The 288,358-nt window shown below is 43.6% G+C and overlaps 2 protein-coding genes across 3 annotated transcripts in view; both read left to right on the top strand.

The window, feature by feature from the left end:
- Nucleotides 1–42,880, top strand: part of LOC115159667 (collagen alpha-1(I) chain) — a 144,110-nt gene extending 101,230 nt beyond the window's left edge. For both annotated transcript variants that reach the window (XM_029709609.1, XM_029709611.1), the window contains exons 13-68: nucleotides 1,584–1,691; nucleotides 1,892–1,945; nucleotides 3,768–3,821; nucleotides 4,136–4,180; nucleotides 4,424–4,477; nucleotides 4,613–4,657; nucleotides 5,071–5,124; nucleotides 5,252–5,296; nucleotides 5,445–5,498; nucleotides 5,676–5,720; nucleotides 5,831–5,884; nucleotides 12,468–12,512; nucleotides 12,682–12,735; nucleotides 12,858–12,965; nucleotides 13,061–13,114; nucleotides 13,353–13,406; nucleotides 13,610–13,654; nucleotides 14,056–14,109; nucleotides 20,247–20,291; nucleotides 22,314–22,367; nucleotides 22,481–22,534; nucleotides 22,633–22,686; nucleotides 22,844–22,897; nucleotides 23,040–23,093; nucleotides 23,227–23,271; nucleotides 23,388–23,432; nucleotides 23,610–23,717; nucleotides 25,040–25,093; nucleotides 26,878–26,931; nucleotides 27,017–27,070; nucleotides 27,170–27,277; nucleotides 27,464–27,517; nucleotides 27,889–27,996; nucleotides 28,160–28,213; nucleotides 28,596–28,649; nucleotides 28,765–28,818; nucleotides 28,935–28,988; nucleotides 29,097–29,204; nucleotides 29,393–29,446; nucleotides 29,654–29,707; nucleotides 29,967–30,020; nucleotides 30,183–30,236; nucleotides 30,516–30,569; nucleotides 30,683–30,736; nucleotides 30,960–31,013; nucleotides 31,106–31,159; nucleotides 31,444–31,497; nucleotides 31,699–31,752; nucleotides 32,902–32,919; nucleotides 33,205–33,258; nucleotides 33,536–33,598; nucleotides 33,752–33,917; nucleotides 39,328–39,437; nucleotides 39,822–39,902; nucleotides 40,149–40,331; nucleotides 40,591–42,880. In XM_029709609.1, coding sequence (XP_029565469.1) covers nucleotides 1,584–1,691; nucleotides 1,892–1,945; nucleotides 3,768–3,821; nucleotides 4,136–4,180; nucleotides 4,424–4,477; nucleotides 4,613–4,657; nucleotides 5,071–5,124; nucleotides 5,252–5,296; nucleotides 5,445–5,498; nucleotides 5,676–5,720; nucleotides 5,831–5,884; nucleotides 12,468–12,512; nucleotides 12,682–12,735; nucleotides 12,858–12,965; nucleotides 13,061–13,114; nucleotides 13,353–13,406; nucleotides 13,610–13,654; nucleotides 14,056–14,109; nucleotides 20,247–20,291; nucleotides 22,314–22,367; nucleotides 22,481–22,534; nucleotides 22,633–22,686; nucleotides 22,844–22,897; nucleotides 23,040–23,093; nucleotides 23,227–23,271; nucleotides 23,388–23,432; nucleotides 23,610–23,717; nucleotides 25,040–25,093; nucleotides 26,878–26,931; nucleotides 27,017–27,070; nucleotides 27,170–27,277; nucleotides 27,464–27,517; nucleotides 27,889–27,996; nucleotides 28,160–28,213; nucleotides 28,596–28,649; nucleotides 28,765–28,818; nucleotides 28,935–28,988; nucleotides 29,097–29,204; nucleotides 29,393–29,446; nucleotides 29,654–29,707; nucleotides 29,967–30,020; nucleotides 30,183–30,236; nucleotides 30,516–30,569; nucleotides 30,683–30,736; nucleotides 30,960–31,013; nucleotides 31,106–31,159; nucleotides 31,444–31,497; nucleotides 31,699–31,752; nucleotides 32,902–32,919; nucleotides 33,205–33,258; nucleotides 33,536–33,598; nucleotides 33,752–33,917; nucleotides 39,328–39,437; nucleotides 39,822–39,902; nucleotides 40,149–40,331; nucleotides 40,591–40,743 — 3,663 coding nt within the window. In that variant the 3' untranslated portion in view covers nucleotides 40,744–42,880. The remainder of the gene's footprint in view (nucleotides 1–1,583; nucleotides 1,692–1,891; nucleotides 1,946–3,767; nucleotides 3,822–4,135; nucleotides 4,181–4,423; nucleotides 4,478–4,612; nucleotides 4,658–5,070; nucleotides 5,125–5,251; nucleotides 5,297–5,444; nucleotides 5,499–5,675; nucleotides 5,721–5,830; nucleotides 5,885–12,467; nucleotides 12,513–12,681; nucleotides 12,736–12,857; nucleotides 12,966–13,060; nucleotides 13,115–13,352; nucleotides 13,407–13,609; nucleotides 13,655–14,055; nucleotides 14,110–20,246; nucleotides 20,292–22,313; nucleotides 22,368–22,480; nucleotides 22,535–22,632; nucleotides 22,687–22,843; nucleotides 22,898–23,039; nucleotides 23,094–23,226; nucleotides 23,272–23,387; nucleotides 23,433–23,609; nucleotides 23,718–25,039; nucleotides 25,094–26,877; nucleotides 26,932–27,016; nucleotides 27,071–27,169; nucleotides 27,278–27,463; nucleotides 27,518–27,888; nucleotides 27,997–28,159; nucleotides 28,214–28,595; nucleotides 28,650–28,764; nucleotides 28,819–28,934; nucleotides 28,989–29,096; nucleotides 29,205–29,392; nucleotides 29,447–29,653; nucleotides 29,708–29,966; nucleotides 30,021–30,182; nucleotides 30,237–30,515; nucleotides 30,570–30,682; nucleotides 30,737–30,959; nucleotides 31,014–31,105; nucleotides 31,160–31,443; nucleotides 31,498–31,698; nucleotides 31,753–32,901; nucleotides 32,920–33,204; nucleotides 33,259–33,535; nucleotides 33,599–33,751; nucleotides 33,918–39,327; nucleotides 39,438–39,821; nucleotides 39,903–40,148; nucleotides 40,332–40,590) is intronic.
- A 62,031-nt stretch (nucleotides 42,881–104,911) lies between these two features.
- Nucleotides 104,912–274,020, top strand: LOC115160285 (whirlin-like). Its single transcript, XM_029710646.1, has 12 exons — nucleotides 104,912–106,250; nucleotides 176,416–176,634; nucleotides 177,118–177,243; nucleotides 213,353–213,561; nucleotides 214,572–214,602; nucleotides 233,264–233,476; nucleotides 234,063–234,284; nucleotides 258,918–258,992; nucleotides 259,831–260,374; nucleotides 260,572–260,729; nucleotides 261,283–261,405; nucleotides 273,215–274,020. Exons 1-12 carry the CDS (start codon nucleotides 105,519–105,521, stop codon nucleotides 273,395–273,397), a joined length of 2,835 nt encoding a protein of 944 aa, XP_029566506.1. The 5' UTR covers nucleotides 104,912–105,518; the 3' UTR covers nucleotides 273,398–274,020.
- Nucleotides 274,021–288,358: the final 14,338 nt, after the last annotated feature.

Below are 288,358 nucleotides of genomic sequence, written 5' to 3'. Positions count from 1 at the left end.
TGCCATTCTCTCAACCAGCTTCATGAGGTTTCATGCATTTCAGTTAACAGGTTAGCCTTGTTAATTTGGGGAATTTCTTTCCTTCTTAATGCATTTGAGCCAATCAGTTGTGTTGTGACAAGGAAGAGGTGGTATACAGAATATAGCTCTATTTGGTAAAAGACCATGTCCATATTATGGCAAGAACAGCTCAAATAAGCAAAGAGAAACGACAGTCCATAATTACTTTAAGACATGAAGGTCAGTCAATCCAGAAATGTCAAGTTTCTTACAAGTGCCATCACAAAAACCATCAAGCGCTATGATGAAACTGGCTCTCATGAGGTCCGCCACAGGAAAGGAAAACCCGAAGTTGTCCTCTGCTGCAGAGGATACGTTCATTAGAGTTACCAGCCTCAGATTGCAGCCCAAATAAATGCTTCACAGAGTTCAAGTAACAGACACATCTAAACATCAACGGTTCAGAGGAGAATGCGTGAATCAGGCCTTCATGGTCAAATTTCTGCAAAGAAACCACTACTAAAGGACACCAATAAGAAGAACAGACTTGCTTGGGCCAAGAATCACAAGCAATGGACATTAGAAATCTGTCCTTTGGTCTGATGAGTCCAAATTTGAGATTTTTGGTTCCAACCCCCGTGTATTTGTGAGACGCAGAGTAGGTGAACGGATGATCTCCGCATGTGTGGTTCCCACCATGAAGAATGGAGGAGGACATGTGATGGTGTGGGGCTGCTTTGCTTGTAACACTGTCAGTGATTTATTTAGAATTCAAGGCACACTTAACCAGCATGGTTACCACAGCGATACCCCATCCCATCTGGTTTGTGCTTAGTGGGACTATCATTTGTTTTTCAACAGGACAATGACCCAAAACACACCTCCAGGCTGTGTAAGGGCTATTTGACCAAGAAGGAGAGTGATGGAGTGCTGCATCAGATGACCTGGCCTCCACAATCACCTGACTGCAACCCAATTGAGATGGTTTTGGGATGAGTTGGACCGCAGAGTGGAGGAAAAGCAGCCAACAAGTGCTTAGCATATGTGGGAACTCCTTCACGACTGTTGGATAAGCATTCCTCATGAAGCTAGTTGAGAGAATGCCAAGAGGGTGCAAAGCTGTCATCAAGGCAAAGGGTGGCTATTTGAAGAATCTAAAATCTATTCTGATTTGTTTCACTTTTTTGCTTACTTCCTGATTCTATATGTGTTGTTTCATAGTTTTGATGTCTTCACTATTATTCTACAATGTAGAAAATAGTAAAAATAAAGAAAAACCCTTGAATGAGTCGGTGTGCCCAAACTTTTGACTGGTACTGTATATTGCACCACTTTTGACCAGAGCCCTATATATAGGAATAGGGTGCCATTTGGGATGTAGCCCAGGTGTGTTATGATGTGTCCTCACTGTGTCACAGGTTTACACAGCCTCGGATCGGGTGATGGTGTCCCTGTCACAGATCCATAGACTCTGATTGGGTGGCAGTGTCTCTGTCATGGATCCACAGCCTCTGATTGGGTGATGGTGTCTCTGTCACAGATCCACAGTCTCTGATTGGATGATGGTGTTTGTTGTATTGCAGGGTGAGCCGGGCCCAAAGGGCGTAGCGGGCAGGGCAGGGCTCCATGGGAAACATGGAGAGAATGGGCTGGACGGTCAGCCTGGGATGCCGGGTGACCATGGGCGACAGGTGAGGCACCACTTGGTGATTACATGATAACCTTCTTATTATGAACCCATCTGTTCTCAGAAACAATCATTCTAGCCATTCCCTATATTTAGTGTACTACTTTTGACCAGTAAGTATTTCCTAAGAAGTTCACTATATAGGGAATAGAGTGCTATTTCAGGTGTTCAGGTGTTTTATATTTGCTGTCTCATTTTGCTTAGGGACCCTTCGGGTATAGGGGAGAAGGTGGTTCCAAAGGAGAAAAAGGAGACGAGGTAAGGAGGTTGGATAGTGAAACAGTGCCCTTATGAATACTGAAATATTGGTCTAATGAGAGTACCAATGAAGAGCATAAGTCGTGTGTACTTTCTATGAAGTACATACAGTGCCTTGGGAAAGTATTTCAGCCTTTTTATTAAATGGATTAAGTACAAACAATTCCTCAGAAATCTACACACAATACCCCATAATGACAAACAAAATCAGGTTTTCAGAAATGTTTGCAAATTTATACAAAATAAAAAATACAGAAATACAGAAATACTTTACATAAGTATTCAGATCCAGGTTTCCATTGATCATCCTTGATATGTTTCTACAACTTGATTGGAATCCACCTGTGGTAAATTCAATTGATAGGGCATTTAAAAAATAATAAAAAATTCACCTTTATTTAACCAGGTAGGCTAGTTGAGAACAAGTTCTCATTTACAACTGCAACCTGGCCAAGATAAAGCAAAGCAGTGTGACACAAACAACAACACAGAGTTACACATGGAATAAACAAACATACAGTCAATAAAACAATAGAAAAAGTCTACATACAGTGTGTGCAAATGAGGTAGGATAAGGGAGGTAAGGCAATAAATAGGCCATTACAATATAGCAATTAAACACTGGAGTGATAGATGTGCAGAAGAGCGACATCATTGATGTATACAGAGAAAAGAGTCGGCCCGAGGATTGAACCCTGTGGCACCCCCATAGAGACTGCCAGAGGTCCGGACAACAGGCCCTCTGATTTGAAACACTGAACTCTGTCTGAGAGGTAGTTGGTGAACCAGGCAAGGCAGTCATTTAAGAAACCAAGGCTGTTGAGTCTGCCAATAAGAATGTGGTGATTGACAAGTTCAAAAGCCTTGGCCAGGTCTATGAATACAGCTGCACAGTATTGTCTCTTATCAGTGGTGGTTATGATATCGTTTAGGACCTTGAGCGTGGCTGAGGTGCACCCATGGCCAGCTCGGAAACCAGATTGCATAGCGGAGAAGCTACGGTGGGATTTGAAATGGTCTGTGATCTGTTTGTTAACTTGGCTTTCGAAGACCTTAGAAAGGCTGGGTAGGATAGATATAGGTCTGTAGCAGTTTGGGTCTAGAGTGTCTCCCCCGTTAAAGAGGGGGATGACTGTGGCAGCTTTCCAATCTTTGGGGATCTCAGATGATACGAAAGAGAGGTTGAACAGGCTAGTAATAGGGATTGCAACAATTTCGGCGGATCATTTTAGAAAAGAGGGTCCAGATTGTCTAGCCCAGCTGATTTGTAGGGGTCCAGATGTTGCAGCTCTTGGAAAGGCAAACAGCTGTCTATATAAGGTCCCATAGTTGACAGTGCATGTCAGAGCAAAGAACACAGTCAGAGCAAAGAACACAGTTGCCTCCAACATTCTTAAGTGGAAGAAGTTTGGAACCACCAAGACTCTTCCTAGAACTGGCCGACCGGCCAAACTGAGCATTCGGGGGAGAAGGGCCTTGGCCAGGGCGGTGAACAAGAACCCAATGGTCACTCTGACAGAGCTCTAGAGTTCCTCTGTGGAGATGGGAGAACCTTCCAGAAGGACAACCATCTCTGCAACACTCCACCAATCAGGCCTTTATGGTAGAGTGGCCAGCCAGAAGCCATTCCTCAGTAAAAGGCACATGATAGCCCGCTTGGAGTTTGCCAAAAGGCACCTAAAGACTCAGGAAAAAACATATTTAATTAATTTTACAATAAGGCTGTAATCTAACAAAATGTGGAAAAAGTCAAGGGGTCTGAATACTTTCCGAAGGCACTGTATATATAATGCTTTATAACGTATTTTATAATGCCTGATAGGGCCTTATTGGAGCCAAGGGTCCAAGAGGACATATTGGAGAACCGGGCGAGAAGGTAAGACTCAAGTATGATTGCTGCCTATTGTTCCGTTATTACTGAATTAGTCACACTGAATTAAAGTCATGCCCAGTCCCCAGTCTTCATTGGTCTAGATTATTATTTGGAATATGCTGCCCCTTAGTGGAAAGAGTAAGTACTATGAGAGCTGAATGCCCTGCTTGTACAGTTCACATCAGTTTGCATCAAATGTTTTTTGATTGTCTTTACTCATATTCCTGTAATGCTCATGTGTGCATTTTACTGAAGGCTTTTGTGTGGATAGCCCTCTCTATTGAGAGCTTAAAATTGGAACTTTGTGTGTCCTGTAGGGCTCTATTGGTTTACCAGGCTGTCCCGGTTATGTTGGTTCACCAGTAAGTGTTTCTCTCGCTGTATGTGTCCAAATAGCAACCGTATTCCCTTTATAGTGCACCATTTTTTTACCAGAACCTTATGGGCCCTGGTCAAAAGTAGTGCACTAAATAGGGAATAGGGTGCCTTTTGAGATGCGTCCACTGTCTCTTTTCTTTCAAGCTGCCTTTTTTGGTTTGCACCCTAATTTTCACCCTTTGACATACTTTGTAAAAGGTTTAACCCTATGTCTGTCTTTTCTTCAGGGGCCTCAGGGAGTCAGAGGGGCCACAGGCTCCGAGGGAAACCCTGGACCTGATGTGAGTGACCCACAGTAACAATACTACACCTTGTTTCAGATTTACAGATTCAAACATTTCTGAATACTTTAGGGTGTTATTCATCAGTAATTGAGTGTGTCACTGACTTGTGTCCATGTGTTTGTGGCTCTCCAGGGGGAGGCTGGGTTTGATGGGCCTCCAGGGCCTCCTGGGACAGTGGTGAGTAGACAGCAAACAAGTCTGTACCTTCCATACACTCTTAGAAAAAAGGGTTCCAAAAGGATTCTTTGGCTGTCCCCATAGGAGAAGCCTTTTTGCTTCTACGTAGAACCCTTTTGGGGTTCATGTAGAACCCTCTGTGGAAAGGGTTTTACATGGAACCCAAAAGGGTTCTGTCTGGACCCAAAAGGGTTCTACTTGGAACCAAAAAGGGTTCTTCAAAAGGTTCTCCTGTGGGGACAGCCGAAGAACCATTTAAGGTTCTAGATATCACCTTTTTTTCCTAAGAGTGTACTACATATATCTATTCCAACATACAGTACAGCACAATATCATAATGGACCCCAATTCCTAATGCTATGTCACTCATCCCATATCATATCACTCAGTGTGTATATTCTTGTTTTGCGTAGGGAGCCACTGGTTTCACAGGCCGTGTTGGCGCTCAGGGAGTTAACGGCTCACAGGTGAGGGGACATTTTGACCCCCAGGAGATGAGGGTCTTCCCATAATTTTTTTTATTGAACTACTTTATTGGGAGCTCTTTATGAATATGTCAGCCTTCACCAAAGGTAGCCTGCATTTACCTTCTAGGGAGAGTTGGGCCCTGTTGGAGTCATCGGCCCCAGAGGCCCCCAGGTAAGGGGAAACGTTTGCTTGTTGTGTTTTCTTGCCTAAAGTTGGGTCACATTTAACAGAACTCTATGCTCGTAAGACTATAAGGGAAATATTACACACATACTATACACATGTTTGAAAATGACCTGTTTTCTGTTTATTTCACCAGGGACCCCAGGGTTTAGATGGTGAGAGTGGGCCTCCAGGACTCAGGGGAATCCAGGTCAGTCTCACTCAGCTGCACAGTAATGTTCCCTAACTTGGGACCAGATCCCTAACTTGGGAGCAGATGATTGACTAATGTATTTGGAAACATATCTTTTTCAGAGGGATTTCTCACCATAATAATATATAATATCTGGGGTTAAAGGTCATCTGTACTGTTTTCATATTTTCACAGGGACAGCCTGGGATGAGTGGTGCCCTTGGTCCGAAAGGTGATCCTGTAAGTCTCTCCTCTCTTCTCTCGTAAAGTTAATTCTGCTTTAGTAAATAAACGACTATAAATGTCTCTCTCCAACCCCCTCTTTTCCTTCCTTTGTCTGTCTTCCTCAGGGGCCTATGGGGACAATGGGTATCCGGGGTGAGCCAGGGTTCGAGGGGCCCATGGTGAGTAGCATAGTACCCAGTGGACTGACCACCTAAACCCCACTCTTCCTTCCAGAGACACACACATAGCAACCTCACAGTACCCCCATCTGTCACTTAAAGCTAGAATCCTTAATTGAAACAATAACAAAGTGGTTACCCCGCCAGTGTTTTGGTAAAAAGCTGAGGGGAAGGCCTAGAGAAATGTAACCACTTTCAAATTCATAGACAGAGCTATCGATGCAAGTACTGACCATCCATTATATCAAAATTATAGTTACTAATTTTTTTTTAGGCTATACAGTGTTTGTTTACATTTACTGTACATTGTTTACAAACATAGTAAAACAAGTTTATATTTTGAACCAAGCTGATGATGTATTTATAAGTTGTATGTAGCAACTAAGGATTCCAGTTTTAAGTCAAAGCATTAGGCTACTGATGATACAACTCAGTGTGTATCCCATTTCCTACATATTGAAGCTTTTATGTGTTGTGGAGCGCTGATCCTAACTAATGGATGAAAGCTCTATCCTCAAGCTGTACGGTCACCTGAAAGCCTTATCCACTAGTTTAAGAGAGTAACCCAAATATTGTGACTAAAATATTTGTCAAAAACCTATTTTTTTACAAGACTATAACTGACTAAATAGACCCAGAAAAAAAAAAAATAATAATGATTTTTCATTTCAGTTCACTAAAATGACGTGATGGATACTACAGTGGGGGAAAAAAGTATTTGATCCCCTGCTGATTTTGTATGTTTGCCCAATGACAAAGAAATGATCAGTCTATAATTTTAATGGTAGGTTTATTTGAACAGTGAGAAACAGAATAACAACAAAAATATCGAGAAAAACGCATTTCAAAAATGTTATAAATTGATTTGCATTTTAATGAGGGAAATAAGTATTTGACCCCCTCTCAATCAGAAAGATTTCTGGCTCCCAGGTGTCTTTTATACAGGTAACGAGCTGAGATTAGGAGCACACTCTTAAACGAAGTGCTCCTAACCGCAGCTTGTTACCTGTAAAAAAGACACCTGTCCACAGAAGCAATCAATCAATCAGATTCCAAACTCTCCACCATGGCCAAGACCAAAGAGCTCTCCAAGGATGTCAGGGACAATATTGTAGACCTACACAAGGCTGGAATGGGCTACAAGACCATGGCCAAGCAGCTTGGTGAGAAGGTGACAACATTTGGTGCGATTATTCGCAAATGGAAGAAACACAAATGAACTGTCAATATCCCTCGGCCTGGGGCTCCATGCAAGATCTCACCTCGTGGAGTTGCAATGATCATGAGAACAGTGAGGAATCAGCCCAGAACTACAAGGGAGGATCTTGTCAATGATCTCAAGGCAGCTGGGACCATAGTCACCAAGAAAACAATTGGTAACACACTACACCGTGAAGGACTGAAATCCTGCAGCGCCCGTAAGGTCCCCCTGCTCAAGAATACATATACATGCCCGTCTGAAGTTTGCCAATGAACATCTGAATGATTCAGAGGACAACTGGTGAAAGCGTTGTGGTCAGATGAGACCAAAATGGAGCTCTTTGGCATCAACTCAACTCGCCATGTTTGGAGGAGGAGGAATGCTGCCTATGACCCCAAGAACACCATCTCCACTGTCAAACATGGAGCTGGAAACATTATGCTTTGGGGGTGTTTTTCTGCTAAGGGGACAGGACAACTTCACCGCATCATTTGACGGGGCTATGTATTGTCAAATCTTGGGTGAGAACCTCCTTCCCTCAGTCAGGGCATTGAAAATGGGTCGTGGATGGGTATTCCAGCATGACAATGACCCAAAATACACGGCCAAGGCAACAAAGGAGTGGCTCAAGAAGAAGCACATTAAGGTCCTGGAATGGCCTAGCCAGTCTCCAGACCTTAATCCCATAGAAAATCTGTGGAGGGAGCTGAAGGTTCGAGTTGCCAAACATCAGCCTCTAAACCTTAATGACTTGAAGAAGATCTGCAAAGAGGAGTGGGACAAAATCCCTCCTGAGATGTGTGCAAACTTGGTGGCCAACTACAAGAAACGTCTGACCTCTGTGATTGCCAACAAGGGTTTTGCCACCAAGTACTAAGTCATGTTTTGCAGAGGGGTCAAATACTTATTTCCCTCATTAAAATGCAAATCAATTTATAACATTTTTGACATGCGTTTTTCTGGATTTTTTTGTTGTTATTCTGTGTCTCACTGTTCATATAAACCTACTATTAAAATGATAGACTGATCATTTCTTTGTAAGTGGGCAAACGTACAAAATCAGCAGGTGACCAAATACTTTTTCCCCCCACTGTAAGTGGACTGGACAATACTTTTTGGAGAGATTGAGAGCTTTTCAGTGATAAGCTCAATTAATATTAGCAGCACAGATGCGCAGCTCAGTTATGTTCAGCAGTGGGAAGGACGCACCACATTAGCTAGCTATAGCTATACTGTAGATAACAACCTGGGGCACGTTCAGTAGGACACAACGTTTTGGAACATTCAGATAGAAATATGATATGTAGAACAAACATGCCTCTCTGTGATGTTGAATAAAGAATAACGTATACTTTCCGTACTGCTGACCACGTCCCAGGTTGTTAGCTATAGCTAGCTAATGAGGTAACATGACTGAACAAGGTGTAGTCGAAACAAATGGTTAACGGTCCAGTCCGCAAGTCGCCTAGTTTTTAGAACGGCCCACGATATGCTTTATGAATGTAAAAGGCAGCCCGCCAATGCACAATTCAAAGAAAAAAACATAGCGCCGGTATTATGGGTCATATCTTTTTCTCAGAGGAAAAGATGGAGACTTGGCTACGTTGGCTACAGAACCTGGAGTAAATGCAGTGGGGAAAGTGGGAGGGTTAAGCTAGACTCCAAATTCATGGACTTTCTATCTGCTACATTCGAGAACGTTTTGCAGCTGAACGTGGCCCTGGCAACATTACCAGTAGCCTATATGCTAACATTTGGTGGCACAGAAAGAAAGGAAAAGGAATAGTAAACCATTTGTTGACTAAATTCCTCTTGCCACTACACTATATCTGACTGGGTTAACAACTTTATTTTGGGTTAATGGGGACCCAATAACTCAGACTTGAGCACTTGGACCAGGACTCGAGCACTGGGACTCGGACTTCAGCCATAGGGACTTGTCACTGGACTCGTGACTCGACCATTGGTGACTCAGACTTGGAGCACAGGGGAGTTGGGACTCGATTCGGACTTGGAGCACAGGGGAGTTGGGACTCGATTCGGACTCAAGGTTTAAGTCACATCACTGGGAGAAACATTAACTCCCATTCAAAGTCATTAGCCCTCTTTATACTTTTGGACACCAATGTGGCTTTGGCGTCTGTGGAACATTGATAACAATCGTAATGCCACGACCGAGTGACGGAGGTGCAACCCATACTAATTTGTCAATACTTTTTGTTGAGCGTGAAAAACCCAGCAGCGTTGCAGTTCTTGACAGCAGCGTTCCAGTTCTCTACTACCATACCCCGTTCAAAGGCACTTCTTTCCCATTCACCCTCTGAATGACACACATATACATTCCATGTCTCAGTTGTCTCAAGGATTTAACATCGTTCTTTTCTCTTCCCCTTCATCTACACTGATTTATAGTGAATTTAACAAGTGACATCAATAAGGGACCATAGATTTCACCTTGATTCACCTGGTCAGTCTGTCATGGAAAGAGCAGGTGTTCTTAATGCTTTGTACACAGTGTATATGTTTGTGATACAGTATTTCTGCTGTTGGGAAGAGAATAGGATGTTATGCAGGAAACTATGTTGGTAGGACAAGGCTATGCATGTTTGTGCACAAGTCAGGGATTTGTGTTTACTATAGGTTAATGAGGCAATACAAATGTGATGTGATTAAAATGAAAGGGCATTAAGTTGACTAAAATGCCCCACTTTTTTCATCAAAATGACTAAGACTAGACTATATCTAAAAAAGATGCAAAATGAACACTGGTCTGAATGATGACCACACTGTATCTCCGTGTGATATTAAACGACCCGTTTGGAGAAGTTGTAAACTGCTAGATTGCCATACTGTAGAAACCCACCCCCAGGCGGTTTGCATGTGAGTTTAACTCTGGCTGTTATCCAGATGTCCTCTAAGGCCAGTGGTTCCCAAACGTTTTATTGTCCCGTACCCCTTTAAACATTCAACCTCCAGCTGCGTACCCCCTCTAGCACCAGGGGCAGCGTACTCTCAAATGTTGTTTTTTGCCATCATTGTAAGCCTGCCACACACACACACACACACACACACACACACACACACACACACACACACACACACACACACACACACACACACACACACACACAATACAATACATTTATTAAACATAAGAATGAGTGTAAGTTTTTGTTACAACCCGGCTCGTGGGAAGTGGCAAAGAGCTCTTATAGGACCAGGGCACAAATATTAATATAATAATAATCAATAATTTTGCTCTTTATTTAGCAATCTTACATATTACATATTAAACCTTATTTGTTCATCATCATATTGTGAATAACTCACCACAGGTTAATGAGAAGGGTGTGCTTGAAAGGATGCTCATAACTCTGCAATGTTGGGTTGTATTGGAAAGAGTCTCAGTCTTAAATCATTTTCCACACGCGTCTGTGCCTGTATTTAGTTTTCATGCTAGTGAGGGCCAAGAATCCACTCTTACATAGGTACGTGGTTGCAAAGGGCATCAGTGTCTTAACAGCGCGATTTGCCAAGGCAGGATACTCTGAGCGCAGCCCTATCCAGAAATCTGTCAGGGGCTTCTGATTAAATTACATTTTCACAGAACTGCTTATTGCAAGTTCGATCAGGCTCTCTTGTTCAGATATCGGTAAGTGGACTGGAGGCAGGGCATGAAAGGGATTACGAATCCAGTTGTTTGTGTCGTCCATTTCGGGAAAGTACCTGCGTAATTGCAGACCCAGTTCACTCAGGTGCTTTCGCTATATCACATTTGACATTGTCCGTAAGCTTGAGTTCATTTGCACACAAAAAATCATATAATGATGGAAAGACCTGTGTGTTGTCCTTGTTAATGCAGACAGAAAAGAGCTCCAACTTCTTAATCATAGCCTCAATTTTGTCCTGCACATTGAATATAGTTGCAAAGAGTCCCTGTAATCCTAGATTCAGATCATTCAGGCGAGAAAAAACATCCCCCAGATAGGCCAGTCGTGTGAGAAACTCGTCATCATGCAAGTGGTCAGACAAGTGAAAATGATGGTCAGTAAAGAAAACTTTAAGCTTGACTCTCAATTTAAAAAAACACTGTGTCAATACTTTGCCCCTTGATAACCAACGCACTTCTGTATGTTGTAAAAGCGTTACATGGTCGCTGCCCATATCATTGCATAATGCAGAAAATACACGAGAGTTCAGGGGCCTTGCTTTAACAAAGTTAACCATTTTCACTGTAGTGTCCAAAACGTCTTTCTAGCTATCAGGCATTCCCTTAGCAGCAAGAGCCTCTCTGTGGATGCTGCAGTGTACCCAAGTGGCGTCGGGAGCACGCGTGTTACCACTCCACTATGTCTCCCTGTCATGGCTTTTGCGCCATCAGTACAGATACCAACACATCTTGACCACTAAAGTCCATTTGATGTCACAAAGCTGTCCAGTACTTTAAAAACAGCCTCTCATATTGTTCTGGTTTCCAGTGGTTTGCAGAAGAGAATGTCTTCCTTAATTGACCTCCCATAAACGTAACAGATATATACCAGGAGCTGTACTAGGCCCGCCACGTCTGTTGACTCATCCATCTGTAACGCATATAATTCACTGGCTTGTATGCGAAGCAGTAATTGTTTCAAAACATCTCCTGCCATGTCACTGATGCGTCGTGAAACAGTGTTGTTTGATAAAGATATTGTCTGTATAGTTTCTTTGGCCTTTTCCCCCAGCATTCTCCCAGCCATATCCGTGGCAGCAGGAAGAATGAAGTCCTCCACAATGGCATGGGGTTTGCCTGTCCTAGCCACTCGGTAGCTCACCATATAAGACGCTTCTAGCCCTTCTTATTAATGGTATCTGTTGCTTTTATACATGTCTTACTACTCGAAAGTCTTTATTCTCGCTTATTTTTCAAATTGTCATGTTTCATTTGTAAATGTCTGCGTAAGAGGGAAGGTTTCCCGAGAGAGAGTAACGGTTAATGTGATTGGATGTTAATTATTTGACTAGGCTACCTGTATTTGACATTGTGTTGTTATTTCGCTGAACACTAGATGGTTTAATTTTACTTTTGGCAGTGAAACGAGGCTACTCAGGCGAGAAAAAAACCTCACCCAAATGTATAGCCCCGTTGGAAAATATAAATGTATTCTTTGAAAATGTGAAGAAAAAAGTTTTCAGTCTAGTCAGTTTACATTGTCAGTCAGTATGGCTGAAGTGTGGCTATAGATTAGACAATGAGATCATCATGAAAGGGAAGATTTTGTGAAATATTTCTGGAGTTTTGGAGCCATAATGTGATAGGCCTCCATGTCTATCTACTTGAAGCAAGAAAATCGAACTAAAAGGAAATAACATTTCAATCCCTTCTCTGTCGTTCTTTGATTGAAGGGGCCACTGGGAACACAAGGTCCAAAGGGTTTCCCTGGTATTACTGTAAGTATTAGTACTGCTTCTGCATTTTACTGAAATACATTTTGAATTAGATATAATACATTGTTGTATTGTCCTTAGATAGATTCAAAAAACTTTGAAGAATCAGGTTGCATGCTTTTCAACTACTTACTGTACCTGCAGTCCTCTGACTCCTCTCTGATCTCCACAGGGTAAGAGAGGACCAGACGGGGACAAAGGGGACCCTGGACCGAAGGGAGAGAGAGTAAGAACCCAGCCTCTGGAGACCTGTAGACATTCAACAAAACTAAAACTCTTGATCCATACTTTTTGACATCTGAATTATGAGTTACACATTTGTCTTCTCACTCGCGTTCTATCTCTCAGTGTGTTCAGGGTGCTTCGGGCATCCAAGGGCCTCAGGGAGAGAGTGGTCCTAGTGGCTTCCCTGGCTTTACAGGGCTCAAAGGTCAACCTGGCACTAAAGGCATTGGGGTAGGTCGTCTCTCTGCCTTATCACTGTATCTACAGTTATATAGACTGCTACTTTACCACTGGAAGACTGATGGATTTTGTGTCTCCTCTTTTAGGGGGAGAATGGAGAAACTGGCCCTCAGGGAAAACTGGGCAGAGATGGGCTGAAGGTCAGAGAAGACTTAAAAATGAATGCATTATAGTGAAAGTAACATTTAGTGTCATTCTTTCATCAGTCTGTCTGTTAAGATTGGTCAAAATGATGATAAAACTGGATTTCATGTCCTAAAACGCATGTCCAAATGGCACCTGATACCATACAGTATATAGTGCACTACTTTGAGTCCTGTAGGAGGTGCCATTTGGGAAACAGCTGTAGTCTCATAAAAAATCTCTGTTTCTTTGAAGGGGAATAGGGGACCAGATGGGCGCAACGGCCAGCCTGGACACAGAGGGACCAAGGTAGGACACTCTAACTATTGAATGTGTTTATGAGGGTTGGAAAATTCTGGTAACTTTCACAAAATGTCCATGTTATCCAGAATTTCTGGGATTTGGAATTCTACAGGGATTTTTTTCAACCTTAGTATTTAGTAAAGCGTGATTTTAGTCCTGTTCTTGATATTTGAATGGTATCCTGATTGGCACTGCCTTCTTCTACCCAGGGTCGTATCGGACAGAGAGGGCATGATGGCCAGCCTGGGTCACCGGTAAGCACATACCATGCACAGACAAACACTAGTGGAGCCATCTACTTGATCAATTTGCATAGCAAAACGCATCAATATTCTTGACAAATCAGATATACAGTATACACCTCAATGGGCAACATCTGTGATTGTCAGAACAGCAGATCTGTGGTGTGTGCAGATAAGTGGTAAAACACTTAATACTAACACTTCTGCTTGGTGATGAAGAGTATCCAAGGCTGTATGGGCTTATCTAATGGAGCTGACTAAAAGCTAGTGTGAATTACCATCCATCATCCCACTATTGACCCGACCCCCCCCCCCCCCCCCCCCGGCCACATCGGTGAATACTGCAGTCTGCTGAATATTACGTCATCACAGTACACTTATTATGAGTGTGTGTGTGTACTTGTCTCCAACAGGGTTTGCCAGGCCCACCTGGGACAGAGGGACCAGAAGGAAAGCCTGGTACACAGGTTCCCATTCTATATCATATTTCAATACCATGATCACACCCCTGAAGACACTGAGCTTGTATACAGTGCCTTGCAAAAATAATCACACACATTGGATTTATTCACATTTTGTGTTACAAAGTCTAATTAAAATGGATTTAAAATGGAATTAAAATGGATTTAATTGCACACAAAATACTCTGTAATGTTAAAGTGGAAGAATTACATTTTTTTTATATAATTGTATATATATTCAATAACTAAAATATAGTCAGCTCCCTGAGTCATTCAGCTCCCTGAGCCATAAAGCTCCCTGAGTCAACACATGTTAGAAACACCTTTGGCAGCAATTACAGCTGTGAGTCTTCTTGGGTAATTCTCTAAGTGCTTTTCACACTTGGATTGTGCAATATTAGACAGTAATTTTCAAGTTGATTTAAGTCCAAACTGTAACTTGGCCACTCAGGAACATTCACTATCTTCTTGGTAAGCAACTCCAGTGTAGATTTGGCCATGTGTTGTAGGTTATTGTCCTGCTGAAAGGTGAATTCCTCTCCGAGTGTCTGGTGGAAAGCAGACTGAAGCAGGTTTTCTTCTCGAATTTTGCCTATGCTTAGTTCCATTTCTTTTTATCCTGAGAAACCCCAGTATTTTCTGATGTCAAGCATACCCATACCATGATGCAGCCCACACCATCTTGAAAGTAAGGAGTGATGTGTTGTGTTGGATTTGCCCCAAAAATAAGACTTTGCATTTAGGCCAAAAAGTGTATTTCTTTGCCGTGTTTATTCTGTATATTTGTATTCTTCTTTTCACTCTGTCATTTAAGTAATTTGTGGAATCACTACAATGTTGTTGATCCATCCTCAGTTTTCTCCCATCACAGCCATTGAACAATATTGAAATGTACGTGGTGTGTGTACAGTGCGTGTGTTAGCATGTGTGTGCTGTGCCTGTGTGTGTGTCTCTTCACAGTCTGCATTGTTCCATAAGATGTAGTTTTATCAGATTTTATTTATCAGATTTATTTTTAAATGAGATTATACTGCTTGCATGAGTTACTTGATGTGGAATAGAGTTCCATGTAGTCAAGGCTCTATGTAGTACTGGGTGTTTCCCATAGTCTGTTCTGGACTTGGGGACTGTGAAGAGACCCCTGGTGACGTGTCTTGTGCGGTATGCATGGGTGTCTGAGCTGTGTGCTCGTCGTTTAAACAGACAACTCAGTGCTTTCAAGATGTCAATGCTTCTCACAAAGACAAGTAGTGACTTTGAGCCAGGAGAGATTGACATGCATGTCATTGATATTAGCTCTCCATGTACATTTAAGGGCCAGCTGTGCTGCTCTGTTCTGGGCCATATGTAATTAGCCTATGGCCCTCTTTGTGGCACTTGACCATATGGCTGGGAAGTAGTCCAGGTGCGACAAAACTAGAGCCTGTTGGACTTGTTTTGTAAATAGTGATGTCAAGAAACAGAGCATTGTTTTATTATGGACAGACCTCTCCCCATCTTAGCTACTCCTGCATATATTTATTTTGACCATGACAGTTTAGTCTCCTCAAGGTGCTCAATTTCCACATTATTCATTACAATATGTGGTTGAGGTTTAGGGTTTAGTGAATGATTTGTCCTAAATACAATGTTTTTATTTTTTGAAATATTTAGGACTAGCTTATTTCTTGCCACCCATTCTAAAACTGACTGCGGCTCTTTGTTAAGCGTTTGCAGAGATTTCACTTGCTGTGGTAGCTGACATGTATAGTGTTGAGTTATCAGCATACATAGACACACAGGCTTTACTGAGTGCCAGTGGCAGGTCATTAGTAAAGATAAGTAAGGGGCCTAGACAGCTACCCTGGGGAATGCCTGACTCTACCCAAATTATGTTGGCAAGGCTTCCATTAAAGAACACCCTCTGTGTTCTGTTAGACAGGTAACTCTTGATTCACGACATAGCAGGAGATGTAAAGCCATAACATATACAGTATCAGTCAAAGTTTGGACACACTTACTCATTCAAGGGTTTTTCTTTATTTTTACTATTTTCTGCATTGTATAATAATAGTGAAGACATCGAAACTATGAAATAACACATTTCCTTGATGACAGCTTTGCACACTTTTGGCATTTTCTCAACCAGCTTCACCTGGAATGCTTTTCCTTGAAGGAGTTCTCACATATGCTGGGCACTTGTTGGCTATTTTTCCTTCACTCTGCAGTCCAATTGGGTTGAGGTCGGGTGATTGTGGAGGCCAGGTCATCTGATGCAGCACTCCATCACTCTCCTTCTTGGTCAAATAGCCCTAATACAGCCTGGATGTGAGTTTTTGGTCATTGTCCTGTTGAACAACAAATGATAGTCCCAATAAGTGCAAACCAGATGGGATGGCGTATCGCTGTGGTAACCATGCTGGTTAAGTGTGCCTCGAATTCTAATTGAATCACAGACAGTGTTACCAGCAAAGCACCCCCACACCATCACACGTCCTCCTCCGTTCTTCACGGTGGGAACCACACATGCGGAGATCATCCGTTCACCTACACTGGGTCTCACAAAGGCACGGCGGTTGGAACCAAAAATCTCAAATTTGGACTCATCAGACCAAAGGACAGATTTCCACCAGTCTAATGTCCATTGCTCGTGCTTCTTGGCCCAAGCAAGTCTGTTCTTATTATTGGTGTCCTTTAGTAGTGTTTTATTTGGCAGCAATTTGACATGAGGGCTTGATTCACGCATTCTCCTCTGAACAGTTGATGTTGAGATGAGATGTGTCTGTTACTTGAACTCTGTGATACATTTATGGGCTGCAATCTGAAGTGCAGTTAACTCTAATGAACTTAACCTCTGCAGAAGAGGTAACTCTGGGTCTTCCTTTCCTGAGGCGGTTCTCATGAGAGCCAGTTTCATCATTGCACTTGATGGTTTTTGCGACTGCAATTGAAGAAACTTTCAAGGTTCTTGATATTTTCTGGATTGACCATCATGTCTTAAAGTAATGATGGACTGTCATTTCTCTTTGCTTATTTGAGCTGTTCTTGCCATAATATGGACTTGGTCTTTTACCAAATAGGGCTATCTAATGTATACCACCCCTACGGTACCTTGTCACAACCGAACTGATTGGGTCAAACACATTAAGAAGGAATGAAATTCCACAAATTAACTTTTAACAAGGCACATCTGTTAATTGAAATACATTCCAAGTGACAACCTCATGAAGCTGGTTGAGAGAATGCTAAGAGTGTGAAAGCTGTCATCAAGGCAAAGGGTGGCTACTTTGAAGAATCTCAAATATAAAATATATTTTGATTTGTTTAACACTTTTTTGGTTACTCATGATTCCATATGTGTTATTTCATAGTTTTGATGTCTTCACTATTGTTGTACAATGTAGAAAATAGTAAAAATAAAGAAAAATCCTGGAATGAGTAGGTGTGTCCAAACTTCTGACTGGTACTGTATATTTTTACAGCAGCAGGTTAACAAAACAGCTCCCACAATCTTCTTATTATAATTTTCTTTCAGCTAATCATCAGTCATTTGTGTAAGTACCGGACATGTTGAGTATCCACCCCTATGAGGAGTGGCTTCCATCTGCCCGCTCTACCATAAAGGCCTGATTGGTGGAATGCTACAGAGATGGTTGTCCTTCTGGAATGTTCTCCCATCTCCACAGAGGAACTCTGGAGCTCTGTCAGAGTGACCATCAGGTTATTGCTCACCTCCCTGACCAAGGTCCTTCTCCTCCAATTGCTCAGTTTGGCCGGGCGGCCAGCTCTAGGAAGTCTTGGTGGTTCCAAACTTCTTCAATTTAAGAATGGTGGAGGCCACTGTGTTCTTGGGGACCTTCAATGCTGCAGTAATGTGTTGGTACCCTTCCCCAGATCTGTGCCTCGACACAATCCTGTCTCGGAGCTCTGCGGACAATTCCTTCGACCTCATGGCTTGGTTTTTGCTATGACATACACTGTCAACTATGGGACCTTATATAAAAAGATGTGTGCCTTTCCAAATCGTGTCCAATCAATTGAATTTACCACTGGTGGACCCAATCAAGTTGTAGAAACATCTCAAGGATGATCAATGGAAACAGGATGCACCGGAACTCAATTTCGAGTCTCATAGCAAAGGGTCTGAATACTTTTTATTTTGTATAAATTTGCAAATAATGTCGAAAAACTGTTTTTGCAAAATGTGGAAAAAGTCAAGAGGTCTGAATACTTTCTGAATGCACTGTATTTGCCAATCCTTTTGCATCATCCCTCTCAACTATAAAATATTTAAATTCCTCATCGATCCACAGGGACTTCACAATTTTTACAGTCATTTTCTTAATGGGTGCATGCTTATTAGTTGCTGGAATTAGCAATTTCATAAAGTGAAGCATTTGGTTGATCCTCATTACACACCACAAACCAACAAATATTCTTTACTTCTTCAACATAGGAATCACTACAAAACCTTGTGTATGATATCTTATACATTATATTAGGCCTAGCCTTTGGAACCTTGTTTTTTTCTCTCGATATTGCTACTATATTATGATCACTACATTTGATGGATGTGGATACTGCTTCAGAACATATTTCTGCAGCCTCGGTAAAGATGTGATCAATACATGTAGCTTATTTAATTCCTGTGCAGTTTATAAATACCCTGGTAGGTTGACTGATAACCTGAACCAGGTTGCAGGCACAGATTACAGTTTGAAGCTTTTTCTTAAGTGGACAGCTTGATGAAAGCCAGTCAATATGTAGGTCACCCAGAAAAAAGTATACCTCTCTGTTGATATCACATACATTATCAAGCATTTCACAGATAGAGGACTGTTAGCACTCGGTGGTCTATAGTAACTTCCCACAAGAAGGAATGAAAACTACCTAGGGAGTTTCATTCCTGTCCTGCAGCTCAATTCAGAAGAACAACTGTATATTTGATGTGTCTGGGTGGTTTAATACATAACCCACAGCGTAATTATTAACTTGACCATGTTTAAAGAGATATTCAATATCTGATTTGTTATTGTTAACCATCTACCAACCACTTCCCTTCGTTATGAGGTTTTCTAAAAAGCTCCCTGGTCTTTGTAGCTGAATCTGTGCTTGAAATTCAATACTTGACTGAGGGACAGAGAAAGGGTTAGTCATTCAAAAATCATATCAACCACTATTATTTCACACAGAGTGAGTCCACAAAACTTATTATGTGATTTGTTAAGCCACATTGTTACTCCTGAAGTCATTCAGGCTATGTATACATAGATCTCAAGTGTATTTTGTCCGTTTTCTTCCCGTCTGTACTGCATACTGTACTGCATACTGTACTGCATACTGATGTAGGATCTTAATTGTATCACCCTGTTGCAGCAGAACTTTCCTGCAATGCAGGACATTTAAAACTTTTAGTGTTTTTGAGGTTTAAAAAGGCATCTGAAGTTTGTAATTTCAGACTTGATTTTCCCTTACAAAAAATGTTGCACCCCCTACTATTTTTTTCCATGAATTATAATCCACATAATAATCCACATTTCCTGTTGCTGCAGGATTCTTTTTCTGCTGTAGCAAACTGGCTGATTTTAAGACCCTACATCTGTATAATGACATATAATTGAGAAAATATTTGAAAGATTGATCGAGAAAATGATTGGTGTAATCAGAAAGGATTCTAGTAAAATGGCTCCTGAGTAGGGTTGAGAAATTCTGTTAACTTTCCCAAAGTTGTTAATTCTGTTAACTTTCCCATTTTCCAGAATTCCCAGTTGGGGAAAATTCCTGGAAGTGCAAATTTTGCAAACATACTCCTGAGAGTTTCTGTATGTACAGTAGCTGGACAACTGTAGTCATTCTGGTTCTGAACAGCAGATGGCAATCTTCACAACCCTGCTCAATGTGACAGATTCACAAATGATTGTCATTGTATGTGGGGAATTTTCAACTTTAATTAATCACCCATCAACTTCAACCTCATATCATTACATTCTAAAGTTAATATGCCAAGATTAATGAATTTGTGTCCTTGTTTAATTGTGTAGTTATGTAGTTACTGTAGTTGTTAATGGTTAGTCCTGTGTGTCTTCTTCACATTAGTGATTGTGTACACAATATGACCTCTGTTGGTGTGTATTGAGTTGACACCCGTTTCTCATGTGTTACAGGGTCTCTCTGGTTCAGTGGGAATAACTGGCGATAAAGGCCTAAAGGTACAGTACAAGCGGATACTGTAACAGTACGCATAGTCTTATCATGGAGACAGAAACACAATACATGTGGTTCACTTAAAGGTCACTATGAAACTACTGAACAAAAATATAAATGCAACTTGCAACAATTTCAACGATTTTACTGAGTTACAGTTCATATAAGGAAATCAGGAAATTGAATGAAATGAGGTTCTATGAAATTAATGAATAAGACCCTAATTAATGGATTTCACTTGACTGGGCAGGGCCTTGGAGGGCATAGGCCGATCCACTGGGGAGCCAGGCCCAGCCAATCAGAATAGTTTTTTCCCCCACAAAAGGGCTTTATTACAGAGAAATACTCCTCAGTTTCATCAAATGTCCGGGTGGCTGGTTTAAGACAATCCCGCAGATGAAGAAACCGGATGTGGAAGTCCTGGGCTGGAGTGGTTACACGTGGTCTGTGGTTGTGAGGCAGGTTGGATGTACTGACAAATTCTCTAAAATGACGTTGGAGGTGGCTTATGGTAGACAAATGAACATTCAATTTTGGCAACAGCTCTGGTGGACATTCCTGCAGTCAGCATGCCAATTGCACACTCCCTCAAAACTTGAGACATTGTGTTGTGTGACAAAACTGCACATTTTCGAGTGGCCATTTATTGCCCCCAGCACAAGGTGCACCTATGTAATGTTCATGCTGTTTAATAAGCTTCTTGATTTGCCACACCTGTCAGGTGGATGAATTATCTTGGCAAAGGAGAAATGCTCACCAACAGGGATGTAAACAAATTTCTGCTCACAATTTGAGAGAAATAAGCTTTTTGTGCGCATGGAACATTTCTGTGATTTCTTTATTTCAGCTCATGAAACATGGGACCAACACTTTACATATTGTGTTTATATTTTTGTTCAGTATAAGTAACTCTAAGAACTTCTTATAGTTACTCAGTCTCATAGTGACCTTTATGTTTAAATTCATTGGTTGGCGAATTATATCATTCTCCAAGCTCAGCTATTTTTGGCCGGGCAGTGCAAGGTAGCAAATATAAACACCATATCACATTTATAGGACACCCCTGGATTATATGATGGGTTTTATATGATTTCATGACCAGGCAATCACTACAAACGCAGACTAGGCCAAACATTTTAATAGGGCAGAAAAGTAGCTGCTACTCAGCTAGTTAACGATATCAGGTCTCTCCATACTTGTAAACGGGAGCAGTAAAAGGTTTAGGAGTATGAGGGGGTAGGTCAGGGATATTGCATCATCACTACACACACAGGCACACACACACACCTGTGCATTCGCACACACACTCTCATATAAACGTATGATTATGTGGGATGTGGATAATATAATATGAGGAGGCGTGAAAGTGGTTTGTACCCCAGTTAGTCACCTGGCCAGTGTATTGTATTACATCCTCTGCTATATAATATAGACTCATACCCAGGCAGAGAGAACAGTGAGGGGGGACAGGGAGACAGGAGTAGGAAGCAGAGGAAGAGGGATGACTAAGATAAATATTTGTGGCATCTGGGCAAAATGACCAATAATGATCCATTTGAAAAAGTTATGTGCCATCTACATATCCATTGATACCTGTAAATAACTGAAGGTTCTTCATTGATTTATTGTCCCTTACAGGAACATGGGTACAGTTTTACTCCATTGTTGATGTTTACATCATTAAATTGGGTGCAGTAACCTCTGTACATAACCAGAGACGCAATTACACAATAGCCCCGCATATGTAATCATAATTACAAAGTCATTCATCGGTAGATTAAACAATTGTAAGCAAAAAAATTATAAACTAAATTAAACACTGATTCGACTCACAGCGTTGTGCATACATATTAATTTGATTGTAAGTAATCAATTTGGATTTGTTTTATATTAGCATTTTAATGGTTCTCATTGACTGGACCCATGCGATAAGCCCCCTTCTCTTCTTTCTTCCTCTCTCTATCATTCTCTCATCCTCTACTTTTACTCTCTCCATCACTCTCGCACCTTCTTTGTCCTTCATCCAGGGATTCCAGGGCATTGCTGGAGAGCCAGGTCCAGATGGCCGTTCAGGCCCTCTGGTGAGTCTAACATGAGTAGACAGCACTATTACAACCAATACTGATTTAGTGTTGGGGACTTAGGCCATCATCACACACAGAGTGCAGTGTGACTGACTACTGTCCCACGACAGGGCCCACCTGGACGGACAGGACCAACAGGTTTCCCTGGGCCATTGGGAGAGAGGGTAAGTGACACATTTAACATGGATGTGATTGATGTGATTCTCAAATTGGACAGGTTTGAACCCGTGTGTGTGTGTGTGTTGCTGTCTCTCTGCATCAGGGCTTCACTGGGAAGGAAGGTGTGGAGGGACCCCAGGGGCCAGTAGGCATGTATGTAAGTGATGCTTCTGTAGGGCCTACTGGGCAAGGGGTTTGACCGACACACTGACAATGTCTCTGTTTGGTATTTTTGACTGATGACACTGCCATGTCATCCTGTGTGTGCAACTTAGCTTATTTATATTACCAGTCCTGTGTTTCTCGTCCCCCAGGGTTTCCTGGGTAGCATGGGAATGCGTGGCACAAATGGTCACACCGGACATAGGGTAAGGACACAGCATTTGAGTCATGTAATCAGTGGACATTATTCCAAATGGCCATCCCAGGCCTGTGGGCCTCAATTTATACCAAGAAGCATCACATTGTCTATTTCCTTTCAAATGTGTAATGGTTGGTGTGGTGTCCCAGGGGGAGACTGGTGTAAGAGGCCTGCCTGGTCTTACTGGGAAGCTTGGACCTCCAGTAAGTAACTGTGCTGCCATTAAAAAGTCCACATACAGTATGTGACAAATCCTTGTAGACAACTTCATTGAGTCTAGCGTTAGTTTAAATGATGGGTGTATTGAGCCTGTGCTGACTGGGCTGTATTTTATAGGGTGTATCAGGACCTCCCGGGGATAGAGGCCCTCCAGGACCTCAGGTGAGATCAACAGGAATCACATACCAGAACTACATTTCCTAAATATCTTGAAAAATCTATCTGCAATGTAGTCCATGCCTTTCCATATCAATGGTGTCTCTGGGTTTTCTCCTCAGGGTCGGCTAGGGGATCTGGGACCCACAGGGCTAGAGGGCCCACAGGTAAGTTACAGCAGAACAGGCCTTTTCACTACTCCCTCAGCAGATCTTACAGATCCGTGCTCTATACACTGCCAATATATAGTTAGTCTTGCTTGTTCCAGACCAATGGTGTAGACACAATACACAAATGGGAACAAGACTAATAGATGAAGCTACTCACCTGTCTGTGTGTTCCAGGGCCCCTCGGGTCTGCAGGGCTCAGATGGAGCCACAGGGAAGCCGGGACCAAGGGGAAGCAGGGGGCCTCCGGGGCCACAAGGCTTTAACGGACCAGCAGGAATCCTAGTGGGTACTACTTTGCAGACACTGCTCTCTTCTCCTCTAAACAACCTCTGTAACCTCTGAGGACCTCAGAGGACTGTAACCTCTGTACACACTAAAAAGTGTGTAATGATTCTATATAGTGCCAAATAAGGGTTCTTTGGCTTGTCAGCATAGCGGATCCCTTTTTGGTGCAATATAGAACCCTTTTTTGAAGGTTCTATATTGTTCTATATATATTTTTATAAGGTTCTATAAGTTTTGAATGGAAACTTTTAAGTCGCTATAAAGAACCATTTTCTAAGATTCTACAAATAACCATTAAAAAAAGGTTATTTAAAGCACCAAAAAAGGGTTGTAAGCATCTCAATGGTTCTACAAATAACTTTTTGAGTGTCCATAAAGGGTTTTGTATTCTGGTTAGCCATATTATATTGTTAAAATTCCATAGATGTCTGGAATGGCTGGGGGTCCCTGAGGAGAGAATTGAGAACCACTGATTTAGTCAACAGTTCTCAATTGACACAAGGCCTTACGTTAGTCTTTCACAAGACACTGCTACTGGCAGTACTCATATTTAACATGTAATGACATAACACAACAGATTAGATCAACTGGAATGACACACTCACTCACAGTTGCACAAAAAGAGCTGTGAGCAAATCGTGCCCCAAAATATTTGAATGCACCGCCATGCCTACATTTTAATTATCACTAAAAGATGAAAGAACCCTTTTCTGAATGGCAAATAACCATTGAACGGCTCAAAGCATTCTTTCAGTCATTATGGTGCCACTTAAAACCATCTCCCTTACCAAAGAACCCTTGAGGAACCCTCTTTTCTAAGTGTGTAGAACCTCTATAGAACCTCCTAAACTCCTAGACTATGGGACATTAAGTCTCTGATGCCTGTTGGATGCATTTTACGTCAGGGGTCAGTGGGTGAATTCAATCAATTTATTTGTAATTTATTACATGGCTTACGATTCGTAGCCCATTGGATGCTTATTTGGCATGGCTGGGGATGCCAAGCACAGCCCTTTAGCTTGGACATTTATATTCATCATTGTCACAGTTGTAAACATGCATACAGTACCAGTCAAAAGTTTGGACACACCTACTCATTCTAGGGTTTTTCTTTATTTGTACTATTTTCTACATTGTAGAATAATAGTGAAGACATCAAAACTACGAAATAATACATATGGAATCATGAGTAACCAAAAAATATATTTTATATTTGAGTGCAACTACATCTGCGACCCTGTGCATGTGGCAAAATAAAAATTGAATCAGAAAATGTAATCTGTGTTCCATTGTGATGCTTTGAAACCTTATGTTTATAGGGAATGACAGGTGCTGGTGGGCTAATTGGACCAGCGGGGGAAAGAGGAGAAATGGTGAGTACAGCAATTGTAATAGATGATAATGATATGTCTAGGGTTGCAAAATTCTGGTAACTTTCCCAAAATGTTCCAGGTTTTCAAGAAATCCTGGTTAATCCTGGTTCCTGCTTATTCCCTACTGATTTGGGAATGTTACCATAATTTTGCACCCCTAAATACATTTGAGGTCGGAAGTTTACAAATGTAATCCTAGTAAAGATTCCCTGTTTTAGGTCAGTTAGGATCACCACTTTATTTTAAGAATGTGAAATGTCAGAATAATAGTAGAGAGAATGATTTATTTCAGCTTTTATTTCTTTTATCACATTCCCAGTGGGTCAGAAGTTTACATACACTCAATTAGTATTTGGTAGCATTGCCTTTAAATTGTTTATCTTGGGTAAAAAGTTTTGGGTAGCCTCCCACAAGCTTCCCACAATAAATTGGGTGAATTTTGGCCCATTCCTCCGGACAGAGCTGGTGTAACTGAGTCGGGTTTGTAGGCCTCCTTGCTCGCACACACTTTTTCAGTTCTGCCCACAAATTTTCTATAGGATCAAGGTCAGGTCTTTGTGATGGCCACTCCAGTACCTTGACTTTGTTGTCCTTAAGTCTTTTTGCCACAGCTTTGGAAGTATGCTTGGGGTCATTGTTCATTTGGAAGACCCATTTGCGACCAAGCTTTAACTTCCTGACTGATGTCTTGAGATGTTGCTTCAATATATCCTCATCATTTTTCCTCCTCGTGATGCCATTTATTTTGTGAAGTGCACCAGTCCCTCCTGCATCAAAGCACCCCCACAACATGATGCTGCCACCTCCATGCTTCACTGTTGGAATGGTGTTCTTTGGCTTGCAAGCCTCCCCCTTTTTCCTCCAAACATAACGATGGTCATTATGGCCAAACGGTTCTATTTTTCTTTCATCAGACAAGAGGATATTTCTCCAAAAAGTACGATCTTTGTCCCCATGTGCAGTTGCAAACCGTAGTCTGGCTTTTTTATGGCGGTTTTGGAGCAGTGGCTTCTTCCTTGCTGAGTGGCCTTTCAGGTTATGTCGATATAGGAATCATTGTACTGTGGGTATAGATACTTTTGTACCTGTTTCCTCCAGCATCTTCACAAGGTCCTTTGCTGTTGTTCTGGGATTGATTTGCACTTTTCGCACCAAAGTACGTTCATCTCTAGGAGACAGAGTGCGTCTCCTTCCTGAGCGGTATGACGGCTGCGTGGGCCCATGGTGTTTATACTTGCATACTATTGTTTGTACAGATGAATGTGGTACCTTCAGTTGTTTGGAAATTGCTCCCAAGGATGTTCCAGACTTGTGGAGGTCTACAATTATTTTCTGAGGTCTTGGCTGATTTCTTTTGATTTTCCCATGATGTCAAGCAAAGAGGCACTGAGTTTGAAGGTAGAACTTGAAATACATCCATAGGTACACCTCCAATTGACTCAAATGATGTCAATTAGCCGATCAGAAGCTTCTAAAGCCATGACATAATTTTCTGGAATTTTCCAAGCTGTTTAAAGGCACAGTCGACTTAGTGTATGTAAACTTCTGACCCACTGGAGTTGTGATACAGTGAATTATAAGTGAAATAATCTGTCTGTAAACAATTGTTGGAAAAATTACCTACTTGCCAAAACTATAGTTTGTTAACAAGAAATTTGTGGAGTGGTTGAAAAACGAGTTTTAATGACTCCGACCTAAGTGTATGTAAACTTCCGACTTCAACTGTATGTATAATCTAGCAATTTGTGATGTGTGTTAAACCACACTTTTTTGGAACATCACAGGGTATGCTGGGACCTTCTGGTGATCTAGGTCCTCCTGGACTGGATGGCGAACAGGTTTGTAGGACACACTCCGAACAGGAACTCTGTGGTCTCAGCCAGGTGAGTTTTCTGACAGTTCTCTTCCATTTCCTGTTTCCAGGGCACTCCTGGCCAATCGGGGTTAGAGGGGCAAACAGGAATGAAAGGGGAAAAGGTTGGTGATAGTGACACTATGATGCCTAAACAAACACCTAGAGATATATTTCACCATCTTTCACTTCTCACTACTTCTTCTACTTCATGTGTATTCCAGGGAGACCTAGGGCCTTGTGGGAAAATTGGTCCTCCAGGACAGCCTGGAGCTCGAGGTCTACAAGGGCTCAAAGGGTTGCAAGGCTCTCCTGGACCAATGGGAAAAGAGGTGAACACCGTCACCTGCCTATGGCATTGGACATCTACTGTACATACTTGAACCATCACCTGTAGATTCTCACGTGTACCTAGTACACATCCATTTACCCAGGCATCGTACACACAACCAGACCATACACATACAGTATACTCAGCAGTGTACAGTAATTCAAGAGATGTCTCTTTTGGTTCTCAGGGTGATGTTGGACCTCTTGGCGATGCTGGTGGTCCAGGTTCCAAAGGGGAGAAGGTTAACAAACACTGACTTTTCAGCACCCAGTGATTTACATATTTAAGCCATCAATATAAATGTGCTGCATGTACAGTATATTGCATATCTATTAATTGATTAACATTTTTGCGTTTGACACAAATTATTGACAGGGCCATATAAGTGTTGGTTGTGGTGACAAACAGGTTGAAATCTGGTTGAAATAATGACATTACAAATGGGTTGAAATCTGGTTGAAGTAGTCATTACAAACAGGTTGAAATGTGGTTGAAATAGCATCATTACAAATAGGTTGAATTGTGGTTGAATAACCTCATTACAAACAGTTAAAAAAAATGTGTTGAAATTACGTCATGGTGATGTCTGACTGACATGGCTGTTATTTGCAGGGTGATGTGGGGCCTCTGGGGCCCACAGGGCGGGAGGGTCCATGGGGGACCTTGGGGGAAAATGGGGAGAAGGGACCAAAAGGAGAGAAGGGCCACATCGGACTTATGGTGAGTGCCCAGATGCCAATACATAATGAGCTGCACATTCTAGTTTATGTTTTGAAACCATGAAACAGAATAAACTGAAGTGATTTTCAATATGATTTTTGAGACGTGGCTTTGGGTGATCAATTTGATGACTAGTACATCACCTCTGTTCTGTATCCACCAGAGTCAGTCAGGATTCATGGGAGAAATAGGACCTGCAGGCTTATCAGGGCTACAGGTGAGTCAGGAAGTGACGTGTTTTTTTGACCAGCATCAGATACTATATATGTCACTCAAAGTTTAAAAAAAAATTGTTGACATTAACTGGCCTTGATCAATGTCCACTTTTGCACATATTTTTTCCCAATAGGTTAGACTTCTCTGCTCTCTTAGGCCCTTTCTCGATTCATTTTTCCTCGACTCCTCACACCCACTTTTCTTGCTTCTCTCTCAAAACCCATTGGAGAAGAAGGCCTGAAGTGAGGGACCTTGAATTTTCTCCTCCAGTATGGTTGAGAAGGAAGCAAGGAGATAGGATGCAAGGAATCGGGGAAAGAAGGTTTGAGATGAGTGTTATCAGGATGTACAGTGATCCGTTGGTCTCTTCTGTTTCTTCCCAGGGTATTATGGGCCCTAGGGGGCCTCCAGGGCCAGATGGAACTCAAGGAGAGAAGGTAATATCTTGATTCCCTGGCCTGCACACCAAATGGAGAAGTAATTCAGGATAGGAAAATTATAAACGCTTCCATCTATAATTCCAATTTGTTTTCGCTGTCTCTTTCGCCCCAGGGGGAGTCTGGGCCAAGCGGAGCCATAGGAACTCAAGGCAAAACAGGACCTCCGGTAAGAGTCGCTTCATAACCTAATTACTATAGTACTGATACTATGTGCATGGTGAATGGCATTATCCATTTGTCCTTTTGGTCTGATTTCATGTTGTCTTGTTGTTGTATTCTAAGGGGGTGGCTGGAGTTCAAGGAGTCAGAGGTGACACAGGGAAGCCAGGACCACAGGTCAGTGTCTCACTGTCTCTTAGACCACGGTCTAGTCAAGTCAGCCATGTTCCCAGTGATTCTCCTACGAAGATCATTGTCCATGTGCTGGTGTGGTATCTATTGCAGGGTCCAGTAGGGAAGGTTGGGCCTGAGGGAGACTTGGGCCATAAAGGTAAGCCAGGACTAGATGGAGAGAAAGGGGAGCCAGGGGGACCAGGCGAGCCAGGAGAACAGGTGAGCTCACTCAGTGTTGCAGTCAGTTTGGCCCCTAAAGCAAGTCCAATGTTCAGGGGAAATAGACAGTACCCCATTTAACCCCAATTTAATGTCTGGTTTTATTATGAATATCATTTTCAAAATATACTGTACCAAATCAGAAATAGTCTACAATGTATGTTTTGATTTTGTAATTGTCTCTCTAGGGGGTTGACGGTCTGCCAGGCATCAGAGGGCCCCCAGCGGTTCTTGGTTTGGAGGTAAAGAACAGCAACATCTTAGCCTGGTCCCAGATCTGCTTGTGTACTTGCCAACTCCATTGCTCATTATCAAGTCTAACATGTCCGGCACTTAGGCTAGCAAAATATTTCCTCATACACATATCTACTATTAACTCCATATTATATTTTACTTTTTGCTTCTGCTTCATTCTTCCTTGTTTGTTGTTGTCTCCTCTCCCACCACAGGGGCCACAGGGTGAGGTGGGAGCCCAGGGGCCAGAAGGTCCCCTAGGGGCATTGGTGAGTACACAAACACAGGGGTGGGCAAAGGGATGCCACAGATTATGTAAGTAGTTCATTATGCTCTTATAGCAACGGGTTTCAATCTAAGTTTATTATTTAGCCGATATTGATGACCTCAAGCAGTGTCAAATGGGCATATTGTGATGTTGAAAAACTAGCAGCACTACCAGAAGGTCACCGATATTTTCTACCCTATTATCTTTCTCTGACATCTGGGAAGTTTATTTAAGTCATTCTACTGTGTTGAATGTTTCAGGGTGTCAGGGGAAGCCCAGGACCTGAGGGAAAACAGGGACTGAAAGGAGAGAAGGTGAGATCAGGATTCTCTGTTTCTCTATTGTTCTCTTCTCTTCTTTGTGCTGTGAAACCCAGTCTAAGGTCCTATATTCTCCTCACCTCTCTGGGGACACTCATGCATACAGAGAGGCTAGATTAGGTCCCCCTGTTTGTTGATGCTGTGTTTTCTCCACAGGGAGATGACGGCAGCGATGGATCACCTGGAAAGACAGGTCACATCGGAAGGAGTGTAAGAGCTCCCTCCTTCAATCTATTCAATGTAACAGTGTAAATAAAAGGGGTGTATTCTAGAAAAATAACAAATATTATATTATGAATGAAAGATGAGGAATGCATCCCAAATGGCACTCTGTTCCATATATACATGACACCCTATTCCCTTTATAGTGCATTACTTTTGAGTGTACTATAAAGGGAATAGGGTGTCATTTAGGACACGACCGAGATGTTTCAGTGTGTTTTACCCTGTGTGTATTGCCTCGTTCACCAACATTGTAAACATCCACAGGGGAAAAGAGGCAAGGCTGGAATCAGGGGCACACGAGGAGAGAGAGGACCAAAGGTCAGAGGTTGGGTGATGTGAAGGGTCACACACACATACACAACAATCTCTTAACCATGCTATATACTATACTATTTCATGGCATGCACCAACGTTTCCTGTCATTCCTACAGGGAGACAGGGGAAATGTGGGATTGATTGGTGTTCCTGGATGGGTGGGGTCTATAGTAAGTCCAACAGATTTATACTCTCATCAATTACGACTGTCGTCATCTATTTCACCATTTCATAATTCAATCCCAGGCAGGATAGTCTCTCACGTACTTCTCCTTTGTCAGAAGTATTATTTGATTCGAGAAAAGGATGTTGAAAGCATTGCATTGCTACATGATAATGCTTTGGATCTGCTGATGATTGATACACAACTGATGGATGTCTTTTCTCTCTCAGGGAATCCCAGGCTTGCGAGGAGACAGGGGGGATCAGGGTGAAAAAGGGAGTGAGGTATGAATAGATCAGGCTGAATTATTGAATCTAGTGAATTTAGAGAGAAATGCACTGTGAAGACTTCACCCTCTGTGTTCCTCTCCCCACAGGGAGAAAAGGGGAACACAGGGCCGCTTGGTCCGCCAGGGCGTGATGGCCTAAAGGTACTTCTGGTTCTGACTTCTGTGTGAAAATCTTCTGGCATTCATAAAACGTCTCTAGATCAGCACTCTTACTCTGAGACACTACAAACGAGCCCTGGTGTCAGTTTTAACACCATAGAAAAACGACATACTGACAGATTTGGCAACAATCTAGAAATATGACATTGCCTAAAATACTCTGCTGTAAATAGTAGATGGGCTGTGACAGACGTATGTTTTACAAGGTAATCAGGGTCCTTTTGGGGTGCCAGGACAGACAGACTGACTAACTTTATGTTTTACAGGGTAGTCTGGGTCCTGTTGGGGTGCCAGGACAGGCGGGCCCAAAGGGAGATCAGGTAAAACAACACTATCTGAACACACTGTTCCTCTCAAAACATCTATAGCAAGAACTCTCTATGATAACACCATAACCACTAGTAACAATTGCCAAAAGCCATGATGAGGCTCATTCAATCTAAAATGATCTATCAGAGTTTTGGTTCCTTTTACTTTCTGAAAAGATTGATAACTTTTCATTATCTATTATTTCCCACCAGGGGAATATTGGACCATCTGGGCCAAGAGGAACACCTGGGATGCCAGGACTACCTGTAAGTCCCCTTTCTGGATAATCTCAGAAATATTTTCTCAAGCCCTTTTAAATCTTCCCACATTTTACATTTCAGTCATTTAGCAGACACACTTATCCAGAGCGACTTACAGGAGCAAATAGGGTTAAGTGCCTTGCTCAAGGGCATATCAACAGATTTTTCACCTAGTAGGCTTGGGGATTCAAACCGGTGACATTTCGATTACTGGCACAACACTCACTGCCGCCCAAATGGCCCTCTATTCCTTATGTACTGCAGTATGGAATAGGGTGCCATTTGGGGCACAGCCAAAGGGAAATCGTAGTTCTTGCGAGGACAAACGAGCACTAGACCACGAAGTTCATCTTTCAGCCATGTAGCTTAACAACCCCCCTGTCTATTAACCATGCATATCAATGAACTATGCATGCTTCATTGAGGCGTTATTATGATGATTAGGATAATGTCTCGAATTCCTTTTTAATTGCAGACTGTCTTAAGCAAGACTCTGTGATCTCAAGTCCATTTCCTTATTATCACCAGACTGTCCTGCTGTCACGGCTGTTCAAATGATCAGACCAAGGCGCAGCGTGTTCGTAGTTCCACATCTTTATTAACCGTGAAACTAAATGCAATACACCAAACACTTGAAATAACAAAACAACAAACCGTGACGCAGAGAGGAAAACACACTACTCAAAAATTAACAACCCACAAAACCAAAAGGAAAACCCCCCTACATAAATATGATCTCCTATTAGAGACAACGAGAACCGGCTGCCTCTAATTGGAGATCATCCCAATAACCCCGACATAGAAATAGAAATCTAGAAAACTCACATAGAAACAGAAAACAAGAAAACCACCCAAAACACCCCCTGTCACCCCCATCCACTCTACTATAGAAAATGACCTCTTACAAGGGTCAGGATGTGACACCTGCCATTATGCCATTCTCTCCGGGTTTTGCTGTAGATTATTACTCTGTTCAACTCGTGGCCATTGAAGACGCCATTGCCTTGCCTCTAAAAGCAGTGAAGCTGTAGCTAATATGATCGTAATGCAGTGAATAAGAGAGCATTGAAAGATTGAAACAGCTGTTAGTGCAGAGCAGTGTGCTTCAGAACTGATATTCAAACTCATCTCCTTTTATTCTCTCTTTATCTGTAGGGTTTGTTTGGAGAGAAGGTATGATATAACATCTTATTTTCTCGTCTTTTCAAATCATACACACATTATCTTCTTTCAAAACCAAACCTCATGTAGCGTTGTGTGTTAGCTTTGTCTCACAGTGTCTAGATTAAAAGCAAACATTCACAACCACATCATCTCATCACACTGGAAGATACAAAGGAAAGTAATAGGATAGTGCTTCAGTGTGCATTTCCTTATCAAATTACATTTGAATATGCCATTACAAGTATGGAATGGTATAAATCCACTCTCATCGCACTATGGCCTGTATTTCCATAGGGTTTGAAAGGCTTTGAGGGATTTCCTGGGCAACCTGGGACAAGGGGCCTGCCGGTAAGTGACACTGATTTCATACGCATCGGTCCATTGACCACAGAGACTCAATACCATTGCATCTATTACACAGCACTTAAGGTTGCAAAATTCCGGTTACTTTCCCAAAATTGCCAGGTTTTCCAGAAATCCTGCTTGGAAGATTCCCCGATTTCCTGCATATTACCACCTGATTGTAGCATTATTCCAACCAGGATATCTGGAAAACCTGGGAATTTTGGGAAAGTTACTGGAATTTTCCAACCCTAGTCCCACTCTTTTGTTGCGTTTGTTTCAGGGGGCACCTGGACTCCCAGGACTTCCAGGTCCCTCAGTAAACATGACCCTTACTCAACTCAAGGCAAGTCATTTATGATCAGCAAGTAGGTCTGTGCCCCAAATTGTATTCCCTACCTAGTGCACTACTTTTGGGATGCAGATGTAATAGGCCATTAGATTAACTGGTGGAAGGAATAACTCCATAATGATCATATCATTCTCATCACCATTGTAGGACCTTAAGTACCTCTCAGATAAGCCCAACTACTCCCTGATCCAGACCCTGCTGGACTCTCTGCACCAGGACCTGAGGCTGCTGGTAGACCCCCCTGATGGCAGCAAGGAGCACCCTGCCACCACCTGCATGGAGCTGTGGCTCTGCCACCCCGACTACGCCAGCGGTCAGAAACCCTCTGTCTATACCTGTACTATATATCTATAACCCAAAGCCGTTTGTGCTACTTTAAAGGCACATAAGAATGGCCACAGCATCCTAATCTCAGGACTCTCACTTTTTCAATGCAAATTAGAAGCTCCGTTCTCAAATAGCCCATATTGTGAAGTTGATAAAGACAATGTTATGGTTAGTTCTCAGAGAAAGATCTCTTAGCTCTTAAATCTCCATATATATAATGGCGCAGGAGGGAATGGCTGCAGTTTTACGGGCTCCTAACCAATTGTGCCATTTTGTGTGTTTTTTTTTCATTGTTTGTAACTAATTCTGTACATAATGTTGCTGCTACCATCTCTTATGACTGAAAACAGCTTCTGGATATCAGAACAGCGATTACTCACCTTGAACTGGACAAATACACTGCTCAAAAAAATTAAAGGGAACACTTAAACAACACAATGTAACTCCAAGTCAATCACACTTCTGTGAAATCAAACTGTCCACTTAGGAAGCAACACTGATTGACAATAAATTTCACATGCTGTTGTGCAAATGGAATAGACAACAGGTGGAAATTATAGGCAATTAGCAAGACACCCCCAATAAAGGAGTGGTTCTGCAGGTGGGGACCACAGACCACTTCTCAGTTCCTATGCTTCCTGGCTGATGTTTTGGTCACTTTTGAATGCTGGCGGTGCTTTCACTCTAGTGGTAGCATGAGACGGAGTCTACAACCCACACAAGTGGCTCAGGTAGTGCAGCTCATCCAGGATGGCACATCAATGCGAGCTGTGGAAAGAAGGTTTGCTGTGTCTGTCAGCGTAGTGTCCAGAGCATGGAGTCGCTACCAGGAGACAGGCCAGTACATCAGGAGACGTGGAGGAGGCCGTAGGAGGGCAACAACCCAGCAGCAGGACCGCTACCTCCGCCTTTGTGCAAGGAGGAGCAGGAGAAGCACTGCCCGAGCCCTGCAAAATTACCTCCAGCAGGCCACAAATATGCATGTGTCTGCTCAAACGGTCAGAAACAGACTCCATGAGGGTGGTATGAGGGCCCGACGTCCACAGGTGGGGGTTGAGCTTACAGCCCAACACTGTGCAGGACGTTTGGCATTTGCCACAGAACACCAAGATTGGCAAATTCGCCACTGGCGCCCTGTGCTCTTCACAGATGAAAGCAGGTTCACACTGAGCATGTGACAGATGTGACAGAGTCTGGAGACGCATGGAGAACGTTCTGCTACCTGCAACATCCTCCAGCATGACCGGTTTGGCGGTGGGTCAGTCATGGTGTGGGGTGGCATTTCTTTGGGGGGCCGCACAGCCCTCCATGTGCTCGCCAGAGGTAGCCTGACTGAAATTAGGTACCGGGATGAGATCCTCAGACCCCTTGTGAGACCATATGCTGGTGCGGTTGGCCCTGGGTTCCTCCTAATGCAAGACAATGCTAGACCTCATGTGGCTGGAGTGTGTCAGCAGTTCCTGCAAGAGGAAGGCATTGATGCTATGGACTGGCCCGCCCGTTCCCCAGACTTGAATCAAATTGAGCCCATCTGGGACATCATGTCTGGCTCCATCCACCAACGCCACGTTGCACCACAGACTGTCCAGGAGTTGGCGGATGCACACACACTACTGAGCCTCATTTTGACTTGTTTTAAGGACATTACATCAAAGTTGGATCAGCCTGTAGTGTGGTTTTCCACTTTAATTTTGAGTGTGACTCCAAATCCAGACCTCCATGGGTTGATAAATTGGATTTCCATTGATTATTTTTGTGTGATTTTGTTGTCAGCACATTCAACTATGTAAAGAAAAAAGTATTTAATAAGATTATTTCTTTCATTCAGATCTAGGATGTGTTGTTTAAGTGTTCCCTTTATTTTTTTGAGCATATATTTTCTTTAATGAGTCTAACGCAAAGAATGAACTGTTTCTCCCAGACCAGGCCCAAATCCTCGTTATTCGCATGAAGAAAAGACGGAGATACAGGGGGCGCAGATCCGGGTGACTTGTGAAAATTCATCAGCGAGTGTGTAACCTGCCTCTACCATCCGTTCTATTGGCCAACGTGCAATCACTGGAGAATAAACTGGATGAGCTCCGTTGGAGACTATCCTACCAACGGAACATTAAAAACTGTAATATATTGTGCTTCACCGAGTCGTGGCTGAACAACAACACAGATAATATACAGTTGGTTGGGTTTTCCGTGCATTGGCAGGACAGAACTGCTACATCCGGTGGTGGTGTGTGTCTATTTGTCATTAACAGCTGGTTTGCGATGTCTAATATTAAGGAAGTCTCGAGGTATTGCTCGCTGATGTATTGCTCGCTTCATGATAAGCTGTAGATAACACTATCTACCACAAGTGTTTTCGGTCTATTTACCACCACATCCAATGGCATTGAGGTGTATAACACCTCAGTCACTGGCTTCATCAATAAGTGCATCGAAGACGTCGTCCCCTCAGTGACCAAACGTACATATCCCAACCAGAAGCCATGGATTACAGGCAACATCTGCACCGAGCTAAAGGCTAGAGCTGCCGCTTTCAAGGAGCACGACACTAATCCGGACGCTTATAAGAAATCCCGTTATACCCTCAGACGAACCATCAAACAGGACTAAGATTGAATCATACTACACTGGCTCTGAAGCTCGTCGGATGTGGCAGGGCTTGCAAACTATTATGGACTACAAAGGGAAACCTAGCCATGAGCTAACCAGTAATGCGAGCCTACCAGACGGGCTAAATTCATTTTATGCTCGCTTCGAGGCAAGCAACACTGAAGCATGCATGAGAGCACCAGCTGTTCCAGATGACTGTGATCACGCTCTCCGTAGCCGATGTGAGCAAGACCTTTAAACAGGTCAACATTCACAATGCCCGCAAGGCCAGACGGATTACCAGGACGTGTACTCAGAGCATGCGCAGACCAACTGGCAAGTGTCTTCACTGACATTTTCAACCTCTCCCTGACTGAGTCTGTAATACCTACATGTTTCAAGCAGACCACCATAGTCTCTGTGCCCAAGAAAGTGAAGTTAACCTGCCTAAATGACTACCGCCCCGTAGCACTCACTTCGGTAGCCATGAAGTGCTTTGAAAGGCTGGTCATGGCTCACATCAACACCAATCATCCCGGAAATGCTAGACCCACTCCAATTGCATACCGCCCCAACAGATCCACAGATGCCGCAATCTCAATCGCACTCCACACTTCCCTTTCCCACCTGGACAAAAGGAACACGTATGTGAGAATGCTGTTCAATGACTACAGCTCTTCATTCAACACCATAGTGCCCACAAAGCTCATCACTAAGCTAAGGACCCTGGGACTAAACACCTCCCTCTGCAACTGGATCTTGCGTGCTTAGTTCCCTCCTGTACTCCCTGTTCACCCATGACTGCGTGGCCAAGCACGACTCCAGCACCATCATTAAGTTTGCTGACAACACAACAGTGGTAGGCCTGATCACCGACAACGATGAGAGAGTCTACAGGGAGGAGGTCAGAGACCTGGCAGTGTGGTGCCAGTACAACAACCTCTCCTTCAACGTGAGAAAATCAAAGGAGCTGATCGTGGAATACAGGAAAAGGAAGGTCGAGCATGCCCACATTCACATCGATGGGTTTGTAGTGGAGCAGGTCGAGAGTTTCAATTTCCTTGGTCCACATCCCCAACAAACTATCATGGTCCAAACACACAAAGACAGTCTTGAAGAGGGTACTACAACGCCTTTTCCCCCTCAGGAGACTGAAAAGATTTGGCATGGGTCCCCAGTTCCTCCAAGTTCTACAGCTGCACCATCAAGAGCATCCTGGCAGGTTGCATCACCTGGTATGGCAACTGCTCGGCATCCGATCATAAGGTGCTGCAGAGGGTAGTGCGTACGGCCCAGTACATTGCTGGGACCAAGCTTCCCGCCATCCAGGACCTATATAATAGGCGGTGTCAGAGAAAGGCCCAAAAAATTGTCAAAGACTCCAATCACCCAGGTCACAGACTGTTCTCTCTGCTACCGCACCGCAAGCTGTACCGGAGTACCAAGTCTAGGTCCAAAACGCTCCTTAACAGCTTCTACCCCCAAGCCATAAGACCGCTGAACAATTAATTAAATGGCCACCCGGACTATTTGCATTGACCCCCCCCTTTTGTTTTTACACTGCTGCTACTCACTGTTTATTATCTATGCATGGTAACTTTACCCCTACTTACATGTACAAATTACCTTGACTAACCTGTACCCCCTGTATATAGCCTCGTTATTGTTATTTTATTGTGTTACTTTTTAATTTTTAATTTAGTTTATTTAATAAATATTTTCTTAACTCTATTTTCTTAAAACTGCATTGTTGGTTAAGGGCTTGTAAGTAAGCATTTCACGGTAAGGTCTATCTATACCTGTTGTATTCGGTGCATGTGACAAATACAATTTGATTTGATTTAGACCCGCTGGGCCTTTCAACCTGTAAGTAATCACTAGAGAATGTGTCCCTAAAGAATGTGTCCCTAGAGAAGTACCCGCTAGCGAATGTGTCCCTAGAGAATTTGTCCCTAGAGAAGTACCCGCTAGAGAATGTCTACTTAGAGAAGTAGCTGCTAGAGAATGTGTCCCTAGAGATTGTGTCCCTAGAGAATGTATCCCTAGAGAAGTACCCGCTAGAGATTGTGTCCCTAGAGATTGTGTCCCTAGAGATTGTGTCCCTAGAGAATGTGTCCCTAGAGAAGTACCCGCTAGAGAATGTGTCCCTAGAGAATGTGTCCCTAGAGAATGTGTCCCTAGAGAATGTGTCCCTGGAGAATGTGTCCCTAGAGAAGTACCCACTAGAGAATGTGTCCCTAGAGAATGTGTCCCTAGAGAATGTGTCCCTAGAGAAGTACCCACTAGAGAATGTGTCCCTAGAGAATGTGTCCCTAGAGAATGTGTCCCTAGAGAAGTACCCGCTAGAGAATGTGTCCCTAGAGAATGTGTCCCTAGAGAAGTACCCACTAGAGAATGTGTCCCTAGAGAATGTGTCCCTAGAGAAGTACCCGCTAGAGAATGTGTCCCTAGAGAATGTGTCCCTAGAGAAGTACCCACTAGAGAATGTGTCCCTAGAGAATGTGTCCCTAGAGAAGTACCCACTAGAGAATGTGTCCCTAGAGAATGTGTCCATAGAGAAGTACCCACTAGAGAATGTGTCCCTAGAGAAGTACCCACTAGAGAATGTGTCCCTAGAGAAGTACCCACTAGAGAATGTGTCCATAGAGAAGTACCCACTAGAGAATGTGTCCATAGAGAAGTACCCACTAGAGAATGTGTCCCTATTCACTCATTTTCATATGTAAACTAGTGAATATACACTAGCGTTTCAGGTCAGGATGAGGGTACACTAACTCTGAGGTTATGGTTGCTGTCTGTCTGTACAGGGATGTATTACATTGACCCCAACCAGGGCAGCCCCAACGATGCTCTCCTAGTCTACTGCAACTTCTCTGGCACAGCCACACAGACCTGCCTTCACCCCCGAGACGCCCAGGTAGACAACAACATCATCAGTACCCTACCCCACACACCTCACCTCTCACCGTCACACCTCTCTATTTATCCCTCAGTGGGGATGCTCCTGCAATACCAAATGCAGCAGGTGGCTACAGAATAATGAGATACTGTCTGGACTAGCAGAGAACAAATCCATTTATGACAGGAATCCAATAGATTTTTTTGCCTTTGAGCTAAATGCTAATAGCAAGGACTGTGAACAGACACATTTTTAAGTGATTTGCCTCCAGATATCAGTGTCAAGTTTTTAGAATTCAAGACATCAAGCATTGTGTGTCTGACAAATGAAACCTAATGTCCACAATCATATTCATACTTAATACCCATACTCATACATAATCATAATTGTTTATACCTGTAGATGACCATGAAGGCCTGGCTAAAGGATTCAGAGACAAACAGCTCGTTCCAATGGCTCAGCAAGCAGGAACAAGGATTCCAGGTTTACTGTTTTCTCTTTCATGATATCATTCTCTATCACTCTCTCATTCTCCTCTTTGATGCACCCTCTTCCTCAGCCTGTCATGCTCTCTCTCCTCTGTCAAATATTCTCTGAACATCCCAATTCATTGTTACTTCAATTCAATAAAAAATGCATCAATTGGCTGTGTCTCTCAGACTGTCATAGCAGAGGTATAAAGCATAATTGTTCACAAACAACCCCTCGGTCTCCCCTGGCCACTGGCAGTTCTATTACCCAGGGGCAAATGTGGTTCAGATGCGTTTCCTGAGGTTGCAGAGTTGGAAAGCCGTGCAAAGGATCATCTACTCATGCCACCCGGGACACAGGCTGGGCCACACAGACAGAGAGGTCAAGTTCCTGGCAGACACAAGGAGGCAGAGTTTCTTGGGAGCACTTAAAGACTGCATGGTACATTGATTTTGATGCAATAGACAAACATTTATTTAAATATTTCACCCATTGTTAAAAGTAACTGTATCATCAAAGAGATACAATATCTGCATATCAAGCATGAAAGACATCTGTTTGCTGGATTGCTGATGCTTATCCCAGGCCAACTGTGTTACTGATTCAACTGTGTTACTGATTCAACTGTGTTACTGATTCAAATGTGTTACTGATTCAACTATTTCTGATTCACTGTGTTTCTGTGTTTATGCTGGGGCAGCCTGGAGAAGAGGTGGATTCTCTGGAGCCGCGGGAGTCTGTGTTTGAGTTTGAGGACCTCAACCTGCTTCCTGTGAGAGATGTGGCTGTCTTCGGGGGTGGAAACGTCACACATGAATTTGGCTTCACCATCGGGCCCATCTGTTTCAGCTAGAGAGGGAGAGAGGGGGCCCTTATGCTCCTTTTCCACTTGCTTGGACTCACAGAGCCAGGATAAGAGCCTGTGTTCAGGACCCCAATACAACTAGAGAACAAGAGGACAAAGGGAATCGCTCCACCATTTTGTGAGGGCATCACTCCTCTTTGGAGAACATCGATCAATTCTCTTGTCGACTGGCTCCACATAAATTACTCTTTGAGAGGGCATCAACTTCCACAGGCTCAAATTCTTTCGGACAATTGTATTTTTGTTTACAGAGACATTTGTTGTGTAATGAATAATTTATATAATGTTGTTTTGATTTCTATATGTAATGGTTATTTAGAATCTTTTTCAAAAACATTTTAGAACAGCAGTTTATGACGCTGTAAAGCCTTCCATTATAGCAAGCAACTTATTTTGTATACAGATATTTGATCACTCTTTTGTTGCTGATAATTTTCCTGCACAGCAGGACATGCAAACTTGTAGTGTATTCAATGTTAAAAAAGGCTTATAAAGTTTGTAATTTCCATTTGAAAATGTCAAACTTTATTTGCCATGACAAAAACAATGTATCAACCCCTAGAAAAAATGTCCACTAATTACAATCCTGTTCCCGTTGATGCAAGATTATTTTCCTGCTCTAGCAAACTGGCTCAAATTAGATCCTACATCTGTATGAACAGTCCAAGGCCAGAATGGTCTGTTTTTTATCTGATGCAGTGGATTCAAGCTGTCAACAATGTGTTCCATTTGGACACGACTAATGTTGTCTTATGGGTCATCACTGACCTTTCAAAAGGTGCTCACTGAGAAACCACTGCTTGTACTTGAGGGGGCCAAAAAACTTGCTGTTGAGTTACTGATCTTGTTTCTTTAGATGAGATAATAACCAATAGGTTCTAAAACCCTGATCTCTTGTAATTAACCTGTTCCCTCCCTTTTGGCAGTGATTGGGGCAAGAAACCTTATTTCATTCATGCTTGACATTTCTTCTGCTACTGGCCTATTTCTTATTTGTAAAAAATGATGTACCGCATACTGTCAGTGCTTGTTTCAGCTCATTCTTATGGTACAGTCTCAGGTACAGTCTTGATATTCAACACAGACACTGATGTGTATTATTAAAAACATAACTAATTTGATGTGTTTTAAATCTGTTTCAGGAGTTCTAATAAAGGGGCATTATGTTGGGCTGCTGGCTCTCCTGCTTTAGCACTGAGCAATCGCTGTCCGAGTCCTCTCTTTGTTCAATAAATTAAGTGCTGAGGCTCAAAGAAAAGCAGCATTCACTGTAGCTGCTCAGCAAAGCTAGGATTGCTCAAGAGGTGGTTTCATTGGCCTGTGTTCACAAAACATTTCAGAGTAGGAGTGCTGATCAAGGATCAGTTTTGCCTTTTAGATCATAATTATATGGATTTGGGGACCTGATCCTAGATAAGCCCTCCTACTCTGAGACTGTGAATATGGGCCATTGAGAGCAGTGCATTTAATTTTTTTCAGTCACAGAACAATTCAGTACTGTAGTGGTCTGTCTCTATGAGTAACGGCCAACCAACGAACAGGGAATTCAGGAAGGTCTCAGGGAGCGTTCAGTCTTAGCATGCAGTAGCTTGCATAAAGGAATATGTATTATGTTAAGTCTTATAAGTACTCAACCCGCAATCAGTAGCCACCTCCCATTACAAACTCCAGAAAGAACTTTCCAAGCATTGCTGATATAAATGTTTGGTAAAAGGGTAGACACAGTGTCCTTTGTAGTAGAAGGCTTATTCTGTTGTCACCGAACACACTTAGATCACTGATAGGTAGGAGGGATAGGTAGGTGTATTCGGTGCATGTGACAAATAACATTTGATTTGCTTTCTCAGGAACAATGTTCAGGGTTTTTTAGAAAGTCAATGTGTTATTCATTTATCCTATTTAAAAAAAATCCTAAACACATGCAATTAGTAGCCTAACATCAACATTCAACATGATTGCCTTAGCTGGCTGAGACTGATCATTGGTGCTTTTTTAATTCTTGTTTTGTACAAATTCTCATCATTTTATATTCTGTTATTATTGTCAGGACATGTTTATACCTGTGTATAATTCAGCATCTCATTCAAAGAAATGCATTAGCTAAATAAAAAAAAATCACATAACAGTATTCTGTACTTTCATATTGTATCAGCTATAGCCCAAAAGACCATGGGTTTATTTAAAAGAAACGGTTTCTTGATGTAAAAAGGTTAATGATGCTTAATCTCCATAGGTAGACCGGTTGCCTCCCACAATGTAAACAATGTTTCAGTTGCTCTAGGTCTGGGATTTCCAATACTAGTTTGTACTTTGTACCATCTCAGAAAGTATGGGCATAGACAGTACGTTATGTTAGTATGGGTTAACGCACGTAACCAATGATGACGCGGCCTCGAGTCATGTGACCCACACTGAACTGTCGCTGGTGAGTTGTGTTTATGAGGATGCAACTGCTGCTAAACTACCATTTTCAACAGTTGAGGTTTGTAAAATCTACTACACTGGGCACCCGAATGTAGCTAAACGTTGGTCTTTGCAAAACCATCCACTGTTTGGAAGAAACCGAAAAGGTTGAGCTGTGTGGCTCAGTTGGTAGAGCATGGTGTTTGCAACGCCAGGGTTGTGGGTTCAATTCCCATGGGGGACCAGTATGGAGAAAAAATATATGAAATGTATCAATTCACTACTGTAAGTTGCTCTGGATAAGAGTGTCTGCTAAAATGAAAAAAGAGAACATTATCTAACAAGCTAGCTTGCCATGTTACTTGGGGAAATGAAATGTATTCTCTCTTGAAATGTGAGAAATGTGAATCAATTCTCAACAGTAATGTTACAAGTCAACAATTGGATTGCTAGCAAGGAGCAAATATATTCTGTTGTAGGTTATAGCATTGCCAGCTAGTAATTAGTGACAAGGATGGAGACTAGCTACTAGCTACAACGGGAAACGGTAAGCTTATGGGGGACTTTGAGTGACGTACTTTCAGAAAGTATTCATACCCCTTTACTAATTCCACATTTTTGGTTCCAACCTGAATTCAAAAGGGATTCAATTGATTGTCTCTCACCCATCTACACACAATACCCCATAATGACAAAGTGAAAACATGTTTTTAGAAATGTTAGCAAATTTATTGAAAATGAAATACAGAAATATCTCATTTACATAAGCTCACACCCCTAAGTCAATACTTTGTCTTTGTAGAGGCACCTTTGTCAGTGATTACAGCTGTTAGTCTTTCTGGGTACTATACAGTAAGTCTCTAAGAGCTTTCCACACCTGTATTGTGCAACATTTGCCCATTTTTTATATTCAAAATTCTTCAACCTTTGTCAAATTGGTTGTTGATCATTGCTAGACAACCATTGTCAGGTCTTGCCATAGATTGTTAAGTAGATTTTAGGTATAAACTGTAACTCGGCCACTCAGGAACATTTACTGTCTTCATGGTAAGCAACTCCAGTGTAGATTTGGACTTGTGTTTTAGGTTATTTCCCTGCTTAAAAGTGAATACATCTACCAGATTTTCCTCTAGGATTTTGCCTGTGCTTAGCTCCATTCCATTTTTTTATCCTGAAAAACTCCCCAGTCTGTAATGAGCATACCCATAACATGATGCAACCAGCACTATGCTTGAACATATGGAGAGTGGTACTCAGTAATGTGTTGTATTGGATTTGCCCAAAACATAACACTTTGTATTCAAGACAAAAAGTGAATTGCTTTGCCACAGTTTTTTTATGTTACTTTAGTGCCTTGTTGCAAACAGGATGCATGTTTTGGAATATTTTTATTCTGTATAACCTTCCTTCTTTTCACTCTGTCAATTAGGTTAGTATTGTGGAGTAATTACAATGTACATCCTCAGTTTTCTCCTATCGCAGCCATTAAACTTTAACTGTTTTAAAGTCACCATTGGTCTCATTGTGAAATCCCTGAGCGGTTTCCTTTCTATCCTGCAATTGAGTTAGGAAGGACGCCTGTACCTTTGTAGTCCAAAGTTTTCCATTTGGAAAACCTCTCTAGTCTTTGGTTGAATCTGTGTTTGAAAGATATTGCTCGAGTGAGGGACCTTACAGATAGTTGTATGTTTGGGCATAGCCGCCGGGAGATGTTTGGGGGTGGGGATGCCGCTATTTTTATTTTGCCCACGGCTATATCGGTCTGCTAATACAGCACTATTAAAGGCCCATTGCATAATGACTGTACTACAGGCGGCTATTTCGGTCTGTTAATACAGGACTAGTAAAGGCCCAGTGCACTACTTTTGTGAATTTAAAAATAAATACAAATAATGCAAATATTGCCCGTGCTACAGACGAATATATTGGTCCGCTAAAAGCCAATTTATGCTTGATCTAAAAATGTGGTTTTTCAGGGGGTGCTGCAGCACGCCAAGCACCCCTACTTGCCACAGCTATGTGTGTGGGGTACAGAGATGAGGTAGTCATCAAAAATCATGTTAAACACTATTATTGCACACAAAGTGAGTCTACCCATTATTATGTGACTTGCTAAGCACATTTCTACTCCAGAACTTATTTAGGCTTCCCATAACAAAGGGGTTGAATACTTATTGACTCAAGACATTTCAAGTTTTCATATTTAATTAATTTGCAAAAATGTAGAGAAATTCCACTTGGACATTATGGGGGGTTGTGTGTAGTCCAGTGACAAAACAAATCTAAATTTAATCAATTTTAAATTCAGGCTGTAAAAACAAAATGCAAAAAAAGTAAATGTGTGTGAATACTTAAGGCACTGTAGCTATAGCTAGCTAGCAACAAAGTCAGCCAGCCAACTAGCTATGATTCACATAAATTCTACAGTAGCTATAATTCTTAACTCCAAAGACAAGGCAAATTGTAAAAGCCTTGTCTTTTGGAGTTATGAATCATACGAGCCAACATTAGTCAAACATTTAGCTAGCCTTTTTTCTGAACAGTTCAGTTGCTATCTAAGTGGTATTGATGTGTTAATTACTCATTACTTAATTACTACTCTTAATTCAAGTAATGTTCGCTGACAATAAATTGGGGACATTGAAAGTAGTTAAATTTAGTTTAATGGGTGAAATTGAATTACAGTCCCGCTGGAGGGTGAGTATTATTTATAAAAAGCCCTTGTCCTACAGAATTGGTCTCCAAGGCTTTCCTAGTCAATCACCAAACATTTCTGTAAAAAAAAACTACGATAAATCTTTGCATTATTATTCTTTTTATTCGCTTTGCGCTGTTGGGGGTAGGGGTATTTGATTCAGCAGACCTAGCTCCGGGAAGTCAACGTGTTTCCACTTTGAACCATTTCATGTCTCTGAAGGTTAGAGTTCCGCCTACCCTGCAGGCCCATAGAGAAAATCTAGTGCACCAAAAAAGTATTCCGCTGGACAATCAGATAGCTCAAATCACCGTGTCTGCACAGTTTCCTCAAGCCATAGTATAAGGGCACAAGGCGAGACCCAAATGCAGACACAGTAGGCGGGTAAATACACAAGCACGGGTAAATACACGGTAAATACACAAGCACAAGGACAGGTGAAACAGATCAGGGCGTGACAAATAGACTGTAAAAAGAAGCCTCAGACTGTAAAATGCACAGACAGTTGATACTGTGAGATGCAAAAACATTTAAAACCATGACTAGAGAGCGACTGAATGAATACAGCAAAGAGCTGCTCTTTTTATGTGTAAGTTCAGGTTTAAGTTGTTATTCAGCACTGTCAACACTTTGTTCAACACTTTTATAAGCCATAAAATGTGCGTTCTCCCTACTTCCACACGCTACAACCAGCGCTGCAGCTGCAATGAATGAGTATAGAAAAGTGTTACAATAAGCTTGTGTTGTTATTATTAGTGGCTTGTGTCTTTTTTCATATCGAGGAATATTTCACTTTCTCTGGTCATAAGAGTAACAGGAGGGAAGGTGAGTTGGGTGAGAGGCAGCCTCACTGCTGCTACCTCCCTCCCCTCAGACTGACCATCAACTGCAGGTCATCAGTCCAGTAAAAAAAAAAGAATGATTATGCTCACTCAGCTGTGCCTCACAAGTAATACAACACATGATCATATACCTAAAATATTTTTACACTCATTTCTAAATGGTCTGAGAACAACATTGGCAGGGCATTTCAAGCATAGCCAATATGCAGGGATAAGGTATTGGGCCTATAGCCTACTGCACAAACCTCACTGCTACAGAATTGTTTTTAATTGTTGAATGTTTCATAGGCTTACGTTTTTTAAGTCATGTAAAAAAATGAATAATGAGTGGTAGAGAAAAAAAAGAAGAAAAAACTGAGCTGTATATCTCAGCTTGCATTTTGACTCAGAAAAGGTTGGTGACCACTGTCCCACAGCCACACACCTGTCAAAACTCTCACAACAGTACTGTGAACGGGGGCCATATGTATCAAGCGACTCAGAGTAAGAGTGCTGATCCTATCTGTTGAATCTTATTCAGGGTGATCTAAAAGGCTAAACTGATCCTAAATCAGAACTTATACTCAGAGAAGCTTGAGACATACGGCCCCAGGCAATATGCAAAAGCATAGTGTCATGAATGTGAGGAGCAGTTTTCATTGGTATAGGGCAGACTAGGCTACATCTTCTTGGGTATTGTTTTATTTAGATAGTTTGACTTTATTTTATTTTTACAGGGACAGTGCACATTAATCAATGTTTCAGTAAAAGTGCCGGTTTTAGCCAGCCGGCTAATTTTCAACCGCAGTCGCTGGGCAGGTTACTAAAAACAATTACAATATAGACAATCATTGAGCAGTGAGCACACACAGAGCAACATAGGACAAGCAAAACGTAGCATACAGACAGAGCAACATAGAACAAAAAGCCACAAGACAAAATCCATAAAAGCAACAAAGTGTTTCCATACCTCACAAGCTACAGACAACAGACAACATGGAAAGTGGCAATACACAGCTAGGGATTATGTTCACAAATCTGATTGACCTTTAGCCATGTCTTCATGCATTTTGTGAAAGTGTGATAGGTGGTGCAGTTATGTGTGTCTGATGGCAGTGTATTCCAGACATGGGAAGCTCTCACAGAGAAAGCGGATTTACTAAAGGTGCTTTTCCTTAAGGGAACTATACAGTCACCTGTCATGGCAGACCTTGTGGATCTGCTGCCATATGTTTGTGTTTTCTGTTTAACAAAAATACTGAGTGGAGGGGGAGCCAGGCCATTTAGGATCTTGAATACAAGACATGCGTTGGTGTATTGCACAAGATTTTCCCAACTCAGGAGCTCATGCTTTCTGAGGATGTAACAGTGATGATGGCTATTGGGCTTCCTATCAAGCACTTTGAAAGCCTGTTTGTAGACAGACTGAATAGGTTTTAATGTTGTACAGCAAGCTTGGGCCCAACTAGTCAAGCAGTATGTTAAGTGGGGGAGTATCATAGATTTGAAGTACAGTTTTGCTACCTCTGTAACCAAACAATTTCGTATAAATCAGAAATGAGCTAGGTTGAATTTGGTTATTTGAATGACCTTTTTCACATGCTTTTAAAAAGAGAGGTTGTAATCAAGTATGATGCCAAGGTACTTAAAATCAGATACCACCTGGAACTTCTCCCCTGACACATAGACATCTGGCTCAGTAGCATCTGTTGCCCTCTTTGTGAAGAACATGCAAACAGTTTTTTTCACATTGAGATGCAAACACGAGTCACTGAGCCACTTTGTAACCCGGACCATTACAGTAGTGGGTTCTTGTGCAGCTTGTTGTTTGCTCTTTGCATGCACATATATCACTGTATCATCTGCATACATTTGAACTTCAGACCCAGTACAGACAGAAGGCAGATCATTAATGTACAGGCTGAACAAGAGGGGCCCCAGTATTGACCCTTGGGGCACGCCCACATCATAGCTAAGAGTGGGCGACAGCTCATTGCTCACTCTGAAACACTGAGTTCTGCCTTCAAGGTATGATTTCATCTGTCGTGTCTTTGGCTATGCCGGATTAAGTGATATGACATGCTATTCTAGAAAATCCTTTCTCTGTAATTAATATTACCTGATTAAGCTAATCATGTAAATGTAATTAACTAGAAAGTCGGGGCACCACTAAATAATGTTTATAGAGCTGTTATCTTCCGAATAAACTCTTAAAGACCTGGTAATATTTTACATCAATAGCAGTCAATATTAATCGTCAACTTATTTCAGTCTCATCTGAAAGTTGTACATTCTTTGTTATCTTCACGAACCCTGGCTAACAAGTTGAATCAGCAATACAAAATTGGGTTTAATTATTTATTTACTAAATACCTAACTAATCATACAGAATTACATATACACAGAATGCAAATTATGTCCTACAGAAAATGTTCCTGGTGGATGGAGCCGACATGACGGCTGGTTACACAAAGAGAGGGGGTTGGGCTTGAATGAAAGAGCGGGAAGACTGAGAAACAAAGGGAGAAGCTAAGCTTTTGTAAATACAGTATCTTATGCATTCTAAATTGCCGCCCATTTGGAGAAGGAAAATGCAATAAATATTTACTCTGAGCTGCGCTTCGGTAGGTTGGTCGTAGATGCTGGCCGTGTTGGCCAACAGAGATCTTCCTGTCCTCGGAAGAATGTCACTGGTGGTAAATTGGGTATGTTGTAGTATCGTCGTTTTGTGTTAGACTGGATACGTCGTCCGTCCTTTCCTAGCCCACGTTTACAGTGGCCGCTGCTAACTCAACGGCTAGGATGTCTCACTTCTTTAGTGAATAAGAGTTCAAAGTTCATACCATTCCCAACCAAAGCTCACGCTGAGGTTGGCTTAGTTCTGTAGTTGACATGTTAGTCCTTTTTAACGTATGGACCGTCGTCCTATCGTCCTCGGAACAGAAGGTTACATTTTCGTCAAGAGCTTATATAGTGGAGGGAGAGAAATTTGTGTTTCATAGTTTATAACCCATGTCTCTTCACAGGGGCGGGCCACTGATTGAGCAGGGCTCTAACCTTATGAAAACCCAATTCTCTCATTTGAAAGCTAAAATTACATTTAATCTTTTCACAAATAGTTTCATATTCAAACATTTAAATTGCACAACAATTCCATGTGAATCTGATAACTAGAATGTGTAGACTTTCCCAGATACAGTTTATGTCATCCTGTCATCAGTCATAATGTCTCAGATGACAACCGAACTGACATCATATTCATTAAGTACCAACGCATATTTTCAACTGGTTCTATTACCAAAATATGGTTCCTTTCCCCCCACTTGTTTGATGTTCCCAGACTCTCTATGTTTAACAAAGGCTATTCAAGAGTCCTTCAGTAGAGTCAGAGAGAGAGGGAAGGGAGAAAGGGATTTTTTGGGGGTTATAAACCTTACCCACAGGCCAACATCATGACACATCCATCTCAAGGCATCGGGGGAAAAGTTGAACTTGGACAATTTTGTGATGAGAATCTCATGGTTAACAGTATCAAAAGCCTTCCTTAGGTCCAGAAACACAGCCCCAACAACTCCCCCTTTGTCCATCTTGGACTTCACATTTTCCAGTAACAAAGCCTCTCAGTGACAAAGCCTCTCTTGAGACAATGATGCATTGTTTTCCATCATGGTTCCCTGATAATTGCTCACATTGGCATTTGTGGCTCAGCATAGGTGTTAATTATGCTATGTTGCCAGTCTGAGTGTAGCTTGTTGTGCCTCTAGCTATTTTTGTTGTCTCCCAAGAGAGAGCATCCCTCTATCCTCACTGTTTGCTCTCACCCTGGTTAGATCAGTTTGTGAGCTAGTGGAAAAACAACCATCTAGAGATGCTGGAGTTGTACCGGGCAAGTAACACAATAGCTATCACAGTGTCTGTCAAAAGCTTTTGTCCCTCTTTAATGGTGATCTGGTATGGGGAAATGATCCGGGGTCCTACTGTCATTTGAATTGAGAGATTGCTTTTGAGTGCTTCTTTTCCTCTTCTCTATTGAAGTGGAAGCAGCTGTCTCGGCTGCAGCGCAGTCTCATCCTCTTCCTGCTACAGTGAGGGAAAAAAGTATTTGATCCCCTGCTGATTTTGTACGTTTGCCCACTGACAAAGAAATGATCAGTCTATAATTTTAATGGTAGGTTTATTTGAACAGTGAGAGACAGAATAACAACAAAAAAATCCAGAAAAACACATGTCAAAAATGTTATAAATGATTTGCATTTTAATGAGGGAAATAAGTATTTGACCCCTCTGCAAAACATGACTTTGTACTTGGTGGCAAAACTCTTGTTGGCAATCACAGAGGTCAGACGTTTCTTGTAGTTGGCCACCAGGTTTGCACACATCTCAGGAGGGATTTTGTCCCACTCCTCTTTGCAGATCTTCTCCAAGTCATTAAGGTTTCGAGGCTGACGTTTGGCAACTCAAACCTTCAGCTCCCTCCACAGATTTTCTATGGGATTAAGGTCTGGAGACTGGCTAGGCCACTCCAGGACCTTAATGTGCTTCTTCTTGAGCCACTCCTTTGTTGCCTTGGCCGTGTATTTTGGGTCATTGTCATGCTGGAATACCCATCCACGACCCATTTTCAATGCCCTGGCTGAGGGAAGGAGGTTCACATCCAAGATTTGATGGTACATGGCCCTGTCCATCGTCCCTTTGATGGGGTGAAGTTGTCCTGTCCCCATAGCAGAAAAACACCCCCAAAGCATAATGTTTCCACCTCCATGTTTGAAGTGGGGATGGTGTTCTTGGGATCATAGGCAGCATTCCTCCTCCTCCAAACACGGCGAGTTGAGTTGATGCCAAAGAGCTCCATTTTGGTCTCATCTGACCACAACACTTTCACCCAGTTGTCCTCTGAATCATTCAGATGTTCATTGGCAATTTTCAGATGGGCATGTATATGTGCTTTCTTGAGCAGGCGGACCTTGCGGGCGCTGCAGGATTTCAGTCCTTCACAGCGTAGTGTGTTACCAATTGTTTTCTTGGTGACTATGGTCCCAGCTGCCTTGAGATCATTGACAAGATCCTCCTGTGTAGTTCTGGGCTGATTCCTCACCGTTCTCATGATCATTGCAACTCCACGAGGTGAGATCTTGCATGGAGCCCCAGGCTGAGGGAGATTGACAATTCTTTTGTGTTTCTTCCATTTGCGAATAATCGCACCAAATGTTGTCACCTTCTCACCAAGTTGCTTGGCGATGGTTTTGTAGCCCATTCCAGCCTTGTGTAGGTCTACAATCTTGTCCCTGACATCCTTGGAGAGCTCTTTGGTCTTGGCCATGGTGGAGAGTTTGGAATCTGATTGATTGAAGACATTTAAATGGTTCCCCTTAACTTCTATGGGCTAGGTGGGATGCTAGCGTCCCACCTGCGGGACACAGCCAGTGAAATATCAGTGTGGAAAATTCTAAAACAACAAAATGTCATAATTCAACTTTCTCAAACATACGACTATTTTACACCATTTTAAAGATACACTTCTCGTTAATCTAACCACATTGTCCGATTTCAAAAAGGCTTTACAGCGAAAGCAAAACATTAGATTATGTTAGGAGAGTACATAGACAAAAATAATCACACAGCCATTTTCCAAGCAAGGACATGTGTCAATAAAACCCAAAACATAGCGAAATGAAGCACTAACCTTTGACGATCTTCATCAGATGACACTCCTAGGACATTATGTTACACAATACATGTATGTTTTGTTTGATAAAGTTCATATTTATATCCAAAAACAGCATTTTACATTGACGCGTGATATTCAGAAAATGTATTCCCACCAAAACTCCCGGTGAATGTGCACGTCAATTTACAAAAATACTCATCATAAATGTTGACAAAATACATAACAATTATTTTAAGAATTATAGATAGACTACTCCTTTATGCAACCGCTGTGTCAGATTTTAAAATTGCTTTATGGAGAAAGCACATTTTTCAATATTCTGAGTAGATAGCTCAGCCATCACGGTGAGCTATTCAGACACCCGCCAGATTCGGGGCAACCTAAACTCAGAATTAGTATTAGAAATATTGTATTACCTTTGCTGATCCTCGTCAGAATGCACTCCCAGGACTGCTACTTCCACAAGAAATGTTGTTTTTGTCCCAAATAATCCATATTTATGTTCAAATACCTCCGTTTTGTTCGTGCGTACAGATCACTTATCCAAAGGCATAACGTGCGAGCGCGGAACGAGAGACGAAAAGTCAAAATGTTCCATTACCGTACTTAGAAGCATGTCAAACGCTGTTTAAAATCAATCTTTATGTTATTTTTTACGTAAAATTGCGATAATATTCCAACCGGACAATAGCATATTCATTCAAGAAGAAAAAGAAGGAGGGGCGCACTCGAGGGACCGAGCATATCCAATCCCTTTGTTGCCAGGCAGACCATTCAGTAACTGAGCTCCTATACTCTGCCCAGTGACAGGAAAATGCTCAAACCACTTTCTGAAGGCTTTAGACAGCCAATGGAAGCCTTAGGAAGTGCAACGTCACCCAACAGACACTGGAGCTTCAATAGAGAATCAAAAGAAGAACTACAATTCCCAGACTTCCCACTTCCTGCTTGGATTTTCTCAGGTTTTTGCCTGCCATATGAGTTATTTTATACTCACAGACACCATTCAAACAGTTTTAGAAACGTCAGAGTGTTTTCTATCCAAATCTACTAATAATATGCATATTCTAGTTTCTGGGCCAGAGTAGTAACCTGTTTAAATTGGGTACGTTTTTCATCCGGCCGTGAAAATACTGCCCCCTAGCCCAGACAGGTTAAGAGTGTGCTCCTAATCTCAGTTCGTTACCTGTATAAAAGACACCTGGGAGCCAGAAATCTTTCTGATTGAGAGGGGGTCAAATACTTCCTTCGCTCATTAAAATGCAAATCAATTCATAACATTTTTGACATGTGTTTTTCTGGATTTTTGTTGTTATTCTGTCTCTCGCTGTTCATATAAACCTACCATTAAAATGACAGACTTATAATTTCTTTGTCAGTGGGCAAATGTACAAAATCAGCAGGGGACCAAATACTTTTTTCGCTCACTGTAAATCATTTCAAATTCCTTACATTAAGCAAATCAGACAGCACCATTTAATTAAATGTTTTATTTATTTGCGGATAGCCAGGGACACACTCCAACACTACTTACAAACAAGCAAGTGTGTTTAGTGAGTCTCCTAGATCAGAGGCATAACCAGGGATGTTCCCTTGATAAGTGTGAATTGGACCATTTTATTTTACCAGATAAGTTGACTGAAAACACATTGTCATTTACAGCAACGACATGGGGAATAATTACAGGGGATGAATGAGCCAATTGTAAGCTGGGGATGATTAGGTGACCATGATGGTATGAGGGCCAGATTGGGAGGTTAACACCCCTACTCTTACAATAAGTGCCATGGGAGCTTTAGTGACCACAGAGAGTCAGGACACCTGTTTAACATCCCACCCAAAACACACCTCTGGCACTGAGATGCAGTGCCTTAAACCAATGCCCCAATCACTGCCCTGGGGTATAATTATTTTATACCAGAGGAAATGGTGCCTTCTACTGGCCCTCCAACACCCCTTCCAGCAGCATCTGGTCTCCCATCCAGGGACCAGTGCTGCTTAACTTCAGAAGCAAGCCAGCAGTGGGATACAGGGTGGTATGCAGGGTGGTATGCTGCTGGTTCTGGTTGTCTGTCCTCCTGATAAGCATTTGTATTTGTATTTATTAAGGATCCTCATTACCTCCTACCAAGGCAGAAGCTACTCTTCCTGGGGGTCAATTACATGCAACTTAAAATACTACATGACATTACATTTCATAACACTTTTCACAGCACAATAAGAGTGTGCCCTCAGGCCACTACTCTACTATCACATATTTACAATATAAAATCCATTTGTATGTGTGTCTTCACAGTCCCCGCTGTTCCATAAGGTGTATATTTATCAGTTTTTTTATCTGATTCTACTGCTTGCATTAGTTACCTTTATTTAACTAAGCAAGTCAGTTAAAAACAAAATCTTATTTACAATGACAGCCTACACCGGCCACGCCCTAACCCAGACAAAGCTGGACCAATTGTGCGCTGCCTATGGGACTCCCAATCACAGCTGGTTAAGATACAGCCTTGAATTGAACCAGGTCTGTAGTGACACCGCTAGCATTGAGATGAAGTGCCTTAGACCACTGCACCACTCTGGAGCCATGGCTCTATGTAGTACTCTGCAGACCATAGTCTGTTCTTGATTTAGGGATGGAAATGTAATGAGTACTTTTGAGTGTCAGGGAAAATGTATGGAGCAAAAAGTACATTATTTTCATTAGCAATGTAGTGAAGTAAAAGTTGTACAGTACATATACCCCAAAAACGACTTAAGTAGTACTTTAAAGTATTTTTAACTAAGTACTTAACAAAAATGTTCTTCAACGAGGTGCGGAGCGCCGCACTGAAAATTTCTTATTTTCTTGCTGTCAAAATTAGCAAAAAATAGTCCTCTATCGATTGTTTTTTGGAATTTGCGATGCTACTCAACTGTCTAGCTTTCATTTCGGTGATTATTAGCGAGCTGGACACAGTCAAGAAACAGTATGAATGTTGGTCAATTATTATTTCTACACAGTTTTGATTTGGTTTTAGTCACCTTAACCCTAGGATGCATACTGTAGTACACATGGCGCCTCAAGAATGCATATACCGGGTCAGAATGACCCGATAATGTATTATCTGTGTTTTATTTAAATGGGCCTAAAATATTATGCATTTTGTGGAACATAATTATTTTGAGTTATGATTTGGACTTTCAATAATTATTTTATTGTTTGAAATGTTTTTAGTCGCTCTTCAAAAGTTTGATACACATTTCAATGATAACATATTATGAAAATTCATAACAGCTATTGAAAATATTAGCATAATTTTCTTACAGTGTTTCACATTCAACCTTTTAGTGTGAAGAACAAAATAAAACCATGTTTTATAATATTTCAAAACATTTATTTTAAAATACAAAGTTCATCATCAATATAAACGACAACACTAACAATTGTGAATTTAGAAAACATGAACACTAAAAGGAACAAAGTGTGTGTGTGTGTGTGTGATACTTGTGCTGTCTTAGCCATGCATTTGTTACAAACCACAAGAATGTGACTGTGCTCTTTGCAGACGGGTGTGTTGCACTGAGAACACCAGCAGCTGACTTCTATCCTTTGTGCTTGGGCAGAGCTGGCCCCACTTCCTCTTCTGGCCCTGGCTGCTCTAAATGGTGGTGGTGGCATGGCTGCCTTTCATCACCCCACATCTTTCCATTGCCTCAGTTCTTCTGTGGAGGTGGGAGAACCTTCCAGAAGGATAACCGTCTCTGCAGCACTCCAACAATCAGGCCTTTATGGTAGAGTGGCCAGACGGAGGCCACTTGACAGCCCGCTTGGAGTTTGTTCAGTAAGACCCCTTTTTACTCAGTCTATTTGACTGGTTTTCACTCTCCTCAGAGGAGTCCTCCCCATCTGTAGAATCATCTAGTACAGCTGGACTACCAGGTGCATCCACAACTCCAGCTTGACCCACAGGCACATAGTCTGTATCATCTGAATTGGATAGCTCAGATTCTGAATCAGAGGCACCAATGGCTTCCTCATCCAGCACCTGTAAAACCATTTTGGTTGTATATCTGGCAACATTCTTATGAGCCTCCTTATGAAACTCATTTTACTCAATGAGTTAAAAAGGAGAAATGAAAACAGTGATTAATGAACATTTAAAAACAAGATATTTAATAAATATTTTATTAATTACTTTGATTTTATTGTTGTAGCAAAAAGAAAGGTTAGTTTGACGAGTGCAATGCAGTGAATTCCATTAGAATTTGACCCACATATGAAAACTTGGGGTAGTGATGCAAAAACAATTTTTACTTAAAATAAGAAATTAAAAAACAAAACTAGGATGTTAGAAAATTGAAGACACATTATTTAAGGAATATTAGATGACAATTTTGGGGGGATCAATACAGCAAAAAAAATATTAGGCCGGGTTAAAGTATATTGAGTTCGCCCCCTGTCCCCCCCAACACAGCCTTACCAATGCATGTACTATGTGTGTACAATAAAGACTCACCACCTCTAACGATCGTCGTAGAGAGGTGACAAAGATGCAGCGTGGCACGTGTTCATGATTATTTATTTAAATCAAACAAACACTCAAACAAAAATAACAAAGGGAAACGAAAGCGCACAGTTCTGTCAGGTACAGAAACACAAAACAGAAAACAACTACCCACAAACACAGGTGGGAAAAGGCTGCCTAAGTATGATTCCTAATCAGAGACAACGATAGACAGCTGCCTCTGATTAGGAACCATACTCGGCCCAAAACAAGAAATACAAAACATAGAATGCCCACCCCACACCCTGACCTAACAAAATAGAGAAATAAACCGTCTCTCTCAGGTCAGGGCGTGACAGTACCCCCCCCCCCCCAAAAGGTGGACTCCCGGCCGCAAACCTGAACCTATAGGGGAGGGTCCGGGTGGGCATCTATTCTTGGTGGCGGCTCTGGTTCGGGGCGTAGCCCCCACTCCGCCCGCTGATCCCCCCCGCTTCTGTGTCGCCGGAGGAACCAGACCGTGGATCATCACTGGAAGCTCTGAACTGCCGACCGCCGCTGAAGACTCTGGGCTGCAGGCCGTCTCAGGAGGTTCTGTACTGGGGACCGTTGCTACAGGCTCCATGCCATGGATCATCACTAAAGGCTCCGTGCCATGGATCACCACTGGAGGCTTTGTGCCATGGATCATCACTGGAGGCTTCATGCCATGGATCATCTTTACTGGCTCTGGGCCATGGAACATCCCTACAGGCTTCTTGCCATGCATTATCCCTACAGGCTCCGGGCCATGGATTATCACTGGAGGCTTCGTGCCATGGATCATCCCTAAAGGGTCCGGCCATGGATCATCCCTACAGGCTTCTTGCCATGGATTATCATTTGAGGCTCCGGGCCATGGATTATCACTGGAGGCTTCTTACGTGGAGCCGGAACGGGTCTCACTGGACTGAGGAGACGTACTGACAGCCTGGTACGTGGAGCAGGCACACGGTGTACCAGGCTGAATAGACTCACTGGAGGGAGAGTGCGAGGAGCAGGCACAGGACGTACTGGGCTGTGGAGGCGCACTGAAGGGAGAGTGCGAGGAGCAGGCACATGCTCACCACGATAAGCACAGGGAGTTGGCTCAGGTCTCAACCCTGACTCCGCCAATCTACTCGTGTGCCCCCCAAAAAATTGGGGGGGGCTACCTCCCGTGCTTCTGTCCTTGCCGTGCTAGTTCCTCTCTCGCTGCCTTCACCTGCTTCCCCGGCAGGCTTCTGTATCTCTCCAATACTTGCCCCCAAGTCCAGTCTATCCTCTCCTCCAACTCCTCCAGAGACCAGGAATCCATCTCCTCCCGGGCACGCTGCTTGATCCAGTTGTGGTGGGTAGTTCTGTAACGATTGTCGTAGAGAGGTGACAAAGATGCAGCGTGGCACGTGTTCATGATTATTTATTTAAATCAAACAAACACTCAAACAAAAATAACAAAGGGAAACGAAAGCGCACAGTTCTGTCAGGTACAGAAACAGAAAACAACTACCCACAAACACAGGTGGGAAAAGGCTGCCTAAGTATGATTCCTAATCAGAGACAACGATAGACAGCTGCCTCTGATTAGGAACCATACTCGGCCCAAAACAAAGAAATACAAAACATAGAATGCCCACCCCACACCCTGACCTAACAAAATAGAGAAATAAACCGTCTCTCTCAGGTCAGGGCGTGACAACCTCTCTCTGTCTTCCCCCCCTCCCTCTTTGTCCTCCCCCTCTCTCTGTCTCTCACTCTCTCTGTCTTCCCCTCTCTCTCTCTCTTTCTCTGTGTTCACCTCCCTCTCTCTTTCTATGCCCTCCCCTCTCTCTACCCTCCTTTTCAGGACCACCTGGTGTGTTTCCTGCCTGGCACTCTGGCGCTGGGTGCCCACAATGGGCTGCCAGAGGACCACATGGAGCTATGCCTGCAGCTGATGGAGACGTGCCACCAGATGTACGTCCAAATGGAGACAGGCCTGAGCCCCGAGATCACCCATTTCAACCTGCAGCTTTACGAGGGGCGAGACATGGACGTCAAGGTGGGTTCTACTGGGAGAATATTGGAGCATCCCAAATGGGCACCCTATTCTTTATTAAGTGCACCACATAGAGAATAGGGTGCAATTTGGGATGCAGACAATATGTATCTGTGAGATATAGAGAGGTATTTAGCTCCTACTGTGTTTATTTCAATCTTTGTTTACTTTGCTGCTAATTTTATTTCTGTGTCTTGCACTAATCCCTGTCTAGAGATTTGGAGTGGTAGAGTAATAGGAGTCATGTGTGGCTCCAGGGTGTAACAAAGCTGAAAATATATCAGATACACTGAATTAACCCTCTCAAACTTGCTTCCCAAATACTTCTCGTCAGTTCACAAGATCTTTATTTTATTTTTTATATTTGGTTTTGGAAGAGCTCCTACAGCATACAAACATCATCAGTCAAAGCATAGAAAGATGTATATTTGCATCCACTTTACTGTCAATGTGAATTGTTGATTCTTAAATGGCACCCTATTGCTTAAAAGTAGTGCACTATATAGACAATAGGGTGCAATTTCGGAGAGACCCTATGTGTGTTTGCATGTCTTTTCTCCCGCAGCCTGCAGACAGACACAATTTCCTGAGACCAGAGACAGTGGAGAGTCTTTTCTACCTGTACAGATTCACTCATGAAACTAAATACAGAGACTGGGACATTCTAGAGAGCTTCAACAGATACACAAGGGTGGGTCCAATGTCTTACGCCAGATAGCACAACAGTTCTCTCTGGATTGATCTGTCTGATAACTTGCAAACTTTTATTGGATAAATCAAAAGTCATTTGGCAACAATATGCTGCATAACATTCAAAAATGTTACTAAAGTGACTTCGTCTAACAAACCCCCTGACAGTCAGAATTAATCTTAACAAAAACTATAAACCTGTAGGCAATTTTGACGTTTTCTTAACGACCAAATTCAACATCAAGCTAAGGAGTTTTGTGGTTGAGGAAGCAGTATTTATTACGTATGAAATGCTAGCTAGCTTGGTTGTTAGCTGAGCTAGTCTCACTGGCTGAATTAAGAAGCCAAATGAGCTAAATTCTGAGAACAGTCCCGTAATTTTGTGCAGGTCAACTTTATTAGCATGCTGGCTAACTAGCTACCGTAAGGGCCATTTAAACAAGCTAGCACATTTATGTCAGTAAGCTGTGTTCTGCTAAATACAACAAGTTTGATCAGCTGACAGACTGGTGCATGGTTTCAGATAGCCATTGAATCTGCCAGCTGGTTCATAGCATGTCAATGGGACAATGCAGTCATTTCTAAATCCCAGATCCTACTTTCATGCGGATGCAGAAGAATCTTTATTGTTAAAGATTAGCGCTACGATTTGCATGATAGATGGCTCATGGCAATGCAGTCTCGTTAGAAAGACGCCATCTGTCGGAAGACAATAGGGTGAGTCTACTTGAAATTCTCAATGAACATAATCATCTGAGCTGTGATACCAATGCCGCCTTCTCAAGGGATCCTGCATGACTCACTGTGGGGTTGTTCCATGTCATTTCAGCAAGCCATGACACCCACCATTTCAGATTGTACTGAAATCATTTATGTAGTTAAGAAAAGATAAGATTAGCATTCCTGCAACATTATTATTTTTCAATCTAATTTGATCTCTGAGAAATTGAGCGAATTGATTGCACACAAATTGGCCATTTTAATTTATAGGATTCTGATAACATTCAATAAATAGGGTACTTCGATTTGGACCAAGCTTTTTTCTAACAAGGAATTTCCCCCAAAAAAATCTAAAGCCACCCCACTCCAATCCCACCCTAAAAACGAGTACACAGTTTCCGTTCTCTATGTCTGACAAGTAGTATGGAGCTGTGGCTCTGAGTATTTTTCTTTCTTCATCCTATTTAATGTATTTTCCTTTTTTTCCCATTAGTCATTTAGGTTAGATTTATATCCCATCCTACATCCTGATATTACCAAATTCTGAATGCTGCTGTTCCTACTTAGGTGATATTTTTTTTAAGAACGTCTCAATATTAAAGGGATAGTTCACCCAAATTACAGAAAGACAGATTGGTTTCCTTACCCTGTAAGCAGTTTATGGACAAGGTATGACAGCAACCCATGCTTTGGTTTTGTTTACCTGGACCATGTTTCAAATGCTAACTTTTTATATCCAAATAATCTACAAGTAAGTTCATTGAGTTATACATCAATTTCTTTTTCCTTCAGGAGGATTTGGACATGAAGCGTGAACATGCTAATATAGGTACCATTGACCTGCATGGGATTTGTGCCACAAATGCTAAAAACAGTGGAAACAGTGGACACCAAAACCAACGCATGGATTGCTGTCATGCCTTATCCTTAGACTGCTAACAGGATAAACAAACAAAGATGTATTTTTGTAATTTGGGTGAACTATCCATTTAAAGAAAAAATCACCTGGAACAGCATTATCTAGTGTTCTGAACCTGATAAAATCAGGAGGTAGGATGGGGCATAAACTTAACAACTTCAATAATTAATTTAGCTGAACAGGGTAAAAAAACATCACCAAAATCCCCTGTGAATACATTACATAGGATGAAGAAACAATACTTAAAGCTGCAACTTCATAATACTTGTCAGACATAGAGAACTGATACTATATACTAGTTTTTGGGGTGGGATTGGTGTGGGGTGTGGAGGGTCCGTAAGTGGCTTTTGACCATTTCTTTGGTTTCCTCCTGTCTAACTCATTCGTTAGAAAAAAGTTTCTTCAAGTGCAGTCGCAAAAACCATCAAGGGCTATGATGAAACTGGCTCTCATGAGGACCGCCACAGGAAAGGAAGAACCAGAGTTACCTCAGCTGCAGAGGATAAGTTCATTCGAGTTACCAGCCTCAGATTGCAGCCCAAATAAATGATTCACAGAGTTCAAGTAACAGACACATCTCAACATCAACTGTTCAGAGGAGACTGAGTGAATCAGGCCTTCATGAACTAATTGCTGCAAAGAAACCACTACTAAAGGAAACCAATAAGAAGAAGAGAATTGCTTGGGCCAAGAAACACGAGCAATGGACGTTAGACCAGTGAAAATCTGTCCTTTGGTCTGAGGAGTCCAAATTTGAGATCTTTGGTTCCAACTGCCGTGTCTTTGTGAGACGCAGAGCAGGTTTGGTTCCCACCATGCAGCATGGAGGAGGAGATGTGATGGTGTGGGGGTGCTTTGCTCATGACACTGTCAGTGATTTATTTAGAATTCAAGGCACACTTAACCAGCATGGCTACCACGGCATTCTGCAGTGATAGGCCATCCCATCTGGTTTGCGCTTAGTTGGACTATAATTTGTTTTTCAACAAGAATACCATCTTTGTGTTTTAGAATAACAATAAAATTACAATACTGTTGTGTGACAAATGCAAACAAGATTGATATGGTACCAGTACAATACTACTGTGTGTGTATATTGCTTTGAATGGATGATGCCATGCTTTTTCTTTTGTATGAGAATAATAATAGTTTAAGGCCATAGCTATATCTTCCTTCTCAGCACTAGCAAGTTAACTAGAAAAGTACATTTCCTAAAGGTAATGTTCGTGCTTACGAACATTAAAGTCCTGTTCCAGTCTTTTCGCCTCATTGAACACCTGATTTACTTAAAAAACACATCTCAAGGTGATTCAGGAACATAGATTTCATATAAATATGAGAAAAAGTGAGTTGCATACCATTTCAATTGAGAGCTTATTTGTTAAATGTATTTATTTCATTCCATCCACTTAAGTTCTACTGAAGGACATCAACATTGTACTAAATGGGTAAAGCACAAAAAGTCAACAAATTATGAACAGAAAAATTACAAATCGGAGTACTAAATATTATACTACATTCAATGTTTGTGCTTTTCAATTGTGCATACCAGAAAAAATAGATTTCATATAAATATGAGAAAAAGTGAGTTGCATACCATTTCAATTGAGAGCTTATTTGTTAAATGTATTTATTTCATTCCATCCACTTAAGTGGATGGAAGGCTGTGTAAGGGCTATTTGACCAAGGAGGAGAGTGATGGCGTGCTGCATCAGGTGACCTGGCCTCCACAGTCACCCGACCTCAACCCAATTGCGATGGTTTGGGATGAGTTGGACCACAGAGTGAAGGAAAAGCAGCCAACAAGTGCTCAGTATATGTGGGAAATCCTTCAAGACTGCTGGAAAAGCATTCCAGGTGAAGCTGGTTGAGAGAATGCCAAGAGTGTGTAAAGCTGTCATCATGCAAATGGTGGCTAGTTTTAATAATCTCAAATATAAAATATATTTTCATTTGTTTAACAATTGTTTGGTTACTACATGATTCCATATGTGTTATTTCATAGTCTTGATGTCTTCACTATTATTCTACAATGTAGAAAATAGTAAAACATAAAGAAAAACCCTTGAATGAGTAGGTGTGTCCAAACGTTTGACTGATACTGTATATGAATCCTATCAATTAAAATTGCCATTTTTGGTGCAATCAATTAGCAGGAATGCAAATATTAACTGTTTGTAACAACAGAAACAATTTCAGAACAATCTGAGATGGTGGGTGTCAAAATCCTCTTGTGCTTTTTAAGGTGGAACCTGTGGTGTGGTGGTGAACAGTCAAAGACAGACTTGTAGATTGGGTTTCATGTGGAGGAGTTTGGGTTTCCTGTCCCCTCATGCTCTGCTTCCTCTTCAGGTGCCAAGTGGAGGCTATACCTCCATCAGTAACGTGCATGACCCTGTGGGAGACGCTCAAGTACTTCTACCTGTTGTTCTCAGACGACCTGGAGCTGCTCAGCCTAGACAAGTATGTGTTCAGCACCGAGGCCCACCCACTACCCATCTGGCAATCTCCTCCGGTCTGAGACAGGAAGTGATGTCATAGAGGAGTAGCTTACCACCAAGATCCTGGTTTGAACCTCCTTTCTAGGGTTTAGAAGCCAAACAGCTGCCTTCTTCTCAAGGGATCCGGATTGACTCACTGTGGTGTGCTGGTGCACAGTCAAAGACCCATCAATAGGCTTTCAAGTGGAGGAGTTTGGGTTTATCCTGGGATCGGGGCGATGCCATAGAGCTGGTCTCTGTTGTACAAAGGTTTTGTAATTTGAGAAGATGGGTGGCTTGCTGTTCAGTTCAAAAGAAACAAGACGACAGGTCTACGAAATTAACTTAAAATGAACTACATGTAGGTTTATTGCAGAGGTGGGATGACTAGGAGAGAAATTAGACTAAGCCTCCCCTGTTTGATTATTTTCTAACACTGGACAGACAGTAATACCATCCTCTCCCTTCCCGTCCCTGACGGGCTGACAAAGAATAGGAAATATGGTGGAAATACCTAAAGTTGGTCATGGTTTTGCACAGATTGTTCGTGTACATTTATGTTCAAGCATGAGTCACCTTGAAGAAGTGAATACTGAATACATCGGTTGGCATGTTGAGAGCCTATAATGGTAGAGGGAACGCTCCCATCTCAAGGCTCTTTCACTAGTCCCTCTCCTTGATAGGCATTACCACAGAAATCAATGATGCCGTAATGCGCCCATTTAACACTGATGGCCTGCACACGTAATGTCCTTGATCATTGTTACATTTGGGTCCACAGCGCACAATGACAGCTGTTTATTTTGTACTTTTATGGTGAATGTGTCCTTTTAATTGATATTTGTTTTTTATGTGTTTTTCGTGAGCACTTATGAGAAGTCTAACCGTCTAATCATGGGATTGTATAAAGGGTAATTGAGAGTGTAATGTCTTCTAGGCAATGAAGTAATGGTCAGTTTGGATAATGTGATTTATCCAATGCAGACATAATTTGTGTAGCTAAATAACTCAATATTGCTATGTGATGAGAATTTAATGCATATTTTATTTGGGCCAATATGTCTGTATCCGTCTCATCATGAGGGAGTTCAAGTTTGTGCAATCGACTTGTAGGCTAGTCTCTCGTGACTGAACTGTGAGATTTGGGTTCTGGGTTCCGAGATGAATCGACATGCCACTGCCTAATTAAAGTGATGTGCTGCCACACAGCATGCTCATGTTTTAGATGTTTCACTTCTGGGTAGAATATTTTCTTGTGGCTTGAAATAAATCTACAAACCCAGACTCCTCATCAGTCAGAAGTATTACCAGAATTAGGCTAATGAACTACCAGAATTAATATACACTAGTAAGTCCCTATGAGAAGGGTACTTGTTTTCTTGAGGTGTGGGTGATAATGGTTAATGTTTTCCTTACAAGTTTCAGGTTTTATTAGAGCCTTCAGAAAGTATTCATACCACTTATTCTACATTACAGCCTGAATTCCAAATGAATTCAATAGAAATGTTTTTCTCACCCATCTACACACAATACCCCATAATGACAAAGTGAAAACATGTTTTATATATTTTTTTTCACATTTATTGTGTTTGAAATACAGAAATATCAAATGTACATAAGTTCACACCCCTGAGTCAATACTTTTTAGAAGCTCCTTTGGCAGCGATTAGAGCTTTGTGTCTTTCTGGGTGAGTCTCTAAGAGCTTTCCACACCTGGATTGTGCAACATCTGCCCATTGTTAAATTAAGAAAATTCTTCAAGCTTTGTCAAATTGGTTAGTGATCATTGTTAGACAACCATTTTCAGTTCTTGCCATAGATGTTCAAGTAGATTTAAGTCAATACTATAACTCAGCCACTTAGGAACATTCACTGTCTTCTTGGTAAGCAACTCCAGTGCAGATTTGGCCTTGTGTTTTAGGTTATTGACCTTCTGAAAGGTGAATTTATCTCCCAGTGTCTGTTGGAAAGCAGACTGAACAAGGGTTTTGCCTGAGCTTAGCTCCATTCCTTTTCTTTTTTTTATCCTGCAACACTCCCCAGGCCTTAACAATTACAAGCATACCCATAACATGATGAAGCCACCACTATGCTTGAAAATATGGAGAGTGGTACTCAGTAATGTGTTGTATTGGATTTGCTGCAAACATAGCACTTTGTGTTCAGGACAATTGTTTTTGCAGTATTACTTTAGTGCCTTGTTGTAAACAGGATGCATGTTTTTGAATATTTTAATTTTGTACAGGCTTCCTTCTTTTCACTCTGTCAATTAGGTTAGTATTGTGGAGTGACTTCAATGTTGTTGGTCCATCCTCAGTTTTTTCCTATCACAGCCATTAAACTCTGCAATTAAAGTCACCATTGGCCTCGTTGTGAAATCCCTGAGCGGTTTCCTTCCAGAGTTAGGGAGAACTGTATATTTGTAGTGACTGGGTATATTGATACACCATCCAAAGTGTAATTAATAACTTCACCATGCTCAACGGGATATTCAATGTCTGTTGTTTGTTTTTTATCTACCAATAGGTGCCCTTCTATGTGAGGCATTGGAAAACCTCCCTGGTCTTTATGGTTTAATCTGTGTTGGAAATTCACTGATCGACTGAAGGACTTTACAGATAATTATATGTGTGGGATATAGAGGGTGAGGTAGTCATTAATTTTATTTCTATATTTTTTTATAAAAAAATCTTACACTATTATTGCACACTATTATCTATGCAACTTATGTGACTTGTTAAGCACATTTTTACTCCTGAACTTATTTCGGCTTGCCATAACAAAGTTGTTGAATACTTATTGACTCAAGACATTTCAGCTTAATTTTTTTTATTAATTTGTAAAAATGTCAAAAAACATAATTCTACTTTGACAATATGGGCAACTGTGTATAGGCCAGTGACCAAAAAAATCTCAATTTAACCTATTTTAAATTCAGACTGTAACAACAAAATGTGTAAAAAGTAAAGATGTGTGAATACTTTCTGAAGGCTCTGTACATGGTATACACCGTTCAACGAAACACTTACTTGCAGGTTCCTTCTCGATAATGCAACAACAATAACAAATAATGAAATAATACACAAATAACGTTAATGGCTCACTAGAATAGAATAAACATTTTAGCATAAGTATAATACAGGAAGGCACAATTTATATTACAATATTTACACACGTATTGGGTGGGGGGCAAGTGTGTAATGAACACGAGGGAGACAGAGAGCTGGTTTCAAGTGCAGAGCGCAGCAGGTGTTTAATGAAAGGGACCATAGGAGGAGGCAGGTAGCTGGGTGCAGGGGCAGGCAGAAGGTCATACACGGTAGGTCCAAAAATGGCAACAGTACAGGCAGGGAATAGGCAAAAGGCGTCGTGAGTGAGGCAGTCAAAAACAATCATACATGGGGGGAGAGAAGGACGGGAAAAAACAGAGCTCAGGAAAAGTGTGTCTCAAAACAAACAATACCTCACAGTGATGGGGTGCAAGGAACTGAACTAAATAGTGTGGGATGATGACATGCAGGTGTGTGAACAGGTGATTAGAATTCCGGTGATTGGGATCTGGAGAGTGAGCTGGAAAGTGGGCTGCGTTCCGGGATCTATGTGTTTGGGAGTGTGAGTTGGACGCAGACGTTACAAAGTGTTTTAAATTGTGAACAGTTCGTGGCTGGGGTGTGTGGGGTCCTTGGTGATGCTGCGGGACATCCTCAGCCACCTTTTCATTTAGATGTCCTGGATGGGTGGGAACATAGTTAGGCATACAGTTCGCCCGATCATGAAATGGTTGTTTCCCCCAATTTTATGCTGTGCCTGCTGAAGCGATGTTAAGTCATCAGGTATTTTGTAGAGCACTTTGGCCAGGAAGAGGTCTCCTTATAGCTCCCTATTTGGGGGATTCAAGTAAAATGTTGTGTAGGATTATGTGTAAATGTTTTGTGGGCATTGTTTTTAAATTGTCTACTGAATGTTGTGATTGTGCTACCCTACTGATGTGTTAAGCAACGGTGTCACTTCTGCTTCTTTGTGCTTCTCCCAGTATGCAATATGTAAACCGTGAGGTGAAGAGATGTGTGTCCCCCAAATGGCACCCTATTCCCTATATGGTGCACTACATTACCAGAGACTTGGTCAAAAGTAGTGCACTATGTAGGAAATAGGTTTCCATTTCAGATGCACCCATAGTTTGCCCTGAAGTCACACTTTAATTGGCCTAAGACATGGCTCATATTGTGCTTCTGTTTGTGTTTAACTAGAATTATTCTAGTTGATCAACTGCTGTATATTTCAAAATACATCATTTAGCCAAGCACAACCTAAGATAACTAGCTGCAGTAGGCTATATTGCATCGGCTTCTCTTTCATACTCCAGGCAGACATTGTCCTTCAAAGGGACACTTTGGGATTTTGGCAATGAGGCCCTTTATCTACTTCCCCAGGGTCAGATGAACTCATGGATACAATTTTTATGTCTCTGTGCCCAGTAAGAAGGAAGTTTGAGGTAGTTTCGTGAGCCAATGCTAACTAGCGTTAGCACAATAACTGGAGGTCTATGATATCTCACTGCGCTACCGCTAGTTAGCAATTATGCTAGTGCTAGTTAGCAACTTCCTTCAAACTGCACGCCGAGACATGAAAATGGTATCCACGAGTTCTTCTGACTGATGAATTACATAAAGGGCCTCATTGACAAAGTCCTGAAGTATCCCTTTAAACGCTGCACTAGGATCAGATTTTTCTGTGCCCCAATCCTGACCTCAACCATCAGGACTTGAACAGGCAGAACTGGCCCTGCAGCAGTGCTTGGCGGCATCCTCCTCCATCATCCACTACACAGCTTACCTTCCCTACCACCTTTGTGGTGTGTTGGGAGTTTTTCTAATGTCTCTCTAATGTTGTGCCTTTCAAGCCATAGTGACTAGCGAGTGGCAACTTCCTCAGATAAGCACTCAGTGTGCTGTTCCTATAATTGCTTCTCTCAGCTTTGGCCCCAGCCGGGCTCTAAACTCGAACAAATATTCATGATCGCCATGTGTGCTTAGTTGGTGTGAGTTTTAAAGATTGGAGGAGATTAAAGAGATAGAGATGGAAAAAGGAACAGAGTCATTTGTCACCATGGCAAACACTTCATTACGCTATTCAGAAAGTTTCAGAAAGGTCCTTTTATATTTATCACATAATAATTTTTCCTTTTGATTCTGCTACATGACCATAATGAAAAGTGTTCAAAGATTGAATTAAGATCTGCCAATAGTACTTTTATTGGATTGGAAATTATTCACAGTTATGTAATAGCCCTCTCACTGAAGTGATGTGTGTTTTAAAAGTAATCCATTCAATACTGATTTATAGATTGATAACATTGCTCTTCCATGTAGCAATCTGTTCGCGGAGATTGCAAATGTGACCCTTGCGTCCAAGACCAATTGATTGAGCTGTTTAAGGAATAGCGTCATTAGAGAAGGGTCCATTTTCCCCAAAGACTATTAAGCCCAGAAATTTCTCCATGAAGATAGTGGTTTTATGCCAACAGAAATATGGGGTTTAGTATGTGTCCAAAAAACAAAAATATATCCTGAGCTTTCTTTTTTCTCCTAGGTATAGGACAGACATGTCAAAACCTTATTCCTTATGATTTAATGTTTGACTGTATTTTTTGCCATTTATGAATGTGTTATTCAATGTGTTTCTATGGGCTATAGTATACTGAACAAAAAAATAAACGCAACATGCAACAATTTCAAAGATTTTACTCAGTTCAACAATTTGAAAGATTTTGTTACAGTTCATATAAGGAAGTCAGTCAATTGTAATAAATGAATTATGTCACGTCTGCTCCCCCTTCCTGGTGCTCGAGGTCGCCAGGCTGCTCATCCCTGCACAAACTGTCATTTTTATTCAGACATTTGGAACAACACAAATAAATAATCATAACATTTAAAACTCTATAAATATAAAAATATATACAAAAATAAGACTCAGAAATATCAAAAAGAAGTAACAAAGACAGAAACAAATGTGTGTTGATTTGGCACTCGAGCATCAATACATTACCAATCCCCCAACACTGTCAACCAAGAGTCAAGACTTAACCAATTCACATTGGTGGTGTGCAGACTGGTTTTATATTATTCACAATGATTTTGCACAAACCAGAAAAAAATGCAAATGCAACAATATGTCTGTGAAACTATATATTCACAGTATTATGAATGAATTGTGGTTTATTTGGTAGCATTTCGTAGTTAGACTGATTTTACTAATTGCATTAGTACTGTACAAAGTTAGAGGTGCGCTATTTGGTGGATTCCCCCGCTCCCCCCTACCTCGGGCTTCCAGTGGGGAGACCTGAAGTCAACCTAGCCCCCCCCCCCATCTCGTACTTCTGAGTGGGAGACCTTCCCAGCAGTAGCCTGCCTAGCTCACAAACTAGAATCAGGGCACCCACTCCGACAAGGTTAATTGATCCACAGTCCCACACGGTGACATGATATCATTGAAGTGATGTGCAAATGAGCGATAGAAGACCGATTGCACAACTGCCACGATTCCAAAGAATTTTGTGCGGGCACCCTGTGCCGCCCCCGGCAAGATGCCGCCCTGGGTGGCTGCCCATGTCGCCTATACCTAAATCCGCCACTGGTTACGTGCACCAGCGCTTCATTGGACTCACCTGGACTCGTTATTGATTGCCTCCCATATATCTGTCACTTCCTCAGTTTCATTCCCGTGTCTACATTGATGTTGTTTTGTTTCTCTTGTCCAGGCGCTGTTCTTGTTTAGTTTCATGTCTATTTATTATTAAATCCTCACCCTGTACTTGCTTCCTGTCTCCCAGCATCTGGTTAAGGAACCGTTACACATTTTGCCCTAATCTATGGATTTCACAGGACTGGGAATACAGATATGCATCTGTTGGTCACAGATATCTTAAAAAAAAAGGTAGGGGCGTGGAACAGAAAACCAGTCAGTATCTGGTGTGAACATTTTTCTCATGCAGCGCAACACATCTCCTTCACATAAAGTTGATCAGGCTGTTGATATTTGGAATGTTGTCCCACTTCTCTTCAATGGCTGTGCCTAGTCGCTGGATATTGGTGGGAACTGGAACACGCTGTCGTACACGTGGATCCAGAGCATCCCAAACATGCTCAATGGGTGACATGTCTGGTGAGTATGCAGGCCATGGAAGAACTGGGACATTTTCAGCTTCCAGTAATTGTGAACAGATCCTTGCGACATGGGGCTGTGCATGATCATGCTGAAACATGAGGTGATGGCGGTGGATGAATGGCACGACAATGGGCCTCAGGATCTCGTCACGGTATCTCTGTGCATTCAAATTGCCATAGATAAAATGCAATTGTGTTCATTGTCTGTAGCTTGTGCTTGCCCATACCATTACCCCAATGCCACCATGGGGTAACATTGACATCAGCAAACCACCCCCCACACGATGCCATACAAGTGGTCTGCGGTTGTGAAGCCGGTTGGACATACAGACAATTTCTCTAAAACGATGTTGGAGGTGGCTTATGGTAGAAATTAACCTGAAATTATATGGCATTGTGTTGTGTGACGAAACTGCATGATTGAGTGGTCTTTTATTGTCCCCAACAAATCAAATCAAACTTTATTTGCTACATGCGCCGAATACAAGTGTAGACTTTACCGTGAAATGCTTACTTACAAGCCCTTAATCAACAGTGCAATTCAAGAAGAAGAAAATATTTAGGCTAAAATAAAAAGTTATAATAAAAAGTAACACAAAAAGAATAACAATAACGAGGCTATATACAGGCGGCACCGGTACCGAGTCAGGCTAGTTGAGGTAATCTGTACATGTAGGTGGGGGCAAAGTGACTATGCATAGGTAACAAACAAACAGCGAGTAGCAGCAGTGTACAAAAAGGGGGGGGGGGGGGGTCAATGTAAATTGGCCAGTGGCGATTTTTATGAATTGTTCAGCAGTCTAATGGCTTGGGGGTAGAAGCTGTTGAGGAGCCTTTTGGTCCTAGACTTGGCGCTTCGGTAACGCTTGCTGTGTGGTAGCAGAGAAAACAGTCTATAACTTGGGTGACTGGAGTCTCTGACAATTTTATGGGCTTTCCTCTGACACACGCCTATTATATAGGTCCTGGATGGCAGGAAGCTTGACTCCAGCGATGTACTGGGCCATTCGCACTACCCTCTGTAGCGACTTACGGTTGGATGCCGAGCAGTTGCCATACCAGGAGGTGATGCAACCGGTCATGATGCTCTCGATAGTGCAGCTGTAGAACCTTTTGAGGATCTGGGGACCCATGCCAAATATTTTCAGTCTCCTGAGGGGGAAAAGGTTTTGTCGTGCCCTCTTCACGACTGTCTTGGTATGTTTGAACCATGATAGTTTGTTGATGATGTGGACACTAAGGAACGTGAAACTCTCGACCCGCTCCACTACAGCCCCGTCGATGTTAATGGGTGCCGGTTTGGCCCGCCTTTTCCTGTAGTCCATGATTAGCTCCTTTGTCTTGCTCACATTGAGGGAGAGGTTGTTGTACTGGCACCACACTGCCAGTTCTCTGACCTCCTCCCTATAGACCGTCTCATTGTTGTCGGTGTTCAGGCTGTTCTGTCGTCAGCAAACTTAATGTTGGTGTTGGAGTTGTGTTTTCCATGGAGTCGTGGGTGAACAGGGAGTACAGGAGGGGACAAATTACACACCCCTGAGGGGTCCCAGTGTTGAGGATCAGCGTTGCAGATGTGTTGTTGCCTACTCTTACCACCTAGGGGTGGCCCGTCAGGAAGACCAGGATCCAGTTGCAGAGGGAGGTGTTTAGTACCAGAGTCTTTAGCTTAGTGATGAGTTTCGTGGGCACTATGGTGTTGAACACTGAACTGTAGTCAATGAACAGCATTCTCACAAAGGTGTTCCTTTTGTCCAGGTGAAAAAGGGCAGTGTGGAGTGCAATTGAGATTGCGTCATCTGTTGGGGCAGTATGCGAATTGGAGTGGGTCTAGGGTGTCCGGGAGGATGCTGTTGATGTGAACCATGACCAGCCTTTCAAAGCACTTCATGCCTACAAACGTGAGTGCCACGGGGCGGTAATCATTTAGGCAGGTAACCTTCACTTCCTTGGGCACAGGGACTATGGTGGTCTGCTTGAAACATGTAGGTTTTACAGACTTGGTCAGGGAGAGGTTGAAAATGTCAGTGAAGACACTTGAGTTGGTCCGCGCATGCTTTGAGTACACGTCCTGGTAATCGGTCTGGCCCAGCGGCTTTGTGAATGTTGACCTGTTTAAAGGTTTTGTTCACGTCGGCTACCGAGAGCGTTATCATTGATGAAGCCGATGACTGAGGTGGTGTATTCCTCATTGACATTGGATGAATCCCGGAACATATTCCATTCTGTGCTAGCAAAACAGTCCTGTAGCGTAGCATCCGCATCATCTGACCACTTCCATTTTGAGCGAGTCACTGGTACTTCTTCCTTTAGTTTTTGCTTGTAAGCAGGAATCAGGAGGATAGAATTATGGTCAGATTTGCCAAATGGAGGGCGGGGGAGAGCTTTGTGTATATCTCTGTGTGTGGAGTAAAGGTGGTCTAGGATTTTTTTTCCTTGGTTGCACATGTGACATGCTGGTACAAATTTGGTAAAACTGATTTAAGTTTGCCTGCATTAAAGTCCTCGGCCACTAGGAGCGCCGCTTCTGGGTGAGCATTTTCTTCTTTGCTTATGGCCTTATAGAGTTGTTTGAGAGCGGTCTTAGTGCCAGCTTGTTTTGTGGTGGTAAATAGACGGCTACGAATAATACAGATGAGAACTCTCTTGGTAGATAATGTGGTCTGCAGCTTATCTAAAGATACTCTACCTCAGGTGAGCAATACCTCAAGACTTCTTTAATATTATACATTGCGCACCAGCTGTTACTGACAAAAAGACACACACCCCCCACCCCTCGTCTTACCTGAAGTAGCGTCTCTGTTCTGCCGGTGCATGGAAAATCCCTCTAGCTCTATATTGTCCGTATCTTCGTTCAGCCACGTCTCGTTGAAACATAATATGTTACAGTTTTTAATGTCCTGCTGGTAGGATAATCTTAATAGTAGGTCATCAATTTTTCAATGATCGCACGTTAGCAAGAAGAATAGAAGGCATTGGGAGTTTACTTTCTCGCCTCCGGATTCTCAGAAGGATCCCCGATCTGCATCCCCTTTTCCGGTGTCTTATCTTCACGCAAAAGGCGTAGATCTGGGCCTGTTCCAGTGAAAGCAGGATATCCTTCTCGTTGGACTCATTAAAGGAAAAAGTTTCTTCCAGTCCGCGGTGAGTAATCGTTTTCTCATGTCCAGAAGTTATTTTCGGTCATAAGAGACGGTAGCAACAACATTATGCACACAATAAGTAAAAAAATAAGTTACACAAAACACACAAAAAAAATTGCACAATTGTTTGGGAGAATGTAAAACGTCAGCCATGTTCTTCGGCGCCATCTTTTTTTTCACAAGGTGTACCTGTGTAATGATCATGCTGTTTAATCAGCTTCTTGATATGTCACACTTGTCAGGTGGCTGGATTATATTGGCAAGTGAGTAATGCTCACTAACAGGGATGTAAACACATTTGTTCACAACATTTCAGATAAGCTTTTAGTGCATATGGCACATTTCTGGGATCTTTTATTTCAGCTCATAAAACATGGGACCAACATTTAACATGTTGCGTTTATATTTTTGTTCAGTGTAGTAAAGGCTAAAGTGATTCTAAAATTGTTTTAGAGGTTAATCTTTGGGCTAGGTGTCCCGCTAGCGGGATAATTCCGACGACATATTTCGACAACATATAAGTGTCTTACATCATTTAAAAGCTTAACTTCTTGTTAATCCAACTGCGTTGTCAGATTTCAAAAAGGCTTTACGGCGAAAGCATACCATGCGATTATCTGAGGACAGTGCCCCACATCATCAAAATACTTTTTCAATCAGCACCGGCTTCACAAAAACCACAAATAGCGATAAAATAAATCACTTACCTTTGAAGATCTTCCTCTGTTTGCAATCCCAAGGGTTCCAGATACACAATGAATGTTTGTTTTGTTTGATAAAGTCCTTCTTTATATCCAAAAAAGTCTGTTTAGTTGGCACCATTGATTTCAGTAATCCACTCCTTCAACATGCATATAAAGGAATCCAAAAAGCTACCGGTAAACTTCATCCAAGCAAGTGAAACAATGTTTCTATTCAATCCTCAGGTACCCCAATATGTAAATAAATGATAATATTTCAGATGGAAAGAACAGTGTTCAATAGGAAAGGAAAATAACGAAGAGTGCGCCCTCATTCACGCGCACCAAAAGCTTACCTTTAGCCTACCTTTCCTGATGACAACACCTTGGATAAACTGCAACTATTCGTTCGTTTTTCAAGAAACAAGTCTGAAACCCTGTATAAAGACTTTTGACATCTAGGGGAAGCCATAGGTACTGCAATCTGGGAGCAATTTTGATATATAGACCCATAGACTTCCATTGGAATGGCCTGTGACCTCCAAAGAAAAACAATTCTGGATGGATTTTCCTCAGGTTTTCACCTGCCATATCAGTTCTGTTATACTCACAGACATTATTTTAACAGTTTTAGAAACTTCAAGGTGTTTTCTATCTGATTCTATCAATTATATGCATATCCTAGCCTCTGGGCCTGAGTAACAGGCAGTTCACTTTGGGCATGTCAATCAGGCAGAAATTCACTATACTGCCCCCTAGCCCGAAAAAGTTTTAAAACTATAATCTGGGGTTTATATCCGTAAGTGTTCATTCGGTGTGCAAATTATGACTAATAGTTCCGGCTTTTAAAGTAAACTTTTACTTTCAAATTGTTCCTGTTAAAAAAGCTAAGTATGGCTAACTGCATACTTGAAGTGTGTCTGAAAGTGGGCGTGGTGAAAGAAGTGGGTGGATCAACAGCGATGTGTCAGGGTATAACATCAGCGCTCTATTATTGGACGGTTTTGATTGAGCGGTGTTGTTTTTCATTACTTACCATGCAACTGCCATACTGCAAGAGTTTGGACTTCTGTTTTGAAGCCAGAGAATGAGTCTGAGTTGTATTCCCCTGTAACAAATAATTGTTCATTTTTAGTTATTAAAACTGATGATTGTTTATTTTCGATTAAAAGTACTGATGATGGGTGTATTGTTGCTTGTATGCGTGTGCTTACTGTAACTGTCACTGATATTGGCTGTCACTACTTTCCACGCCATTGCGGCACAACAGTGCTTGCCAGGCGGCAGCGAAGGACACTGTCCTGGTGTTGTTGCCGTTTATGACCTCCCCATTGAGTACACAGTATCAAGGTGATCTACATGGTTATCAATATTAGTTATTACTTGTGTAGGTTTACGAGATTTTTTGTTGTCCAAATCAAATCAAATCAAATGTATTTATATAGCCCTTCGTACATCAGCTGAAATCTCAAAGTGCTGTACAGAAAGCCAGCCTAAAACCCCAAACAGCAAGCAATGCATGTGAAAGAAGCACCAGGGGAGTGCTGAGGAGTATTTTTATCCGCTCTGCTGACGAGTATTTTTGCTCAGCTGATACAGAACAAATAAAGGCCTAGTGTACTAATTTGGTGGCAAACCTTTTTATTTATATATACAGTACCAGTCAAAAGTTTGGACACACCTACTCATTCCAGGGTTTTTCTTTATTTTTACTATTTTCTACATTGTAGAATAATAGTGAAGACATCAAAACTATGAAATAACACATGGAATCATGTAGTAACCAAAAAAAGTGTAAAACAAATCTAAATATATTTGAGATTCTTCAAAGTAGCAACCCTTTGCCTTGGTGACAGCTTTGCAAACTCTTGGCATTCTCTCAACCAGCTTCATGAGCAACACTTTTCCAACAGTCTTGAAGGAGATCCCACATATGCTGAGCACTTGTTGGCTGCTTTTCCTTCCGGCTGCTGTCCAACTCATCCCAAATAAAGAAAAACCCTTGAATGAGTAGCTGTGTCCAAATTTTGGACTGGTCCTATATATAGTACCAGTCAAACATTTAGGCACACCTACTCATTCAAGGGTTTTTCTTTATTTTATATATATATATATATATATATATAATTATTTTTCCATTTATCAGGGGGTCCTGCATCATCCCTACTTCCTGCGGCTATGGGCAGCTAGCCTACTTTAAATAATATAATGGGAGGGGGATACAGCTGCCTAATGGGAGGCACTTCTGGTTGGCAGGCACCTCGATACAACACCGGTGCACTGGTCACCATGTTAGCTACCACCGGCGACACCGTGATATAGATGCCCAGTGGGAAACACCTCAGGTCAGCAAGCACCTACATACAACACCGGTGCACTGTTGGCCACGATGGCTACCTGCGGTGACACCATGATACAGCTTCCCAGTGGGAAACACCTCAGGTCAGCAGATACCGCCATACAACACCCAAGCCTGACTTATGTTAGCTAACGCAACCGCCACTAGTCTACTGTCATGGTTAGAATCGATCCAGCTTTTGTCAAAAGTTTAAAAAAAAGCATTTTAGTAAACCCATTTTAGTAATTCATAAAACTTAATCCATACACCCATGTGTTTATTTATACAGTACATAGTTGTAACTCCAGGGGGCAGCAAAAACAGGATTAATGCGTACCGTTGGGGTGTTAACTTGAAGCTTGAAGTTTTGCTTGAAGGCTGAAGCTTAGATTTTATAACCAAAGCATGAGGCTTGTCAATGTCAAGCTTTTGATTGTGCATGTGTGTGTTCTAATTTAGATTGACACTTTTTTAGATCGGATCAGATAGACAGTCTCATTAGGTCACCCTTTACTCTGTAATTGGCGTTTGTGAAATAACGATTCTGTGTATTTGGGTTTGGACACTGATATCATCTGTCATTTGTGCTTCTGCCTTCAATTAAGTGTCAGTCAGCAAATTGGAATGGGGCTCATTTATATCAGTTGCTCACGATGACAAGGTAAGACCGCATCTGATCTGAGGACGAATGGAAAGATCTCACTGTTACTGTGTCCCAAATGGCATTTTACTCCCTATATAGTGCACTACTTTTAACCAGGGCCCAAGGCTAAGCAGGGTTGGTCCTGGTCAGTCACTACATGGGAGACCAGATGCTGCTGGCAGTTGTGTTGGAGGTCCAGTCTAGTGGAAGCCATAGGAACTGCAATCTACGTCCCATCCATTTATATAGTGGATTGGCTTTCAATGGAAAAACACTCAATTTAAAAGAATGCCACTTCCTGGATGGATTTTCCTCAGGTTTTTGCTTGCTATATCAGTTCTGTTATACTCACAGACAATATTTCAACAGTTTTGGAAACTTCAGAGTGTTTTCTATCCAATACTACCATGCATATGCATATCCAAGCTTCTGGGCCTGAGTAACAGGCAGTTTACATTGGGCACCTCATTCATCCAAAATTCAAAATACTGCCCCCTACCCAAGAGAGGTTAATTGAATCCATTAAATTATATTTTGTTGTCATTAGTTCCAGCACAATACAACAACATTATTTACAACATTTTCAGTGATCGAAAACAACAGTTCTATATTCATTTCTGTTTTATTCACCTGTAAGAAAGCCTGTCCCTTTAAGAGTGACTGATGTTCAGCTTGCAAACTGTGGCTGTGCAGAGAATCTCCGGTAAGTGTTTACAGTATTTGTTTCCTTACGTTTCCTGACGAAGTTGTCAATGCTACCATACCCCAGTCAAAGGCACTTACATCTTTTGTCTTGCCCATTCACCCTCTGAATGGCACACACAATCCATGTCTCAATTGTCTCAAAATCCTTTAACCTGTTTCCTCTCCTTCATCAAAACCAGGGTGGGGGCCCTAAAAAATTGGAACTCATCATGAGGGGCAACAGTGGTTCTGCGTACCTCTTTGTTTACCTCTATAAACCTTTCCAATTCAACGTTATCACTTTGGCCTGTAAAAGTGACGCTATTTTTATCTGAGCACTGATACAGTGCATTCCATGTCAAGTGTTTACAATACAGTTGAAGTCGGAAGTTTACATACACCTTAGCCAAATGCATTTAAACTCAGTTTTTCAAAATTCCTGCCATTTAATCCCAGTAAAAATTCCCTATCTTAGGTCAGTTAGGATCACCACTGTATTTTAAGAATGTGAAATGTCAGAATAATATTAGAAAAAATTATGTATTTCAGCTTTTATTTCTTTCATCACATTTCCAGTGGGTCAGAAGTTTACATACACTCAATTAGTATTTGGTAGCATTGGCTTTAAATTGTTTAACTTGGGTCAAACGTTTCGGGTAGCCTTCCACAAGCTTCCCACAATAAGTTGGATGCATTTTGGCCCATTCCTCCTGAAAGAGCTGGTGTAATTGAATCAGGTTTGCAGGCCTCCTTGCTCGCACACACTTTTTCAGTTCTGCCCACACATTTTCTATAGTATTGAGGTCAGGGCTTTGTGATGGCCACTCCAATACCTTGACTTTGTTGTCCTTAAGCCATTTTGCCACAACTTTGGAACTATGCTTGGGGTCATTGTCCATTTGGAAGACCCATTTGCGACCAAGCTTTAACTTCCTGACTGATGTCTTGAGATGTTGCTTCAACATATCCACATAATTCTCCTTTCTCATGATGACATCTATTTTGTGAAGTGCACCAGTCCCTTCTGCAGCAAAGCACCCCCACAACATGATGCTGCCACCTCCGTGCTCCACGGTTGGGATAGTGTTCTTCGGCTTGCAAGGCTCCCCCTTTTTCCTCCAGACATAACGATGGTCATTATGGCCAAACAGTTCTATTTTTGTTTCATCAGACCAGAGGACATTTCTCCAAAAAGTACAATCTTTGTCCCCATGTGCAGTTGCAAACCATAGTCTGGCTTTTTATGGCGGTTTTGGAGCAGTGGCTTCTTCCTTGTTGAGCGGCCTTTCAGGTTATGTCGATATAGGACTCGTTTTACTGTGGATATAGATACTTTTGTACCTGTTTCCGCCAGCATCTTCACAAGGTTCTTTGCTGTTGTTCTGGGATTAATTTGCACTTTTCGCACCAAAGTACATTCAACTCTAGGAGACAGAACGTGTCTCCTTCCTGAGCGGTATGACGGCTGCGTGGTCCCATGGTGTTTATACTTGTGTAGTATTGTTTGTACAGATGAACGTGTTACCTTCAGGCATTTGGAAATTGCTCCCAAGGTCTACAAGTTTGGCTGATTTCTTTTGATTTTCCCATGATGTCAAGCAAAGAAGCACAGAGTTTGAAGGTAGGCCTTGAAAAACATCCACAGGTACACCTCCAATTGACTCAAATGATGTCAATTAGCCTATCAGAAGCTTCGAAAGCCATGACATCATTTTCTGGAATTTTCCAAGCTATTTAAAGGCACAGCCAACTTAGTGTATGTAAACTTCTGACCCACTGGAATTGTGAAACAGTGAGATATAAGTGAAATAATCTGTCTGTAAACAATTGTTGGAGAAATTACTTGTGTCATGCACAAAGTAGATGTCCTAACCGACTTGCCAAAACTATAGTTTGTTAACAAGAAATTTGTGGAGTCGTTGAAAAACAAGTTTTAACCTCCCTGGGCAAGGTGGGACGTCTGCGTCCCACTCTATTCAACAGCCAGTGGAATCGCGTGGCGCGAAATACAAATACCTCAAAAATGCGATAACTTCAATTTCTGAAATGTGACTATATTACACCATTTCAAAGACAAGACTCTCGTTAATCTAACCACATTGTCCGATTTCAAAAAGGCTTTACAGCGAAAACAAAACATTAGATTATGTCAGGAGAGTACCCTGCCAAAAATAATCACACAGCCATTTTCAAAGCAAGCAAATATGTCACAAAAACCAAAACCACAGCTAAATGCAGCACTAACCTTTGATGATCTTCATCAGATGACACTCCTAGGACATTATGTTATACAATACATGCATGTTTTGTTCAATCAAGTTCATATTTATATCAAAAAACAGCTTTTTACATTAGCATGTGATGTTCAGAACTAGCATACCCACCGAAAACTTCCGGTGAATTTACTAAATTTCTCACAATTAACGTTCACAAAATACATAACAATTATTTTAAGAATTATAGATACAGAACTCCTTTATGCAATCGCGGTGTCAGATTTTAAAATAGCTTTTCGGCGAAAGCACATATTGCAATATTCTGAGTAGATAGCCCGGCCATCACGGCTAGCTAATTTGACACCCACCAAGTTTGGCCCTCACCAAACTCAGATTTACTATAAGAAAAATTGGATTACCTTTGCTGTTCTTCATCAGAATGCACTCCCAGGACTTCTACTTCAACAACAAATGGTGTTTTGGTTCCAAATAATCCATAGTTATATTCAAATACCTCCGTTTTGTTTGTGCGTTCAGGTCAGTATCCGAAGGGTGACGCGCGAGCGCATTTCGTGACAAAACATTTCAAAATATTCCATTACCGTATTTCGAAGCATGTCAAACGCTGTTTAAAATCAATTTTTTATGCTATTTTTCTCGTAAAATAGCAATAATATTCCAACCGGGCAACGTTGTATTCATTCAAAGGCTGAAAGAAAAAAATTTAGAATTCACATGACCACGCATCTCCAGTGTCACTGTTCTCAGCCTGACCACTCACAAAATCTCCTGCTGTTTTCGCCCAGAGACAGGAGAGACGTCATTCCACTTTCTGGCGCCTTCTGAGAGCCAATGGAAGCCTTAGAAAATGTCACGTTACAGCAGAGATGCTGTATTTTCGATAGAGATGCCACAGAAGGAGAACAAATTGTCAGACAGGGCACTTCCTGTATGGAATCTTCTCAGGTTTTTGCCTGCCATATGAGTGCTGTTATACTCACAGACACCATTCAAACAGTTTTAGAAACTTTAGAGTGTTTTCTATCCAAATCTACTAATTATATGCATATTCTCGTTTCTGGGCAAGAGTAGTAACCAGTTTAAAACGGGTACGTTTTTTTCCGGCCGTGCAAATACTGCCCCCTAGCCCCAACAGGTTTTAATGACTCCAACCTAAGTGTATGTAAACTCCTGACTTCAACTGTATGTTGTATGTATTTTGATTGCATCAGAACAGAAGTGTAGGAATGTCAGTCAGATCACCTCACCCATGATACAAGTCAGTATTTCACATTCATCCATGTCTGAGGACGTTGGGAGATGACGTGGAACCCAGCCACTAGGGGCAACAGTGAGAGCTGTTACCTTCAAGTAGACTTTGGTTTTGCTAGGCCGGTGTGGACGTAAGCATCTACCTCTGGTTCCAAAGGTTGCACGTTCAAATCCAGCAATACAAGTATTTTTTTATTTTTCCATTTTTTTTGCCTTTCCCAAACATTAACTCTTACCTTAAGAATTCGGAATTAATGCCTAAACTTAACCTTAAAAATGTGTAGTTAATGACTAAAAACGTTAAACACTTCTAAACTTGACATTTGTAACAACTTTGAAAGTTGACGTTTAAGAAACATGGACGTACATCTAATTCCGACGTGAGACTGTGAGAGCTTGTAGGGAATGTAACATTAAGCATTAAGGCATTGCAGCATTTCTGGAGTCACTAAACCCCCAGGTGTGGATTTAATCTGGTGTCAACACAGCCCCTCGTCTGTCTCAGCATTTCTTCATCTGCCAAAACAGAAACCTTCTGCCTGGAGGGTTATTTATCTCTAATTAGAACTCTTATCAGTTCTTGATGGGATGGACAGCAGCACAGGGCAATGTGAGAACATACTGTACCGTACAACTTTACTAGCATTAACTTTCCTCATGGAGGTTTTCGGATTCCTATTTGTGTTATTATTAGCAGAAAAGATGATATCTGAGAGCCGAGGATTATGGGTACTAGGCCCAGGGGAGCCACCTCGGGGCTTGCTGCTGTATGTCTTGTTGTGTATCTCTAGGTGGTACTCTAGCAGGCAGAGGCTTCTGGAAGCTTCTAATTGTTGCCTGGAAGGGAATTTGGGAGTTTCCACAAGCTGTCAGTAAGCCCCTTACTAGGAAATTGGGCTCTGAAAGATCTATGAAGACACCCACAGAAATGAGTTACCCTCCAGGCATATCCAGACCCTTTTCCACATACCCACTGAAAAAGTCAAACACTTCCCCTTGCTAAAAGTTGCACTCTGAGTTTCAAAGTGCAAGTACAGTTGAGCTGAAATAAAATAAATATTCCCAGAAATATTCCATATGCACGGAAATATTATTTCTCTGAAATTTGTGGCACAAATGTGTTTACTTCCCTGTTAGTGAGAATTTTTCACTTGCCAAGATAATCCATCTACCTGACAGGTGTGGCATATCAAGAACCTGATTAAAGAATATGATCATTACTCGTGATGCACCGATATGACATTTTTGGCTGATACCGATATCTCAATATTTATCTTGACAAATAAAAAACGATACCTATAACCGATATTTAAAATGTTAGCGGCCTTTTAAGCATTCTACACTGCTCAAAAAAATAAAGGGAATACTTAAACAACACAATGTAACTCCAAGTCAATCACACTTCTGTGAAATCAAACTGTCCACTTAGGAAGCAACACTGATTGACAATAAATTTCACATGCTGTTGTGCAAATGGAATAGACAACAGGTGGAAATTATAGGCAATTAGCAAGACACCCCCAATAAAGGAGTGGTTCTGCAGGTGGTGACCACAGACCACTTCTCAGTTCCTATGCTTCCTGGCTGATGTTTTGGTCACTTTTGAATGCTGGCGGTGCTTTCACTCTAGTGGTAGCATGAGACGGAGTCTACAACCCACACAAGTGGCTCAGGTAGTGCAGCTCATCCAGGATGGCACATCAATGCGAGCTGTGGCAAGAAGGTTTGCTGTGTCTGTCAGTGTAGTGTCCAGAGCATGGAGGCGCTACCAGGAGACAGGCCAGTACATCAGTAGACGTGGAGGAGGCCGTAGGAGGGCAACAACCCAGCAGCAGGACCGCTACCTCCGCCTTTGTGCAAGGAGGAGCAGGAGGAGCACTGCCAGAGCCCTGCAAAATGACCTCCAGCAGGCCACAAATGTGCATGTGTCTGCTCAAACGGTCAGAAACAGACTCCATGAGGGTGGTATGAGGGCCCGACGTCCACAGGTGGGGGTTGTGCTTACAGCCCAACACCGTGCAGGACGTTTGGCATTTGCCACAGAACACCAAGATTGGCAAATTCGCCACTGGCGTCCTGTGCTCTTCACAGATGAAAGCAGGTTCACACTGAGCACATGTGACAGACGTGACAGAGTCTGGAGACGCCGTGGAGAATGTTCTGCTGCCTGCAACATCCTCCAGCATGACCGGTTTGGCGGTGGGTCAGTCATGGTGTGGGGTGGCATTTCTTTGGGGGGCCGCACAGCCCTCCATGTGCTCACCAGAGGTAGCCTGACTGCCATTAGGTACCGAGATGAGATCCTCAGACCCCTTGTGAGACCATATGCTGGTGCGGTTGGGTTCCTCCTAATGTGAGGCCACACACACTACTGAGCCTCATTTTGACTTGTTTTAAGGACATTACATCAAAGTTGGATCAGCCTGTAGTCTGGTGTTCCACTTTAATTTTGAGTGTGACTCCAAATCCAGACTTCCATGGGTTGATAAATTGGATTCCATTGATTATTTTTGTGTGATTTTGTTGTCAGCACATTCAACTATGTAAAGAAAAAAGTATTTAATAAGATTATTTCATTCATTCAGATCTAGGTTGTGTTATTTTAGTGTTCCCTTTATTTATTTGAGCAGTGTAGTACAGTTAAATAGTTAACACACACACACATGGACACAGCGCTCTAAGGCACAGTTCAAAAGGCGTCACTACAGTCCATGGTTCAATTCCAGGCTGTATCACATCCGGCCGTGATTGGGAGTCCCATAGGGCACGCAAAATTGGCCCGGCATCGTCCAAACCCGGGGTAGGCCGTAATTGTAAGTAAGAATTTGTTCTTAACTGACTTGCCTAGTTAAATAAAGGGTACACACACACACACACCACACTAAATCAAATCATATCAAATGTATTTATATAGCCCTTCTTACATCAGCTGATATCTCAAAGTGCTGTACAGAAACCCAGCCTAAAACCCCGAACAGCAAGCAATGCAGGTGTAGAAGCACGATGGCTAGGAAAAACTCCCTAGAAAGGCCAAAACCTAGGAAGAAACCTAGAGAGGAACCAGGCTATGAGGGATGGCCAGTCCTCTTCTGGCTGTGCCGGGTGGAGATTATAACAGAACATGGCCAAGATGTTCAAATTTTCATAAATGACCAGCATGGTCAAATAATAATAATCACAGTAGTTGTCGAGGGTGCAACAGGTCAGCACCTCAGGAGTAAATGTCAGTTGGCTTTTCATAGCCAATCATTCAGAGTATCTCTACCGCTCCTGCTGTTTCTAGAGAGTTGAAAACAGCAGGTCTGGGACAGGTAGCACGTCCGGTGAACAGGTCAGGGTTCCATAGCTGCAGGCAGAACAGTTGAAACTGGAGCAGCAGCACGGCCAGGTGGACGGAGGACAGCAAGGAGTCATCATGCCAGGGAGTCCTGAGGCATGGTCCTAGGGCTCAGGTCCTCCGAGAGAGAAAGAAAGAAAGAGAGAAAGAAAGAACGAGAGAATTAGAGAGAGCATACTTAAATTCACACAGGACAACGGATAAGACAGGAGAAATACTCCAGATATAACAGACTGACCCTAGCCCCCCAACACATAAACTAATGCAGCATAAATACTGGAGGCTGAGATATGAGGGGTCAGGAGACATTGTGGCCCCATCCGATGATACCCCCGGACAGGGCCAAACAGGCAGGCTATAACCCCACACTACACTGACCAAAAAGTTATCAAATCAAATCAAAGTTTATTTGTCACGTGCGCCGAATACAACAGGTGTAGACCTTACAGTGAAATGCTTACTTAAAGGCTCTAACCAATAGTGCGAAAAAAAGATTTGTGTGTATGTGTGTGTGCGTGTGTAGGTAAGTAAAGAAATAAAACAACAGTAAAAAGACATTTGAAAATAACAGTAGCAAGGCTATATACAAGTATGTACATGTAGGTATGGTTAAAGGGACTATGCATATATGATGAACAGAGAGTAGCAGTAGTGTAAAAAGAGGGGTTGGCGGGTGGTGGGTCACAATGCAGATAGCCCGGTTAGCCAATGTGCGGGAACACTGGTTGGTCGGGCCAATTGAGGTAGTATGTACATGAATGTATAGTTAAAGTGACTATGTATATATGATAAACAGACAGTAGCAGCAGCGTAAAAGAGGGGTTGGGGGGGGCACACAATGCAAATAGTCCAGGTAACCATTTGGTTACCTGTTCAGGAGTCTTATGGCTTGGGAGTAAAAACTGTTGAGAAGCCTATTTGTCCTAGACTTGGCACTCCGGTACCGCTTGCCATGTGGTAGTAGAGAGAACAGTCTATGACTGGGGTGGCTGGGGTCTTTGACAATTATTAGGGCCTTCCTCTGACACTGCCTGGTGTAGAGGTCCTGGATGGGAGGCAGCTTTGCCCCAGTGATGTGCTGGGCCGTACGCACTACCCTCTGAGGCCGAGCAATTGCCGTACCAGGCAGTGATGGAACCGGTCAGGATACTCTCGATGTTGCAGCTGTAGAACCTTTTGGGGATCTCAGGACTCATGCCAAATCTTTTTAGTTTCCTGAGGGGGAATAGGCTTTGTTGTGCCCTCTTCACAACTGTCTTGGTGTGTTTGGACCATTCTCGTTTGTTGTTGATGTGGACACCAAGGAACTTGAAGCTCTCAACCTGCTCCACTACAGCCCTGTCGATGAGAATGGGGGCTTGCTCTGTGCACCTTTTCCTGTAGTCCACAATCATCTCCTTAGTTTTGGTTACGTTGATGGATAGGTTGTTATACTGGCACCACCTGGCCAGGTCTCTGACCTCCTCCCTATAGGCTGTCTCGTCGTTGTCGGTGATCAGGCCTACCACCGTTGTGTCGTCTGCAAACATAATGATGGTGTTGGAGTCGTGCCTGGCCATGCAGTCGTGGGTGAACAGGGAGTACAGGAGGGCACTGAGCACGCACCCCTGGGGAGCTCCAGTGTTGAGGATCAACGTGGCAGATGTGTTGCTACCTACCCTCACCATCTGGGGGCGGCCCGTCAGGATGTCCAGGATCCAGTTGCAGAGGGAGGTGTTTAGTCCCAGGTTCCTTAGCTTAGTGATGAGCTTTGAGGGTACTATGGTGTTGAACGCTAAGCTGTAGTCAATAAATAGCATTCTCACATAGGTGTTCATTTTGTCCAGGTGGGAAAAGGCAGTGTGGAGTGCAATAGAGATTGCACCATCTGTGGTTCTGTTTGGGCGGTATGCAAATTGGAGTGGGTCTAGGGTTTCTGGGATAATGGTGTTGATGTGAGCCATTACCAGCCTTTCAAAGCACTTCATGGCTATGGACGTGAGTGTGACGGGTCTGTAGTCATTTAGGCAGGTTGCCTTTGGGTTCTTGGACACAGGGACTATGGTGGTCTGCTTGAAACATGTTGGTAATACAGACTCAATCAGGGACATGTTGAAAATGTCAGTGAAGACACCTGCCAGTTGGTCAGCACATGCCCGGAGCACACGTCCTGGTAATCCATCTGGCCCCGCAGCCTTGTGTATGTTGACCTGTTTAAAGGTCTTACTCACGTCGGCTACGGACGGCTATGTCCCCGTTACCAGTAAAACATAATCAAAACCTATTTCTTTCACTTACTTGCTGTGCTGTTTCATTGTTCATTTGTTCAGTCGTTTCATTCTCAACCAGGATTTCATCATACATGTCAAGCAGTGAAGTTTCAGCTCTGTCTGTACATGGCCTCTCTTCCTCGGTGCGCACTGTCACTGTGTCCGTTTCCATCTTGTCCAGCTGTGTATATAACATTTCACGTAAACCCTGTTTCTTGTCTGCATCCAAGTAGAGGTCCTTGTACATAGCATTGAGCATGGTAGCGACACAGGAAAGGAAGAATGCCACCAACTCGCTTGTTCACAGCCTGTGTCGGCAGTTCTGTTGAGCAGGCGTTTCAATGCCATAACAGAGGGTATCACTTCTGCTGCAGACGCAGTTGATGAGCTTATTTCTCGAGTCAGCTGTTCAAATGGAGCTAGGAGTGTGTTCATGTTTCCAAGTTTCAAACATGTTCTCAAATGCCATTGAAATGGCAACAGCGGTATGACAAACAGCACATTCATGAGTATGCAATACAATGTTTTACAAAATCCTCGACGATCCACTGTGCTGTCAGGCACAGCATGCTCATGGGGCTGATATCGCAGGTCCAAATGTCAGTCGTGAAGCTGATAGCAGTGACGCAATTGTTATTTTTGTACTATTTTTTTTTGCAGTGACGCTATTACTGTGTAACTCCAGTAGGGCAACATCTGAAAAATAGCGCGCTTCGTAGTGTGTACCGGGGCTTGCTTGACCAGTCGGTGAAAGCCAACATCACCCACGACAGAGAACGGTTGATTGTCAAGGGCAATGAATTCCATTATCTTGGCGTTTAATGGATTTCGCCTTTGAGTTGTCTAGCTGAAATTTTCTTACTCTTTCAAATGACTGCTTGACTTGTTGACTGCTAGATCCACACAGCAGACATTGTGGGTTAGGTTAGGAATACTGTGTTGCACGTGTAGCGCAACATTTTACATGGCGTCATTACGTCATGTATTTACGTTATGTAGGTATGCACGTCAGCTTTGACATCGGTTTTGCACATCGGCATTAAACTAGACATTGGGCAGATGCCGATGTTGGCATTTTTAGCTAATATCATCAGATTCCGATAAGTTCACCGATATATCGTGCATCCCTAATCATTACACAGCTGCACCTTGTGCTGGGGACTATAAAAAGCCATTCTAAAATGTGTAATTTTGTCACACAACATAATGCCACAGATGTCTCAAGTTTTGAGGGAGCGTGCAATTGGCCTGCTGACTGCAGGAATGTCCACCAGAGATGTTGCCAGAGAAATAAATGTTAATTTCTCTACCATAAGCCCCTCCAACATAATTTTAGAGAATTTGGCAGTACGTCCAACCAGCCTCACAACCGCAGACCACGTGTAACCATGCCAGCCCAGGACATCCACATCCGTCTTCTTCACCTGCGGGATCATCTGAGACCAGCCAGTCGGACAGCTGATGAAATTGTGGGTTTGCACAACCAAAGAATTTCTGCCCAAACTGTCAGAAACCGTCCCAGGGAAGCTCATCTGTGTGCTCGTCATCCTCACCAGGGTCTTAACCTGACTGCAGTTCTGCGTAACCGACTTCAGTGGGCAAATGCTCACCTTCAATGGCAACTGGCATGCTGGAGAAGTGTGCTCTTCATGGATGAATCCCGGTTTCAACTGTATCAGGCAGATAAAGTGTATAGCGTCGTGTGGGCGAGTGGTTTGCTGATGTCAACGTTGCGAATGGAGTGCCCCATGGTGGCAGTGGGGTTATGGTATGGGCAGGCATAAGCTACAGACAACGAACACAATTGCATTTTATTGGTGGCAATTTGATACCGTGACGAAATCCTGAGGCCCATTGTCGTGCCATTCATCCGCCGCCAGCGCCTCATGTTTCAGCATGATAATGCACAGCCGCATGTCACATGGATTTGTACACAATTCCTGAAAGCTGAAAATGTTCCAGTTCTTCCATGGCCTGTATACTCACCAGACATGTCACCCATTGAGAATGTCTGGGATGCTCTGGATCGACGTGTACAACAGGTTGTTCCTGTTTTTTTTCTCATTTTTTGTATGTTTTTTCACATTGTTTGTAACTTATGTAGTAAATAATGTTTCTGCTACCATCTCTTATGACCAAAAATATCTTCTGTATATGAGAACAGTGGTTACTCACCTCAAACTGGACAAAGATTTTTCTTTAATGAGTCTGATGTGAAGGATATACTGTTGGTCCCGGACCAGGCCCAAAACCCTGTCATTTGCATGAAGAAAAGATGAGATACAGGGGGCGCAGATCCGGGTGCCTTGTGAGAATTAGTGGACGAGTCGGTAACCAGCCTCTACCATCCGTTCTATTGGCCAACGTGCAATCACTGGAGAATAAACAGAATGACCACCGTTCGAGACTATCCTACCAACGGGATGTTATAAACTGTAATATCTTATGTTTCACTGAGTCGTGGCTGAACAATGACATGGATAATATACAGTTGGCTGGGTTTTCAGACAGTCAAGATATCTTTTAGAGAGTGGATCTCATAGACTGTCAGCCTTTTCTGTCTACGTGGGTCGTCATCCGTCCTCCCTCTGAAGATGTTTTTTATATTGTTTCATCGGCAAGACAGAACAGCTACCTCTGATAAGACGAGGGGTGGTGGTGTGTGTCTATTTGTCAATAACAGCTGGTGCACAATGTCTAATATTAAGGAAGTCTTGAGGTATTGCTCGCCTGAGGTAGAGTACCTCATGACAAGCTGTAGACCACACTACCTACCAAAAGAGTTTTCATCTATATTTTCATACCTGTCTATTTACCACCACAAACCGATGCGGGCACTAAGACCGCACTCAACGAGCTGTATAAGGACATAAGCAAACAAGAAAATGCTCATCCAGAGGCGGCGCTCCTAGTGGCCGGGGACTTTAATGCATGCAAACTTAAATCCGTTTTACCTCATTTTTACCGGCATGTCACATGTGCAGACAGAGGGAATAAAACTCTTGACCAACTTTACTCCACACTCAGACACGTACAAAGCTCTCCCTCGCTCTCCATTTGGCAAATCTGACCATAATTCAATCCTCCTGATTCCTGCTTACAAGCAAAAACTAAAGCAGAAAGTACCAATGACTCGCTCAATACGAAGTGTGACGTGGATGCTACGCTACTGGACTGTTTGCTAGCACAGACTGGAATATGTTCCGGGATTCATCCAATGGCATTGAGGACTTTACCACCTCAGTCACCGGCTTCATTTTTTATTTTATTTATTTTATTTCACCTTTATTTAACCAGGTAGGCAAGTTGAGAACAAGTTCTCATTTACAATTGCGACCTGGCCAAGATAAAGCAAAGCAGTTCGACAACATACAACAACACAGAGTTGCACATGGAGTAAACAACATACAGTCAATAATACAGTAGAAAAAAATAAGACTATATACAATGTGAGCAAATGATGTGAGATAAGGGAGGTAAAGGCAAAAAAATGCCATGGTGGCAAAGTAAATAAAGTATAGCAAAAAAAACACTGGAATGGTAGATTTGTAGTTTGAAGAAAGTTCAAAGTTCAAATATAAATAATATGGTGCAAAGGAGCAAAATAAATTAAATAAATAAATACAGTAGGGGAAGAGGTAGTAGTTTGGGCTAAATTATAGATCGGCTATGTACAGGTGCAGTGATCTGTGAGCTGCTCTGACAGCTGGTGCTTAAAGCTAGTGAGGGAGATAAGTGTTTCCAGTTTCAGAGATTCATCAATAAGTGCATCGACGACGTCATCCACGCAGTGATCGCACATACATATCCCAACCAGAAGCCATAAAGGCTAGAGCTGCCGCTTTCAAGGAGCGGGAGACTAATCCGGATGCTTATAAGAAATCCCGCTATGCCTTCAGATGAACCAACAAACAGGAAAAGCATCAATACAGGATTAAGATTGAATCCTACTAGACCGGGTCTGATTCTCATCAGATGTGGCAGGGCTTCCATTTACATTTACGTCATTTAGCAGACGCTCTTATCCAGAGCGACTTACAAATTGGTGCATTCACCTTATGATATCCAGTGGAACAACCACTTTACAATAGTACATCTATATCTTTTTTTTGGGGGGGGGTTAGAAGGATTACTTTATCCTATCTCAGGTATTCCTTAAAGCGGTGGGGTTTCATGTGTCTCCGGAAGGTGGCTTGTAAACTATTACTGACTACAAAGGGAAACCCAGCCACCAGTTGCCCAGTGACGCTAGCTTAACAGACAGGCTAAATGCCTTTTATGCCCGCTTCGAGGCAAGCAACACTGAAGCATGCATGAGAGCACCAGCTGTTCCGGACTACTGTGTGATCACGTTCTCTGTAACCGATGTGAGCAAGACCTTTAAACAGGTCAACATTCACAAGGTCGCAGGGCCAGATGCATTACCAGGACGTGTACTCCAAGCATTAGCGGACAAACTGGCAAGTGTCTTCACTGACATTTTCAACCTCTCCCTGACCGAGTCTGTAATACCTACATGTTTCAAGCAGACCACCATAGTCCCTGTACCCAAGAATGTGAAGGTAACATGCCTAAATGACTACCGTCCCGTGGCACTCATGTCGATAGCCATGAAGTGCTTTGAAAGACTGATCATGGCTCACATCAACACCATCATCCCGGAAACGCTAGACTCACTCCAATTCGCATACCGCCCCAAAAGATCCATCCTGTCCGGTTGCATCACCGCCTGGTATGGCAACTGCTTGGCATCCGACCGTAAGGCACTAAAGAGGATAGTGCGTAAGGCCCAGTACAATACTGGGGCCAAGCTTCTTGCCATCGAGGACCTCTATACTAGGCGGTGTCAGAGGATGGCCCAAAAAATTGTCAAAGACGGTTCTTTCTGCTGCAGCACGGCAAGCGGTACCAGAGCACCAAGTCTAGGTCCAAAAGGCTCCTTAACAGCTTCTACCCCCAAGCCAGAAGACTGCTGAACAATTAATCAAATGGCCACCTTTGTTTTTACACTGCTGCTACTTGTAACGGCTGTCTGAAGAGAGAGTAGACCAAGGTGCAGCGGAGTTAGTGTTCATCTTCAGGAATTTATTAATGACGAAAGAACACTATACAGGAAACAAGAAAACCGACAGCCAAACAGTACTGTCAGGTGCAAACATGAACAAGACAGAAAACAATCACCCACAAAACCCAAAGGAAAAATAGGCTACTTATGTGTGACTCCCAATCAGCAACAACGAACTTCAGCTGTGCCTGATTGGGAGCCACACACGGCCCAAAACAAAGAAATACAAAAACATAGAAAAATGAACATAGAACGCCCACCCAATATAACACCCTGGCCTAACCAAAAATAAAGAACAAAAACCCCTCTATGGCCAGGGCGTTACACTACTCACTGTTTATTATCTCTGCATAGTCACTTTACCCCTACCTACATGTACAAATGACCTTGACTAACCTGTACCCCCTGTATATATCCTTGTTATTGGTATTTAATTGTATTACTTTTTTTTACTTTAGTTTAATTAGTAAAAAAATCTTAACTGCATTGTTGGTTAAGGGCTTGTAAGTAAGCATTTCACGGTAAGGTCGACACTTGTTGTATTCAGCGCATGTGACATAAAATTTGATTTGATTTTAATATCCAGTAACTTCGCACAACCATTGAAGAGGAGTGGGATAACATTCCACAGGCCACAATCAACAGCCAGATCAACTCTATGTGAAGGAGATGTGCTACGCTGCATGAGGCAAATGGTGGTCACACCAGATACTTATTTGTTTTATGTATTCCCAGTCATATGAAATCCATAGATTAGGGCCTAATGAATTTATTTCAATTGACTGATTTCCTTATATGAACTGTAACTCAGTCAAATTTAGGAAATTGTTGCATGTTGCGTTCATATTTTTGTTCAGTGTAGTATAGAGAACATTTCAGAGGTTCCATGTAAAATGTACTGTTCGTTAAGAAAACAGCTCCAAGGATATTTAGGTTCTCCAGCTAATTTAAAAACTTCAATTGATATCCCCTAAGATCAGTCATATAGATATAGAAACCATATGTTTTATGTATTCTGGATAAGAGCGTCTGCTAAATGACTAAAATGTAAATGTAAATGTATTCAATACAATTCCACCTATTCCGCTCCAGCCATTACTACGAGCCCGTCCTCTGATATTAAGGTGCCACCATCCTCCTGTGGCTGAAAGGTGAATTCATCTCCCAGTGTCTGGTGGAAAGCAGACTGAACCGGGTTTTCCTCAAGGATTTTGCTTGTGCTTAGCTCCATTCTGTGTCTTTTTTATTGTCACGACTTCCACCGAAGGTGGCTCCTCTCCCTGTTCGGGCGGTGCTCGGCAGTCGTCATCGCCGGCCTACTAGCTGCCACCGATCCCATTTTCCTTTTCGTTTGTGTCTGTCTGTTTTTTCACACCTGTGTTCAATTTAGTTGATTTCGGTGGGTTTATATACACCCCGCTGCAGGCTAGGCTTTATGCGGGATTATTTGTTGTGTATTTGCATGTTAGGGGTGCGTGCCTGCACCACGGGGTTTCGTTTTATATTTTCGGTAAATGTTACCGGGTGCTTACGAGACTTTGTTTGTGGAGTCAAGGTTTCTCCTCCGTGTGCGAAGTTTATCCCCTGTGGGTGGCGACTACGTTGGTGCGTGTTTTCCCACTTGTTGTATTGTGCCTTCGGGACCGCCTGATTAAACGTTGTGTGTCACTGGAACTTCTCTGCTCTCCTGCTCCTGATTCCTACACACCCCCCCCCCCTCCTACTAGGAGGCCTTGTTACATTTATCCTGAAAAACTTCCCAGTCCTTAATGATTACAAGCATACCTATAATAGGATGCAGCTACCACTATGCTTGAAAATATGGAGAGTGGTACTCAGTAATGCGTTGTATTGGATTTTCCCCAAACACAATGCTTTGTATTCAGGACAAAAACTGAATTGCTTTGCCACATTTTTTGCAGTATTACTTTAGTCCCTTGTTGGGACTAATTTAAGTTCTGTACAGGCTTGCTTCTTTTCACTCTGTCAATTAGGTTAGTATTGTAGAGTAACTACAATGTTGTTGATCCATGCTCAGTTTTCTCCTATCACAGCCATTAAGCTCTGTAACTGTTTTAAAGTTACCATTGGCCTCATGGAGAAATCCCTGAGCAGTTTCCTTCCTCTTGGGCAACTGAGTTAGGAAGGACGCCTGTATCTTTGTAGTGACTGGGTGTATTGATACACCATTAGGGTGGCAAAGGGTCCATGGGAAGTTAAGCCCTGGAATTTGGGGAATTTTGCTTAAATTCATCCAAAAAGTTACCATATAACAGTGAACCTTTTTTGTGGGATACACACAAGGCAATTCTAGGTCTTGTGGCATATTTTGGTTAAACTATCCCCAATTCAATGGAATTGCAACCCTCTGCATGCACAGTGCATTCTTCCATCACATGTACAGTGCACTCTCCCATCACATGTCCAGCTGATTCTCAAGATCTTGCACACTAATGAGATGCTATTGAGCCCACACTACTACACTGTCTGAGCCAATGACTACATGCTTTCTGGTAAGTTTTGATTACAATACTGGGTGGGGTGAATATATTGTATATGACATACATTATTTTTTGTGAACTAGTAAATAGTAGCCTACAGCAAAGTGTGTTTAAATCATTTCTAACTTGTTAACCATTTCTGATAGTTAGTTTTTGCAACCACGTGACATGGAAGACGTAGAGGAAGATAACCAAAGCTTTAGTTTCTAGACTGTCATTTTACAGATGTTGAAAAAGTTTTTGGGAGATGCAAGGGATCATTCAATATTCCCTTTTGTTGTTCAGTGAAATTGTAACTAGTGCACTGAGAGGCAGAAAGCAAGTACAGGGAGTGAGTGTTTTTAATAAATAAACAAAACAAAACAAAACAATAAACACGAAACACAAACAACGCACCGACATGAAACCGAGTCAAAAGCACCTGAGGAAAGAACAAAGGGGAGTGACAGATATAGGGAAGATAATCAAGGAGGTGATGGAGTCCAGGTGAGTGTCATGAGGCGCTGGTGCGCTTGCCGATGGTGACAGGTGTGCGGGATAATTAGCAGCCTGATGACCTAGAGGCCGGAGAGGGAGTATACGTGACAGAAATCATCCCATGTGAAGAGTCAACTCATTTAATTAAAGTTTCATTCGTAAATAAATCTATATTTTTTTATTTCTATTGGAAGGATTTAATAATTTGCAATTGTCTACTTATAAGGTAAAAGGTTTATGTTTCTGTCTCCATATGATGTGATAAATATATCCAATGCAAAAAACATCTACAGTTAAATGGTATTAATATTAATTTGCATATTTATCCGTTAATTCCCATATATTCCCGTTAATTCCCACGGAAAGTTTCCACCTCTGAGTATTCCCCAAAATGTGCAACCCTATACACCATCCAAAGTTTAATGACTAATTTCACCATGCTCAAAGGGATATTCAATGTCTCCTTGTTTTTATTTTAGGTGCCCTTCTTTGTGAGGCATTGGAAAACCTCCCCGGTCTTTGTGTTTTAATCTGGGGTTGAAATTCACTGTTCGACTGAGGGACCTTACAGTATGTGTGGGGTACAGAGATGAGGTAATCATTAAAAAATCATGTTAAACACTATTATTGCGCACAGTGAGTCCATGCCACTTATTATTAAGCACATTTTTACTCCTGAATTTATTTAGGCTTACCATAACAAAGGGGTTGAATACTTATTGACTCCAATTTTTCAACTTGAAATTTTTTATTGATTCGTAAAATATCGAAAAACATAATTATACTTTGACATTATGTGGCATTGTGTGTAGGCCAGTGACCAAAAAAATCAACATTTTATCAATTTTAAATTCGGCCTGTAACACAAGAAAATGTGGAAAAAGTCAAGGGGTGTGAATCCTTTCTAAAGGCATTGTATATTAATCTAGGTGACTTACAGCTCTGTGGTGAATTAAGTCAGACAAATTAGACAAAAACAAGTCCAATCATAGGAACAATATGCTGAATACATTGAAATGTGACACATTGATACTGGGTAAACAATGGAACATTTGCCAAAGGACTTGTTTTTGTTATTCCTCTTATCCGCACTAATGCGGTGAAAGCAGTTTCCTAATGAGTTTTATCAGACTGTTCGTGTTTCTTCAGAAGAAAGTAGATCCATTAATGTAAATTATGCATTGGAAATGCAACATTCCATTGTCTTCTTCTGCATTAATAGGGCCCACCACGAGCCAGAACAGCTTCAATGCACCTGGGCATAGATTCTAGAACGTGTCTAGAACTCTATTGGAGGGATGCAACATCATTCTATCACGAGAAATTCCATAATTTGGTCTTTTGTTGATAGTGCTGTAGAAAACACTGTCTCCGGTGTCGCTCCAGAATGTCCCATAAGTATTCAATTGGGCTGAGATCTGGTGATGCGTGCATATGCGTACGCAGACACACACGCCCTTCTTTCAAAGTCACTGAGATCTCTTCTAGCCATGGTAGCTATGGGCATTTATATACATGACCCTAAGCATGATGGGATGTTAATTGCTTATTTAACTCAGGAACTACACCTGTGTGGAAGCACCTGCTTTCAATACACTTTGTATCCCTCAAGTGTTTCCTTTATTTTGGTAGTTACCTGTACATCACAGGGGAGCTACCAGAGACTGTGAGCTAATCAGCTGGAAAATGGCTTACTTTGTGTAGTGGACACTGTAGAATTACCTTTTTCATCACACTGATATGTTTAGAGAAATCAACTGGATAAGAGTAGAAACCTTCAATATTCACCACAGTCTTCTGCATAGAGACTCACCTTGGATTTACCCATTATCGTTATGGTGTGAGCATGATTGAGCACATTGGGCAAACCCAGTTCATGTTACATTTTCTTGCTGGCTACTGTACTTGCATTGGGTTGTTTATGTGTTAAGTGTACATGGTAAAGTATGTTTACTTCAAATGTTGACAATTTGGTGGGGATACAGTCTCTATGTCTCCCAACTTTTGCTCCTGCTGCCTCATCGAACAACTCTCATAGTAAATAGTGGAGCTTGTTCGAAAACACCTATTGATTGTTTGAGAGGGTTGTGTCTCTCCCTGTAGTCTGAGGCTGAAACAATCCATTAAAAACTAAATTAAATTTAGTCCCAAGTTGTTTTGTCTTTTGTAAGTAAATGGCCTCACATATGCCTATGATGGGAAATAATGATGGGATACAACATGATCAGGACCCATATTTGTATCATAGGCACTGAGCTATCTTTATTTAAACATCCCGCAGCCGAGAGTGTACCATTTATAGTAAAACTAGCATAGTAGCAGACTACCATGACAGCCTTGGTCAGTTTCCATCTTCATACAGCCTTAGAGGAATGGGAGTGGATAGCTGAAGTAAATTATTCCTGCAATTCAAGGGTGTAGCGAGCATTACCTGACAAGTGCTTGGCTTTAACAGGGATACAAACCAAAATAGAGAATGTTCGGGAATGGGGAGGGCTAGAGATATATATTTAAGCAATATGGCCAGAGGAGGTGTGATATATCAATCAGCATTCAGGGCTCTAACCACCCAGTTTTTAATTATATTTTTAAACTGGGTGGTTTGAGCCCTGAATGCTGATTGGCTGTAAAATTATATTTATAAACTGGGTGGTTCGAGCCCTGAATGCTGATTGGCTGTAAAATTATATTTATAAACTGGGTGGTTCGAGCCCTGAATGCTGATTGGCTGTATAATTATATTTATAAACTGGGTGGTTCGAGCCCTGAATGCTGATTGGCTGACAGCCATGGTATATCAGACGTATACCATGGGTGTGCTCTAATTACATTGGTAACTGGTTTATATTAGCAATAAGGCAGCTCGGAGGTTTGTGGTATATGGCCAATATACCCTGGCTAAGGGCTGTATGCAGGCACTCCGCTTTAAGAACAGCCCTTAGCTGTGGTATATTGGCAATATACCACATCTCCGCGGGCATTATTGCCAAAGTATGTATATGAATCTAGGGACAGATCACTTTTACTCATTCTGGATAACAGGCAATACAAAGTAACTTCCTGCTGCTGTGCAATGGACCAAAATAAATAAATGCATGCATGAAATATAGGGTAAGCATTATTGCTAATCCCCAAAGAACTCTTTCTTCTAGTTCAACAGTGTCACGTCCTGACCAGTAATAAGGGTTATTTGTTATTGTAGTTTGGTCAGGACGTGGCAGAGGGTATTTTGTTTATGTGGTTCGGGGTGGTGGTGTATGTAGTAGGGTGTTTGAGTTATTATTTCCGGGCTTTGGTCTATGTTCTATGTTTTGTATTTCTATGTTCTTTCTGGTTTGTTGTATTTCTATGTTTAGGTTAATGGGGGGTTGGACTCTCAATTGGAGGCAGGTGCTTTCTCATTGCCTCTGATTGAGAGTCCTATATATGGGTAATTGTTTGGTTTAGTGTTGTGGGAGATTGTTTCTTGTTTTGCGTGTGTGAGCATGACAAGACTGTTTTGTTGTTCGTGAGTTCTTTGTTTTTTTATTTTATTTTGGTGTTCACTTTATTTTCAAATAAATACAAGATGAGCATCCACATTTCTGCTGCGTTTTGGTCCTCCACTCCAGACGACAACCGTTACAAACAGCCTGTTTTTACTCCATTTAAACTAAATTAATGCACTAAGCTCTCAGTCAAATTGCTTACCAAAGTCACTATCCCAGTTCAGGGATATCATACTGTTATCTGTATCAGAAGGTTTGTTATTACAGTGTTTCTTATTAACTGTTATTAACCCATCTATGTTTACAGCATATTTTTCTGTAATGAGCTAACTACAAAAATGGCTCTTTCTACTAGGAGTGGCAATAGGACATTGTAATAATGATACACTGAACAAAAATCGAAACATGACATGTGAAGTGTTGGTCCCATGTTTCATGAGCTGAAATAAAAGATCCCAGATATGTTGTATTTTATTTATATAATCTTTATTTAACTAAAAAATATAATTTCTCTCTCAAATTATGTGCACAAATTTGTTTACATCCCTGTTAATGAGTATTTCTCCTTTGCCAAAATAATCCATCCACCTGACAGGTGTGGCATATCAAGAAGCTGATTAAACAACATGTTCATTACATAGGTGCACCTTGTGCTGGACAATAAAATGCCACTCTAAAATGTGCAGTTTTGTGACACAACACAATGCCACAGATGTCTCAAGTTTTGAGGGAGTGGGCAATTAGCATGCTGACTGAAGGAATCTCCACCAGAGCTGTTGCCAGATGATGTTAATTTCTCTACCATCTCCAACGTTGTTTTAGAAAATTTGGCGGGTACATCCAACCGGCCTTACAACTGCAGACCATGTGTAACCACGCCAGCCCAGGACATCCACATATGGCTTCTTCACCTGCGGGATCGTCAGTCACCTGCCCAGTCATATGAAATCCATAGATTAGGGCTTAATTAATTTATTTCAATTAACTGATTTCCTTATATGAGCTGTAACTCAGCAAAATATTTGAAATTGTTGCATGTTGCGTTTTGATTTTTGTTCAGTTTATATGGATTTTGTTTTGTTTTTCAAGTTTCTGATGTTTGATTGAGTCCATTCCAGCAGTGTGGAGGGCATAAACAGTTTCCATTTGCACAAAACTGATGACGGGAGTGGACTGAGTCATATTCAGCTAAGCCTATTATATAAAGCACTTAAGTCTCTTTCTCTGTACAAAATGATTAAAATAATCGGGAACAGTTCAAGTGATAATTCAGATGTGTTTACTATTCATATCATTTTTGATTATCTATGTCATTCACAACTGCTGATAGGTAAAACCCCTTGAAACACACACACAAACACTGTTCACGGTGCAGCTCTCACACACACACACTGAAGTCCATTCAGATGGCTCTGTTGGTGATGGCATACAGTGGTCAGGGCCTCAATTATTCTTTAATTGTCTGCTACTATGAACTATAAGGATTAGGATTTGTCTGTTTCTGCAATCGCAATGAGGAGCTGCAATAGTCTGCAGTAGAAATTGAAAATCAAGCTGATAGCCGAAGCTGTGCCGGTGCTGTGAGGGAAGAAAGTCAGTAAATTGCTTCTCTCTCTCTGCTGTGCATGTTGTAGTGGAATGTAGCTTTTTTGTCACTCTATCTCCGTCCGATTGGGGATGCTCTGCTTTATATTAGTGTTTACTTTTGCTTTCCCTTGGCGATTGCCCCCTAACTCCTTTAATTAGTCCTATAAATCACTCCCCCATCTCTCTCTCTCTCCCTCCCTCCCTCCCTCCCTCTCCTTTTCTCCCATACCCACAGCTCAGCTCACTGAAGACAAGGACTCCATTCCTCATTATTCTTCAGAGATTAACCTTCGCAGAGACGATTGGACCGCATCTCACAGAGCCCCCTGGACGTCTCTCAGATTAGCATATTTGAACATGGCTGTGCTTCTGTGTCATAAACAGATATCATAGGGAACCTTTGGAAAGGGGGGGGGGGGTTACTAACATATAGAATTGTTTTAAGATGGTCATACCAAGGATCATTTAGCTATTTGATTTTGAATTTTAGGATAGCTCTAGCTTAAACAGACATATTTTGATGGGGATTTTTTAATTATTGTGATTAGATTTCCACAGTGGCGCGGACATCGACTCTAGGAGGTTTAACATGCTAATGGTGTGATGCATTGTGCATGGTGTAAAGCACAGTTCTATTGACATTGTTTTAAAAAGATTCCTCTCTGGGAAACTGGGAAACTGGGACACATTCAGCAGGGTACAGAATTGTGGAGCATTCTAAAAGGAATAATGAGTCTGACATGTAGAATCACGTCAGATCTTTGCAGGGTTGGGTAGGTTACTTTCTAAAAGTAATCTGTTACAGTTACTAGTTACCTGTCCAAAATTGTAATCAGTAACATAACTTTTGGATTACCCAGACTCAGTAACGGAATCTGATTACATTCTGTTAATTTTAGATGACTTTCCCCTTAAGAGGCATTAGAAAAAGACAAACATGTATGTTACCAATTGAACAACATCTATTGCAGGATAAAACAATGTTGAAGTTTACATAGCTGGTCATATATGGATGTTACATTTTACTTTATGGGTTGGTTATGTAGGCTTCTTCTAACCCATCGCTTTCTATTACATATAATAATACGATTCAATTATGTCTTTACATTAAAAACCAAAGTCTATCAGAATTCCAGTCATTCCAATAAATGTTATACCCCTTGATCTTCAAGAATAGGACTTGGAAATATGGAAATATAAATTTGCCAAATTGTGTTACCTGGGCATGATCCCACAACTAAGGACTTATTAGCCAGCCCTACTCCTGTTTATGGAGGACTGATTGGGTTTATTGATTGGAGATTAAAAATAAATGCTGCACTCATGGAATGGCATGCTTTGAGCACTGCTGAAAAGTGCTATTTACAGTAAATGTGAAAATGAATGCCATATGCTGCATTTGCTATAGGCCTGTTGTTTACCTTTTTGTTGGTGACACTATGATATCTTGATAATATGCAGCTGTTTAAAGGGCAAATCCACAGATGAAACAATAACAAAATGGGCACCCCACCTCGGTTTTGGTAAAAAGCTGAGGGATGGGCCTGGAGAAATGTAACCACTCTCAGATTAATAGACAGAGCTATAGATGCAATAATTGACCATCCATGATATAAAAAGTATTGTTTTAACCATGTTATGAGGCTATACAGTGTTTGTTTACATTTACAATGTTTACAAACATTGGAGTAAAACAAGCTGATATTTTGGGTTCTCATGGAGTGTGACAGTTGAACTAAGCTCATGAGGCATTTACAAGTTATATTCTTAAAGAATCAATGCATATATATAATATATACAGTTGAAGTCGGAAGTTTACATACACTTAGGTTGGAGTCATTAAAACTCGTTTTTCAACCATTCCACAAATTTCTTGTTAACAAACTATAGTTTTGGCAAGTCTGTTAGGACATCTACTTTGTGCATGACACAAGTAATTTCTCCAACAATTGTTTACAGACAGATTATTTCACTTATGATTCCCTGTATCAGAAATCCAGTGGGTCAGAAGTTTACATACACTAAGTTGGCTGTGCCTTTAAACAGCTTGGAAAATTCCAGAAAATGATATCATGGCTTTAGAAGCTTCTGGTAGACTAATTGACATAATTTGAGTCAATTGGAGGTCTACCTGTGCATGTATTTCAAGGCCTACCCTCAAACTCAGTGCTTCTTTGCTTGACATCATTGTAAAATCAAAAGAAATCAGCCAAGACCTCAGAAAGAAAATTGTAGACCTCCACAAGTCTGGTTCATCCTTGGGAGCAATTTCCAAACCCCTGAAGGTACCACATTCATCTGTACAAACAATAGTACACAAGTATAAACACCATGGGGCCAGGCAGCCTTCATACCGCTCAGGAAGGAGACGTGTTCTGTCTCCTGGAAATGAACGTACTTTGGTGCGAAAAGTGCAAATCAATCCCAGAATAACAGCAAAGGACCTTGTGAAGATGCTGGAGGAAACAGGTATACAATTATCTATATCCACAGTAAAACAAGTCTTATATCGACAAAACCTGAAAGGCCGCTCAGCAAGGAAGAAGCCACTGCTCCAAAACCGCCATAAAAAAGCCAGACTACAGTTTGCAACTGCACATGGGACAAAGATCGTACTTTTTGGAGAAATGTCCTCTGGTCTGATGAAACAAAAATAGAACTGTTTGGCCATAATGACCATCATTATGTTTGGAGGAAAAAGGGGGAGCCTTGCAAGCCGAAGAACACCATCCCAACCGTGAAGCACGGGGTGGCAGCATCATGTTGTGGGGGTGCTTAGATGGCATCATGAGGGTGGAAAATGATGTGGATATATTGAAGCAACATCTCAAGACATCAGTCAGGAAGTTAAAGCTTGGTCGCAAATGGGTCTTCCAAATTGGAAATGACCCCAAGCATACTTCCAAAGTTGTGGCAAAATGGCTTAAGGACAACAAAGTCAAGGTATTGGAGTGGCCATCACAAAGCCCTGACCTCAATCCTATAGAAGATTTGTGGGCAGAACTGAAAAAGCGTGTGCGAGCATGGAGGCCTACAGACCTGCCTCAGTTACACCAGCTCTGTCAGGAGGAATGGGCCAAAATTCACCCAACTTATTGTGGGAAGCTTGTGGAAGGCTACCTGAAACGTTAGACCCAAGTTAAACAATTTAAAGGCAATGCTACCAAATACTAATTGAGTATATGTAAACTTCTGAGAAGTGTCAAAGATTTTGTTTTTGCAAACACACTTTCTGAATTTAAAAGTAATCATCTAGTTTTTCAAAGTATCGGTAATCTGATTACAATATTTTTGCTGGTAAAGTAAGGGATTATCCTTCTGTTTTTTTTTTTGCAATCCGTTACTCCCCAACCTTGGCTCTTTGTGATATTTTCTATCTGCAACGCTTTCCTACTGAACATTTCCCTGCTCTTCTGTCATGTGGTTCACTTCTGTGTTTATTTACTATTTAACTCCCATCCATCAATCGGTCAGTGGACACAGTGGACTGGCAGGATAATTCTGGCCAATGATAATCCAGTATCACAGATAGCCTAGAATTAGACTGCTAGATGTGATATCATGTTTCCAGTGAGATAAGTCATGTGTAGATGTATGCCACCTGCCATGCTACTCACTCAATGATAACAATCTCTGACTATAATTAGTTATATTGTTATCTCTCTACTATCACCGTTTTTTGGGGTTCTTTGTTAAAATGTTTACCTTGGCAATTCTTAGACTGTGTCATTCTTAGACTTTTACAATAGGTCTATTCACATGGAAATGGAATACATTGTCTGTGTACTAAAGGCTATATAATTACATATGATCTCTGTGGTAAAGCCTATTGAAGCAGTATTTTCTCACTCACTGGATATTGATGCCATGTATATTTTTGTCCTTATTATTATGCATGCACCTGAGTGTGCGTGCATAACGGTTGCGTGATTCTGTATTGAGCTTCGAATGTTAACATTTTCAATCAAACTAAAAATAACCCCACGCAGGTTTTGCAAATTAGTTATTTCTGCACTTGGTGGTTCCCACGAGGGTGTGTTGTTGGTTACCAAGCAACGTATTCGTTCCACACGATCGGCTGCGTCATTTCCTCCTGACAAGTGATTGGAGAGAGGGAGCGAGACCCCAGACAGTACAGCAGCATATAGCAGCTGGTCGGGAATCTTGCGGAGACAACTGCCGACTATGTCAACGCAAGGCTGGAACCAAGTAAATAGTTATATAAACCAAAACCTACCGGGGGAAACATTAACTTTACTTGAAAATGGCTTAATTATCTTTGCGTTATTTGGAACACGTTTAAAGCTCCGGCTGGATATATTTGCAAGGGATAAGACAAATCCACAATATGAACTTCGGTCTCCTGTAAAGGAACCAAGCAAAATACCAACTTCTATCTAGAACGACTTAGGTATTATTTTCCGAATCTTGTGCTCATATTGTAGTACGTTTATCACTTGATATTAATTTGTAGTAGCCCTATTCTTTTGGCGCTCGAGCTTCTTGTGCCTGTTGACGAGGTGATGATATGTGGATACCTGAGAAGCAGCTTGCGAGCTACCTGACCTTAATGCACGAAAACAAGACCAAGGCTATGAAATGTGTATTCTATGTGCATTCGTCTATTTCATGTGTCTTTTTGACGGTTGATTAGCCAAACGGAGTACTGAAGTTCATATCGTAGGCTATTATTAAACTGAAAAATCGGATGAAAATGTTATATAATTTGTGTTTGAAATTATAACGAACTTGAGTTGTTTCAGTTATTGCCCGAGGATGCGTTCAAAGACTGTTGTAATTCAGCCGGTTGTATAAGACAGCCCTCAGCCTCAGACCTAGCGAATATGTATATTAGTGGAGGGGACGTCCTGCACAAAACGCTATGCCACGCTCCGTTTTAAAGGAGCACAGCCCAGCGCTCTCGGCCTAATGACTAATGTCTCTCTGCTCCAGTGTGGCTCTGTGACCCAGTCACACGTCTAGGATGAGCACGGATCTAGAGCGCATGTCGCTCAACTCCTCTTCGGCCAACTCTGTGGCCTCGAGTGCCCGCACGCTGTCAGCCAACGTCAAGAAGCTGCACAACGCGCTCAACCTGCTGCTTAACGACTTGGAGCGGGAGCAGTTCATTCACTGCCTCAACGTGTACCACTCCAAGCGTAATGTCTACGACCTGGTTCAAACCCTCAAAGTCATTCTCAATGCGCCCAGCAAACGCCAACTTCTGCCCATGCTACGGCTGGTCATTCCCCGCTCCGACCAGCTTTTGTTTGACCAGTACACCTCGGAGGGCCTTTACTTGAAATCTGATTTACTTGCCAGAAATGGGAGCGCCGAAGCGGTGGGCGAAAGTGTGAGTCCAACTCCTTCCGGGCATTTCTCGCCAACTCCCCCCGGATCTCAGGTTGCGCTGCGCGGCTCTCCGGATAGTTTCAGCACCTGCAGTGATGGGACAGCTCCCCTCGTGCCGCTGCTCGGGAGAAGCTTCCTGCACGAGCCTCCAGGAGACGTCCGACAGGTGACCCTGAAACGGCACAAGAGCAACGAGGGCTTGGGTTTCAGTATCCGCGGCGGCTCAGAGCACGGGGTCGGTATCTATGTGTCTCAGGTGGAGCCAGGATCCCTGGCCGAGAAAGAGGGACTGAGGATTGGGGATCAGATTATGAAAGTCAACAGCACAGTGTTCGATAAAGTCACGCACGCTGAAGCGGTGAAGGTACGTGTGTGTGTGTGTGTGTGTGTGTGTGTGTGTGTGTGTGTGTGTGTGTGTGTGTGTGTGTGTGTGTGTGTGTGTGTGTGTGTGTGTGTGTGTGTGTGTGTGTGTGTATTGGCTGTCACGTTTCAGCCAAGCAATGTATGGCACGTAAGATAGCACAGTATAGAGTTAATACACAGGCCTACAAGAGGTAACTGCCCTATCCAGTCGCCAGGGTCACTAGCCTACACGTAGATAAATATAATGCGCCCATGGGCAAGCCAAGGCCATGCAACCAACGCATGGATCCGGGGCCAGTGGCTTCAAATGTGCCAATGGCAGAATGATGTGCGTCGTTTACACTGGCCTGCGCCTCTGAGCCCAAATCCCCATCTACCTGGTGTAATCAGGCCCCCTATCCGTGGTTAATCATGTATTTGGCCACAGTGGCTGGAATTGACCCCTGGAGCAAACAGGCGATGATTTATAACTTTCGTTATCGAGAGGAATTGGTTCATGTAGGCCCTGTAGCGGTTGACTTGTAGTCACGGGACGGTTATTGTGCCGCCTGGTGTAGCACCGGAACCTTGTAATTGGACACTGTCAACTAGGCTGTCCAGGGTCGACTCATGTCTCCCATAATCAGTAGTATTTTTGGGGGGTCAATTGAAATCGTTCCGAAAAGGTTGTTGGTAAACAAATGTCTTTGAATCTTTGCCTCAACCGGCTATATAATTGACTTATTAAGTGATAAGATAAGAGCATATTTATGTATTAATTTATCCATTAGATAGGTCTGATTAAACAAGAGTACGGTGTTGATGAGGTATTGAGCGCTGTCCATGGTGTTGAATAGTATGGATCGCATCTACCGCGACTAGTGGTGCTAGTTGTGCTGTCCATGGTGCTGAATCGTAAGTCCTCTACGGTAGCTCTCTCTCGGTCTCTCTCTCTGTCTCGGTCTCCAATTCAAAGGGCGTTATTGGCATGGGAAACATATGTTTACATTGCCAAAGCAAGTGAAATAGATAATAAACGAAAGTGAAATAAACAATCAAAAATAAACAGTAAACATTACACTAACAAAAGTTGTAAAGGAATAGAGACATTTCAAATGTTATATTATGGCTATGTACAGTGTTTTTAATGATATGCAAATGCTTAAAGTACAAAAGTGAAAATAAATAAACATAAATATGGGCTGTATTTACAATGGTGTTTGTTCTTCACTGGTTGACATTTTCTAGTGGGTGGCAACGGGTCACACATCTTGCTGCTGTGTTGACACACTGTGGTATTTCACCCAAAATATATGGGAGTTTAACAAAATTGGATTTGTTTTTAATTTTCTTTGTGGGTCTGTGTAGTCTGAGGCAAATATGTGTCTCTAATATGGTCATACATTTTGCAGGAGATTAGGAAGTGCAACTCGGTTTCCACCTCATTTTGTGGGCAGTGTGCACATTGCCTGTCTTCTCTTGAGAGCCAGGTTTGCCTACAGCGGCCTCTTTCTCCCTCTCGCTCTCTCTCTCCCTCTCCTCTCTTTGACAGACAGACAGACAGACAGACAGACAGACAGACAGACAGACAGACAGACAGACAGACAGACAGACAGACAGACAGACAGACAGACAGACAGACAGACAGACAGACAGACAGACAGACAGACAGACGACAGGAAAGGAAAGGAAAGAAAATACTTTCAAGCAGAACTTCATAGATTTACAGCAGCATTGCTCGTTTACAATATGTTTTCTCCCACTGTACATCCTACCTCTACCAGCTCTCCCCTGCTCCACTTTGTTAGAAACTTCCCCTGAAGCTCTTTGGCTGACCAGTCTGTCTCCTAAGAGCCTGTGTTAGGGTGTGCCCCACAGTCAGCACTTAAAGCTTTTTTAGGATAATCTTTTCCATAGCATGCTTGGCGGCGAGGACCAGCACCGTGATGGGAACAGGGTCATTAATCCTGCCCTCCTGGGGCCATGTCCAATCGGTTGCAGCAGAGAGATGCAGAGAGAGACGTCTGTCTACCTACCTCTTAATCAGATTGATCTGAGTCTCTGAGTCTCTGAAACAGAGGAGGCAGGAGATTAAATTACCTTCCCTTTGGTTTTGCTAGTCTCTCTCTCTCTCTTTCTCTCTCTCTCTCTCTCTGTGCAAACACAACTTGTGATGGGCAGCTGGTCCCTGCTAGGCTGACCGCTCCGAGAATTGAGTGCAGGCTCTCTGGGTTGGGCTGAGGTGGTGTGGTGCCCAGCAGAGGAATGGCCAGGAGGAGAGAGATTGGGAAGAGGCCTAGGCAGAGGGTCCCAAGGCAGCTCACTCTTTTGCTGTTTAGGAATGAACTCGGTAAATTGAGTTCATACCAGTCACGGAGTATAATATTCTATTGGGATCTTGCAGCTGAAAAACAAACTTCACTAGGACTTGTGCTGCTGTCTGAGCTGCCTTTGTGTGGATGGCTGGGGGAAGCACTCCTGTATTTCTCGTCCTTCTTCTTTCTGTGCCCAGAGGTTAAAATAGTGAAATGTTGACTATGTATTTGTTATGAGACTTTTAGAGTGCTTCTGTTGACTATTCCTGCCTGAATGACGTGCCCAAAGTAAACTGTCTGTAGCTCACGCCCTGAAGCCAGGATATGCATATAATTGGAACCATTGGAAAGAAAACACTTTGAAGTTTGTAAAAATGTAAAAATAATGTAGGAGAATATAACACAATAGATATGGTAGGAGAAAATCCAAAGAAAAGATCATCCTCTTAGAAAGGCAAGAGAAAGGTCATATTGAAAATTAGCTCCCTGATTAGCTCCCTGGAATTCCTATGGTTTCCACAGGGTGTCAGCAGTCTATGTTCAAGGTTTCAGTCTTGTAACTTCAAAACAAATAAGAAAAACCAGTTTTAGTAAAGGGACACAGTCTTGGAAATTAGTGTTTGCACGCGCCATAATGACATTACGCACCTGCTAAAATCGGTTTCCTATTGAACATACTTCTTTCCAAAATAAATATTATTGTTTGATTACATTTTAGGGTATCTGAGGAGTAAATAGAAACAGATTTTGACTTGTTGAAACAAAGTTTAGGGGTAGATTTTCTGATTCCTTTCTCTTTAAGTTGAACAAGTGGATTACTCAAATCGATGGCGCCAACTAAACAGACTTTTTGAGATATAAAGAAGGATTTTATCTAAGAAAACAACACAACATGTTATGGCTGGGACCCTTTGGATGACAAATCAGAGGAAAATTTTCAAAAAGTAAATGAATATTTGATCATTATATGTGAATGTATGAAACCTGTGCTGGTGGAAAAATATTTTGACGTGGGGCGCCGTCCTCAAACAATTGCATGGCATTTTTCACTGTAATAGCTACTGTAAATCGTACAGTGCAGTTAGATTAACAAGAATTTAAGCTTTCAGCCGATATAAGACACTTATATGTACCTAAATGTTTAAAATCCATAATATTTATGATTATTTATTTAAATTGCGCGCCCTCCAGTTTCACCGGAAGTTGTCCGCTAGCGGGACTCCTATCCCTGATTAACAGAGCTCTGTGCTGTTTCTGTTTACACTTCTGCTAATGTTTTCTCCACAGGTGAGAGGGGAGTTTTAGACAGGTAACTTCATAATTTCAAGCACTTTAAAAGGTGGACCTTTGCTACAAATTGCAGTCTCTTGGGCAACAGATAATGATTTACCAAAATAAACTTTGGCTGCAGCTCAACAACCCCTATGTTTTCTGCCAGAAAGAGTTGTGGTCTGGGCCACGGTTTTTGGCTCACCATTTGTTGTTTAACCCACATTTTTAATGACAAGGGGGTCTGATTTGTGTCATCCTCTCCACACAGATGGCTCAGGAAGAAAACAGAGCCCTGTACTAAGTGCTGAGGCCAGGTGGGGTCTGCTGTGTTCTCTTGATTCCATTCCCTTTTTTAATTATGAAGTGAATTATTTATCAAATGCTTTAATTACGCTAGCGGAGACTAATTCCTCTTGCCTCAGTATGACTGTGCTCCGGTGTGATTAATATTGAAATGTTTACCGGCGTAGATGAAGAACAAGGAGAGTAGAGGTCGACCGATTAATCGGAATGGCCGATTAATTAGGGGTGATTTAAAGTTTTCATAACAATCGGGAAATCGGTATTGGATGCCGATTTGGCCGATTTTATTTTATTTTTAATGTTTTTTAGTTTTTTTTACCTTTATTTAACTAGGCAAGTCAGTTAAGAACACATTCTTATTTTCAATGACGGCCTAGGAACGGTGGGTTAACTGCCTTGTTCAGGGGCAGAACGACAGATTTTTACCTTGTCAGCTCAGGGATTCAATCTTGCAACTTTACGGTTAACTAGTCCAATGCTCTAACCACCTGCTTTACATTGCACTCCACGAGGTTACGTGAATGCAGTAAGAAGCTAAGGTAAATTGCTAGCTAGCATTAAACTTATCTTATAAAAAACAATCAATCAATCATAATCACTAGTTAACTACACATGGTTGATGATATTACTAGTTTATCTAGCCTGTCCTGCGTTGCATATAATCGCTTAGGTACACGTTGCTCCAACCATAAACATCAACGCCTTTCTTAAAATCAATACACAAGTATATATTTTAAACCTGCATATTTAGTTAATATTGCCCGCTAACATGAATTTCTTTTAACTAGGGAAAATGTGTCACTTCTCTTGCAAACAGAGTCAGGATATATGCAGCAGTTTGGGCCGCCTGGCTCGTTGCGAACTGTGAAGACTATTTCTTCCTAACAAAGACAGCCGACTTCGCCAAACGGGGATGATTTAATTAACAAAAGCGCATTTGCGAAAAAAGCACAATCGTTGCACGACTGTACCTAACCATAAACATCAATGCCTTTCTTAAAATCAATACACAGAAGTATATATTTTTAAACCTGCATATTTAGCTAAAAGAATTCCAGGTTAGCAGGCAATATTAACCAGGTGAAATCGTGTCATTTTACGTTCATTGCACGCAGTCAGGGTACATGCAACAGTTTGGGCCGCCTGGCTCGTTGCGAACTAATTTGCCAGAATTTTACGTAATTATGACATAACACTGAAGGTTGTGCAATGTAACAGGAATAACGTTTTGTTTTCGAGATGATAGTTTCCGGATTCGGCCATATTAATGACCTAAGGCTCGTGTTTCTGTGTGTTATTATGTTATAATTAAGTCTATGATTTGATAGAGCAGTCTGACTGAGCGATGGTAGGCACCAGCAGGCTTGTAAGCGTTCATTCAAAATAGCACTTTCGTGCGTTTTGCCAGCAGCCCTTCGCAATGCATTGCGCTGTTTATGACTTCAAGCCTGTCAACTCCCAAGATTAGGCTGGTGTAACCGATATGAAATCGCTAGCTAGTTGGCCGGGTGCGCGCTAATAGCGTTTGAAACGTCACTCGCTCTGAGACTTGGAGTAGTTTTTTCCCTTCCTCTACATGGGTAACACTGTTTCGAGGGTGGCTGTTGTCGATGTGTTCCTGGTTCGAGCCCAGGTAGGAGCGAGGAGAGGGACGGAAGCTATATTGCTACACTGGCAATACTAAAGTGCCTATAAGAACATCCAATAGTCAAAGGTATATGAAATACAAATCGTATAGAGAGAAATAGTCCTATAATAACTACAACCTAAAACATCTTACCTGGGAATATTGAAGACTCATGTTAAAAGGAACCACCAGCTTTCATATGTTCTCATGTTCTGAGCAAGGAACTTAAACGTTAGCTTTTTTACATGGCACATATTGCACTTTTACTTTCTTCTCCAACACTTTGTTTTTGCATTATTTTAACCAAATTGAACATGTTTCATTATTTATTTGAGGCTAAATTGATTTTATTGATGAATTAAATTAAGCTAAAATAAGTGTTCATTCAGTATTGTTGTAATTGTCATTATTACAAAAAAAAAATAATAATCGGCCGATTAATCGGTATCGGCTTTTGTGGCCCTCCAATAATCGGTATCGGTATCGGCGTTGAAAAATCATAATCGGTCGACCTCTAAAGGAGAGTAGAATGAAGATTTCATCCCAAATGGTACCCTATTCCCTATGTAGTGCACTACTTTTGACCATGGCTCTATTGGGAATAGGGTGGCATTTGGGATGCAGACAAAGTCACATCCATCTCACTGACCACAATGTATGCCTTGACAGCCAGGGGAGAAGATGAGGCTATCCTTCACACAATCTTTAAACCATCATCTTTCCACTCTTTCTCATGTTTTCGTTGGCGCTCATAGTCAAACTCATCTGTCTATATTTCATTATCATGAACAGAAAACACAGTGTCTCTTTCTGGCACTGGCACTGTCTTTGTTGAGATGATATGTTTTCCCCCTTTTATGCTGCTGCGTTATGCTTAGTATACATTCCTCTTGGGCATATATCGGTCACACATGCACGCACACTCACCCACCCACACACACAAAAGAACACTGTCAGACTGGGCTTTCTCTCTGTCAACTTTCTTCACCCCCAGTCTGTCTCAAAGCACTGTGTGTGTTCACCCCAGTCTCTCCAGGGGTCTTCCACACCTGCCCTGCTAAAGTGACTCCATTGTGTCTGTGTAATTGTTTTACAATGGACTGCAGGGATAGTTCGGTTCACGACCAACGTGTCCCTAATCCATCACCTGTTCTCACTTGTTCTCTGCTTGCAGAGTGTTGCTCAACTAGCCAATAATATCCTATATTCACTGCCCAGAGCTGTGGTCAGATATGTGCAGAAATATCACTCATTCTATTAGTGTCCGGGTCGGTTCACTTATACAGTACTGACATTGATTTCAATGGAGACTGTATTAGGAGTACGATTAAAGTGACAGTTAAGTTGTCTGGGTGGTACATGGTTTAGTTCACACCATGAGAATTTAGGGCTAAACTCAGACAAAGGAAACGCTGGTCTGGGACTTGCAGCTTTATTACTTCGGTTGCATCCCAAATGGCACCCTATTCCCTATTTAGTACACTACATTTGACCAGGGCCCATTTTTGTTCAGTTGCTTTTGGCAGGTATTTGTTTGATATCGGATTGGGATTTACACAGGCGTGCTGACACAGGTGCGCGCACACACACACACACACACACACACACACACACACACACACACACACACACACACACACACACACACACACACACACACACACACTTGTGCCTTAGTTATCCTGCAGAGGAAAGGAAGACCACCTTGGCTAGTGTGTTGATAATCCATTTTTTCTCTCTGAGGATGAGAGAGGAAGAAAGAGGAGCGCATCAGGGGCTTTTCAGGAGTATCACACTGAAACATGCCGAAAGGAAATCCTTTTGGTTTGAGAAGTTCAAACAAACATACAGTATCTCCCTCTTTCTCTCTCTCCCTTTTCCCTATCTCTCTCTCACTCTCTCACACACACAGGCACTGCTCCTGCTCACAACCTGATGTGTGCCGTCAGCTAACAATTTTCCCTCCAGAGTAGGAAGAGAGGGAGAGAGATAGAAAGAGGGGGGGATTTGATAGAGTTGCAGAATGGTATAGGAATGGAAGAATGTCAAGGGATATGACTTCTTGGAAAGTTGTCTGATGTTTCACCATGGTATATTCATGTTCAGGACCAGAAGTGTTCCTAACCACATGACATGAACAGGAAAAGCCACCGGGCCCTAGTTACAGGACCCAGGTCTCTATTTTTGGCTGCCGTTAATGCGATGCTAGTGTCAAATGCACACTCTTTGGCAAATGCGACTTGTAAAAGCCAGCACTCTGCTATTTTCCAACTCTGGGTGTGTCCTTAAAACACAAGTACTAATGTGCCAATTTCAAGCAGCGCTACTGGTGAAATTTAAGACTCACAGAAAGCTGGTTATAGTGGTAATGCAATTGGTTATGGCATCGATTTTGCAAGCGGAGGTGCACAGTAGCCTAACCAATGTTTTATTAAAATATCACGAGCAGCAGTTTTTTCTTTACATTGGACATTATTTTTGTCCATGCAGCTTCTCTGAAAAGTTTGAACTCATTAATCCAATGTGCGATGCCCATTGAATGAAAGGTGTCAGTGACTGTAGGAAGTCTGTTAAGGAACATCAAGTTATTACAATATATTGCTTATTATTTTTCCTTTATTCCCCGTCAGAAAGTTGGAGAATTTAGAATTTTTCAAACACTTGCAAAAAAATAATTCCTGCAATGTCGAGCCATAAACATTATGCTTAATTCTATTCTATGTAAAAATGTTTTAGTTTTCTGCATACCTCTTGAGGTGTCTGTATCCATCTTTTTTTAAGGAAACTAAATATGCATCTCTGCTAAAATCGGTGTAAAAGATGGAAATTAATGTCTTATTCAGTACATTTAGTTTTTGCTTACTTTTCTAAAATATATCAACCTTGCCAGCAGGCATGTCAGCTAAGATAGTTAGATAGTTATCAATACGTGCATCGCGGACGTCGTCCCCACAGTGACTGTACATTCATACCCCAACAGGTAACATTTGCACTGAGCTGCCACTTTCAAGGAGCGGGACTCTAACCCCGGCAGCTTATAACAAATCCCCCTATGCCCTCCGACGAACCATCAAACAGGCAAAGCATCAATACAGGACTAAGATCGAATCGTACTACACCGGCTCCAACGCTCGTCGGATGTGGCAGGGCTTGCAAACTATTACAGATTACAAAGGGAAGCACAGCCGTGAGCTGCCCAGTGACACAAACCTACCAGACAAGCTAAATAACTTCTATGCTCGCTTCGAGGCAAGTAACACTGACACATGCATGAGAACATCAATTGTTTCGGATGCCTGTGTGATCACGCTCTCCACAGCCGATGTGAGTAAGACCTTCAAACAGGTCAACATTCACAAGGCCGCTGGGCTATACGGATTACCAGGACGTGTACTGCGAGCATGCGCTGACCAACTGGCAAGTGTCTTCACTGACATTTTCAATCTCTCCCTGTCTGAGTCTGTAATACCAACGTATTTCAAGCAGACCACCATAGTTCCTGTGCCCAAGAACACTAAGGTAACCTGCCTAAATGACTACCGACCCGTAGCACTCATGTCTGTAGCCATGAAATGCTTTGAAAGGCTCGCTCACATCAACACCCTTCTCCCATAAACCCTAGACCCACTCCAATTTGCATACCGCACCAACAGATCCACAGATGATGCAGTCTCTATTGCACTCCACACTTCCCTTTCCCACCTGGACAAAAGGAACACCTATCTGAGAATGCTGTTCATTGACTACAGCTCAGCGTTCAGCACCATAGTGCCCTCAAAGCTCATCACTAAGCTAAGGACCCTGGGACTAAACACCTCCCTCTGCAACTGGATCCTAGACTTCCTGATGGGTCGCCCCCAGGTGGTAAGGGTAAGTAACAACACATCTGCCACGCTGATCCTCAACACGGGGGCCCCTCAGGGGTGCATGCTCAGTCCCATCCTGTACTTCCTGTTCACTCATGACTGCACGGCCAGGCACAACTCCAACACCATCATTAAGTTTGCTGATGACACAACAGTGGTAGGCCTGATCACCGACAGTGATGAGACAGCCTATAGGGAGGAGGTCAGAGTCTTGACCGTGTGGTGCAAGGACAACAACCTCTCCCTCAATGTGATCAAGACAAAGGAGATGATTGTGGACTACAGGAAAAAGAGGACCGAGCATGCCCCCATTCTCATCGACGGGGCTGTAGTGGAGAATGCTGAGAGCTTCAAGTTCTTTTGCGTCCACATCACTAACCAACTAACATGGTCCAAGCACACCAAGACAGTAGTGAAGAGGGCACTACAAAACCTATTCCCCCTCAGGAGACTGAAAAGATTTGTCATGGGTCCTCAGATCCTCAAAAGGTTTTACAGCTGCACCATCGCGAGCATCCTGATGGGTTGCATCACTGCCTGGTATGGCAACTGCTCGGCCTCCGGCAACTTTTTTATTTATTTGTAATTTTTTTGAGGTATTTTCTTAAAACTGCGTTGTTGGTTAAGGGCTTGTAAGTAAGCATTTCACTGTAAGGTCTACACCTGTTGTATTCAGCGCATTTGACAAATAAAATTTGATTTGATTTGAAGCTAGCTACTCTAACTTGATTGATAGCCTGAAATGGCTTCTTGGTAGCTAGTTATAAGGTTAGAAGATTGGGAACCTATCTGGGGTAGTTGTAGCCAACTTCATAAACTTGCTAGGTGGCTAGTAGCACTACAGGGAAACAACAAAACCAAAGTATGTGTATATATATATATATATATATATATATATATTAAACAGGACAAATGTGATGCCTCTGCTCCTCCCAATGAAGCCTTAAGGCTACGTGTGCACACATGGCCTTATGCTCATGGAATGAGAGATGTGATTTATGATATCATGTTTCTAAACTGATCCTATTTAGAAATATTGTTGTTGGTTTCCAAGAAATATTGATTGTTTTTCATTTAAATTTATTTAAAAAAAAAAAGGAATTCAGGACCGGATTACCGAACGGGGCCCCCAAACTTCCCACCTCCAGGTTGTGGGTTCCCAGATAGCATATGAATACATCATAAGCAATGGCAAAATGCATAGAATTGCAGGAAATTAGCTTTAAAACCTCAAAGTTTTCACTCTGCCTCATGGCAAAATGTGTAGAATTGCAGGGAATGTGGTTTAAAACTGTACAAAAACATTCCATCTTATCCTCATGGAAGTTTTCTGAAGAAGAGTAGGAGATGTGCTATAAAACAGCATATTTCTCTCTGTCCCATGACCAAAATGTGTTGAAATACAGGAAGCTCTTTTCCCCTAAAAAAAATCTGTAGGTGCCCTGTGCCCAAAATGTGGTAGTCTGGCCATAAACATATTCTAAAGATTCACCCTCCATGAGTTTATGGTGAGAGCATACATGGTTTGAATGCAATGCAACTTTGTCTGCTATTTCTGGAGGAATGCAAATATGATCTGTAAGATGGTTCTATGATGTTTGTAAAACATTACATTTGCAAGCGGTATGACAGTGAGTGGACATTCCCCCTTTATCTTTATAGTGAATCTTTATCCAAATCCTGTGAAAAGTTTGGATGTGCGTAAAACCCTCCATTGTCTCAGTTGCCTTGTCTGTATTATACGCCCAAGAATAGTAATTATTGTGTCTAATTGTATTTAGACAGAGCCTATTTAAAATTTGATTAGAATTATACACTGTCTTTTTAGATCTTATCAATAGCCTAGTGAATTTAATCTTGCTCATTGACTACATTTGGCATGTCCATGTCCAGACTGCAATTTACAGTAGGCCTAGTGTCATGTCTGTGTGTAGGAACGGACCAAGGCGCAGCGTGTGTATCGTTCCACATCTTTATTATATAGTGAAACTTAGCCAAACAAACAATAAACTATAAACAAACAACAAACCGTGACGACAGAGGTGCAACATGTACTAACTCAAAATAATCTCCCACAAACACAGGTGGGAAAAACAACTACTTAAATATGATCCCCAATTAGAGACAACGATGACCAGCTGCCTCTAATTGGGAATCATACAAAAACCTCAACATAGAAAAAATAAACTATAACACAACATAGAAAAAATAAACTAGATAAACCCCCCCAGTCACGCCCTGACCTACTCTACCATAGAAAATAAGAGCACTCAATGGTCAGGACGTGACAGTACCCCCCCCCCAAAGGTGCGGACTCTGGCCGCAAAACCTGAAAGCAAGAGGGAGGGTTAGGGGGGGTGTCTAGTGTTGGTGGCGGCTCTGGTGTAGGATGAAGAACCTTCTCATCCTGCGGATCCGCCAGCATTGGAGGCGGCTCTGTTGCAGGACGAAGAACCCTCTCATCCTGCGGATCCGCCAACATTGGAGGTGGCTCTGGTGCGGGACGCAGACCCCCCTCCGCTTGGAGCTCCCCCCAGTTTCGTGGAACCGGACCGTGGATTGTCGCCGGAGGCTCCGAACCGCGGATCGTTGCTGGAGGAACCGGACCGTAGATTGTCGTTGGATGCTCCGTACTGCCGACCACCGCTGGAGGCTCCGGACTGAGGAGACGTACTGGCAGCCTGATGCGGGGAGCTGCCACAGGGCTTACCAGGCTGGGGAGACGCACTGGAGGCCTAGTACGTGGAGCAGGCACAGGGCGTACCAGGCTGGAGAGACTCACTGGAGACCGGATGCGTGGAGCAGGCACAGGCTATACTGGGCCGTGGAGGCGCACTGGAGGTCTGGAGCGTAGGGCCTGCACAACCCGTCCTGGCTGGATGCTCACTTTAGCCCGGCAAATGCGGGGCGCTGGCACAGGACGCACTGGGCTGTGAAGGCGCACTGGCGACACAGTGCGTAGAGCCGGCGCAGGATATCCTGGACCGAGGAGGCGTACTGGAGACCAGGAGCGCTGAGCCGGCACAACCCGTCCTGGCTGAATGCTCACTTTAGCCCGGCAAATGCGGGGAGCCAGCAACGAGCGCACCGGGCAGAGAACGCGCACTGGGTATACCGTACGCATCACCGCATAACACGGTGCCTGACTGGTCACACGCTCCCCACGGTAAGCACGGGGAGTTGGCTCAGGTCTAAACCCTGACTCTGCCAATCTCCCCGTGTGCCCCCTCCCAATTTTTGGGGGGGAGCTGCCTCTCGGGCTTCCGTCGTTGCCGTGACTCCCGATCTCGTCGCCGTTCCTCCCTTGCAGCTTCCACCTGTTCCCATGGGAAGGGATCACATCCAGCCTGGATCTCCTCCCACGTCCAGGATCCTTTGCCGTCCAGGATGTCCTCCCATGTCCACTCCTGGGCATGGGCTACATTTGGACTACATTTGGCATGTCCATGTCCAGACTGCAATTTACAGTAGGCCTAGTGTCATGTCTGTGTGTAGGAACGGACCAAGGCGCAGCGTGTGTATCGTTCCACATCTTTATTATATAGTGAAACTTAGCCAAACAAACAAACTATAAACAAACAACAAACCGTGACGATAGAGGTGCAACATGCATTAACTCAAAATAATCTCCCACAAACACAGGTGGGAAAAACAACCACTTAAATATGATCCCCAATTAGAGATAACGATGACCAGCTGCCTCTAATTGGGAATCATACAAAAACCCCAACATAGAAAAAAGAAACTATAACACAACATAGAAATAATAAACTAGATAAACCCCCCAGTCACGCCCTGACCTACTCTACCATAGAAAATAAGAGCACTCAATGGTCAGGACATGACACCTAGCCCCTATATCAATGCTAATGCTGTAGCCCATATTGAAGCAATGCAATAGAGCTTGCCAGCTTATAGTCCTAAAAAAATGAAACATTTGTTTGTTCAGCCATTACTATGAGGAAAATGAATGGGAAAATAATAGGGTTTTGGGATAAACGCCGAAAATAAGGTCAGAGGTTAACACAGGCTTAGGAGATCTTATAAGTTTTGTTCTATGACATAATATCAGTCAGTTAACATGACCGTTATGAATAATGATATGCTTTTTTGATTGTATAAATGCTTAAAAAAATTCAAGTGATGTTAGCTGATTAACATTATTTCATAGAACAAAACATACTAATCATGTTCAACATTACTATCATGCTCTAATCCTGTTCAATATTACTATCATGCTCTAATCATGTTCAATATTACTATCATGCTTTAATCATGTTCAATATTACTTTCATGCTGTAATCCTGTTCAATATTACTATCATGCTCTAATCCTGTTCAATATTACTATCATACTCTAATCATGTTCAATATTACTATCATGCTCTAATCATGTTCAATATTACTATCATGCTCTAATCCTGTTCAATATTACTATCATGCTCTAATCATGTTCAATATTACTATCATGCTCCAATCATGTTCAATATTGCTATCATGCTCTAATCATGTTCAATATTACTATCATGCTCTAATCATGTTCAGTATTGCTATCATTAACACAAAGTCAGTCTCTTTCAACTGCATGCATTGTTGAGTCTGGTATGACATAGTGAGCTAATTGGTCTAGTCGATTCTACTAATCCAGTCATCAAACTGTGTCATGGGGTCAATAGATAATGATTGGTCCTATAGCTACAACAAGGATCTATCTACAGAGCATGATAGTATGAACATTTTCTCTTTTATGCATCCCAAGTGGCACCCTATTCCGTATATAGTGCACTACTTTTGACCAGGGCCCATAGGTCAGTGCCCTACAGATGTAGGATCTTAATTTGATCACCCTGTTGTTTCAGGAAATGTCCTGCACAGCAGGAAATGCAAACGTGTATTTAAGGTTAAAAAAACGCTTCTAAAGTTATTCATTTTCACTTTCAAATTTAAGATTTGATTTGCCCATAACTAAAAATGGATCAACCCCTACAATTTATTATAATCCACAAAATAATTTACATTTCCTGTTGCTGCAGAATTATTTTCTTGCTGTCAAATTAAGATCCTACATCTGTATGTAGGGAATATGGTGCCGGGACACAACTTGTATCTAGGAGATCCAGATATCTTCATTATCTCCAAGTTCCCCTGGGAGGAGTTCTGTCTCTCTCTGGGTCATCTGATACACGTCAGCCTTGAACCTCCTCTCTCCCACATCACATGACCCTGGACACTCAGTCTGTCAACACACACACACACACACACATATTTGAGAAGGCAAGGAGACAGAGACAGAGTGAACGTCTGCCCTTCTTGTCCTGTGCAGAAGAGCTCTGTGATCCACTGCTAGCTGTTCGCATCTGCATTGATAATGAGTGATCTGGGAAAGTATCGATTTAAAGCATATGGGAGAGCCTGGGTGCCCAGTCCCCTCTCCTTGGCTGTGTCCTCTGCTCAGGGTTACCTGGGTCTGAATTATTGAACAAGAGCTAACCCTTACCTCATTATCTGTGTCTATAAAAGAGGGAAAGAGAAAGAGAGTGATAGAGAGAGTACAAACCATTAAGCTTTGGGAGTCATTGGATGAATTTGTCCTCTGTAATTTGTATTTTTCATATTGCTCCTGGAACAGTGTCAGCTCCTAACTACACAACACTCCCAGCCAGAACCTCTTAGCTCTATACTGTATTAGTGACTGCCAATAGCTGCTGGCTTTCTCTAGTATTGATAATTGATCCAGTGGGTTTGTCTCTGTGTACTCTGGGTGTGTATTCCCCACACAGCATTTAATAGCATCTGTTGTCATTTGTGCTACATTGCCCTTCCGGTTTTGAGTCTGTATCGTTGTTGTCACACACTCTAATCAATGCTCTGGCACGGGACAAGCGCTACAGGGCCAATCCATAATGTGCAAACCAGTCTGGTGTAGGGTCACAGAAATTCCAGTGGGAACACTACTGGAATACCTAGGAATTTTGGGAAAGTTACTGTACTTTTGCAACCCTTGTCTAGCTGCACATAGCTTACCATGGACATAGACCTTCACACCAGGGTTGGGGTCAATTCAAATGGAAGAAAAAACATTTGAAATATGTAGCTTCCACTTCTCAGTTTATTGAGAAGTCAATGAAAATAGTTTCCATTTGATTAATTATTGAATTTGAATTTTAGTTTACTTCCCGGAATTGACTAACTTCAATTCAAATTGACCCCCACCCTCCTTCACACATATATCGGTGACCCGACCTCTGCATGGCCACTGGAGAGTCAGATCGGATGGCCACTGGAGAGCCACGCGGATAATGCAAATTATCCGTGTGGCCATTTGATTAGTTGTTCAGCAGTCTTATGACTTGGGGGTAGAAGCTGTTAAGGAGCCATTTGGACCTAGACTTGGCGGTCCAGTACCGCTTGCCGTGCGGTAGCAGAGAGAACCGTCTATGACTAGGGTGACTGGAGTCTTTGACAACTTTTTGGGCCTTCCTCTGACACACCTAGTATATAGGTCCTGAATGGCAGGAAGCTTGGCCCCAGTGATGTGTTGGGCTGTACGCACTACCCTCTGTAGCGCCTGATTGTCAGATGCCCAGCAGTTGCAAAACCAGGCGGTGACGCAACCGGTCAGGATGCTCCTGATGGTGCAGCTGTAGAACTTTTTGAGGATCTGGGGACCCATGCCAAATCTTTTCAGTCTCCTGAGGGGAAAAGGTGTTGTCGTGCCCTCTTTACGACTTTCTTGATGTGTTTGGACCATGATAGTTTGTTGGTGATGTGGACACCAAGGACCTTGAAACTCTCGACCCACTCCACTACAGCACCGTCGATGTGAATGGGGTCATTTTCAGCGCTCCTTTTCCTGTAGTCCACAATCATTTCCTTTGTCTTGCTCACGTTGAGGGAGAGGTTGTTGTACTGGCACCACACTGCCAGGTCTCTGACCTCCTCCCTATAGGCTGTCTCATCATCGTCTGTGATCAGGCCTACCACTGTTGTGTCGTCAGCAAACTTAATGATGGTGTTGGAGTCATGCTTGGCCACGCAGTCTTGGGTGAACAGGGAGTACAGGAGGGAACTAAGCACGCAGGATCCAGTCCTTAGCTTAGTGTTGATCTTTGAGGGCACTATGGTGTTGAACACTGAGCTGTAGTCAATGAACAGCATTCTCACGTAGGTGTTCCTTTTGTCCAGGTGGGAAAAGACAGTGTGGAGTGCGATTGAGTCATGTCTGGATCTGTTGGGGCGGTATGCGAATTGGAGTGGGTCTAGGGTTTCCGGGATGATGGTGTTGATGTGAGCCATGACCAGCCTTTCAAAGCACTTCATGGCTACCGATGTGATTGCTACGGGGCGGTAGGCATTTAGGCAGCTTACCTTCGCTTTCTTGGGCACAGTGACTATGGTGGTCTGCTTGAAACATGTAGGATATTACAGACTCGGTCAGGGAGAGGTTGAAAATGTCAGTGAAGACACTTGCCAGTTGGTCCGGGCATGCTCTGAGTACACGTCATGGTAATCCGACCTGTGGCCTTTTGAATGTTGACCTGTTTAATGGTCTTTCTCACATTGGCTATAGAGAGCATGATCACACAGTCGTCTCGAACAGCAGTTACTCTCATGTATGCTTCAGTGTTGCTTACCTCGAAGCGAGCATAAAAGGCATTTAGCCCATCCGGTAGGCTCGCGTCACTGGGCAGCCTGCAGGTGGGTTTCCCTTTGCATCCTGTTTCCATTAATCATCCTTGAGATGTTTCTACAATTTGATTGGCGTTCACCTATGGTAAATTCATTTGATTGGACATGATTTGGAAAGGCACACACCTGTCTATATAAGGTCCCACAGATGACAGTGCATGTCAAAGAGAAAACCAAGCCATGAGGTCGAAGGAATTTTCCATAGCGCCCCGAGTCCGGATTGTTTTGAGGCAATGATCGGGGCAAGGGTACCAAAACATTTCTGCAGCATTGAAGGTTCCAAGAACACAGTGGCCTCCATCATTCTTAAAAGGAAGAAGTTTGGAACCAGCAAGACTTTTCCTAGAGCTGGACACCCGGACAAATTGAGGAATCGGGGGAAGGCCAGGGAAGTGACAAAGAACTCAATGGTCACTCTGACAGAGCTCTAGAGTTCCTCTGTAGAGATGGGAGAACCTTTCAGAAGGACAACCAACTCTGCAGCACTCCACCAATCTTTATGCTAGAGTGGCCAGACGGAAGGTGACTCCTCAGTAAAAGGCACATGACAGTCTGTGTGGCATCATTACGTCCTCTACCTACGTTATATAGGTAGAGGACGTAATGAGATCGGTTTTGCACATCGGCTTTGACATCGGTTTTGCACATCGGCGTTAAACTAGACATCGGGCCGATGCCAATGTTGGCATTTTAAGCTTGTAATGTTTCATTGTCCTCCAAATGCAGTTATCTATTTTGCTGTAAGGGAAATGTTTATGTTTGTGCTATTCTTATGACTAATTTCTGTGTTCTGTTCATGTGCGGTTCTAATAACCAAATTCTGTGTCACGAACGTCAAAATGAGTAGACCAAGGTGCAGCGTGCGTAGAGTTCCACATGTTTTAATAAATAAGAAACTCACCAAAAACAATACAGACGAAAACGAAACGTGAGGTTCTGGGCTGCTCACAGGCAGCTACACAAAAACAAGATCCCACAACTAAAGGTGGAAAAAAGGGCTGCCTAAGTATGATTCCTAATCAGAGACAACAATAGACAGCTGCCTCTGATTAGGAACCATACTCGGCTCAACACAAAGAAATAGACAAACTAGATTGCCCACCCCATCACACCCTGACCTAACCAAACTAGAGGAAAATAAACGTCTCTCTAAGGTCAGGGCGTGACAGTACCCCCCCCCCCCCCCCCCCCCCAAAGGGACGGACTCCCGGCCAGGAGGGTCCGGGTGGGCATCTATTCTTGGTGGTGGCTCTGGTTCGGGGCGTAGCCCCCACACCGCCCACTGGTCCCCCCGCTTTTGTGTCGCCGGAGGAACCAGACCATGGCTCATCGCCGGAGGCTCTGAACTGCCGACCACCGCTGGAGGCTCCGGGCTGCGGAGCGTTTCTGGAGGCTACGGGCTGGGGAGCGTCGCTGGAGGCTCCGGGCTGGGGAGCGTCGCTGGAGGCTCCGGGATGGGGAGCGTCGCTGCAGGCTCCGTGCCATGGATCATCACTACAGGTTCCGCGCCATGGATCATCACTGGAGGATTTGTGCCATGGATCATCACTGGAGGCTCCGGGCCATGGATTGTCACTGGAGAATCCGTGCCATGGATCATCTCTACAGGCTCCGGGCCATGGATCATCCCTACAGGCTTCTTGCCATGGATTATCCTTACAGGCTCCGGGCCATGGATTATCTCTGGAGGCTTCGTGCCATGGATTATCCCTACAAGCTCCTGGCCATGGATTATCACTGGAGGCTTCGTGCCATGGATCATCACTGGAGGCTTCCTACGTGGAGCTGGAACTGGTCTCACCGGACTGGGGAGACGCACAGGAGACTGGGTGCACAGATCAGGCACAGGGTATACTGGGCCGTGGAGGCGCTCTGGAGGTCTGGAGCTTAGGGTTGGCACACCCCGTCCTGGCTGGATGTTTATTTTAGCCCAGCAAGGGCGGAGCGCTGGCACAGGACGAACTGGGCTGTGCTGGTGAACGGGTTGAGGAGACGCACTGGAGACCAGGAACGCTGAGCCGGCACACTTCTTCCTGGCTGACGGCCAACTCTAGCACGGCAATGGTGAGGAGTTTGCACCGAGCGCACCGGGCTGTGAGTGCGCACTGGTGACACAGTGCGCATCACCGCATAACACGGTGCTTGCTCGGTCACTCGCTCCCCATGGTAAGCACGGGGAGTTGGCTCAGGTCTCAACCAACCCCGACTTCGCCAATCTCCCCGCGTGCCCCCCCCCCCAAATTTTTTTTTTTATTTGCCGCTGCCTCTCGGGCTTCCGTTGTTTCCTTGCCTGTTTCTCCCAGTATCGCCGTTCCGCTTTCGCTGCCTCTATCTCCTCTTGCGGACGGCGATACTCCCCAGACCTTGTCCAGGGTCCTGCCCCATCCAGAATTTCTTCCCAGGTCCAGTCATCTGGCCCACGCTGCTTGGTCCTTTGGTGGTGGGATCTTCTGTGACGAACGTCAAAATGAGTACACCAAGGCGCAGCATGCGTAGAGTTCCACATGTTTTAATAAATAAGAAACTCACCAAAAACAATACAGACGAAAACGAAACGTGACGTTCTGGGCTGCTCACAGGCAGCTACACAAAAACAAGATCACACAACTAAAGGTGGAAAAAAGGGCTGCCTAAGTATGATTCCTAATCAGAGACAACGATAGACAGCTGCCTCTGATTAGGAACCACACTCGGCTCAACACAAAGAAATAGACCAACTAGATTGCCCACCCCACATCACACCCTGACCTAACCAAACTAGAGGAAAATAAACGTCTCTCTAAGGTCAGGGCGTGACATTCTGTGTCCATGCAAGTGGCTGACTGTACAAATCACACCTATCAGTAGCTGCAATTTGGCAGTATGGACAGATCGTGTTTTGAGAACAAATTACCGTGTTTTGAGAACTTTTTTTTAACATTTTACATTTTAGTCATTTAGCAGACGCTCTTATCCAAAGCGACTGAATAGAACAAACCGGTGAACGCATACATTTCATAATTATATATTTTTTTCAAATGAAAGATATCTCAATTTCAAGGTCTCAGCTTAGAGAGGAGAAATCTTGTGAGGTGTTGGTCTGTCACATGAATAGAACAAACCGGTAATGATTAATTAATTATGCTAAATCATGCAAATATAACTTGTCTGAGTACAGCTGTATATAAGACAACTGCTGGGTCTCCCCAGGGAGAGCTCCTGATTGACATGTGTGCTATGGTGCATTGAGTTGGTTGGAACCTCTCCAGTGCGCTGACAATAAACAATGATTTATTTAAGATTGACTATGTGTAAGAATTTCCACGACAATACCATTCTGGTAACCTGAAGTAATGGTTACCTATTGGGGCCAATACTGGGCACATTATTTTCCTCCTTCTGTTTTGAATTCTTAATTTTATTAGATCAGGGAAGCACATTTACAGTTACGGTTTTCCTATCACCAATTTTGGTCCAATGAAAAAGCAATTTCCTTTTAAAATTTGAACATACAGTAATGCCCGGTATTACAAAAAAGCACTGGAGAGCGATGGGAAACTGAAGGATTATCGGGACGCCATAGACACTGATTAAAATCTCCTTCTCCTAATAGGTTCTGAAGTGGACTGGATCCAATATTACTAAAATGTCCCCTATCTGGGACTATCAGCCTATCAGACACTAGAGGACCGAGTCAGAGAGATTGGTACACAAGAGTAGGGCTGCAGCCTAAATAGCACCATATTCCCTTTATAGTGAGCTACTTTTGATCAGAGCCCTGGTCAAACATAGTGCACTATATAGGGAATAGGGTGCCGTTTAGAACACCACCTTGGAGAAATATGGGGAGAGTAGTTCACCAGAGATACGGACAGGTCAGCATAGGGCATAGTGTTTCATTATGAGTTGTAGCAGAGCTAGATGGATGGATTAGAATAGTTTGAGGTGATATGAGGAGCCATGTTCTAAGACTTAACCAGCAGCCACCATGCTGGATAATTGAATCTGTTTCAAGACAGATTTCTTTTCATTGCGATTGTTTCCTGAATCTGCATGTACTTGATTATGAAACAGATGGTTCCACAGAGACCGGTGAACACAGAGATTGGGAGGGACAGTAAGATGAGTGATTGAGCAGGCTTTGTCCCACTGCTATTCCTATTATTATCTATTCCTCAGTGCTGCTGCATCAAAGCAGATAATCTGTAACATTATTTCTTTATGAAAGACTCTCGATCAATCACAGACATGACGACTACGCTCTTAGAAAAAAATCTAGAACCTAAAAGGCTTCTTTGGCTGTCCCCATAGGAGAATCCTTTGGCTGTCCCCATAGGAGAATCCTTTGGCTGTCCCCATAGGAGAATCCTTTGGCTGTCCCCATAGGAGAATCCTTTGGCTGTCCCCATAGGAGAATCCTTTGGCTGTCCCCATAGGAGAATCCTTTGGCTGTCCCCATAGGAGAATCCTTTGGCTGTCCCCATAGGAGAATCCTTTGGCTGTCCCCATAGGAGAATCCTTTGGCTGTCCCCATAGGAGAATCCTTTGGCTGTCCCCATAGGAGAATTCTTTGGCTGTCCCCATAGGAGAATCCTTTGGCTGTCCCCATAGGAGAATTCTTTGGCTGTCCCCATAGGAGAATCCTTTGGCTGTCCCCATAGGAGAATCCTTTGGCTGTCCCCATAGGAGAATTCTTTGGCTGTCCCCATAGGAGAATCCTTTGGCTGTCCCCATAGGAGAATTCTTTGGCTGTCCCCATAGGAGAATTCTTTGGCTGTCCCCATAGGAGAATCCTTTGGCTGTCCCCATAGGAGAATCCTTTGGCTGTCCCCATAGGAGAATCCTTTGGCTGTCCCCATAGGAGAATTCTTTGGCTGTCCCCATAGGAGAATCCTTTGGCTGTCCCCATAGGAGAATCATTTGGCTGTCCCCATAGGAGAATCCTTTGGCTGTCCCCATAGGAGAATCCTTTGGCTGTCCCCATAGAAGAATCCTTTGGCTGTCCCCATAGGAGAATCCTTTGGCTGTCCCCATAGGAGAATCCTTTGAAGAATCCTTTTTGGGTTCCATGTTGAACCCTCTGTGGAAAGGGTTCTACATGGAACCCAAAACAGTTCTACCTGGACCCAAAAGGGCTCTACCTGGAACCAAAAAGAGCATATCCTATAGGGACAGTGCAAGAACCCTTTTGGAACCCTATTTTCTAAGAGTGTATGTGCCCTCTAGATTCTAATAGTTTCTGGGTGTGATCCAATGGAGGGTAGGTGGGGTGAGAATATAGTCACTCTTCGTGTGTGTGCTGGCGTGTGGGCGTGTGGTGACTAAACTGTAGGCCTGAGGGGCTTAGTGACTGGAGGATGTAGAGGTGTTTTGCTTCTTGCACAGCTGTGTTCTAACTTAGCAGAGGTGGAAAAAGTATCCAATTGTTATACTTGAGTAAAAGTAAATATACCTTAATAGAAAATGACAAGTAAAAGTGAAATTCACCCAGTAAAATACTAATTGAGTAAAAGTGTAATAGTATTTGGTTTTAAATATACTTAAGTATCAAAAGTAAATGCAATTGCTAAAATATAGTTAAGTATCCAAATTAAAAGTATAAATAATATCTTAATCCTTTTGTTTTTGTTATTTACAGATAGCCAGGGGCACACTCCAACACTCAGACATAATTTACAAATGATGCATGTGTGTTTAGTGAATCTGCCAGATCAGAGGCAGTGGGGATGGCCAGGGATGCTATCTTGATAAGTGTGTGAATTGGACCAGATTCCTGTCCTGCTAAGCATTCAAATTCTAACTTTCTGGTGTCAGGGAAAATGTATGGAGTAAAAAGTACATTATTTTGATTAGGAATGTAGTGAAGTAAAAGTAAAAGTCTAAAATATAGATAGTAAAGTACAGATACCTCAAAAAGTAGTACTTTAAAGTATTTTTACTTAAGTACTTTACACCACTGTAACTTAGGTAATGCCTGTGTGAATGTGTGCACATAGGTCTGTGTGGGTGTGTTTGTGTGTGTATGGGTGTTTTGCTTAGTCAGCAGTTTATGACATGTTCTGAAGTTCAGTGTGGACAGGCAGGTTAAGGACAGGTTGAGCATTGGGGAGACAAAGCGCTCCCTAGAGGCCCCACGTCACAAAAGGGGAGTTGCCGGCACTTTCAGTGAAACCAGATATAAAGCATCTAGACAAGAAAAGGGAACTATATATTTTTAAATAAGATCATCTTTGAGAACTAACAATCACCTAAATAAAAACTAAAATTCCAAAAATGGCATGGGGCTCCAAATTATTTTGTTATAATGTTTGAGTCACTCAGATAGCATGAGAACACAGCATAAGCCATGTGAAGATGTGGCTAATATCAAGATATTAGCTTTAAAACAGCAAAATGTTGTCTCTGTGGTCAAGAGTAGGTTCTCTAAAATGTGTGGTCAGAGATGGTGCCGATGGCCACGCCCACTACCACACCCCCACCCCTCCCCCCAAACACTAACTTTGTGTCCGCTGCTGAAAAAAGTCCTAGGGGAAAAACTGGACCCTATAGCCCAGACCTGACATAGGATGCATCTCAATGGCACACTATTCCCTATATAGTGCACTAGGGATCTGGTCAAAAGTAGTGCACTATAAAGGGAATAGGGTACATTTTGGAACACAGTCAGAGTTCACATACAACCCACACGCACAATGTGGGGCTAGAAGGAATCTCTCTTTTCTCAATCTAGTCATTATTCTTTTTGGAGCAGAAAAATAATCTCTCTAATCTCTACCACTCAGTTTGAGTAACTTCCGTCTGAACTGCCCACTGTGGAGACTCCAGCTGTGAGTGAGGCTGAACCTCCGTGGCAGTTTTTTCACTTTCTGGCTGCGCCCCAAATGACACCCTGGCCACACTTGAGCTCTGGTCAAAACTAGTGAACTATATAGGGAATAGGGTGTCATTTGGGGCGCATTCTTTCTGTCTCTAAGGGGGAGTGGAGGCGTAGAGGAAGTAATTGCTCCCATAGGGCTCTATGATAAGTGCTCAGTTTGCTTCATTCCATTCATTGGCTTCTCCCATGATGCAATTAAACCCATCACCGCACCCCACCCCCTTAACCATAGCCTGCCACACACACACACACACACACACACACACACACACACACACACACACACACACACACACACACACACACACACACACACACACCACACACACACACACACACACACACACACACACACACACACACACACACACACACAACACACACACACACTTCCCCAGAATCACAGTACTTGTTATTTAATGATAGAAGCCGTGGATCAATATAGACATAAGGCTGCTCACCTCTCAGTGTCAGTCTTCCTCTCAGCTCAGAACCACTCTGTAGAAGGTAAGAGAAACGCTTGTGGACTGTTGTTTCAACTCAAGGTGAAATAGGGACTCTCCATTGAGTGGCACTTTGACCAAGTGCCAAATAGAGGAGTTGGATCTATCCCAAATGTCCCTCCATTCCCTATGTGTGTGTGTGCCCATAGGGCTCTGGTGAAAAGTAGTGCACTGTATAGGGAATAGGGTGCCTTTTGGGATGCACACTATGACATTTCTCTAAGTTGTAAAAGGCTGAAAAACATCTCTCAGTATTTCTCAGTTATGCCTACTATACCTCAGGCATATTATTTCATCCAAATGCTTTTCTCTAACTTGGTCTGATGTACGCAGCTAACCTTTAGAATGTTCTGGAGAGGTTGTTATCTGTCATAGAGTTTGCTTCCATTGAGAAGGATCCTGGGGGACCGCAGACAGCTGGAGAGCAGGGGAGGAGGCGGTCGGCGTGTGTGTGTGTGTGTGTGTGTGTGTGTGTGTGTGTGTGTGTGTGTGTGTGTGTGTGTGTGTGTGTGTGTGTGTGTGTGTGTGTGTGTGTGTGTGTGTGTGTGTGCTTGTGTGGGCGGGCGTACCGGCTTCTGGGGTCCTGTAAATGATGCCTCAGGGAGAAAGATGGAATGACGAACATGATAGCAGATACATTAGTCTGGGATGCTGCATGGCATTTTGCATTTTTACCTCGACAGATGTTGATCTCTCCATCTGCCTTCTGTAACACCGTTGCCTGGATGGCCCTGAAAACAATATGTTTTTCTTATAGAGAAGATATGAGGAAAAATCTGAGTTATAATTTTAGCTTATTTCATGATATGACTGAATTACTGTATCCCCAAACCTGGCACGACACAGACAGACGAACAAAACACTCACATAAGCACACAGACACGTGACTCACAGACACACCTCTCACACGTAAACCTTACAAGGCCGACAATAAGCTAAGGAGGAAGTGATGGATGAGATGCAATGGGAGAGAGAGAGAGGGGGGAGAAAGGGAGGGAGCATACACACACTCGATGGGAGGAGAGGATGATGATTCAGAAGGAGGGTTGCAGGCGGTGTGACAGAGTGCTGACGAGAGCGGGATGAGGGATGAGAGCAGATTGATGGAAAGGGGTAGGTAATGGGAGAGGGGTGTTGGAGTTGGCCAGGAGATTAGTGGTGACAGTTAATTTAGGGAGCCACTCCTGAATCTATTTCTCACAGACAAGTGACCTCCCTCCCTCTCTCCATTCCTCTCCCCCTCCCTCTGAGATCCCAGCCACTGGTTTGGCCCTAAGCCTACTTAACCACACACCAACATTGCCTAATCTTAGAAGAATTAAAATGTTAATTTGGAAAGCATCTGTCAAAATGTCAGTTGGCAATTTCAGTGACTATATTTATCTAGTATAGTCTTGCTTCTCTGCACAGCTCACACATACAGTGGCAAGAAAAAGTATGTGAACCCTTTGGAATTATCTGGATTTCTGAATAAATTGATCATAAAATTTGATCTGATCTTCGTCTAAGTTACAACAATAGACAAACACAGTGTGCTTAAACTAATAACAAACAAACAATTATACGTTTTCATGTCTTTATTGAAAACATTGTGTAAACATTCACAGTGCATGGTGGAAAAAGCTGCACTGTGAACCCTTGGATTTAATAACTGGTTGACCCTCCTTTGGCAGCAATAACCTCAACCAAAAGTTTTCTGTAGTTGCGGATCAGACCTGCACAACGTTCAGGAGGAATTTTGGAACATTCCTCTTTACAAACTGTTTCAGTTCAGCAATATTCTTGAGATGTCTGGTGTGAACCAGTCTCTTGAGGTCATGCCACAGCATCTCAATTGGGTTGAGTTCAAGACTCTGACTGGGCCACTCCAGAAGGCATATTTTCTTCTGTTGAAGCCGTCCTGTTGTTGATTTACTTCTGTGTTTTGGGTCGTTCTCCTGTTGCATCACCAAACTTCTGTTGAGCTTAAATTGGCTGACAGATAGCCTTACATTGTGTCAAATCGGAGGGACTGTTGTCCGGTCCTCTGGCAGTCTCTATGGGAGTGCCACAGGGTTCAATTCTTGGGCCTTCTTTTCCCTGTATACATCAACGATGTCGCTCTTGCTGCTGGTGAGTCTCTGATCCACCTCTACGGAGACAACACCATTCTGTATACTTCTGGCCCTTCTTTGGACACTGTGTTAACTACCCTCCAGACGAGCTTCAATACCATACAACTCTCCTTCCGTGGCCTCCAACTGCTCTTAAATACAAGTAAAACTAAATGCATGCTCTTCAACCGATCGCTGCCTGCACCTGCCCGCCCGTCCAGCATCACTACTCTGGACGGTTCTGACTTAGAATATGTGGACAACTACAAATACCTAGGTGTCTGGTTAGACTGTAAACTCTCCTTCCAGACTCACATCAAACATCTCCAATCCAAAGTTAAATCTAGAATTGGCTTCCTATTTCACAACAAAGCATCTTTCACTCATGCTGCCAAACATACCCTCGTAAAACTGACCATCCTACCGATCCTCGACTTCGGCGATGTCATTTACAAAATAGCCTCCAATACCCTACTCAATAAATTGGATGCAGTCTATCACAGTGCCATCCGTTTTGTCACCAAAGCCCCATTTACTACCCACCACTGCGACCTGTATGCTCTCGTTGCTGGCCCTTGCTTCATACTCATCGCCAAACCCACTGGCTCCAGGTCATCTACAAGACCCTGCTAGGTAAAGTTCCCCCTTATCTCAGCTCGCTGGTCACCATAGCAGCAACCACCTATAGCATGCGCTCCAGCAGGTATATCTCTCTGGTCACCCCCAAAGCCAATTCCTCCTTCGGCCGCCTCTCCTTCCAGTTCTCTGCTGCCAATGACTGGAACGAACTACAAAATCTCTGAAACTGGAAACACTTATCTCCCTCACTAGCTTTATTAAGCACCAGCTGTCAGGGCAGCTCACAGATTACTGCACCTGTACATAGCCCATCAATAATTTAGCCCAAACAACTACCTCTTCCCCTACTGTATTTATTTATTTATTTATTTTGCTCCTTTGCACCCCATTATTTCTATTTCTACTTTGCACTTTCTTCCACAGCAAATCTGCCATTCTAGTGTTTTACTTGCTATATTGTATTTACTTCGCCACCATGGCCTTTTTTGCCTTTACCTCCCTTATCTCACCTCATTTGCTCACTTTGTATATAGACTTATTTTTCTACTATATTATTGACTGTATGTTTGTTTTACTCCATGTGTAACTCTGTGTTGTTGTATGTGTCAAACTGTTTGCTTTATCTTGGCCAGGTCGCAATTGTAAATGAGAACTTGTTCTCATCTTGACTACCTGGTTAAATAAAGGTGAAATAAAAAATAAAATAAAAAACATTCTCCTGCAAAATGTCTTGATAAACTTGGGTATTCATTTTTCTGTTGATGATAGCAAGCTGTCCAGGCCCTGAGGCAGCAAAGCAGCCCCAAACCATGATGCTTCCTCCACCATACTTTACAGTTGGGATGAGGTTTTGATGTTGGTGTGCTGTGCCTTTTTTCTCCACACATAGTGTTGTGTGTTCCTTCCAAACAACTCAACTTTAGTTTAATCTGTACACAGAATATTTTGCCAGTAGCGCTGTGGAACATCCAGGTGCTCTTTTGCGATCTTCATACATGCAGCAATGTTTTTTTGGACTGCAATGGCTTCTTCCGTAGTGTCCTCCTATGAACACCATTCTTGTTTAGTGTTTTACGTATCGTAGACTCGTCAACAGAGATGTTAGCATGTTCCAGAGATTTCTGTAAGTCTTTAGCTGACACTCTAGGATTCTTCTTAACCTCATTGAGCATTCTGCGTTGTGCTTTTGCAGTCATCTTTGCAGGACGACCACTCATAGGGAGAGTAGCAACAGTGCTGAACTTTCTCCATGTATAGACAATTTGTCTTACCGCGGACTGATGAACATCAAGGCTTTTAGATATACTTTTGTAACCCTTTCCAGCTTTATGCAAGTCAACAATTCCTAATCTTAGGTCTTCTGAGATCTCTTTTGTTGGAGGCATGGTTCACATCAGGCAATGCTTCATGTGAATAGCAAACAAAAATTTTGCAAGTGTTAATTATAGGGCAGGGCAGGGCAGCTTTAACCAATATTTCCAATCTCGTCTCATTGATTGTACTCTGGGTTAGCTGACTCCTGACTCCAATTAGCTTTTGGAGAAGTCATTAGCCTAGGGGTACACATACTTCTTCCAACCTATACTGTGCATGTCTAAATGATGTACTCAATATAGACAAGAGAAATGCCATAATTTGTGTGTTATTAGTTTAAGCACACTGTGTTTGTCTATTCTTGTGACTTAGACGAAGGTCAGATCAAATTTCATGACCAATTTATGCAGAAATCCAGGTAATTCCAAAGGGTTCACATACTTTTTCTTGCCACTGTATAGACTAGAGAAACTGTCTTTGTCTGAGTGACAGCACATCTCCATGTAAACCAAGCTGTCACAATACTGTTTATTCGTAGGCAGTGGCACTGAGAAAATCAACTCCTAAATGGACTCTGTAAGTGGACATACAACAGAGGCGGGAATGTCTGTCTGGTTGCTAGGACAACGGAGCTCACAGTGACAAAAGCTGTGCCCCAGTGTATGCTGGGAGGGCCTGGCTGGCCGTGTGGCGTGTCGTGGCGTTGGGTTAATAGGCACTCAGAGCAGCGTGGCGGGAACACTGAAGGACCTGTGGAACAATCAGCCACACACACACACACACACACACACACACACACACACACACACACACACACACACACACACACACACACACACACACACACACACACACATATAGTGGGGGAGGAGAGGGAGAAGAGGAGGGAGGATTTTAAAATGACATCCCACGCAATCTGTAATATTTTCTCTTCCCCTGGCTGGCTTTGATGAAACGGCCGAGGATTGTGGAATTAATGAAAGGGGATTAGGAGCTACCTCCATCTCTTCCACCTTTCTACCTCTCCATCTCTCTCTTTATCTGGCTTCACAACTCCCTAACCTACATTTTAGTCATTTAGCAGATACTCTTAACCAGAGCGACTTACAGTGAGTGCATTTATCTTAAGATAGCTAGGTGGGACAACCACATGTCACAGTCATAGTAAGTACATTTTTCCTCAATACAGTAGCTATCAGCAAAGTCAGAGCGTGTGTGTGTGGGGGGGGGGGGGGGGGGTCAAGTGTGAGTGTTAGTGCTGTGGGAATATTTAAGATACTATTTAAAGAGGTAGGGTTTCAGATGTTTTCGTAAGATGGGCAGGGACTGTTTTCTTAGCTTCAGAGAAGAGCTTGGACTGGGCTGAGTGGGAGCTGCAGTCCTGTAGGGCTGGATGTGCCAAGAGACCAGAGTGTTCGGATTGGGGTGTAGAGCACTCTCTTCTATCTCTCTATTTTTCTTTAGCTTTTTCTGGCTCTACAACTCCACAACTAGGTTCTATTAGTGTATGAAAAGATACGTTCAGCTTTAATTCTTGATGCTAGCTCAATGGTAAGTCTGAGACTAGTTATAAAAGCCCAGAGGTGTTGTGCAGGTCAGGGCAGGGCAGGTCAGAGCTGCATTAAAGAGTCATGTGATGTGGACTAGATACACAGACACTTCAACGCCTCCACAATATTCTCAGGCTAATCAGCTTAACCCTTTGTTAGGAGGCACGCATAGTGTTCATTTGTTCAGTGCCACAGTGTTCAGAAGTCCACTATTAGGTTTAAAGAATCAGTTGTTCAAGTGAACTGACAGATTTTAGTCAATACTGATGGCTTTTGAGGGTAATGCTGTTTGTTGTCATTTGATTTAGTTGATGTGATGTAAAAGTAGATTGAGCTGATTGAGTTACAATAAGCTGTTGGGGTTTACGGGGAGGGGGCCACGGGGTATGTTGCCACAAGATTTAAGCAGAGGGAGGGGGTGAAGGGGATGAGACTTTCCTCTCAGACCCTGTTCAAATACTTCAGAAATCCTTCCTTCCTTGAATTGGTTGGATTGGTGAAAGTATCAGGGTGGTAACCATGCTGACACCTATCCAATCACGTATAAATAAAATAAAATGTTATTGGTCACGTACACATTTTGCAGATGTTATCGCAGGTGCAGCGAAATGCTTATGTTTCTAGCGCCAACAGTGCAGTCATACCCAACCTAACAATACAAATATAACATTTTTTTATTAAGAAATATCAGAATGAGCGATGTCTGACCGCACCACCCTCTGGAGAGCCCCGCCGGTTGCGGACGGTGAAATTGCCGTACCAGGGGTGGTGATACAGACCAACAGAATGCTCTCAATGGTGCATCTGTAGAAGTTTGTGAGGGTCTTAGGGGCCTAGGCGAATTTATGAGGTTTTCTGAGGTTGAAGAAGTGCGTTGCATCTTAACCACACTGTCTGTATGGATGGGCCATTTCAGGTTGTCAATGATGTGCACCTCGAGGAACTTGAAGCTTTTCACCCTCTCCACTGTGGCCCCGTCGATGTGGATGGGGACTTGCTGTCTCCAGAAGTCCATGATCAGCTCCCTAGGTTTTGTTGACGTTGAAGAAGAGATTATTTTCCTGGCACCACACCGCCAGGGCCCTCACCTCCTCCCTGTAGGCCAGGGGTTTCCAACAGGTCTACCACCAGCTACCAGTAGCTCGCAGGCCACATATGAGTAGCTCGCCAAACAATTCTGAAAGTACATGCAATTTTTCATGTTTTCCACACAAACTATCATAAACAAATTTCACAAGTTTCAGATAACGCAAGCTCCCTGCTACTATCTAATCAACGCAACGTTGACATTATCCCACCCCTGGTTTGCCACAATTGGCTTAAAAAGCCAAACCTAACACAATATCTGCCAATTAATTTCCAGCAATATTGTACCTGTCTGTGTGGTGCGCGCGTTTGTCTGTCCCTCCGTCCGTGTGTAGCCAGTTGATACGGTAACTTTCTTGTCGGTTGACAGAAATACTTTCCCCATAACCTTCTCAGTTAAATGTTAACTGCAAAGTAGGCTTACCTGGCAGAAGCATATCATGAGTAAGTATATAATTTGTATCTATAATTTGTTATTTGCAAACTTGTACATAAAATGAGCAGCAGCAGCAGCACACATTAGGCAGCACATTCCTTAGTTGCTAGATGCACAAAGGGTCAGATGCGCAATTAAAGGGAACTTACACCCCAATATAATTTTTTTTCTCAATGAACAATTGAAATGTTGAGAGTAAAACCAGAAATAATACATCTGAGAAAACAGAATCAGGAAAAATTTTGGGGAAAAAATCTCAGATTTTATAGGGCCCCGATTAGAGTTGTTTATGAACCATTATTTTAGCAGGTATATTGACAGAAAACATAATGCACTACTTTCTCTTGTACACCAAGGACCTGGGGAAGAGTTGCAGGGGAGAGGAGAAGAGAAGAATATGCCTATTTGAATGATAGAAAAAAATTAGTAGGTCACGTTTCATTTTTTAAAAGTAGATCTCATGCTAGAAAAGGTTGGAGACCCCTGCTGTAGGCTGTCTCGTTGTTGTTGTTGGTAATCAGGCCTACAAATGTTGTGTTGTCTGCAAACTTGATGACTGAGTTGGAGACGTGCATGGCCACGCAGTCCTTGGTGAACAAGGAGTACAGGAGGGAGCTGAGCACACACCCTTGTGGGCCCCCATGTTAATGATCAGCATAGCGGTGGTGTTGTTGCCTACCTTCGCCACCTGGGGTCAGCCCATCAGGAAGTCTAGGACCCAGTTGCACAGAGCGGGGTTCAGACCCAGGGCCCCGAGCTTAGTGATGAGCTTGGAGGGCACTATGCTGTTGAAGGCTGAGCGGAATTCAATGAACAGCATTCTTACGTAGGTATTCCTCTTGTCCAGATGGGATAGGGCTGTGTGCAGTGATGGCGATTACATCATCCGTGGATCAGTTCCTTTTTTTATTTAACTAGGCAAGTCAGTTAAGAACAAATTCTTATTTTACAATGAAATCCTACCCCGGCCAAACCTTCCCCTAACCCGGACAACGCTGTTCCAATTGTGCACCGCCTAATGGGACACACGATCACGGCCGGTTGTGATACAGCCCGGGATCGAACCAGGGTCTGTAGTGATGCCTCTAGCACTGAGATGGAGTGCCTTAGACTGCTGCGCCAGTCGGAAATCCAGGGGCAGTTTGCAAATTGTAGTGGGTCTAGGGTGTTGGGGAAGTTGGAGGTGATATGATCCTTAACTAGCCTCTCAAAGCTATAAATCATATATAGATCTGTGCTTACTGTACCTCAAGGAAAGGATACATACTATTCGAACAGGGCCTAAGTCTTTGGTATTCTTTAGTACTCTACTTGCTTTCATTGTGGGACAAGGTGAGAAGAGAACCTGGTCTGACGTCAGTAGTTGTGTTCTCTCTCTGCTTTCACCCTCTTCCTCTCTCTATAAATATCCACTTCTGTCGTCTACTGTACATGGCACACACACACACGCGCTCACACAAACAAACACATACACACACCATGTAGGAGAACGCAAATGTCCACCCACGCCACTTCAGTGTGCCTGCATGATGAGAGCCGTGTGCTGCTGTTGGAGCACAATGGCCCTTGAAACCCATGCTTCATTGTAGTTGTTGTCAGAGTGGTCTATTTCCTCACTGGCTCTCCACTGTGGACCAGCGTTGACTAATTCTCTATAGGATAGAGTGGGAGACAACCAGAGAAATAGAACAACCGTAGGATAAAGTGGGAGACAACCAGAGAACTAGAACAACCGTAGGATAGAGTGGGAGGCAACCAGAGAAATAGAACAACCGTAGGATAGAGTAGAAGACAACCAGAGAAATAGAACAACCATAGGATAGAGTGGGTGACAACAACCATAGAATAGAGTCAGAGACAGCAACCAGGAAGTCTTAATTCTGATTATCATAGTTAATACTTGCTGTCCGTTTTGTTTTCCAATGTTGACCTGGCTAGGTTCTAGGTAACGCTGAGCTTTCAAATGAACCTTCTGTTGCAAAGGTTTAACAGTAGGCTAGCATCAGGTTATTTCATGATTATGCAGGTTATGGGCATACCTGATCGATTTAGCTAACTTAATTTGGTCGTTTCGTTTTCATGACAAGCTGTGATAGTATGACGGCATTATTTTAGGACCATTTCATGCCCAAAAAAGGATTTATATACAATGTAACCAAGAAAGAGGCAAGTGAAGAAGACTCAAAAAACTTTCATTACAGTGAAAAGGATTTGGATTGTGGGTTTCAGTCTAGTGCGCTGAGCTGAACCAAGGGCTATCCAAACTTTGGGGAGTAACCTCAGGCTGAATGCCACAGCATCCTGGTTTGGACAAGGAGGAATGTGTCAGAGGGGTATTCTTCCAGCTCCTGCAACAGCCTGCTCCTGACATCCTGGTCATGCATGCAGGGGCAGTGATTTAGGAAGGCTTAAAAGTGTTGAGCTGGTTAGAAGAGACATGCAGAGTCGACGTGCAGAGTTCCCCTCGAGGAAGGTCCTCTACTCCTGCATCAACACGTGCATTGGAGGAATGCTCATCCAGTGAAGATCAACAAGGCAGGGATCTGGGTCAGCAACATGATGACAGTCTGTTTCAGGGGATTGGGGGGAGCAGCAATAAAGCACACAGACAATAAACACAGTCACCCATGGCCATTTCTGAGGGATGGTGTTCATCTCACTGCCTCTGCAATCTTTATGAATGCCATCCACCTGGGACTGAAAATATATACTGCTGATGTCAATCTTTCTGAATGCCATCCATCTGGGACTGAAAAGATACTGTTCTCTGTCCCCCTTCTCAGCCGTAACACACATGCTCTCTCTCTCTTACACACACACACTCTGCCGCATATAATTTTAAATAGGCAAACATTGGCAATACAATAATGTAACCCCCCCCCCACACACACACACACACACACCCACAGACAGAGACAGACATCTGCTGTGAAATTATTTTTATTGTAACCTTTCGTTACAGACGGGATATTGTAATAAAGACTATTGAATTATGCATATGCCGGTGTTCTTCGTCTCAATCTTTTATCATCCAAGTTTGCGTGGTTATAGCACTGTTGTCTATTAGCTCTATACTCCACATTGCATGGCATTGCAGGAACCCCGTTATAGACATGTCATTTGCTGAGTATTGGTCTTTTCAAAAGTGTTTACTGTATAAATAGATCAAATGAAAATGATGCATTAAGTTAGCTGAGTAGACAAATGGTCTATTGAGCTACTAGACAAACTGGACCAGATCGCTATTATTATCGCCAGACATTATATGAAAAGGACAGTAATACATTTTATCCAAATGATCTATACAGCAACAATTTGCAGGAAAGTGCCATTGGAGTTCTAAATGATAAGGAATTAGGTACAGAAGAGTATTAGGACTAGTTTAACATTAGAGGATGCATGAGAACATAGTATCGTTAACTGAGGTCCAATACACAAATAAACTAAAAACACGAGAGACAATATAGGATGTAGCTAGATGTTTTTATTAATGTTACAGTTTTTCTCCATTGGTTTGGCTCATTTCTTGAAACAGAAATTACATTCTCAAAACTCTAAGATCATTTGGCAAAACAGTCTTACAGTTCAGCACAACACTATAGCTCACTTGCAAAAGCTCATATCTCTCCTAAAACTGTTCACTCATGCTTCAAAACTAAATTCCTTTCCCATATAAAGAGTCAGTGCCACGAAAATGGCAAAGATCCTTCTCAATTGCTTTGGCTCATTTCTTGAAACAGACCGGACGTTCTCAACACTCTTGGTGCTTTAACCAAAACTACATTTCCTTCTCATTTAAACAGTCAGTGCCCCCAAAATGCTTCGTCCCTTTGGCATTGTGTAATCACTGCAAGTCAAAATGTTTAGATGTTTTGTCACTATGGCAGAGGACCATTGAAATATCCCTCATGTCCACCTTTCAGTCTTAGCCCAGTCCTTCATTGACAATGGTTACTGTACTGTTTTTTGTCCAGCTAACAGAATACAATTGTGTATAAAACTGAAAAAAAGAAATAGGATTTTAGGGTAAGAGTAGCCTCCAAGGTTTGACATCACACATTGCACTCATACTGCCAAGGAAATTGTAACCATTATCATTCACACACATAAAGTAACTTCCATACATCAGAGTAAAAATAAAATGTATACAGCATAATATACTGTAATATAAACACACAAACAAAAAACAATGAAAATTATATGCAGCCTACAGTGCTGTAAATAAAGCTGGAGTTTCACAACTAACAGTTCTTCACTGGTCGCTGTCCTCACCCTCCCTCTCCTGGCCACCATCCTCACCCTCCTGGCCATCCACACGCTGCTGTCTGTCTGGCCACAGATTCTCGTCCACATCACAGCGTATATTCTCCCTTGCGATGCAACGAGGGAAGAAACGGCGTGCATGTCACAACCATCCCCTACACTGATCTCCTGTAATATCCTCACACGCAGCGTCCATTACATGGAGCAGGGACCTCTGATCTTGAGCCCGATGCTCATACACTCTCCACCTCCAAGCGGAGAAATACTCCTCAATAGGACTGAGGAAAGGAGAGTAAGGTGGTAGGAACACCATGACCATCCTTGGATGAGTAGTGAACCAGGCCCTGATGAGCGGGCCACGGTGGAAATTCACATTGTCCCATACAATGACATATTGTGGTAGGTGAGACCCTACGAGACCTCTCTCATTTTCAGGGATCAAATCAAAATGAAGGTGGTCCAAGAAGATGAGGAGCTTCTGTGTATTGTATGGGCCAAGACTGGGGATGTGAGTGGCCACACCATTCTCAGGTATGGCAGCACACATAGTTATATTGCCCCCTCGCTGGCCTGGGACATCCGCCGTGGCCCGGTGGCCAATAATATTACGGCCACGTCTTCGGCCCTTGGCCAGGTTGAAGCCAGCTTCATCCACAAACACGAGGATGTGATGGGTCTCGTTTCCTTCCAATGCCATTATTCTCTACAATAGCGTAAAAAAAGAAAACATCAAATCAGTCATACAGAAGAGTCATACACTACAGTTACAGACAATTACATAGGAATGTTCTATGTTCTCCACAAGTTCAATATACTACTGGCCACTACTCCAGTGGTTCCAAATCTGGGGTACATGTACCCCTATGCAGAGGTACTACAGGGGGTATTTGACAGAAAGGGGAGGGGGGAAATCATCAATGACTAGACTTACTGAAATGTTACAGTAAAACCCACAGTATTAGATAGATTTACATGGGAGGCACTAATTTCAGCTCTTTGACCCCTTTTCTTATTGTATGTTATATTCTTCAAAATAAGGATTATAATGATAATTGCATCATACAGTAAGCTGCGGTTTTTAGGCGAAATGTTGAAGTCAGATAAATCAAATACTTCCATACCTGGATTACCTGGATACACAAATCAGGTAAAGTGGGTACTGAAGCCAAAACAGTTTGGGAACCACTGCTTAATTGTAAAAAGGTTATAATGATGGACAACCAGTAACTAACTTACATGTACATACTAGTACCACAGCTCTTTCACTCTATCAGAGTTCCTCTCAAATGGTACCCTGTAAATTTGCTTCATTGTCATCTGATGCTTCTTCAATATCCGGTCTATTGTGGAGTTGCTTATAGAGTTGACATTTTGGAATATGGCATTGTCTTGTAGGATTGCAGCGCGGATCTGTCTCAATGTGATGGCATTATTTGCCATCACCATGTTACAGATCTCTTGTTCTTGTTGTTCATTGAGAAGTTTTCCTCTGCCACCCGTGCAAGGTTGTCGTCCAATCCTAGATATAGAAGTCAAAGGACAACACTCCATTCGTAATGTATGCCTTATGTATTCCTTACAGAATGAGTTACCTATGTAATTGTATTGTTGTTTTACTTACAGTAACTTTACCACAATTCTAATGCATCACTGCACAGTGACTGGAATACTACTGTAAACTGTATCATCGATACTGTAGAAAATAAACTATTCCATAGTTTATTTTCTCCAATGTTTTTATTGTCATTTTTAGTATCATAACATCCCATTGAGGTAAGATATTACTGTAGGCCTATCACACACACACACACACACACACACACACACACACACACACACACACACACACACACACACACACACACACACACACACACACACACACACACACACACACTAAATGAATAGGTAAATGTGTAAATAAATATATTTCTTGCTCTATGCACAGTGTCCTGTCCTATACAACATATAATTCCATCATTGACCGACTACATACCTGTTTTCCCTGCGAAAGGTTTGGATGATGGAGGAGACTGTTGAGCGAGGCACATTAGGCTGCACTCGGCGACCTGCCTCCGCCATTGTGAGGCCATGGTTGATGACATGGTCTATAATTGTGGCCCAAATTTCATCCGGGACAGCATGGTGTCTTCGTGCTCCTCGGCCTCTTCCCCCATTCCACCACCACGCACCCTTACTCCTCCTCCTCTTCTTCTTCCTCTTCCTCTTCCTCGAGCAGGCAGTTGCCCTTGTTCATTTACTTGGCCAGGTGCCTCCATGTTCAGAAATTGTACTGGTCCTGCATGGTCAAGCTCTTTACATACATGTTTAGCAGCCTTCACAGTCATGGACAGCACCTGTTAGGTAACTAAACATACTGTTTGATTGGTCATCTGAGATGTGTGAAACTCCTCCTTCATTAGTCAAGTTCTAGTTTCACCTGACTGTCAATTGCTGTAATAAATGTATCAAATGTTCCAAGGGATTCATATATGGTATTCATGGTATTATGTTCTTGACAAATTTTGACAATTGAACAGACTATTGTGCATGTGATGACTTATACAATGAAATGACGCTGACACGTTTTGGAGCGAACAACCATTAGACTGAGAATCAACAATCAGTTTAGATCGATAAGATCTATTCACTTGGAAATTGTGCTAAATGTAGGCTACATGTACTTAATCGTTTGCAAAGATGTACTGAGACATTGAGACATGTACTAAGACATTTGCAATTTGATGAAATGAATGAGAAATTCAATTCTGTTGTGAACAATTGCCAAGGGGTTGGGAGGTTTGTCCATGTAGTTTTGAGAATGTAATTTCTGTTTCAAGAAATGAGCCAAAACAATGGAGAAAAACTGTAATGCAGGTAACATCTGTTGAATAATGTAACTCATACCACATACCATGTGATAAACCCCTATGAAACAGAGAATAAACACAACGGTTTTCGTGTTCTCAACATAGGAGGTGGGTTCTCGACTGTTTATGTCCAAGGCTTCCGGTATTAACACCGATGTCATCTAGCAGCGCTGGGTTAACTCTCTCAGGCAGGATGAAGACGGCTAGATCGACCATGTTCCTTTGCTATTTACGGCCACTTGATCCATAGTGATTTTTTTGGAGCCATCAGTCCCATTCAGCAATATGGCGCTCTTTAAATGTGAATGCTTCCGGCTTTATGCGCCATCGGGAGTTTTCCATAGGAATACGTGACCTTCCATAGGAATACGTGACCTTCCATAGGAATACGTGACATTCCGTAAGAAAACGTGACATTCCGTAGGAATACGTGACATTCCGTAGGAAAACGTGACATTCCGTAGGAATACGTGACATTCCGTAGGAATACGTGACATTCCGTAGGAATACGTGACCTTCCGTAGGAATACGTGACCTTCCGTAGGAATACGTGACCTTCCGTAGGAATTTGTGACATTCCGTAGGAAAACGTGACATTCCGTAGGAATACGTGACATTCCGTAGGAATACGTGACATTCCTTAGGAATACGTGACATTCCGTAGGAAAACCTGACATTCCGTAGGAATACGTGACATTCCGTAGGAATACGTGACATTCCTTAGGAATACGTGACATTCCGTAGGAATACGTGACATTCCTTAGGAATACGTGACATTCCATAGGAATACGGGACATTCCTTAGGAATACGTGACATTCCGTAGGAATACGTGACATTCCGTAGGAATACGTGACATTCCATAGGAATACGTGACATTCCTTAGGAATACGTTACATTCCTTAGGAATACGTTACATTCCATAGGAATACGTAGGAATGTCAGCGCTCTCTCTATCTACTGGTTGTAGCCCTTTCCTGCAGTCAAATGAGGTAGTGGCCACATGGGTTTTTTAACACAAAAGATCGGGTGTTTCAGTCATCTGTGAAGTATATAAAGTGTAATATTGTGATGCGAACTCAAAATGTTATAAATTTCAACTCTGATATGGTACAGGTGTCTTCTTATTTTTAAGCCCATAACCATGTGTTTGAGGTTTATTCTTTTGTTTCAAAGTAGATTTGTTTAAGACTACCAAGAAACACTCTGTGTGACCCTGATTTAGCCCACTGCAGTAAAAGGTTAATGTCTACGCTCCAGAGGCAGCGGTCGAGACCTAGCAAGTACGCAAGTTTACATTTGAGTAATGTGTGTATCCGACGATATTTTGACAAAAGGTATAGTAGTAGGCATTTAGGTAATGAATAAGGAGGGGCGATAGGGGCTATAAAATCCTCCCTCTCCCTCTCCTCTCAACCCTGCTCTCTAAATAACCCAACACTGAGCCCCTGTAGTCCCTGTAGGGCTAACAACCTAACAAGGCTTTTTATTGGTTCCTCTACAGGCACCAGTCACTGGAGCATGGTAAACACATCATTAATTGCAGGTCACTGGTAGTAGGCACACACACAGAGGCCTCGCTGTCATATAGTCAATCAAACATCATGTGGAGCATTGTCTGTGGCATGATGATACCAGCACTTGTTTTTTCCACACTTTGCATGTTAGATCAATACCTGAGTCCCAAATGGCACCCTATTCCCAATGGGCCCTGGTCAAAAGTAGTGCACTCTATAGAGAATAGGCTGCAATTTGGAACACAACCATAGCGTTTCCTTTCCCTCTCTATAAAACACTGTGTCGTGCCTCCACAATCTGCCTCCATTTTCCTCCATTCAGCTGAAGAGGGGCTAAGCTGGGAGGTCTTGAGTAATGGCACCGCCTCAACTCTCCCTGAGTCCATGTGTCAGCAAAACAGCAGAGAGAGAGAAGAGAGAGAGAGAGAGAGAGAGAGAGAGAGAGAGAGAGAGAGAGAGAGAGAGAGAGAGAGAGAGAGAGAGAGAAAAATGGCCTCTAAACTGATATTGATTTACTTACTGAAAGGGCCAGTGGTCTCCACATTTGTACTTTGTAGTTATAGCAACGAAGTAGTCTTCTAGTAATGTTGAGGTTCAGCGGAAGTGAGCAGGGTTCCTCTCTAGTGGCTGTTGGTGAAGTGGCTCTGTGACTGTCAGGTGATCTCAAGTTTCAAGTTTTTATTGTCACGTGCACAAGTACAGTGAAATGCCTTTCTTGCTCTTTCCCAACAATGCAGTAATCAATATCTGTAGTACCATAACAAAAAATGTTTAAAGTCAAGTAGAACAAAAAACAAGAGAAATAGAAATAATGTGTGACTGAGTTGGTGCTTGCAGGTCAGGAGTTCGATTCCCGCTGGGGCCACCCATATGAAGAATTGTGCTGCTTTTTAAAAAAACGTCTGCTAAATGGCTAAATGGAAAGTGAAAGTGAGAAGTCATCAAAGAGAATAACCTGAGCGTATCCTTCTTTTTCTTTTTTCTACCCAATTGGTAGTTAGTCTTGCCTCGTCGCTGCAACTCCCGTATGGACTCGGGAGAGGTGAAGGTCGAGAGCCATGCGTCCTCCAAAACACAACCCAACCAAGCCACACTGCTTGCTTAACCCAGAAGCCAGCCGCACCAATGTGTCGGAGGAAACACTGTACACCTGGCGACCGTGTCAGCGTGCACTGCCCCGGCCCACCACAGGAGTCGCTAGAGCACAATGGGACAAGGACAACCCTACCGGCCAAACCCTCCCTTCATCCAGACGATGCTGGGCCAATTGTGCACCACCTCATGGATCTCCCAGTTGTGGCCGGCTGCGACAGAGCCTGGACTCGATCTCTAGTGACACAGCGAGCAGCTGTGATGCAGTGCCTTAGACCACTGACCACTTAGACCTTAGACCACTCGGGAGGCCATGAGTGTATCCTTCTTTTGAAACGCATTAATAGAAAAGAGACAAATGTTGAAAGGGATGAAAAATCCTTGTTAGATCCCAGTTATCTAACATTTTGTAGTCCTCTGATGTGCAGCTGTCTGTGTTTTCTTTCCTCTGCTTTCTCATCACCCTAGAAAGGCAGTTTAACCCAGATCAACGCTCCTTTAAATGCTGCAGACGGCTGCCTCGTCTCCCAGACCTCCCATCACACACACCATAAACCTGTCTGTCCGTTCGTTCGTCTGCCCGTCTGTTTCTTGCGCTCACTCCTCTATCTCCAACTATGCATGACTCTTCCTCTTCCAATCCATGTCTGGTAGCTAGCAGCCACACTCCATTCAGTGCCCTGTACAGTAACAGCAGGTCCATATACAGCCCAGTGCACCAGAACAGAACAGACCAGCTAATCACTGCACTCTGGGACCAGAAAGAGAGAAAGCCTATAGCTGCGTGAAAGAGGAAATTTAATTTGTTTCAATTTAACAATGCAGAGAGAGAAGGCAATGAGAAATACTGCAGCAACTCTGCTGATAGACTGTGATCAAACAGAGCAGCCTGCTTCATCTGGGTTGTCATGTTAGTTTGTGTTCTGGCTGTTGAGATGCGGTGTCTGTAGCAGGGTTCACAGGGGGAGAAATACCATCTCCCATTTGAGATTTTTCTCCGGTATTGTTTTGTAAACAGCAGTCTATTTGAAGCAATAACAAATATACTGCTGTGAAATTCAATTTAGAATATAAATGTTTTGGCAGTGTAGGAAAGGGTAGTGCATTTGTTTGCTTGCTGTTGTTTTGTGCATGTGGGTGTGTGTATGCTGTGTATTTAAAATCAGCTTCAGATATACAGGAAAACTGTGCGTGAGCCTGTCTGCGTGTGTGCATGTGTGCAGATGAGCTTCCGGTGTGCATGTGACAAGCATGATGTGTGTATGATGGCTAAGCAGGTAAGGGCAGTGCCTCTGTAGCTATTATACCTATCATGAAGGCCAGTATGATGCTTGTGTCAGGACCAGAGGCTTCAATACAGAAAACAGCCAGTACTGCCTGTCTGCCTGCCAAGGGAAGGAGAGGTGTAATAGTGGGGCTAAGATGACAAGAATGTCCACTTTCAGTTTTTAAACCCCTCTTCTGTGAGGATTGAGAGGAACATGTTGAGAGCTGGATTGATCTAGAGGTGACTCACCTCAATTAGCTTTTGGATGCTGGGAGTAGCTTGTGGGGTGTGTGTGTATTTTGTGTGTGTGTGTGCGTCTGGGGGTGGGGGTGGGGGGGGGGTGTATGTGTGTGGGTGAGAGTGAGAGTGTTAAACACAATTTTAAGAGATTACCTTGTGTAACTGAATGTAGATGTTAAAATGCTACTGATTAAGCTTTGGAGGAAAGTGGATTGTAGTGTGTGTTCTTTGTGTGTGTATTGGTTTTTGGGGTTGTTTTGGTATATGAGTACATGTCCAAGTATGTGTTTCTTTATGTGTGTGTGTGTGTGTGTGTGTGTGTGTGTGTGTGTGTGTGTGTGTGTGTGTGTGTGTGTGTGTGTGTTCAGACTTAACTTTAGCAGATTACTTGCAGTGTAATTGAGTTGCGCTGATGTTGCAGACAGTATCAGTGATTTGGTTGGGTGTGACGTGGGGATATTGTGACACACAGGGTGACATGCTCACATGTCTGTTTGGGTCTCGTCCCCAGGCTGGTCACCAAGTACACCGGCTCGAATCTTTTTTACAAAGGCCACTAGTGACAGTGAGGCCTGTTTAATGAATGGTCTTACTATAGAAGTGTGTATTGGTACGTCCCAGATGGCAATCTATTCCCTAATAGTGCAGTACTTTTGACCAGAATTAGTGCTCTATGTAGGGAAAAGGGTGTAATTTGGGACATAACTAGTCTGTTTCCTAGTGCAATGAGTTGGTGTAGACAGGGGATGTTTGGGTTCTGCAATGTCTCATTATATGAGGCAGTCTGGACTCAAAAGTGCACCGCAATGTATAATAATTGAACACATTATTTTGCACACTCAGTCATGCAAGCACATTATCATGAATAACTATCACATACACAATTAATTGTATTTCAATTATAGATTATATATGCATTTGACGTATGTCGTTAGTACATTGGAAGAAATAGCTTGTGGCAATCCCAATGTCTACAAAATGGTTTGATTCAACAGACCTATTAATGAAGTTTAATGAAAACTATTAGCGTATGCTACCTGAGAATAATGAAGGACTTGGACTCTTCATGGTCATTATGGTCTAGCTACTGACAGAATCAATGTATGAAATGTTTTCTGAGTGTGCTCCACTCCTAAGTGAAATCGTTGTTTATTAGCCTTCTCTCTAAGGGAGATTTGAACCAAAAACCAGCATGTGGACAAAATGATTTCTGTGCATAAGGCTTGAAGCTGGGCTAATTCAACTAGACGATCTAGAGTGTATACCAACTACAGGGATGTACAGTGTAGAGTGTATACCAACTACAGGGATGTACAGTGTAGAGTGTATACCAACTACAGGGATGTAGAGTGTATACCAACTATAGGGATGTACGGTATAGTGTATACCAACTACAGGGACGCAGAGTATATACCAACTACAGGGATGTACAGTGTAGAGTGTATACCAACTACAGGGATGTAGAGTGTATACCAACTATAGGGATGTACGGTATAGTGTATACCAACTACAGGGATGCAGAGTGTATACCAACTACAGGGATGTACAATGTAGAGTGTATACCAACTACAGGGATGCAGAGTGTAGAGTGTATACCAACTACAGGGATGTAGAGTTGTATACCAACTACAGGGATGCAGAGTGTAGAGTGTATACCAACTACAGGGATGTACAGTGTAGAGTGTATACCAACTACAGGGATGCAGAGTGTATACCAACTATAGGGATGTACAGTGTAGAGTGTATACCAACTACAGGGATGCAGAGTGTATACCAACTATAGGGATGTACAGTGTAGAGTGTATACCAACTACAGGGATGTAGAGTTGTATACCAACTACAGGGATGTACAGTGTAGAGTGTATACCAACTACAGGGATGTACAGTGTAGAGTGTATACCAACTACAGGGATGCAGAGTGTATACCAACTATAGGGATGTACGGTGTCGTGTATACCAACTACAGGGATGCAGAGTGTATACCAACTACAGGGATGTACAGTGTAGAGTGTATACCAACTACAGGGATGCAGAGTGTATACCAACTATAGGGATGTACAGTGTAGAGTGTATACCAACTACAGGGATGCAGAGTGTATACCAACTATAGGGATGTACAGTGTAGAGTGTATACCAACTACAGGGATGTAGAGTTGTATACCAACTACAGGGATGTACAGTGTAGAGTGTATACCAACTACAGGGATGTACAGTGTAGAGTGTATACCAAGTACAGGGATGCAGAGTGTATACCAACTATAGGGATGTACGGTGTCGTGTATACCAACTACAGGGATGCAGAGTGTATACCAACTACAGGGATGTACAGTGTAGAGTTTATACCAACTACAGGGATGTACAGTGTAGAGTGTATACCAAGTACAGGGATGTACAGTGTATACCAACTACATGGATGTACAGTGTATACCATGTCACGTCCTGGCCAGTATATAAGGTTAATTGTTTTGTAGTTTGGTCAGGGCGTGACAGAGGGTATTTGTTTTATGTGGTTCGGGGTGGTGTGTTTGTGTAAAGGGTGTTTGATTTAGTATGTCCGGGGTTTGGTTTATGTCTAGGTAGTTCTATGTGGAGTCTAGTATGTCTGTTTCTATGTCTGGTGAATTGGTGTTGGGACTCTCAGTTGAAGGCAGGTGTTTTCTATCTGCCTTTGATTGAGAGTCTCATAAATGAGGGTGTGTTTGTGTTTGTGTTTTGTGGGTGATTGTTCTGTGTTCAGCCCTAGGCTTTGCCAGACTGTTTTGTTGTTCGTTTGTTAGTTCTAGTAGTTTTGTTATTTTGTATTCAGTTGTTTTTTGTAAGTTAATAAATCTAAATATGAGCATACACGTACCTGCTGCATTTTGGTCCTCATTCACCAACGACAACCGTGACAGAATCACCCACCACCAAAGGACCAAGCAGCAGAGGAAGGAGCGGAGGATTTTCGAAGAGGACAAACGAGAGAGATGGACTTGGGAGGAGATCTTGGAGGGAGAAGGCTCCTACACTTGGGAGGAGATCCAAGCAGGGAAAGATCGCCTTCCTTGGAAACAGGTGGTACGCGAGAGAGAGGATAGGAGTAAGGCTGGTATGGACCGGGAACGTTTCCGAGGGACAAGACTGGCGTTGAAGCACGAGAGGCACCCCCAAGAAAATTTTGGGGGGGGGCACACGGGTAGTTTGGCTAGGCCTAGGAAGAGCCGGAGGCCAGCTACCCGTGGTTATATGGAGGAGCGTATGAGGTGGGGAGCGCCATGTTTCGCTGAGAAGCGCAATATCTCACCCATACGCACGCACAGTCCGGTGCGAGTTATTCCAGCCCCTCGCAGGTGCCGTGCTAGAGCGGGCATCCAGCCTGGTAGGAGGATGCCTGCGCAGCGCATCTGGTCGCCGGTACGCCTCCGAGGACCAGGCTACCCAACTCCCGCTCTACGCACGGCTACCATCAAGCCCCTGCACAGCCCAGTCTGCCCTGTACGAGCACTCCGCTCGTGCAGGGCTACTAGTTCCATCGAGCCAAGGCGGGTTGTGCAGGAGGTAAGATCTAGACCGGCTGTGCGCCTCCATAGCCCTGGGTTTCCAGCTCCTGTCTCTCGTGCGGACCCGGAAGTGCGTCCACCCAGTCCGACTCGTCCTGTTCCCGCTCCCCGCACTAAACGGCAAGTGCGTAAACCCAGCCTCGCGAGTCAACAGTCGTCGGAGCTGCCCGCCAGTCAACAGTCGTCGGAGCTGCCCGCCAGTCAACAGTCGTCGGAGCTGCCCGCCAGTCAACAGTCGTCGGAGCTGCCCGCCAGTCAACAGTCGTCGGAGCTGCCCGCCAGTCAACAGTCGTCGGAGCTGCCCGCCAGTCAACAGTCGTCGGAGCTGCCCGCCAGTCAACAGTCGTCGGAGCTGCCCGTCAGTCAACAGTCGTCGGAGCTGCCCGTCAGTCAACAGTCGTCGGAGCTGCCCGTCAGTCAACAGTCGTCGGAGCTGCCCGTCAGTCAACAGTCGCCGGAGTGGTCAGACTGCGCTGAACTGCCGGAGTGGCCAGACTGCGCTGAACTGCCGGAGTGGCCAGACTGCGCTGAACTGCCGGAGTGGCCAGACTGCGCTGAACTGCCGGAGTGGCCAGACTGCGCTGAACTGCCGGAGTGGCCAGACTGCGCTGAACTGCCGGAGTGGCCAGACTGCGCTGAACTGCCGGAGTGGCCAGACTGCGCTGAACTGCCGGAGTGGCCAGACTGCGCTGAACTGCCGGAGTGGCCAGACTGCGCTGAACTGCCGGAGTGGCCAGACTGCGCTGAACTGCCGGAGTGGCCAGACTGCCCTGAACTGCCGGAGTGGCCAGACTGCCCTGAACTGCCGGAGTGGCCAGACTGCCCTGAACTGCCGGAGTGGCCAGACTGCCCTGAACTGCCGGAGTGGCCAGACTGCCCTGAACTGCCGGAGTGGCCAGACTGCCCTGACCTGCCGGAGTGGCCAGACTGCCCTGACCTGCCGGAGTGGCCAGTCTGCCCTGACCTGCCGGAGCTGACTGACTGCCCTGACCTGCCGGAGCTGACTGACTGCCCTGACCTGCCGGAGCTGACTGACTGCCCTGACCTGCCGGAGCTGACAGACTGCCCTGACCTGCCGGAGCTGACAGACTGCCCTGACCTGCCGGAGCTGACAGACTGCCCTGACCTGCCGGAGCTGACAGACTGCCCTGACCTGCCGGAGCTGACAGACTGCCCTGACCTGCCCGAGTTGCCAGACTGCCCTGACCTGCCCGAGTTGCCAGACTGCCCTGACCGTCCCGAGTTGCCAGACTGCCCTGACCGTCCCGAGCTGCCAGACTGCCCAGACAGCCTGGAACGGCCTGAGCCGGAGCCGCCTCCAATATAGGTGGGTTGGGGAGGGGGGGTGTAGCACAGTGCCGTCGTTGACGGCAGCCACCCTCCCTTCCCTCCCTTTAGTAAGGGGGAATTTTCTTTTGGGTATTGTTTGGGGGTAATTTTTTTTGTGTTAAGGTGCTTCTGGGGTAGCACCTTTAAGGGGGGGGTACTGTCACGTCCTGGCCAGTATATAAGGTTAATTGTTTTGTAGTTTGGTCAGGGCGTGACAGAGGGTATTTGTTTTATGTGGTTCGGGGTGGTGTGTTTGTGTAAAGGGTGTTTGATTTAGTATGTCCGGGGTTTGGTTTATGTCTAGGTAGTTCTATGTGGAGTCTAGTATGTCTGTTTCTATGTCTGGTGAATTGGTGTTGGGACTCTCAGTTGAAGGCAGGTGTTTTCTATCTGCCTTTGATTGAGAGTCTCATAAATGAGGGTGTGTTTGTGTTTGTGTTTTGTGGGTGATTGTTCTGTGTTCAGCCCTAGGCTTTGCCAGACTGTTTAGTTGTTCGTTTGTTAGTTCTAGTAGTTTTGTTATTTTGTATTCAGTTGTTTTTTTTGTAAGTTAATAAATCTAAATATGAGCATACACGTACCTGCTGCATTTTGGTCCTCATTCCCCGACGACAACCGTGACATACCAACTACAGGGATGTACAGTGTATACCAACTACAGGGATGTACAGTGTATACCAACTACATGGATGTACAGTGTATACCAACTACAGGGATGTACAGTGTATACCAACTACAGGGATGTACAGTGTATACCAACTACAGGGATGTACAGTGTATACCAACTACAGGGATATACAGTGTATACCATCTACAGGGATGTACAGTGTATACCAATTACAGGGATGTACAGTGTAGAGTGTATACCTGTAAGGCTCGGGCGTCGTAGGTGGAATCAGATGCAGGAAGCAGCGAGCACAATGTAGTGTTTATTTTAATGAAGTTCTACAGGCGAGAATAAACAAGCCACCCCAAACAGAGAAATAAGCGCACACAATATAAGTGCCCCAACACACGGGAAAAACAATGCGGCGCAACACTAGCGCAAACACGTCAACACAAACCTCTACAGTAAAGAATAATCCTGCACAAAGAAAAGGCGGACCAGCTAAATTAAATAGCCCCGCTAATCACCCCCACTCAGAACATGAATGAGTGTGTGTTGATACTTCCCCCTTTGGAAGTGGACTCACCCTGGCTCTTGGGAGTACATTTCCTGCATAACTGAGCACTGAAACTATGAAAAACAGTCGCTTGTGGCAGCGAAGAGCCGCTCATGAGACAATGCATCATCTCAGTGCTCCAGCAGCACTGTCTGACAGCACCGTGGCAGCCCACAAGACTCTGATGCAACACCAGCCTGATTGGCCAAATGGAAACACTGTAACATACAGCAGCAAACCATCGAAACCAATCATCTTCAGGCTATAGTTCAGAGGTCAGGCCAAAGAGTGTCTCATCACAGACCGGCCTGTCTAGTTTGAGGGAGTAAGAGTCCTATCCTTCTCCAGTACTACAGTAACTTCAGTTCTGTTCTGAGATGCTGTGATTTATTTCATTGCTGACTGCAGAATTCTGAGTGCAGCACTGCTGGGCCAGCAAGCCCATGAAAACCCCATCAATATCTTCAATATATTCATAAACGGACAGGAAATAAAAGCCTTAAATGGCTTTTAACTGGCAGGGTGGAGGGGCGATATAGAGCCCATAAAGTGTATGCCTTTTAAGAGTTCCCTATAGCACAGTTCACATCCCACTTTATTCTATATGGAAGACTCAGAGCTATGTCCGTAGCCTCAGCCCTTTCTCCTGTGTAATAGTTTGCTCAGCGGAGAGTATCATCTAAGTCCTCAATTTGACTTGTTTGTCATTTTGCCGTGGTTTTCTGTGGAATGTTATCTGTTGTTCATTACCTGCATGTCAAGCCAACGTTCACCTGCCTCTCATCTCCTCTTCTCCCTGCAGGGATGTGGTTTGGACTGAACACTGAATGCTCACTCTTTAATCACAAAAGCACTTTCCATTCTCTGGGAGTCCGTCGGGAGGGGGGGGAAGAGAGGATAGATATGTGGGAAAAGATGGATGAGTCTGGGGATGAGGCCGAGGCTTTCAGTATCCCGTCAGTCAACCGTGTGGATTCACTTATTATGTGGCCTTTGGTATACCTCTGTCTGTCTGTCTGTCTGTCTGTCTGTCTGTCTGTCTGTCTGTCTGTCTGTCTGTCCTGGTAAATATCAAGTGTATGTGGGCCTCAGTGAAATAATTTTATTGGACTTGGTACAAGACAATGAATTGCTGCAACTCATAAATGTAAGACGTCTAGTTTTGTGTGGCTCAGTTGGTAGAGCATGGTGCTTGCAGTCATGTGTTCAATTCCCACTGGGACCGTCCATGTGAAAATGTATGCACACGCTACTGTAAATGACTTTGGATTAAACCGTCTGCTGTTAGTCCTTACTTATAGCCTATATACTAACATGAAGGAAACTAAGGAAGTTCTTACATCCTCATATCCTCAAGCAAATGCAGTTCCCCAGTATGAGAAACAAGTCTTTTCCCATCAATAGAAAGAGCATTTGTGTAAAACACAGCTTGTCACATAGATTTTACACCGATAGCACTGTCCTGATTAAAGAGAATAAGCAATCATCATCACTTAATATCTTTCCTTCCCTCCCTATCCAACCTCCTCCCTCCCTGCATCCCTAGTGCAACATTATCTGAATGCAATGACACCCGTATGACATTGTAACGGCTGTCTGAAGAGAGAGTAGACCAAGGTGCAGCGGAGTTAGTGTTCATCTTTGGTTTTAATATACGAACGAACACGATACACACAAAACAAGAAAACCGACAGCCAAACAGTCCTGTCAGGTGCAAAACCCTAAACAGAAACAATCCCCCACAAAACCCAAAGGAAAAACAGGCTCCTTATGTGTGACTCCCAATGAGCAACAACGAACTACAGCTGTGCCTGATTGGGAGCCACACACGGCCCAAAACAAAGAAATACAAAAACATAGAAAAATGAACATAGAATGCCCACCCAATGTAACACCCTGGCCTAACCAAAATAAAGAACAAAAACCCCTCTCTATGGCCAGGGCGTTACAGTACCCCACCCCCCCAAAGGTGCGGACTCCGGCTGCAAAACCTGACTCTGAAGGGGAGGGTCCGGGTGGGCCTTTTTACGGCGGCGGCTCAGGTGCAGGACGTGGTCTCCGCTCCACCCTCGGCGTTGCCCACTTAAGTGGCGCCCCTGGCCGCGCCGGAGGACTGGTGGGCGACCTTGGCGGCGCCCAGCTGGCGGGCGACTCTGGCGGCGACCGGCTGGCGGGCGACTCTGGCGGCGACCGGCTTGCGGGCGACTCTGGCGGCGGCTCCGGACAGGCGGGCGGCTCCGACGGCTCTGGCCCAGGATTCACCAGGCTGGGGAGACATGAAGGAGGCCTGGCCCTGGGCGCAGGCACAGGACTCACCAGGCTGGGGAGACATGAAGGAGGCCTGGCCCTGGGCACAGGCACAGGACTCACCAGGCTGGGGAGCGGCTCTGGTGGCTCCGGACAGGCGGGCGGCTCTGGCAGTGCCGGACAGGCGGGCGGCTCTGGCGGCTCCGGACAGGCGGGCGGCTCTGGCGGCTCCGGACTTGCGGGCCCCACTGGAGGCCTGGTCCTAGGAGGAGGTACAGGACGGACCAGGATGGGGAGACCCACTGGAGGCCTGGTCCTAGGAGAAGGCACAGGACGGACCAGGATGGGGAGACCCACTGGAGTCCTAGTCCTAGGAGGAGGCACAGGACGGACCAGGATGGGGAGACCCACTGGAGTCCTGGTCCTAGGAGGTGGCACAGGACGGACCAGGATGGGGAGACCCACTGGAGGCCTGGACCGAGGAGGAGGCACAGGATAAACCAGGCTGTGGGGGAGCACTGGAGTTCTTGTACTTAGGCTATTTACCCACACTCCAGGCTGAATGCCCACTTTGGCCCGGCATGGGCGGAGCGCAGGCATTGGGCGAACTGGACCCTCCCAGCGCCCTGGAGACACAGTGCGCAGAGCCGGTGCAGGATAACCTGGACCGAAAAGGCGCACTGGAGACCAGACGCACTGAGCCGGCACAATCCGTCCTGGCTCGATGCCTGCACTCGCATGGCACTTGCGGGGGGCTGGCCTATAGCGCACCGGGCTATGTACGCGCACTGGAGACACCGTGCGCTTCACAGCATAACACGGTGCCTTACCAGTACCACGCTGCCTGCCGTAAGCACGGGGAGTTGGCTCAGGTCTCCAACCTGACTCTGTGACACTCCCCTAGTGCCCCCCCAAAATGTTGGGGGGGGCTGCCTCTCGTGCCTGTTGCGCTCCCTTGCCTCATACCAGCGCCTCTCCGCTCTCGCTGCCTCGATCTCCCACTGCGGGCGGTGATACTCCCCAGCTTGAGCCCATGGTCTTTTACCGTCCAGTATCTCCTCCCATGTCCACGAGTCCTGAACACTCTTCTCCTGGTGCTGCTCCTTCCTCCGCTGCTTGGTCCTTTTCTGGTGGGGGATTCTGTAACGGCTGTCTGAAGAGAGAGTAGACCAAGGTGCAGCGGAGTTAGTTTTCATCTTTGGTTTTAATATACGAACGAACACGATACACACAAAACAAGAAAACCGACAGCCAAACAGTCCTGTCAGGTGCAAAACACTAAACAGAAACAATCCCCCACAAAACCCAAAGGAAAAACAGGCTCCTTATGTGTGACTCCCAATGAGCAACAACGAACTACAGCTGTGCCTGATTGGGAGCCACACATGGCCCAAAACAAAGAAATACAAAAACATAGAAAAATGAACATAGAATGCCCACCCAATGTAACACCCTGGCCTAACCAAAATAAAGAACAAAAACCCCTCTCTATGGCCAGGGCGTTACAGACATTTCCATTATCGTACAGATTAAGTAGTGCTTTACCAGCATGTGTAAATATAGAGATATTCTAATAGGTATTTGGTTATTTAATTGTTCAGCGGCTTGGATTAGGCCATATTGGAAATTGTTTGTTGTTGTATATGTGTATCACGTGATTAAGACAGTATTACAGTTCAGCTCAAAGTGATCTTGGGAAAAGTGTGTGTGTGTGTGTGTGTGTGTGTTGTATTGTTATCTTTCAGTGCGTTTGGATCCGGGGAAGACCTACAGGTTATGTTCGGCCTGAATAGATGGTTGATGGTTAGCAGGTTGCTAAACAAGCAGAGGGTGTGTTTCCTATGTTCTCTTTGTATGACTGGCAGGCAGGCAGCTACACAATATCAACATCACACTGACTTTACCTGATGGAAGCACTTTACTTTCTGAACAGCATTTTCAACTGTCTATTCTAAGATATCCACACATTAGCATTGTCGTGAAGTTGCTACCATTAATGCGATGAATGCTATTTATCTAATAATTACATACCACGTTCAATTATTACGCAATTAAATTAAACATATAACAATTAATTAAGTAGTAATCTGGGGCACCACGGGAAAAGTTTATATAATGAGTTACCGTTTCCCGAATTAACAAAAAAAATCGGAATATCTCGAGATACTATCCGTCATCCATCAATCATTTGCTCCTATTTCAGTCTCATTCTGAACGTTGTAATATCCTATAAATCTGCACAAACCCTAGTCTCAATGATGAATCCGCTTACACCAATTGTCTTAATTATTTATTTACTAACCAACTAAATAATCACACAGAAATACGTAAACACACACAAAGGATAGATTATACATTGATTACTACATAATGCAATGAAAGTCCCTAGTGGACTAACCCGATATGGCGGCAGGTTACACAATGAAAGGGGGGGAGAGGGAGGAGGAGAGACAAAGGAATTCAATTATCGTACATACAGTTGACTAATACGCTCATCGTAAATGTGGATATTTAGCACCCTAACAACCGTTCATTCTGATTTTGAAACGCAAAGTACATATTTACGCTTGTATGTCTTTGTCGTCTCGCTCTGTTGAAATTACTCAATCAGTCTGTGGAATAGTTCCACAGCAAGTCTCTGGTTGTGTAAGTCTCTGGTTGTCCACCAGAGGTCACCATGTCCTTAGTAGTCGTAGCTTCTTGGTCTCGGAGTGTCTGTTAGAACAGATCTTCCAGAGGTGTACCACGCGGTGTTCAGTCGCCCTTGTCCGTCGCTCTGTTTGTTTAGAATAAATAGAGATACCTACAGTTGTGACCAAAAGTTTTGAGATTGACACAAATATTAATTTCCACAAAGTTTGCTGCTTCAGTGTCTTTAGATATTTTTGTCAGATGTTACTATGGAATACTGAAGTATAATTACAAGCATTTCATAAGTATCAAAGACTTTTATTGACAATTACATGAAGTTGATGCAAAGAGTCATTATCTGCAGTGTTGACCCTTCTTTTTCAAGACCTCTGCAATCCACCCTGGCATGGTGTCAATTAACTTCTGGGCCATTCTTGCATAATCAATGCTTGGAGTTTGTCAGAATTTGTGGGTTGTTTATTTGTCCACCCGCCTTTTGATGATTGACCACATGTTCTCAATGGGAGTAAGGTCTGGGGAGTTTCCTGGCCATGGACCCAAAATATCGATGTTTTGTTCCCTGAGCCGCTTAGTTATCACTTTTGCCTTGTGGCAAGGTAATCCATCATGCTTGAAAAGGCCTTGTTCATCATCAAACTGTTCCTGGATGGTTGGGAGAAGATGCTCTCGGAGGATGTGTTGGTACCATTCTTTATTCATCGCTGTGTTCTTAGGCAAAATTGTGAGTGAGCCCACTCCCTTGGCTGAGAAGCAACCCCACATATGAATGGTCTCAGGATGCTTTACTGTTGGCATGACACAGGACTGATGGTAGCGCTCACCTTGTCTTCTTCGGACAAGCTTTTTTTCAGATGCCCCAAACAATCGGAAAGGGGGAATCATCAGAGAAAATTACCCCAGTCCTCAGCAGTCCAATCCCTGTAACTCGCCTCACTGTGCATGCAGATGCACTCACACCTGCCTGCTTCCATTCCTGAGCAAGCTCTGTACTGGTGGTGCCCAGATCCCACAGCTGAATCAACTTTAGGAGACGGTCCTGGCACTTGCTGGACTTTCTTGGGCACCCTGAAGCCTTTTTCACAACAATTGAACCGCTCTCCTTGAAGTTCTTGATGAGCCGATAAATGGTTGATTTAGGTGCAATCTTACTGGCAGCAATATCCTTGCCTGTGAAGACCTTTTTGTGCAAAGCAATGATGACGACACATGTTTCCTTGCAGGTAAACATGGTTGACAGAGGAAGAACAATGATTCCAAGCACCACCCTCCTTTTGAAGCTTCCAGTCTGTTATTCGAACTCAATCAGCATGACAGAGTGATCTCCAGCCTTGTCCTCGTCAACACTCACACCTGTGTTAACTTCTATGGGCTAGGTGGGACGTTAGCGTCCCACTCTATTCAACAGCCAGTGGAATCGCGTGGCACGAAATACAAATACCTCAAAAATACTATTACTTCAATTTCTCAAACATATGACTATTTTACACCATTTGAAAGATAAGACTCTTGTTAATCCAACCACGTTGTCCGATTTCAAAAAGGCTTCACAGCGAAAGCAAAACATTAGATTAAGTCAGGAGAGTACCCAGCCAAAAATAATCAGACAGCCAGTTTCAAAGCAAGCATATAATGTCACATAAACCCAAACCACAGCTAAATGCAGCACTAACCTTTGATGATCTTCATCAGATGACACTCCTAGGACATTGTTATACAATACATGCATGTGTTGTTCAATCAAGTTCATATTTATATCAAAAACCAGCTTTTACATTAGCATGTGATGTTCAGAACTAGCATACCCACCGAAAACTTCCGGTGAATTTACTAAATTACTCATGATAAACGTTCACAAAATACATAACAATTATTTTAAGAATTATAGATACAGAACTCCTTTATGCAATCGCTATGTCCGATTTTAAAATAGCTTTTCGGCGAAAGCACATTTTGCAATATTCTGAGTACATAGCTCGGCCATCTCAGGCTAGCTAATTTGACACCCACCAAGTTTGGGGCTCACTAAACTCAGAATTACTATTAGAAAAATTGGATTACCTTTGCTGTTCTTCGTCAGAATGCACTCCCAGGACTTCTACTTCAACAACAAATGTTGTTTTGGTTCCAAATAATCCATAGTTATATCCAAATACCGCCCTTTTGTTCGTGAGTTCAGGTCACTATCCGAAGGGTGACGCGCGAGCGCATTTTTTGACAAAATCTTTTGAAATATTCCATTACCATACTTAGAAGCATGTCAAACGCTGTTTAAAATCAATTTTTATGATATTTTTCTCGTAAAATAGCGATAATATTCCAACGGAACAACGTTGTATTCATTCAAAGAGGCAAATAAAAAAATGGTGAGGTCTCGTGACCACGCATCTCCAGTCTCACTGTCCCCAGGCAGACCACTTACAAACTCTGCTCCTGTGCTTTGCCCAGAGACAGGAGACACATCATTCCGCTTTCTGAACGCTTTAGAGAGCCAATGGAAGCCTTAGAAAGTGTCACGTAACAGCACAGATGCTGTAATTTCGATAGAGATGCAACAGAAAGACTACAAATTGTCAGACAGGCCACTACCTGCATGGAATCTTCTCAGGTTTTTGCCTGCCATATGAGTTCTGTTATACTCACAGACACCATTCAAACAGTTTTAGAAACTTTAGAGTGTTTTCTATCCAAATCTACTAATTATATGCATATTCTAGTTTCTGGGCAAGAGTAATAACCAGATTAAATCAAGTACTTATTTTATCCGGCCGTGAAAATACTGCCAATGCCAATTCTTGCAATGAGGGAGGAGAAATTAGAAATACATGATAGTGTCCAGGTTAAGTATGTACTCTAAGTCTAATGAGAGAATAGACTGGCCCTAATCAACATTTCACCTCATAAGCAGCTTATTTGTAAAAATTGTAGATCTGCATTTCCTGGAATGAGACAGTTATAGGGTGGAACCAATGGCAGTATGAATCAAATTGTTGTTACTTTCCTGCGTTTGGAGCAAACCGCTGCTAATTACTCAGAAAGCATTGCATTTTATATTTCAGACGCCTTTCCAATGCCGGCGGGGGGAGATGGAGAACGCAGTGTTAAAGTGTGGCAGTACATTAATGTGTCTGTGAGCATATGGACTGTAATTGATCCGCTGTTGCTGATGATAGGAGAAACCGCCAGGCACCGGGGCCACCTGAGGCCCCAAATCTGCACTCACATTTCTAAGAAAAGGAGCTCATCCATTTGGCTAGTGTTTAGTTAATAGTTTTTGGGATCCATGGCAAAACAGATTGCTGTGGTAGATTTGATGGAGCAGTGAAGGGGATTCATATCACTTCAGGGGTGCCTCCCAAATGGCAGCCTATTCACTATCGGGCCCTGGCCAAAAGTAGTGCACTATATACTATGTGGGACGCAGCCCAGCAGTTCTCCTTTAGTTTCCATACACTTAGTTTTTCAACCACTCCACACATTTTTTATAAACAAACTATAATTTTGGCAAGTCGGTTAGGACATCTACTTTGTGCATGACACAAGTAACTTCTCCAACAATTGTTTACAGACAGACTATTTCACTTATAATTCCCTGTATCACAATTCCAGTGGGTCAGAAGTGTACATACACTAAGTTGACTGTGCCTTTAAACAGCTTGGAAAATTCCAGAAAATTATGTCTTTAGAAGCTTCTGATAGGCTAATTGACATCATTTGAGTCAATTGGAGGTGTACCTGTGGATGTATTTCAAGGCCTACCTTCAAACTCAGTGCCTCTTTGCTTGATATCATGGGAAAATCAAAAGAAATCAGGAAAGACCTCAGAATTTTTTTTTAGACCTTCACAAGTCTGGTTCATCCCTCGGAGCAATTTCCAAATTCCTGAAGGTACCACGTTCATCTGTACAAACAATAGTACGCAAGTATAAACACCATGGGACTTGGCAGCCGTCATACCGCTCAGGAAGGTGACCCATTCTGCTTCTAGAGATGAACGGTACTTTGGTGCGAAAAGTGCAAATCAATCCCAGAACAACAGCAAAGGACCTTGTGAAGATGCTGGAGGAAACGGGTACAAAAGTACCTATATCCACAGTAAAATGAGTCCTATATCGACATAACCTGAAAGGCCACTCAGCAAGGAAGAAGCCAGTGCTCCAAAACCGCCATAAAAAACCAGACTACGGTTTGCAACTGCAAATGGGGACAAAGATCATACTTTTTGGAGAAATGTTTTCTGGTCTGATGAAACAAAAATATAACTGTTCGGCCATAATGACCATCGTTATGTTTGGAGGAAAAATGCTTGCAAGCCGAAGAACACCATCCCAACCGTGAAGCACGGGGGTGGCAGCATCATGTTGTGGGGGTGCTTTGCTGCAGGAGGGACTGGTGCACATCACAAAATAGATGGCATCATGAGGGAGGAAAATTATGTGGATATATTGAAGCAACATCTCAAGACATCAGTCAGGAAGTTAAAGCTTGGTCGCAAATGGGTCTTCTAAATGGACAATGACCCCAAGCATACTTCCAAAGTTGTGGCAAAATGGCTTAAGGACAACAAAGTCAAGGTATTGGAGTGGCCATCACAAAGCCCTGACCTCAATCCCATAGAAGAATTCTGGGCAGAACTGAAAAAGCGTGTGCGAGCAAGGAGGCCCACAAACCTGACTCAGTTACACCAGCTATGTCATGAGGAATGGGCCAAAATTCACCCAACTTATTGTGTGAAGCTTGTGGAAGGCTACCTGAAACGTTTGACCCAAGTTAAACAATTTAAAGGCAATGCTACTAAATACTAATTGAGTGTATGTAAACTTTTGACCCACTGGGAATGTGATGAAATAAATGAAAGCTGAAATAAATCATTATCTCTACTATTATTCTGACATTTCACATTCTTAAAATAAAGTCATGATCCTAACTGATCTAAGACAGGGAATTTTAATTAGGATTAAATGTCAGGAATTGTGAAAAATTCAGTTTAAATGTATTTGGCTAATGTGTATGTAAACTTCTGACTTCAACTGTAGGTCTGTTGAACACATTAGATGAGGTTGGTTATTGTCAGTTCCCATGGCTGTTTGTTACTCATTGATTTAAAGGGGTTTATCAATAAATGTAGCTTCAGAGGTGGGATCTTGCTATCAGCTGTTGTGTTCATGTTAAGATAAGAGTGCAAAAGGGCCAATAGTGAAGGAATCTGTAGATCCAGACAGAGAAATTTCTCTCTCTCTCTCTCTCTCTCTCTGAGTAAATATATGTGGCAACTAGTATGCATTGTAAATAACCGCAGCTGAGAGATGCGACTCTCGATAGAGGAGAGATGGAGTGAAGGAGGAGTAGAGGTATGGGAGGAGAGGTTGATTAATGAGGGAAGGATTCGTGGAAGGGGCTAACGGGGCCCCTCTGTCCTGCCACTCAGGGGCCAGATCAATCTATCCCAGGCCCCTTAAATCTCTCACATATGGGTCCATGTGACTCAGACTCATTCCCCAACTATCAAACAGTTAATCAAATGGAAATGTCGCTATTGTGAGTCTGAAGGAGGCCCAGTACACACTCAGGTTGTACAACTGATGTACAGTGCATTTGACACAACGATTGTGCTACAACTAATAGTTTTTTGTTACAACAAAGAGTTTGTCTTTGCAAAGATGTTGACACAACCATTGTGTTCTGTCTCCACAACACTTGTGTGTAATAATGTTTCTGGAGAAAAACTCTACGTTGTATCACAACCGATGGGTGCCAAATGCATTGTAGGCCTACATCAATTGTAGAACAAGAGAATCACTGGAATGGGAAGAAAGTTAAGAGATAAGAGGGAGTGGCAGAGAGAGAGAGAGATTGATTGGGGGATGGATGGATTGGCTGAGAGGGTGATTGGAGCAGGGGAGGCTGGAAGCTACTTGCATTGTAGATATCTCCTTGTGATTGATGCCTCCAGTCTATTAAGTCTGTGAATGGCCTTGTCAATTAATCATTCATCCATCTAAGTGTTTACATCAGTCCATTTAGCATTAGCATGAAACAAACAGCTCCTGTATACACTAAATATGTGCACACACATGTGCAAGCACACACAGGCACAAGCAAGCACACACAGGCACACACACACACACACACACACACACACACACACACACACACACACACACACACACACACACACACACACACACACACACACACACACACACACACACACACACATCAAATACATCTACACATTGTACTAGAATGTGCACAGACTCGTGGGGAAAAGCTGGCGTTGTATACTGTCAAAAACATTTTATACATGTGTGCTCATAGCCACATGCAAAAAAGAACGTGCTTGATTGACTCACTCAGATGCACCTCTGCCAGTTGACATATGTCACCTTCTGGCGGCCATGTTGGAAGATCACAGCATCAATTCTTTCGACAATAGCTGAGTGGCTACCACAAGCTGCATGATAACAGTGCCTACAACTACTGTAGTTAATTCATCACCACGGTCAATTTCAGCTGCAAAATGGTTTCACGTGGCTGATATGCTGAAAGAAGAGTGACAATCAAATAAAACTAATTTGAGTTTAAACACTTCACTTGAAAGAATCAAAACTATTTCATATAAGTGTACAATTAAGCTAACTCATATGTGAAGGTTAGACATATTAGTAACACGTAGGCTATTAATAATAAAGCATAATTTCAGGTGAACAAAAAAAAGTCAATACCAGAGGTGTCTAACCTCACTCCACTGATCTCTGATCTACTGGGGGAGCAGACTTCTGTTCCATCCCAGCGATAGCACACTTGATTATCAACTAATTAGGTTTTATAAGTTGAATCAGGTGTGTTAGTGCTAGGCTGGAACAGAAGCCTGCACACCCAGCAGGGTTGGCCTACTCCAGTTGTAATATGTTTATATATTGTATGTGACTTTTATTTTTCTTTGCCAAATTTGCTAACATGTGTACACATACTGTAGCTTTGGTCATCATGCCAGCGCTTGATTGATCCATGTAGATGGCAGATCAACTGGACTGCCTACCGACCTGCACTTGAACTCATTCAAAGGGAAGAGGACAGTTATCTCTGCCCCTGCCATGCTATAGAAGGGGTTCGGAACGTTACAGAAGCCACACTGTCCTAAATTAGTTCCTGAAGAAAGACAGGAACGTCTCCAACCAACACTCTTTAAAAGAGATTGGATTCACCCTAACCGCAGGGGTTCCAGGATTATCTCCATCAATATAGTGAACTGTTTAAGAGACTGACGGTCTGGGTTTGGTAGGGCTCCAGTCCTCCCGGTCATAATAAGCAACAGAGGACATGGAAATCAGATTATATCCCAGAGAAATAGAAGTGTAGTGAATGTAAGTAACCTCATCTATGTTCCTTTAACTGTCAGCTCTGGAAGTATTGTCTGCAATAAATCATATGCACATAGAATTTCATTCCACTGTTTGCACTGCACTGTCTGCCTTAGGAAGAATCCCACTATGGGCAGCCCACTTAGTACCATTGACTCAAATGTAAAGGTCTCTGACATGTCTACCTCGGATCAGCCTCTCAGAATAGCACTAAAAACAAACAAGCAACCCAGGAAAACAACTTAACATCAGAAGACATTCATATTCCGGCCATCTCTGAAACACACTTACAGTGCATTTGGAAAGAATTCAAACCCCTTGAGTCTTTCCACATTTTGTTAGGTTACAGCCTTATTCTAAAATAGATTACATAGTTTTTTCCATCATCAATCTACACACAACACCCCAAGGACAAAGCAAAAAACAGTTTTCAGAATTTTTTGCTAATAAAAAAAAAAAACTGATATCACATTTACATACAGTTGAAGTCGGAAGTTTACATACACCTTAGCCGAATACAGTTTTTCACAATTCCTGACATTTAATCCTAGTAAAAATTCCCTGTCTTTGGTCAGTTAAGATCACCACTTTATTTTAAGAATGTGAAATGTCAGAATAATAGTAGAGAGAATGATTTACTTCAGCTTTTATTTCTTAATTCACATTCCCAGTGGGTCAGAAGTTTACATACTCTCAATTAGTATTTGGTAGCATTGCCTATAAATTGTTTAACTTGGGTCAAACGTTTCAGGTAGCCTTCCACAAGCTTCCCACAATAAATTGGTTTCACGGCTGTCGAAAGGAGCAGACCAAAGTGCAGCGTGGATGTAGTTCCACATTTTATTTATTCCGTGAAACTTTGCAATACATAAATAACTGACTTGTCAAAACAACAAACCGTGACGCAGAGAGAAACAAACACTACTCAAAATATAATAACCCACAAAACACAGGAAGAAAAAAACCCTACTTAAATATGATCTCCAATTAGAGACAACGAGTACCAGCTGCCTCCAATTGGAGATCAACCCCCCCCCAAAAAAACATAGAAATAGAAAACTAGAATTATACATAGATATAGAAAACATAGAACAAAACACAAAACACGCCCTGACCTACTCTACCTTAGAAAATAACATCTTACAATGGTCAGGACGTGACAGTTGGGTGAATTTTGGCCCATTTGTCATGACAGAGCTAGCGTAACTGAGTCAGGTTTGTAGGCCTCCTTGCTCGCACACACTTTTTCAGTTCTGCCCACAAAATGTCTATGGGATTGAGGTCAGGGCCACTCCAATACCTTGACTTTATTGTCCTTTAGCCATTTTGCCACAACTTTGGAAGTATGCTTGGGGTCATTGTCCATTGTGAAGACCCATTTGTGAACAAGCTTGATGCCATCTATTTTGTGAAGTGCACCAGTCCCTCCTGCAGCAAAGCACCCCCACAACATGATGCTGCCACCCCCGTGCTTCACAGTTGGGATGGTGTTCTTAGGTTTGCAAGCCTCCCCCTTTTTCCTCCAAACCTAACAATAGTAATTATGGCCAAATAGTTATATTTTTGTTTCATCAGACCAGAGGACATTTCTCCAAAAAGTACAATCTTTGTCCCCATGTGCAGTTGCAAACCGTAGTCTGGCTTTTTTTATGGCGGTTTTGGAAAAGTGGCTTCTTCCTTGCTGAGTGGCCTTTCAGGTGATGTCGATATAGGACTCGTTTTACTGTGGATATAGATACTTTTGTAACTGTTTCCTCCAAAATCTTCAAGTCCTTTGCCGTTGTACTGGAATTGATTTGCACTTTTCGCACCAAAGTACGTTCATCTCTAGGAGGCAGAAAGCGTCTCCTTCCTGAGCGGTATGATGGCTGCCTGGTCCCATGGTGTTTATACTTGTGTACTATTGAATGTAAAGATGAACATGGTACCTTCAGGGGTTTGGAAATTGCTCCCAAGGATGAACCAGACTTGTGGAGGTCTTGGCTGGTTTCTTTTGATTTTCCCATGATGTCAAGCAAAGAGGCACTGAGTTTGAAGGTAGGCCTTGAAATACATTCACAAGTACACCTCCATTTGACTCAGATGATGTCAATTAGCCTATCAGAAGCTTCTAAAGCCATGACATCATTTTCTGGAATTGTCTAAGCTGTTTAAAGGCACAGTCAACTTAGTGTATGTAAACTTCTGACCCACTGGAATTGTGATACAGTGAATTATAAGTGAAATAATCTGTCTGTAAACAATTGTTGGAAAAATGACTTGTGTCATGCACAAAGTAGATGTCCTAACCAACATGCCAAAATTATAGTTTGTTAACACGAAATTTGTGGAGTGGTTGAAAAACCGAGTTTTAATGACTCCAACCTAAGTGTATGTAAACTCCTGACTTCAACTGTATGTATTCAGACCCTCTACTCAGCACCTTTGGCAGCTATTACAGCCTTTAGTCTTCTTGGGTATGATGCTACAAGCTTGGCACACCTCTATTTTGGGAGTTTCTCCCATTCTTCTCTGCAGATTCTCTCAAGTTCTCTCAGGTTGGATGGGGTGCTTTGCTGCACAGCTATTTTTAGGTCTCTCCAGAGATGTTTGGTCGGGTTCATGTTGATCCATTCATCTTTGCCTCGATCCCGACTAGTTTCCCTGTCCCTGCAGCTGAAAAACATCCCCACAGCGTGATGCTGCCACCACCATGCTTCACCTTAAGGATGGTGCCAGGTTTCCTCCATACGTGTCGCTCTGGCATTCAGGCCAAAGAGTTAAATCTTGGTTTCATCAGACCAGCGAATCTTGTTTCTCATGGTCTGAGAGTATTTAGGTTCCTTTTGGCAAACTCCAAGCGGGCTTCCATGTGCCTTTTACTGAGGAGTAGCTTCCATCTGGAAACTCTACCAGAAAGTCCTGATTGGTGGAGTGCTGCAGAGATGGTTGTCCTTCTGGAAGGTTCTCCCATCTCCACAGAGGAACTCTGGAGCTCTGTCAGAGTGACCATCGGGTTCTTGGTCAACTTCCTGACCAAGGCCCTTCTCACTCGATTGCTCAATTTGGCCAGGCGGCTGGCTCTCGGAAGAGTCTTGGTGGTTCCAAACTTATTCAATTTAAGAATGATGTGTGTTCTTAGGGACCTTCAATGCTGCAGAAATTTTTTGGTACCCTTCGCCAGATCTGTGCCTCGACACAATCCTGTCTCGGAGCGGATACTGTTTTCGCTTTGTCATTATGGGGTATTGTGTGTAGATTGTAAGGCTTTAACTTAACAAATTGTGGAAAAAGTCTAGGGGTCTGAATACTTTCCGAAGGCGTTGTAGATAATTTGATGCAATAGTAACTATACAAGGTTATAGAATATATAGGAAATATAGAAATGCAAATGGAGGAGGTGTTGCCATGCATCTCCAGAGTCATATTCCTGTTAAGCTGAGAGAGGATCTCATGTCAGATGATGTGGAACTAATATGGCTACAGGTTCATCTGCCTCACCTGTTGCCTATTCTTGTAGGAAGTTGCTATAGACCACCAAGTGCTAAAAGTCAGTATTTGGACTATATGTGTGAAATGTTGGAAAATGTATGCGATATCAATAAAGAGGTATATTTTCTGGGTGACCCAAATATTGACTGGTTGTCATCAAACTGCCCACTGAAAAAGAAGCTCCAAGCTGTAACCAGTGACTTCGATCTGGTTTAAGTCATTAGTTAACCTACCAGGGTATTTACAAACAGAACTGGAAATAAATCATTCACGTTTATTGATCAAAACTTTGCTAATGTTGGAAAAATCTGCTTTAAAGCAGTATCCACACCCATCGGATATAGTGATCATAATTTAATAGTTCCAAAAATTGCACCTAAAATTGTGTATAAATGCTCATACAAGAGGTTTTGTAATGATTCCTATGTTGAAGATGTGAAATATATTTGTTGGTCTGATGTGTGTAATGAGGAACATCCGGACACTGCACTTGAAGCATTTATGAAACTGCTTCTTCCGGTTACTGATAGGCATGCACCCATCAAGAAACAATCAATAGTAACTATCAATAGGCTGGTGCTAAATATCTCAACTTAAAAGCATAATTTTTCAGACAAATCCCTCTCAACGCTAAACCTCATTTAGATCTATTATTGAATTATGTGGCTATTGAGCAAGTTGAGGAGACTAAACTGCTCCGTGTAACACTAGATAGCAAGCTATCATTGTCAAAACATATATAGACTCAATGGTTAATGAAACGGGAAGAGGTCTGTCCATGATAGGGCGTTGCTCTGCCTTCTTGACATCTCAGTCGACCAGACAGGTCCTACAGGCCCTAGTTTTGTCACACCTGGACTACTGCCCAGCTGTGTGGTCATGTGCGGCAAAGGAGGACAGTTGGTCTAGAACAAAGCAGCACGTATCGCACTTAGACGTACACGGAGGGAAAGTGTTAGTACCATGCATGTCAATCTCTCCTGGCTCAGAGTTGAGGAGGATTGATTGTATCACTATTGGTCTTTGTGTGAGGTATTGATGTGTTGTAGGTACCGAACTGTCTGATCAAGCAGCTGGCACAGTTCGGACACTCATCGGTATGCAAAGACATGCAACCAGAGTTGTCTTCAGTCCCCAGGTCCAGAACAGAGGCTGAAAAATGCACAGTATTGAATAGAGCCATGATTACATGGAACTCTCTGCCACCCCAGGTAACTCAAGCTAGCAATAAAACCAGATAAAAAAACATATAAAAGAACACCTTACTGCCATTTTATACATCTTGTATTGTAATTTGCACTGTGCTATGTATTAGACCTAAATATAATGTGTATGTACTGATATGTAGGCTATGTGGGACATTTGAAATGTATGTAGTTCAGTCCTTGACTAATAATGTTCTGTACTATGCGTTATGTCATGTTTCATGTGGACCCCAGGAAGAGTAGCTGCTGCTTTTAAATAAATACAACATATCAAACCAATGCAGATGTCCTTTCTGGCCCAACTGTATTCCCCCCCTCATGTGTTGACTTTGTAATCACATAATCACATTCTGAACATTCTAAACACACACCGCTGCCAGCAAAGACACAATTACTTCTTATGATCCTCTAATTGTTAAGCTAATGTTTACACATGCTCTGTTTAGTACGTCTGTGTTTCTGTTCCCCTGTCGATGCTAACGTTACCACACACACACACACCACACACACACACCACACACACACACACATTCCTCTTTCTCACGGAGCACTGAGCTGTTTCCCCCGTTCCTGTTCATCTCTCAGATGGTTTATAAGTCCCTTCGGACACAGTGGTAAATACACAGGGAGTGACAGTGTGTGTGTGTGTGTGTGCATGTGTGTGTGTGCACGTGTGTCAATGTGTGTGCATTCATGTGTGCATGCCGGTTAAACGAACCTGCCAAGCGCCGCCAAGTACCGGGAATAATTAGCCTTGAGTGTTTCCACAATAGGAGCCAAGACGTACCTGTAGCCCCCTAAAAAGCAGTTTTACCAGGATACAAGGGAAGAGCCTTTTCTCTGGGTGGCATAAATCCATTGGTCCTTCTAGAGGCTCAATGTGGGTCTTCAACTGTCACTACCACAACCCTTTTATCTGAGACACACACACACACACACACACACACACACACACACACACACACACACACACACACACACACACACACACACACACACACACACACACACACACACACAAACATGCACGCAGGCGGGCATGCACACTGTTACTTCCCCTGATTACATTATTTAAAAAGAATAGGTGTACAGTAGCTATGATATGCACACGAACGCACACCCACACATACATAGTACTGGTCCTGTAGCATAATATGGTTGTGTCTGGATTTTCATTAGGGAACTTGTTTTTTACGGTCTTGCCTGATTGCCACTGTATATAACTTGGCTTTACCATTTCTTCTTATTTCCCTTTATTTCCCATTACCACCCATTATGTGTTGTTGGTGTGGGCCTTACCGATGCACTCCATCAGGCACCGTCCCAGTCCGTACTTTCCTGCTGGGACACACCACATTAGGACCGCTGCTGCTGCCACTGTAGAGAAGCCCTGCTCTAAATTACTGTTGTTACCCCCATCTTCTCCTTTTCCCTCTTTCCTCTCTCTCCCTTCCCTTCTTGGACCTCCCCCCCCCCCCCCCCCCTCTTCTGCCTCTCCTCTCAGCCCCCCTTCCTAATTGCTACTCTACCAAACTGTATCTGCCCTTTCAGTTTCCATTTAATCTAAACAGTTAATTTTCCGACTTCCTATTCTCTTTCCCCTAAATGGAAAGGAACATTTCTGGGCCCAGCAAGGCGGCACGTACCAGAGAGAGAGAGCCTGTTGGATCACATAAATCACAGCAGTACAGACTCAGAGTCTGCTTGGCAAAGACGCACATCTACTCCCTTACTGTCAGACTCACTAGAATATGAAGTCTGTTCTTTTATCTGCATCTCTTCCTCTAGAATACTGATGATGTTAGTGCCACAATAGGCTTTTCAGGTGTAATCTCCAGTGACAGAATGGAGGTAGCCAGCTAGCTGACACAAGATTTGGGTCCCAAGATTATTAGGTGAGATTGATCAGTTTAGAAGTGTTTGTAATGGCACTTTCATAATGCATCTGTGATTGTAATGTGAACTGTAACTATAACTAGTGTAACTAGTGTAACTAGTGCTCTGAGCCAGATGCCAAACCCTGATGAAGGCTGTGTCTGAAATGTGTTGGTTTTAACAATAAATAAGCTTTTATTTGTTATGGCATTTTTTTGTTGGGGTGGGTAACCCAGTATTCATTTAAATTCATATATTCAGTTTACATGACATGTACCCGTGGGCTGACACTCAAAAGAAAAACAAAAGAAATACATACAAAGAAATGATCATATTGATCACACAGGATTTTGCAATAATAAAATTGGTATTTAAAGAAAAATAAACAAATGTTTTCCACCGCTTCCCACCCCGCCTATCAACACAGGTAGTTGTCAGTCCCCCCATATCTCTATCTGCCCACCCCCACCACTTATCCCCTAAGCTCCCCCCCCCCCCCCCCCCCCCCCCCCCCCCCCCAAACAAGTGAGATGCTTTTACATGCACCCTCCTTTCCTGCCTCTCGGCAACCATAGAAAAACCTCCCCCACCACGCTTTCCCAATAGGCTTAGATGATTTGTACAGTATGTGTTAGGCTTTATAAGTTGTTTATATTAATTGTATGTGTTAAGCTTTATAAGTTGTTTATATTAATTGTATGTGTTGGGCTTTATAAGTAGTTTATATTATTTGTACAGTATGTGTTGGGCTTTATAAGTAGTTTATATTAATTGTACAGTATGTGTTGGGCTTTATAAGTAGTTTATATTATTTGTACAGTATGTGTTGGGCTTTATAAGTAGTTTATATTATTTATGTGTTGGGCTTTATAAGTAGTTTATATTATTTCTACAGTATGTGTTGCGCTTTATAAGTAGTTTATATTATTTGTACAGTATGTGTTGGGCTTTATAAGCAGTTTATATTTTTTGTACAGTATGTGTTGCGCTTTATAAGTAGTTTATATTATTTGTATGTGTTGGGCTTTATAAGTAGTTTATATTAATTGTACAGCATGTGTTGGGCTTTATAAGTAGTTTATATTATTTGTACAGTATGTGTTGGGCTTTATAAGTAGTTAATATTATTTGTATGTGTTGGGCTTTATAAGTAGTTTATATTATTTGTACAGTATGTGTTGGGCTTTATAAGTAGTTTATATTATTTGTACAGTATGTGTTGCGCTTTATAAGTTGTTAATATTTGTTTGTATGTGTTGGGCTTTAGCTGAGATTATTCTTTACACAGTCAAGTATATTTGTCCAGGCCTCTGTTGTTTCTGGACTAGCACCATTCATTCTCACCATTCATTCTGATGTTAGAGCTTCTATTTGTGACTGACTGATTGAGCGATTCAAGGAGCCATCATCGTTAAGTAACATAGTAGATGCAAAGCATTGAATATTTACATTCATGCACTAAATTCATTTTGTAATTTTGTCCCAGAAGCATTTAACTGCAGGGCAATACAACATCATATGAAGAAATGTGCCTACCTGATTTATGGTACACAGTGAACAGTTGGGAGTTGGGGCCAATTTCATCGTAAAACATTTCCTTAGTGTTAAATACAGTCTGTGAACAAATTTAAAATGTCTAAGTTGAAGGTTCAGATTACAGGATGCCAAGGTCATATTTTTCCATATTCTGTTCCAGTTAAAGGGTATAGAGAAGCATTTTTATCAACCCCCACTATCCTACAAGAGTTTCTGAATTTCCTCAATACTTCAGTTTGCGTCTGAATTCATGTTCCTTGGTTGGAGAGTGAGCCAGCGACAGCGTTTCTTTACCAGGTGCTCAGGGGGAAGCACAGGATCAACTAAGTGGACTCTGTAGATGTTGTTTTTGTCAAAGTATTTTTCAGAGGAGAACAGAAGCCAATCTGCATAACTCAGTGCATTAGGAGCTATGTACTCCAGCACTACTTGTACTCCAACTCCCAATTGATTCTCTGTAAAGTAGGGTCTGTATTCATAAAGTGTCTCAGAGTAGGAATGCCTTTTAGATCACAATGAATAAGATTACATGGACAGTGGGGACCTGATCCTAGATCAGCACTCCTACTCTGAGATGCTTGATACATACAGCCCTAGGAGAACAGTCTGGAAGACAGGCTTTTTTAGAATCTGACTGTTTGACAGTACAACAAAGGAATAGTATGATTTTTTCACACACTGATGCATTCAACGCAACACATTGCACAAACATGATTGCAGGTACAGCAGACTATCAGAAATCAATGAGGCACAACCCAGAGTGTTTTGTCTCAGCATATCAAGTGTGTATGTGTGTGTGTGTGTGTGTGTGTGTGTGTGTGTGTGTGTGTGTGTGTGTGTGTGTGTGTACAGGTGCATGCTTGCATGTGTGAATGTATGATTGATTGCCAGAATGATCTGTATGTACTCCGTGCTTTGAAGTGCTTGCTCATGTATGAATAGATGATTTGGATGATTTGTGAAATATTGACTCATCTCTTTCCCCTGCTCTCTTCTCCTCCCCTACTCCCCCTCATCTACCCTCTCATCTCCTCTCCTCTCCCCTCCACCCCTCCTCTCCTCTTCTCTCTCTAGGTGTTGAAGGGCAGTAAGAAGCTGTCCCTGTCGGTGCAGTCGGTGGGGCGTATCCCGGGGGGTTATGTCACTAACCATGTGTACACCTGGGTGGACCCTCAGGGTCACAGTGTCCCCCCTCCCCCTGACCTCCCAGAGCTCCGCAGTGCCACCCTGAGATGCACGGACAGCCAACGACGCAGCACCATGCAGATACTGCAGGAGGGAGATGAGAAGAAGGTGAGCCTGTTTACAAACATATGTAGACACACGCGCACACACACAAATACACATATACCAGCTCTCTAGATCTGTAGGGTGTGCTGTGACGTGCATGGTTTGATCCTACAGTTGGTTGGTTGTTAGGGTGACAGGTCACTGAACACACACACAGGTGCCCACTCAGACTGAGCATTCACATTACCACTGGCCTCTGACATGGCTTAGTTTAGCATTTAAGAGTGTAATTTAGTGTTGGGCGTTTCCAGATGTCAGCTGTTCAGGGATTTCACATGAATCATAATGTTTTATTGTCTCGACAAATTAGTCCACTTCACTCTTCTTAGCCAACAATAACTCACTTACAAATAGCTGCTCAATTTGTTGTAAAAAAGACATGGCATTCAGAATCTTAGACAATGCTGGATTTTTTTTCTGTCAAATCTCTCTCTCCCCCTCCCTCTCCCTCCCTCACCCTCCCTCCTCCCCCCACTTCTCTGTCAGGTGAACCTGGTATTGGACGATGGCCGTTCACTAGGTCTGATGATCCGGGGTGGGGCAGAGTATGCCTTGGGGATCTACATCACCGGAGTGGACCGGGGTTCTGCCGCAGAGTGTGGTGGACTTAAGGTAACCACCGACATGGCCTGCGTCCCAAATGGCACCCTTTCCCTCCATAGTGCACTTCCTTTGAACCTCTTGTGACATATTTCCATAGCTAGCGTGAGCATCTGAGAATACCACCAACCCAGCTAGCACTCACACACACATACAAACATTCACAATAGGTCTGATAAGACAGGCATGTTAAGGAGGTCACCAGAACTGTCCATAATGCTGAATATCATCTGGGGCAGTTCCTCTCTCTCTCTCTCTCTCTCTCTCTCTCTCTCTCTCTCTCTCTCTCTCTCTGCAGTTTATCACACATTAGGTCATTAAGGGACAGGAAAGACAGTTGGAGTGTGGGCACTGCTGAAGGATCAGACTCCCATCAATGGCTCACACTCATGGCAGGATATTGATCCTCCGTGTTAGTAGCGACTGACAAGACCTCCCAAGGGAAATTTAGGGTGAGAGAAAGCAGGTGAGAGAGAGAGCAGGAGAGAGGGCGGGAGGGAGGGCGAGAGAGAGAGAGAGACAGAGGTAGACAAAGATGGAGAGGGAGAAGGAGGCTCAAAGGCTCAACATCATCATTACATTCGAGAGGGGCTTCAAGGGAAAATATGTCTGTTTCTTTCTCTCCATCCACCTCTCTTTGCTGTGTTCCAGACTCTTGTCTTTTTACCTCTCTCCGTCTCCCTCACTCCATCTCTCTCTTGCTTTCTCCTTATGCTTCATTGTCATCTTAAAGACAATATGCCTGTGTGTGCTTGTTGAGTGGAGGGGATAGTTTTTTCAGAAATCTTCAACAAGTAATGGTTTTTTACATCTCTGAGTTTTGATGCATGGTGGTTTGATGTGATTTGATAGGGAAGCCAATGTTGTCATCTGAATATATTGAAATGGGGACATGGCTATGGACCAGCTATATACTCTGTTCTAGTGAGCAGCATGTAGACATTTCACTTTAGGCCATGAGGAAAAAGAAAGGGGAGGCATTGGAGCGGGATCTAAATATAGCCCAGTCTCTGATGTGTTGGGCCCATACCTTTTTTTGACAGGGGGGAGAATGAACAACGCTTCAATGGACACCTGGTATCCTGGTGCCAAGACACACGCTTTTGACGACTTTCAGGGAGCATGAGTCAAAACACGGACACGCACACACTCCCACACACAATGGATTCAACATGCATCCATACAGTATGCTGCAACTTTAATGTGCGTTATTACCGTAAAACTTCAATTAAACGCTGAGTCTCAAATAGCCGCCTGTCCCTTTTAATAGCTGGCCAATGGCACACATTTCAGCAAATAAAACCCATGCTATTAATGTAAGTTTTACAATAGTCTATTCCGGTGTATAGTTTTGTGAATTGTGGTGTTTTTTGGTAATGTTCCAGACCTGTGCTCTGTAATGGCCCCCTGTGTACTGTAATGAATAACCCAACTCAATCATGCAAACAAAAATGATCACTGATGAAACATCATACTGGTCACAAAGACAACACACAATTGTATAAAAATATTCTATATGTGTAGGGAAGTATTTAAACACTTGCTTAGGTCCAACCTCTGATCTTTCAAAGCATTTTTTATATGCTAAAAAAAAAAAAAAAAAAAGACATCTTCTCCATCAGATAATTTGAAGAATCTAAAATATATTTAATGTGTTATTTCATAGTTTTGATGTCTTCACTGCTATTCTACAATGTAGAAAATAGTGGAAATTAAAAAAAAATCCTGGAATGAGTAGGTGTGTCCAAACTTTTGACTGGTACTGTATATCTATCCAAAATAAATAACATAAAGACACATAACATAATTAACTACCCCCAATAAGAAAAAAATGCTTTAATTAAAAAAACAAATTTTCAGTCTTGATGCTATTTACCCCCCCCCTTGGTTTCCTCCATCTCCCTTATCCCAACTCCCTCCTACCCCCCCCCCTCCTACCCTACCCCCCCCCCCCCCCCCCCCCCTCCTACCCTACCCCCCCCTCCTACCCTACCCCCCCTCCTACCCTACCCCTCCTACCCCCCCCCTCCTACCCTACCCCTCCTACCCCCCCTCCTACCCTACCCCCCCCTCCTACCCTACCCTACCCCCCCCCTCCTACCCTACCCCTCCTTCCCAGGCTCTCTATCTCTTTACTTTACTGCTGAACTATTATTCTTGTACAGACTGTAAAATGTATTATTTTGTACAACTTTATTGAAAAATTAGTGGGGGGGGGGGGGGGGGGCAGCAATGTCTAGAAACCTGCTGGAGCCAGCTGGGCTGACACTTTGACTGATGGGGTTATTACAGGCGTAGCAGGCAGGCCAGGGGGCCATCCATCTCCTCCCTTGCCCCTCTATGGAAGGGACCTGGCCCTCCGGACCTCGTTGAAGACCTTTTTGCGGCCCCCGGGGTAAAATGAGTTTGACACCCCTTATATATACACAGTAGCACACTACCTTTGACGAAAGCCCTATGGGCCCTGGTAAAGGTAGTGTACTACATAGGGAAAAGGGTGCCATGTGGGATGCAGACTAGGGGCTCTATTTTAACAAATCTAACGGAATGGGTAAACTAAGTGAATAACGGTTGCTCTGTAGGTTTGGGGGTGTGTCAAAAATATTTTTACTACCACAATTATGGTTTGCAGTTGCTGGCGGTGGCGTGAAAGGGCTGGGTTTTTCTGAATAAACAAGTTGTGGGTGTGTCGAGGCTTGGTCCCTCACTGGCCAATCAGAATGTGCTCCATGGTTAAATATGTGATTGCTTCAAGTTGTGTATTTAAGGCATTTTATGTATTGCGTTGTCATCAACTCCAATTAGAATGTTAGTCCATTATAGCCTAGTCTGTTAATTAGCCTGCCTCGTTTGCAAAATATGTTGAACATGTTAGCAGTCCATATTGTTCTAATTGCATTGCTTCAATATGGAAATACATAGTTAAACTACGGCATTCACATTGATATAGAGGCTAGGGATAGACATGGACATGCCAAACATAGTTAATAAGCAAGATACAATTTAGTAGGCTATTGATAAGGTCTTAACTAGTATGGGCTATGTGGGACGCTAGTGTCCCACCCGCGGTACAGCCAGTGAAATAGCAGGGCGGCAAATTCAAAACAACAAAAATCTCATAATTCAAATTTCTCAAACATACAAGTATTATACACCATTTTAAAGATAAGATTCTCCTTAATCTAACCACAGTGTGTAACGTCGGTCGTCAGGAATGGACCAAGGCGCAGCGGGTTGAGTGCTCATAATTAACTTTAATGAAACACTTACACAAACAAAACAAAACGATGGACGACGAATAGACTTGAAGGCACAAGACAGCAATTCAAGTGACAACCTCCCACAAATTACAAACACAAACACACCCTAATATATAGGACTCTCAATCAAAGGCAACTAGACAACACCTGCCTTCAATTGAGAGTCCACACCCCAATTAACTAAACATAGAAAACAGACTAACTAGAAAGAACATAGACTAAACCCCGGAATACATACATCCACTACCCTCTACATAATACACACACCCCGAACCACATAAACCAAATACCCTCTGCCACGTCCTGACCAGCCTACACTAACAAAATAACCCTCATACTGGTCAGAACGTGACACAGTGTCCGATTTCAAAAAGGCTTTACGGCGAAAGCAAAACATTAGATTATGTTAGGACATCACCTTGACAAGAAAAACCACACAGCTATTTTCCAAGCAAGGAGAGGCGTCACAAAAACCAGAAAGACAGCTAAAATGAATCACTAACCTTTGATGGTCTTCATCAGATGACACTCCCAAGACTCAATGTTACAAAATACATGTATGTTTTGTTCGATAAAGTTCATATTTATATCCATAAACCCCATTTTACATTGGCGCGTGATGTTCAGAAAATGTATTCCCACCAAATTCCGGTGAATGAGCACATCAATTTACAAAAATACTCATCATAAACGTTGATAAACTTTACAACAGTTATTGAAAGAATTATAGATATACTACTCCTTAATGCAACCGCTGTCAGATTTTAAAATAGCTTTTCGGCGAAAGCACATTTTTCAATATTCTGAGTACAGAGCTCAGCCATCAAAGCAAGCTATACAGTTACCCGCCAAGTTCCGGAGTCAACTAAACTCAGAATTAGTATTATAAATCTTCCCTTACCTTTGCTGATCTTCGTCGGAATGCACTCCCAGGACTCCCACAAGAAATGTTATTTTTGTTCGAAATACTCCATATTTATGTCCAAGATGAAACAAGTTTCTAAAGGCTGTTGACAGCCAATGGAAGCCTTAAGAAGTGCAAAATGTCCCCACAGACACTGTAGTTTGAATAGAGATTAGATAGAAGAACTACAAGTCACTTCCTGGTTGGATTTTTTTCTCAGGTTTTTGCCTGCCATATGAGTTCTGTTATACTCACAGACATCATTCAAACAGTTTTAGAAACTTCAGAGTGTTTTCTATCCAAATCTACTAATAATATGCATATCCTACGTTCTGAGCCCGAGTAGTAGGCAGTTTAATTTGGGCACGTCATTCATCCAAATTTCCGAATACTGCCCCCTAAAAAGTTAAAAGACAGTGTATAATTCTAATCAAATCTGAATACAAATGAAACAACAACTTACAGACTTTTGCAAAAGGTAAAGTCAACAAAACACAGTTCAATCGGTTTGTTACAGATTCTATGTAGTTTTGGAAACAGAAAACTGTATGGAAATAAAATGTTTCATCGATAAGAAAATTTGCAGAATGTCGGCCAAAATCCATCTCGCACCATCTTCTCCCACTGGGCTTCCTCTCATCACCATATTTGGTATGAGTGGAAACGCCAACCGGATGCTTCACATTTATACATCCGGTGAAATATATCATTTTTCTAGCTATGTGTTAGCGCTCTATAGAGTGGTGAGGAAAAGGAGGAGCTCCACAGACTCTTATACCCCTTTCAGATATATGAATGTGGCGCCTTGAAAGCGCCTCGGCTACGGCATGTTTGTTTGTCTGAAAGGGTACACTACGGCTTTTTAAATGGCACCACAACACCTTCTCTAAAGATAGTTTTGAAGCTCCACTGAACTGGCATTTAACTTGTCTGTAAAGTAATGCCACTTCTGAAGCAGGACTAAAAAAACATCATACCAGTCGCCATAGCGGGACAAGAAAGCAAGAAAGAGTGTGATGGCAAAAGCAAGCCAGTATGACGGTATGAATTGCTATGGTGATTTCAGTAAACAATCAGTGAAAATCAACATCCGGTAGAAAAAACAACAGCACGGCAGATGGCATGATGACATAAAGAGCTGTTGTGTTGAACACTGTGCGATGTTTAACAGTGAGAATGGCAGAATGGTGAACTTACTAAATGACTGAGAGTTTGACTGTATGATATTAGGTTGCTTCTTGTGTAAATATTTTCCGTCTGGATTTTAATGATTTGTTGTTGTCATGACACCACAATTCCAGTTCACTTCCTCCCTCCCTGACATGTCGTTGTTGGTTATCAGGCCTACAACCGTGGTGTCGACAGCAAACATGATGATAGAGTTGGTGTCCTGCAAAGCCATGCAGTCGTGCGTAAACAGGGAGTACAGCAGAGGACTGGGGTGCCCTGTGTTAAGAGTCAGTGTGGAGGAGGTGTCTGCCCGTCAGGAAGTCCAAGATCCCTTTGCAGAGGGTGGTGCAAAACTGTAGTCAATGAACAGCATTCTCACATAGGTAATCCTCTTGTCCAGATGTGTTACGGCCGTGTGAATAGTGATGGAAATGGCATCTTCCATGAATCTGTTGTGTTGGAGCAGTAAGCACATTGGACTGGGTCCAGTGTGCCTGGCATGCCGGCCTTGATGTGGGCCATGATCAGCCTCTCAAAGCACTTTATGATGACCGAAGTGAGTGCGACGGGGCGATAGTCATTTGGGCATGTCATTCAAACAAAGAGATGCCTCTCTGGCTACCAGTGCATATTTCCAAACTATGCATATAATGACACTTTCTAAAAACTATGCTGGTATTCTTTTGTCCATAATTTTACTGTTTATGAAATAATTCATAAATGACACCATGCAAAGTTCTATATGGAACCATTTTGGTTCAGTGAAGAAGAACCTCATGGGTTCTGTTCAAATCCTATAAAAGGGTTCTGCATATAACTGTTTGGGGTACCACATATGAAGCAAGCATTAGAACCCTTTTTGGTTCTATAAAGGGAGAAAAAAATTCTAAGATTGTGGATAGCCTACTCGAACAATCGAAATGAAGTATGCAGGTATGTGAATTGTGATGGATGGTTAATTGCAGCCTGGAGGGCCACAGATCAAAGCCCAGGCCCAACTGATAGTTGACTCGATGGACACCAGGGTTTCCTCAATTTAATTTAAGGGCCACCGGAGCACTCACTGGACAGACAGGAGTAAATAATCATGAGGGCAAAAACCTCCAAATTATTTCAAAGCACTCTCAGTAGACTATTTAAAACCCCTTTATGCTAAACCAGCATTGATTAAGTGGAGGGTAAGCTATGCTTGGTTTTTAATCAAATTAAACGAAATGGGGGGAAACCTGTCACATCCTGACCATAGTAAGAGGTTATTTCTATGGTAGAGTAGGTCAGGGCGTGACAGGGGGTGTTTTGTGTTTTTCTATGTTTTGTATTTCTATGTTTAAGTTCTAGTTTTTCTATTTCTATGTTGTTTTTTGGGGTTGATCTCCAATTGGAAGCAGCTGGTCCTCGTTGTCTCTAATTGGAGATCATATTTCAGTAGGGGTTTTTCTTCCTGGGTTTTGTGGGTTATTATATTTTGAGTAGTGTTTGTTTCTGTCTGCGTCACAGTTTGTTGTTTTGTCAAGTCAGTTATTTATGTATTGCTAAGTTTCACGGATTAAATAAAATGTGGAACTACAACCACGCTGCGCTTTGGTCTGCTCCTTTCGATAGCCATGACAAAATCCAAAGTTTTTTATGTTTCTAAATACGAGATTCACCAACAGAAAATGCACATCTCTCATCCATGGACACTGGCTGGATAGGCTACACTTCTGCTCTCTAAATCCATGACATTATCAACTGTGTTACCTTTAAAAACAGATGTGTGGGTCTTAAAATGTCCCATTAGCGCTGCATGAAATTGTCACCTTTGCATGTGTTTTTAAGGACACGCCTCAAATATAGCCACCCCTCGAACCTCAGCTGATGTTGGACAAGTAAATTGCCGAACCTAGCGTTAGGGCTAGAAAATGCCAGTGCACCAGTTTTCACACGATGAAATTGCAAACAAACGTGCTTTGACACTTGTGCCTCGTTACCACCAGCTGAAAATAGAGCCCTAGGACAGTGGGATAGCATGGAAGGAGTGGGTAACACTAACAGGGTAACACACAGCTACGACCCACTGGTCATGTACAGTAGTAGCACCTCATTCACCAAGATGGGGTCAGTCGGAGATGCTTACAACTAGCAATGGTGGTTGTTATTTGTTGTAAAACTTATGGGGCGAACTAGTCAACTGTGAACAGAGGCACTTTTAAATAATGATACATTAACCTTCACAATTCTATGGGCCCTGGTGAAAAGTAGTGCACTAAATAGGGAATAGGGTGCCATTTGGGACACACAGGGTGTCTTTAAATCCCTGTTGGGATGTGACTCTGCATCATTGAGTATGTAAGTCATCTTGTGGGTTTATTCCTGTTGTTATCCCTCTGTAAATGAATGACATCTTGATTATAGCTCTGTAATTCACTCTGGAGGGGGCCTTCAATCCATTTATTTCTACATTCTAAAATATACTTTGGAATATTATTGTACACAGTGTCCACAGCCCCCGACAGGAATGAAAGTCCTAACTGTAATCATATTAACCAGGGATGTCTGTACGGTTACTGTGTGGAGGTATTCATCTAGCATTGGGATGATGGATTTGTTCAGTTCAATCCCTGCCAGGCTTGTATAAAAACATCCCAACCAGCCATGGTGGCAGCACTGTCTCGGTCTGTCTGTCTCTCTCTCTCTTTTTCTCTCTGCACACCAAATGACTGTGGTTTGTAAAAGCTTCCTTATGGCTTTACTCTCCAGCCTTATGGCTCTACTCTCCAGAGGCCTTGTAAAAGTGTTGTTGTAAAGTGTTGCGGTGTTTATAACAGCTAGCTAGTTTCCCAAATGGCACCCGATTCCCCATGGGCTCTGGTTTAAAGTAGTGCACTAAATAGTGAATAGGGTTCCATTTGGGACACAGTATGGGTGTTTTCTTGTAAAGTGCTCTGCCCAGAGACAGCTTTTTCCACGGTGGAAAAGGCTACTGACAGTCGTTTTCCTTTTTCATGACACCTGGCTGCTTCAGTCTAATTGAATTCAATGTCTTGAGAAAGGTCACGCCAAGCACACCAGCATCAATACAATAACACAGTGTCAGAGCTACGGGTGAAACGACTCCTGCTGAGACTAAGGTTGTCCTATAATGAACACCAGGGGCATCAAACACCCCAAAACTCTGAGGAGGTACAAAGTATGTGAGGATGGCTGGGAGGTGGGTCACATTTTTCAAACACCTGAAACAGCTTTTTCTGCGTACCTAAGCTGTCTGCATACCTCGAGCTGTCTGTATCCTCCTGACTGGTGATTATTTATTTTAAGAAACTAAATATGCTTCTCTGCAAAAATCTGGGTAAAAGATTGAAAGGAATGTGAGTCTTATTCAGTACATTTAGTTTTTGCTTACTTTTCTAAAATCTAGCAACCTTGCCAGCAGGCATGCCAGCAAAGGGAGTTAGGTTCAGAGTAGCTAGTTTGTCTATCTGGTCTAGCTAAAGCCAACTTCATAAAACTGCTATGTGGCTAGAGGTAACACAGAAAAACAACATCAACATACATGTTTTATTTTTACAGGACAAATCTGAGGGGGCACGTGCCCCTGTGCCTCATATGGGCATGGCGCCTCTGATGAACACTGTATGTGCAGACAAACTATTAAACAATGTCTCAGTGCAGTTGACTACTAACACCAACCAGAGTGGAGACTAGAGTGCCTTCAGAAAGTATTCATACCCTCGACTTATTCCACATTGAGTTAGAGCCTGATTTCAAAATGGATGAAATAAATAAAAAATCTCACCCATTTACACACAATACCCAATAATGCAAACATGTTTAAAAAAAATATATATATATATAATGTTTTGGAAATTAAATACAGAAATATCTCCTTTACATACAGTTGAAGTCGGAAGTTTACATACACTTAGGTTGGAGTCATTAAAACTCGTTTTTCAACCACTCCACAAATTTCTTGTTAACAAACTATAGTTTTGGCAAGTTGGTTAGGACATCTACTTTGTGCATGACACAAGTAATTTTTCCAACAATTGTGTACAGACAGATTATTTCACTTATAATTCACTGTATCACACTTCTAGTGGGTCAGAAGTTTACATTCACTAAGTTGACTGTGCCTTTAAATAGCTTGGAAATTCCTGAAAATTATGTCATGGATTTAGAAGCTTCTGATAGGCTAATTGACATCATTTGAGTCAATTGGAGGTGTACTTGTGGATGTATTTCAAGGCCTACCTTCAAACTCTGTGCTTCTTTGCTTGACATCATGGGAAAATCAAAAGAAATCAACCAAGACCTCAGAAAGACAATTGTAGACCTCCACAAGTCTGGTTCATCCTTGGGAGCAAATTCCAAACCCCTGAAGGTATAGCGTTCATCTGTACAAATAATAGTACGCAAGTATAAACACCATGGGACCAGGCAGCCGTCATACCTCTCAGGAAGGAGAGGGGTTCTGTCTCCTAGAAATTAAGGTACTTTGAGGCGAAAAGTGCAAATCAATCCCAGAATAACAGCAAAGGACCATGTGAAGATGGTGGAGGAAACAGGTACAAAAGTATCTATATCCACAGTAAAACGAGTCCTATATCGACATCACCTGAAAGGCCACTCAGCAAGGAAGAAGCCACTGTTCCAAAACCGCCATAAAAAAAGCCAGACCACGGTTTGCAACTGCACATGGGGACAAAGATTATACTTTTTGGAGAAATGTCCTCTGGTCTGATGAAACAAAAAGATAACTATTTGGCCATAATTACCATTGTTATGTTAGGAGGAAAAAGGGGGAGGCTTGCAAGCCGAAGAACACCACCCCAACCGTGAAGCACGGGGGTAGCAGCATCATGTTGTGGGGGTGCTTTGCTGCAGGAGGGAATGGTGCACTTCACAAAATAGATGGCATCATGAGGGAGGACAATTATGTGGATATATTGACGCAACATCTCAAGACATCAGTCACGAAGTTAAAGCTTGGTCGCAAATGGGTCTTCCAAATGGACAATGACCCCAAGCATACTTCCAAAGTTGTGGCAAAATGGCTTAAGGACAACAAAGTCAAGGTATTGGAGTGGCCATCACAAAGCCCTGACCTCAATCCTTTAGAGAATTTGTAGGCAGAACTGAAAAAGCGTGTGCGAGCAAGGAGGCCTACAAACCTGACTCAGTTACACCAGCTCTGTCAGTAGGAATGAGCAAAAATTCACCCAACTTATTGTGGGAAGCTTGTGGAAGGCTACCCGAAACGTTTGACCCAAGTTAAACAAATTAAACGCAATGCTACCAAATACTAATTGAGTGTATGTAAACTTCTGACCCACTGGGAATGTGATGAAAGAAATAAAAGCTGAAATAATTCATTCTATCAGCTATTATTCTGACATTTCACATTCTTAAAATAAAGGGGTGATCCTAACTGACCTAAAACAGGGAATTTTTACTGGGATTAAATGTCAGGAATTGTGAACAACTGAGTTTAAATATATTTGGCTAAGGTGTATGTAAACTTACGACTTCAACTGTAAGTATTCACGCCCCTGAGTAAATACTTTGTAGGAACACCTTTGGCAGCAATTACAGCTGTGAGTCTTTCTGGGTAAATTGCTAAGATTTTCCACACCTGTATTGTGCAACATTTGCAACATTCTTCAAACTCAGTCAAATTGGGTGTTGATCATTGCTAGACAACTGTTTTCAGGTCTTGCCATAGATTTTCAAGTAGATTTGAGTCAAAGCTGTAACTCAGCCATTCAGGAACATTCACTGTGTTCTTGGTAAGCAACTGCAGTGTAGATTTAGCCTTGTGTTTTAGGTTATTGTCCTGCTGAAAGGTGAATTAATCTCCCTGTCTGGTGGAAAGCAGACTGCACCAATTTTTCCTATGCTTAGCTCCATTATGTTTATCTTTTATCCTGAAAAACACTCCAATCCTTACTGATAACAGGCATACCCATAACATGATGCAGCCACCACTATGCTTGAAAATATGGAGAGTGGTACTCAGTCATTTGTTATATTGGACTTGCCCCAAACATAACACTTTGTATTCAGGACAGAAAGGTAATTGCTTTGCCAAATGTTTTGCAGTATTACTTTATTGCCTTTTTGCAAACAGAATGCATGTTTTGGAATATTTGTATTTTGTACAAGCTTCCTTCTATTCACTCTGTCAATTAGGTTGATATTTTGGAGTAAATACAATGTTGTTAATCCATCCTCAGTTTTCTCCTATTACAGGCCTTTAAACTCTAACTGTTTTAAAGTCACTATTGGCCTCATGGTGAAATCCCTGAGTGATTTCCTTCCTCTCCAGCAACTGAGTTAGGAAGGAAGACTGTATCTTTGTAGTGACTGGGTGTATTGATACACCATCCAAAGTGTAATGAATAACTAGCTTTTTTTATTTTTACCCATCTACCAATAGGTGCTCTTCTTTGCGAGGCATTGGAAAACCTCCATGGTCTTTGTGGTTGAATCTGTGTTTGAAATTCACTGCTCGACTGAGGGACCTCGCAGTACATATGTGTGGGGTACAAAGATGAGGTAGTCGTTAAAAGATCATGTTGAACACTCTTATTGCACACAGAGTGAGTTCATGCAACTTAGTATGTGACTTATTGCAGTTTTTTCACGGCCGGATAAAAAACGTACTCAATTTAATCTACTACTCCTTCCCAGAAACTAGAATATGCATATAATTAGTGGATTTGGATAGAAAACACCCTAAAGTTTCTAAAACTGTTTGAATGGTGTCTGTGAGTATAACAGAACTCATATGGCAGGCCAAAACCTGAGAAGATTCCATGCAGGAAGTGCCCTGTCTGACAATTTGTTGTCCTTCTGTTACCGCTCTATCGAAATTACAGGATCTGTGCTGTTACGTGACACTTTCTAAGGCTTCCATTGGCTCTCTAAAGCGTTCAGAAAGTGGAATGGGGTGTCTGCTGTCTCTGGGCAAAGTATAGGAGCAGAGTTTGTAAGTGGTCAGCCTGGGCACAGTGAGACTGGAGATGCGCGGTCACGAGAACTCGCCATTTCTTTCTTTCTCTCTTTGAATGAATACAACGTTGCCCGGTTGGAATATTATCGCTATTTTACGAGAAAAATAGCAAAAAAATAGATTTTAAACAACATTTGACATGCTTCTAAGTACGGTAATGGAATATATTGACATTTTTTGTCACGAAATGCGCTCGCGCGTTACCCTTCAGATAGTGACCTGAACGCACGAACAAAACGGAGGTATTTGGATATAACTATGGATTATTTGGAACCAAAACAACATTTGTTGTTGAAGTAGAAGTCCTGGGAGTGCATTCTGACGAAGAACAGCAAAGGTAATCCAATTTTTCTAATAGTAATTCTGAGTTTAGGCTGCCCGATGTTGGCGGGTCTGAATAGATAGCCTTGATGGCTAAGCTATGTACTCAGAATATTGCAAAATGTGCTTTCGCCGAAAAGCTATTTTAAAATTGGACATAGCGATTGCATAAAGGAGTTTTGTATCTATAATTCTTAAAATAATTGTTACGTATTTTGTCAACGTTTATCATGATCATTTAGTAAATTCACTGGCAGTTTTCGGTGGGTATGCTAGTTCTGAGCATCACATGCTAATGTAAAAAGCAGTTTTTTGATAAATATGAACTTGATTGAACAAAACATGCATGTATTGTATAACATAATGTCCTAGGAGTGTCATCTGATGAAGATCATCAAAGGTTAGTGCTGCATTTAGCTGTGGTTTTGGTTTTTGTGACATATATGCTTGCTTTGAAAATGGCTGTGTGATTATTTTTGGCTGGGTACTCTCCTGACAGAATCTAATGTTTTGCTTTCGCTGTAAAGCCTTTTTGAAATCGGACAATGTGGTTAGATTAACGAGAGTCTTATCTTTAAAATGTTGTAAAATAGTTGATTGTTTGAGAAAATTGAATTGTGGTATTTTAGTTGGTTTTGTATTTCGCGCCGTGCGATGCCATTGGCTGTTGGCTAGGGGTTCCGCTGGCGGAACGTCTGTCCTCAACAGGTTTTAAGCACATTCTTACTCCTAAACATATTTACAGTAGGCTTGCCATAACAAAGGGGTTGAATACTTATTGACTCAAGACATTTCAGCTTTTCATTTTTGATTAATTTGGAGAAGAAAAAAAAAAACATAATTCCGCTGACATTATGGGGTATTGTGTGTAGGCCAGTGACAAAACATCTCCATGTAATCCATTTTAAATTCAGGCTGTAACCCAACAAAATGTGGAAAAAGTCAAGGGGTGTGAATTGTTTCTGAAGGCACTATCAGCAAAATTGTATTTACATATAACATACGTCAGTTAGCATACATTTTTATTCAAAGCGACTTAGTCATGCGTGCATACATTTTACATATGGGTGGTCCTAGGAATCGAACCCAATACCCTGACCTTACAAGAGCCATGCTCTACCAACTGAGCTACTAAGGACCACAAAGGACTTTCTGTGTATGTTTTCTTGTTGACTCACAGATGAACAAAAGTGTTGTGATTGATTACTGCTAGTGATAAAGTGGCGGTCGACAAGCTAAAATGGTTCTAACAGGGCTTTTGCTCCCTTGCACACAGTGCTTTATATTTGGATGGATTAAGGAACAAAATTTCAATTTGGTTGTTGGGAGGCTTTCCATCCGTCGTGATAATAGATCGTTCTACTGAATGGTCGGAAAACAAATTAGTGTGTTCAGCTTGGCTCTCAGTCCGACTCCGCACTCTGTTTTAGTACCCTAGTTCCTCTTGAATGGCCTCTGTGGAAGTCTATAGCATTGTTTGTTTGATTCATCTAAGGAAAGGTTTAATTTAGTTGTTTGTGTTGGGTCAGCCTTTGTTGATCATGTTGAATCTCTTTTGTCTAATTTGTTAAGTAGTGGTGATCTCCTCGGCAGTGCATTTGTTCAATTCAGTTTAACACCATCCAGTAAAACTCTGGCATCTCAGTTGTCTTTTCTCAGGAGTCTGGCACGATCTAGGCATCCCTCTCTCTCTCTTTTTGGAACAAACATACACCTCCCTATTTCCCCCACCCCCCTGCTGCCTTCCTTCACTTAGGGAATCCCGTTTTAAAAGAAAAACGCTGCATTTCATAGAGCAGAGTTGGACAAAGGGGCACGGCACCAGTCTATATCTAACCCTGTTATTCTTTTCCCTTCACTGGAGAACAGACGAGAGTGAAATGTCACGGCTGCCCGAGTGTAGAGGAACAGAGGTGGGTGGCCAAATACCAAACGCTGCTCTGTCACAGCCTGGACCCTTGTACTGTATTGTAGAGGGATAAGAGAGGGAGAGACAGATGAAGGCAATGAGAGAGAGATACAGTAAGAGAGACATAAAAAGAGCGAGTGGATACCGAAAAAGACAGCAACACTGAGGCCCAGAGAGGCACAACGAAGTGAAGACACTTCAATCCACAAGATGGGAATAGAGAGTGTCTGACTGTATAGGGATCACTGTCTTGGGATCATTTCATCTCACATCTCCTCATCCCCCTCTCACAGTAAAGCAATGAGTAACCCTACACCGTATCACTGTCCCACTCCCACCACTGTAATGCCAATGGGATTCATGACAGTGGGCCAGATCAAACAAATACAGGATGTGTCCCAAAATGGCACACTATTCCCTATATAGTGCACTACTACTATATAGTGCACTACTTTTGACCAAAGCCCTATAGTCCCTGGTCAGCACTGGTCAAAAGTAATGCACTATATAGGGAACAGGGTGCCGTTTGGGACATACGCACAGTGTCAGGGAAGAAAGACACTTCAAAGGGGATCTAATAGGATGTCTGTTCAGCTCTCCTCACCTGAGACAAGTGCTCTCTAACCCCATAGAGTCACTGTGTTGGGTGTGTTTTTTATATTGTAGTTCAACCATTTCTAACTGCTATGAGATCAGCTTTGGTCAGCTTTCAACTCTCTCTCCCATCTGATTCACTTAACATGCCATGCCTTCATCAAAATCCTGATTTAGTTCATACAGTTTGTGTATTGGTCAGAGAGCCACTGTGATATACCATTAATCCAGTGGTGGCTGGTGGGTGGAGATATAGAAGTAAAATCAAATGTAATGGCTGGAAAGGAATAAAGGAATGGTATGTGATTGATACCTTTCCATTCAGTCCATTCCAGCCATTAAAATGAGTTGTCCTACTATATCTTCACCCACCAGCCACCACTGCAGTAGCCCAAGAACTTTACAAACTTCATTCCATTCACTGTAGATCTGATTGGGCTTCCAAGGCTGTTTCTGTAATTGTGATTCCAGTGAGGGTGAGTTGTTACTTTCTTGTGGATGTGTTCAAAGTCAAATCAAACTTTATCTGCCACTGTGAAATGTTTATACTTACCAAGTAGGCTAAAATAAAAAGTAATAATAAAAAGTAATAATAAAAGTAACAATAACGAGGCTACATACAGGGGGCACCGGTACCGAGTCAGCGTGCAGGGGTACATGCTAATTGAGATACTCTGTAAATGTAGGTGGGGGCAAAGTGACTATGCATACAGTTGAAGTTGGAAGTTTACATATACCTTAGCCAAATACATTTAAACTCAGTTTTTCACAGTTCCCGATATTTAATCCTAGTAAAAATGTTTTAGGTCAGTTAGGATCCCCACTTTATTTTAAGAATGTGAAATGTCATAATAATAGTAGAGAATGATTTATTTCAGATTTTATTTATTTCATCACATTCCCAGTGGGTCACAAGTTTACATACACTCAATTAGTCTTTGGTAGCATGACTTTAAATTGTTTAACTTGGGTCAAACATTTCGGGTAGCCTTCCACAAGGTGAATTTTGGCTCATTCCGACTGACAGAGCTGGATTAACTGAGTCAGGTTTGTAGGCCTCCTTGCTCGCACACGCTTTTTCAGTTCTGCCCACAAATTTTCTATGCGATTGAGGTCAGGGCTTTGTGATGGCCACTCCAATACCTTGACTTTGTTGTCCTTAAGCCATTTTGCCACAACTTTGCAACTATGCTTGGGGTCATTGTCCATTTGGAAGACCCATTTGCGACCAAGCTTTAACTTCCTGACTGATGTCTTGAGATGTTGCTTCAATATAGCCACATAATTGTCGTTCCTCGTGATGCCATCTATTTTGTGAAGTGCACCAGTCCCTCCTGCAGCAAAGCACCAGCACAACATGATGCTGCCACTCCCGTGCTTCACGATTGGGATAGTGTTCTTCAGCTTGCAAGCCTCCCCCTTTTTCCTCCAAACATATCAATGGTCATTATGGCCAAACAGTTCTATTTTTGTTTCATCAGACCAGACGAAATTTCACCAAAAAGTACGATCTTTGTCCCCATGTGCAGTTGCAAAAGTACGATCTTTGTCCCCATGTGCAGTTGCAAACCGTAGTCTGGCTTTTTTATGGCGGTTTTGGAGCAGTGGCTTGAACCTTGCTGAGCAGCCTTTCAGGTTATGTTGATATAGGACTCGTTTTACTGTGGATATAGATACTTTTGTACCTGTTTCCTCCAGCATCTTCACAAGGTCCTCTGCTGTTGTTCTGGGATTGATTTGCACGTTCCGCACCAAAGTATTTTCATCTCTAGGAGACAGAACTCCTTCCTGAGCGGTATGACGGCTGCGTGGTCCCATGGTGTTTATACTTGTGTACTATTGTTTGTACAGATAAACATGGTACCTTCAGGGGTTTGGGAATTGCTCTCAAGGATCAACCAGAGTTGTGGAGATAAAAAAAAAATAGGTCTTTGCTGATTTCTTTTGATTTTCCCATGATGTCAAGCAAAGAGGCACTGAGTTTGAAGGTCGGCCTTGAAATACATCCATATGTACACCTCCAATTGACTCAAATTATGTCAATTAGCCTATCAGAAGCTTCTAAAGCCAAGACATAATTTTCTGGAATTTTCCAAGCTGTTTAAAGGCACAGTCAACTTAGTTTCTGTAAATGTCTGACCCACTGGAATTGTGATACAGTGAATTAATTATAAGTGAAATAATCTGTCTGTAAACAATTGTTGGAAAAATTACTTGTGTCATGCACAAAGTAGATGTCCTAACCGACTTGCCAAAACTATAGTTTGTTAACAAGAAATTTGTGGAGTGGTTGAAAAACGAGTTTTAATGACTCCAACCTAAGTGTATGTAAACTTCCGACTTCAACTGTAGGTAATAAACAAATAGCGAGTAGACATGGTGATAAAAACTGATTTAAGTTTGCCTGCATTAAAGTCCCCGGCCACTCGGAGAGCCGCTTCAGGGTGAGCCTTTTCTTCTTTGCGAATAACCTTATAGAGTTTCGTTGAGAGTGGTCTTAGTGTCAGCTTCACTTTGTGGGGGTAAATAGATGGCTACAAATAATACAGATGAGAACTTGCTTTGTAGATAGTGTGGACGACAGCTTATCGTAAGGTTCTCTACCTCAGGCGAGCAATACCTCAAGACTTCTTTAATATTAGACTTAGCACACCAGCTGTTATTGACAAAAATACACATACCCCCACCCCTCGTCTTACCAGGGCCGGTGCATGGAAGCTCTATATTCTATATTGTCTGTTTCTTCGTTCAGCCACGTCTCGGTGAAACAGAAGATGTTACAGTTTTTAATGTCCCTTTGGTAGGATAATCTTAATAGTAGGTCATCAATTTTATTTTCTAATGATTGCACGGTAGCAAGAGGAATGGAAGGCATTGGGAGTTTACTAGCTTGTGTTGTCACACAAGCTGAGAAAGTGAGACAGAGAGAAAGAAAGAGAACAAGAAAGACATGGAGAGAGATGAGGAATCGATGGCAATGTGAGACTTGCGATGGAGAGGTGTGTGGGGAAAACAATGGGCTGTGTTTCATGGCTATCGATTCAGTTGTACTCATCTGTAGCCTGAGTCATATTTCCAGAAAACACAGTGGCATTGATTGGCTTAAAGATGGCACCGTACTGGATGGATATTTTGTGATTCTTTTATTGTTTATTTTACCTTTTTTTCTCAATATATCCGCTATCAAGAACTTTTGAACATCAGATCGGCAGTTACTTACCTCAATTCCGGCTTCGACTTCGACTCATCTGCCCTGGGCTCTTTTTGTAATTTCAACCCAATTTTTGGGCTACCCAAGTGGAAACACTGACATTACAGAGGCAAGAGAGGAGATCCTGGTAAGATTAAGGCGAAGGGAGAACATGACACCTCTTTCCTCCAATCTACTGGATGGATGACCTCCGATCGCAGATTTGCTACCAATGGGACTGTCGAAACTGCAATATTCTCTGCTTTTCTGAAACATGGCTCTCGGACAAGATACCCCCCATGGCTATCCAACTCGATGGATTCTCCATTCACTGTGCCGACAGTGGAGTCGAGGAAATAGAGGGGGGGAGAGGTTTGCCTCTTCATCAACAATAACTGGTGTGCTGACTTGAGCGTGGTGGAAGTGTCAGAATACCTGATGGTTAAATGCCAACTCTTACCTCCCGAGTGAGTTTTCAGCTATTATAGTGACTGTTCTATACATTCAACCCCAGGACAAGAAAAATAACAAGCTGGCACTTAACAAACTGTACAAGATAACCAAGCAGGAAAACTTACATCCAGATGCTGCTTTTCTGGTTGCCGGCGATTTTAATTCCGTGTTATTAAGACACGTGATGACCAACTTCCATCAACACGTCTCCCTCGCCGCTAGGGCCGATAAAGTCCTAGACCACTGTTATTCTACCCACAAGCAAGCATACCATTTTTATTTATACAATTTTTATATAACCCTCATTTTACCAGGTAAGTTGACCGAGAACACATTTTCAATTACAGCAATGACCTAGGGAATAGTTACAGGGGGAGGATATGGGATGAAAGAGCCAATTAGAATACAAGGCCCTTCCTCTCCAGAATCAGAGATTATGCTACAGGATGGCTTTGCTAGCGCTGATTGGAATATGTTTCAGGACTCCGCGGATAACACCGACAAGCTAACCACCACCGTCACCGGCTTCATTAGGAAACGCATTGGGGAGGTTTGCTGGTTCCTCAATCAAAAGCCCTAGATTAACACTGGTTGGCGCTAAACTAAAGGACAGGGCTACCGCACACAGGAATATTGCAGGCAATCCTGAGGCTACGTTTGAGGTCAGGAACATGTACAATAAGTCCCGCTATGACCTCACCAGACTCATCAAATGACAATATAGGAATAAGGTGGAATCATATTACACAGGCTCCTATGCCCGGCGCATGTGGCAGGGGCTACAGTCCATTACAGATTACAAAGGAAGAGCCAGCCGAAGACCCAACGATATCTCTCTACCAGACGAAATCAATGCATTTTCGGCACACTTTGACAATAACAACATTGTGCCGGGTGTGAGGTTCGCTGCAGACCCAGAAGATTTGGCAATCTCGCTCTCCAATGCCGACATGAGTGAAGTCTTTAATCAGGTCAATACCCACAAGGCCGCGGAGCCCAATGGTATTTCAGGGTGCATTCTCAGAGCATGTGCAGAACAGCTGGCAGGTATATTCATGGTAATTTTCAACCTCTCCTTGCCCCAGTCTGCAATCCCCACATGTTTTAAGATGACCACCATCATTCCTGTTCCCAGGAACTCTAACATGATGACCAAACCTGCTCCACGCGTGCGTCCATGTGTGCCATCATGCACATGTTGAGTTTGTCTATACCCACCAGACGCAATCAGGACACGCAGGTTGAAATATCAAAACGAACTCTGAACCAACTATATTATTTTGGGGACAGGTTGAAACACACTTGACACATTTATGGACATTTAGCTAGCTAGCTTGTTGTTGCTAGCTAATTTGTCCTGGGATATAAACATTAGGTTGTTATTTTACCTGAAATGCACAAGGTCCTTTATTCTTGGATCTTTGTAGAACCCATTTTACAAAATCATGTGTTCTCTACTCCGACAATTAATCCACAGATAAAAGGAGAAACCTTGTTTGTTTCTAGTGATCTCTCCTCCTTCAGTCTGCTTCTTCTTCTTCTTCTGTGGACTTTATATGGCTGTTGGCAACCAACTGTAAGGTGCATTACCACCACCAACTGGACTGGAGTGTGGACCTTAGTTCATCTTTCAATCACCCACCTGGGTACAGTAATTGCTCCTAAAAACCAATGAGGAGATGGGTGAGGAGGGACTTGCAACGCTTCACGTGTCTAAAATAGAACCAAGTTATGTTTTAGAGCCTGGCTATGCAGACACTCTCGAGTAGTTTGGATAAAATGTATGTGGACACCTGCTTGTTGAACATCTCATTCCAAAATCAATGGGCATTAATATGGAGTTGGACCCTCCTTTGCTGCTATAACAGCATCCACTCTTCTGGGAAGGCAAAGGGTCCTAGGCCGAACCATAAAATACAGCCTCAGACATTATTCCTTCTCCACCAAACTTTACAGTTAACACTATGCATTGGGTTAAATAGCGTTCCCCTGGCATCCACCAAACCCCTATTTGTCCCTCAGATTGCCAGTTGGCGAAGCTTGAGTCATTACTTCAAAGAACGCATTTCCACTGCTCCAGAGTCCAATGGCGGCAAGCTTTACACCCCTCCAGCCGACGCTTGGCATTGCGCATGGTGATCTAGGCTTGTGTGTGGCTGCTCAGCCATGGAAACCCATTTCATGAAGCTCCAGTTTTTGTGCTGATGTTGCTTCCAGAGGCAGTTTGGACCTCGGTAGTGAGTGTTGCAACCGAGGATAGATGATTTCAGCACTCGGCAGTCCCGTTCTGTGAGCTTGTGTTCTACCACTTCACGGCTGAGCCTTTGTTGCTCCTAGATGTTTCCACTTCACAATAACAGCACTTACGGTTGACCGGGACAGCTCTAGCAGGGCAGAAATTTGACAAACTGACTTGTTGGAAAGGTGGCATCCTATGACGGTGCCACATTGAAAGTCACTGAGCTCTTCAATAAAGCCATTCTACTGCCAATGTATGTGTCACGTCCTGACCAGTAGAGGGTGTAGTTGGGTCAGGACGTGGCAGAAGAGTCTGTGTTTGTGTTTCATTAATTTTGGCCGTGTGACTTCCAATCAGACACAGCTGTAGAGGGTTGTGGCTGATTGGGAGTCACACATAAGTGGCCTACTTTGCCTTTTGGGGTTGTGGGGAATTGTTGTGAGCACTGCTGCGTTTGGTATAGCCTGCCACACCGGCACATCGTAAGTCCGTTCATTGTTTTGTTTATTGGTTTTCAGTAGATGCTCTACTCCTTTTGTTTTCAACATTAAAAACATGAGTATCCACACTTCCGCTGCGCCTTGGTCCATTTCTCCAATTGAAGACAGTTGTGACAGAATTCCCCACCTTAACACGACCAAGCAGCGGAAGAAGGCTGGCGAGGTAAGGGAGACCGAGAGGCACCCCCAATAATTTTTTTAGGGGGGGGCACAAGGGGAGTGTTGCGGGGCAAGAATGGAGCCCCAGGCCAGCTCCCCGCACTAGCATGGAGGTGCGTGGTCACAATCAGGTACGCCCAGTACCAGCACCACGCACCAGGCTTCAAGTGCGTGAACCCAGCCTCGACAGTCAACAGTCGTCAGTGCGGCCCGCCAGTCAACAGTCGTCAGAGCTGCCCGCCAGTCAACCATCACCAGAGCTGCCCGCCAGTCAACAGTCGTCAGAGCTGCCCGCCAGTCAACAGTCGTCAGAGCTGCCCGCCAGTCAACAGTCGTCAGAGCTGCCCGCCAGTCAACAGTCGTCAGAGCTGCCCGCCAGTCAACAGTCGTCAGAGCTGCCCGTCAGTCAACAGTCGCCAGAGAGGTCAGACTGCGCTGAACTGCCGACGTGGCCAGACTGCGCTGAACTGCCGGAGTGGCCAGACTGCGGAACTGGAGGACTAGACTGCGCTGAACTGCCGGAGTGGCCAGACTGCCCTGAACTGCCGGAGTGGCCAGACTGCCCTGAACTGCCGGAGTGGCCAGACTGCCCTGAACTGCCGGAGTGGCCAGACTGCCCTGAACTGCCGGAGTGGCCAGACTGCCCTGAACTGCCGGAGTGGCCAGACTGCCCTGAACTGCCGGAGTGGCCAGACTGCCCTGAACTGCCGGAGTGGCCAGACTGCCCTGAACTGCCGGAGTGGCCAGACTGCCCTGAACTGCCGGAGTGGCCAGACTGCCCTGAACTGCCGGAGTGGCCAGACTGCGCTGAACTGCCGGAGTGGCCAGACTGCGCTGAACTGCCGGAGTGGCCAGACTGCGCTGAACTGCCCCGAGCTGCCAGACTGCCCAGACTGTCCCGAGCTGCCAGACTGCCCAGACTGTCCCGAGCTGCCAGACTGCCCAGACTGTCCCGAGCTGCCAGACTGCCCAGACTGTCCCGAGCTGCCAGACTGCCCAGACTGTCCCGAGCTGCCAGACTGCCCAGACTGTCCCGAGCTGCCAGACTGCCCAGACTGCCCCGAGTTGCCAGACTGCCCCGAACTGCCAGAGTGGCCTGACTGCCGGGAAAGGCCAGAACCGGAGCCACCTCCTGATATAGGTGGGTTGGGGAGGGGGGGGTGTAGCACAGTGCCGTCGTTGACGGCAGCCACCCTCCCTTCCCTCCCTTTAGTAGAGGGGAATTTTTGTTTTGTTGTTTGGGGTTGTTTTTCTTTTTGGGTTTTGTTTTAAAGGTGCTTCCGGGGTTAGCACCTTTAAGGGGGGGGGGGTACTGTCACGTCCTGACCAGTAGAGGGTGTAGTTGGGTCAGGACGTGGCAGAAGAGTCTGTGTTTGTGTTTCATTAATTTTGGCCGTGTGACTTCCAATCAGACACAGCTGTAGAGGGTTGTGGCTGATTGGGAGTCACACATAAGTGGCCTACTTTGCCTTTTGGGGTTGTGGGGAATTGTTGAGAGCACTGCTGCGTTTGGTATAGCCTGCCACACCGTCACATCGTAAGTCTGTTCATTGTTTTGTTTATTGGTTTTCAGTGGATGCTCTACTCCTTTTGTTTTCAACATTAAAAACATGAGTATCCACACTTCCGCTGCACCTTGGTCCATTTCTCCAATTGAAGACAGTTGTGACAGTATGTCTATGTATATTGCATGGCTTTGTGCTCAATTGTATACACCTGTCAGCAACGGGTGTGGCTGAAATAGCCGAATCCACTAATTTGAAGGGGTGGCCACATACTTTTGTGTATATAGTGTATGTAAATGTATTTTGCAATGCTCAATCACACAACCCGGGTGGTATGGTCAGCATGTATGGCTTCATATCACAATGACTACCACACTGTAGCACTCACATCTGCGGTAATCATGAAGTGCTTTGAGAGGCTGATTATGGCACACATCAACTCCATCATCCCAGACACCCACTCCAATTTGCATACCGCCACAACAGATCCAAAGACGACACAATCTCAATTGCACTCCACACTGCCCTCTCCCACCCAAATAGGAGGAATACCTGTGTAAGAATGCTGTTCATTGACTACAGCTCAGCTTTCAACACCATCGTCCCCTCCAAGCTTGTCACCAAGCTTAGGAGCCTTGGTCTGAACACCTCCCTCTGCAACTGTATCCTGGACTTCCTGATGGGCCGACCCCAGGTGGTGAGGGTAGGCAACATCACCTCCGCCATGCTGACCCTCAACACAGGGGCCCCACAGGGGTGTGTGTTTAGTCCCCTCCTACAAGGAGGAGATCAGTGACGTGGCATTGTGGGGCGGAACAACAACTTTTCCTTCAACGTCAGTAAGACCAAGGAGCTGATCGTGGACTGCAGGAAATGGGGGGGGGGGGGGCGAACACTCCCCCATCCACATCGACGGGGCTGCAGTGGAGCGGGTCGAGAGCTTCAAGTTCCTCGGTGTCCAATTCACTAAGAATTTAAATGGTCCACACACCTCCACACAATTGTGAAGAGGGCGCGATAGTGCCTCTTCCCCCTCAGGAAGTTGAAAAGGTTTGTCATCGGCCTTCAAATCCTCAAAGTTATACAGCTGTACCTTTGAGAGCATCTTGACTGGCTGCATCACTGCTTGGTATGGCAATAGCACTGCCCTCGATCGCATGGTGCTACAGATGGTGGTGCGGACAGCCCAATCACTGGGGCCGAGCTCCCTGCCATCCAGGACCTCTATATCAGGCGGTGTGAAAGGAAGGCCCGGAAAATTGTTAAAGACTCCAACCACCCAAGCCATTGAATGTTCTCTCTGCTTTCGCACGGCAAGTGGTACCGGTGCATCAAGTCTGACACCAACAGGCTCCTGAACAGCTTATATCTCCATGCCATAAGACTACTAAATGGCTAACAAAATGGTTACAGGACTATCTGAGTTGATCTTTGTATTTTATTCTTATTTTTTCACTGTCTCTAGGCACACTTACAGGGCCCTTCACATTACGCACACTGACACTCCAACACACAAACACTCCATCACATCACTTTATCACACACACATATGCACATAAATGTATACTAACTCTACACACACCCACTCACATACAATCATCAGATACGCTGCTGCTACTCTGTTTATCATATCCTGATGCCTAGTCACCTTACCCCTGTACATCTACCTCTTTCGATCCAGTATTCCTGCACATTGTATATATGGTACTGGAACTGACCCTGTATATAGTATGCCCACTTACTTTGTGTTGTTCTTATTTTTATATCTTGTGTGATTTAGTTCTACCTTGTTATTTTTAGTATTACATTGTTATTGATTACTGCATTGTTGAGGTTAGAGCTTGCAAGAAAGGCATTTCACTGTACTTGTGCTTGTGACATTGAAACTTGAAACTTGGCCTCTCGTTTGTAAATATCATTGTCATTGGTCCAGCGTCGCTGCTGGTTAATTACTCAGGATGCTCCCTGACAGCTTGGCCATGCTCTGATCAAACGCAGCACATTGATCTTTGTGTGTGTGTGTGTGTGTGTGTGTGTGTGTGTGTGTGTGTGTGTGTGTGTGTGTGTGTGTGTGTGTGTGTGTGTGTACGAAGCAGTACTTACTTCCCATGCCAGCTTCTCTGAGCCCTAGTGCTGAATACTTAACAGAAATGTGTTCGTTATTTTCTGTTTTTTAAACAACTAATTGACTGATAAATCTCTACAGATAAATCAGATCAAGCCTGAACTGTGCGATGTAGTAAGGAGTTGTAGTTTCCAACAGGTCAATATTCTACATAATTTAGCTCAGAAAACATAGTAATTAACTACAATTACCATAATCCAATGCACACCTATTTGTCCATTCTGAGACAGAGAAGAGGCAGAAGAACGCGCGATCGAGAGGGATAGAGAGCAGTTGCTTCGTGAGGTATCTCTACCTGAAAATGCATGGTCTAAGATTGATAATTGGTGTTCAGCAGCCATAAAAGTATGCCTTATTTACTTTCAAGAATGACTAAAATAGTGATTTTGTCAGACAGCATAGGCAGCTCTATAGAGATGAGATGATGAATTTGAATGAAATAATAGTCATGCAATAGATGTAAAACAAATGTAACACACAATAACTGAAATAGTGTATTAAAGTAAAGTAATGTGAATAAATGATGGTAAATTAGTGATAAGCAGTTATGGGCAGTCACTACTATCATGGAAGTTGTATTAGTTGTTTGATTCTGTGTTGTTACAGCATTCAAACCACATAATGCATAGTGCATTTAATGTAAAAATATTTTATCAAAACCGAAATCGAAAACCGTGATTATTTTGTAATAATCGAACCGAAAGCAAACCAACTTCAAAAAGCAGTAATCGCTCAGCACTACTGAGCCCCCAAATGGAATTATAATGAGGGAGGGATAGAAGATAGAGGGGGGAGAGTGGTGTCAGTGCCAACTTGATGACAACAGCAGGAGATGCAGCACACCATCACAGTTAGGTGACATCTCTGTGGTGACTCAGGCTGATTGAAGACTCTTCTCTAAGCTCTGATCAGAGCGAGAGAGAGAGAGCGAGAGAGAGAGAGCGAGAGAGAGAGAGAGAGCGAGAGAGAGAGAGAGAGAGCGAGAGACAGCGAGCGAGAGACAGCGAGGGAGAGAGAGCGAGAGACAGCGAGAGAGAGAGAGCGAGAGACAGCGAGAGAGAGAGAGGTATAAAGAAGACAGAGACTTTATAAAAGTTTAACACCATCCAGTAAAAGTCTGACATCTCAGTTGTCTTTTCTCAGGAGTATGGCAAGATCTAGGCATCCCCCAAACATACACCTCCCTATTTCCCCAACCCCCCTGCTGCCTTCCTTCACTTAGGGAATCCTGTTTTAAAAGAAAAATGCTGCATGTCATAGAGCAGAGTTGGACAAATGGGCACGGCGCCAGTCTATATCTAATCTTTTCCCTGTTCTTCTTTTCCCTTCACTGGAGAACAGACGAGAGTGAAATGTTACGGCTGCCCGAGTGTAGAGGAACAGAGGTGGGTGGCCAAATGCCAAACGCTGCTCTGTCACAGCCTGGACCCTTGTACTGTATTGTAGAGGGATGAGAGAGGGAGAGACAGATGAAGGCAATGAGAGAGAGATACTGTAAGAGAGACATAAAAAGAGCGAGTGGATACCGAAAAAGACAGCAACACTGAGGCCCAGAGAGGCACAACGAAGTGAAGACACTTCAATCCACAAGATGGGAATAGAGAGTGTCTGATTGTATAGGAATCACTGTCTTGGGATCATTTCATCTCACATCTCCTCATCCCCTTCTCCAATCTCACAGTAAAGCAATCTTCCCCTTACACCAGTGGTACTCAAAGTCGGGGTCACGACCCGGAACTACAGTGGGCTCGCCAAAATGTTACGTATACAGTGCCTTCAGAAAGTATTCACACCCCTTGACCTTTTCCACATTTTGTTGTAATTTACAGCCTGAATTTAAAATTGATTAAATTGAGATTTTCTGTCACTGGCCTACAGACAATACCCCATAATGTCAAAGTGGAATTAAGTTTTTTCAAAATATTCATAAATTAATACACAATGAAAAGCTGAAATATCTTGAGTCAACAGAAAGTTCAGCAGTAAAAATGTGTCACATAATAAGTTGCATGGACTCACTCTGTTTGTAATAATACTGCTTAACGATTACAAACATACCCATAACATGATGCAGCTACCACTATGCTTGAAGATATGGAAAGTGGTACTCAGTAATGTATTGGATTTTCTCCAAACATAACACTTTGTAATCAGGATAAAAAGGTAATTGCTTGACCACATTTTTTGCAGAATTACTTTATTGCCTTGTTGCAAACAGAATGCATGTTTTGGAATATGTTATATTCTGTACAGGCTTCCTTCTTTTCACTTTGTAATTTAGGTAAGTATTGTGGAGTAACTACAATGTTGTTGATCCATCCTCAGTTTACCCCTATCAAAGACATTAAACTCTAACTGTTTTAAAGTCACCATTGGCCTCAAGGGGAAATGTTCCTTCCTCCCCGACAACTTTATCTTTGTAGTGACTGAGTGTATTGATACACCATCCAAAGTGTAATTAATAACTTCACCATGCTCAAAAGGATATTCAATGTCTTCTATTTCATTTTTACCCATCTATGAATAGGTGCCCTTCCTTGCAAGGTATTGGAAAACCTCCCTGGTCTTTATGGTTGAATCTGTAGTTGAAATTCACTGCTCGACTGAGGGACCTTACAGATAATTGCATGTGTGGGGTACAGAGATGAGGTACACCACCGGTCAAAAGTTTTAGAACACCTACTCATTCAAGGGTTTTCTTTATTTTTACTATTTTCTACATTGTAGAATAATAGTAAAGACATCAACACTATGAAATAACACTTATGGAATAATGTACTAACCAAAAAAGTGTTAAACAAATCAAAATATATTTTATATTTGAGATTCTTCAAATAGCCACCCTTTGCCTTGATAACAGCTTTGCACGCTCTTGGCATTCTCTCAACCAGCATAATGAGGTAGTCACCTGGAATGCATTTCAATTAACAGGTGTGCTTTCTTAAAAGTTCATTTGTGGAATTCCTGTCCTTCTTAATGCGCTTGAAGCCAATCAGTTGTGTTGTGACAAGGTAGGGGTGGTATACAGAAGATAGCCCTATTTGCTAAAAGACCAAGTCCACATTATGGCAAGAACAGCTCAAATAAGCAAAGAGAAATGACAGTCCGTCATTACTTCAAGACATGAAGGTCAGTAAATACGGAACATTTCAAGAACTTTGTAAGTTTCTTCAAGTGAAGTCTTTTAAGAAGGCACACCTGTTAATTGAAATGCATTCTAGGTGATTACCTCATGAAGCTGGTTGAGAGAATGCCAAGAGTGTACAAAACTGTCATCAAGGCAAAGGGTGGTGTAACGCCCTGGCCATAGAGAGGTTTTTTTTTTCTCTATTTTGTTTAGGCCAGGGTGTTACATGGGTGGGCATTCTATGTTTATTTTTCTATGTTGGTTTGTTTCTTTGGTTGGCTGTGTGTGGCTCCCAATCAGAAACAGCTGTAGTTCGTTGTTGCTGATTAGGAGTCATACATAGGCAGCCTGTTTTTCCTTTGGGGTTTGTGGGTGATTGTTTGCTGTTTAGAGTTTTTCCTGACAGGACTGTTTTGCTGTCGTCTTTGGTTTATTTTTGTAAAGTGTTCTCTTTTTCAATTAAATTTCAAGATGAACACACATCCTCCGCTGCACCTTGGTCTCATTACGACGACAGCCGTTACAGGTGGCTATTTGAAAAATCTTAAATATAAAATATATTTTGATTTGTTTAACACTTTTTTGGTTACTTCATGATTCCATATGTGTTATTTCATCGTTTTGATGTCTTCACTATTATTCTACAATGTAGAAAATAGTAATATAAAGAAAAACTCTTGAATGAGTAGGTGTTCTAAAACTTTGGACCGGTAGTGTAGTCATTCAAAAATCATGTTCAGGACGGGTGTTTCCCAGGATAAAAAAAAATGGAATCGAGCTGAGCACAGTCAAATTCCTAGAGGAATACCTGGTTCGGTCTGCTTTCCACCAGACAGGGAGATTAAATCACTTTTCAGCAGGACAATAACCTAAAACACAAGGCCAAATCTACACTGCAGTTGCTTAACAAGAAGACAGTGAATGTTCCTGAGTGACGAGTTACATTTTTTTCTTAAATCTACTTGAAAATCTATGGCAAGACTTGAAAATGGTTGTCTAGCAATGATCAACAACCAATTTGACTGAGCTTGAAGAATTTTGAAAATAATAATTGGTAAATGTTGCACAATCCAGGTGTGGAATGTTCTTAGAGACCCAGAAAGTCTCAAAGCTGTAATTGCTGCCAAAGGTGCTTCGATAAAGTATTGACTCACGGGTGTGAATACTTATGTAAATGAGTTATTTCTGTATTTCATTTTCAATAAATTTGCTAAAATGTCTACAAACATGTTTTCTCTTTGTCATTATGGGTTATTGTGTGTAGATGGGTGAGAAAAATAATGTATTTAATCATTTTTTTTATTCAAACTAACACAATAAAATGTGGAATAAATCAAAGAGGTATGAATACTTTCTGAAGGCACTGTACATATATACAGTTGAAGTCGGAAGTTTGCATACACTTAGGTTGGAGTCATTGAAACTCGTTTTTCAAGCACTTCACAAATTTCTTGTTAATAGACTATAGTTTGTGCAAGTTGGTTAGGACATCTACTTTGTGCATGACACAATTAATTTTTCCAACAATTGTTTACAGACAGATTATTTCACTTATAATTCACTGTATCACAATTCCAGTGGGTCAGACGTTTACATACACTAAGTTGACTGTGCCTTTAAACTGCTTGGATAGGCTAATTTGAGTCAATTGGAGGTGTACCTGGGGATGTATTTCAAGGCCTACCTTCAAACTCTGTGCTTCTTTGTTTGACATCGTGGGAAAATCAATCGAAATCAGCCAATACATCAGAATAAAAATTGTAGACCTCCAGAAGTCAGGTTCATCCTTGGGAGAAATGTCCAAATGCCTGAAGGTAATATGTTAATTTGTACAAACAATAGTATCCAAGTATAAACACCATAGGACCACGCAGCCGTCATACCGCTCAGGAAGGAGACGCGTTCTGTCTACTAGAGATGAACGTACTTTTGTGCAATAAGTGAAAATCAATCCCAGAACAACAGCAAAGGACCTTGTGAAGATGCTGGAGGAAACGGGTACAAAGTATCTATATCCACAGCAAAACGAGTCCTATATCAACATAACCTGAAAGGCCACTCAGCAAGGAAGAAGCCACTGCTCCAAAACTGCCATAAAAAAGCCAGACTACGGTTTGTAACTGCACATGGGGACGAAGATCGTACTTTTTGGTGAAATGTCCTCCGGTCTGATGAAAAAAAGTAGAACTGTTTGGGCATAATGACCATTGATATGTTTGGAGGAAAAAGGGGGAGGCTTGCAAGCTGAAGAACACCATCCCAACCGTGAAGCACAGGGGTGGCAGCATCATGTTGTGGGGATTCTTTGCTGCAGGAGGGACTGGAGCACTTCACAAAATAGATGGCATCATGAGGACGGAAAATTATGTGGATATATTGAAGCAACATCTCAAGACATTAGTCAGAAAGTTTAAGCTTGGTCGCAAATGGGTCTTCCAAATGGACAATGACCCCAAGCATACTTCCAAAGTTGTGGCAAAATGGCTTAAGGACAACAAAGTCAAGGTATTGGAGTGGTCATCACAAAGCCCTGACCTCAATCCTATAGAAAATTTGTGGGCAGAACTGAAAAAGCGTGTGCGAGCAAGGAGGCCTACAAACCTGACTCAGTTACACCAGCTCTGCCAGTAGGAATGAGCCAAAATTCACCCAACTTATTGTGGGAAGCTTGTGGAAGGCTACCCGAAACGTTTGACCCAAGTTAAACAATTTAAAGGCAATGCTACCAAATACTAATTGAGTGTATGTAAACTTCTGACCCACTGGGAATGTGATGAAAGAAATAAAAGCTGAAATAAATCATTCTCTCTACTATTATTCTGACATTTCACATTCTTAAAATAAAGTGGTGATCCTAACTGACCTAAGACAGGGATTTTTTTACTAGGATTAAATGACAGGAATTGTGAAAAACTAAGTTTAAAAGTATTTGGCTAAAATGTATGTAAATTTCAGACTTCAACTGTATATCTACAGTGAGGGGGAAAAGTATTAGATCCCCTGCTGATTTTGTACATTTTCCCACTGACAAAGAAATGAGCAGTCTATAATTTTAATGGTAGGTTTATTTGAACAGTCAGAGACAGAATAACATCAAAACAATCCAGAAAAATGCATGTCAAAAATGTTATAAATTAATTTGCATTTTAATGAGGTAAATAAGTATTTGACCCCCTCTCAATCAGAAAGATTTCTGGCTCCCAGGTGTCTTTTACACAGGTAACGAGCTGAGATTAGGAGCACACACTTAAAGGGAGTGCTCCTAATCTCAGTTTGCTACCTGTATTAAAGACACCTGTCAATCAATCAATCAGATTCCAAACTTTCCACCATGGCCAAGACCAAAGAGCTCTCCAAGGATGTCAGGGACAAGATTGTAGACCTACACAAGGCTGGAATGGGCTACACGACCATCGCCAAGCAGCTTGGTGAGAAGGTGACAACAGTTGGTGCGATTATTCGCAAATGGAAGAAACACAAAATAACTGTCAATATCCCTCGGCCTGGGGCTCCATGCAAGATCTCACCTCGTGGAGTTGCAGTGATCATGAGAACGGTGAGGAATCAGCCCAGAACTACACGGGAGGATCTTGTCAATGATCTCAAGGCAGCTGGGACCATAGTCACCAAGAAAACAATTGGTAACACACTACGCCGTGAAGGACTGAAATCCTGCAGCGCCCGCAAGGTCCCCCTGCTCAAGAAAGCACATATACATGCCCGTCTGAAGTTTGTCAATGAACATCTGAATGATTCAGAGGACAACTGGGTAAAAGTGTTGTGGTCAGATGAGACCAAAATGGAACTCTTTGGCATCAACTCAACTCGCCGTGTTTGGAGGAGGAGGAATGCTGCCTATGACCCCAAGAACACCATCCCCACCGTCAAACATGGAGGTGGAAACATTATGCTTTGGGGGTGTTTTTCTGCTAAGGGGACAGGACAACTTCACCGCATCAAAGGGACAATGGATGGGGCCATGTACCATCAAATCTTGGGTGAGAACCTCCTTCCCTCAGCCAGGGCATTGAAAATGGGTCGTGGATGGGTATTCCAGCATGACAATTACCCAAAACACACATTCAAAACATAAAATTTTTGACATGCGTTTTTCTGGATTATTTTGTTGTTATTCTGTCTCGCACTGTTCAAATAAACCTACCATTAAAATTATAGACTGATCATTTCTTTGTCAGTGGGCAAATGTACAAAATCAGCAGGGTATCAAATACTTTTTTCCCTCACTGTATATATATTCTTTTTTTTACCCCAACATTTTTTTATACATTTATTTGAAGGTAATTTGTTGACGTAAAAAAGGGTTGTGTCATTAGATTTGGGGGGGGCTGCTGTCACAAGAAATTCTTGGGGAAAAAATGGGGTCCCCAGAAGATCTGGCGGAAGAAATGGGGTCACTGCTGAAAATGTTTGAATAACTCTGCCCTACGCCACATAGTACATTACTGTCTCACCCCTACCACTGTAATGTCAATGGGATTCAAGACAGTGGGCCAGATCAAACAGATACAGGATGCTTTCCAAAAGCAACACTATTGCCTATGTAGTGCACTACTGGTCAGCCCTGGTCAAAAGTAGTGCACTATGTAGGGAATAGGGTGCCGTTTGGGACATATGCACAGTGTCAGGGAAGAAAGACACTTCAAAGGGGATCTAATAGGATGTCTGTTCAGCTCTCCTCACCTGAGACAAGTGCTTTCTAACCCCATAGAGTCACTGTGTTGGGTGTGTTTTTTATATTGTAGTTCAACCATTTCTAACTGCTATGAGATCAGCTTTGGTCAGCTTTCAACTCTCTCTCCCATCTGATTCACTTAACATGCCATGCCTTCATCAAAATCCTGATTTAGTTCATACAGTTTGTGTATTGGTCAGAGAGCCACTGTGATATACCAGTTATCTAGTGGTGGATGGTGGGTGGAGATATAGGAGGAACATGTCATTGTATTGGCTACAATGGAATAAAGGAATGGTATGTGTTTGATACCTTTCTATTCAGTCCATTCAAGCCATCCTCCTATATCTCCACCCAATAGCCACCACTGCAGTACCCCAAGAGCTTTACAGGCTCCATTCCCCCTGACTGTATATCTGGTTGGGATCTGATTGGCTTCCAAGGCTGTTTCTGTAGTTATGATTCCAGTTGTTGCTTTCTTGTTGAGGTGTTGGCACACAAGCTGAGAAAGCGAGACAGAGAGAAAGAAAGAGAACAATGAAGACATAGGAAGGAATCAATGGCAATGTGAGACTTACGATAGAGAGGTCTGTGGGGAAAACAATGGTCTGTGTTTCATGGCCATCGATCCAGTTGTACTCATCTGTAGCCTCAGTCGAATTTCCAGAAAACACAGTCGCTTATTATTCATCTCCACATTGATTGGCCTCTCATTTGTAAATAGAATTATCATTGGTCCAGCCAGCGTCGCTGCTTGTTAATTACCCATGATGCTCCCTGGCGGCTTGCCCACACTTTGATTTGACGCAGTGCATTGATCCGTGTGTGTGCGCTCGCGCGCATGTGCTATGAGGAAGCAGTACTTTCCGTGCCAGCTTCTCTAAGCCCCCTAATGAAATTATAATAAGGAAGGAGGGATGGAGGAGAGGAGGGGTGGGGGGGAGTGGCGTCAGTGCCAACTTGATGACAACAGCAGGAGATGCAGCACACCATCACTGTCAGTTGGCGCCTCTGTGGTGACTCAGCCTGATCAGAGACTCTTCTGGGTGTGTGTGCGTGTGAGTGAGTGTATGTGAGAGAGAGAGAGAGAGAGAGAACACATGTCAAGGGACTCTCACTCCCATAATACCTCAATACCAGTCACTGAATATACTAAATATCTTTTGAGGGACTTCTGAAGTTGTTGTTGGTGAGATTTGGTTGACTAAGCAGAGTGAAATAAAATATAACTACCCGTGTGAGAACAGCTGACATCTGGAAATAATGATTCATTGCTAAACACCAAATTAAACTCTAAATGCAAAACTTATGGTGAAGGAGGGTGTGAGGGAGTGCACAAGCGCCTGATTTAATGTGTGAGGGCATCACAGTATTTTTCAGGCTTTGATTTTACCACACCGCTCCCTTTACTGACCCCAATGGCATGCTTTGAAAGAATAGGGATGAAATTGGCTTAATCTCTGGCAGGAACAGTGCTGGGCCCATATTCATAAAGCGTCTCAGAGTAGGAGTGCCCATCTAGGATCAGGTGCCCCTGTCCATATAATCTTTTGCATTATGATCTAAAAGGCTAAACTGATCCTAGATCAGCGCTCCTTCTCAAATAAAATAAAATGTTATTGGTCACGTACACATGGTTAGCAGATGTTAATGCGAGTGTAGCGAAATGCTTGTGCTTCTAGTTCTGACAGTGCAGCAATATCAACAAGTAATCTAACAATTCCACAAAACTACCTAATACATACAAATAGTAAAGGGATGGAATAAGAATATGTACATATTATCAGGTTTGAAGGTAAGACCCAGGTGCAGACAATGTTGAAGTAACAAAAGTTTATTAAATCGAACACGGGCATGCAAAGGTACAGGACAGCAGGCAGGCTCAGGGTCAGGTTAGGCAGATAGGTCAAAACTGTGAAAACTAGGAAACAGGCATTATAGACAGGACAGGAGCAAGGGGGAAATCGCTGGTCGGTCTGAATGAACAAAATTAACTGGCAACAGACAAACAGAGAACACAGGTATAAATACACAGGGGATAATGGGGAAGATGGGCGACACCTGGAGGGGGGTGAAGACAATCACAAAGACAGGTGAAACAGATCAGGGTGTGACACGTGTCATTTCAAGAGGGCATAAATTATATGGATGAGCAGTGACCGAGCGGCATAGGCAAGATGCAATAGATGGTATGAAATACAGTATATGGAATGAGTAATGCAAGCTATGTAAACATAATTATTAAAGTGGCATTTATAAAGTGACTAGTGATCCATTTATTAGAGTTGCCAATGATTTTATGTCTGTATGTAGGCAGCAGCCTCTCTGTGTTAGTGATACATTTAATGAATACAGGCCCTGGTCTTGTTGCAGCTAGCTAACTTTATAAAGGTCAGTGTTAGCCATCCCTGAAAGGCCAGTCTGTCTGGTCTCTGTTTAATGTAGTCTGTCACTAGCTGCTGCATATGTGATTTATCTATACAGTTCACAGTGCTATATCAGTTAACACATAATAATATTGTAGATGATCAGAGGTCAGCCTAGTGATCCATGTTGCTAAGGTTCGAGGTAAGATACTGTAAGAGTCCACAAGGGGAGTGCAGAAAGACCTAGGGTTATGGTTACGGAGCCCTACAGATAGAGATACACATCTGTAGACAGAGTTGTCTGCATTAGCATCTAGAAGCCCTCTCAATAGGGGGAGTACCTCTCAGTCTTACCAGGAGTAAGGAATACCTCTGACTCTGTGACCTCACATCTAAACAGGATCTACCTCCCACTGGAACTCAGCACTGATCAATCTACCAATCTAACCCCAACTGTGTTTGTTACCTACCACTCTCGTCTGTACTCTACCTCGGCTCTACCTCTCTGACCCCTACTGTGTGACCTCTGACTTATGTACTGTGACCCAGTGTCTGCCCATGCCCATGCCAGTCCGCCCACCATTCCTTCCTCTCTGTGCCCTCCCCGCACCCCAGGTGGGCGACCAGATCCTGGAGGTGAACGGGTGCAGCTTCCTGGGTATCCCCCATGACGAGGCGGTGCGCGTGCTCAAGTCATCGCGCCACCTGATGATGACGGTGAAGGACGTGGGGCGCCTGCCACATGCCAGGACAGTAGTTGGGGAGACCAAGTGGATTGCCAGCTCCCAAATCGCCGAGAGCTCCGCCAGCGGCAGTGTGGCTGGGTAAGAGAGAGAGAGAGGAGAGGGAGAGGGAAGGGGTGGGAGAGGGAGAGGGTGAGGGAGAGTGAGGGTTGGGGTGAGGGAGGGGATGAGGGAGGGGGTGGGAGAGGATGAGGGAGGGGTGAGAGATGGTGAGGGTATGGGTGGGTGGGAGATGGTGATGGAGGTGGTGTTTAAAAGTAAAGCTCGCTAATTGAATTAGCGCCTGATTTAATGAGTCATTTCAAGAGGGCATCTTTGATTTTACCACACCTCTCCCTTTACTGACCCCAACGGCATGCTTTGAATCAGTAATTATGTTGTTGGCTGCTTAGATTGCTACGAGAAGCTAGAATTACTCTCATAAAGACAGAGATATTGGCCTTCTCCCCATTGTGAGGATAGGTACCTCTTCATCTGTTCTGCCTGTTCTGTAGATGTAATCTGTATGCATGTGTACAGTTGAATAGATGAATGACCCACATACAAGGTTTCCATACATTTCCATTTCAAATGCTTTTCCATGCGTGCCAATGTATTTAGTGTCACTCCGGGCAATGAGATACGTGTGTGTGTGTGTGTGTGTGTGTGTGTGTGTGTGTGTGTGTGTGTGTGTGTGTTGTGTGTGTGTGTGTGTGTGTGTGTGTGTGTGTGTGTGTGTGTGTGTGTGTGTGTGTGTGTGGTGCTCTGCTCCAGCTCAGTGTCATTAGCTGTAATGCAGTACGCCTGATTAAGAGAGCTTTGGAGAGCTGGTCACACACCAAGGACAGAAAAAAATAACTGCAAGGTAGCTGTTTTTATACCAGGGCAGTACATCTCTGGCGTCTGGCGGTCTGCCTGCCTGCCTGCCTGCCTGCCTGCCTGCCTGCCTGCCTGCCTGCCTGCCTGCCTGCCTGCGTGTGTGTGTGTGTGTGTGTGTGTGTCCACATATTGTCCGAGCAGAGAGGGAATGACAACATGCTACCTGTGTGTCTGGAGTGAGCTGTCATGAGGACAGTGTAATAATGTGTCCTGTTTATCTGTGTATCCTGCAGCTTGTCCATGGACCAAGGAGCATCAGGAAAGGTAAGGCCAACCTCCACACAGAGATCTGTCTATGACATCATCAGTCTTATACGTGTGTCCCTGGCCTGCCAGTGGACATGTTTAACTATTCTTGTGGTGACCAGAAGTCCCCACAAAAATAGTAAATGAAAATAAATTTGACCACAAAGTAAAATGCTATTTTGAGGTGGTTTAGGGTTAAAGTTAGAATTAGTGTTAGGGTTAGAATTACGTTAAGTGTCAGGGTTAGGAGCTAAGGTTAGTTTTAGGGTTTGGGTTCAGGTTAAGGTTAGGTATTTGGGTTAAAGTTATTTAACTTTTATTTAACAAGGCCAGTCAGTTAAGAACAAATTCTTATTTACAATGAAGGCCTACCCCTGCCAAACCCTCCCCTAACCCAGACGACGCTGGGCCAATTGTGTGCCACCCTATGGGACTCCCAATCGCGGCCGGTTGTGATACAGCCTGGGATCGAACCCGTGTCTGTACTGACGCCTGTAGCACTGTGATGATGCAGTGCCTTAGACCGCTGAGCTACTTGGGATCCCTAACAGGTTAGCGTTTGGGTTAAGGTTAGGGTAAGAGTTAGGGTTAGGTTAGGGTTAGGGAAAATAGGATTTTAAATGGGACTGAATTGTGTGTCCCCACAAGGTTAGCTGTAAAAGACTGTGTGTGTGTGTCTATTTGCATTTGTATGTGCTGTGATCATATCTGCTCTCTCCAACTCTCTCGACATCTGTATCCACATCTGTGACAGCGCCGCATCATGCCAACATGTAGGGGAGCAGAGGGACGCTGGCATTTCGTCCATGTCATGCGGTCGGCACCGGTGTTATTGGGTGTGAGGGCATCAGCAGGGTGAGAGGCCAGGCTTAGGTCAGGCTGGGAGAACCCCCAGAACACAATACTGTCCCACAGGACTCATGCTGTTTGTGTTGCTGTTTTTGACAACTACAGAGAACTTGGCCTGAGGAGAGGGAGCTGAACTTTACATAGCTCTGGTGCAAGGCCTTAACTGCGTCTTGTGGATAGTTGTTAACGTCAGTAAACCACACACAACACCCTGGACCTGAGCTAAACTTTACAGGACCATGCAGAGATTGTACCTTTACTTGTAATATAAACTTATATTTAAGCAATAAGGCCTGGGGGGTGCGGTACATTGGTCAATATACGATGGCTAACGACTGTTCTTAGACACAACGCAAAGCGGAGTACAGCCTAGATACAGCCCTTAGCCGTGATATTTTGGCCTTAGATCACAAACCCCCGAGGTGCCTTATTGCCATTATAAACTGGTTATCAACACTAATAGAACAGTAAACACGCATTTTTGCGTCATACCTGTGTTAAATGTAAGCAATAAGGCCTCGGGGGTGTGGTATATGGCCAACATACCACGGCTATGGGCTGTTCTTCTGCACGATGCAATGCGGAGTGCCTGGATACAGGCCTTAGCCGTGGTATTTCGGCCATATACCACAAACCCCCGAGGTGCCTTATTGCTATTATAAACTGGTTACCAGCGTAATTAGAACAGTATATATACCACAGCTGTCAGCCAATCAGCATTCAGGGCTCGAACCAACAAGTTAATAATGTCTGATATACCACACCTTTCAGCCAATCAGTATCCAGGACCCAAACTACCCATTTAATAATATATTATACCCTATTTAGTGGTCATCATCAAGAAAAATGAGGGCATTTTACTTCACCCACTTGAGAAAAAAAGAAGGAACCCGCACAAGATGGCGTAGCAGTGCGGACGTGTTTGTTGTTGTCCCGTTTTTTTCGTATTTTTTTTGTATATATTTACATTTATTTAAATATCTTTTTCCATTTTTAAATTAAATATACCTTCCGGCAATCTGCCTCACCCAATGTGATACGTATCTGCTATTTTTAGACCTTATAGCTAGAACCCTCATCAGAAGCTAGTCATCAGCAGCTAACCAGCTAATCAGCTACTAGCTATTTAGTCATTGTTAGCCACTGCTAGCGCCTTTACCTTTAGCTCAGACACCAGCCACTTTTAGCCTGTATAGTACCTGCCAGTCTGCACAGCGCGATATCAACCCTGAGCATATCGGACTGCTTTTCTCCACTACATCACCGGATTCCTGCCGTAAGCTCTGGACAATGACCCCGGATCATCGCAGCTAGCTAGCTGCTACCGAGTGGCCCAGCCTCGAAGCTAGCCTTGAGCCAGGCCCATTTCCCGGCCTTTCAGTGGACCCTATGATCACTTAGCAACACAGCTGATGCCTCCCGGACTCTTCACTAACATGACTAGAAGCCACTACATCACCGGATTCCTGCCATAAGCTCTGGACCTTTGCACTGGACGCACCGGAGTGGCTATAGTGGCTAATGCCCTTGTCCCGAAGCTAGCACCAGTTAGTCTCGAGCCAGGCGCATCTCCCGGCTAGCAAACAAAATTACTCCAGCTACAATACCTCTTTTGCCAATTTGGCCTGGACCCTTTGTCGACACGGAGCCCCGCCGATCCATCACGACTGGTCTGCCGACGGTGATCCCCTTGTCCCAAAGCTAGCACCAGTTAGCCTCGAGCCAGGCGCATCTCCCGGTTAGTGTAGTAACGACTATCTAACGGCTTCCCTGTTTCATCTATTGCTGTTCACTGGACCCTATGATCACTTTGCTACATAGCTGATGCCTGCTGGACTGTTCATTAATCACAATACTCCATTTTGTTTATTTTGCTTATCTGTCAGCCCCAGCCTCAAACTCAGGCCCTGTGTGTAGTTAACTGACCCTCTCTGCCCATTCATCGCCATTTTACCTGTTGTTGTTGTCTTAGCTGATTAGCTGTTGTTGTCTTACCCGTTGTTGTCTTAGCTAGCTCTCCCAATCAACACATGTGATTGCTTTCTGCCTTGCTTTATGTCTCTCTCGAATGTCAATATGCCTTGTATACTGTTGTTTAGGGTAGTTATCATTGTTTTCTTTTACTGCGGAGCCCCTAGTCCCACTCACCATGCCTCAGATAGCTCTTTTGTCCCACCTCCCACACATGCGGTGACCTTGCCTAGCATAACTAGGGCCTCCAGAGATGCAACCTCTCTTATCGTCACTCAATGCCAAGGTTTACCTCCACTGTACCCGCACCCTACCATACCCATTGTCTGTACATTATGCCCTGAATCTATCCTACCACGCCCAGAAATCTGCTCCTTTTATTCTCTGTTCCCAGCGCACTAGACGACCAGTTCTGATAGCCTTTAGCCGTACCCTCATCCTACTCCTCCTCTGTTCATCGGGTGATGTAGAGGTTAACCCAGGCCCTGTGTGTCCCCAGGCGCTCTCATTTGTTGACTTCTGTAACCGAAAAAGCCTTGGTTTCATGCATGTTAACATCAGAAGCCTCCTCCCTAAATTTGTTTTACTCACTGCTTTAGCACACTCTGCCAACCCTGATGTCCTTGCCGTGTCTGAATCCTGGCTTAGGAAGGCCACCAAAAATTCAGAGATTTCCATACCCAACTACAACATTTTCCGTCAAGATAGAACTGCCAAAGGGGGAGGAGTTGCAATCTACTGCAGAGATAGCATGCAAAGTTCTGTCATACTTTCCAGGTCTATCCCCAAACAGTTCGAGCTTCTAATTTAAAAAATGTATCTCTCCAGAAATAAGTCTCTCACCGTTGCCACCTCTTATAGACCCCCCTCAGCTCCCAGCTGTGCCCTGGACACCATATGTAAATTGATTGCCCCCCATCTATCTTCAGAGTTTGTTCTGTTAGGTGACCTAAACTGGAATATGCTTAACACCCTGGCCGTCCTCCAATCTAAGCTAGATGCCCTCAATCTCACACAAATTATCAAGGAACCCACCAGCTACAATCCTAAATCCGTAAACATGGGTACCCTCATAGATATTATCCTGACCAACTTGCCCTCCAAATACACCTCTGCTCTTTTCAATCAGGATCTCAGCAATCACTGCCTCATTGCCTGCATCCGTTATGGGTCCGCGGTCAAACGACCACCCCTCATCACTGTCAAACACTCCCTAAAACACTTCTGCGAGCAGGCCTTTCTAATCGACCATGGTATCCTGGAAGGATATTGGCCTCATCCCGTCAGTAGAGGATGCCTGGTCGTTCTTTAAAAGTAATTTCCTCACCATCTTAAATAAGCATGCCCCTTTCAATTTTTTTTTAACTAAGAACAAATATAGCCCTTGGTTCACTCCAGACCTGACTGCCCTCGACCAGCACAAAAACATCCTGTGGCATACTGCACTAGCATCGAATAGTCCCCGTGATATGCGACTTTTCAGGGAAGTCAGGAACCAATACACACTGTCAGTTAGGAAAGAAAAGGCTAGCTTTTTCAAACAGAAATTTGCATCCTGTAGCTCTAACTCCAAAAACTTCTGGGACACTGTAAAGCCCATGGAGAATAAGAGCACATCCTCCCACTGCACTGAGGCTAGGATACACTGTCACCACCGATAAATCCACGATAATTGAGAATTTCAATAAGCATTTCTCTACGGCTGGCTATGCTTTCCTCCTGGCTACCCCAACCCCGGCCAACAGCTCTGCACCTCCCGCAGCTACTTGCTGAAGCCTCCCCAGCTTCTCCTTCACCCAAATCCAGATAGCTGATGTTCTGAAAGAGCTGCAAAACCTGGACCCCTACAAATTAGCTGGGCTAGATAATCTGGACCCTCTCTTTCTAAAATTATCCGCCGCCATTGTTGCAACCCCTATTACTAGTCTGTTCAACCTCTCTTTCGTATGGTCCGAGATTCCTAAAGATTGGATAGCTGCCGCGGTCATCCCCTTCTTCAAAGGGGGTGACACTCTAGACCCAAACTGTTACAGACCTATATCCATCCTGCTCTGCCTTTCTAAAGTCTTCTAAAGCCAAGTTAACAAAGATCACTGACCATTTCGAATCCCACCGTACCTTCTTTGCTGTGCAATCCGGTTTCCGAGCTGGTCACGGGTGCACCTCAGCCATGCCCAATGTACTAAACGATATCATAACCGTCATCGATAAAAGACAGTACTGTGCAGCCGTCTTCATCGATCTGGCCAAGGCTTTCGACTCTGTCAATCACCGTATTCTTATCGGCAGACTCAACAGCCTTGGTTTCTCAAATGACTGAAATGACGGCCTTGCCTGGTTCACCAACAACTTCTCAGACAGAGTTCAGTGTGTCAAATCGGAGGGCCTGTTGTCCGGACCTCTGGCAGTCTCTATGGGGGTACCACAGGGTTCAATTCTCGGGCCGACTCATTTCTCTGTATATATCAATGAAGTCGCTCTTGCTGCGGGTGATTCCTTGATCCACCACTATGCAGACGACACCATTCTGTATACATCTGACCCTTCTTCTGTGTTAACAAACCTCCAAACGAGCTTCAATGCCATACAACACTCCTTCCATGGCCTCCAACTGCTCTTAAATGCTAGTAAAACTAAATGCATGCTCTTCAACCGATCGCTGCCCGCACCTGCCCGCCCGACTAGCATCACTACTCTGGACGGTTCTGACTTAGAATATGTGGACAACTACAAATACCTAGGTGTCTGGCTAGACTGTAAACTGTCCTTCCAGACTCATATTAAGCATCTCCAATCCAAAATTAAATCTATGATCGGCTTTCTACTTCGCAACAAAGCGTCCTTCACTCACGCTGCCAAACATACCCTCATAAAACTGACTATCCTACCGATCCTCGACTTCGGCAATGTCATTTACAAAATACCCTCCAACACTCTACTCAGCAAACTGGATGCAGTCTATCACAGTGCCGTACGTTTTGTCACCAAAGCCCCATATACCACCCACCACTGCGACCTGTATGCTCTCGTCGGCTGGCCCTCGCTACATATTCATCGCCAAACCCACTGGCTCCAGGTCATCTATAAGTCTTTGCTAGGTAAAGCTCCGCCTTATCTCAGTCACTGAAGTTGGAGACTTATATCTCCCTCACTAACTTTAAGCATCAGCTATCTGAGCAGCTTACCGATGGCTGCAGCTGTACACAGCCCATCTGTAAATAGCCCATCCAACTACCTACCTTTATCCCCCTATTGTTTTTATGTACTTTTTTTTGCTCTTTTGCACAGCAGTATTTCTACTTGCACATCATCATCTGCACGTCTATCACCCCAATGTTAATTTGCTAAATTGTAATTACTTCGCTACTATGGCCTATTTATTGCCTTACCTCCTTACGCCATTTGCACACACTGTATATAGATTTTTCTTTTGTGTTATTGACTGTACGTTTGTTTATCCCACGTGTAACTCTGGTTGTTGTTTTTTGTCGCACTGCTTTGCTCTATCTTGGCCAGGTCGCAGTTGTATATGAGAACTTGTTCTCAACTGGCCTACCTGGTTAAAGAAAGGTGAAATACATTTTTTTAAACACTGTTCTTGATAGTATTACTGCTCTTTAATAAGCTTTATGTATCAGTCAGAGCTCTTGTGAGTTTAAATTAGCACCCTTATGTAGACCTAGCCCACAGTGCTTTATCTGAACATGATGTCCCAGTATGCTTGTACTGTAGAGAGAGTCTTTAGTTACAAGGTCTTCTCTCACTGATGCTCATTTTGTCTTTGGTTTTGACTTTGGCCCTGACTTCAGTGCAGTGGAAGGTTTTTTTTAGATGGAAAGGAGACAGGTGGAGAGTTGGGAGAGACAAAATCTGCCAAAAAGAAGGACAGCAAGGAAAGAAGAGGGGAGGAAGAGACAGGTAGAGATCACCATCGATTACACATCTCTTGAAGTGCTGCTCCTCGCCATTGACATAGCTAGGTCGTGTCTTTGGGTCCACAGGGAGATGTAGAGGAGCGGGGCATTGGGTAGACTTCCAAAATGGTGTTACTGTGTCGACACTGATAAAGCATGACACAATCCTTGTGTGTACAAAGTCAGTCATCTCACCATGTAGAGCTCTTGTACAGCTATCTTTGTAGAGAACTATGTGTCTTTAGCCCCAAATTGTGTGTGTGTGTGTGTGTGTGTGTGTGTGTGTGTGTGTGTGTGTGTGTGTGTGTGTGTGTGTGGTTTAGGGCAAGGTTACAGGTTAGGTTTAGGGGTTAGCTAAAATAGGATTTTGAATGGGACTGAATTGGGTGTGTGTGTGTATATGTGTGTGCGCACACGGGTGCTTGTGCCAGAGTGATCTTGTAGGACGAACACGTTCCTTCACAAGGTGACTTAGCGGATGAATGAGCTTTATGAGCTGCTGTGCAATCCCTTTATGTTAATATGCACAAAAAAGATCCTTCCATAAAAGTGATACCCTGCATGAGCAGCCAGATACTGGGACAGGACAGTCCTTTATAATCGCTTAGAAGAAGGAAAAGAGAGGAGAACAGAAGAGAAGAGAAGAGGAGAGGAGAGGAGAGGAGAGGAGATACCTACTATCTCTTGAAAAAGGCATCACTGGATGTATTTCCTTTGATATCCTAGATCCCTATAAACAATCCAAACTAAATACTCATCAACCTGATTATATTTTGTGAGGATTACTGGATTGGTTTATAAAACAATAATTCTTAAAAAAAAATAAAAAAAATGTATCCAAAGTAAACTGACATTCACAAACAGAAACAATAAAACACAGAAACCAGACATATATACTATACAGCACATACAATAACATGCCCGAACTTGGTCACAATCATACAGTATACATTCTTTGAGATGGTCCACATACTGTATGGTTTCCAAATTCTGTCAAATAAGTATTACATGCATTCTGACAGGAGTGTAGTAAGTCCTATGAATTATCTTAAATCGCAGTAGTTTAGGTTGTAGGAGCAGGTATAAACATTTTTCACATATCTGTGACCAATGGTTCTCCTTTAGAGAAGAATTTCTTCCTTTAGATATGTTTCCTATCTTTTCCTCATAGGTTCTGAACTATCAGGTACTTTCAATCAGCCCTTGATATAACTTGGCAATTAACTTCTTTGGTGTAGCAGCTTCTTTCTGTCACGTCCTGACCAGTAAAAGGGGGTTGTTATTGTAGTTTGGTCAGGGCGTGGCAGGGGGTGTTTGTTTAGTGTATTTCTGGGTTTTTGGTTTATGTTCTATGTTTTCTATTTCTATGGGTTTTTTCTAGTTGTTCTATGTCTATGTTAGTTTTGTCAATGACCTCCAATCAGAGGCATCTGTTTGTTGTTATTCTCTGATTGGAGGCCATATTTAGTTGTGTGTGTTTTCACTTGTGTTTGTGGGTGGTTGTTTCCTGTTTAGTCTGAGCACCTGACGGGACTATTTTCATCATTTGTTTTGTGTAAGTGTTTTGGTTTTCCTTCAATAAAAGATGATAAATATACCCGCTGCATTTTGGTCTACCTACAACGACGCTTGTGACAGAACCACCCACCAAAGAAGGACCAAGCAGCGGAGGAAGGAGCAACAGAGGAGCTATTTGGAGTCATGGACATGGGAGAAGATCCTCGACGGTAAGGGTCCATGGAGCTAGGCTGGGGGGTACCAGCGCCCAAAGGAGGAGCTGGAGGCAGCAAAGGCAGAGCGATGGAGGTATGAGGCCTTACATCCTCCATTTCAGGAGGAGAGGAGGCAGCCACAAAACATTTTTTGGGGGGGCACACGGGTAGTTTGGCTGGGCCAAGGGTGAGCCCTAAGCCAACTCCCCGTGCTTATTATGGGGAGCGTTTGGCGTGGACAGCACCGTGCTATGCGGAAGTGTACACGGTCTCGCCCATCCACATGCATAGTCCGGTGCGGTCGATACCAGCACCCCGCAAGTGCCGTGCTAGAGTGGGCATCCAGCCAGGAAGGAGTATGCCTGCTCAGTACATCTGGCCACCAGTGCATCTCCTAAGCCCAGGCTACTCTGCGCCTGCTCTATGCACGGCAGCCATCATGCCTCAGCACAGCCCAGTTCGCCCTGTGCCAGCACTCTGCCCGTGCAGGGCTACAGTGACAATCCAGCCAGGACAGGTTGTGCAGGCTGTGCGCTCCAGACCTCCAGTGCGCCTGCCCAGTCCAGTACGTCCTGTTCCTGCTCCTCGCACTAGCCCTGTGGTGCGTGTCACTACTCTGGCGCCTCCAAAGCCAGCCCCACGCATCAGGCCTACAGTGCGCAGTCCCCGTCCAGAGCTTCCGGCGACAGTGCCCCATCCAGAACTACCGGCGACAGTGCCCCGTCCAGAGCTTCCGGCGACAGTGCCCCGTCCAGAGCTCCCGGCGACAGTGCCCCGTCCAGAGCTTCCGGCGACAGTTCCCCGTCCAGTGCTTCCGGCAACGTCCCACAGTCCGGAGCCTGCAGAGACGTCCGGAGCCTGCAGAGACGGCCCACAATCCGGAGCCTGCAGAGACGGCCCACAGTCCGGAGCCTGCAGAGACGGCCCACAGTCCGGAGCCTGCAGAGACGGCCCACAGTCCGGAGCCTGCAGAGACGGCCCACAGTCCGGAGCCTGCAGAGACGGCCCGCAGTCCGGAGCCTGCAGAGACGGCCCACAGCCTCCGGAGCCTGCAGAGACGTTCCTCAGCCCTGAGTCTCCAGAGACGCTCCTCAGCCCTGAGTCTCCAGAGACGCTCCTCAGCCCTGAGTCTCCAGCGACAGTGCCCCGTCCAGAGCTCCCGGCGACAGTGCCCCGTCCAGAGCTTCCGGCGACAGTTCCCCGTCCAGTGCTTCCGGCAACGTCCCACAGTCCGGAGCCTGCAGAGACGTCCGGAGCCTGCAGAGACGGCCCACAATCCGGAGCCTGCAGAGACGGCCCACAGTCCGGAGCCTGCAGAGACGGCCCACAGTCCGGAGCCTGCAGAGACGGCCCACAGTCCGGAGCCTGCAGAGACGGCCCACAGTCCGGAGCCTGCAGAGACGGCCCGCAGTCCGGAGCCTGCAGAGACGGCCCACAGCCTCCGGAGCCTGCAGAGACGTTCCTCAGCCCTGAGTCTCCAGAGACGCTCCTCAGCCCTGAGTCTCCAGAGACGCTCCTCAGCCCTGAGTCTCCAGAGACGCTCCTCAGCCCTGAGTCTCCAGAGACGCTCCTCAGCCCTGAGTCTCCAGAGACGCTCCTCAGCCCTGAGTCTCCAGAGACGCTCCTCAGCCCTGAGTCTCCAGAGACGCTCCTCAGCCCTGAGTCTCCAGAGACGCTCCTCAGCCCTGAGTCTCCAGCGACGCACCTCAGCCCGAGGTTTCCAGCGACGCACCTCAGCTCGAGGTTTCCAGCGACGCACCTCAGCCCGAGGTCTCCAGCGACGCACCTCAGCTCAGAGCCTTCAGCCATGGTCTACAGCCCTGAGCCTTCAGCGGGGTGGGCAGATTAGAATGGGGACTAAGGCCAGAGCCTGAGCCACCTCCGTAGTTGGAGGATTAGGGAGGGGGGGGGGTGTAGCATGGGAGCCGTCGGTGACGGTGGCCACCCTCCCTTTAAGGGTTATTTTTGTGGGGTTTTTTGTGTTGCAGTGCATCCAGGGTCTGCACCTTTGGGGGGGGGGGGGGTACTGTCACGTCCTGACCAGTAAAAGGGGTTGTTTGTTATTGTAGTTTGGTCAGGCTGTAGCAGGGGGTGTTTGTTTAGTGTGTTTTGGGGTTTTTGGTTTATGTTCTATGTTTTCTATTTCTATGGGGTTTTTCTAGTTTTTCTATGTCTATGTTAGTTCTGTCAATGACCTCCAATCAGAGGCAGCTGTTTGTTGTTATCTAGTTGTGTGTGTTTTCACTTGTGTTTGTGGGTGGTTGTTTCCTGTTTAGTCTGAGCACCTGACGGGACTGTTTTCGTCGTTTGTTTTGTGTAAGTGTTTTGGTTTTCCTTCAATAAAAGAAGATGATAAATATACCCGCTGCATTTTGGTCTACCTACAACGACACTTGTGACACTTTCAGTATTTGTTCTATGCTAGATGCCTTTAATTCATTTAGATTCTGTTGAAGCGATGGAATATGATTGAATTTCTGAGTTGTAAGAACTTAAAGAAATCGGCCTTGGATAATCCAAATCTTTCTTGTAGTTGATTGAACGACAGTAGAGAGCCATCATAGTACATGTCCTCAAAATTCATGCTGCCACTTTGGAACCAGGACTTGGAGGTAAGATGGGGTTATTCCAAATAGGGGTGCGATAATAGTTTTTTCCACCTCATGAATTGATGTACATTTTCCCAAATATTAATGTAATTGAGAATCATTGGATTGTCTGTTCTGTAACTCAACACCTTGGACCCGAAGTAGTGAATATATTTGAGATCATAAGGTATCATAAGGTGTTACATTTCTGGCTTTGATATTCCTCGATGCACAAGGATAGTCTGCTGTCCAATGTTAAAGTGAATGCAGTTTTGCAGCCAGTAATACATCTTCATATGAGGTAGTCCAACACCTCCATCTTTATAGGGGAAGTGTTAAAGAGTCAATTAGATTCTTGAGGTATTTCCATTCCAAATAAAGTTGGAGAGCAATCCATTTATTTTATTTTAAAAGTTAGATGGAATTTAAACTGGCAAGGCCTAGAATAAATACACTACATGACCAAAAGTATGTGGACACCTGCTCGTCGAACATCTTATTCCAAAATCATGGGCATTAATATGGAGTTGGTCTCCTCCTTTGCAGCTGTAACAGCCTCCACTCTTCTGTGAAGGCTTTCCACTACTCTAGGTGTTGGAACATGCGGGGACTTGCTTCCATTCAGCCACAAGAGCATTAGTGAGGTCGAGTACTGATGTTGGGCGATTAGGCCTGGCTTACAGTCTGCGTTCCAATTCATCTCAAAGGTGTTCGATGGGGTTGAGGTCAGGGCTCTGTGCAGACCAGTCAAGTTCATCCACAATGATCTTGACAAACCATTTCTTTATGGACTTCGCTTTGTGCACGGGGGCATTGTCATGCTGAAACAGGAAAGGCCTTCCCCAAACTGTTGCCACAAAGTTGGAAGCACAGAATCGTCTCGAATGTCATTGTATGCTGTAGCATTAAGATTTCCCTTCACTGGAAATAAGAGGCCTAGCCTGAACCATGAAAAAAAGCCCCAGACAATTGTTCCTCCTCCAGCAAACTTTACAGTTGACACTATGTATTGGGGCAGGTAGCGTTTTCCGGGCATCCGCCAAACCCAGATTCGTCCGTCGGACTGCCAGCTTCACCAGCTGTCCAGAGAATGCGTTTCCACTGCTCTAGACTCAAATGTCGCCAAGCTTTACACCACTCCAGCTGAAGCTTGGCATTATGCATGGTGATCTTAGGCGTGTGTGCGGCTTCCATGGCCGAGGCACACACCTGTCTATATAAGGTCTCACAAATGACAGTGCATGTCAGAGCAAAAACCAAGCCATGAGTTCAAAAGAATTGTCCGTAGAGCTCTGAGACAGGATTGTGTCGAGACACAGATCTGGGAAGGGTACCAAAACATATCTGCAGCATTGAAGGTCCCCAAGAACACAGTGGCCTCCATCATTCTTAAATGGAAGAAGTTTGGAACCACCAAGACTGGCATCCTGGCCAAACTGAGCAATCGGGGGAGAAGGGCACGTCTCTGAAAGTCCTAGAGTGGCCTAGCCAGAGCCCAGACTTGAACCCGATTGTACATGTCTGGAGATAGCTGTGCAGCGATACTCCACATCCAACCTGACAGAGATTGAGAGGATCTGCAGAGAAGAATGGGAGAAACTCCCCTAATACAAGTGTGTCAAGATTGTAGCGTCATACCCAAGAAGACTCAAGCCTGTTATAGCTGCCAGAGGTGCTTCAACAAAGTACTGAGTAAAGGGTCTGAATGCTTATGTAAATGTGATGTTTCAGTTTTTTTTATTTTATACATTTGCAAAATGTATCTTCCTTTCGATAACCACCAAAAATGTAATGCTTTGATCCAGTGGAAACGTCATAAAATAGGCTTCTTATCAGTTGACTCTCTTAAAAGGAAACACAATGAGCTTTTGAAGTAAACAAAAACAGGGAACTCTCCACAGAGAGAGGGGGGAGAGGGAGAGAGAGGGAAGGAGAGAAAGAGAAAAAAAGGAGAGTTAGTAGCAATTCTGGCGAAGGAAGAGTTTCAAAAAGTCTTCAAAGTTTACTCAAGTGAGCTGCCAAGCCCCAGAGCTGGCTGTAAAAGATGCAAGGCAGAATAGAGCTGCAGACTGAGAGCTGTTGGCCGAGTCAGCTGGGAAGGCGCTCTTAATACACTGTGCAACAGCTTCAAAAATTTTCAATATGAACAGAGAGGAACACTCGCACAGTATCAATTGTTCTCAGCTCCCAACTCATTTCAGCTGTGAAGATACGGCCAGATGATGATATTTAACAAGACCCCGCTGCTAGCCATTCTCTGTCCTTCATTTTGATTTAAGTCCATCACAGTAGTCATACTCTTTTAATTACAGCCAAAGGCCAGAATGGGCCGATAAGCTAATTAATTAAGAGTTGGTCGCACGGCAGAATGGAATAGTTTGTGACGTGACCCCACTTGCACCATGACATCGAGTAAAAATGTATGTGTTCAGCACAACAAACGTCTCATAGCAAAGGATCTAGCATAAGATTGCTTTCATTTTAATGGTGAATGGAAGAGATAGCCCAATCAGTGGCTATGCATAGACTCTAATTGATTTTGACAGGGCTATTATTGGCTAATAGCTTTCCCCCCAAAGAAACCTTGTCTAAAGAATAACAAATAAATCTGGTTTCACAATGAGATTATAGAGGTGGATACACATTTAAACGCTTTTCTCTCCGTTTCCATCGATCGGAGAACCTCACACAATCAGTGGATAGGAGGGCTCAATGGATTGTTCCATTTTCATGGAATAGTGGGACACACACACCCCCCCCCCCCAACCATCCCCCAGGATTCAATAGCTGTCACAAGTCCCTGTGTGTTTAGTACCAGGATGTAAACATTGTGTGGCTCCAGGGGCTCCAGCCTCTGATGGCTTTTTCCCTCACTGCTCCTCCACAGACAGTCACACAAATAAGTTGCCTCTGTATATAGCTAGGTAAGAGCTCATCCCTCTGATGAAGTTGAATCTATGGCTTAATTGTTGAAAGCTGGAGGTCGATTTACTTCTGTGGCAACCCAGACTCAAGGGTAGACGTAACATAGTAAAAGTACATCCTGGCCACATTATACATTTGCTACTGTATGTTAAGAATTCAATTTGTTGTGGCTAACATTAGCTAGGTGGCTAATGTTAGCTAGGCTAGAGGTTAGGGTTATAGGTTAAGGTTAGGGTAAAGGTTAAAGGGTTAAGGTTAGGGTTAGGGGAAGGGCGTTTGGCCTGTAACCAAAAGGTCACTGTTTTGAATACCCAAGCCAACAAGGTGAAAAATCTGCTGGTGTGCCCTTGAGCAAGGCACTTAACCCTCATTTGCTCCAGGAGCACTCTACCACTATGGCTACCTTTTCACTGCACCTATCCAGTGTATGTGACAATATAATTTGTCTTTTTTAGCAAAGTAGCTCAAATGTAGTAAGTAGGTGCAAAGTAACTAATTAGCTAAAATGCTAAAGTTGTCCGTGATGAGATTTGAATGCGCAACCTTTGGGCTGCTAGATGTTTGCGTTATATGCCTACCCATCCACCCCGACTAACCACCCTACATTTTTGCCATAAGTAACCATCTGTCTTTTGTAACCATACCAAATAGTACATATCATACTAATACGAGCATACCAAATGTACATTTACAATGTTACGTCTAGTCTATGAGACCAGGCTGTCTGTGGTGGTCAGTGATGTGTGTAGGTGGATGAAGAGTGAGATGGAATGTGTTCCAAATAACACCTTATTCACTAAATAGTGCACTACTTTTGACCAGAGCCCTATGGCCCCTGATCAAAAGTAGTGTTCTACATAAGGAATAGGGTGCCACTTGGGATGCAGACAGAGTTTGCTTCTGCATGGTTTAGCAGACGGTCCGAGACGCTCCAGTCCAGTACATTAGCTTGATGGTTATTGTTATGAAACTATTGTTCATTAATTTCTCCATCTGATTAAGGAGCATTGCGGTCTGGTAATGTGATTCAATCAGCAGGCAGCATGCTGTGGGAAAGATGGATGTCAATCAATCCACTAATGGCCTCATACCAGCTAAAATGCCTGGTGTTATGAGTGTGATAACTGCCTAGCTCTAGCTGTAGACTGTCAGCCGCAATAAACATAAAAAAAACATTTTCAGAGGCTTTTACTGTACATCAACTGTTTGGGCTTCTCATTGACATTTGGTGAAATTGGAAGAGGTGGAAATATATAGTGTGGTTTAACGGGGATAGACCAAGGAATATGTTTCCCCGGGCCTGATGCCATTCCACTACATACGTGTCTGCTGGGTCCCACTCTCTGTGGGGATGGGTTTAATACCTGGATATAGGTCTTCCAAGGTCACTCACAACCAATCTTGCCCACCTCATGTGAAATCGATTTTTCCTCCCTTTGCACAGCCATCTTTCTTACGCTGGTGAAATCACTCCACTGCTCTTCCTCCTCATCCTCCACCTCTGTCTTTCTCGGTACCTGAGCTGCGGCCTTGTCTTGTTTTCTTTCCCCTGTGGAAGATAATGTTATCCTTTTCTCTAAAAACAGAGAAAGAGAGAGAGAGGGGGAAACAGGGAGATTTGTAATAGTCACTGGGGACTGGTGGTAGGGTGGTGGCTGTGTGTGCCCTCACACACTTCGTACTGTGACAGACTGGCTAGTGGCTAGGCTAGGACAGGCAGAAAAATACACCAAGCACACTGGTTTCCAAATGATGCATCCTTCACACTGGTTCCTAATTTACATTTACATTTACGTCATTTAGCAGACGCTCTTATCCAGAGCGACTTACAAATTGGTGCATTCACCTTATGATATCCAGTGGAACAACCACTTTACAATAGTACATCTATATCTTTTTTTTGGGGGGGGGGGTTAGAAGGATTACTTAATCCTATCCCAGGTATTCCTTAAAGAGGTGGGGTTTCAGGTGTCTCCGGAAGGTGACACCTTCCGGCTAATGATGCATCCTTCACACTGGTTTCCTAATGATGCATCATTCCCGTGTTCTAATCTTAAACTTTTAGAAAAAAAGGTGAAATCTAGAACCTAAAAGGGTTCTTCGGCTGTCCCCATAGGCGAACCCTTTGAATAACCCTTTTTGGTTCCAGGTAGAACCCTATTGGGTTCCATGTAGAACCCTTTGCCCAGAGGATACAAAAAGGGTTCTACCTGGAACCAAAAAGGATTCTCCTATGGGGACAGCCGAAGAACCCGTTTGGAACCCTTTTTTCTAAGTCCATTTCTTAGTTCTCACTGATCTGCAAGGCGAAAGATCAAATTAATTTGGTGGACACAGGACTCCACTACCGGTATATTGCTTTCCCCCATCCAGTACTTTTAGTAGAAGTGTCATGAAGTTTTAGTATATAAGAATTTTGATCCTACTATCAAAGTGGATTGATCTACATTGATCTTTAACATTGATTTACAACAGAGTGCCAGACAGTGCAGTGTGGTGTGCATTTGACCTGTAAGCAGTGAGGAGATGAGAGCATATCGCTCTTGTCTTGTGTGGTGTCCATCTCTTTGTATTGTCTTGTTTTGTTTTGGTCCTATCCCTTTCTCTGTGTATTGATTGGAATGTGGTCAGTGGTGCTTGTAGTTGGTACCTTTGATAAAGTGTACAGTCATCTTATCTGGCAGAGTGCACACAGAGAATTGCCAAAGACCCAGTCTGTGTCCCAGTCTGTGTCCCATTTAAGATGCAGGCACAGACAGAATCCAGCAGCACGCTTGCCATTGTAATGGTTGAGTTTAAATAAGACTCTATTGACTCGCCCATGTGTCTATCTAATTAACATCATAAAAAAATCCTCATAACAAAATGGCAGTTTAAGTTAAAGATATCTTTTTGCATGGGCTGCGTCTCAACCCACCACATCTGCCTATGTCGACCTTCTGCATTTGCGGAGGAAAGTGGCAGAGCTACAGCGGTGTTTGTCAGACCAGGAGACATCCCGAAAATTTGTCTTCTCATGAAAACATTTGTACTGTCCGAACGGTTTGGCCTACTAACTAATATAACCACGCTATGAAAAGATGAGACTCTCACAAACATGCTACGACCCCCACAAGTGTCATTGGACTCTTCTAAAGGTAACCTGGTACGGGTTAAAAAAATGAATGTAGGTAAGACGGTAGTTTTGTGCCAACAAAAAAAAGGGGGTTAAATACGTGTGCCATAAAAATCTCCTAGATTTCGGACAGCGACAGAAACTTCCAAACCTTATTCCTTATAATACATTTTTGATAGGGATACCTACAGGGGTCCGAAAATTCAAAATCAAATAGCTAAATGATCTAGACTTTTAGAGATTTTAACATGAGCTACAGGCTAGACCCCAGGTCTCAGAAGCTAATCTCTAGAGAGCATACTTTAGTGCTGTAATTAATTTATCTGAATTAAGTAATTAAATTATCGTTGGCACCAGCAGTGTCCTAACGACTATCACATGGATTGGCAATATGGGAATTGGTTTTTCTTACACCTTGTAGTATTGAACTATACTGTCAGACAGTGTCTCAAATGACACCCTATTCCTATATAGTGCACTACTTTTGACCAAGGCTCTATTGGGAATAGGGTGTCATTTGGGATACAGGTATGTGCCCTTGTCCTTAGGATTCTTCATCTAAATGCATGTTGTAGGTACTGTATAGAGTTGATTAGTGTGCAGATTCACCTTGGGGTAGAGACTTATGTTTGGCGCAGGCTGCAACACCTCGTTCCCCAGACCTGATGGCTAACACAGACTAATGAGAGTGTTTAAGAGTTTAGGATGAGGAGTCTGAGGTGAGGAGGTTGTGGTGCCCCTCTCTCTCTCCTTCTCTCCTCTCTCTTTCTTTCTTACTGTCGTTCTCTTTCATTCCGTACCGCCTCTCTCTGTCTCTTTCTCTTTCTTTACCTCTCTCTTTCTCTCTCTTCTCTCCCTCTCTATCTCTCTCTCTTTTTCTCCTACTCTCTTAAACAGCCTTGCGGCTGGTGACTTTGAAGTGTCTTTAAATATGGAGCTAATTCAAGGAAAGCTGCTAGCGAGGAGATAAAGAGAGAAAGAAAGAGAGGAGCGCAGAGCGGGAAAAAGAGAGGGCAAGGAAGAGTGAGGGGAGGAGAGAGCGCTTGTGTGTGTGTGTGTGTGTGTGTGTGCATGTATGGTGTGTGCTATGTGTGAGTGTGTGTATGTGTGTGTGTGTGTGTGAAAGCAGAGTACAATTCTCATCTGTTTCTCAAGTGCCGTGATGCCATCACTCTGTGAATTGTTTGGATTTGCTGAGCTGGCACAGAAAAGGGCTGTCACACAGTGGGCCATGGTTCTGTGTTTGTGATGAGAGCCATGAGCCTTAGGGCCAGTGTTAGAGTGAGGAACTCTGGCCCCTCCATGCCAGCTGTGGGTTGGATGGATGAATGATGAGGAATGGCTAATGCATGGGCATGTACATGTACATATGATTTCTCTCTCTCTCTCTCTGTTCTTTTTCTGTCCCTTTGTTTCTCATTTATAATTTCCTTCCTGACACACTCCTCCCCCCTCACCTCTGTGTCACCAACTTCTCACCACCTTCTGACCCTCCTCCTTCCACACACACACACACTAATATTTTCCATTTTCCTCTTGCTTTTTCAACCCTCCTCCTTACCCCCTTTCCCTTGTCCCTTCCTTCTCCCCCCCCTCACCCTCCAGCTGGTGTTCTATAAGGGTATGGCTGGCTCCCAGGTGACCCTGTCCAGCCTGGTGAACCAGAGCAGAGCCATGCTGGAGGAACAGGCCCGCCACCTGCTGACGGAGACTGAGAGGCAGACCATGGGCTACTACATGGAGGAGTACCGAGACGGACACATAGGGGTGGAGCAGCTGGTCTTGGCCCTGTTTGAACTGCTCAACACACATGCCAAGGTGAGGAGTGAAAGTATGTGTATGGGGATGTGTGGTGTGTGTGTGTGTGTGTGTGTGTGTGTGTGTGTGTGTGTGTGTGTGTGTGTGTGTGTGTGTGTGTGTGTGTGTGTGTGTGTGTGTGTGTGTGTGTGTGTGTGTGTGTGTGTGTGTGTGTGTGTGTGTGTGTGTGTGTGTGTGCATTAGTTGTTGTGAGGTGCATTATGTATTGGGTTCTTGTGTTCTCTCACTTCTTAATGCTCATGGTGATTACTTGCCTTTTCTCTGTACATCCATCACTTGGATGACAAGTTTTGTGAGACTTTCGATGATTATGTTAATGCTTTTGTGGATGTTCAGACTTCTGTTTTTACCCATTATATTATAAAGCTGCTTGTCTTTCTGTCTATGCCCTAGCCCTCCATCTCATATAAAACAATGATTTATCAAATGTATTGAATTCTACAATTCACAAAGTGCTTTACTGTGTTCTTCAGTTGCATTCTGCATTCCCCATAGTCTCCTAATGCATGTTTTAGACTGATGCCTGTTATAGCTCCATATAACTATTGAACCCTGTCTCCCTCCCCTTCCCCACCCCTCCTCTCAGTTTGCCCTGCTATCAGAGGTGCGTGGCCTGGTAACTCCCCAGGATCTGGAGCGTTTCGATGGGATGGTGCTGCGCCGCGAGATCCAGGCTTTGGAGGCTCGGCAGGGGGGTGTCGGTGCGGCTGCCCTCCACTCTGACTCCATCTCCATGGTCTCCTACCCAGATACCCTGGCCTCCTCGTCAGCCAGCTACATGACCTCCGCCACCCTCAGCTCTGCACGGGTAGGACGGCTGGGTTGGAGTGGACCCTCTGTCTGTCTGTCTGTCTGTCCGTCTGTCTGTCTCTCTCCCTCTCTCTCTCTCTCTCTCATCTGCCTACCTGTCTGTATGACTTTCTGTGAAAGTCTGAGTCATTCATCTTTCCCAGTTGTCACTGATGCCTCGAAGCAGACCTCTTGGAAGTTGTCCCTGTTTGATGAGTTATAGAGGATAGAGCCGTTATCGATGACGCTCCTCAGAATGATCAGCCCTGCATGGGGCAAGGACAGGGGATTGGGAGGACAGAGGGGCTACATCCCAAATACCACTCTCTTCCCTATATAACGCACTACTTCTGACCAGAGCCCGAAGGATCCTGGTCAAAAGTAGTGCACTAAATAGGGAATAGAGTGCCATTTGGGACGTAGCCAGGGATGAGAGCGTTGTGTCCCTGCTGAGTTGGAAAGGGCCTAAATCCTCCACTACAGATGAAAGAGACTTATTTATCTAGGAACTTCTTCCGTTTAACCCCGACTCCCCCCTCCCTTTTCAACCCCACAGGAAAGACTGCTGTGGTTGATAGATATGATGGAGGTAGGAGTTGTTGCCAATACTCTTCTTTTGCATCAGTTTGCAGTGATGTTCTGCCTTTATGTTTGAAGTAAATACCGTTTGGAGTGCTTTAGTCTGCATTCCCTTATCAGGTTGCATAAAGCCAATGCAAGTAATTTCCTCTGTTGGTTTGTGTCTTGTACTTATATCCAAGTGTGACTGTCTTTTTGAACATTTCTATGTATTCGTGTGTGTGTGTATGTGTGTGCATTCGGTGTACATGAGCCTGCATGTGGGTGTGTGCTTGCATGCATGTGTGTGTGTTTCCCTATTCACAGTGCATACACACACATTGTCATGCAGTGTGTGTGTGCTAGTGGCCTGGTGACTCCCCTATTCCCGACCTTAATTTGTTAGTCACATTGTCTATAATTAGATACATTTAGCTTCTAGGCTATATGTTGCCCTGGAAGACTAAATAAACCCTTGTTCACCAGAATAATGTCAGAAATGGCTAGAATGAAATAAATGCTTCAATATAGTTGACATCTGTAAAGTTGTCTCTGTCATCTCTGCTTCCTTCATGGAGTAAAGACCTTTAGGGACCGGAAAAAGGGAAAGAATGTTTGACCGGTTGTAAGGAAATAGAAAGCTGTGAAAATGATACAATATGTTTCTGATATGATTTCAGTTCAGCTTGGATGCATATTTTATATGGTTGAAATACTATCAGCTTTTATGATGCTGATAAGATAGAACCTCTACAGCCTGGTCCCTAACTGCGCATTCGTATTTGCTCAAGATGCTGAAAGAAATGAATCCTATTTCTCCACTCCTGTTTCAGAAGCAAAATGTACTTTTGCATCCACCGGACGGAGGCTCAGTTCAATAACAAGCAAACGTATTAACCCCTGGCTTGTCATGCAAAATTCAAAGCTGGGCTGTACAACATGAAGAAATGCACGGAGCTTGGGTCTAGAAAAGACTGGATGGATTAAACTAGCAAAAGAGTGGATGGAATGTACAGTAACATCCTCTGCCTCCGACGTAAAAACAACAACAACAAAGAGCCCTCTGAAAAAAGGTTTTTGAAGATGCCCGAACCAAAGCACATTTAGTGGCAGTAAGCATTGTAGACAAGGCTAAAGAGGACACCCAGGTTATAGTTAACACTCAAAATGAAAAAATAGACACTACTGTGCAGCCAGAGTCTTCAGACAGCTTTTCAAGGAGGCTAAACATCACAGCCACAGGCCTGCTCATGGCTTTGAGCAAGAAATTTACTGCCAGGAGTTAAATGGATGAGACATGGGGAGAGTCATTGTGGGAGGTTTTGAAAACTAAGTTAGGAACTTATTTTTCCTTTACAAACTTGTACCGTGAAGTTAGTCTGAATATGTGCTTCATATTATCACATAGGCAGGAGGACTACAGTGGGGGGAAAAAAGTATTTGATCCCCTGCTGATTTTGTATGTTTGCCCACTGATAAAGAAAGGATCAGTCTATAATTTTAATGGTAGGTTTATTTGAACAGTGAGAGACAGAATAACAACAAAAAATGTCAAAAATGTTAGAAATTGATTTGCATTTTAATGAGGAAATAAGTATTTGACCCCCTCTCAATCAGAAAGATTTCTGGCTCCCAGGTGTCTTTTATACAGGTAACGAGCTGAGATTAGGAGCACACTCTTAAAGGGAGTGCTCCTAACCGCAGCTTGTTACCTGTAAAAAAGTCACATGTCCATAGAAGCAATCAATCAGATTCCAAACTCTCCACTATGGCCAAGACCAAAGAGCTCTCCAAGGATGTCAGGGACAAGATTGTAGACCAACACAAGGCTTGAATGGGCTACAAGACCATCGCCAAGCAGCTTGGTGAGAAGGTGACAACATTTGGTGCAATTATTCGCAAATGGAAGAAACACAAAAGAACTGTCAATATCCCTCAGCCTGGGGCTCCATGCAAGATCTCACCTTGTGGGGTTGCAATGATCATGAGAACGGTGAGGAATCAGCCCAGAACTACACGAGAGGATCTTGTCAATGATCTCAAGGCAGCTGGGACCATTGTCACCAAGAAAACAATTGGTAACACACTACGCCGTGAAGGACTGAAATCCTGCAGCGCCCGCAAGGTCCCCCTGCTCAAGAAAGCACATATACATGCCCGTCTGAAGTTTGCCAATGAACATCTGAATGATTCAGAGGACAACTGGTGAAAGTGTTGTGGTCAGATGAGACCAAAATGGAGCTCTTTGGCATCAACTCAACTCGCCGTGTTTGGAGGAGGAGGAATGCTGCCTATGACCCCAAGAACACCATCTCCACCGTCAAACATGGAGGTGGAAACATGCTTTGGGGGTGTTTTTCTCCTAAGGGGACAGGACAACTTCACCGCATCATTTGGAAGGAGTAACTCAAGAAGAAGCACATTAAGGTCCTCGAGTGGCCTAGCCAGTCTCCAGACCTTAATCCCATAGAAAATCTGTGGGGGGAGCTGAAGGTTCGAGTTGCCAAACATCAGCCTCAAAACCTTAATGACTTGGAGAAGATCTACAAAGAGGAGTGGGACAAAATCCCTCCTGAGATGTGTGCAAACCTGGTGGCCAACTACAAAAAACGTCTGACCTCTGTGATTGCCAACAAGGGTTTTGCCACCAAGTACTAAGTCATGTTTTGCAGAGGGGTCAAATACTTATTTCCCTCATTTAAATGGAAATCATTTTATAACATTTTTTACATGCTTTTTTCTGGATTTTTTTGTTGTTATTCTGTCTCTCACTATTCATATAAACCTACTATTAAAATTATAGACTGATCATTTCTTTGTAAGTGGGCAAACGTACAAAATCAGCAAGGGATCAAATACTTTTTTCCCCCACTGTATATATTCTCATATGTGTTCTGCTGTAGCCTACATTGATTTATTTTATTTTAAGTTATCTTCCGATATTGTGATATTTGTTCTACTGCTACATTGATGTCTTGAATATCATATGAAATTCAGGTCTTGTAAGAACTCAGCTGAGTATGTGTGCATATGCATATGGCGGGTATTCTGCATTGTCGTCTAAAAATGTAGCTGTGCATTGATGTCTTGAAAATTAGGCTATAAGAAATTCGGACTTGTGTAAGCCCTCATTTTCTTAAGTAGTTTGTTTCGTGCATTACTACACACACCCAGGTAGAACTTTTGGACTACGAATTGCTGGGTACTCACCATCCATCCGACCTTGAATTCCCTGAGAAAGCAGAACAATGGACTAGCTTCTTCGGCGAGGAGCCGAAAATGCTTACAGAGAGGCAGACGTGGCAGGGTCTTAGTGAGAATAAGACACTGGGCATCCTGCCCTCCATTGCCGTGTATACTATTTGCTAATGTTCAATCATTAATGAACAAACTTGATCAGATCCTGGGGACATCAGATCCTGCAACATACTCTGTTTTTCTGAGACTTGGCTTTCCTCCGACATCCAGATGGATTATATACAACCAGTGGGTTTTACAGTTTTTCAAGCAGATAGGAAGCGGGATCTCTCTGGCAAGAGCAAGGGTGGGGGGCTCTGATTTATGACCAACAACACATGGTGTGACGGGGGAAACGTACAGGAACTTACAAGTTTCTGCTCCGCGAACTTGGAATACTTGGTCATAAAATGTCATCCTTTTCACCTTCCGAGAGAGTTCACTGGGATTATCGCTGTGTACATCCCACCCCAAGCGACACCAAAAAGGTTCTCAAAGATCTTCATTGGACGCTGAACAAACTGGAGACCACATTCCCGGAGGCAGCGTTCAATGTTGCGAAGTACTTTAAGAAAAGTAATTTGAGAACCGTGCTCCCAAATTATTACCAACCCATCGACTGTCTAACTCACGGGAAATAAAATGCATAGGTGATGTGATAAAGATAGTATCTTTCAAAACGTACCCAAATCAAAAAAACGTGGATTGATAGCAGCCTTGTAGGAAAACTGAAAGAGAGAGATGCTGCTTATGAACAGGGCAAGGTGACCGAGGACAATAGTTTGGTTAAACAGTACAAATATGACTTACGCAGATCAATCAAGATGTCGAAACACAAGTATAGAGACAAAGTGGAGGAGCAATTCACCGGGTTGGACAAAAGGTATGTGTGGCAGGGGCTCCTAACAATCACCGATTACAAAAAGAAAGCCAGCCACATCACGGTCACCAACGCCACCCTACCAGACGAGCTAAACACCTTTTTCTCAAGATTTGAACACAATGACACTGCGCTGCAGAGGAAAGCCCCGTGACAATGTGAGCTACACACTCACAGTCTCCACTGAGGATGTATATAAGTCATTCATACGTGTTAACCCTTGCAAGGCTGCCAGCCCAAGTGGCATCTTTTGCTGTACCATCAGAGCATGTGCAGACCAGCTGGCTGTTGTGTTCTTTAACGTTTTTAATCTCTCCCTAGCTCAGGCCTCTATACCCACCTGCTTCAAGATGTCCACTATCATCCCTGTGCCCAAGAAAGGGAAATAATTTAACTGAATGACTACCGACCAGTAGCACTCACTTCCGTCATCATGAAGTACTTTGAGAGGCTAGTCAAAGACCATATCACCTCCTCCCTCCCCGACACACTAGACCCTCTCCAATTCACCTACCGCCCTGACAGATCCACAGATGTCGCAATCACCATTGCACTGCACACTGCCCTTACCCACCTGGACAAAAGAAATGCATATGTAAGGATACCGTTCATTGACTACAGCTCGGCCTTCAATACCATAGTGCCCTACAAGCTCATTACAAAGCTCACAGCCCTGGGTCAGAACTCCTCCCTATACAACTGGGTCCTGCACTTCCTGACGGGCCACCCCAGGTGGTGAAGGTAGGCAACATTACCTCCTCGACACGAATCATCAACACAGGGGCCCCACAAGGGTGTGCCTCAGTTCTTTCCTGTATTCCCTATATACCCACGACTGCGTGGCCTCACACAGTTCCAACTCCATCATCAAGTTCGCTGACGACACGCCAATAGTAGGCCTGATCACCAACAATGACGAGACAGCCTACAAGGAGGAGGTAGGCACTCTGACGACGTGATGCCAGGTAAACAACCTGTTCCTCAACATTAGCAAAACAAAAGAGCTGATTGTGGACTTCAGGAGGAACCAGGCTGGACAAGCCTCCATCCTCATCAATGGGGAGATGGTCAATAACTTCAAATTCCTCAGCGTACACATCTCAAAGAATCTGAAATGGTCTAACCACACGGACACCGTAGTGAAGAAGGCATGACAGTGACTCTTCAACCTCAGGAGGCTGAAGAAATGCGTCCTGTCCCCAAGGGCCCTCACAGTGTTCTACAGGCTCACCATTGAGAGCATATTGTCGGCTGCATCACAGCCTGGTGCGGCAACTCCACTGCCGCGGACCGCAAGGCTCTTCAGAGTGTGATATGTGTAGCCGAACACACCATTGGTTGCACACTGTCTGCCGGGTGTTGCAGGAAGGCCAAGAAGATCCTCAGGGACCCCAGCCACCCAAACCATGTCCTGTTCTCCCCGCTTCAATCACTCAGACGCGTGCAGTACAGGAGCGTCATGGCAAAAACTGAAAGACTAGCCCCCCTCCCACTCACCCTCAAATCTCATTTACCTCACCTGCTACTTCCCCTATGGTCATTCTGTCTCCTGCTCCTTTCGGCCTGAATTCCAGCTACATTAGAAGAGGACAGTAGGCCAAACAGTGGCCCCGAGTGGCGGAGCAGTCTAAGGCACAGCATCGCAGTACTAACAGTGGCCAAACAGTGGCCCCGAGTGGCGGAGCAGTCTAAGGCACAGCATCGCAGTACTAGTGGCGTCACTACAGACCCGGGTTCAATCCCAGGCTGAGTCGCAGCCGGCCGCGACCGGGAGATGCATGAGGCATCACACAATTGGCCCAGCGTCGTCCGAGTTAGGGGAGGGTTTGGCCGGCCGGGATGTCCATGTCCCATCTCGCTCTAGCGACTCATGCACGCTGATTTCAGTCGGCAGTTGTACGGTGTTTCTTCCGACACATTGGTGCAGCTGGCTTTTGGGTTAAGCGAGCAGTGTGTCAAAAAGCAGTGCGGCTTGGCAGGGTCATGTTTCGGAGGACGCATGGCTCTCGACCTTCGCCTCTCCCAAGTCCGTACGGGAGTTGCAGTGATGGGACAAGACTGTAGCTTCCAATTGGATATCACAAAATTGGGGTGAAAAAAGGGGTAAAAAAATGTGCTTCTGATGAAGAGCTAGAAAAGTAAGTAAATAGCCCTATCAGACTGAAAGGTAATTTTGTCAAACTTGTGGGGCTCTCCATGTTCATCAGTTGCTCATTTAACATATTTGCTGCTACTTCACTCAATCCCGTTTGAAAAGTCTCCCTTCCTAGCTGTTTTTACATTCCCTGAGACCACACAGAATATTCCCAGATTTTCACAAAACGGTCACAAGTCTCTCGTTTCTGCATCACCAACTTTTGTGTGAGGCAGAAAGAGTATGCTGAGTGCAATTCAATTTGGTGCAGCAAACAGCAGAAGTCCGGAGCGCTTTGAGAGTCGTTCCTCCACATCTCACAATGGTGCTCCTTTAGTAGGCTAAAGTTAGATCAAAGCTGAGTCAATGTCTTGGAAGATCACATAATGATTAAATAGTATTCTACATAACATAACCAAATGTTATGCCAAATGATTTTATTCATGTAGGCTACACTGTCCCACAAATGTTATGCAAAATCATCCTGTTGTCCCTGTCACGCCCTGACCAGGTGAACTCTGCTATTTTGGTCAGGGTGTGGCATTTCTATGCTTTATTTTCTATGTTTTGGTTATAGCCTTTCTTTGTGTTTTATTTCTATGTTGGGCTCGGGGGTGATTTCCCAATCAGACAGCTGTCGCTTGTGAAGTCTGATTGGGAATCACATTTAAGTTCCTTTTACCCCACGATGTTTGTGGGTTGTTGTCTCGTTATTTGAGCACGTAACGTATTGGCAGTTTTTCCTTGATTTTGTGTACATGTTTAATTCTAGTGTGTTAAATAAACATGTATTCGCTCCCAGCTGCGTTTTGGTCCGCTTCCTCGTCTCCCGACGACAAACGTTACAGAACAACCCACCGAACCAGGACCAAGCAGCTGGAGGAAAAGGAGCGCGAGAGATGGGCTCGCGAGGGAAAGGAGTTCTGGACCTGGGAGGAGATCATGTCGGGGAAAGGACCCTGGCGGAGGGATTCCCAGGTCGAGGAGGAAAAGCCAGCCGGTAGACGGAGTCGCAGGCGGCGGTCGAGGAGGCCCGGAAAACAGCCCCAAGAAATTTTTTTGGGGGGGCTAATGGGGTGGTCCGGAAGGGCAGAGGAAGAGCCCAGACCACTGCTCTCGTGGGGGATGACGGCGGAGGAAGAGAAGGAGATGAGGCGTTTTATTGAGGACCTGCAGAGGGAAGATCTGGAGGAGGAGCCATGGTATGCTGAGTTGCGCGCTGTGTCGCCAGTGCGCCCGCACAGCCCGGTGCGTCCGGTGGACATGCCCAGCACATGCCGTGCTAGGATGGGCATCCAGCCAGGACGAGTGGCTAAACCGGCTCCACGCTTCAGGTCACCAGTGCGTGTTCACAGTCCTGTCTGGCCCGTTCCTGTTCCCCGCACCAAGCCCACGGTGCGTGTCCCCAGTCCTGTCCGGCCCGTCCCTGCTTTCCGCACCAAGCCATGGTATGCAGAGTTGCGCGCTGTGTCGCCAGTGCGCCCGCACAGCCCAGTGCGTCCGGTGGACATGCCCAGCACATGCCGTGCTAGGATGGGCATCCAGCCAGGACGAGTGGCTAAACCGGCTCCACGCTTCAGGTCACCAGTACGTGTTCACAGTCCTGTCTGGCCCGTCCCTGCTCCCCGCACCAGGTTAGTGGTGCGTGTCCCCAGTCCTGTCCGGCCCGTCCCTGCTCCCCGCACCAGGTTAGTGGTGCGTGTCCCCAGTCCTGTCCGGCCCGTCCCTGCTCCCCGCACCAGGTTAGTGGTGCGTGTCCCCAGTCCTGTCCGGCCCGTCCCTGCTCCCCGCACCAGGTTAGTGGTGCGTGTCCCCAGTCCTGTCCGGCCCGTCCCTGCTCCCCGCACCAGGTTAGTGGTGCGTGTCCCCAGTCCGGCCCGGCCCGTCCCTGCTCCCCGCACCAGGTTAGTGGTGCGTGTCCCCAGTCCTGTCCGGCCCATCCCTGTTCCCCGCACCAAGCCCACGGTGCGTGTCCACAGTCCTGTCCGGCCGGTCCCTGTTCCCCGCACCAAGCCCACGGTGCGTGTCCACAGTCCTGTCCGGCCCGTTCCTGTTCCCCGCACCAAGCCCACGGTGCGTGTCCACAGTCCTGTCCGGCCCGTTCCTGTTCCCCGCACCAAGCCCACGGTGCGTGTCCACAGTCCGGCACGGCCCGTGTCTGGTCCACCGGTGCCCAATCCTGTTCCGGTCGACGGCTCCGCTCCGGAGCCTGAGCATGCCGCTCCACAGTGGTCCAGTCCGGGCCAGAGGGGTAGGGCTAGGGTGGAGGCAGGGGGAGAAACACGCCCGGGGCCAGAGCCTCCACCGAGGGTGAGGCGCCCACCCGGGTCCCCCCCCCTAATAGACTTTAGGTTGGTGCGCCGGGAGTACGCACCGTTGGAGGGGGGGGTACTGTCACGCCCTGACCAGGTGAACTCTGCTATTTTGGTCAGGGTGTGGCATTTCTATGCTTTATTTTCTATGTTTTGGTTATAGCCTTTCTTTGTGTTTTATTTCTATGTTGGGCTCGGGGGTGATTTCCCAATCAGACAGCTGTCGCTTGTGAAGTCTGATTGGGAATCACATTTAAGTTCCTTTTCCCCCACGATGTTTGTGGGTTGTTGTCTCGTTATTTGAGCACGTAACGTATTGGCAGTTTTTCCTTGATTTTGTGTACATGTTTAATTCTAGTGTGTTAAATAAACATGTATTCGCTCCCAGCTGCGTTTTGGTCCGCTTCCTCGTCTCCCGACGACAAACGTTACAGTCCCACAATTGGGTATTTTAAATGTGGTTACCCTAATCACAAATAACATAGCCAGCACTGCCATCACCCTCTTTTACCACTTCACTAAATCTTTCCCAAACATGACTCCTCTGGCCTTACCTTCTCTTTATTTTCAACTCTCCATTTTGCAGCTTTTCTCTTATTGAATTAAAAAGAGATTGTCCTTATTGTTTCTGCCCATTCCCTAAACCCTTTGGCTATTGGCGTGTAGACTATTTTCCGCATTAATAATGTAATGCCAGATAGCTTAAAAATAATGAAAGGAAAGCCTCAACGTAGCCTATAAATTGGACAAGAATGTTAAGCCACCCACCCACCCGCCCTTCATCCACACAATATATCATGACACTAAACCCGCCCGCCCCACAGGTACAGTGCCTTGGAAAAATATTCATCCCCCTTGGCGTTTTTCCTATTTTGTTGCATTACAACCTGTAATTGAATGGATTTTTATTTGGATTTCATGTAATGGACATACACAAAATTGTCCAAATTGGTGAAGTGAAATGAAAAAAATTACTTCTTTCAACAAAAACAAAACATTTAAACGAAAAAGTTGTGCGTGCATATGTATTCACCCCCTTTGCTATGAAGCCCCTAAATAAGATCTGGTGCAACCAATTACCTTCAGAAGTCACATAATTAGTTAAATATAGTCCACCTGTGTGCACTCTGTCACATGATCTCAGTATATATACACCTGTTCTGAAAGGCCCCAGAGTCTGCAACACCACTAAGCAAGGGGCACCACCAAGGAAGCGGCCAGGGACAAAGTTTGGAGAAGTACAGATCAGGATTGGGTTATAAAAAAATATCTGAATCTTTTGAACATCCCACGAGCACCATTAAATCCATTATTAAAAAATGGAAAGATTATGGCACCACAACAAACCTGCCAAGAGAGGGCCACCCACCAAAACTCACAGACCAGGCAAGGAGGGCATTCATCTGAGAGGCAACAAAGAGACCAAAGATAACCCTGAAGGAGTATCTGTCCATAGGACCACTTTAAGCCGTACACTCCACAGAGCTGGACTTTACGGAAGAGTGTCCAGAAAAAAAGCCATTGCTTAACTTCTTTGGGATAGGGGGCAGTATTTGCACGGCCGGATAAAAAATGTACCCGATTTAATCTGGTTACTACTCCTGCCCAGAAACTAGAATATGCATACAATTAGTAGATTTGGACAGGAAACACTCTAACGTTTCTAAAACTGTTTGAATGGTGTCTGTGAGTATAACAGAACTCATATGGCAAAACCTGAGAAGATTCCATGCAGGAAGTGCCCTGTCTGACAATTTGTTGTCCTTCTGTTGCATCTCTATCGAAATTACAGCATCTGTGCTGTAACGTGACACTTTCTAAGGCTTCCATTGGCTCTCTAAAGCCGCCAGAAAGTGGAATGGGGTGTCTGCTGTCTCTGGGCAAAGTATAGGAGCAGAGTTTGTAAGTGGTCAGCCTGGGGACAGTGAGACTGGAGATGCGCGTTCACAAGACTTCTCAATTTTTTTCTTTCAGTCTTTATTTATTCAAAGACTGAAAGAAAAAAATTGAGAAGTCTTGTGAACGCGCATCTCCAGTCTCACTTTGAATAAATACAACGTTGCCCGGTTGGAATATTAGCGCTATTTTAAGAGAAAAATAGCATAAAGAACTATTTTAAACAGCGTTTGACATGCTTCTAAGTACTGTAATAGAATATTTAGAATTTTTTTGTCACGAAATGCGCTCGCGCGTTACCCTTCGGATAGTGACCTGAACGCACGAACAAAACGGAGGTATTTGGATATAACTATAGATTATTTGGAACCAAAACAACATTTATTGTTGAAGTAGAAGTCCTGGGAGTGCATTCTGACGAAGAACAGCAAAGGTAATCCAATTTTTCTAATAGTAATTCTGAGTTTAGGCTGCCCGACGTTGGCGGGTCTGAATAGCTAGCCTTGATGGCCGAGCTATGTACTCAGAATATTGCAAAATGTGCTTTCGCCGAAAAGCTATTTTAAAATCGGACATAGCGATTGCATAAAGGAGTTCTGTATCTATAATTCTTAAAATAATTGTTATGTATTTTGTCAACGTTTATCATGAGTAATTTAGTAAATTCACCGGAAGTTTTCGGTGGGTATGCTAATTCTGAACATCACATGCTAATGTAGAAAGCTGGTTTTTGATATAAATATGAACTTGATTGAACAAAACATGCATGTATTGTATAACATAATGTCCTAGGAGTGTCATCTGATGAAGATCATCAAAGGTTAGTGCTGCATTTAGCTGTGGTTTGGGTTTATGTGACATATATGCTTGCTTGGAAAATGGCTGTGATTATTTTTGTCTATGTACTCTCCTAACATAATCTAATGTTTTGCTTTCGCTGTAAAGCCTTTTGGAAATCGGACAACGTGGTTGGATTCAGGAGAAGTGTATCTATAAAATGGTGTAAAATAGTCCTATGTTTGAGGACTTTGAATGATGACATTTTGTGGTTTAAAATTTGGCGCTCTGATTTTTCACTGGCTGTTGAATAGTGTGGGACAATTTCGTCCCACCTCCCCTAGAGAGGTTAAAGAAAAAAATAAGCAAACACGATTGGTGTTTGCCAAAAGGCATGTGGGAGACTCCCCAAACATATGGAAGAAAGTTCTCTGGTCAGATGAGTCAAAAATTTAGCTTTTTGGCCATCAAGGAAAACACAATGTCTGGTGAAAATCCAACACCTCTCATCACCCCAAGAATACCATCCCCACAGTGAAGCATGGTGGTGGCAGCATCATTCTGTGGGGATGTTTTCATCGGCAGGGACTGGGAAACTGGTCAGAATTAAAGGATAGATGGATGGCGCTAAATACAGGGAAATTTATGAGGGAAACCTGTTTCAATCTTCCAGAGATTTGAGACTGGAACGGAGGTTCACCTTCCAGCAGGACAATGACCCTAAGCATACTGCTAAAGCAACACTCGTGTGGTTTAAGGGGAAACATATAAATGTCTTGGAATGGCCTAGTCAAAGCCCAGACCTCAATCCAATTGAGAATCTGTGGTATGACTTAAAGATTACACCAGCGGAACCCATCCAACTTAAAGGAACTGGAGCAGTTTTCTCCTCCTCCTGGAGAAGGAGACTTACATACACTTATGTTCACGTAACACACACACTCAGAGGCACACGTAAACACATGCACACACACACTCAATACTCTCTGGACTCAGAGAACAAGCTGACAGTTGAGAAAAGCTGCAGCAGGCTTACCATAGTACACGATGGACCATGCCAGACCTTCACACACTCACAAGTCACCTCTCTGTCTCAGCATGGCCCCTGGAGGGTATGACCAGGTGTGTGTGTGTGTGTGTGTGTGTGTGTGTGTGTGTGTGTGTGTGTGTGTGTGTGTGTGTGTGTGTGTGTGTGTGTGTGTGTGTGTGTGTGCGCGTGTGTGTGTGTGTTCTGGGCTTATAGTTGTTGTTGTTTGGGAGTCACAGTTGAATGCCGCTGTTTTGGAGATTAGCGAGGTGGAATGGTTTTAGTGGGGGATCAGAAAATGTGGAATTATCAACTAGACACAGTATGGTGTACAGTCACATACCCAAACACATGCAAACACAGACACACTTACAGCTGATTACATGTGTGCACAAACACTCTCTACCTCTCTCTCTCTGTCACACAGGCACACACAAACACTCTCTCTCTACCTCGCTCTCTCTCTCTGTCACCCATGCACACACACACACACACACACAAATAAACAGCTTCTTCTCAGTACACACACGTACAAAGTAACAACTATTGCAACAGGGGCGCAACTTGGGTTTCAGAAGTGGGGGGGACATAATCTGGTGGTGGGTCTGGGGGTCCCTCAGAATTTTTTGGGCCATTTAAAGATAATTTCCTCCATTTCTACTAGGGCTGTCGACAACATAAAAAAACATCTTAGTCGACCAAGAGTAGTCTTTTCTTTCGAACAATCAATCGGTCGAAATTTGAAAACTTGTAGTTTTCTATATATAGACACACCCTATGTGTTTTGATCAAATCATCTTGAGTATATGTACTGAACTTGTCTGATGCTGTGAGCATGCTGTTTTATTAAATAATCAAGACACACAAATGACTCAAGAGGGAGGAGGAGAGCAAGATAGCCTGACCAGAAGAAAAATACCTGTTCCTGATGCTGCTGCTGGCCTTTGCAGATTCTGCCTTTACGCTCCTGAAGTTGCCGGTAATCTGCAATCTTTTTTATTTGTAGTGCCAAGTTATCTTACCATTTCTAACAATCTGCTAGCCAGTTATGAGTTTCATTTTTGTATCTCAAAATCATTGTCTGTGGTTAATCTACATTCTATCTAAAAGTAACTTTTATTGTAGTCTGCAGGTAGAAAATATTCTATAAATCACATGGCCTGTCTGCAATGAACTTGAAACATTGTATCAACTATCAACTGTGTTGCCCGAACTTGGGCTAGCAAACTTCAAACAATATATAAAATATTCTGCATCCTCAGAGTTTTGCGCACCAGTGAGCTCAGGACAGACACTGCTGTAGGCTATTTGTACAAGGGATGAGAAGTAATCAGGTATTTTATGACGTTTCCATTGGATCAGAGCATTACATTTTTCCCTTTCAAGCCAACTGGTTATCAAAAAGGAGAGAGCTGGAAATATTGTACTAATACTTTGAGAAACTATTGTCATTCTCAATTGATTCTAAAAGCATACCTTGTTTACTTGTTGTTTGTGGTGAAGAAAAAATACTTTGAGAAGCTCCACAGCTCATTAGTGGTGGTGAAAGGGTACTTCCGGCACCGACAAAGATGGCCGCCTCGCTTTGCGTTCCTACGAAACTATGCAGTTTTTAGCTTTTTTATGTTTTATTTCTTACATTGTTACCCCAGGTAATCTTAGGTTTTATTACATACAGTCGGGAGGAACTATTGGATATAAGAGCAACGTCAACTCACCAACATTACGACCAGAAATACGACTTTCCCGAAGTGGATCCTCTGTTTGGCCCACCACCCAGGACAATGGATCGGATCCCAGCAGGCGACCAAAAACAACGACGCCGTAGAAGAAGGGGCAGACGGAGTGGTCTTCTGGTCAGGCTCCATAGACGGCACATCACGCACCGCTCCCGAGCATACTACTCGCCAATGTCTAGTCTCTTGACAACAAGGTAGACGAAATCCGAGCAAGAGTAGCATTCTAGAGAGACATCCGAGAATGTAACGTTCTTTGTTTCACGGAAACATGGCTCACTCGAGACACGCTATCTGAGTCGGTACAGCCACCTGGTTTCTTCACGCATCGCGCCGACAGAAACAAACATCTCTCTGGTAAGAAGAAGGGTGGGGGTGTATGCTTTATGATTAACAAGACGTGGTGTGATCATAACAACATACAGGAACCCAAGGCATTTTGTTCACCTGACTTAGGATTCCTCACAATCAAATGCCGACCTCATTATCTACCAAGAGAATTCTCTTCAATTATAATCACAGTCGTGTATATCCCCCCCCAAGCAGACACATCGACGGCCCTGAAAGAACTTCATTGGACTCTATGTAAACTGGAAACCACATATCCTGAGGCTGCATTTATTGTAGCCAGGGATTTTAACAAGGCTAATCTGAAAACAAGTCTCCCCAAATTCTATCAGCATATCGGTTGTGCTACCAGGGCGGGCAAAACCCTAGACCACTGTTATTCTAACTTCCGCGATGCATATAAGGCCCTCCCCCGCCCTCCCTTTGGAAAAGCTGATCACGACTCCATTTTGTTGCTCCCAGCCTATAGACAGAAACTAAAACAGGAAGCTCCCGCCCTCAGGTCTGTTCAACGCTGGTCCGACCAATCGGATTCCACGCTTCAAGATTGCTTCGATCACGTGGACTGGGGTATGTTCCGCATTGCTGCGAACAACAACATTGACGAATACGCTGATTCGGTATGCGAGTTTATTAACAAGTGCATCGGTGATGCCGTACCAACAGCGTCTATTAAAACATTCCCCAACCAGAAACCATGGATTGATGGCACCATTCACGCAAAACTGAACGTGCGAACCACTGCTTTTAATCAGGGCAAAGCGACCTGAAACATGACCGAATACAAACAGTGTAGCTATTCCCTCCGCAAGGCAATCAAACAAGCTAAGCGTCAGTACAGAGACAAAGTGGAGTCGCAATTCAACAGCTCAGACACGAGAGGTATGTGGCAGGGTCTACAGTCAATCACGGACTACAAAAGAAAAATCAGCCCTGTCGCGGATCACAATGCCTTGCTCCCAGACAGACTAAACAACTTTTTTGCTCGCTTTGAGGACAATACAGTGCCACTAACACGGCCCGCTACCAAAACATGTGGGCTCTCCTTCACTGCAGCCAATGTGAGTAAAACATTTAAACGTGTTAACCCTCGCAAGGCTGCAGGCCCAGACGGCATCCCCGGCCGCGTCCTCAGAGCATGCGCAGACCAGCTGGCTGGTGTGTTTACAGACATATTCAATCAATCCTTAACCCAGTCTGTTGTCCCCACATGCTTCAAGAGGGCCACCATTGTTCCTGTTCCCAAGAAAGCTAAGGTAACTGAGCTAAATGACTACCGCCCTGTAGCACTCACTTCTGTCATCATGAAGTGCTTTAAGAGACTAGTCAAGGATCATATCACCACCCTACCTGACACCCTAGACCCACTCCAATTTGCTTACCGACCCAATAGGTCCACAGACGACGCAATCACCATTACACTGCACACTGCCCTAACTCATCTGGACAAGAGGAATACCCATGTAAGAATGCTGTTCATCGATTACAGCTCAGCATTTAACCCCATAGTACCCTCCAAACTCGCATTAAGCTTGAGACCCTGGGTCTCGACCCTGCCCTGTGCAACTGGGTCCTGGACTTCCTGACGGGCCGCCCCCAGGTGGTGAGGGTAGGTAACAACTTCTCCACCCCGCTGATCCTCAACACTGGGTCCCCACAAAGGTGCGTTCTCAGCCCTCTCCTGTACTCCCTGTTCACCCACGACTGCGTGGCCATGCACGCATCCAACTCAATCATCAAGTTTGCAGACGACACTACAGTGGTAGGCTTGATTACCAACAACGACGAGACGGCCTACAGGGAGGAGGTGGGGCCCTCGGAGTGTGGTGTCAGGAAAATAACCTTGCACTCAATGTCAACAAAACAAAAGAGATGATTGTGGACTTCAGGAAACAGCAGAGGGAGCAGCCCCCTATCTATATTGACGGGACAGTAGTGGAGAGGGTGGAGAGTTTTAAGTTCCTCGGCGTACACAACACGGACAAACTGAAATGGTCCACCCACACAGACAGCATGGTGAAGAAGGCGCAGCAGCGCCTCTTCAACCTCAGGAGGCTGAAGAAATTCGGCTTGTCACCAAAAACACTCACAAACTTTTACAGATGCACAATCGAGAGCATCCTGTTGGGCTGTATCACCGCCTGGTACGGCAGCTGCTCCGCCCACAACCGGAAAGCTCTCCAGAGGGTAGTGAGGTCTGCACAACGCATCACCGGGTGCAAACTACCTGCCCTCCAGGACACCTACACCACCCGATGTCACATGAAGGCCAAAAAGATCATCAAGGACAACAACCACCTGAGCCACTGCCTGTTCACTCCGCTAACATCCAGAAGGCGAGGTCAGTACAGGTGCATCAAAGCTGGAACCGAGAGACTGAAAAACAGCTTCTATCTCAAGGCCATCAGACTGTTAAACAGCCATCACTAACATTGAGTGGCTGCTGCCAACATACTGACTCAACTTAAGCCACTTTAATAATGGGAAAATTGATGTAATCAATTTATCACTTGCCACTTTATATTATTTATATTAGATAATGTTTACATAACCTACATTATTCATCTCATATGTATATACTGTACGCTATACCATCTACTACATCTTGCCATCTTGATGTATTAGATGTATCACTAGCCACTTTAAACAATGCCACTTTATATAATGTTTTCATAACCTACATTACTCATCTCATATGTATATACTGTACTCTATGCCATCCTGATGTAGTGTATCACTAGCTACCTTAAACAATGCCGCTTTATATGTTTTCATACCCTACAATACTCATCTCATATGTATATACTCTACTCCATACCATCTACTACATCTTGCCTACGCCGTTCGGCCATCACTCATTTATATATTTTTATGTACATATTCGTATTCATTCCTTTACACTTGTGTGTATAAGGTAGTTGTTGTGGAATTGGTAGATTAATTGTTAGATATTACTGCATGGTCGGAACTTGAAGCCCAAGCATTTCGCTACACTTGCATTAACACCTGCTAACCATGTGTATGTGACAAATACATTTGATTTGATTTGATTTTGAGTTAAGACAATCAGAAATACTATCAGACATCCCAAAATGGGCACATTTATAGGCCTACATTTGCGTGCAGGCCAGGTAGACTAGTTCTACTACTAAATGCGTAATCAGGTGTGCATCCTTACTCAACATTGACAGGAGCATTTCAAACAAAAGACGACCAATAAATTGACTAAACTCATCAATAGAATGAAATAAACAAAAGCTTCTTTCTCAAAAGTGTAGCATAGATTGTGAGTTCTGCTAAACAGATGTCCAATTCAACAATGAGAATGGTAAATAACTGTAATAATATATTGAATGCATTAACAGAAAATACCATAACCTACAGTAAAAACATTTCAGATGAGAAATCATGTGAATTTATGTAAAATTTAGGCTACTACTCGTGATTATCTGTGATTTATTTAGAACTCAAGGCACACTTAACCAGCATGGCTACCACAGCATCCTGCAGCGATACGGCATCCCATCTGGTTTGCGCTTAGTGGGACTATAATTCATTTTTCAACAGGACAATGACCCAACACACCTCCAGGCTGTGTAAGGGCTATTTGACCAAGAAGGAGAGTGATGGAGTGCTGCATCAGATGACTTGGCCTCCACAATCACCCGACCTCAACCCAATTGAGATGGTTTGGGATGAGTTGGACCGCAGAGTGAAGGAAAAGCAGCCAACAAGTGCTCAGCATCACATTTCCAGTGGTGGGAACTTCTTCAAGACTGTTTGAGAGAATGCCAAGAGTGTGCAAAGCTGTCATCAAAGCAAAGGGTTGCAACATTGAAGAATCTCAAATATAAAATATATTTTGATTTGTTTAACACTTTTTTGGTTACTACATGATTCCATATGTGTTATTTCATAGTTTTGATGTCTTCACTATTATTCTACAATGTAGAAAATAGTAAAAACAAAGAAAAACCCTTGAATGAGTAGGTGTGTCCAAACTGGTACTGTATGTAATGGGGAATTAATAGACAGCAAACAATGCACACTATAAAGAAACAATGAATACCCAGGAAATGGAGGGAGAGAACACATTCTGGAGAGAGACATGTCTTGTGCATCTGAGCAACAATCCCCATATTCTTAGACCATGTCATCCCTGCGGCCTCCTTATTGGATTAGTCCACTGAGACAGGCATAAATCAGACAGGTGTCTCGTGTGCCGTGACAAAAAAAACATATATTTGCGGCTGCTAGACTAAAAATAATGTAACGTTTTCAATACAGACCCCTTTTGTCATACAGTATTCCATATACGGCACCCAGACCTTATGAAAGTTGCACAGTATACCTTTATTCTCGAAATAAATCAAATCTAGTGATACATAACTTGATATTTCTGTCATCCATTGAGACATTGAGGGAGGATAATTAATGGCAATGCATTTCTTAGCTGCTAAGTTACACAGTTTCTTCTGAAAACGCTCTCCAGTATCAACATTTCCAAGTAAACAAAAACAAGGAGAAGAGAGAATCTGTAGACATGCTGAGATAAAATACCACACTCTGACAGAATTCAGCCAGCCTTCACAAGATCATAACATGCAAATACAGTTGAAGTCGGATGTTTACATGCACTTAGGTTGGAGTCATTCAAATTAGTTTTTCAACCACTCCACAAATTTCTTGTTAACAAACTATAGTTTTGGCAAATCGGTTAGGACATCTACTTTGTGCATGACACAAGAAAGTTTTCCAACTATTGTTTACAGATTATTTCACTTATAATTCACGGAATCACATTTCCAGTGGGTCAGACGTTTACATACACTAAGTTGACTGTGCCTTTAAACAGCTTGGAAAATTCCAGAAAACGATGTCATGGCTTTAGAAGCTTCTGATAGACTAATTGACATCATTTGAGTCAATTGGAAGCCTACCTGTGGATGTATTTCAAGGCCTACCTTTAAACTCAGTGCCTCTTTGCTTGAAATCATGGGGAAATCAAAAGAAATCAGCCAACAACTCAGAAAAAAATGGTAGACCTCCACAAGTCTGGAACATCCTTGGGAGCAATTTCCAAATGCCTGAAGGTACCACGTTCATCTGTACAAACGATAGTACGCAAGTATAAACACCATGGGACCACGCAGCCGTCATTCCGCTCAGGAAGGAGACGCGCTCTGTCTCCTAGAGATGAACGTACTTTGGTGCAAAAACTGCAAATCAATCCCAGAACAACAGCAAAGGACCTTGTGAAGATGCTGGAGGACACAGGTACAAAAGTATCTATATCCACAGTAAAACGAGTCCTATATCGACATAACCTAAAAGGCCGCTGAGCAAGGTTGAAGCCACTGCTCCAAAACCGCCATAAAAAAGCCAGACTACGGTTTGCAACTGCACATGTGGACAAAGATCGTACAAATTGGAGAAATGTCCTCTGGTGTGATGAAACAAAAAGAGAACTGTTTGGCCATATTTACCATCGTTATGTTTGGAGGAAATAGGGTGAGGCTTACCAGCCGAAGAACACCATCCCAACCGTGAAGCACAGGGGTGGCAGCATCATGTTGTGAGGATGCTTTGCTGCAGGAGGGGCTGGTGCACTTCACAAAATAGATGAGGGAGGAAAATGATGTGGATATATTGAAGCAACATCTCAAGATATCAGTCAGGAAGGTAAAGCTTGGTTGCAAATGGGTCTTCCAAATGGACAATGACCCCAAGTATACTTCCAAAGTTGTGGCAAAATGGCTTAAGGACAACAAAGTCAAGGTATTGGAGTGGCCATCACAAAGCCCTGTTCCTATAGAACAGTTGTGGGCAGAACTGAAAAAGTGTGTGCGAGCAAGGAGGCCTACAAACCTGACTCAGTTACACCAGCTCTATCAGGAGGAATGGGCCAAAATGAACTCAACTTATTGTGTGAAGCTTGTGGAAGGCTACCCGAAACATTTGACCCAAGTTAAACAATTTAAAGGCAATGCTACCAAATACTAATTGAGTGTATGTAAACTTGTGACCCACTGGAAATGTGATGAAAGAAATAAATTCTGAAATAAATCATTATCTCTACTATTATTCTGACATTTCGCATTCTTAAAATAAAGTGGTGATCCTAACTGACCTTAGACAGGGAATTTTACTGGGATTAGATTTATCAACCTTTGATACCGTTTGGAAATCCATTTGAGGTATGTCAGACTGTCTTAAAGTAGTTTCAATCTTTGAAGCTTCTAGCTTGTCCAGTGTTTGCTGCTCAGAGAGAATAAAGTTTTGCATCTTTAAAAGTTCACCTCAGCACCGTCACAGACTGGTCTTCCTTGGCTGTCTGAACCTGTCACCATCTGATCCTGCTAAGACATGATGAGCATAGTATTGTTCTAACTTTTATTACCATGTCAGTGTGAAAAGTAGAGAATTAGCTAGAGAAACTGGCAGATCAATAACCTTACATTGCTAAACTGACTGACATTGTGCTGTCAAAAAACTTCTGAATATCGGACTTTAATCATTTGGCCACTGGAGTCATCGTTTGATTCAGGTCTAGTGTATTTGTGTAACGTCTCTCTACGAGAGATGGGTGTAGGAGTCAGGCGCAGGAGAGAAGATAATTCCAATAACAAAAGTTTAATAAAGTCCATCAAAAAACACACAGGCACCAGACCAAAATTACACAGTCCAAAAATGACCAAAAGAACGAAATCCAAAGGACATAACCTGAATGAAAAAATGATGAACAAAATAACGTCACCCAACATAAAACAGGGAAACGAAAATAAACGCGCACGACACAAAGCGGGTAGAGAGAAAATAAATACCCACACTAATCAACCCAAACAAGGAACAGGTGTACAACCAAAACAGACAAGACTAAACGAAAAAGAAAAAAGGATCAGTGGTAGCTAGTAGACCGGCGATGACGACCGCCGAGCACCACCCGAACAGGGAGAGGAGCCACCTTCGGTGGAAGTCGTGACAGATTGAGGCAAAATAATAGCGCATTTGGATAGTGGTCGATCTGAGGACAATGAGACTGGAGGCACGTGCACGAGCCGACACCATGTTTACTTTCTCTCTCTTTGAACAAAAACAACGACTCCCGGTCGGAATATTATCGCTTTTTTACAAGAAAAATCGCATAAAAATTGATTTTAAACAGCGTTTGACATGCTTCGAAGTACGGTAATGGAATATTTTGAATTTTTTTGTCACAAAACGTGTCGGGCGCGTCACCCTTCTTTACCCTTCGGATAGTGTCTTGAACGCACGAACAAAACGCCGCTATTTGGATATAACTATGGATTATTTGGAACCAAACCAACATTTGTTATTGAAGTAGAAGTCCTGGGAGTGCATTCTGACGAAGAACAGCAAAGGTAATCAAACTTTTCTAATAGTAAATCGGAGTTTGGTGAGTACCACACTTGGTGGGTGTCAAAATAGCTAGCCTGTGATGGCCGGGCTATCTACTCAGAATATTGCAAAATGTGCTTTCACCGAAAAGCTATTTTAAAATCAGACATAGCGAGTGCATAAAGGAGTTCTGTATCTATAATTCTTAAAATAATTGTTATGTTTTTTGTGAACGTTTATCGTGAGTAATTTAATAAATTCACCGGAAGTGTTCGGTGGGAATGCTAGTCACATGCTAGTCACATGCTAATGTAAAAAGCTGGTTTTTGATATAAATATGAACTTGATTGAACAAAACATGCATGTATTGTATAACATAATGTCCTAGGATTGTCATCTGATGAAGATCATCAAAGGTTAGTGCTGCATTTAGCTGTGGTTTGGGTTTATGTGATATTATATGCTAGCTTGAAAAATGGGTGTCTGATTATTTCTGGCTGGGTACTCTGCTGACATAATCTAATGTTTTGCTTTCGTTGTAAAGCCTTTTTGAAATCGGACAGTGTGGTTCGATTAACGAGAGTCTTGTCTTTAAAATGGTGTAAAATAGTCATATGTTTGAGAAATTGAAGTAATAGCATTTCTAAGGTATTTGAATATCGCGCCACGGGATTACACTGGCTGTTGAGTAGGTGGGACGCTTGCGTCCCACCTAGCCCATAGAGGTTAACCAACTTTTGGCAATCTCTAATAGTAATGGTACATCAACTGATGAAAACTAGCCAAGTTAATTTACTTCTGTTGAAACGGGACAAAAAGTCTATAAAACATTTCATACACACAACAGCTGTTAGATAGCTAGAGACTAGAGCTGAACTGGCTGTGGTAGCTACTAGCTAGCTAGTTCCTTCTCTTCAGACAGAAGAGGGGGGATGAATTATTACTGTAGCTAACGTTACATGTCAGTTACACTACTAGCTCAAAACTGGGAATAAATATTTAAAACAGCAGTTACCTTGCCAGCTACATCAGTCAAATAAAGAGTATACAGTTTCTGCTCTGCTTGTTTTTACTTCTCTGAGAAAAAGCGCAACACACACAGAGACAGCAGCACTGTGCCTTTCAGAAGCTTTGCCTTCACACAGCCTGTCTGCACACTCTGTGATATCCACGCTTTCCTAAATCCAGGTGGCTGAAATTGCCAAATAGCCTACCCGACCGCTCTGAGGCGTCCGCATGGTCCTAAAGCACGCGATGCCACTTTTAGTATCCCAGTGCAATGATAAAAAATTATATTTTAGAATGTGGGGGGTCATGTCCCCCCTCGTCCCCAGTGAAAGTTGTGCCCCTGTATTGCAGTAAATTAATAGCCGGTAAGTACTCCCGGTGCCGGCAGTGAGCGTTTAATTAGACTGAAATTATGGGGCTTTTGTTTTGGTACAGGCAGAGTTTAATGAAGGGTATTGCTGCTCTGAACTCACTAAACAATCAACAGTGAACAACAGTTCATCCTGCACCATGCAGATATCTTGGGTTTCTGTCTGTGTGTTTGTGCTCTTGGATGTGTGCCTTGTGTGGTATTGCATTCCAAACTTTGAGATTGAAAGGTGTAATATAGAGATCTAGAGGTGTGTGTTCTGGTTTCAGGTTTTAAGCTTTGATGTCAAATGCACAAGTACAGTGAAATGCCTTTCTTGCAAACTCGAAACCCAGCAATGCAATAATCAATAACAATGTATTACTAGAAAAAACTCACAAGAAATAAGAATAAGAAATATTAAATACACAATAAAGTAAGTAAGTAAGTAAGCATACTATATGCAGGAAATATTTAAAAAGTCAGTTCCAATACAGAGAACAGCAGCTTGCATGTGAGTGGGTGTGCGGGTGTGTAGAGTCACTATAAATGTATGTACATATTATGTGTGAGTGGTGAGAAAATTATGGAGTGAGTGCTTGTGTGTATGTGTTGGAGTGAGATTGAAAGTGTGTGTGAGTGTGCGTAGAGACAATGCAAATACTGCAACATTTGTGAGTGTGTGTGAGTGCGTGTGCGCTTGTGTGTGTGTGTGTGACGAGTACCCACCTGCAGTATTGCATTCCAAACGTTGAGATTAGAATGTAGATTTACATTCATTTAGAATGATCAGTATATTTAGAACAATATTGAGTTATTTTTCCTCCCTCAGAGATGAAACAACTCCTACGAAATGCAATTTGGACTCAACATTTGCTTTAGGATAAATAAGCAGCTGTTCAAGTAACCTCCCTCTCTCTCGCTGTCTCTTTCTCTCTCCCTCCTCTCTCTCTCTTCTCTTTCTACCCTCGTCTCCCCCCTATTTTCCCCTCCTCTCTCTCTCTCTCTCTCTCTCTCTCTCTCTCTCTCAGAATGACAGTATGGTGGAGAGTAATGGGGAGGAGCCTCAAGAGAGTCTGGATGATGCACTGCCTGATGTCTCTCTGGTGAGCCCCGCAGTCAGACCCAGAAGCATAAGCTCATAAAGATGGACAGAGCAGAGGTTGGAGGGAGGGAGGGATGGAGGGAGAGGGAAAAAACAACATGGCTGGAAATGAAAGAGGGACAAGAAGAGGAAACAACGGATATGCAGTTTGAACTCTTATAGCCTTCATCCCTTATTTATTTCTTTCCTGTGGAGGAGTCTGTTTAGAGTTAGAGGATATTAGTGCATACCTTTTTCCTCTTCTTCCTCCTCCTCCCTCCTTACTAAGGAGGAACTTGCTCTCTGTCTGACACCTGAGGTAAAAGCTATAATCAGAAACACACAAACACAAACAAGAATACCTACCACAGTTACCAGAGCAACAGTAACCGATGTCGACAGGAGGTTGTGTTGGTTCCAAGGCGATGTAATGTGGGACACAGAAAGCAAAGACCTGAAGAGTCTTAAAAACACCTCAACTCCATTCAGTCAGAACATATTTGTGTTGGTTTTGATTGCTTTCTCTTTTTTTTAAAGCAATGAATCACTTCATTCATTCTCTCCCCGCTCATGTTGCTGTTTTCATTGTCCATTTCTCAGTTGGTTTTGTTTGGAGGGGAGAGCTTGTTGCTGGGGACACAGCGGACTGGGAAGGTGTAACCTGAGGTTACACAAAGACCATGTTTAGCTGTGAGGCTCAACTGAATCATGGCCTAACTGATTGAGTTGTGTTGAATTCTGAGGCGTGACAATTGGTAGTGTGTGTGTGTGGAATGATGAGATTCCAGAGATGTGCTGTAGTATATGAGTGTTTTGTGGGATGAAAGGAATGTGATCTGTTTGTTCTCCTCTTACCTTAGGATGAGGTGCATTCCACATCCGAATCTCCCCCCACCTTCAAACCCCCACCCCCTCCAGGGCTGCAGAGGCATCCCAGCAGACGAGACCAGGTCAAAAAACGCCCTTCCTCCGAGTCCTCCTATTCTGGACTCTACTTCACCGCCCCTGCCCATAACCCACCCAAGGACCAGAGAGGGGACCAAGGGTCCCCCTCCTCACCCAAGGTCCCCCCCCAAAAGGATTTCTCTATCCCCCATAAGAGGGACCCCTCCGTCCCCCATAAGAAGGAGATGGCAAATGCCAAGTTTTCCATGGTCAACAAGCACGCCATAGGCCCCTTCCCTAGAGTCCAGTCCCCTACTAAGACCACCAAACCTGCCGCTCCCTCCCCATATCTACCCCCTCCCCCTCCACTCCCTGCCCCATCCACACCCCCTCCCCTTCCACACAGCCCGGACAAGGCCTCCTCTGGCTCCAACAAACAACACTTTGTCATGGTGGAGGTCCACAGGCCCAATGCAGAGTCTGACGTCAACGAGGTGCGGTCCCTGCCCCAGTCACGAGGTAAGAGGCATGGAGAGAGTAGGTTGGAGGAAAGGCTAGAGTTGGACTCCGAAAACCATGAGACCAGATTTGGAAGCAAAGGATTGGTTACACAAATAAGAGGAAGTGCATGTTTATGTGTAATCATGGGTGTATGTATTTCTGCCTGAGTGTGTCCCTGTGCCGGTCTCTAACCTTCTGCACCCATCCCCTCCAAGGTGCCACCCTGTCCCAGCTGTCAGACAGTGGACAGACACTGAGCGAGGACAGCGGGGTGGACATTAGCGAGTCGGGACGACTCAGCAGGGAAAGCAGTCCCCACACACGCCCCCCACGAGACCCCCAGGGGGCAGGAGGGGACAGCACCGCCAAACCGGTGAGGAGGACACACCAGCTGGGAGAAAGACGACACAGAAAGAGAAAGAGGGAGATGTATGGGTGGATGAATGGATGGATGGAGCTGAAAGTGAGGGATGACAAGAAGAGAAACAGACAAACAAAGCTGGGTTGTCCTCTGTCACTGCTCACGCTATCTTGAAGCTTGTTCTCAATCCTAATTGTCCTAACTTCTTTCTGTTTTATTCTTTCTTTATGCACATACAGTTTTTCTTTCTTTGCTCATTGATACATTTTTGTCCTTTCAATGATTTCTCATCTAGTCAATCACTTGTCCATCTCATCTCATACTGCGCTAGAGGTCTCTTGTTTCCTCTGCCTGTCCCTTTATGCTTATTGCTGATTAGTGGTTAGGTGGTGGGAAAATTGTTGATTGGTTCCAATCTTTATGGGTGGACCAATGTGTAACAAAGGTGCAAAAGAAAAGTGTTCATGGGTCTCCAGGGTGAATATTTGAGTAAAAAGCTGAGTTATATTATGCCCCCTTTCTTCTCTCTCTCTCTCTCTCTCTCTCTCTCTTTCTCTCTCTGCAGCCGGGTCTCTTGGAGCCCACCTCCACACTGGTGAGGGTGGCAAAGAGTGCCAGCACTCTGGGCATCGCCATCGAAGGGGGTGCCAACACTCGCCAGCCCCTGCCACGCATCGTCACCATACAGGTGGGTCTCAAACAGCCTAGAATAAACCCCTCATGCCCCTCACCACTCTCACCTCTCCCTTTTCAAGTAATCTCCGAAATGACAGCTTGCCAGACAATCTCCTGCACCTGTCAGAATTGATCTAGCCACGGTACTCTGTGTTCTGCAACTCTGCGCTGTCATTGGCCCGTGCAGCCTCCTCTTCCACACATGGCTACACAACACAGCCTCTGTCAGATCAGTCCTGTGGTTTCACACTGGAAGAGAACTCAAACTGAGAGCCCTGGCTGCCATGCCATTGTTCCTTCACTTCAGGAGACTGGCAGATTTTCTAGGGATGATTATAACCTTTAGAATAGACTCCATCACAGGGCTCTGACGCTCAGAGGGCCTGAGACAATGACACAATGCTAGGCAATTATACATTTTATTTGTCACATGCGCCGAATACATGCGCCATACTAGGTGGTGATGCAACCAGTTAAGATGCTCTCAATGGTGCAGCTGTGTCAAATCTTTTCAGTCTCCTGAGGGGGAATAGGCGTTGTCGTGCACTCTTCACGACTGTCTTGGTGTGTTTGGACCATGATAGTTAATTGGTGATGTGGACACCAATGAACTTGAAGCTCTCAACATGCTCCACTACAGCCCGTCGATGTAGTCCACAATCATCTCCTTTGTCTTGATCACGTTGAGGGAGAGGTTGTTAGCCTGGCACCACACTGCCAGGTCTCTGACCTCCTCCCTATAGGCTGTGTCATCATTGCCGGTGATCAGGCCTACCACTGTTGTGTCGTCGGCAAACTTAAGGAAGGTGTTGGAGTCATGCATGGCAATGCAGTCCTGGGTGAACAGGGAGTACAGGAGGGGATTGAGCATGCACCCCTGAGGGACTCCGTGTTGAGGATCAGTGTGGCAGATGTGTTGTTACCTACCCTTACCACCAGGGGTGGCTCGTCAGGAAGTCCAGGATCCAGTTGCAGAGGGAGGTGTTTAGTCCCAGGGTCCTTAGCTTAGTGATGAGCTTTGAGGGCACTATGGTGTTGAATGCTGAGCTGTAGTCAATGAATAGCATTCTCATATAGGTGTTCCTTTTGTCCATGTGGAAAATGGCAGTGTGGAGTGCAATAGAGATTGCGTCATCTGTGGATCTGTTGGGGCGGTAAGCAAATTGGAGTGAGTCTAGGGTTTCTGGGATAATGGTGTTGATGTGAGCCATGACCGGCCTTTCAAACCACTTCATGGCTACAGACGTGAGTGCTACGGGTCGGTAGTCATTTAGGCAGGTTACCTTGGTGTTCTTGGGCACAGGGACTATGGTGGCCTGCTTGAAACATGTTGGTATTACAGACTCGGTCAGGGACATGTTGAAAATGTCAGTGAAGACACTTGCCAGTTGGTCAGCGCATGCCCAGAGAACATGTCCTGGTAATCCGTCTGGCCCTGCAGCCTTGTGAATGTAGACCTGTTTAAAGGTCTTACTCACATTGTCTACGGAGAGCGTGATCACACAGTCATCCTGAACAGCTGGTGCTCTCATGCATGCTTCAGTGTTGCTTGCCTCGCAGCGTGCATAGAAGTAATTTAGCTCATCTGGTAGGTTTGTGTCACTGGGCAGCTCGCGGCTGTGCTTCCCTTTGTAGTCTGTAATAGTTTGCAAGCCCTGCCACATCCGGCGAACGTAGGATTCAATCTTAGTCCTATATTGACGCTTTGCCTGTTTGATGGTTCGTCTGAGGGCGTAGCGGGATTTCTTATAACCGTCCGGATTAGAGTCCCGCTCCTTGAAAGTGGCAGCTCTACCATTTAGCTCTGTCCGGATGTTGCCTGTAATCCATGGCTTCTGGTTGAGGTGTGTATGTACGGTCACTATGGGGACGACATCATCGATGCACTTTTTGATGAAACCAGTGACTGATGTGGTGTACTCCTCAATGCTATCAGAAGAATCCCTGAACATATTCCAGTCTGTGCTAGCAAAACAGTCTTGTAGCTTAGCATCTGCGTCATCTGACCACTTCTGTAATGAACGAGTCACTGGTACTTCCTGCTTTAGTTTTGCTTGTAAGCAGGAATCAGGAGGATATAATTATGTTCAGATTTGCCAAATGGAGTCCGAGTGTAACATGGGTCGTATAAAGGGGACCAAGGCGCGGCGTGTAGAGTGCTCATATTTACTTTAATGAAGACACTAAACAGAAAACAACAAAAACGACAGCCAAAATTCCGTCAGGTAATACTTACAAAACGGAAAACAACTACCCACAAAACCCCATAGACAAACCCCAACTTAAATATGATCTCCAATTAGAGACAACACGAACCAGCTGCCTCTAATTGGAGATCATCAAAACTCAACCTAGAACTATTAAAACAAGAACAAAACATAGAAACAAAAAACATAGACTGCCCACCCATATCACACCCTGACCTAATTAAACAGAAAAACACAGCTCTCCTAGGTCAGAGCGGGACAGTACCCCCCTCCCCCCCAAAGGTGCGGACTCCTGGCCGCAAACCTGAACCTATTGGGGAGGGTCCGGGTGGGCATCCATACTTGGCAGCGGCTCTGGTTCCAGGCGTAGAGCCCCCACTGCCCGCTGATCCCCCTGATTCTGTATGTCCGGAGGAACCAGACCGTGGATCATCGCTGGAGGCTTTGGACCGCCAACCGCCGCTGAAGACTCTGGGCTAAAGGCCGCCGCTGAAGACTCTGGGCTGCAGACCGCCGTTGAAGACTCTGGGCTGCGGACCGCCGCTGAAGGCTCTGGGCTGCGGACCGCCGTTGAAGGCTCTGGGCTGCGGACCGCCGCTGAAGGCTCTGGGCTGCGGACCGCCGCTGAAGGCTCTGGGCTGCAGACCGCCGCTGACGGCTCTGGGCTGCGGACCGCCGCTGAAGGCTCTGGGCTGAGGACCGCCGCTGAAGGCTCCGGGCTGCAGACTGTCGCTGAAGACTCCGGACTGGGGAGCGTTGCTGGAGGCTCAAGGCTGAGGAGCGTTGCTGGAGGCTCCGGACTGAGGAGCGTCGCTGGAGGTTCCGGACTGGGGTGCGTTGCTGGAGGTTCCGGACTGGGGAGCGTCGCTGGAGGCTCCGTACTGGTGAGCGTCGCTGGAGGCTCTGGACTGAGGAGTGTCGCTGGAGGCTCCGGACGGAGGAGCGTCGCCGGAGGGTCCGGACTGGGAAGCGTCATTATCGGTTCCGGACTAGTGAATGCTGCTGCTGGCTCCATGCCATGGATCATCTCTACAGGTTCCGCGCCATGGATCATCAAAGGAGGCTTCTTACCATGGATGATCTCTACAGGTGCCGGGCCATGGGTTATTCCTACAGGCTTCATGCCAGGGTTTATCCCTACAGACTCTGGACCATTTATAACCCCTTCAGGCTTTTTGCCAAGGATTGTTTCTACAGGCTCCGGGCCATGGATTACCTCTCGAGACTTCGTGCCATGGAACATCCCTACATGCTCCGGGCCATGGATCATCACTAGAGGCTTCATGCCATGGATCATCTCTACAGGCTTCGGACCATCGCTTATCACTGGAGGCTTAGATCGTGGAGCTGAAACAGGTCTCACCGGACTAGGAAGACGCACTGAGGACCGAGTGCTCAAAGCAGGCACCGGCCGTACTGGGCTATGGAGGCGAATTGGAGTGAGAGTGCGAGGAGCAGGCACAGGATGTACTGGATTATGGAGGCGCACTGGAGGGAGAGCACGAGTAGTAGGCACAAAACAAAACATAGAAACAAAAAACATAGACTGCCCACCCATATCACACCCTGACATAAATAAACAGAAAAACACAGCTCTCCTAGGTCAGAGCGTGACAGCGAGGGAAAACTTTGTACTCGTGTCTGTGTATGAAGTAAAGGTGGTCTAGAGTTTTTTTTCCTCTGGTTGCACCTGCTGGTAGAAATGAGGTAAAACAGATTTAAGTTTCCTTGTATTAAAGTCCGCGGCCACTAGGAGCGCCACCTCTGGATGAGCATTTTCTTGTTTGCTTATGGCTTTATACAGCTCGTTGAATGCTGTCTTAATGCCAGCATCAGTTTGTGGTGGTAAATAGACAGCTATGAAAAATATAGATGAAAACTCTCTTGGTAATAATGTGGTCTACAGCTTATCATGAGATACTCCGGCGAACAAAACCTTGAGACTTACTTAATATTAGATTTCGTGCACCAGCTGTTATTAACAAATAGACACAGACTTACTGGAGGCAGCCGTTCTATCTTGCCGAAGCACGAAAAACCCAGCCAGCTGTATGTTATCCATGTCGTCGTTCAGCCAGGACTCAGTGAAACGTAAGATATTACAGTTTTAATGTCCCATTGGTAGATTAGTCTTGATCGGAGCTCATCCATTTTATTATCCAATGATTGCACGTTGGCTAATAGGATGGATGGTAGAGATGGATTACCCAGTCGCCGTCGGATTCTTACAAGGCACCCTGATCCCCTATATCGCTGTCTCTTCTTCATGCGAATGACATCGCGTCCGACTTGTTAAATAAAAAATCTTTGTCCAGTATGAGGTGAGCAATCGCTGTTCTGATATCCAGAGGCTCTTTTCTGTCAAAAGAGAGAGTGGCAGCAACATTCTGTACAAAATAATTTACAAATAATGCAAAAAAACACACAGTAGCACAGTTGGTTAGGAGCCCGTAAAACGGCAGCCACCTCCTCCGGCGCCATTATATATGCGGCATGTTCCGTGTTTTAATGGTATGTTTGCAAAAACCCCTGCAAAGAGGTAGGGATTTACATTTAAATATTACAGTAGCCATAGCAACAGGGTCAAAGTTCAACCCTGTGATGTCGTGACTAAGGTTAGACGTCCGTGGGTGTGGCTAGTTCAAGTCCAGCTCAGGTAAATATTGCCCTTTACCCTTGCCAGGTGCTTTACATGAATGTCTAACTGTAAGAGTACATTAAATGTGTTTTTTGGGTTCCAAGCACCTTTCATTGGTTTAATCAAGAGGATAAGAGTTGATCCTGTTCTCTTCCTTTACCTGAAAGAGTACATCTACTGAGAGCAGTGACTGTTATGTGAAATAAAATGGTTGGCTGAAGGCCACATCTAAGTAAGAACTGAGAGTAATACCACCATACCTGGCTGTAGCTCTGCTCTGTTCAGGTCTGTCTGTGTCTCTTTTGATTAACCTAAAGAGTGAGGAGAGAGGAGGACTGGGGAGGGAGCTGTGCTGTTCTGTGGAGTTCAGAGAACCACTGAAAGCCCTCCCGCTCAAAAGATGCTTTGGTGAGAGGCTAATGAAAAATAAAAGAGCCGCTGATTGCGAGGGGAGCGACAAAGGCTCTGACCGGGAAATCAGCATATTCAAAATCAAAGAGAGCAACGAAGGGAGGGAGACAGGGAGCAAGGGAGGGGAGAGAGATATACAGAGAGATGGAAGAGAAGATGGTACATTGTGTTAATAATAAAGGGGATTCAGACTGAGAAAGTTTGCAGAAAAGGGGAGGTAGGAGAGGAAGAGAGAGAGAGGGAGGCAATCGAGCGAGTGACAGACAGGCATGAGAGGAAGGCTTTTGATGCCCAATGCAATCGCGAAGTAGTCTAGACTGTCGATAAAGGGTTTGCCTTCTGAGACCGCTTGGAAGTACATCTTAATCACCTAAGCTTTATTAAAATATCCTCACCAAACTTTATTAAAATATCATCACCAAAGCTTTATTAAAATATAATCACCAAAGCGTTTATAAATATCATCACCAAAGCTTTATTAAAATATCCTCACCAAAGCTTTATTAAAATATCACCACCAAAGCTTTATTAAAATATAATCACCAAAGCGTTTATAAATATCATCACCAAAGCTTTATTAAAATATCCTCACCAAAGCTTTATTAAAATATCACCACCAAAGCTTTATTAAAATATCCTCACCAAAGCTTTAATAAAATATCATCACCAAAGCTTTAATAAAATATCATCACCAAAGCTTTAATAAAATATCATCACCAAAGCTTTAATAAAATATAATCACCAAAGCTTTAATAAAATATAATCACCAAAGCTTTATTAAAATATAATCACCAAAGCTTTATTAAAATATCCTCACCAAAGCTTTAATAAAATATCATCACCAAAGCTTTAATAAAATATCATCACCAAAGCTTTATTAAAATATCCTCACCAAAGCTTTAATAAAATATCCTCACCAAAGCTTTAATAAAATATCATCACCAAAGCTTTATTAAAATATAATCACCAAAGCTTTATTAAAATATCATCACCAAAGCTTTATTAAAATATCATCACCAAAGCTTTAATAAAATATCATCACCAAAGCTTTAATAAAATATCATCACCAAAGCTTTAATAAAATATCATCACCAAAGCTTTATTAAAATATCATCACCAAAGCTTTATTAAAATATAATCACCAAAGCTTTTTTTAAATATCATCACCAAAGCTTTATTAAAATATCATCACAAAAGCTTTATTCAAATATAATCACCAAAGCTTTATTCAAATATCATCACCAAAGCTTTATTCAAATATCATCACCAAAGCTTTATTCAAATATCATCACCAAAGCTTTAATAAAATATCATCACCAAAGCTTTATTAAAATATCATCACCAAAGCTTTATTAAAATATAATCACCAAAGCTTTTTTTAAATATCATCACCAAAGCTTTATTAAAATATCATCACCAAAGCTTGATTAAAATATCAGGTTTGAGAGGAGTAACACAGAGAGCTGACATTCTCTTTTTAACTATGCATTGTAGGCAGGCCCACATTATTTTAGCCATACAGGTCCCGTTTTTGATGTACGTTAAACCCCCGCCATGATGTAGGCTACATGTCCATGCCCATCATAAAATGAGAGATACTGGTGAACCTCGTAATTAGAAGTTATCTAGTTTTCGCTAGTTTTCCGTTTCATATGTTGAAAACCTAAGCCTTCCCTCAGGCCTACTATAATGAAGGTTGGTTCAACAGCAATGTGTGTCTTTTTTATATTGGCGATTTTATGATATCATTCATTACATTTTACATGTATTTATTGTTGTTTTTTTAAACAGATTGCTTATTTTTTGTTTAATTGTATTATAACCAAACATAGAAGGATTCACCTTCCTGGTTTTATCGTGACAACGTCGTGGTGCGCTTGCAATGCAACTTCTGGAGATGTGTGAATACAATCTGATCTGTAAAATGGTTCCAATTATGTTCAGAAAACACAGGCCTATTTGGGAGCGGTATGACAGTGACCGGACATTCTGCCTTTCTCTTTATAGTGAATCTTTATCCAGCTACTGTGAAAAGTTTGGATGTGTGTAAAACCCTCCGTTGTCTACATTGTTTTAATATTATATGCCCACAGGGAGAAATGATGGTCCCAGTAAGTGTGACATAGCCTATTTAAAACAAGTTGTTTAGTTTTGGTTAGTATTTTATTAGAATTATTTGTTCTATTTTTACACCTTATCAATAATTCATTTAATCTTGCTTATTTACAATATTTGCCATGTCCATGCTCAGCCATAATACAATTTACATTAGCCCCTGTATCAGTGTGAATGCTATTAAAGCCATACAATTAGTTAGGACAATGTGGACTGCAAATGGGTCGACAAATTTAGCAAAGACAGGTCTACATTTTGTTATTACGTTTCAGTAAGCCATTTAACAAACTCTAACGGACTAACATTGGAATTGGAGTTGATTCGCAAGACCCACTGGTTGATGCTTATTTATAAAAACCCTCTTTGGCCTCACTCCCCCCTATCTGAGATATCTACTGCAGCCCTCATCCTCCACATACAACACCCGTTTTGCCAGTCACATTCTGTTAAAGGTCCCCAAAGCACACACATCCCTGGGTCTCTCCTCTTTTCAGTTCGCTGCAACTAGCGACTGGAATGAGCTGCAACAAACGCTCAAACTGGACAGTTTTATCTCAATCTCTTCATTGAAAGACTCAATCATGGACACTCTTACTGACAGTTGTGGCTGCTTTGCCTGATGTATTGTTGTCTTTACCTTCTTGCCCTTTGTGCTGTTGTCTGTGCCCAATAATGTCTGTACCATGTTTTGTGCTGCTATCATGTTGTGTTGCTACCATGTTGTTGTTATGTTGTGTTGCTACCATGCTGTGTTGTCATGTGTTGCTGCCTTTCTATGTTGCTGTCTTAGGTCTCTCTTTATGTAGTGTTGTCTCTCTTGTCGTGATGTGTGTTTTGTCCTATATTTATACACTGCTCAAAAAAATAAAGGGAACACTTAAACAACACAATGTAACTCCAAGTCAATCACACTTCTGTGAAATCAAACTGTCCACTTAGGAAGCAACACTGATTGACAATAAATTTCACATGCTGTTGTGCAAATGGAATAGACAACAGGTGGAAATTATAGGCAATTAGCAAGACACCCCCAATAAAGGAGTGGTTCTGCAGGTGGTGACCACAGACCACTTCTCAGTTCCTATGCTTCCTGGCTGATGTTTTGGCCACTTTTGAATGCTGGCGGTGCTTTCACTCTAGTGGTAGCATGAGACGGAGTCTACAACCCACACAAGTGGCTCAGGTAGTGCAGCTCATCCAGGATGGCACATCAATGCGAGCTGTAGCAAGAAGGTTTGCTGTGTCTGTCAGCGTAGTGTCCAGAGCATGGAGGCGCTACCAGGAGACAGGCCAGTACATCAGGAGACGTGGAGGAGGCCGTAGGAGGGCAACAACCCAGCAGCAGGACCGCTACCTCCGCCTTTGTGCAAGGAGGAGCAGGAGAAGCACTGCCAGAACCCTGCAAAATGACCTCCAGCAGACCACAAATGTGCATGTGTCTGCTCAAACGGTCAGAAACAGACTCCATGAGGGTGATATGTGGGCCCGACGTCCACAGGTGGGGTTTGTGCTTACAGCCCAACACCATGCAGGACGTTTGGCATTTGCCAGAGAACACCAAGATTGGCAAATTCGCCACTGGCGCCCTGTGCTCTTCACAGATGAAAGCAGGTTCACACTGAGCACGTGACAGACGTGACAGAGTCTGGAGACGCCGTGGAGAACGTTCTGCTGCCTGCAACATCCTCCAGCATGACCGGTTTGGCGGTGGGTCAGTCATGGTGTGGGGTGGCATTTCTTTGGGGGGCCACACAGCCCTCCATGTGCTCGCCAGAGGTAGCCTGACTGCCATTAGGTAGCGAGATGAGATTCTCAGACCCCTTGTGAGACCATATGCTGGTGCGGTTGGCCCTGGGTTCCTCCTAATGCAAGACAATGCTAGACCTCATGTGGCTGGAGTGTGTCAGCAGTTCCTGCAAGAGGAAGGCATTGATGCTATGGACTGGCCCGCCCGTTCCCCAGACCTGAATCCAATTGAGCACATCTGGGACGTCATGTCTCGCTCCATCCATCAACGCCACGTTGCACCACAGACTGTCCAGGAGTTGGCGGATGCTTTAGTCCAGGTCTGGGAGGAGATCCCTCAGGAGACCATCCGCCACCTCATCAGGAGCATGCCCAGGCGTTGTAGGGAGGTCATACAGGCACGTGGAGGCCACACACACTGCTGAGCCTCATTTTGACTTGTTTTAAGGACATTACATCAAAGTTGGATCAGCCTGTAGTGTGGTTTTCCACTTTAATTTTGAGTGTGACTCCAAATCCAGACCTCCATGGGTTGATAAATTGGATTTCCATCGATTCTTTTTGTGTGATTTTGTTGTCAGCACATTGAACTATGTAAAGAAAAAAGTATTTAATAAGATTATTTCATTCATTCAGATCTAGGATGTGTTATTTTAGTTTTCCCTTTATTTTTTTGAGCAGTATATATATTTTGTAAAAAATTCAAATTAATCCCAGCCCCCGTCCCCGCAGGAGGCCTTTTGACTTTTGGTATAAAAATAAATAAACTAAAGTGGGAGAAGATGGAGCTAGATGAAACTTGTCTGACATTCTGCAAATGTTCTCATCGATGAAACATTCGATCTCAATACAGTTTTCTGTTCCCAAAACTACAGTCTGTTACGAACAGAGTCAAACTTTTGTAGACTTGACCCTTTGCCAAAATTGCAAAAAATGGTGTTGTTAAGAAGGAGAAGGCCTTCACAGAGAAGGCGTTCCCTAACTGAAATATGCAAATACATGCTAAAATAAGGCAATAGGATCTTGCTAGCTCGTGCTTGGCTTTGCCCACCTGCTCGCTTGTTTTGCCCACTATGCTTAATTTGCTCCCGTTGGAAACGATGCTGGTGATATATCTTGGGTTAGTTACCAGTATCTTTGGTTTTACTCTTGTAGTATCTTTAGTCTCTCAGGTCATCACAGTCCATGTGAACGTTCCAAATGAGTGGCCCTCTAGAGTGAAGGCACCACTGTGGCCACTATCACCATCACTCCCTATCACACTCCCTGAACTGCTGCTGCTGTCCCTAACACAGCCATAGCCACAGGAAGATGTGTGGGGGTGAAAAACGTTTTTTTTTGCCCGTGCTACAGGTGGCTATATTGGTCCGCTAATACAGGACTAGTAAAGGCCCAGTGCACCACTTTTGGGGAAAAATACAATAGATTTTTTTTTAAAGTTAATATATATTTATTTATTTTGGTTTTTCAGGGAGTGCTACAGCACCATCAGCAGTCCTACTTCCCGGCTGTGATCACAGCCATCTCCATGTCTCTCCAGTGGCTGAGGGTAATTGTGGCTGGCTCAGTAAATTAGAGAACTGATGATGCACTAAATAAAAAAACTGATAGTGATAATTATGCTAGTAATGCTGTGCTCCACTGCAGGCTGAGTGGCATTTGAAACCCCTCTAACTGCAGATAAGGAAGTCAGTGTTGTGCCAGGACAACAACCTTTCCCTTAATGTCAGCATTAAAAAGGAGCTGATCGTGGACTACAGGACAGGGCTGTAGTGGAGCGGGTCGAGAGCTTCAAGTTCCTCTGTGGAATTAACAGTTGTGAAGAAGGTATGACATTGCCTCTTCCCCCTCAGGAGGCTGAAAAGATTTGACATGGGCCCTCAGATCGTCAAAAAGTTCTACAGCTGCTCCATAGAAAGCATCTTAACTGGCTGCATCACCGCTTGGTATGGCAACTGCATACGGCCCAGTACATCACTGGCGCCAAGCTCCCTGCCATCCAGGACCTCGATACCAGGTGGTATCAGAGGAAGACCCTAAAAATTACCACCCAAGTCATAGACTGTTCTCTCTGCTACCGCACAGAAAGTGGTACCGATGCACCAAGTCTGAAACCAACAGGACCCTGAACAGCTTCTACCCCTAAGCCATAAACTGCTAAATAGTTAACCAAATAGCTACCTGGAATATCTGTGTTGACCCTTTTTGACTCATCACATACTCTTCTGCTACTGTTTATTATATATCCTGTTGCCTTGTCACTTTACCGCTACCTATATGTATATATTTACCTCCATTTCTTCGTACCCCTGCACATCAACACAGTACTGATACCCCATGTATATAGCCAAGTTATTGTTACTCATTGTGTATTTATTCATCGTATTATAATTGTTCTAGTTTTTTTCTTCTATTTTTCTCTCTGTATTGTTGGGATGGACCCGTAAGTAAGCATTTCACTGTTAGTCTACACCTGTTGTTTACAAAGCATGTGACAAATAAAATGTGATTTGATTTGATCTGAGGGACTGGAACAGTGGTGAGAGATGAGATCACAAAGGTCCTTTTGCTTCCTGGTTTATTAGTAATTGTAACGGTGACGATGCGCCAACGAGTGTTTGTCGTCTGTTTGTGCTCTCTTTATCACAAATAAATGTTCTAGGTCTTGCTCTCTCTCTCTCTCTCTCTCTCTCTCTCTCTCTCAGAGGGGTGGTTCGGCGCACAACTGCGGGCAACTGCAGGTGGGTCAGGTAATCCTGGAGGTAAACGGGGTTTCCCTGAGGGGCCGGGAGCACAGGGACGCAGCGCGCCTCATCGCTGAGGCTTTCAAGACCAAAGAGAGAGACCACGTAGACTTCCTGGTCACAGAGTTCAACGTGGCACTGTAGGAGGAAGTAAAGGAAGAAGAGAAGGAGAGAGAGACTCTTATCATGGAGGAAGGAGGGAGGAGGGACAGGGGCTGCAGAGCTGGAGAGGATATGGGGTAGCTGTTGGGGCAAAGCGGCATAGTCCTACACACTGTTCTGTACATGGGTTCATCTACCAACATTTATCTGGTCACTCGGCCTCACCATCCTCAACATCCTCCAGCTTTAGCCCCAAAACAAGACACGGACACAGTTGCACTCTAAGTTAAGAAGTTGCCAGGAGATTTCTGATTGTCATGGACTTCCACCATCCTTGTGACCTTGGTTTTTAGGATACTCCCTGCAGCAGTCACCTCTCTGGACACCTTATTGTATATGTTTATGGAAATATCATGTACTGTCACTCTATCTGTGTTGGCTAGTGGCTTCATCCTGTGGATATCAAATGGATTCTTGGACAATGACGCCATCAGCACTAGAGCTCTGGCAGAAGATATGCTCCTGAAGCGGTCAGTTAGCGGTCAGTTAGCGGTCAGTGTCTACTAACTTGCGTCAGTCTGAGAGACTAACAGCACACGCAAGAGACACAGACTGTGTCGAAAATAGCACCCTATTCCAATATAGCACACTACCTTTGGCCAGAACCCCATGGGCCCTGGTCAAAAGCTGTGCACTAAATAGGGAATACGGTGGGACGCAAGCCAGCCTTCCATCCAGCAGATGGAAGAGGCAGGAGGAAACACCATTTTCCAATGAGTTTGTTTTTGTAAATGTACAAATGTAGATACTATACAATATATACATACAGATAATCTATGTATTATAGAAACCTACTATCTTACATGCTTAAAAAGTAGAATTCTTCAAAGTGTACTGTTAAGTCCCTTAATTGCTCCACTTTTCTGCAAATGTGTCCCCAAGTGAAGAGTAATGGAGATGATTGTGTTTTAATTGCCCTCTCTGGCAGTGCTAGTCAGCCGTGCTATTTGTGTTTACACAAGGGGCTTGCAGGAGCCTGCGTCACATAGTAATTACTATGTCTAAGAGGTAGTAATGAGGCATTTGGAAAAAGAAACTGCAGCAGAAGCTCTCTCCGATACACACTCCCAGAACACACACGTGGCCCAGCACACACACACAGGCATGCCATCTTACCACACAAACACACAAGCACACAAACAGGCAGAAGTCACTGCGGATTGATGGAGAGCTGATGCTAAGAACTTGAAGAAGCACTTTATCCAATAATTGAACAGGTATGAGAAGCAAGTCATGGCAATCAGGAAGAGGAAAAGAGAAACAGAGAGAGACAGAGAGAGAGAGACAGAGAGAGAGAGAGAGCGAGAGAGAGAGAGACCAATGAAAGAACTGAGAAGTGCAGTAGTTGTTGTGGAGGATTATTTGTTTCCTCTCTGGGAGGGAGAGGGGGTGTGCGAGGGAGGGGGAGAGAGGGGTTGAGTTAGGGAGGGGGAGAGAGGAGAGAGAGCGAGAGTGAAGCGGTACATGTGCCATTCAGGGGAGTTTTAGCATTATAGCGGACAGAGAGAGAGGGACAGAGAGAGAGGGAAAGATAGAGAGAACGACAGACAGAGAGAGGGACGGATACAAGTTATTGATGTAGCAACAATAACCATCAAGTTTAAGTCAGGTTTCTCTTGATGCCCATTTACATACAAGTGCTTTGTTCACCCCATTCAGATAATAGAGATTTTCCATAATTTCAATCATTGTATATTTATGCAGCATCCCAAATGACACTCTTTTCCTATAGTGCACTACTTTTGACCAGGACCGATAGGGCTCTGGTAAAATGAAGTGCACTATGTAGAGAATAGGGTGCCATTTGGGATGCATTAATATTCTGTATGCATACTTAGGGTATGAGACACAATCATGAGAAGACTGCCCTATTCCCTGCCAATGCCACCTCAAATGCTTAACATTCAGCGTGTGTGTGGGAGTGTGTGAGTGTGTCCTACTCCTATCCACAAGGCAGTCATTAGTAAACACTGCTATCTGGGAGGAATTGCATAGTTTCAGAAATGGTGGCTTTGTTCTCTGAGCCGTGTCTTTACACTGTGCATATGACACAGACAGCCCTTCAGAGAGAGGGATGAGAGGAAGGTGTACTGTGTCTAACGTTGTTTCTACGTTGTTGCACTGGAGATGGGCAGAGAATGCAGAGCAAGGATCAGAGAGCGAAAGAGGTTGACCTGATGCAGGAGGGAGGGAAAGGCACACACACACACACACATTACACAGGTTGACCTGATGCAGGAAGGAGGGAAAGGCACACACACACACACACACACACACACACACATTACACAAAAACAAATACTCACACACTGGTCAATCCACGTTCTGCTTCTAACATGCTCTGAGACATTGCGTAATGTCTTCAGTGCCCTTTCTTTTTTCACACACTGACTCAGGCATGACTCCACACACAGGGACTCATTCAAACACCCATATCATGTCTTGAAATGTCCCAAAGAATCGTAGTAACACATTAACTACACCACATAAATGTGATTATATTATAGACATATAGTCAACCATGCCCAAGCATCCAACGTAATTGTCTCCCCACGTCATATCAGGCAGTATTGGGATTACTTATTATTACTGACCCTGGATCTGATGTTAATAACAGTCTGGCTTTCTCTTTAACCCATATTACAGAGTAATTCAGAGGGGAAGAGATGATGAAAGGAATCAGTCCAATCCAATGACAGGGTGATTAATCAGGTAATATGATGGAGAGGCAGGTGTCCTGTCTTGTGGCATGGACTTGGCAACAACACAGATGTGGGCTCTGTCCCAAATGGCACCCTGCTCACTATATAGTGCACTACTTCTGACCAGGGCCTGTAAGGTGCTGGTCAAAATCAGTGCACTATATACAGCGCATTCGGAAAGTATTCAGACCCCTTGACTTTTTCCACATTTTGTTACGCTATAGCCTTATTCTAAAATTGATTAAAATGTTTTTTCCTCTCATCAATCTACACACAATTCCCCATAATGACAAAACAAAAACAGGTTTTTAGACATTTTTGCAAATTGGAAATATTACATTTATATAAGTATTCAGACCCTTTTCTCAATACTTTGTTGAAGCACCTTTGGCAGCGATCACAGCCTTGAGTCTTCTTGGGTATGATGCTACAAGCTTGGCACACCTGTATTTAGGGAGTTTCTCCCATTCTTCTCTGCAGATCCTCTCAAGCTCTGTCAGGTTGGATGAGGAGCGTCGCTGCACAGCTATTTTCAGGTCTCTCCAGAGATGTTCGATCTGGTTCTAGTCCGGGCTCTGGCTGGGTCAACAAAGACATTCAGAGACTTGTCCCGAAGCCACTCCTGCATTGTCTTGGCTGTGTGCTTAGGGTCGTTGTCCTGTTGGAAGGTGAACCTTCGCCCAAGTCTGAGGTACTGAGCGCTCTGGAGCAGGTTTTCATCAAGGATCTCTCTGTACTTTGCTCCTTTCATCTTTCCCTCTATCCGGACTAGTCTCCCAGTCTCTGCCGCTGAAAAACATCCATGCAGCATGATGCTGCCACCACAATGCTTCACCGTAGGGATGATACCAGGTTTCCTCCAGACGTGACACTTCAATATTGGTTTCAATCAGACCAGAGAATCTTGTTTCTCACGGTCTGAGTGTCCTTTAGGTGCCTTTTGGCGAACGCCAAGCGGGCTGTCATGTGCATTTTACTGAGGAGTGACTTCCATCTGTCCACTCCATCATGAAGTCCTGATTGGTGGAGTGCTGCAGAGATGGTTGTCCTTCTGGAAGGTTCTCCCATCTCCACAGAGATCCTGTTCCTCGACACAATCCTGTCTCGGAGCTCTACGGACAATTCCTTTGATCTCATGACTTGGTTTTGCTCTGATATTCACTGTCAACTGTGGGACCTTATATGGACAGGTGTCTGCCTTTCCAAATCATGTTATTGAATTTACCACAGGTGGACTCCAATCAAGTTGTAGAAACTTCTCAAGGATGATCAATGGAAACCGGATGCACCTGAGCTCAATTTCGAGTCTCATAGCAAAGGGTCTGAATACTTATGTAAATAAGGTATTTCTGTTATTTAGTTTTTAATAGGAATAGGTTGTTATTTTGGATGCAACCGTAGACTGGTCATTCTGATGTATCTCTCCCCTCTGCTCATTCACTACATGGCCAAAAGTATGTGGACGCCTGCTTGACGAACATCTCATTCCAAAATCATTGGGTTAATATGAAATTGGTCCCCCATCTGCTGCTATAACAGCCTCCACTCTTCTGGGAAGGCTTTCCACTAGATGTTGGAACATTGCTGCAGGGACTTGGTTCCTTTCAGCCACAAGAGCATTAGTGAGGTCAAGCCCTGATGTTGGGCGATTACGCAGTCAGCGTTCCAATTCATCCCAAAGGTGTTCGATGGAGTTGAGGTCAGGGTTCTGTGTATAGCAGTCAAGTTCTTCCACACCAATCTCAACAAACCATTTCTCTATGGACTTTGCTTTGTGCATGGGGGCATTGTCATGCTGAAACAGGAAAGGGCCTTCCCCAAACTGTTGTCACAAAGTTGGAAGCACAGAATTGTTTAGAATATCATTGTATGCTGCAGCGTTAAGGTTTTCCCTTCACTGGAACTAAGGGGCCTAACCCGAACCATGAAAAACAGCCCCAGATCATTATTCCTCCTCCACCAAACTTTACAGTTGGCACTATGCATTCGGGAAGGTAGCGTTCACCTAGCATCCGCAAAACCCAGATTCGTCCATCAGACTGCCTGATGGTGAAGTGTGATTTATCACTCCAGAGAACAGAGAGCTTTACACCACTCCAGCTCATTGCGTATGGTGATCTTAGACTTGTGTGCGGCTGCTTGGCCATGGAAACTCATTTCATGAAGCTCCCGATGAATAGTTATTGTGCTGACGTTGTGTCCAGAGGACACAGGACAGAATATTTTTACTTGCTACACGCTTCAGCACTTGGCGGTCCCGGTTTGTGAGCTTGTGTGGCCTACCACTTCGCGGCTGAGCCGTTGTTGCTCCTAGATGTTTCCACATCACAATAACAGCACTTACAGTTGACCAGGCAGCTCTAGCATGGCAGAAATTTGATGAACTGACTTGTTGAAAAGGTGGCATCCTATGGTGGTTCCATGTTCAATGTCACTGAGCTCTTCAGTACGGGCCATTCTACTGCCAATGTTTGTTTATGGACAATGTATGGCTGTGTGCTCAATTTTAGCCGAATACACAAATTTTAAGGGATGTCCACATACTTTTGGCCATGTAGTAAACACATGAACCTGTGCTACTTACAGGTTGTTATCAATAAAACGTCACAATAGCGTTCAATTTGGCTGCTGGGGGGCAAGGAGACCCCCAGCTCCCCTTAAACCATTGTCAACTGCGTGCTGTTTTCAAGGGATTGTTGAATACATTTGATAACTATTTGGTTGTAATATCAACACCTCTTGAAGAGCATAGTCAGACCTACACATTTCCCATTATTCCACGTCATTATTCCACGTCATTATTCCACGTTTAGCTCCATCATCAGAGTTATTTAAGCAATAAGGACTGAGGGGGTGTGGTATATGGCCAATATACCACGTCTAAGGGTTGTTCTTATACACAACACAACGCTGAGCATACAGCCCTTAGTCGTGGTATATTGGTATACCACAAACTCCTGAGGTGCCTTATTGCTATTAAAATGGGAAATGTGTAGGTCTGACCATGCTCATGAAGAGGGGATAATATTACTGCCAAGTAGTTTACATTTATTCAACATTCCCTTGAAAACGGCACACAGTTGTCAATGGTTTTAGCGGAGCTGCGGCTCTCCTTGCCCCCAGCAGGCAAATTGTACGCTCTGCATCTGACGTTATATGGATAACAACCTATTGGAGTCTATTGATAATCACCACTGTTTATTTCTGTCTCGCTGAGTGTGCCTCCCCATTAGCTGCACAAGTTGTTTTTAAGTGTTATTGTTTTCTACCCTTCAACGTTCTTGATTTGCCTGCCTCTTGTATAGTTTAATGACAAGTGTTGAACACAGCCATGCTATTTATACAGAAAGTGTGTTTAATTTTACAGTAAAGATAACTGCACAAGAACTGCCTGGCTGTCTGTGCCTTTTTTTGCTAAGCCTTTGTGCTCAGGCAGTGCAGAGTTAATGACAATACAGTGATCTAATAACATAGAAATAGAAAGACAGTCATACAAACACATTCTAGGCTACTAATGTTCCATACTCAAACAATACAGAATCAAGTGATACAGAAATATGACATGAACATCAATACCTTCGGTTGCAAAATTCCAGTGACTTTCCCAAAATTCCGTTTTTTTTTTTTTTCAGAAATCCTGATTGGAAGATTCCCGTAATCAGAGAATTAACAAGCAAGAAATCCGGAATCCTTCAACCAGGATGTCTTGAAAATATGAGATTTTTTGGAAAGTTACAAGAATTTTGCAACATTTACCCTATGATTAAATCTCTGTATCTGTTTTCTTGTCTGTCTACTCTCTCTCTATCTCTATCACTCTATCTCTCTATCTCTCTCTCCCTCCCTCTCCCTCTCCCTCTCCCTCTCCCCCTCCCTCCCTCCCTCCCGCCCTCCCTCCCTCCCTCCCTATCTATCTATCTATCTATCTATCTATCTATCTATCTATCTATCTATCTGTCTCTTTCTCTGTCTTTCTCATCATTCTTTCTCTGTCAGATAAGCTTTCTCTCTCGTTCAATACACACACTCACTCACAAAAACACAAAGGGCATCCCCACTCTCTCTGACACAGGCACACACGCACACACAGACATCCCTACAGAGGAGATACATGCTCTTTGAGTAATTGTCGTGTCAAAGTTGTGTCAGCCGACCAGCCATAGAAGGGTTTGTCATCGTTCTGCCTCTTAAGTGTGGGCATGACGTTACTGGCACCAGGCACACCTTTCCCACTAGCCACAGACACCCCATCACCGGCTGTAGACTGCATCATTATTCGGATCCTCTACCTCAGCCCATCCTGGGGAGGACCATAGCAGCACCATTGACACCCAGTGGAAGATGCCGGTCTGGGGCCTCAGCTTTATTATTATATTCTTGGGGCTGTATGTATCAAGTGTCTCAGAGTAGGAGTGCTAATCTAGGATCAGTTTTGCCTTTTAGATCACCATGAACAAGATTACATATTCATAAAACGTCTGAGTTTTAGTGCTGATTTAGGATTAATTTCTATATTGTAATAACTAAGATTACATGGACATGAATGACCTGATCCAGGATCAGCACTCCTATTCTGAGATGCTTTATGAGTACGGGTCCTGATCTTAGATCAGCTCTCCAACTCTGAGATGCTTTATGAGTACGGGTCCTGATCTTAGATCAGCTCTCCAACTCTGAGATGCTTTATGAGTATGGGTCCTGATCTTAGATCAGCTCTCCAACTCTGAGATGCTTTATGAGTACGGGTCCTGATCTTAGATCAGCTCTCCAACTCTGAGACAGACGCTTTATGAATATGGGCCCACACCTTGATCCCAGAACAGCACTCCCACTCTGAGATGCTTTATGAGTACGGGTCCTGATCTTAGATCAGCTCTCCAACTCTGAGATGCTTTATGAGTACGGGTCCTGATCTTAGATCAGCTCTCCAACTCTGAGTCAGACGCTTTATGAATATGGGCCCACACCTTGATCCCAGAACAGCACTCCCACTCTGAGATGCTTTAAGAGTACGGGTCCTGATCTTAGATCAGCAGTCTTAGACGCGACTGTACAGCTTTTGGAGTAAAACTTTACTAATAAACATAATATGTGGGAATAATGGGAGTTTTCATTAATGTGGAAAATAATTGCTAATATATTATATGTAGAATTAGAGACACAACAGACGCATTAAGGTTCTGCTGTAATTCATCTAACGGCGCCATCTAGGGGAACAATAATACATGGCATTGAAAATATAAGAAAATGCCGCCCTCACGTTGATGAAGTGATACTAAACAGTTTTATTTCCCCCTTTATCATTTGAGTCTTAATCAATGAATAATATGTATTAACCCATACACATCATTGGTGTTGATACATAATTCTGATAATTATTATAATATAATGATTATATCTATCCGGGAGGCTATAGAGAGAAGCATTTGATCTCTGTCACACTGGAGGAGCACTTATATTATTATGTCTACATTTTCATATGCATTTACTGTACATTTTTATTTTTGGAAACATCAGTCAGAAAGTCCTGCCCCTAGCGAACCAATCGGTACTTCACTCTAATGTTTGGTTCCTTGATAACTTTAAGCTTTGAAAATCTGTGCCATGCTCTGAGAACGGAAGCATTATCCAACAATACTCCTTCACATTTTTTCCTGATACATTTACATTATTGTCCACGATCAAGTATTACAACCCAGTTAATTTGCGTTAACCATGAATTAGCTACAATCTACTTTTAATAAGTTATGACTTTAAATTTAAAATCGAAAGTGATGGGAATTCAAATACAGATTTTTCGGGATTTGGAGCGACTTGGAGAGTGCGTTCATGCCCGAGAAAGAATAGATGAATAGGCAGAATAGATGTAGATATTATAGCACATGTTTTAAGATCAAGATGTATACTCCTTGCTATAGTCAGTGACTGAATTGAAACTGAACCTAGCTATAGCTCAGTCTTTTTGTTTACTCAGGTGGCATTGAGCGAAGTCGTGTTTTGCCATGCATCGCATGGTCGCTTGGTGACGTTGGGGTGAGTCTTTTTGTTGTATGCAGTTCTCAAGGCAACCAAGGCCTGCTACTTTTAAGTCTGCCGATGCTGCAATTTCGCTGTCTCTCTGAATTCCTGCTACGACTGCCTTGGATCATATAACCTAAGAAGCACAAGGTAAGTTTAGAATCTGTAGTGCTCTTGTGTGTGTGTGTGTGTGTGTGTGTGTGTGTGTGTGTGTGTGTGTGTGCGTGTGCGTGTGCGTGTGTGTGTGTGTGTGTGTGTGTGTGTGTGTGTGTGTGTTTGTGTGATAAAACCTCCCAACTCCATTGTGCTATGCAAAGCTATTCCTAAATTATTATGTCAAAATGTCATACTGTACATTAATAGTATCTATGTATTACTTTGTTGTTACATAGTAATTTTACAACGTTACTACACAAGTATGAACAATTGACATGTCTGATGGGCTCTCTTGGGCTGCCTGACGCCCTGTAATGTTTCTCCTAATTACACTGCATTAGTGGGACTGTTGTCCTCGGCTCACTGTACATTGATCAACCTTGACTAACTGATATAGCATGTTGTCAGGATGGAAAATCTTGTGGGTAGGCAGTTTGGAGACTTGGGAATTTTGCAACAAGTTGACCTGGTATTAGTCACCTAAACTACTGTGGTCCCCTAACTTTGGTTTTGCTAAGTTAAAACTTTGAGCATTATTGCCAGGCCTGTTTGTCATTCTCCTAGCATGAGCACCCAACAAACTCTGCTCTGTGACTGTCTGCACGTCCTTATCTCTCCCCCTTGCCTCATAAGAAGATTAGCCTATGTTGCTTAGTTATTTAGCAGGTCATCTTAGCTAACCTTCACTGGACTGGGCTCTCTCTCAGCTTGAGTGATATCCTGATGCTTCAAATAGATTCATAGAATTGTCAGAATGCTCATCCTCAGCCTAACAAAACTGAAATGTGTTGCTTTTGGCTCCGTTGATGTCTGTCCTGACAGCTTTGGGAGGGAGGGCTGGGAGTCTGTCGTCGTCGGAGAGCCTAGCTGGTAGGGGCGTTAATTAGCCTAGCCTGGCAGCTCCCGTCATCCCAGTCTCAAAGAGAGACAGCTCCGATGGCACCCCAAGGAGTGGCCTAGATGTCAGTGTGGCTCTGTGGGGCTCCTGTGGAAATGTACTAGTGGGTGTTCTCAACAGATCAGCCCTGTCTGTCTGTGAGCTGTAGGTGAACGCCGCACGGTTTAATACCCAAGCCTGACCACATAACAAAACCTTGGAGTACCTCAGGGCTGAATGGACACGTCGTTTTGATTAAGCAACAGGTGAGTCCACATTATTTATGCTTTACAATCAAGAGAATGGCTATATTTCTGTATTGACGAGTGAAGTTGCGCATACTAGCCTAATCAATGTATCAAAGATGTGATCTTACGGTTTCAATTTATAGTCCTACTTAAGATTACGACAGCCTAAATTGTTTATTTTGTATGCATCCTATCTAGGCTACATCAAAATAAGTCTGATATTCACTAATGAACTATGTCCCGGATCTGAAATTAGCATTGAAAAATGCCCTGAAGTTGTTTATCTGCCTGAAGTGCTTGTGTTATCCCAGTTGTCTCAGTTTCGATGCAGTCAGCCCAGCCGCCTCTTCTTCTCTATGGAGAGAGATTCTCCATACATTTGCGTATGAAATGAGGACAGAGCCTATATGAGCCTGCTGGCATCTCAGATTGTTCTGGCAAATCTCACATAGCAACTTCATTGAGAGGAAGGATGCTTAACATGCTTTTTACATTGGTATCACAACCCATTGTTTAGAAAATCATGATGAAATTGGCCATTTTAGGCCCTTTGTAGACTTATACATGCCTCCTGTAAGACCCTATTATAGTGTTTTCTTTAATATGTCTAGATTCTGAAATACACATTTTCACATTCATTTATTCAACATGAAAAATCTGAATATTCATATCTCAAAACTACACTTTTTGATGTTGCTTATTGTTAGGCATATTGTTTGTTACAATACATTCTTCAAACACTTATGGGTCTTTGTGTCTTGCAAAACTGATTTGTTATCCTGTTTTATTCTGTTCCGTTCTTCTTTCTACAACACATTCACAGGTAGAATGTGTGTATGCTTGTGTGAGGTATTTTGAAGTGCATGAAAGTGCACTGCAGTATGGTGAGGAGGTACGTGTCACTCATACAGATGAGGCTATAGCTGCTTCCCACTCAAACCCGAGGAAACTTCTCTCATTTGTCTTCTCTCCCTGCTTTTTTTGTTGTCCATGAGTCAATGCTGTGTGAATGCTGATTGGCTGAAGGTAGAGATAAGAAGTGCAGCATTGAGGCCTGTTGTTCTCCGAGCTCAGTAAGGCAGGGTTTGGTGTTGTCTGTTGCTATGGTGACAGTCAAAGACTCCATGACATCAAAAAATCATTTTATCTTGATATGAACCCCAGATGTGTTCCCATTGCTAGCCTAAATAGCTACATGCAATCTCTCAAAACTGAGCAATTACATTTCATAATATGCATAGTTTAACTGAAACTGAAACATGGATGTTTATTTCTTCTAAAAGTACCTTTAGGAATGAATATCCCTCTTCCCCTCTCCTGTATGAAAGCCCTTCTTTTGTGCAGGCCACATGGTCTGGGGGTCTAAACACAGACCAGGGAGACCGGGGTTCAATCCCTGTTGCCACCCTTTGTCTCTCTCTAATCTGTCTCCCCATATTATAGTCTGTCTCTGAATAAAGCAAACATCCCCCCCCAAAAAAAAAATGTTTATAGAGAGAGAGAGAAAAAGCCCTTCTACGTAAACATGAAATATTGGGCATACTGAAGGAGTGACACATGATTATCTGTTTATTAAGATGCTTCCATGTTAACAGTAGGGAGCAGCTGTGTATGAGGATGAAGACAGACTGTTCATTTCCTTGCTCTTTAATCACAGTTCATTAGCTCTGTGTTCTGCATCAAATTATTGAATGACTGCCTTAAGGCCTGCCGTTTTCAGTGTAGTGAAGTCACATCTGTCTTCAGAGAAGTAGGGTTGCAGTGGTATAGTGCAGTTGACTTTCCCCAGATGTTGGTGCGTACGCAGCATAACTGTGTGTGCGTGTCTGTGGGAGCATCCCAAATGGCACCCTATTCCCTAAGGTCCTTGGTCAAAAGTAGTGCCCAATGTAGGGGAAAGGGCGACAATCTGTGAATATGTGTGTGCTTGCATTTGAAATGTGTTGTACCAAAAATTGTGCAAAGTGAGTTAGGCTTCCCTTACTAATCCTGTAATATTACTGATTTTGGTTTCAGGGTATCCAGTGCCCCATGACAAAGCTTTCCATAAGAAAGACAGACCTACAGCCAGGTCCAGAAGGCTAGATTCTGAGCCATGGCTGTGGGAGGTGGGCTTCAGAGAAGCACCAGAGCAGCCTATCAGGATGCTGGGTGTCACCACACCCAGCTAGAGGTCAGAGGTCAGACCTGAGAGAGAGAACCAGAGAGAGAGGATGGAGACCAGAGGGTGCAGTACCAGGGCAGGGGTTCTGTTCTGGACCCCTGCTCCTCAACACCCCTCTCCCTCCACCTCCATAGACTCAGACGTGGACTGAGGATGAGGAGGAAGGTGGGGACAGGAAAGAAGAGGAAGAAGAGGACTTCCACAGCCAGATGGATGAGAATGGGAGTATAGGACTGGAGAACGCCTTGCAGAATGTGGGTCTGGGAAAAGAGGAGGAGGGAAAGGAGGAGGGAGTGGAGAATGGAGAGGATGATCTGCCCTGGTACTCTGGAGCCTTGGACCCAGAGGGACCCAGGGAGGGGTTCCTGTCCTCCACTAGGGCAGGTGGGATGGGGCTGGACCAGAGGTTGGAGCAGGTAGACCCATTGGAGGAGCTGAGTTATAACCTGAGTGACCTGCAGAACTCTGAGCCTCTGTCCCAGTCTGAGCCACCTGGACAGGACACACACACCCTGTCATTCGGTGAGTCACACACTAACAAACACTACAAACATTGTCATCACTTCTTTAGTCAAATAATAACACATTTCAGCAATGCCAAAAGCATCAAAGCCTCAGGCCTAAGTCCCCTAAGATCTGTAAGCAGGGGTGACAATTGCAAGGGAAACTGCTAAATTTATCTTGATATTTGACCTAGGTGAGTGTATAAAGACAAATCTGAACTGACTCTTTCTCCCAAGCCCATCTCTTTCTCTGCTAGATGTCCTGGAGGCCAAGGACAGTGTGGAGATCTGGAGTGAGGATGAGGAGCAGCAGCAAAAGTATGAAGAGGTGCAGAGCTGGTGGTCCACAGGCAGCGGATGGAGCATCTCCCAGAGAGAGACAGACAGCTGGACATGACAGAGGATGAAAGGAAAGTGGAGGAGGATGGAGAGGAGGAGGAGGAGGACAGCGAGCCTCAAGCACACACTGATATGATGTCATGTCCTGTAATAGCGGGGGCTGGGTCATGCTGGGATCAGGGCCATAGTGTCAGAGGAGAAGAGAGAGAGGTCAATGCCATAAGAAGTTACAGTGCCGACCTACAAATAGAAGAGACTAGTGAACTCTCTGAGAGTGACAACAGAGGGGGGACACGGTTGGCAGTGAGTGACAACAGAGGGGGGACACGGTTGGTAGAGAGTGACAACAGAGGAGGGACACGATTGGTAAAGAGTGACAACAGAGGTGGGACACGGTTGGTAGTGAGTGACAACAGAGGGGGGACACGGTTGGTAGTGAGTGACAACAGAGGGGGGACACGGTTGGTAGTGAGTGACAACAGAGGGGGGACACGGTTGGTAGTGAGTAACAACAGAGGGGGGACACGGTTGGTAGTGAGTGACAACAGAGGGGGGACACGGTTGGTAGTGAGTGACAACAGAGGGGGGACACAGTTGGTAGTGAGTGACAACAGAGGGGGACACGGTTGGTAGAGAGTGACAATAGAGGAGGGACACGGTTGGTAGAGAGTGACAACAGAGGTGGGACACGGTAGGTAGAGAGTGACAACAGAGGTGGGACACGGTTGGTAGTGAGTGACAACAGAGGTGGGACACGGTTGGTAGTGAGTGACAACAGAGGGGGGACACAGTTGGTAGTGAGTGACAACAGAGGGGAGACACGGTTGGTAGTGAGTGACAACAGAGGGGGGACACGGTTGGTAGTGAGTGACAACAGAGGGGGGACACAGTTGGTAGTGAGTGACAACAGAGGGGGGACACGGTTGGTAGAGAGTGACAATAGAGGAGGGACACGGTTGGTAGAGAGTGACAACAGAGGTGGGACACGGTTGGTAGTGAGTGACAACAGAGGTGGGACACGGTTGGTAGAGAGTGAAAACAGAGGTGAGACACGGTTGGTAGAGAGTGACAACAGAGGTGGGACACGGTTGGTAGAGAGTGACAACAGAGGTGGGACACGGTTGGTAGTGAGTGACAACAGAGGTGGGACACGGTTGGTAGAGAGTGACAACAGAGGTGGGACACGGTTGGTAGAGAGTGACAACAGAGGTGGGACACGGTTGGTAGAGAGTGACAACAGAGGTGGGACACGGTTGGTAGAGAGTGACAACAGAGGTGGGACACGGTTGGTAGAGAGTGTCACCTGACAATCCACAAGCCATGGCTTGTTCCCCTCAGAAAGGCTGGCATGCACCCTCACAGTCCCCTCCTTGCAGCAGCACCCAGGACAGGAGCCTCCGGACCCACAGGGAGAGTCCCAACCCAGAGTCCCAACCCACAGGGAGAGTCCCAGCCCCAACCCAGGAGCCATGACCCTGACATGGACGAGGGCTGGAGAGGGCCACTGACCTACCCCACCCCAGACTTCTCTGTTGTCACACTCTATGGTTGGTAGAGAGTGACAACAGAGGGGTGACACTGTTGGTAGAGAGTGACAACAAAGGGAGGAATTGTATTTTATTTAATTTATTTTGCCTTTATTTAACCAGGTAGGCTAGTTGAGAACAAGTTCTCATTTGCAACTGTGACTTGGCCAAGATAAAGCATAGCAGTTATACACATACAACACAGAGTTACACATGGAATGAACAAAACATACAGTCAATAATACAGTAGAAAAAAAGAAAACAAAGTCTATATACAGTAAGTGCAAATTAGGTAAAATAAGGGAATTAAGGCAATAAATAGGCCATGGTGGCAAAGTAATTACAATATGGCAATTAAACACTGGAATGGTAGATGTGCAAAAGATGGATGTGCAAGTAGAGATACTGGG

This window comes from Salmo trutta, chromosome 23 (genome assembly GCF_901001165.1).
Source record: "Salmo trutta chromosome 23, fSalTru1.1, whole genome shotgun sequence".
NCBI classification, from domain to species: Eukaryota; Metazoa; Chordata; class Actinopteri; order Salmoniformes; family Salmonidae; genus Salmo; species Salmo trutta.
The sequence above is the reverse complement of the archived record's forward strand: the minus strand, read 5'-3'. Positions and strand labels throughout refer to the sequence as shown.

Excerpts from the sequence above, each read along its gene's own strand:
- LOC115160285 (XM_029710646.1), top strand. The coding sequence starts at position 105,519 with ATGAGCACGGATCTAGAGCGCATGTCGCTCAACTCCTCTTCGGCCAAC. Across the intron at positions 106,251-176,415 it reads CGCACGCTGAAGCGGTGAAG|GTGTTGAAGGGCAGTAAGAA; the intron begins GTACGTGTGTGT and ends TTCTCTCTCTAG. Across the intron at positions 258,993-259,830 it reads CACTGCCTGATGTCTCTCTG|GATGAGGTGCATTCCACATC; the intron begins GTGAGCCCCGCA and ends CTCTTACCTTAG.